The 223,185-nt window shown below is 34.4% G+C and overlaps 10 protein-coding genes, 2 long non-coding RNA genes and 1 other non-coding gene across 32 annotated transcripts; 9 read left to right on the top strand and 4 right to left on the bottom strand.

Annotated features, from left to right (window-relative positions):
• Positions 1-1,836: 1,836 nt before the first annotated feature.
• LOC104888068 (transcription factor HEC3) lies at positions 1,837-22,993 on the top strand. Of its 4 annotated transcripts, XM_048640732.2 has the most exons (6): positions 1,837-2,337; positions 3,952-4,062; positions 6,161-6,244; positions 7,099-7,164; positions 8,119-8,391; positions 22,920-22,993. In XM_048640732.2, the coding sequence occupies exons 1-5, from the start codon at positions 2,014-2,016 to the stop codon at positions 8,383-8,385; spliced, it is 852 nt and encodes a 283-aa protein (XP_048496689.1). In that variant the 5' UTR covers positions 1,837-2,013; the 3' UTR covers positions 8,386-8,391; positions 22,920-22,993. The 4 variants fall into 4 exon arrangements, with proteins under 4 accessions (XP_048496689.1, XP_048496688.1, XP_048496690.1 ...); XM_048640731.2 differs by lacking the exon at positions 22,920-22,993 and having other exon boundaries at positions 8,119-8,620; XM_048640733.2 differs by lacking the exons at positions 7,099-7,164; positions 22,920-22,993 and having other exon boundaries at positions 1,838-2,337; positions 8,119-8,620.
• Positions 22,722-32,943, top strand: LOC125491598 (uncharacterized). The gene is made up of 3 exons (XM_057393221.1): positions 22,722-22,993; positions 32,422-32,588; positions 32,937-32,943. Exons 1-3 carry the CDS (start codon positions 22,766-22,768, stop codon positions 32,941-32,943), a joined length of 402 nt encoding a protein of 133 aa, XP_057249204.1. The 5' UTR covers positions 22,722-22,765.
• Positions 32,944-33,229: 286 nt separating this feature from the next.
• Positions 33,230-35,898, top strand: LOC104887910 (uncharacterized). Its single transcript, XR_007272214.2, has 3 exons — positions 33,230-33,756; positions 34,605-34,688; positions 35,159-35,898. It is a non-coding gene; the product is annotated as an uncharacterized LOC104887910 (transcript).
• An 8,721-nt stretch (positions 35,899-44,619) lies between these two features.
• Positions 44,620-60,132, bottom strand: LOC104887909 (transcription factor bHLH18). The gene is made up of 5 exons (XM_010672686.4): positions 59,959-60,132; positions 53,697-54,074; positions 47,356-47,748; positions 45,336-45,401; positions 44,620-44,928 (listed from the first exon to the last, which is right to left on the bottom strand). The coding sequence occupies exons 1-5, from the start codon at positions 59,980-59,982 to the stop codon at positions 44,911-44,913; spliced, it is 879 nt and encodes a 292-aa protein (XP_010670988.2). The 5' UTR covers positions 59,983-60,132; the 3' UTR covers positions 44,620-44,910.
• Positions 60,133-65,368: 5,236 nt separating this feature from the next.
• Positions 65,369-66,563, top strand: LOC130590676 (uncharacterized). The gene is made up of 3 exons (XM_057393220.1): positions 65,369-65,784; positions 65,860-66,270; positions 66,312-66,563. The coding sequence occupies exons 1-3, from the start codon at positions 65,779-65,781 to the stop codon at positions 66,561-66,563; spliced, it is 669 nt and encodes a 222-aa protein (XP_057249203.1). The 5' UTR covers positions 65,369-65,778.
• A 19,168-nt stretch (positions 66,564-85,731) lies between these two features.
• On the top strand, positions 85,732-94,718 carry LOC104887908 (transcription factor PHYTOCHROME INTERACTING FACTOR-LIKE 15). Of its 13 annotated transcripts, none has more exons than XR_007272359.2 (6): positions 85,732-86,161; positions 86,429-86,548; positions 87,348-87,454; positions 91,934-92,032; positions 94,021-94,086; positions 94,327-94,718. XR_007272359.2 is itself a non-coding variant. In XM_048640726.2 (5 exons), the coding sequence occupies exons 1-5, from the start codon at positions 85,853-85,855 to the stop codon at positions 94,567-94,569; spliced, it is 840 nt and encodes a 279-aa protein (XP_048496683.1). In that variant the 5' UTR covers positions 85,736-85,852; the 3' UTR covers positions 94,570-94,718. The 13 variants fall into 13 exon arrangements, 6 of the variants coding, with proteins under 6 accessions (XP_048496683.1, XP_048496686.1, XP_048496684.1 ...); XR_007272358.2 differs by having other exon boundaries at positions 85,733-86,161; positions 87,359-87,454; positions 91,931-92,020; XR_007272354.2 differs by having other exon boundaries at positions 85,733-86,161; positions 91,934-92,020.
• Positions 94,719-108,072: 13,354 nt separating this feature from the next.
• Positions 108,073-109,606, top strand: LOC130590675 (uncharacterized). Its single transcript, XM_057393219.1, has 2 exons — positions 108,073-108,118; positions 108,231-109,606. The coding sequence occupies exons 1-2, from the start codon at positions 108,073-108,075 to the stop codon at positions 109,604-109,606; spliced, it is 1,422 nt and encodes a 473-aa protein (XP_057249202.1).
• Positions 109,607-120,071: 10,465 nt separating this feature from the next.
• Positions 120,072-127,743, top strand: LOC130590866 (uncharacterized). The gene is made up of 3 exons (XR_008968606.1): positions 120,072-120,344; positions 126,331-126,453; positions 127,522-127,743. It is a non-coding gene; the product is annotated as an uncharacterized LOC130590866 (long non-coding RNA).
• A 10,227-nt stretch (positions 127,744-137,970) lies between these two features.
• LOC104887907 (long-chain-alcohol oxidase FAO1) lies at positions 137,971-142,870 on the top strand. Of its 2 annotated transcripts, XM_010672683.4 has the most exons (3): positions 137,973-138,301; positions 138,416-138,688; positions 140,919-142,870. In XM_010672683.4, exons 1-3 carry the CDS (start codon positions 138,077-138,079, stop codon positions 142,665-142,667), a joined length of 2,247 nt encoding a protein of 748 aa, XP_010670985.1. In that variant the 5' UTR covers positions 137,973-138,076; the 3' UTR covers positions 142,668-142,870. The 2 variants fall into 2 exon arrangements, with proteins under 2 accessions (XP_057249440.1, XP_010670985.1); XM_057393457.1 differs by lacking the exon at positions 138,416-138,688 and having other exon boundaries at positions 137,971-138,301.
• A 303-nt stretch (positions 142,871-143,173) lies between these two features.
• Positions 143,174-158,602, bottom strand: LOC104887905 (phosphate transporter PHO1). 2 transcript variants are annotated; one of them, XM_010672682.4, is made up of 15 exons: positions 158,174-158,602; positions 156,158-156,265; positions 155,047-155,296; positions 148,945-149,266; positions 148,212-148,260; positions 147,459-147,530; positions 146,982-147,111; positions 146,193-146,319; positions 145,066-145,315; positions 144,832-144,936; positions 144,662-144,706; positions 144,421-144,573; positions 143,982-144,266; positions 143,759-143,898; positions 143,174-143,646 (listed from the first exon to the last, which is right to left on the bottom strand). In XM_010672682.4, the coding sequence occupies exons 1-15, from the start codon at positions 158,438-158,440 to the stop codon at positions 143,556-143,558; spliced, it is 2,394 nt and encodes a 797-aa protein (XP_010670984.2). In that variant the 5' UTR covers positions 158,441-158,602; the 3' UTR covers positions 143,174-143,555. The 2 variants fall into 2 exon arrangements, with proteins under 2 accessions (XP_010670984.2, XP_010670983.2); XM_010672681.4 differs by having other exon boundaries at positions 148,945-149,287; positions 158,174-158,601.
• A 9,650-nt stretch (positions 158,603-168,252) lies between these two features.
• On the bottom strand, positions 168,253-178,035 carry LOC104887904 (uncharacterized). 3 transcript variants are annotated; one of them, XR_002039449.2, is made up of 5 exons: positions 177,901-178,035; positions 177,682-177,752; positions 172,366-172,454; positions 170,805-170,885; positions 168,253-168,583 (listed from the first exon to the last, which is right to left on the bottom strand). It is a non-coding gene; the product is annotated as an uncharacterized LOC104887904 (long non-coding RNA). The 3 variants fall into 3 exon arrangements; XR_789394.3 differs by lacking the exon at positions 168,253-168,583 and having other exon boundaries at positions 170,259-170,885; XR_007272353.2 differs by lacking the exons at positions 168,253-168,583; positions 177,901-178,035 and adding an exon at positions 177,821-177,863 and having other exon boundaries at positions 170,259-170,885.
• Positions 178,036-184,027: 5,992 nt separating this feature from the next.
• Positions 184,028-187,433, top strand: LOC104887903 (peroxisomal membrane protein PMP22). Its single transcript, XM_010672680.4, has 7 exons — positions 184,028-184,546; positions 184,653-184,751; positions 184,862-184,963; positions 185,098-185,173; positions 185,757-185,827; positions 186,221-186,306; positions 186,911-187,433. The coding sequence occupies exons 1-7, from the start codon at positions 184,475-184,477 to the stop codon at positions 186,960-186,962; spliced, it is 558 nt and encodes a 185-aa protein (XP_010670982.1). The 5' UTR covers positions 184,028-184,474; the 3' UTR covers positions 186,963-187,433.
• Positions 187,434-194,590: 7,157 nt separating this feature from the next.
• On the bottom strand, positions 194,591-195,688 carry LOC104887902 (hypothetical protein). The gene has a single exon (XM_010672679.4). It carries the CDS (start codon positions 195,343-195,345, stop codon positions 194,899-194,901), a length of 447 nt encoding a protein of 148 aa, XP_010670981.2. The 5' UTR covers positions 195,346-195,688; the 3' UTR covers positions 194,591-194,898.
• Positions 195,689-223,185: the final 27,497 nt, after the last annotated feature.

The raw sequence follows: 223,185 nt of genomic DNA, 5'->3' as shown, positions 1-223,185 counted from the left end.
CCAACCAAACAGAACCCTAATGTCAAAAAAAAAAAAGCAGAAAACCTTTTCTTCTCAATTACATAAAGAAGATGAAAAAAGAAAAAAAAAAGGAATTTCTTTCAGAGATCTGTTCTTTTCCTGGAGTATTGTAATTCATAAGCTGTAACACTTGAACTAAGATTGAAGAGTTATATCATTGCACATCTCCAACGGCCGTAAATTGAACAGTTTGTCTATACTTGTGCATATATTTTATGTATTTGAGGCATTGTTTGGCTGCTTCCTTAGGAGCAATAAAGCCAATAAGCCTATTAATACGTCCGTATGCTTGGTTGGTGGCAAGTACTCCCACGTTGTCCTTAACTTACACACTTTATTTTTTGTTTGTTACTCCTTTTGTTTTTCATCTTTTTAAATTGAAATCTTGATATATATTTAAAAATAATTTTATAAATTTTTCTTAATTTATAGTAAGAAAAAAATAAAGTCACGTGGAGTCTTCTTTGATTGGTCTCAATTAATATTTATTAATATTCAATCATCATAATTTTTACTAATGTATAATAAAATATATTTAAGTTCAAAGACGTAGCACATGAAAGTGAGAAGGATAAAAAAATACAGAAAATACTTTTTAATCTATATATATACTTCCTCTGTTTAGAAATAATTCATTTCTATTTTGTGCACTATTCACATCTTACACTTAAATTGTCTTTGGTGATTCATATTTTAGGAAAAACATAGTCATGTGGGGTCTTGTTAGATTTGTCTTGATGTAAATTTTTTTAATATAAACTTTTTATAATTTTTACTTATTGATGATTAAAGATATTAATGGTTGAAATCATATATCGACATGCGTGAAATTTAAAAATGGTGCAAATATTTTCTAAACGGAGGAAGTATGAGAGAAATTAAAAAAAGTGGAGAGTAAAATTGAATAGTGAGTTAAAGAAACTAAGCTCATTTGGTTGAAGTTGGTAAGTTCTGATCTCGTCCCGTATTTTTAGCCCTTTTTGTTTTCCCTTTTGCCTTGCTCACCTTATAAATTGATGCTTCATTCATCAATTTATATACTTAGAAAAATAGAAAACTCTCATCTCTAGAATGGTTTCTCTGTTTCCGAGTAAGTTATGATCTCCAGTTGCTGCTTGCGAGTAAACACAAACTGCGGTGGTTCTATTTGCACCGAAATAGTGCAAAACCGTCTATTAGGACAGTAGATTTCCCACGTTGCGAAAACTTTGTTTCATCCTCAATACTATGAGTGCAGTAGGTGGCATGAAAAGACATGCCAATAACATGGTATGTCCACGTTAGTTGCACAACAAGGGTTTGTGCTAATAGAATTGGAACTTGTGCTCCTTTTTATGCCCTGTTCTTTTGCACGGATCGAATCAATAGAAGTTCAGTTTAGTTACCTTCAAATATATTCATTGAAATTCAATTCAATTAATTTTCTCTTATAATTTCAATTCAATTTATTCAAAATTAAGTCCAATTGAATTCAACCCTGCTGAATTCAATTCAAACAAATTAAGTTCGATCCAAAAACACGACCTCAATCAACTTCAATTGCGCTTAAAACTTTGTGCGACAATTATATTCTTGGCTTCTTGCGCACGCGATACGTTGGTCACGCACTTACGAAGTTACGAGTTCTTTTTTTTGTCGCGAGTAAACTGTCAAGGGTCAAGGCTCACGCCAACACATTTCGTGCTTCGTGTTTTGCACGAGACATGTACCACAAATACTGATCTATTTTGGCTCTAGTGCCCTGAATTATGCCACCGCCCAGTCACCTAAGGACTCTTCGACAATTGAAGAAAAACCTCAATATTTTTTCATGTTCAATTTCACTCATGTAAGCATACTTTGATAAACCGACTTAATTTAATATTAGTAGCGCACATTTCTGATATTTTTGTTGAATGGGTACATTTCTGATTTCTATATAATACAATATGAAATAATGTTTTACCAAAACTCAGATATTTTGTGATTTTATTAGCTCTCAAACGTTTAAACATGAGTGAGCAAGTGTCATGCTTTAAGTGGGGTACTAGCAGCAGTAGCATTAATGCAAGTTCATGTTCATCTTTTTCTGGGTTTAATACTACCGGCAACATGGAAGCTGCTTTATATGATCAAGTAGATGTTGCGATGAATGACACAAGTGCTGAAAATTTTGATGCTCTTCATAATTGGGTGGATAATCAACTTGCTGATCTAGCTAAGCATGACCATAATAATAATAATGTTGATGAATTTTCATCATTGCCTGATAATAATAAGGATAATGTCTCCCAAGAAATTCCGGAACTAGATAGTGATGTTGATGATTTTCACGAGGTAATTTTTCTTGTTTTTTTTAATGTTTTGTAACGGATGTTATGTTGAGGGGAGAAGTGATATAAAAATTATTAATAATAAGAGGGTTGACAATCCTTAAGGTTACTCAATCCATTTTTTTTGTTATAAATGAAAGTGATTAATTTTTGAAAAAAGCTAAATGCAGCTCTTAGGGCTGCATATAAGAAGCTAAAAATGAAAAAACAAGCATAAGTTACATAGATTGATGCAAACTTTTGTCATAAGTTTACAACTAAATTTCATTTTTAAGCAATGTATTTATCTCTATTATATAAGCCAAGGAAGGAGCGAGGTGTGGTGTCCTCTTTTGAAGGGACTAAAATACCCTTAATGAACTAATTAATGGAATGAAAAAAATTACAAAAGCAAATCATTTAAAAATTCTCATTCCAACTTGCCATTTAAAACAAGTTTAAAATGGTATATGCATCAAATACTTCAATCAAAAATTAAATGGACAAAATATTTATACCTTATAAAAAAAGATGACATACATAACGTGCACATGAAAAGTCTGAACATTCACTACCTTTGATACTCTTTAATTCAGTTAAACCAACTTATTATTTTTGTTCTTTCTGTTCAATATTCATTCACAAAAAATTAATGTTAGCAATCACTCACAACCTTTTTATTTTTTTTACATTAGCGAATTAATATATCTAAATTCATCTAACTGTTGAGTTTTTCACATTTAAGTTTAATCATAAATAAAGTATGAATGGAGTATCTAATAGAATAACAAATTTTGAAATTAACGCACGCATCGCGTGCATATGAAGGCTAGTGTCTTATATGCAACCCTAAGTGCTGCATATAGCATAACCCTGAATTTTTTTTTTTGAACCAAATGACATGTTTAATTAGTTATAAAATAGGGTAATATAAAGATAAATTGGAGAGTTGATCAAAATAAGCCCCATTTGAAAAATTGCTTGTTTTGGTACTGTTTGGTAGCTTAGTTTATCAGGTTGGATTCGGCATGACTTTGGAGCAATATTTTCGAGTATTTTTGGCCTCAAATATGCGTTTTGGTTTATTTTAGCCCTAAACCAACTAAAATTTTAATACAAAAATATTAAAAGATATGATATAATTTTAATATAAAAGTGTTGAAATTAACCTAGTCATTGTTGAGTTAATTATAGTCTTTTCTATATTAGGCTTATTATTATCTAATTTATATTGCTTTTTTTTCCTTTTTTTGATCGCCGCATCTCTAGTAGTAGTAGACTTTTTTTTTTCTTTTACTTTCCGACTTCAGTGCCTCTAGTGGACCCCAAAGGACTCCATGCAGGCCTAATGTTGCATTTGCATCATGCATGTTTGGAGGTAGCTTTAGTTTCATCTTATTTATTTAGGACTTACTTTATTAATGCTCATTGATATTTAACCCGTCATTTCTCCTTCTATTAAAAAAAACGTGTATAAGTGTGGAGAATGATTGTGTTAACTTTAATGTGGTTAATCCTGATATTCAATATATATAGGTTTACAATACAGACCTATAACTAGTTAAAGACTATTCTATCCTTTTACATACAATGTTATCAAATAAAACGATCATTCTTTTTGTGGATTACATGGATGTAGGTAGAGTCAGGAAATGTAAACTTGGACACTAAAGGAAAACAAGTTTTTGAGCCTGAACTCACATTCTCACTTAATGAAGATCAACAAGGTGCTACATGGAAGACTTCCAAGGTGAGAGGATGTGCAGTTTTCCTAGATCTTCGTTCAAACACCCCCCCTTCTTTGTACATCAAAATTTCTTTCCGTTACACGGGTAATTGTTGCCACATATATATATAACCTGGAAGCTGGAGCATTTGCCGCAACATCCAGGTAATATTTTGCTATTATAATTAAAGGATGAAAGATTTGATGAGTAGTAATACCGAGTGCGTACATCATATATTCGATAATGCTGGGATTCATATGTAAATGTATGTAGTATCTATTTAGATACACTCGAATGATCTATTTTTATAATGAGCATATATATATAACCCTATTTAGGAAAGATCTTATAATCATGAAATCGATTAGATTATCATATTCTATATTATAAATTCATATAACCCTAGTCCATTCTCATTTTTGACGAAATAGGTCTACGAATGTTATCAGTAAAACATTCAATTATTACTTTTCAAAGCGATATAATAAGGATTTTTGATAAACGAAAACATTTTTAAATGATTCATCTTTTTTCGGTGAGGTTCAATACATGAATCAAAAAGCTATAATTAACATAATTTTTGTTTGTTTTAGCTCGGTAGACACAAAATACTTTTCCTTAGGATTCCGTCAAATAGAAATAGAGAATGAATTAACTAAAAAGATTGTTCATATACATGATACATGCAATGCTATTTTTTGTTCATCCAAATGAACATAATGAAAGTTTTAAATGATCAAATGAGAAAAAAATAACCTTATTGAATACTTCCTCTGTTCCATAATAAGTGAAACACTTCTCTAAAAAAGCTCTCACATAAAAGAGAGAAGTGTTTCACTTATTATGAAATGGACGAAGTATATCATATATGATACACCAAGATATATAATAAAAATATAGTATGTTATTACTTCCTTTTTCTTTCAATGACATACAAAGGCTACAATAAGCTTGTATATGTAAGAGTATAGTGCTAGCTCCAATCTCGATCGGTTGAATGTATTACTATATGTCTCAAGAATCTTCTTACAAGGCTAAATGTTTCTAGTGCAAACATCAACCGACCTCTTCCCATTTCTAACTAGATCATTCTTATCTAATCTTTTAATATTCCAGAGTGTTATCTGCGTACATTCGCTCATAACTATAGCCTATAGGTTTCAACATCATATAAAGATAATGAGTTTACTCGTAATTACAATTAAAAGAAATTGCATATTTTTGTTTTAAAGGTATTGCAACAAAATATTAGAAGTAAAATACTCCCTCCGTTTCCTAAAGATTTTCCCTCTTTCCGTTTAAGGGTGTTTCCAAAAGATCTTCCCTCTTTTGCTTTATTCCTTATTTGGCAAAACAAATTTCCCTATTTACCCTCTCATGTCACTATCATATGGTCCACCATTACATTATTAATTCAATTTTACATCTTTTCTCTCTCCTACTTTAACCCCTTTATATTTGTTTATTTATCTTAACCCCTTTCTCTCTCCTACTTTACTCACACCATGCCCCACACAACTTGATTTTCCTTGGTATCTGTAGGAACAGTAAGCGGGAAGATCTTTAGGAAACGGAGGGAGTATGACTTAAAAAAGAGATGATACCTCTTAAGTAGCAATTCAAGATAAAGATTTAGTTTGTTTCTTTTGTTTTACACAAATTATTAAAAGAGACGGTTTAATTTTAATATTAAAGTAGACCTAATCACCAAATGGATTAAACTAGTCACTGAATGAAATCAAACTAGTAGCTATTGGGTTAAACCTGTTTTTAATATAGGGATTGTCATTGCCTGATTTTAATTTAAAGATAGACGGTCTTTTACAAGACCAACTCTTTATTTTATCGTCCCTCTTCCATCTTTTATTAATAAAATAATTCTTTCTTTTGATGTTTTTATTTGGAATCTTTAAATTAGTAAAATCCGATCAAAATAGGAAGAATTTTTGGAAACCGAAGGAAGTGCAAAATTCTAGTTACCTACACATCTACGTTTACCAAACAAATCATACATCGAGTAAACTTATTAGTTTATACTCTTTTTAGCTAGTGCTGTCAAACATATGTGAATTATTTTCAGGTAAAAATGAGTACCAAAATTTTATGTTTTGTGAATACTAGAAGCGAACGAGCGAACAAATAAGACGGAAACGAATCAGTGACAAGTTACAAGTTCTTGAGAAACTGATTCCTCATTCTCGTAAGGTAATATATACAAGTCACACTTTAATGGTCGATCAATTCTCTTTTGCAGTCTGATTTTTTTTACGGAAAACTATTTTCACAAAATAAAGTTTTGATATCTAGATGTTAGATATTTATAGTGTGATATTCATTGATCATTTTAGATTTAGCATGTAGATTTATCTCACATTTGCTATTACTTTCTTAACCATAAATTGATTTATATTAGTGGAATAAGGCTTTCATTTTTCTAACTCCCATATTTTTAGTATATAAGAAAAGTAGGGAGGAAGATGATATTCTCATATGAAAATACTAAATTATTCTTAATGATTTAATAGAATAAATAATTTACAAAAGAAATCAATTTAAGAATCCTTGCTTCGAGCAAACAGCTTAGCCAAGGCAGGTACATACACCCAAATAAGGAGCCTATACCCTTTTCATTTCAACTTACCATTCTAAATAATAAGTTAAAAATGGTATATCCATCAAATATTTCAATCAAAAAATTAAATGGGCAAAATATGTTTTCTTATAAAAAGAAGACGGTATATACTCATTACAATTGATACTTTTTAATTCAGTCAAACCAACTCATTATATCTATCTTTTTTGGTCAAAAATCATTCACAAATATTTAATATTAAAATACAATCACAACATTTGTTAGTTTTTTTACATTAGCGAATTAATATATCTAAATTTATCAACTATTAATCTTTTACATTTTAGTGTAATCATAACTATAGTACATATATAATATATAAGGAAATAAAAGATTTTGACGCGATTTAGCCTCAGTAGTGAAGTAGAGATTTTGTTAGATGACTATGATCAAGATAATGATGATATTGTTTTTGGTAATGCTGTAGGGAGACCAGGCAACCATCCTTGACAACGCGACCAAGTACATCAAATCCTTGAAGAATCAAATTGGGGTAACAAAAAAGAGGAGAAACTATATCCTCCTTTTGCATTCTTTAAGTATTTGATTGCATATCTGTCAAGGAAAAGTAAATAAGTATTTTGTTGCATCAATTGAGTATTGAGGGAAAATTAGTTCATAAGAGTATTCGATTAGGTTCCTGAGTTGAGGGATGAGATACCGTACCATAGGAGTTTTCATTTTGAATAATTCGAAATGATCAGAGAAAATAATGTGATCCGAAAAATTTGATATTCAAAATTCCGAATATGGTTGGCGGGATATCAGATAAGTAGAAAAAAGTTTAGGATCAAACCTAATAATCACAGAACATTTTCGAATATTTGCTCCTGGAACCGGGTATTTGAATACATCCGATATTCGATTATTATATGAAACTGAAAAGTTCTGATCCGCACCCAATCTATTTTTTTGGATATACGATCTGAAATATTCGAATGCTAAAACCAGACCAGATTAAGTTTTACCTGACCAGGTCGATCCATGATGATCGGATCGACTAGGTCCAATGTTTATGAACATGCATGTTTACTTGTTAAATCCCAACCTTTCTTTTCAATTCCTCCCCTCTTATATTTTGTGAAGATTTAATTTTGACCATATGCTCATGAATCACAATATATAAGATGGTGATAGTAATATGCAAATGTAGTTAGATTATTCATCGCTTAAAAAGTTAAATTAAACTGCATGCACCATCTTTTTGGAAAGTTTGAGGTAATATATACATAAATAACATAATAAATACAAAATCACTTTTGTTTTTCTTTGACCTATGTTTAGTTGAATATATATCAAATTATTCTCGTGTAATTAACAATATTTATGGTCAAAATAATGTATTTAAGACTGTGCATGTAAAATAGAGTTCGATAGAACTAACATAAGAAAACTTCATTGGTTTATACAGCAGCATGTTGTCTATATTTACATTCTTTTGACACAGATGATGTTGGAATGGCATGGACAAAGCCAGCTTCAGCAGGCTGCATATGCAACTCAAACATTTGTGCCCATGATGATGAGGACTGACATGCAAATTGGTGCAATAAATAGTAGTGGAGTTGCTGGAGCTCAGCCAATCTACCAAATGCGCGCAATTTCACCAAATTTATACGAACAACCTCCAAATGTTTACTACCCATCCACCACCGCATCTTTTGAGCCAACCTATTGTCCTCCCACTACACGGCAGTTGCAACCGCATTCTTAAAAATAGGTTTGCTCGATACATTACTACAGTGTTACTTCATATTTTCTTTTGTAATTTATTATTCTCTAGCTTCATTGCACTGTCCTCGTGTTGTATGATATAGGGGAAGTTTTTGCAATTATGTAAACCGTTGTGTGTCGGCCAATTTGGTAACTATTATATATAAATGGCAATAATGATAATAAATTTATAAAAAATTGTCATGTCAATAATATGGCTATGATAATGAGATTTACCTTTTCCCGATCATATAATTTTCTTTAAAAAAGTGTATATATATGTACACCAGTTTTTTTTTTTTTTTACATCAACAAACTTTGCATTAATTAAAAGTTGAGTTGCAAACTAAGGAAATAACAAACAAATGAAAAACATATAATGAACGATACTAGATTGAGCTTTCCTAACTTCAAACCATATAAAGGAAAAACAAGCAAAATTAGTAAGAAATTGCTTGCTATGGAGGCATTTGTTTGTTCGATGAACGTGATATATGAGCCTTAATTAAGTCTGATAGTTGTGCACGTGGTGCACTTGTTCGTAGTTGCGATAAATGAGAATACCTTGTAGATTTTTAGAGAAGACAACATACATGTAAAGGGTATATATCATACCTGATGAAAGCGGTAAAAGGAGCGAATTTCTTTCACGAGTTGGATGCTGACTGAACAAACAAATACGAGACTTGCATCTCGTTGTATGAGCAATTCCAATGACCTGCTGTCCCCTGAAATTCTTGGCTCATGATTCCTTGAAGAGTCACGTTCCTTCATGACTCCTTAATAATCTCATGAGAGTATATATATTGGATTTCTCCTTTTGGTGGGAGAACGATATTTGAGTTGAGGCACTGAAAACCACCAGTTTTAACGACTAGAGTGTTGACTTTAGATCTAATTTTTTCAAGGCAAACATCGTTAAGATCATTTCCAAACTGAAATGATAGCTAAAAAAATTTAGCTCTCGAAAAAACCCTCTGATTCTCAACCATTAAAACCTCCCCCCCTCCACGCTCGCGCTCACATATCTTTGAATAGATCGACAACTAGAGAATCCCTAAACTTTGCTGATTTCCCGCTTGCAACTTTCATTTTTCCACGCTCTAAGTCGTTATTACCGTTGATTTGATCTAATACACTAGAACCCTTTCATTTAGTCACCCTCAAGATTGAATTTTTCTCACTTGCAAACAAGTAGCGTCATGAGACATCATCGGGAATCATGGGGCTCACCAGTCCTCCTGAGTTGAGGAACTTCTTCATTGGCTCCTCCTTGGTCATAAGAGCAGCGTCCTACTAACTTAGCCAGAAAATGACTAGGTATCACTTATTGGCACCTAACTTGACTCGGAAAGAAGCCCTTAGGCATGACTTCCTTGGTCAGCAAGGGAAAAAATCTGCCATGTGTAAGAGGTCGTCGACCCACAATTCAAACAAGTAGGCCCTCGGGTGCGATCTTTTCGGTAAAAGACCCCTCGGCCGTGACCAAGTCGGGGGTGACCCTCTCGATTAAGGAATCCCTCGGATGGGATCCTCTTAGTCAATAAGGCCCTCGGGTGTGACCTTCTTGGTCAATAAGGTCCTCTCGGTATTTATTTCTACTCGGCCAACACACAATGCTCTTTCCTTGTTCCCCAATGCATGCGTCTGTGGCCTGTTGTTATCCTCGGTTTGCGATGCCCTCGAGTCGGGAGATATCCAAAGACGTAGAGTAATGCGTGTGGCGCACCCGAGTGCGTGCCTCGCACCATGAAAGCACCAAGTGCAGCATTTATCAGGTTAGGGATTAGCAGTTGGGATTGACTCGACACGTGTCTGTCGCACTCGGGCGCATCTGGGACATCAATGTGCGTTGAGTGGCCTTAGTGCGTCTTGCACAGCTCGGGGCAAACAAGCACTTAGGACGGATTTTGTTTCATCAACCCATGGAACCAACTCGGGATCAGCACAACCAGTGCTCAAGGCCCTTGCAACTCGGGTAAGTAATCTCCACATACTCGGGAATCAATGACTCGGTCTAAAAAAAACTAACCCGTTGCCCCCTACCCCCCATTAGGGCATTTCGTCCCTGGACCCCGACTCGCTGACCAAGCAGCAAGACCCCCATGTTTGGTTAATCCTAGCGCCAAAAGATTCACTCCACTACGATCCGGCATGAGAATTCGTGAGTATCGCTCAACATCGGCAAAAGTGCAATCACTGTGTTCCGCCAATCAACCGCACTAAAAATGACGATTTCCACTCCGATTACTTGGCCTACGCCTAATTATTTGGGCCCATTTCATGGACCAGCCAATCTACGGTAAAATTACTAAAATACCCCTATCAACATGTTATACAATCCTCCACCAGCTTGAGCTGACTAAAATACCTTCACTTATTGGAGGTCCTATCCTTTATAAATAGAGATTGTCTCATCAGTCAAAGGTATTCAATTCTCACAAAAACCAGAGCATCTCTATCTATATTTATTCACTTTCTCTCTTTACCTCAATCTCAACTGACTTATTCAACGTCGAAGGGGATTTTTGTGAACATCCTCGGGCCATTTTTTAATCGTATTTTGCAGGATTGTCATAGACCTCTTGCTAAACTCTTCAAACCTTTTCGTAATTTCAAGACTCTCAACACTACAATCATCTTTGACAGTTTCTAGGCAGAAACACATATGTTTCCCTATATGGATAGTTAAGAGGGAAAAAACAATTGTCATATATGCTAAAATCAAATAGAGCTAATCTAAGTTGCATTCCTTAAATTTTACGAAGAGGGCAAATTTTATACTTTTGCTCTACAAGGCTATTACAATAGTCGTACCGTGGCAAAATTGAGGACAAATATTTTTTTTGCTTAAAAGCAAATAGGGTAATTTTTGGATGTAAGAGGGCAACTCTTAGATCTAATTTGTTGTAGTGAAAGGATACGGTTACGCGCGTAAGGATTGACGCCTTATGAATCAACACATTTGCATGGGCTGGGGTACGACCGTGAATCGAACAATGTTCTTGTGCATATACTTCCTCCATTTTAAAATAATTGCACTGTTTGCTTTTTCACGTTTGCCAAGATGTTTTTTTGAACGTTAATATCTCTAATTGTGTATAAGTAAAAATTATAAAAAATTGATATTTAAAATTCTCGTATTGAGACCAATTTAACAAGATCCTACTTGACTATGTTTTTTTTTTCTTATATAATGATTAGGAAGGGCTTGTCAAAGTTGGTTCATGAATAGTGACGAAATGTCAAATGATGCAACTATTTTGAAACGGAGGAAGTATTATGCACTTGAAATTGAGTGTTCTTGTGCATATATTATGTATTTGAAATTGAGGCATTGTTTGGCGGCTAGTGCTTTCCTTAGGAGTTAGGACTTAGGAGCAATAAACCTATCATTATGTTTGGTTGGTGGCAAGTAGAATTTATAATACCAAAACGACAAAAACTCAAACATGTAAATATACTTTTTTTTTTGGTTGTTTTTAGTTGCAACGTGTTCTTTATTTTGAAGTTTTACATTGATTATAATTTTTTTTCATCTAGTAATATATATTTTCTATATTTTTTTTCTTTCACATGAGTCCTATTTTTTTTTTTACCTATTTCTATCTATTTTCTATTCACATGAATTTCTTAAATAATGTGTCAATAGGTATGTTGCAATTATTATAGAACGGAGGAAGTAAAAAAACATTAGGCAGAATTTGTATTTAGAATTAAAACTCCTCCATGTCCAAATGGCGGGTCAGGCAAAATTTTGTACCCAAAACCCGCTTCGGATCAAAATCCGCATGTGCCAAAACGTTAACTACAAAATTATTTTTATATTGTCTAAAATCCATGCCAAACTAAAAAAATTGGGGCTAAAAAAATGCGCAAGCCCCAACAATTTTCAGACCGTGACAGACTTACTTCGATCAGCTCTAATTTTCACCTACGAAAGCAAGGTGGATATGAGTATTTTCTACACTCTTCACGTAAGACAAAGGGTGAAGTTATTCGGGTGACAGTTATTCGGTTAAAAACCAAAATCCAATACAAACCGAATTAGTAATTCGGATTGGACTCAAACTATATTCGCATTGGATTCGCATTGAGTTTTTCTGAAAATTCGAATTTTCCGATTGGTTTGGACTGAGGGTGGTTGGATCCAAAAATCCAAAATAACAGAATAGTAAATATGTCCTATAATTTTTTATTTATGATTCGGCTTAACTGATTTTATAATAATAAATTCCCTAAAAGTTAAAACCCTAACTTTTTGATGTAAAGTTGAACATGCTATGTAGTTGAACATGTTGTTACGCTGTTGTTGAACCTTCTGTTGTAATGAATTATGAGTTTTTTAATGAATTATTAGTTGCTATTAGTTAATTAAGGAATTTTTATGAGATTATATGAATTACTTCTATTATGGAATTTTTGTTTTGATGCTTGCACGAAATTTTCATCGAAAAAATAGAGTTTAAAAGAATTGGATAATTCAGATCAGATATAATCTAGTGTCTGAAAATTCGGATTGTATTGGATGCGTGTGGAATCAAATTTTAATTCGGTTGGATTTGGATTGAAAAACTAAAATCCAAATTTTATAAGAATAAATTTAATTAGGCCTAAATCCAAACTATACACCGAACTTTCACCCCTACATAACACTAACACACATGTTAGAGAGCTCTCTTAGAGCATGTATAATGGGGGTCTCCAATTAGCTCTCCAAGGAGAGAAAAAATGGAGAGCCACCTCTTATCCAACAATGGGGCTCTTGGTGTGTCTTGAGTGTCTCTCCATGGAGCCACTTTGCAAAGTGGCTATTGGGGGAGATACCATTTGAGTTGAAGGAGAGATGACTCTCCAATGTATGGTGCCCACATACTATTGCAATTACTGTGGAGTGAAGGAATTCCGGTCTAGGCACTATGGGTTTCGAAGAATTTCATCCGAGGTTCATTTATATTTAATTTACATTAAAATTTTAATTTATATAACTTTGATCATAATATGAAATGAGGTTCATTTATTGATCTGGAGACCGCCAAACAATGAATAGTTGAATGGAGAGCTCTTTGAAGAGTTTTATTATTGTTGGGTGTTTTTAGATATAGTTTTTGAAAGTAGCTTGAAGAGAGAGAATAGATGAGTGAGAGTGGAGAGCTAGTTGGAGAGTCATGTATCATTGTACATGCTCTTATACCATCAAACATACTCACAAGTTTTGCATATATATATATATAGAGGTAGGATCCACAGAAAACTAACTTTAAGCTGAAAACTGAAAATCGATCTTTTTACTCATTTTGCAGATTTTTGCTCATTTTAAGAAACTTTTGCTCATTTTACGAAGTTTTTGTGCCATATATATATATATATATAATTCGAGCTATGTTGGGTTAATAGCCTGGACCATGAGTTAATTGTGCCAATTCGGTTGGCCAAAGTTGGAAAACAAAAAAATGAGCGGTGAGTGACATGAGAAGCCGGGCTTGTGCTCCTTTCAATTTCGATTTTTTTGGATTGTATCAATCAACATTCACTTCAGTTTGGACAAATGCAATTCGATTCAATTAATTTACTCTTATAATTTTAGTTCAGTTTTATTTAATTAAGTTCAATTCAGATAAATTAAATTCGGTTTGATCCAAAAATAAAGCATCAGCTTGAAATTTTCAGTGACATTTTTTCATTGCGTCAGTGGCTCAGTGCATTAGTTATGCACTTACGAGCTTCTTTTTGTCGCGAGTAAACTGTCAAGCCAAAACATATGGTACTTCTTGTTTCCAGAGACATCATCTACCACAGTCCACAAATACTGTACTATTTTGGCTTTAGTGGCCTAAATAATTCCACCGCCATAAAAATAGTCTCTTGCCCTCGAAGGACTCTCCTACAATTGAAGGAAAAAACCATATATTGTTCATATTCCACGTCCTTCATGTATGGATATTTTTATGATACCCTTCTTAAAAAAAGCCATCATAAAAAAATTAATATTAACCACGAATTTATCTATATCAGCAAATGACATTTATAGCTAATTATTATAGATATACTCACATACTTTATATTCATGTACATATATATTTAAAGCAATTTTTTTCACTTTTCAAGATTAGTTATGGGATATTTTCTAATTTACAATTTATAAATTCTGAAATGGATATTTATAAATTGGTATTTTGTTTACAAAAAAAAAAAGGAACAGTAAGTTTTTCATTCCCGGGTCTAAGTTTTCAATTTTTGTCACATGATTGTAATGGTGTTAATCTGATCTAAGCAGTCATTGGTCTTAGATAATCTCGTCTCTTTGTTAGGGAGTTTGTAACGCTTCTAGTGCTGTATTAGCCCACTTTAAGTGGCTTAATATTCCAATTAATAAAACTCCCAAATCATCAAAAAACATACTTAAATACAGTAAGTTTTTTTTTAAAAGATTATAGAATAGTTAGAAAGAGGATGACGAAGAAGGGTGGAGATCTAGAGTGGGGGTTGGGGCGAAGGAGGAAGGAGGTTTGGGGCTGCATGCGAGGGTGGGGTGGGGTGGGGTTGGGGGCTGCCTGCGGAGGAGGGGTGGGGATGGGTGGATGTTTGCTGTAGTGGTGGTGGCTATGGAGGAAAATTATATTGAAGTAAATTGAAAATTGATGAAGTAAATTGTTCAATTTTTTTCATGGATTATGGATCTAATTTGAATCTCGCTAACGGACGTTTCGAGGCGCTTGATAAAAAAATATATTGTTTTACTTAATTACTCATATTTATATAAAATAATAGAATAATATATAATTTCAATGCAAAATATTTAATGTTTTTTTCAAAAGGAAAGGGAAAAACATTAAATTCCAATGTAAAACATTTAAATGCATTCTATTGAAATTATACAATATTATATTATTTTATATAAATATGAGTAATTAAGTAGAACAATATATTATTTTTTATCTAGCGTTCCCGGGGAGTCCGTTAGCTTTTGCCATCTAATTTTTTATATTATGAAGTTTTATTTCAGAAATCGTAATTCATATTTTTGTATATCATATCAAATTTAATACAAAAAGCATTAATTTTTAGGAAATTAATTATCTATAACTAATTTTGAAAAGTCATAACTGCTTTACTTAACTTTTATGTATACTATTTAGCTATATTTATCAGGATATTCGTAAATACTGTGAGTACCTAACTAGTTGCGAGATAGTTAAAGTAGACAGAATCATAGTCCAAGGAAGCCATGAATTGGCTGTTAAGGCCAGACAAGACATCCTAATGTAATAAGTTTTTGTTTTTGTGCTTGTACATGCTGCCAAAAAAAAAAAAAAAAAAAAAAATCTTGCTGATGTACATATATAAATGCTTGGCTCACATTAAATTATAATGGTGGCTTTTTTCATAAGAAGGCTATTGTAAAAAATTTAGTGCATGCATGCATACTTTGATGGACCGACTTAATTTAATATAAGTACATACATGTTATGGCTCTATTTCCTAAGCACTCAATACAGCTTCAGTAGGCAACACCAGCTTATAAGCAGCTATGGTTAATCAGATTCTTTAAGCAGGAACAACTAGCCAAGATGCGCCCAGCTATAGCAGTAGTATGCAGCTAGCAGCTAGCAGCTACCAGCTACCAGCTACCAGGTGACGACAATAGTACAGCAGTAGAAGGTAAAATATCTCAGCTAAAGTCAAGGAAATCGGTTCCTAAAATCAAGGAGACTAAGTCTAAAGAGAAGTATGCTCAAGCATCACTCTTTACGTGCCTAAAAAGTAGGAAGACCAATTCACATAGCCAGTAACTGCTGCCAGAAGTGGAGTCCAAGATTCCAGCAACTAATTCCTCATTTTTAGGGATTGTTTAAGGCTATCTCCACCAGCCCTACTATTATAAATAGTGGCTCGTAAGCAAGACAAAAGGAGGAGATATGACCTATGTTATTTACTTACACTTTCATAGTCATACTTAGATAAATTCAGCTATCTTTCATTCATATGCTAAAAATATTATACTTGTATTCAAAGGCTTTAACGCCCAAATTATAGTGGATTGGTGGACTCATTGCCACCCGCGGTTTTATCCCTTTTCATGGGTTTTCCGCGTCACCATTTTCTTGTGTCTCTTCTCTCTTTACTTTTCCCTTTAAATTATGCATCTATTTTTCTTATCTAATCTAGTCGTCGTCCCGACCAAAGATTGTCACCTTGGCGATTTTTGGCATAAACAGTTTGGCGCCCACCGTGGGGCCGATGGCTAGATCTCCATCTAAACACATATCCGAAAATCCCCCCTTTGACACAAAAAAAATCAATCCACCTCATGTGGTCTGTTATGCAGCTCTTTCGGTTGTTGGAGCAGCTTGCAAGGTGTCCACACCTTTGGATTGTCAGGTAAGAACCTGGGCTATCTAGTAATACAGCGAGGAGTAGAAGAATACCCAAATCAGGTTACGGGTGTCACCAGCATCCAAGCATCCAATCTGTAAACCTGAAGGAGGTTTAAAAGCTGACAGGAAATGGCAGCTGCTTCAAACTGTTTCACTTCGACATCATCAGATAAGTGTCATCTTTTTATGATGTTTTAAGTATAATTAAATGAATGTACTGATGATCATGAAGTTGCTCTTCAAGAGCTGAACTATTATCGACACCTTCCCTCCTGTCGAAGTCGAGACCAAGTAAGATTTTATATTTATACTTAGCTGTAAGCAACAAGTTTTTAGTTTTATATTAGCTATGGAAGCTGAAAGCTCACAGGTACCTACTTATAAGACCAAGAAGTCCTTCCTAGTTATTGAAACTAGATACATTTCTTTTTAAAAACTTGTTGTAGCACTAGTTACAAGTTTACAACATCTAAAAAGTCGAGACATTACCTTGAAATAAGTCTTACTACTCTTATGACTAACTATTTTATTAAGTTTGTTCTAAGGGAACTAGGAATTTCAGGACGAATTGAAAAATGATAATTTTCCACAGCAACTATGGCATAAGAAGGAGAAATTCAACAGGTAAACCGTGTAACAGGTAAGGGTGTATGGAAGCTGTACGTTCACGACTCTTCTAATTTCAGGGGAGCTTATCTCAGTATAGCGCCAAAGTCACCACAGAGAACATGATAATACGGTTCTTTATTACTTGTAATTCTGAAATTACTAACAATGAAGCAAAGTTGAGAGACTTTGATTGTAGGTACGGCCAAAGCATACTTGGCACAAGGTGTAGATAGTGCTGGCTAACAAATTGATGAAATAAAATCCTACAAACTGAAACAGAAGATGGAGAACGTAAATGATTTATCAGCTACGACAAACATGCGGCAGTGTCTTTAAGTTTTTAAATCTAAACTATTCTGTTCAGTTTCGTGGAAGATGTTTCAGGTACAAATCTCAATGCCGTCACAGCTAAAGCAAACACTTACAGTAGCAGAATCACCTCAGCGTCTCAGACGCCATCTAGAACCTGTCGACACCATCAGCAACTTGTAGACGCTTTCAGCAAGCTGTAGACGTCTTCTGTAACCTGTAGACACCGCCAGTAACCCATCAACACCTTCCGGAACCTGTCAACGCCTTCATTAACCGTCAAGTGCTACCAGCGTCGCCTATGTGTTAGCCACCTCACATTACTAGCAATCTTCACACATATACTACGTAAGTCTTTTAGTAGACGCAAATAACCAGGTAACCTTCTTTAAGATTACTTGAGTTAGCTTACTAGTTACAATCGACTTTCTCTTGTCATTTCAAAATTTTAGCAACTGATAATGGTTAACAACACTCTCAACTTTGTTTTGAGATAACTTGAGTGTAGTGTTTATATTAAGCTATCATGCAGCATCCGTTTTTATCAAAGGGCAACATTAAAGTCACAAATTCATCGATTTTTGTGGCTAACTTCAGTCAAAAGTCTAAGATGTCAATATGACAAGAATTGGCACACAACCCAGCTGCTTCTAGTAGCTAAAGGAGTCGACATCTTATGGAAGAAAAGCATCCAGTCAGATAAGTGAACTCTAACTTTTTTTTCCTGAAGTAGCCACAAGGGGGCAAGAGTATATGGCTTATATATTGTGACTTTAATAATGCGACTCCTGTTATGATTACACAAGGCTTTTTATTGTTGTATTTTCAAAAATACATAACAAGTATGTAGCATGTGAATACAGGAACAATGCTAGTCAAAACTAAAGCATCCTGGGGCTTAATGTCAAACACAATTGAAAGGAGTTGGAGATCTCAAGGGGCTTAAAAAATTATACAAACCTCGGTGCTACTAGCAACCTTTAAAGTGAAGAAGTTGACTATACATGAAGATAAGTGGAAGATATCACCAGTTGAAATTCTCAGCAACATGAATATGTCTAAGTAAAAAGGCAAAGAAGGTAACCTTAGTATCAGCTACATTACTTGTCTTTGGTAACATCTTGCTTTCTAAGTCATTTGCAGGATTTTATATGAGACGTATAAAATAAATCAAAAGAAACAAGTTTATTGTCATACACGTTAAAACCAACAAAAAAAGCGGAGACAGCATGAGAAGCTGACACCAGCTTATCTGGTTTGCACAATGAGTTATCTTCAACCACAAGTCATGGCAAGTAAGCTCTAGATTATTGTTGTCAATATGATTCATAGGTACGCTCTAATACTCTTTCGAAGATTCATTTCTCTAACTATTATCGCAGTTAACATGACGTAGAGTATACACTTAGTAGCTAAATTTTTTACACTTGACTTCGAATAATATACACTAGTAGTCATCGCTATTTCCATAAAGCTAATTATCAAGCTTCCATGTCAATGAGAAGCAAATGCATTTATTATTATTTGTTTGTACACTAACATGACGTACAGCATGAAAACATTTCATCAAGATTGATACCAATGTATGTGTGAGCTGAAGATAGCATGGCACAACGAAGCTAGATCTGGTTGCAACGTATCTTACAAACACAATAAGGGTAGCTAACAACAGTTGTCAAGTTCCTAACACCATAAGACCAGAGTGGAAGCCAAGGAGTTTACTAAAATGCTAAGTGACTTCTAACCTATATTGTTTATTCAACTTCTCATCCACATAGCCAGCATAGCTAACAATTATTACTATCTATTCGTTCAAAATATGCGCTTATGCATAATGACTTTCTTATCAAGTCTAACATATACATTGCAAACATCAAACTTTGTTTCATGCTTTTTCTTCACAAGTCAATCATACAACAATTGCATTCGTGATGTTTGGGCTTATAAGAATTATTCTAACAAAATTAAGTTGTACGCATGCATGTTCTTTTGTGTAAGGTGTAAGCTGTTACATGTTCAATGCAAGCTGACAAGTGCGAAAGCAAGCTGCCGAGTGTCTAGCACAAGCTGTCCAGAACATAGGTAACCTATTGACCACTAGCGCAAGCCGTAGAACATCACAAGTAAGCTGCTGAGCATCGAATACACGAGCTATCCATCAAATGTCCATCATAAGGCGTAACATTGGCGAATATGACCGTTATCTTGCTAATTGGAGAAGTCGCAAGTGCACAGTGCTCACAACATCTTAAGTTCGCAAAGATCAGGAATACAAAGCTTCGTAATGATGAGCAACACGTCAAGTAAGTAACACTAGTTGGCGTTGATAGGCATTGTTTACTATTGTAACATATCAACGTACAAAGGTATATACTCCCAAATTTAAAAATACATCATTTACCAAGACTTCTAAGCTTAATGTGCACATCAATGTTCACTTATGTTTATCTATTCATTCACCTAAGTTAGGACACACATGATCAAACTCTCGAAGTGTCTACTTGTACAAAGATATGCATACTTGCTTTATATTCTATGACATTATATCTTCACCAAGTTATAACAAGGTGAAATCGCTGAATGGTAACTTACAATATGGTCTAGCGTCAGCTTGCAAATGCGGCCCTGACGCCAGCTTACATACGTGCCCCTGACGCCAGCTTACATACGTGCCCCTGACGCCAGCTTACAAAAGGGTCCTGTCTGTCGCCAGCTACTCAAAGGTGGTCCTAACACTAAGTTCAAATTGACAAATAACTAAAGGCCCACATGCCAGAAGCACAAGGCAAATCCGAAACAAATCAAAGCAAAAACGAAATGGCTCAAGCGCCAGCCTATGAAATGGTCTAGGTGCCAGCTTACGAATTATATGGCCTAGGTGCCGGCTTGAAAAAACCAATTCAATTGCCAAGTTAATTAAATCACCAGAATCTCATTATCTAAGTGACCTACACATCAAAATGTAAGTGCCAACGCTAAACCATCAAATAGTGGCCCGCAACTTCAACAAAAATGTAAAAGCCAAAGTGTTTAAGGTAAGAGACTAGGTTATTAGGAAGGTATTCCAGAGCACCCAAGAGCTGAATGCTGGCAAGCTAGAGAGTAGCTGGGAGGGTCCTTGTCTAATTGAACGAGTGGTTGGAAAAGGTGGTATTGCCTAGTTACCAAGGAAGGAAAAGTCGTACCTAGAAGCTAGAACGCTTCGCATCTCAAGTTGTATTATTTTTAACCTAGGTTAAGAACCATGTTGTCTACCGGTGCAAACGCCAGAATACCAAACAAAGGTAACCACATTGGTTCACCAGGTAACGCAAGAGGGTCGCAGCACCTAGTCGCGAGCTAAAGGTCGAAGCGCCTAGTCACAAGCTAAAGGTCGAAGCACCTGAGTTTAGCTATATGGTCGTAGCACCAAGGAAACGGGCCCAACCAAAGGAAAACTCGAGTACACCAAGTAAGAACATCACCAAAGCTAGCAAATATAAGCGTGCATACAAAAGAGATGTTTCTTAAAATCAAAAGTCAAAAGTTCAAAAGATCCAAAGATCAAAAGTCAAAAGTTCAAAAGATCCAAAGATCAAAAGCAAAGTTCAAAGAGTCAGAGCAACTTAAGCAAACAAAGTAAGCTAAGGACAATGTGCAAAGACGCAAGACAGCATAAACGTGAATGATTGGCTGCATGAAACTAACACACAAGTCCTCTTGAGTTATAGATAGAAAGTTACTTCTAAAGGACCAAAGCGTCAGAACCTAAGCGTTGGTGCTAGCTAGCCAGCCAGCTAGATAGTCATCTAACTAGCTACAATCGTATGAATTGTCTAAAGTTTCAAATGTTAATGGCTACCCGCAACCTGTTGCGAGCCAACCAAGCTATGAGAAGCGCTGAAAAAGCACAAAAGCAAAGCAATGAGCTGTTGAAGTGCGTAGCTACCATAGTATTGTATATCTTAAGTTTATTGTACATCCTAAGTTTTAAAGTACTATCTCAAGTTGTCAAATATTATCATAAGTTTTCAAAGAATTACTCGAAATTGTTCTCAAGCTGTGTGTTACATATTGAATGTTTTCGAAGCCACCTAAGCTAAGTGCAGGTTTATCAAAGACAATCAAGGTGTCAGCACGGAGGTGATAGCTAAGCTATCTAGAGACAAAGCCATGTATAGCGACCAAGCAAGACACTAGTTGCAAAGCAAGCGGGCATGAAAAGAGCAATTCATGATGCGAAGCTGTAGTTCATTTTCCTAGTCTACGACAAGCTTCGATTAGAAAAATGGGGGCTATTGTTATGGCTCTATTTCCTAAGCACTCAATACAGCTTCAGTAGGCAACACCAGCTTATAAGCAGCTATGGTTAATCAGATTCTTTAAGCAGGAACAACTAGCCAAGACGCGCCCAGCTATAGCAGTAGTATGCAGCTAGCAGCTAGCAGCTACCAGCACAGCTACCAGGTGACGACAATAGTACAGCAGTAGAAGGTAAAATATCTCAGCTAAAGTCAAGGAAATCGGTTCCTAAAATCAAGGAGACTAAGTCTAAAGAGAAGTATGCTCAAGCATCACTCTTTACGTGCCTAAAAAGTAGGAAGACCAATTCACATAGCCAGTAACTGCTGCCAGAAGTGGAGTCCAAGATTCCAGCAACTAATTCCTCATTTTTAGGGAGTTGTTTAAGGCTATCTCCACCAGCCCTACTATTATAAATAGTGGCTCGTAAGCAAGACCAAGAGGAGGAGATATGACCTATGTTATTTACTTACACTTTCATAGTCATACTTAGATGAATTCAGCTATCTTTCATTCATATGCTAAAAATATTATACTTGTATTCAAAGGCTTTAACGCCCAAATTATAGTGGATTGGTGGACTCATTGCCACCCGCGGTTTTATCCCTTTTTCATGGGTTTTCCGCGTCACCATTTTCTTGTGTCTCTTCTCTCTTTACTTTTTCCCTTTAAATTATGCCATCTATTTTTTCTTATCTAATCTAGTCGTCGTCCCGACCAAAGATTGTCACCTTGGCGATTTTTGGCATAAACAATACACTTATGATTTCTATATATAGAGTTTGAAATGTTACCAAAATTCACATGTTTTGCGATTTCATGGTATCTCTCAGAAGAAAACAAAATATCAGTGAGCAAATGTCATGCTTTAAGTGCGGAACTAGCAGCGGTAATGTTAATGCTAGTTCTTTTTCTGGCTTTAATATTACCTCAAATATGCAAGCTGCTTCTTTAGCAGATCAAGTAGATGTTGCGATTAATGACACAACAAGTGCTGAAGATTTTGATGCTCTTCATGATTGGATGGATAATTGTTATGTCCTAAAAATTTCCTAAGCTGAACCTGCAGGTTATGCATCTGTCCCAGCTAGGGATTATCAGGTAGCAGCTACAGCAAGCAGAGACGAAGGGAGTTGAATAAATTCAGTTGAAAGAGCATTGGATACTGATCAAGCCAAGTCAAAACAATAGCGTTACGCCAAAGAAATAGGAGGAAGTGGTTAACCAGCTGAAGAAGAGATCTCCCTAGATTCTAGGAGTTGTGGCACTTTCGTAGGGAAGTTAGTTATGCAACGTTCAAATAAGGAGTAACGTTACACATTTGTATTAGTATAAATAGAAGGGAATAACACTCTGTACAAAAAAAGTCTTACATTACATTCCTTACATTCTTTCTCTCTTCTACATTTACAATATTCTCAAGTGTATTTAGTACAAGCTCTAAGCTGCTAGCTGCTAGCTATAAGTTGTAATCTTCTCAATAGTGGATTGGTGGACTCAATTCCACCCGCGGTTTTTACCCTCTTCCTGGGGTTTTCCGCGTCACCATTTCTTGGTGTCTTTGCCTTTGCTTTGCATTCTCTTTTAATTCCGTAGCTAGTATCTTTTGTTGTTTGTAGCCATCTCCATTAGCTGTAGATCCTCAGCTAAGTTCTGCCTGATCAGAATTTGGCATAAACAGTTTGGCGCCCACCGTGGGGCTCTACAGCTAAACTCTCATCAAAATCCCAAAAAAAGAAACACTTCAACCCAACTTTGAAATGGCTGACGATTCTGCTGAAGCAATGAAAGCGGCTTTGCTGAAGGCTCAAGAGGACCTTCACCGCACTCAATCTGAGGCCCAGCAGACCATTGACAGCCTCAGAAAAGAATTGGATTCTGTCAAAAGTAGCAAAACCCAAACAGCGTATCCGGAACGTAATTCCTAAGGTGCTTGATCTCGAAGATTCCGAGGCCAGTGAAGGTGAAGATGGAGCAGCTAGGTCCGACGATGAAGCAGATGAAGCTGATCCCGCAGCTAAGAAAATGGCGCTCCTAGAATCTCAGAACAGGAAAATACTTCGCATGCTGACGAAGCTGCCTGGAGCACCTACCCCTGTGGCTGAAGAATCTCCTGATGGCTACGCCCAATCCCCCTTCGTGGAAGAAATCGCAAGAGCCAGGATTCCCAAAAAGATCAACGTGACCCAGCCTCACAAGCTGTATGATGGAGCTGCGGATCCCTATGACCATGTGGCTCAATATAAACAGAAGATGTGGACTCTGTCCATTCCTGAGCATCTGCTAGAAGCCACCATGTGCAAGTCCTTCGGGGCCACCCTATCTGGACCGCTTTACAATGGCTGATAAGTCTTAAGCCAGGTAGCATTCCAAAATTTTGCTGCTTTAATTAACAAGTTTTATATGCAGTTTGCAAGCAGCAGAGTCCTAGAGAAGCACACCGGCGACTTGTACCGCATCACCCAGAAAGCCAATGAAGCTGTGAGGCAGTACCTGGATCGATTCAACAAGGAAATGATCTCTGTCAAGAACCTGGATGTTCCCACAGCTATCGAAGCATTCAGGAGAGGACTAACCTATAAATCTAGATTGTATTATGAATTGACCAGGTACCCATGTGGCACATTCGAAGAGGTCAGGGCCAGAGCTATGGCTGAGATACGTGTCGAGGAGGACGAGGCTCCAGGTACGTGAGCGAGCCTAGCTACGATCGGAAATCCCAGAACCAGAAGAAGACTGATTGGCGCCATCAGCCATATCAGAAGCGCGAAAGTAATAACGTAGCCAGCAAGGCCACAGGTAAACCATCTAACAAGATTACCCTTCCATTGCTTCCTACTGTTTTAACGTGGATGCAGGAGGCGTAGTAAACGCACTAGAAAAGCTGGGAACCACAGTTAGGTGGCCTCGCAAAAGCGACAGACCAGACAGCGAGAAGGACACCACCAAGTGGTGTAGCTACCATGGCGACCATGGCCATCGAACAGAAGAATGCAATGCTCTCAAAAAGGAGGTGGCATGGCTGCTCAAGAAGGGCTATCTCGAGCACTTGATGGGGAAGAAGGGGCAGCAAGAAGATAAAGCTGGCCCCAGCCAGCAACAGCCTCATCCGCCACCTGAGCCCCTGCACGATAAGGTAATCAATTCTATCTCTGGAGGTTCAGAAATATGTGGACTAACATACTCTGCAGCCAAGAGATTTGCTCGAGAAGGTTCCAAAATGCACCTAGCCCGCTGAGGAGTGCTGAAGAGAAAAAGCTCAGAAGCATGACCATCAGCTTCGACGAAGAAGATGGAGATGAGGAAGCGATAATCATGACGGCCTCGTCGTATCTCTCACCGTCAGCAATTGCCTCATGAAGCGAGTCTTGATAGACAATGGCAGCTCAGCTAATATCATTTTCAAAAGTGCTCTAGAAAGCATGGGGCTGCAGGAAGCTGATATCCTCAGGAAAGCAACCGTTCTGTTCGGGTTCAATGGCGAGCCAGCTACAACGCTCGGAGAAATCGTATTGCCCACTTATGCAAAAGGAGTCAACCTCCAAACCAGGTTCAATGTGGTAGATTGTCCCTCAGCATACAACATCATAATGGGGACACCATGGATCCACAAAATGCGAGCTGTACCTTCACCTATCACCAGACTATTAAGTTCCCTACCAAGTGGGGAGTCAAGAAATCAGGGGCGATCGCAAGCTGGCTAGGGAATGCTATAGCATATCTCTAAAAGCAAAAAAGGAATCTATCTAGCAATTACAGCAAGGTCCAGCGCCAGCCAAGCCAACAGATCAAGATGTAGATGAAGTGGCGTTGGACCCAGCAAAGCCAGAGCAGACCGTGCAGATTGGGGCATCCCTGCCAGCTGAGGAGAAGCAGCGGATTATTGAATTCTTAAAGAAAAATGTAAGCTGTTTTGCGTGGAGCCATGAAGATATGGTAGGCATTGAGCCTGACATCATCACCCATAAGCTAAACGTCGATCCAACTCAAAGCCCGTGAAGCAGAAAAGAAGGAAGTTTGCTCCAGAAAGAAATAGATAGTCAACGAGGAGGTGGACAAGCTACTCAAAGCTGGCAAAATCCGAGAAGTCAAATATCCCGACTGGCTAGCTAACGTGGTGGTTGTTGGAAAGAAAAATGGCAAATGGCGGGTGTGCATCGATTTTACAGATCTCAATAAGGCTGCCCAAAGATCCATTCCCGCTGCCACATATTGATGCATTGGTGGACGCTACAGCTGGCCATGAAAGGCTAACGTTCCTAGATGCATACTCAGGTTACAATCAGATACTAATGGATCCTGCAGACCAAGAAAAGACCGCCTTCATGACTGAAAGAGGCATCTATTGCTACAAGGTAATGCCCTTTGGGCTAAAAAATGCGGGTGCCACCTACCAGCGGCTAGTCAACAAGATGTTCGAGAAGCAGCTGGGGGACACGATGGAAGTCTATATAGATGACATGCTGGTCAAAACAAAGAAAGCAGAGGATCATGTGGACCACCTGCAGGAAACCTTTGAAGTCTTAAAGAAGTATGGGATGAACTCAATCCTAGCAAGTGTTCCTTCGGTGTCCCAGCAGGCAAGTTTTTGGGCTACATAGTCACCCAGCGAGGAATAGAAGCCAATCCCAGCCAAGTGCAAGCACTAATCAATATTCAGTCACACGGAAACCTGAAAGAGGTCCAGAAGCTGACAGGAAGGGTAGCTGCTGAACAGATTCATATCCAGATCATCCGACAAGTGCCACTTTTTTACAACGTGCTAAAAAAGAATAAAGGATTCAACTGGACAGATGAGCATGAAGCTGCGTTGCAGGATCTGAAGGCCTATCTGGCTCAACCTCCCCTTATTCAAAGCCATCCAAGGAGAGACTCTCCAGCTGTATCTAGCTGTTAGCAGCAAAGCGGTAAGTGCGGTACTAGCCAGGGAAGCTGAAAATCAACAACTCCCAGTTTATTACGTTAGCAAATCCTTGCTGGATGCTGAAACCAGGTACACATCACTTGAAAAGTTAGTGTTAGCTTTATATATGGCATCTCGTAAGTTGAGGCACTATTTTGAGTCTCACCCCATTCATGTTATGACTAATTACCCCATCAAAGCAGTATTACGAAAACCTGAGCATTCAGGGAGAATGGCCAAATGGGCCATATCCCTGAGTGCACATGACATTAGGTATCTACCCAGGACAGCTATAAAATCGCAAGCCCTAGCTGACTTTGTGGCAGACTTTAGCCCTGACTTAGCAGCTACCGCTGAGGAAGAAGTGCGCCACTTAACAAAGTAGGTAAATCAGGCTCATGGCAGCTGTATGTGATGGATCTTCAAACTTCAGAGGGGCTGGTCTAGGTATAGTGCTAAAGTCGCCACAAGGGGACATGATAGTACGCGCTATCTGCTGCGATTTTAAAGCTACCAACAATGAAGCTGAATATGAGGCCTTAATGCAGGTATGATACTAGCACATGATTTAAAAGCTAACAGTTTGCGTGTCTTCAGTGATTCGTTGCTAATAGTAAGCCAGGTAAATGGAGAGTACGCAGCTAAAGATTCTAAAATGGCCTCTTACCTGGAGCTAGCCAAAGACAAAGCCAAGTTATTCGAAGAGTTCAGCATAAAACAGATCCCAAGGGACCAGAATACCAAGGCCGACGCCCTAGCTAACCTCGGATCAGCACTCAGAAAATGCGATTTCAAATCAATACCTATAGCCCACCTAGCTGAGCCAGCTATCAGCAAAGAGGTAAACATGGTGCAATCAGATGACAGCCAGGCAGGAAGCACTAGCTGGACCCAGCCAATCATCGATTTTCTGGAGAGGGGCATCTTGCCAGAAGATAAGCTGGAAGCTAGGAAGCTGCGAATGAAAGCCACAAGATATCATGTTATTTCTGGCACTCTATTCAAAAGAGCTTGCGCCAGCTACGATCTATTACAAAGATGCTTGAGAAAGACCAATGGGAGCCCACTCAAGGAGTTCCATGAAGGTGAATGCGGGTCTCATGCAGCTGGAAGAAGCTTATCAAACAAAATCCTAGCATACGGGTATTATTGGCCAACCATGCGTGCTGATGCTAAGAAGTATGTGCAAAAATGCGAAAGCTGCCGAAAACACGCAGGCATGACACATCAGCCAGCTGAGATATTGCACCCCACCTTAACACCCTGGCCTTTCATGAGGTGGGGCATGGACATTGTGGGGAAATTACCTGTAGCTCCAGGGCAAAAAGTTTTCATGCTAGCACTCTCACGGACTACTTCTCCAAATGGATCGAAGCTGGGGCATTCCAGCAGGTGAGAGATAAAGAAGTAATATCCTTTTTGCATACTAACATTATCTGCAGATTCGGGGTACCTAGCGAAATCATTTGTGATAACGGATCACAATTCATAAGTGACAAGACAAGGCAATTCTGTCACGAATGGAACATCAGCTTGATAACTTCCACACCTAGATATCCGCAAGCTAACGGACAAGCTGAGTCCAGCAATAAAGTAATTATCAATGGCATTAAGAGGCGCCTAAAAGCTAAGAAGGGAAGATGGGTAGAAGAGCTACCTAAGGTGCTGTGGGCAAACAGAACAACACCAAGAGGCGCCACAGGAAGAACTCCTTTTTCACTTGTGTATGGATGCGAGGCGGTGCTACCTGCGGAAGTAGCTGTCCCTACAGCTAGATTAGGATTGATGACTCCTGAAGCCAACGACAAGGACTTAGCTACGACCTAGATTCCATCGAAGAGTTAAGAGATAGTGCATTAATACGAATGGCTGCACAACAACAAATAGTGGCTCGTAGCTTCAACAAGAATGTCAAAGCTAAAGTATTCAAGGTAGGAGATTGGGTTCTAAGGAAAGTTTTTCAGAATACCCAAGAAGTCAATGCGGGTAAATTAGGATCAGCTGGGAAGGCCCCTATCTAATCGATCAAGTAGTTGGAAAGGGGTTATCGCTTAACTACTGAAGATGGAAAAGCAGTACCTAGAAGCTGGAACGCTTCTCACCTTAAGCTTATCATTTCTGACCTGGGGCATCAACCAGGTTACCACCGGGCCAAAGACGCCAGAATCTTAAAGGCAACCACTGCTTTGACAAGCATTGGTCCCCAGGTAAACAACAATTAATTTGTCTAACAACTTAAGTATTTTATGCTTGTAGCAGCAAGCCATCTAAAGTCCACTTCATACGCAGGTAAACGCAAGGGGTTGCAGCACCCAGGTGGGTAGCTGGAATTTCGAGATTCAGCTACAAGGTCGTAGCACCAGCATCAAGCAGCTAAGGGTTAGTTCACCCAAACTTAGCTGAATGGTCGTAGCACCAAGAAAACGGGCCCAACCTGAGTTGAACAACACTTACCCCAGGTAAATAGGTTGTTCTAATATCTAAGATCAAAAAGCATGCATGTAACCCAAGTCTTTATCAAAGTATCAATAGCTAAGATCAAAAGGCCAAAGCATAAGTTCAGACGATTAAATTATAAAAGGAAATATGTTCTTACAAAAACGCATTGCCCCCGTAGGCAATGGTAAAAGTATCAAAGCTAATTAAAACTAAAATTCCAGAAGAAAGCTGATGAAGTACTAAAGAAACTAGGAAGCCAGCTGCATCATCACCAACAGTTTCGTCTTTGCTAGCTGGAGCGGCACCCTCTGGCTGGTTAAGCAGTGGAGGAGATCCAGCTGTAGATTGTTCTGAGTCATCTGCCTTCCCACCAGTAGCTAGGGCCTCCAAGGCAGCCATCGAGTCCAGCTTGAGGAACCTGTCGATATAAAAGTTGATACCCTTGTCGTCCAGCTTCTTGAATTTTATCAGGTACGCCAGCTTCGCAGTTTCAATAATTTTTGCTTCAGCCTGAACATCTAAAACTCTTTCTTCAGCATCTCTGACAACTGTGTTCAGGCGCGCATTTTCTTTCTCTGCCTTCAGCTATCTTCTTCATCTTTTCTTGCCTTCTTTCCATTAATTTTTGCTCAGCAGCTACTTGCTCTCAGCATCCACCGAGACTGTTTCTCCCTCCTAGCTTAGCTTGGTGGCTCAAATTGTCCTTTTGAGACGAGCCACCTTATCCTGAAGAGAGCGACAGTCCGCAAGCTGTCCCTGGCAGCTATGCAGCTCTGGAAAGCTGGCGAGGTAATGAAAATCATAAGTATAAACGGCAGTATCATTTTCTTAATCTAAAGTAGTCAAAAGACGTTACTAACCTGCATGGATAGCTGAACAGCATGATTCAGGATGACCTCAGGGTCCTGTCCCTTTAACCTCTTTTGTGCGCTGGGAATACGAGCTTGTCACTGCAGGCCAGATCCCACCTTCTAGACCTTCTTCAGCTAGAAATCGGCAGGAAAGCTCACGAGGACTTATCCTAGGAGAATCCGTCGTGATGTCAATGGTGGTTGGGATGGTAATGAGCGAAGGTGCTTGCGAGGAACCCTCTCAACTGAGTCTGCCCAGAAGAGGCTGCTGATCTCTTCCTATTCTTCAGCCTATCCATAGCATCTTCGTCGGACAAATTACTAGACCTTGCTGGAGCTGCATGGATGAGGAAAACCTAGTTAGCCTAATATCCAAGAAACTGCGAGCAAAGTAAAACCTCACCAAAAATCAAAGTTACCTGTCGACATTGAATTGGTGCGAGAAGAAGCCTTAGAATCCAGAGGTAAAACTTCAGCAGGAGCGTGAAGGTGCGTTCCTCGATAGGGAAGTTAAGCAAGTCCTTAGCCTCTCAGCTTGTTCAGGAATCTGGGAGATAATAGGGCCAAGACCTGCATGAGAAACAAGGTAAGAACCTAGTTAATTCATTTTTAGAAACAAAGCACAAATTGGACAGTTAGGTACCTTTGGTAGACCAACCCCCAACTAGAGGGCCCCCAGCTTCGCCCAGCGAATCTTTCACTACAAAGAAATACCTAGTCTTCCAAATAGAGTCTGAAGCAATTGTACCTTCTATTAATGGGGGGAGGGGAGCCTTAGCCCTAAAAGTGATGAAACCCTTGCCCGATTTCCTAACGCTATAGGCAGTCAGTAGTTCGTTTAGAGAGAAAGGATTATGCCATGTCTTAGTTAGGGCTTCTAAGGTTAAACAGGTTTTCCAAAAAGCTGGCATCAGCTGGCCAGGAGAAAGGTGCAAGACTTCCATGAAAGATCTAGTGGGGGGGAAAAGGTGTAGTTGTATCCTAGGTAAAAAGGGTGCTCGTATAGAAATGTAATCTTCAGGGCAAGTTTCGGGCCTGCATGTGGGAGTAGGGAGGATAATCTGAGCATTTTCAGGGAAGCCCCCCAGAACTTTAAGCACCTCAAGATCTCTCTCAGTAACAAACGAAGCAACGTCATCTATGGCTCTACCCATTAGGAAAGAAGAAAAAATCTACAGAGTTCTTGAGGAAGAAAGAAAGAGAAAGAAGCATTACCTGAGAAGGAGATGAAGTCGCTAGAAAATAAAGTGAAGTTCAGGAAAAGAGGAGTTCTTTAAATACTGGTAGCTCAACGGTAGTTTGGGCTAACGGATAAAAATTTATTAATGCGTGGAAAAATTATCTTTTAGCTGTTGATAAGTAATCATTTATCTGATGAATTTTTTCTCTTCCCAAGAAAATTATCTTTTTAGCGGATTAAAGGAATTTATCTCCTAGAGTAAAAGTTGTTATCTTCACACGTTTTAATTCCTCAGATTAAGAGATAAAATTTTAAGAAATACAAGTTTGTTTAAATCTTAAATTCTTTTGCTAACAGTTTGTTTTTGATTGGTAACTTGCGATTTTAACTCAGCTACGCCTAGGTTGGCATCACAAGTTAGGGGCAATTGTTATGTCCTAAAAATTTCCTAAGCTGAACCTGCAGGTTATGCATCTGTCCCAGCTAGGGATTATCAGGTAGCAGCTACAGCAAGCAGAGACGAAGGGAGTTGAATAAATTCAGTTGAAAGAGCATTGGATACTGATCAAGGCCAAGTCAAAACAAGTAGCGTTACGCCAAAGAAATAGGAGGAAGTGGTTAACCAGCTGAAGAAGAGATCTCCTAGATTCTAGGAGTTGTGGCACTTTCGTAGGGAAGTTAGTTATGCAACGTTCAAATAAGGAGTAACGTTACACATTTGTATTAGTATAAATAGAAGGGAATAACACTCTGTACAAAAAAAGTCTTCACATTACATTCCCTTACATTCTTTCTCTCTTCTACATTTACAATATTCTCAAGTGTATTTAGTACAAGCTCTAAGCTGCTAGCTGCTAACTATAAGTTGTAATCTTCTCGAATAGTGGATTGGTGGACTCAATTCCACCCGCGGTTTTTACCCTCTTCCTGGGGTTTTCCGCGTCACCATTTCTTGGTGTCTTTGCCTTTGCTTTGCATTCTCTTTCAATTCCGTAGCTAGTATCTTTTGTTGTTTGTAGCCGTATCTCCATTAGCTGTAGATCCTCAGCTAAGTTCTGCCTGATCAGAATTTGGCATAAACAATAATCAACTTGCTGATCTTGCTAAGCATGACCATAATGATGTTGATGGATATCTATCGTTGCAAGACAATAATAAGGATACTGTTTCCCAAGATGTTACGGGACTAGATTTTCAGATATCATCACTTCATGATAGCGATGATGATCATCACGACCATACTATATTCGTGAGGTATTGTATTTTGTTTCTGTATATATACTACCCTTATATGCACGCAATGCGCGCTAACTATCTTCGTATTTTATTTTTAAAAGAATTATTGTTAACTTTTCTATTTTTTTTGGCGCTCCCTATTGTCACACTCTCTTCGTCTCGAAATATAGTTCTTGTTTTTTTTAAATAAGACGTAACTTTGACCTATGATATCTTCTGTTTCGTATTAGTAAAAAATATAAAAATTATATTATTATGTTTTTGGCTTTAATGTTTCGTGGTATCGAAGCCAATATATTATTATGTTCCATAATGGGAAACGCCATATATTATTAAGTTTTACTTTAAAATATTAAGCATTTGTAGTGGTTAGTGATGAAACTCTCACATTGTATGTTAAACGACATGTGTTCAAATTCTAATATCTACACATTGTTAGTCTTTTTAAATTAAACGAGATTAAACACATGTGTATTAAGTAGAAATTTGAGAAAAGTGTCACGTGACACCGTTCCTTTAATAAGAACGCTTTTCAATATATTTATATAGATTGGTCGCAAGTCTTAATATCCTAGAATTATTTTACTATATCGGATATCCAAACAATATAATTACATATGATAGAACGATTTGTCGAATCCTAAAGCGTGCATGTTATTTACTGACGTGCTCGGAATTATCAAAGGAAAAGCAAGTGCAATTTCCAGAATATTACGAAAAGCTAATAAAATCAAGTATGACATTTATAAATAATAATATATATATTTCACAATTGTAAATGACCGGTAGTATCGCCCGAGACAAATAGTAGTTTAATATCAAAGAGTGCGTGTATGGAACGAGTATGTTAAGATCTTCTACTTTCACACCACGTGTCTATAATGTTTGCAGATTTTTCTAGAGCTACATGAAGTATATTTTAAGCTATTTCATTTGGATGTAGCTTTAATTAGTTTCATCTCAATTAGTTTTTTTTTTTTTTTTTTTTTTTGGCATTTATTAGAATTTATTATCAACGATCATATATTTTTGTGATATATTTTTGTGATATACTTGGTGCAGGTAGAGTTAAGAAATGTAGATTTTGACACTTCAAAAGGGAGACAACTTTTTGAACCTGAACAGACATGAGACATCCCCACTTGATGAAGATCAACAAGGTGCTACATGCTGGAAGGTGTCCAAGGTGAGAGAATGTGCAACATTCATAGCATTTCTTGTACTATCTTGTTTTTCTTTCTTCGTATATGAAAGTCAAAAATTATTAAAAGAGACGGTCTAATTTTAATATAAAAGTAGACCTATTCACTAAATGTATTAAATTAATCAACGAAAGAAATTAACCTAGTCACTATTATTGGGCTAATTATCTTTTTAATATTACGCTTACCATTGCCTAAATTTAATTTAAAAGTAGACAGTCTCTTACAAGACAAATTCTATCAAAGTTTCTTTCGGTTCAAAAAATTCCACGTGAATTGTTGCTACATAACCTCTGTTTTTTAGATGTAAGATTATTTTAATCCATCAATTAAAAAAATAAACACTGCAATTAAAAAAACAGATGAAATATAATGCTAATTTTATCCCTATTTTTTTTGTTTAATTAAATACAAATATAGTTACCTATATACGACTAAATTGACCAAGCAATTGATACGAGGACTAAAATTATCAAATTGAGCACTTTTTTGGCTGGTGTAGTCAAATACTTTCTCCGTTTTTAAATAATTAGCATAGAAAGAAAATAGGGAAAATATCAAGGAGTTTAGAGAGATAGAGTTGGGAGTTTGGGACTATTTTTATAACTAATTAAATTTGAGTATTGGATAAAGTGAGTAGGTGAAATAATTAAATGACGATAAAAATATAATCAATGTGAATTATTTATTACTATTTTGAGTTATGTGTCACTTATTGTAACATTTTCCTGGAAAAAAAACGTGTTACTTATTAAAAAAACGAAAGAAGTATATGTGACAATTATTTCCAAGTAAAGCTAAGTACCAAAATTTTACGTTTTGTCAATAACAGAAGCGAGATAGTGAACAAAGAAGACGGAAACGAATCAGTGACAAGTTACAAGTTCTTGATAATCTTGTTCCTCATTCTCACAAGGTATTATAATCAATTCTTCTTCGCTTTTTATAATTTATTCTTTTTTTTTGCAAGACTATAAGAAGTTTCCGTATTGAAATTTCAAATATTTATAATCGTTGATCATTTTATATAGGAAAATTTAACATGAATAACCTCGATTTTTTACCTATCTTTTCAAAATTATTCCAACTTTGGATTATTTCAGAATAATTCTTGAAAAACCTTCTCAAAATAAGCTAAACTATCTTTTTTTTTGCATACACTAATCCATTTTAGGTCTATAATATATAGAAAATTAGTAGTTCAGATTATTATGAGAAGGTACTCCCTAAAGTTGGGATTCTTCTGAAATACTTCAAAGTTGGGATTATTTCAATAAGGACTGGTGAAAGTTGGGATTATTCAGGTCAATTTTTCATTATATATTCAGCATATAGATTTAGCTCGCATATGCTATTACGTTCTTAATTAACCACAATTTGAATTAGGCAAAATTGACTTCAACACCATGTTGTGGGTGCATCCAACATCACCAACTTTGACTAGCAGCTAAAACACCATCAACTATTGGTTTGGGTGCAGCTTGTGACGCCGGAGTTACATTTCTTCACCGACGATTGGGAATCCGTACTAATTTTTTATCCCATTTTCCCATTTATCTTAGTAAATACGTACTAACTTAAGCTTGTAATTACCGAGAAAAGGATGGATAAGTGAAAGAAAAAGGGAAAAATGGGAAGAAAAAAAACTAGTATGGATTACTTAGCGTCGGTGAGAAAATACAGCTCCGGTGTAGTTAATGGCACTCAATGCACGCAAGTGATCAATAGTTGATGGTGTTTTGGTGGCTAGTAGTCAAAGTTGATGGTGCTGAATTGGTGGGTGTTTCCACAATATAGTTAATGGTGTTGAGTCCAATTTTACTTTTGATTTATATACATGAGTAGAATAGGGATTTCTTATATTTTTCCCACTTATGCGTATTATCGATTTATTAATATTGAAGTAAGATTTTGTGAGATGACCAAGATCACTAATAGTGGTGTTGTTTTTAACAATCCCGCAGAGACCACGCAACGATCCTTGATAATGCGACCAAGTACATCAAGAACTTGAAGAATCATATTGGGGTAACAACTAACAACAAAAGAAAAATTATATCCACTTTTTGCATACTTGAAGAGTTCTATTGTATCTCCCCGTAAAGGTTTATAAAAAAAATTGACCATATATGCTCACTAATATATAACACCAGGATAGTAATTATATGCAAATTTTGTTAAATTCTTTGCTGTAAAATATAACTAAATTAAACTAATTTGTCCATTAAAAAAGTCAGAGCTCATATGTAAATAACACAATAAATTCAATAATTGTTGCACTATTATTTCTTGGGAAATTCTACATGGCGGCCTTGTATTTTGAGTTTTTCTATTTGGTGGTAGGCCAAAAAAAATTTTATATCAAGTGACCTTCAACTTTAACTAATTATATTCAGTGACCTTAATTAACTTAAAACCTAGCTAACCATATATTTTAAGTAAATTTACTAACTTAGCCTCTAGTTAATTATCCTAAGACCCAAAAAAAACCCTCTCCCATTGATTAAAAATCACGTTTTCATTCTCAAACTGAAATTCTCTCTTTGCTGTGATCCCTCTGTTCTCTCCTTTTTTTTTTATGCAAACTCTATAGCATCATTATCAATCAATCCTAGGTTACAATTGAGGTAAACTCGCTGCCTGCTACTATATCAATATGAAATTCTTTGTTGTCGTAAATTCGGTATTGCCTGCTACTAACGTTTTGCGCCTTGTTGTCGTAAATTCGGTACTGCCTGCTACTTGAATCATTATCAATTCGTTATTGCCTGCTACTAACTCTATTGCATCATTATCAATCAATCATTAAATTCGGTACTGCCTGCTACTAACTCTATAGCATCATTATCAATCAATCCTTGAAGTTCAATTGAGTTTTTTGTTATCTTTCGATACAACATTGGGTTCCCCTGTTTTGGATATTTTTCCGTTTTTGTGCTACATAGCAAAGGTGATTGTGAATGCTGGATGATTGTGCATGCTGCTAATAAAAAGTGATGTTGAATAATAATTTCTGTTAGTTAATGATTCAAACGTTTGCTAGGCTGATTTAATAATGTAGTTGCTATAATTTAGGGTAGTTGGAGACTTTGTAGTTTGTTAGTTTTTGAAGTCTTTCGTGTGATATAGTAGGAGTCATGCAGTAATGGGTTAGACTTAGTTGTTAAGATCATGGGGTATTGTGTTCCTGATTCTTAGCCTTTTTAGTTATATATTTTTCTATGTAAGGTTGCAGTTATATAAGAAAAACTTATGAGAGTATGAATGTAAGCAAGTTGTTATTTGGTTTCTCTCAATTACGTTATTTGTTGTTTTTACTTTTTAGTTTCAACAATTTCATCTTGGAGATGCTACAGTACACTTGTAAAAAAAAAAACTAATTTCTGGTGTAATTAAAATAAATATGCTATTTGCTAATGTTGCTATTGTGTTTTGCAGAATGGATGAAATTATGCTGAAATTCAGTTGTATGGGTAACACGGTTGATTTGATGATTGACGACATTGATAAAGTGATGTGGATTGATCTAATAAATGATTATGAGGATGAGTTTAGGAAGAAAAACTATAAGATGCCTGAATTTCCTACCTTTCACTACTATTATAAGCAAGACGGAGTCAAAATTCATAATGATAATGATTTGATGACAATGTTGCAGAGATTTAGTAAAAGTAAAGTGATATATATATATGTTGATTACCTAGATAAGCTAAGTGATTGTGTTCAAGCTGCTAGGAAATTGAAGTTTGATCAAGGGTTAGGAAAGGGTAAGAATGTCTTCGGGGAAACAAACACTGATCATAGTAATCCAGTTCCTTCCCCTGATCCAATTCCTTCCTCTAATCCCTTTCCTATTGTGAACAATGATGATATGGATAGGATAAACCATGCCACTGATATTGAATTAGAATGATGAATGATTAACAAACACTACCCCTGAACCAGTGCAATCACAAGGAACAAACACTATGAGCAAGAAGAAACAACAAGCATCATCATCACAACCAGTGAGAAAATCAACAAGACTTAATTTGTAGTTGCTAATATTGAATTAGAATGATGAATGATTAACTTTTATGTTCTTGGAAATAATGTGAGTCTTTAGTTGACGATGAATAATGTGGGTCTTTAGTTGTCGATGAATAATGTGGGTCTTTAGTTGTCGATGAATAATGTGGGTCTTTAGTTGTCGATGAATGATGACTTAATCTGATGAGTTGAAGTTGCTGCTCTTTTTGTTTGCACCCACATATTGGTTTAGTTCAACAGTTTCAATTTTGAATCTGTGGATGTAGCAAGTTGAAAAATTTTGGTTGCTGGTGGTGATGTGTTGTTAGTCTGTATCTTGTCTACGAGATGGTTAGATTATAGTCATGCCTGAAATTTGCCTATGTAGGAGTTGAACCTACATCTTTGCGTGTTGCCACGCAATGCTCTCCCATATTGAGCTAATAGGCATATATAAACATTGTAGCAACATTTGGGTAAGTGTAGTCAGAACCTATCATTAGTTAACAGTTGGGTAAGTGTATGGCAATCAAGGAAATCTTTTTATTTTGTGTGTTTTCCAAGAAATATGTTGTGTATTGTATACATACAGAAATGTATTGGGTAACTTGACTTTCCAGCAGTAAGTTTCTCAGCATGCAGTCCTTCAGCATTTCCAGCATCAGGTTCATGTTCTGAAATAAAAACCAAAGAACTGCCGTGTCCCTCATGAACTTGAGCTGAGTTGTTGGAAGCTGTATTTCTTCTAACATCCCTAATATCAGCACTACTTGAAGAACCTGACAGATTGTATTTTTTGAGAGATCAGTAATATGTACTTCCTTTCAGATCAATTAAAAAAGTATCATTGAAAGAGTGAAAAGAGTAACACTAACTGTGATTACCAGCAGAAAAGCCACTTCCACTCATTGTTAGAAGAGGCTTGTCATCTCTCTGCATATCCGCAAAGCCACTGTGGCCTCTCATCAGAGAACAAAACAACACCAGGGCAAAAATGACAACTGCTCCTGCTATTGATGCAGCCAGTAGTTTACATACTTATGTTACAGTTCTCAATACACATGTGATCTGAAGAGTCTAAATTTACAATTTTCAAACAAGGTTAACTCAGTACATAGAAGGATTATTGAAAAGCAAAAAACAACAAAAAAGAATCAATACTGACAGTAAATAATGTGGTGATGATGACACTTCAGTGTCTTTCTTTAATAGCACTATATTTATTATCTATCAGGAGAGTTAAGAGACTAGCAGAATGTCTCTTGAAGTCAGTGTTCATATTTGCTATATCTCGCCTTTTTCAGTGCAGCATCACTACTAGTATCGGAGTTCTCACATTTGGGTATAATGGATCAAAAAAAGCGTCAAAGTAGTTTGTTGCAAAGAAGGTGGTTAGTCAATGCGTTTTAACTTTTAAGTCGAAGATCTAATAAAAACATCTTCTATGCAATTGTAGAAGTTCACTATACAATTGTATTTTGTCTATGACCCCATACGATTTGGCCACTAAATAGGTAGTCTATAAAACAGATTAGCTTCTAAAAGAACAAAGGACAAGCCTATTGAACCATTGAGCTCAAGAAATCTGGGTACATGGCAGGCATCAATTCTGTTCTTTTAGAAGCTAGACTTTTGTCTAGTTTATGAAAAGCTAGACTTTTGTCAATGCATTTCGGGGCACTCAGGTCAAGCAGCACGAAATGGCTCTAGTCATTCCTAAGATTGGCAAGGAAGTAAGTGCTACTGTGCTAGTGAAGTAAGAGTTCATAAAGGGTAAGAGAGCTGTAATTAGGAAGATGAGCTGTGATGGAGAACCTGACTGCAAAAGAGTATATTGTTAACTTACAGAATTCAGCAACCATATTCCAAATCCAAACTACATTCCAAATCCAAATAATCATCCATATTGTTAATTCAGACCACATTCCAAATCCAAACAATCATCCATTTTATCAGCCAAAAACTAATTGACAGTCTAAAAAAATAAACACTTACATCTACCTAAATGATTATGATACTAAAAATATAGCTGAAATGAGTGAAAAAAAATGAAATTCAGAACCTGAAAAGCACGATTTTTGTGGAAGAATCGACCCAATTTCTCTTCACCTTTTCCATTTCCCTTCACCTTCGACTCAATCGTAAAACACAATTTTTGTGTAAGATGCTGTTATGTGAGAATTGGAAATTCTAGGTTAAATTTGGGGATTCTTTTTAAATTGTTCAATTAGATAAATTAAGGACAAATTGAAGATAATAATTCCAATCTCTTGAAACACGATCATGCTGCAAGCCATCAGACGTGATTTTTAGGTAGAGGATGGATTGGTAGGGAGAAGAGTGGAGGAGAGAGAGATTTTCAGTTTGAGAATGAAAACGTGATTTTTAATCAATGGGAGAGGTTTTTTTTTTTGGGTCTTAGGATAATTAACTAGAGGGTAAGTTAGTAAATTTACTTAAAATATATGGTTAGATAGGTTTTAAGTTAATTAAGGTCACTGAATATAATTAGTTAAAGTTGAAGGTCGCTTGATATAAAAAAAATTTTGGCCTACCACCAAGTAGAAAAACTCAAAGTATAAGGCCGCCATGTAGAATTTCCCTTATTTCTTTGACCTCTATTTACTTAAGTATTTATTTTCAATATATATTTTCTAATTTTATGATATGTAATTAAAGATATTCATGGTTAAAGTGTGTATTGAAAATGGCGCACCGGTAAAAAATTAATTGAATGTAAGGGGGTTTTCTTTTTTTTGAAAGAAAACGATCTATTGGTTTTCTTTTTTTGAAAGAAAACTATCTTAAGGGTTGATATTACAGCTTGTAGAATTTTTAGGGGAGAAAAAAGAAAAACTCAACCAAAAGCTTAAGCTGATGGTTGAGGCCCCAGGAATAGATTTATACTCTATCACCTCTACCAGCGCATCTTTTGAGCAACCCACCTTCTGTCCTCCCACGACACGGCAGTTGCCACCGCATTCTTAATGGTAGACTCGACGAAGTGGAATTCGACACTATGTCACTATATATCAGTATATTGCTACTTTGTATTCTCTTTTGTAATTATTGTTCTCTTAGTTTTGTTGCATTATCTTCGTGTTGTATGATACGTGAGGTAGTTTGGTAACTTCTATAAATGATGAGAATGATAATAAATTTTGGGGAATATATATAAAACATATCCATGGCTTATGGGGTCAGTGGCGGATCTTGAAAGATATGCTATATGGGGTAGATTTTTTCACAATAACATCTTATGATGTCGTGTAACTCATTATTGTATGTTGGGTTTTAGGCATTAAACTACACGGCTTAATTTTTTTTTTAGAAAAACCTACGGGGGTCCAGGGCCGGGGCCAGGGCCAGGCCTAGACATGCCCCAATAAAGATCCGCCATTGTATGGGGTGTAAGTAGCAAGTGATCTCAAACTATAACAGAGCAATAAATAGCAAGTGATCTCAAACTATAACAGAGCAATAAATGAAAAAAAACAATAATAGAAACATAAGAATTTTACGTGGAGATCCTAAAATAGGGATAAAAGTCCATGAACTATGCCACACTAGAAATCAATATGATACTTTTGCAAAGACGGTCGCTAATTCAGCTATTAGCGACCAGGGGTTTTGCATCAGACTTTTAGCGTCCGTCCCCGCGTTTTTAGCGTCCGATTTTTGCGGACGCTAAAGACTAACATTCTTGTTGTGATATATATATATATATATATATATATATATATATATATATATATATATATATATATATATATATATATATATATAAGCTCTCAAGATCTCTAAAGCTTTTTCTCTCTCTCTTTCTAATTTAAGTTTTATAAGGCAAAACAACCTGTAAACATATACTCCATCCGTTTCATTTTAATTGTTACACTTTGACATCTTACACTATTCACAAATTGCACTTTGACCCTCATTTGCGATTTATACGTGCATAAAAACATAGTCATGTGAGATCTTGTTAGATTCGTCTTAGTCAGCGGCGGATTATAAGAGGGGCGGGTGTGGGCCTGGCCCCTCTTAGTTTTATAAAATAAAAAACCTAAACTGCAAAATATTGCATAAGAATATGGCTGGCATAGTGGTTTGTGAGGCAAGATTGCTTCCTTGATGACAAGGTCTGGTGTTCGATCCTGACCTTAAGGTATTTTTATGCCCTTTTTTTTCCTTTTTCTTTTTTTTCTCTTTGTCTTATCATTTCCTAATTTTGAAAAATCTTTTATGTTTATTGTTATAGTTGTATCTTCTTCTTTTTCTTTTGTTTTTTCCTATATTTTTGGCTTATCATTTTCCTAATTTTGAAAAATCATTTGTATTTATTGTTAGTATCTTCTTTCCTTCTTTAGTTTCTCAACGTAATCAATACTTTTTTCTCAAATTATTCCTAACAATTATAATTGTAAATGTACCTTATTTTAATCGTGACTTAAGAAAGCAATTTGATAATTAATTTAGTTACTAATAAGCTATTCCTTGAACTTCTAAAAAATCTACCCACTTACTTATGAACTGCTTTTTTCAGTTTCTTGAAGATTTGATATTTGTTAAACAAATAAATGGACAAAATTGATTATAAATTAAAGGGTTAGAATTAAGAACACCATAAATTACAACTTCTTTATAGCCATCGATAACAATATATTTAAACTTTGATGTGCTTCTGTTAATGTTTATATTTTCATCATTTCAATTTTACCATTAAAGTTTTAATTTGCCTACTTGGCCCCTGTTAAGTAGTTGGTCAAGATCCGCCACTGGTCTTAGTACATACTTCCTCTGTTTCTTTTTACTTGCAACAGTTTGACTTTCACACTTGCCAATGCATAATTTTAAACATCAATAAATTTAATTACCGATAAATAAAAATTATAAAAAGTATATATTCAGAAAATGTGCATTCAGACGAATCAAACAAGATCCCACATGAATATGTTTTTTCTTAACTATAAATCACTAAACATAAATTAAGTAGAGTTGGTAAATAGTGCAAAAGTCAAACCGTTGCAAGTAAAAAGAAACGGGGGAAGTATATTATTAATATGTACTTTTTATAATTTTTACAAATACAAAACTAGAGATATATATTGTCAAAATTTTGCATTGGCATGCGTGAAAAGTGTAATGTATAAATCAAAACCAAGAAAAAGAAGGAATCTCGCGAGAAAACGCACTTGGACGGCAACACCTGTGGGCGCAAGGTTAAACCGCTGGGGGGGGGGGGGGGTTCCAAGCTTTTGGCGCCGAATAAAAGCCGCGGATGGACAATGACTCTTTGTTTTCTCTCAGTACGTGGAACCTGCGGCCGCAAGTTCAAATCCGCGGGCGGTTGATTACATGTCTTCCTTCGTTGCTTGATACTCCCACGGCATCCCTAACAAAATTGAGTCAAAGAACAGCTAGCTAATTGTGGTTTAACACTTTAACCTTGCTCCCACAGGTGTTGCCCTCCTGAATTTTTTTTAAAAGAAAAATTTCTTTTGTTAAAATTAAAAATATTTAAAAATATTAAAAATTTAATAATTCTTACAGAAATAATCCTAAAGAAAATAAAGAGTAAGTTTTTACGTTTTTAACTTTTTTCAGATTTTAAACTTTTTTTTTTACTAAAAAACAGTCCGGCCCGAAATTTTCAAGGTCGAATTGGAAACCCAGAACCATTGTCTTCAGTGGACCAAGGACCGGATCGAAATATTTGGCTTAGTCCTATCCAAATTATTCCGGGTCTGTTGAAGCTATGATGTATAGCGCACACCACATGTGAGTGTCCCACATTGATTAAATAAGAGAGATGGGTTCACTTTATAATGCAAAGAGGTTACTCTCCTTATTACCATATGGTTTTAAGGTGGAACCTCCTTTGTGTTGTGAAGTGGACTCTCTTTCCTTGTGATGGGTGCGGCCCAGGCCCATATTTAATAGGGTCTAAACCTATTCTTTACTGCACAACTCTCCGTGTCAGTAACATGCAAACATGACTAGGGGTGTGAGTTTATTGGACTTTTTTTTTTTTGATAAAACCAAAATCAAATATAATAATTAAGCTATTACATAATGTTTAGTAGAGACCATGATCCGGCCTTGAAATAGATTATCAATAAGATAATACTCTATGATGTTTTATTCATTCCTGAGTTCAAATTAAACATAGTCTTTTATCTTTTAGCAAAATCATTGAAGCTGAGCAAATGTATTGTTTGAACTCAAAAAATGTGTCCTTCAGGACTTTACAGTAAGGAAGTGGTAGGAGAAGCACCAGAGGTCCAGAGGAGAATGGATTGTATAAGTTGAGTATAGATGAAGGATCAGGAAACTTTCACAGGAGACAAGCAAAAGAAGAAAAAGGATGAAGTAAAAAAACCAATGTCCATAAAGTGATAAACATTGATCAATAATAAACCAATGTCCATCAGACGTACACTACCATCCTTTACTCAACCAAGATCCACTATTATACTCTCTCCGTCCCATAATATAGTGTCCACTTCTCATTTTTCACAATAATTAAGAAAAATGAAAGAAGTTTTAGGATTTCACAAAAATATACTTTTAAGTAAATGTTTACTGAGTATTTTTGTCTTAGAACTAGTTTTTTTCTTCTTTTTCCTTTAAAATTAAATGAAAGAGCAATAAATATTTCTTGAAATAGTGTAAAACAATAAATAGGGGAACATATTTTAAAAGAAAGTAGGGGTATTTTGGAAAGTTTTATGTAGGAATGAAGGATAATTTAGTCCAAACAAATTGATAAAAAAGAAATAGACACAACATTTTGGGACACCCAAAAAGAAATGCAAGCATTATATTATGAGACGGGGGAGTGAAAGAGTAATTAAAACAATAAGATATGGAATAATTAATAATTAATTCCAGTAACCAGCAACTATTACCATCCATAGGTAATAAATAATTAATAATTAATACATTACATACTCCATCAATATTGATAAATCTCATGTTTCCACACAAAAATAATGAAAACGTGGCATTTAATTGCAAAACATGATCATACGTTCATAATTTTTCCTAGTACATGATATTAAATCCAAATCTCTTAGACATCCATGAACCTCGATTGCCCTTTGTTCAACTTTTCAAGAACTAGAAGTCACCTATGAAGTATTCCTCTCCTACAAGTGACAACATATAAAGCAACTATAAGATCATTTTAAGGCCTCGTTTGGTTCACATGGGAAGTAATTTCCCATGGGAATTTACATTTCATGGGAAATTATTTCCCTTGTTAATTTCCTAGGAATTAGACAAAATTGTTTGGTTGACACCATAGGAAATTGCATTTCCTAGGAAATTACTCACCAAGGGGGGCTTGGTGAGTGATTTCCCATGTTTCATGGGAAATTCTATTTCCCTTGGAATTTGTATTTCCTATGCTTCTCCCATTTCCCTCCAACCAAACACAACACCCATAATGCATTTCCTAGGAATTTCTATTTCCAAGGGAAATAGCTTCCAACCAAACAACACCTAAATTTACTTATATTCTCATCTTCACTAGATATAAGTCTTAACAACTGACCATTTGGACCACGGAGCGAATAGTTCTAGCAAAATCTTCCACGTTTTTGTTGAAGCCTTTTTCCATCTGCATAAATAGAAAATTGAGAATTTTCATGACGTAATATTTGACAGATATGCTATCCTAATTTTCGATTAAGTGACCTTTAATCTGTGTTAAATTAGTTGTTTAGTTAAGTCAAAACTAGTCTTACATGCACGCAATGCGTGCGATAATGTGTGACAACAAATGAAGTAGAAAATAAATTAATTGGGTAGAAAAACTGTTTTTATATTTTGTTTTCTCAAAAAACTAATGTTCAGTTTAAATATCCTACTTTCTACCTCTTTTCATTCAAATAAAATAGTTAGTTATCCTCTATTTTTTTTCCCTTTTATTCATTTTTTCTATTTTTTGGTGTCCCCCATGTGTTGCCTTATATAATAGAGATTAGCTTTTTGGGCAAACATTCTTTCGATAATGATGAACAATGTGATTATGGAAAAAGTAATCTATACAACTTTATTAAAAGTTATGTCTAAGAAAGTTTATGTGTCACATGACACACTCCTCAAACTTTTAATGCAAATGCCTTATGTTTATATATACTACTCAATAAAAAATATTGTATAATTGAAAGGTCTTGAACATGTGATCTTTGAAATAAAAAGTATAAGTTTAACCATCAATAAACTATGACTTTCTTGTCTAATGTTTGAAATAAAACATGATAAAGTTCTATAATAAAATATACTTGATTAAAAAGATTTAAACAAGTATATAAATCTGTAACACTCTTATTACGTAATTAGCAAGAGACTATTGATATTGTATTTTCTTATAACAATTACTCTTTAAGCTACTATTTTCAAACTTCAACCTTTCAGATTTTTTAACTTATATTATCATGTCATGACGTAAACTTTTCAATTTGAACAAAAGATGAAAAGTGACAAAATAAATTATGTAACATAAAAATAATAGCATATTTATTTATTATAACTGACGCGAGACATCTCCCGAGGAAAAATACTTCTATAATATTATGCATACATTGCACGTCAAGAGGATATCTAGTAATTGACTAGTGTTCAAATTATATTGCTTAATTTACTGTTTATAATGTCTTTTTAACCTCCTGAGCGCCTGTTAGATAATTCAAGGCTCCTTTAACCTTTTTGTTTCGAGTTTCCATTTTTATTTAAAATCAAAATAAAAATTTAAAAATCAGAAAATGTAGGGTCAATTGGTTATCGTTTTTTGTTTTCAATTTTCATTTTTTTTGAAAACTAAAACTCAAAAACAACAAATCAAAAAAAGTGATTTTCACTTTTATTTAGTTATCAGTTTTCAAAACCATCATGCTCACAATAAATTTGATTAATTTTTTTATTCATTATAGGACATTTATCATATAACTTTGAAAATCAAAAAAACCAAAAAACAAAAACCACAGCAATATCAAAAGGGCTCGTAGTTTTTAGATTTCTATTCTGACCAGTTTTCATAATTAACAGGTTTATTATAAGTATGACTTACTTTAACTCTTTAAGTTATTAAATTCTTTCTCCTATGATTTTTAATTTATATTAATAAAATCAAAAATTGAAAATAGATAAGGATTTTTTAACTACAATAATACAAACTTTTGCCATTCTCTCGCAATAATTCAATTTTTTGATTATTTTCTAATAATACAAACTTTACAACGAAATTTCTCCAGTAGCTCAAGTTGCTTGTAACCGATAAAACTGGTCAAAAAAAATTACAAAATAATCTTTCTTCTTTCTCCTTCCTCCCACAACCCCCCACCCACCTGAACCACCTCAGCTTGTTACCTCCTACAACAAGTTAATAACCGGTATTTTCTTACTGGAGGAATTTTGATTAAAAGTTTGTATTATTAAAAAATAATCAAAAATTTGTATTATTACGATTGAATAAGCAAAAATTTGTATTATCCTTGTTAAAAAATTCAATGAATAATAATGCCGGCGGAACCCTTATAAAAGGTTTTGGTAAGATATGGAAGGGGAGTTACCTGTGCAACAATCGCAATCTCAAGAGTCAAATTCTCAAACGGTATAACGCTAAAATTAGTAATATTCATCTCATGCTTGTGTATCTCTGCCATTAACTTGCGCAAAGTCCCCCTTTGTTGTTCGCAATGTACTCTCAAGAGGAGTGTTTTCTCGGACATTTTAATTTCGATTTCAGGAAGTGAACCATTATTATTACTCGCAGAATTGTCATCCACGTCCGAGGAAGATTCATTACCATCCCCATCATTGTCATCCACTATTATTTGAGATTTTTTAACCACTACCATGGACTCAATTGTCCTCTTTGCAGCTACTTCTTCAAGTATCTTTACTCTCTCTTGAAGTTTCTTAATATATGTGATTGCCTCTCCTAAGACGGATGTTTTGTCCACCTGCATCAAGAACAAGAATTTATTATTTGCATTACGTCCTTAATTGTACTTTGCAAGGGAAAAAAAAAAGTCTTGGCTAGACAATGGATAATCTATGTACTAGAGATAAAAAACGTACACAATAATACTCCCTCTGTCTTATAACGTAGTAATTGTATTCCATTTTTGGAACGGGTGTTCTAACATGTTCTTTATTTTTTAAATTATATTTTATATTTTTCCTTGATTTGCTTAAAAGATTATTATGCCACCATCATTATGTACTCCTTGTAATTATTTCTTTTTTTGTTTTCAACCCCATGACTGACTTAGTTAAATATTTAATGTTCTTTCATTAATTATTCTTTCTCCTAAATATCATTTTTTTCCTACAATTTTAATGGTTCATTTTTTCATGTTTCACTTACCTTAATTTCCCATGTAAATTGAGAAACAAACACTTGATCTATTATAGGAAGGGGGTGAAGGAATATGTTCTTAGACAAATTTGTTGCATTACTAAATTTAAGTAGGAATAATATATTATGGAGATAATAAATTGCATTAGTTTAATAATTATATATACTTGTTAGAGAATAAATGATGATTAATGGGACCATATTAATTGAACCTATGACCAAACTAATATAATCTTATGAGTTCATATAATGTAGCAACTAATTGAAGCAAAAACCAAGCTCATCTTGGGCTAAATATGGCCGAACAAGGAGGCCGTGTTTAGTAGATTGTTTTTTCCTAATTAACCTAATACTCTGTTAATTATATATTGTTATAATATCACAAGTTAATCAATAACTTTGAGAAACACAAAAGAGAGAAAAGAAACCCTACTCCACCTCCTCCTTGAAAACGGTATCTTTCTTAAAAGTAAGAGAGTAAATCTATTCATCCTCTTCCGTTCTAACAAACATGTGGTTCAATTGTTACTCATGGAATGAATGGATGAGTAAAATTTAAAGCTCTTGGATCTCGATACTAGAGGAAAACACGCTACAAAGGTTGTACATCTATTCTATCGATTGATTCGTATTTATATGATGTTTGTGATACTATATAATAGATATATACGAAAGAGTTTTATGCAATTCCGCTATATATGCATCTACAAATTCCTATAGTGGTAACAGTTCTGCCACTTACATAATATTTATGCGATCATGTTTATATGCCATGTCTATTATTTTAATAAAATTAGGGGATTTTTTCGGAGTTTGATTTGGATAATCAATATATTTGATATTAATTAATTGGACATTAATTTTTTATTTCCCCTTAATATGTTAGGCCTTTAGGTACTTCTATTAGATTTATAACTATTTTTATGCGTAATTAAGATTATAAATGATCTATTTTTAACAATTAAAAATTAATTTTTATTTGTTAAATAAATCTAACAATTATCACCCACCAAGATCCGAATTTTCCTGAAAAAATATCTATTTTTTTCATTAATTATTTTTGTTATATGAATTTATACCTTTAATCGTAAATTATTGTTACATCATATTTATATTAATTATTCATATAAGCTATTATTTAATATTAACAAACCTAAAATCAGATTATTGTTTGTTAATATAATTCATATTTACTGCTCTTATTTGCATATTTTTATACCTAATCAAAGGATTAGTTTTTTTTTTATCTATTCTTATATGCTTGAATTATGAAGCCTATGTATGCATATTAATAACAAGATCTCATGATATGATGTTCAATGTGGATCCATATTAAATATTTTTGATACTAAATTAATATTGCATAATTTTACTAGTTTACTTGTATTATGTAGTGCTCTTATAAAATTTTGATTATTAATTTATTTAATTAGTAATTCATGATATTTGGTAATAATTCAACTTACATGAATTATGATGTTTGCATAAATTTGAGTAGCTTATAAAATTGATTTGATATTATTTTTGATTTAGAAATATGAATTGAATTGTATAATTTTATTATTCAGTTATTAATTTACTTACTTCCATTTGTAGCACTTCACCCCTAATTAGGATCAGCTTGATCATCACTAATGCGCATCTAGGGCCAATAATTATCCTCACAAACCAACACAAGAATAATAACTCCCCACTAAGCATGCTATCTTTGGAGTAACTTAGGAAATGAGCCCCCTAAAAAGCATAGTGATCATAAGGGTTATTACACCCCCCACTTGAGGACATCAACCTCCTCTTTGTGTTTAGAGACTCTACATATTTAGCCTAGTGATCAGTGGGTAGACCAAGCCTGGAAATTAATCGACATATCGATCACATGACCTGTGATACAACCTGAACCCCCCAGACGACTAACCTGGCATCAAAATCCATAAGATCAACTCACTGTCCGAGGATGGCTCTAAAACCATTTCTATAGCACCTCCGACCCTAACGGAGTTGAGTCGATCATCACTAATGTGCATGTAAGGCTAACAATTGTCATGTGTTCCATGAGAAATTTTCCAAGATGTTACCCATCCCAAGATTACTCCCAGCCAAACCACACTTAGCTTTATTGTAAATTAAGAAATGAGCATCTTGTTATTGGGTACATGCTAAATCACTTTTAAAGCAATTATGAGTACGTAGTTATTATAGGTACATGCTAAATCACTTTTAAAGCAATCATGAGTAGTGTTACACCCACGTTGTTGTATAGGTGCAACTTCCAAGTGCTAGGCATTTAGAAATTATCATACTTTTAATGTAATTGTAAGGGCCTAGTTAGGCGTATGCCGAGACGAATGTGTAGGAATCGCTTAAAAAATACAATTCGAAACTAAGATATTCGAGGTTTTAGTTTATTCTCCCTTCAATCCAAAAAGATTTGAATACTTTGTTTGGTTATCAAATGTTATTTTATTAAAAAGTAGATGTGATCAAAGTTAGTGAAATTTTTGTTTTACTGAAGGAGAGCGAAAGTTGGGTCTCCTTTATTGATATAGATATGGGTGGGGCCCAAAAGAGTGTTTGATTACTAATTTAATAACAATGGGACCATGCCAAAATTGTTCAAATTAATTTGGGATAAACATTCAAGATAAGTGATCATACTATTCTGAGATTGGGGGAGTATATAGTAAAACTGAAACAATAAAGGTCCTAACTAGTTGTGGTGGATTGGGTATATTAGACGTCGACAAGATGATATACAAGTTACGGCACTGGAGATTTGGGATATTGAAGAGTTCAGAAAAAGTGTTGGGAAAGTCCAAAAATCTTAATATGTCCAAGTTTGCAAGAGCTAGCAAATAGACCTTGAGAAGAAAAGTAAGGTATTGGATTTCATCTCAAGTAAAACGCGAAGTCAAGAATTATTAAACTTCCTCCTCAAAACCCTCAAGCTGACCCCCCAAATTCCTCCTCAAACTTCCTCCTCAAAACCCTCAAGCTGCAAACCTGAAATTTCCTATGTCTCGCCGGTGGCTGCGCCCTTCTCAGTCGCCGGCGAGCCATTAACCTTTCCGGCGAGCATTATTTTCACTATATATTCACTTTAAGTTCTGATTTCTTGATTTCCAGATTCAAATTTCCTCCCAACAATTTATCAAAGCTTGTCTAAGGTGGGAGGATTCTTCTCAGATCGATTTCCACCAGGTTTCAAGTTTCAAGTTTCTCCGTCAGTTCTTCGACTTCTACAAGGGGGATTCTTCTCAAATCTAGTCAGTTTCCGTCAGGGAGAATTTCCGTCAGGTTTTCCGTCATTGTTTCAAGTTCTTTAGTAAGTTCAAATTCAAGTTTGTGTTAATTGCAGTTGATAATGGAGATCCAAATTAAGGGTAAGGTTTTCAAATTGCAGTTGATTAATGGTTTTGTAAAATTTCGTGAATTGTTTAAGGATCGGGAACGTTGGGTTAATTTCCCAGTTAATTTGGTCAAATGGGTTTCCAACGTGCTTAATTGCTGTTCGAATTTGATTGAGTTCGAACACTCTATCCGTCGTGGTCATCTTTGGTGGAAAATTCAGTCAGGTTGTAATAGATGGGGGTGGTTTTTGAAACTAAGCATTGTCATTAAGGGCGTAACGTACTCAGTTTTTGTCCCTGCTTCTTCTAGTATTAATCCATGGAATAGATTTGTTAATGCTTTTTTTCATGTTATTGGTCACGAGATGAAGCAGCCCTCTGCAAGTTATGAAGGATTATGTAAGAATGTCAATTTGGATTTTATTGATGTGCACAAAGGAAAAATAGAATCATTGTCTGAAGTTAGTGAGCTTAAATTAGAAGTGGATGCTCTTCTTCAAATGGAGAATGATAAAAATTCCCCTTCTATTATATCAAATGACAAATGGCATTGCTGAAAATGTTAAGAGCTCTAGTGATATCAGTTGTTTGTTGCAAGATGTGTCTGTTGAAAAGGTTGTTAGTATTGAAAAAGAACCAAAGAACTCTATTGAAAATAATGTTGTTGTTAATGGAGTTGTTAGTGTTCAATGTTCTTCTTATGAGAAGAGCATAGATGCAGGTTCTTATTGTTTGGATGGATTTGTTGATTCGGATGGTGTTGTTAGTGATGGTAGGAGTATGTCTTTGGAGCCTAATGGGAGCAATAATGTGTCAATTCCTTACTTTCAATGGTAAGCAAGGAAAAATAATGATCGTCTTTCTCAACATTTGGGGGTTCATAACAAATCAGAGAAGAAAAATATATCACCATTACTTCAACATCTTGGGTTTAAGATGGAAAAGAAGAATGGCTTTCAAGTAGCAAAGAGGGTGCTCAATTAGGAGTTCCAATGGTAATTGTTGTTTGTTTGTTTTCTTCGAAGGGTGTATCATGATCTTTGTTGTCTTGATCTTGTAGTAGTAATTTGTTTTCATAGGAGTCATGAATGATGTATGGGTGTTTGTTTTTAGGAGATTGATTCTCAAATGGATGGTGTTTAGGTGTGTTCTAAAATGGTGTTTTAGGGGTAATTCCAATCCTTTGGTGTATTGAGCTTTTGCTCCTCTTTCTATTATAATAAAATGGACTATTAATTATCAAAAAAAAAAAAAACGCGAAGTCAAGAAGGTGAAGTTCGCTGCGTCAAGCGCAGAATGCGTGAGACGCATTGATGTACCCCTAGCGCAGCCGCGCTGTGCGTGACGCGCGATTCCATGCATCTAGCGTAGCATATGGAATTGCTTGATCTTTTGTCGAGAGCTTACCACGATGCGTGGTTTGAGCCGCAATTTGCGGTAGCCGCTACACGTCTAGTGGTATTTGTCGTGTCTCATGGTAAATTGCCAAGAGCATGCCGCGACTCAGGTTTTCGAGTTCGGAAGCCTTTTTTTGTTATTTCTAGAGTTATTTCGGGTTTGTTTTTATTAACCCTCATATAAATACCTTCTTAGCCGTTTTTTCTCTCTATAATTATTTATTAACCTAAAATACATGGTCAACCTTTCCTTCTAAGAATTAAGCAATTCTTGAGAAACTCCAATCCTTGAATTCGGGGTGTAGAATTCAAGGGTGTTGTGTGAACCTTGGGGGACGTTCGTCATTGGAAGCATGCACCAATATGGTGGCCAAATCGATTCTAAGGCAATGACGGTTTTCTTACCACAGCACAACAATGTTCATATGAGAATCAATCAAGTTCAGCAAGTTTAGTTGTCAAATATCATTGATAAATTTATTCTAATCTATTGTTTGTCAATATTATATATTCGATCATTCTTCATGAATATTTCAATCATACTAATAATTTCCAACAATGTCGACAATCACCACTTACACATTCTTGACTCATGCAGCCGGAATCAACATATTTAAAATAAGCTTTTGGCACTATTATTGTTCATTAAGACTTCTACATGCAGTATTTACCATAAAACTTATATAATGTTTCAAAATACATGCAATATTATATTATTATACTTGGGAAATGTTTATCATGCTTTCTCCCTAATCATATATGCAAGATAAAAAGGGAAACAACGAGATTTGAGAATATGGACCAACCTTTTTAAGGCCAGGGACCATGGTAGAGAGAGAAATGAACATTTGGCTAAGCAATTCTCGACGCTTCCTTTCAGCTATGATGTGATCTTGCACTTGGTCGGGCCGTCGTTTTCTCTTTGTACCTCCACACTCTGCTTGCTTCTCAGTCATCTCTTTATTCTTGCATCGTTGTTTTTCTTGGACATTCGATCCCATAATGATATTGTAATCGTTATCATCATTTTTGTTGTTATTCTCTATGGGAAGAGTATAAGGGAAATCTTCACCAAGCATAACAGCAATATCTTCATCAAAAGATGCTTCTATAGTTTCACTATGGTGATATTGGTGGTAAGAATTGTTGATTAAAGTTGGAACTGGTGGATCTGTTTCCATTTCCTACGAAAGTAATAGCACAAGTAAATTACATAACAATTTCAATTCATAAACACGAGAGTTAATATAATTTTTGGACGACAAAATTATGTATAGATTAAACAACAATATAATGACTTAAATATTGTTAGATTAAGATATTCATTTTGTAAAATTTTAACAAGAATAATCTCACATATGTGCCATAAAACAAATATAAATTCCAAGGTTGACCAACTCTAAAAATAATTTGATATTTTAATATGTTACATGTGATTGTGAACTTTCGATCACATTATCCATACTTAAACTCTAAAATAAATTAAAGATTTTATAAGTTAAGAGTATCAGAAATCATATATAAGATATCATCATACAAAATGTTTCCATTTTAAAATCCAACTGAACTAAAAAAAAAACTTATATTATCATCTTTATATTAAATATCTATCTGTATTTATTATTCTCAAATAAAATCTTGTTGTATCATATATTTTTTTAATGAAATCTTGAAATTCTTAACCTATGTTTTGTGACATAGATTAGAAAAATGCATAAATTAAACATCGTATTATTACTATCATTTCAGTTAACTAACTACCACACTCGGGAATAAATATTAACAACAAATTAAAAAACAAATTTCTAGCCACTAGAGTATTACATAAAATAATAACTTGCTCTTCAATAAATAAAAAAAAAAAAAAAATTCACTTAAGCTTGAGGATGGCAAAGAATCAAATCTGGACCACATGTCCACATCCTAGTGGATTCAGATACTTTTCATACGTAGATCTTAGTCCAATCCGGATGTAGATACTTTTTCCTTTATATGGTTTGTAAGAGCTAGAGAAGCACGGTTTAATTTTCGTTTATGTTCTCTTTTTCGTTTAAGTGTTCTTTTCCTAGTTTGTATATTACTCAGATTTTTAATTGCAAATATTGTTGATTTTTTTTTAAAAAAAAAACTAGGGACTTTATATCTATATCTGCCAGTCTGCCACAACCACACGTTTGCTTTAAGATATTTGCCATAATGTAAGGACATACATGCATGGTGCATAATCTGCATATAGTAATATTTTCTAAGTGGTTTTACGTTTATTAAAACTATATTAAAATTTCTGGCGTGAAATAATGCATGTAATTTGGCCTACTTGTTTCTGCTAAGAAATTGAGGGTGATCATAACTGTTGATGTGTGCTGAGAAACTTGATATGGGCCCCAAGAAGGTACGCCTGAGCTCCGTTATCCGTACATCGGAATCCTGCAAAAGGTAAGGTTAGCCTACCCCGGGGGTGGTCCCGGGATCGCCCCTCCGACGCTCAAGTCAGTAGATGAATGAGGTAGAGAGAGAAAGGGATCAATGTAGAGAGAGATGCTCTGGTTTTGGCAGCTTAGAGTCGCGTCCCTTTGTCTGGTGAGACAACCCCTATTTATAGAGGAGAGGAGCCCCACTAAAAGAGGGCATTTTGGTCACCTCCAGCTGGTGGAGGGATGGCTTCCCTAGATGTAGGGGCATTTTAGTAACTTTGCCCTAGGTGGGCTGATCCAAGAAATGGGCCCAAACACTACTTAATATAAAAATAATGTTTCTGCCACACAGGGCCGTCTTAAACATTTTGGAGGCCCTGTTCTAATTTTAGGATTGGGCCCCTAGTGTCATTTTTTTTTGCAACTTAAATGATAAAAAAATCTTATATAATGTTACAATTATATATTTTTATCTTACAAATCGAAAAACTAAAACCTCAAAGTACTCATTTGAAATTGTATGTAACAACTCAATTTATAATCAAATTATTAGTGATGTTCTATTTACAAAGATAACAATAATAATTTATCTATCTCACTCTAAAGAGGTACAATAAAAAATAAGATTTATGTGATGAGGTAGCTGAACCTGTAAACTAGTAAATTTGTGGTCACAAATTATTCAATTTTTATTAGGTAAATATACACTTCCCAAAAAGATACCCTAAAAATTTGAAAAGAAAAAAAGTAAGGAAAATAGTGGAAAAGTAATTATGGAGTGGTGGGGAGATGAGTCAAATGCTCAAATTCCAAGAAAATACCACAAGACTTGCAAAAAATAGGTATGATATGTTGAGGAAGAGATTCGAACTTAGCATGTTGTGTTAGGAATATTGAGCTCAAAGACCAACTTAGCTAAGATATGTAGTTGAATATTTTAGCACCAAATTCTATATATGCTTGTTTCCATATTTTGGGGCCCTAAAAAGTTTGAGGCCCTGTGCTATTGGGCTGTTTGCACAGGCTAATAGCCGGCTTTTGGAGGATAGAATACTGTTCAACCCCGATATGTTTGGTAAATGTGAGTTTTCTCGCATTGGAAAAAAAGGAAAGAAAGTAAAGTACCACATACATTTCAAGTTAGAGGAGCTACTCTTACTATTACCAATGAAACTTTCTTTAAACTTATAAGTTGATCCAACTCACTTCTCCTTATTAAGTCATCCAGGCCGGTTTTCAATTTTACCAAATACACTGTTGATATTTTGCGGAAGTGTTATGGAATTAGTGTTGGGTTTGTCCGTTTGTGTCACAATTATTTCTACGTTAATTATTCAATCCTGAGAGCTTCTCGTGACACTTGGGAGTGCTTTGCAGGAATTTGGTGTCTATTTGAGCCTAAGTTTTTTGTTTATAGTGTTTTTTCTATCTTTCAAATATGTCTTAGGTGACAATATGAAATTGAGAAGTTCCATGATAAGATAAGTCTAGGCATCTAGAAAGTAAAGATTATGCCGTTCTCAGCAGGAGTAAATATACAAAAATTGGCGAGGATGCATATGTATCTGCTTGAAATCCTTGAGGGTTTCATTTGACGAATACATACTTGTGAAATTTGTGTGTATCTATGAAATTAATGCAAAAAGTGGAGGATGTTGGGGTTGTGTCATAAATTAAATTCTATATTAACTAGTTATTAAGTCCGGGCTATGCTATTTTCAAAAAAAAAAAAAAAAAAAAAAAAAATCCGGGCTATGCCCCAGGTAAGAAAAATTTCATGTATTAATATTGTACTTTGATATGATATCACTAAATACAACTTGGTCTAGTGGTTAAAACTTTAGTACATAAACTTGAGGTCATGGGATCAAAACCTATACTATGCAATTTTTAATTTTTTTAATTTCATTGTACATGGATTACGTAAACTAAAACTCCCTAAGGAGAGCGCCACGTGGCACCGTACCTGGTTTACGCACGCCTTTTAATATATTAGTATAGATTTTTCAAGCTTAGTCTACAATTATTGAAATAAAATTACATATACTTATTTTTATTATTATTGATATTTGCTTATTTTTGCGCTCCTAACCCAGTCATTTAAATTGCAAAGGCTATGATATTTTATAAAAGAGGAGAGAAAAATCTCTTTTAAAAAAAGGTTTTGATGATTCATTTCTTATCAAATATTAAGGCTCTTACATATCTTATACATCTTTGAAGTCGATGATCATCAATTGACATACATACTCTACTAAAAAAATCAAGATTGTCGTAATTAGTTAGAGGCTCTCTTTCCATCTCTTTAACAGGGATTTTATTCTTATTCCTGATAAAGTGGGATTCTTAAATTCCCTTCTCGTGTAAAGTGCAAGGATTTTTATCTTACCTTAAAAGAAATAAAAAAAATGCTCTACAATTTCTACATTGATCTAGAATATACTTGGCCAGATATTTCTAAGATTTTCTTTTTTCTTTGTTGGACCATTTTAACAGACATGTTTCATCCTTTCTCATATAGTATTAAAATTTTCTAGATTAATTGTTCTAACATAGTTTAACAATGCCTTTTAATCTATAAGTATGTAACTAAAATAAATAATTGGTTGAATACCGGTTATATTCTACATATGTAATATGAAAATTTTATATAATGTTTGATATTGATATTCCCTATGTCTCACAATAGACTTTTCATTATTATTTTTGGCACTATTCATAAGTATAGAAAATTTCCAAAAAAAAATTCAAATATATAAGAAAAAACATAGGCATCTGAAGTCTTGTTTGATTACTTTGATTGAATATATTACGAAAATCAAACTTCTATAAATTTTACTAATATGTAATTAAAGATATGAATAATACAAAACGTGTATTGATAAATGTGAAAAGGAGAAATGGGAAATTAGGGGACGAAGGGCGTAATCCCTTCTATTTTTTTAATCTTTCTACCTTGGAATCTCGATATTATTCATAATTAGAGAAAAGCTTTTCAATTTTCCTCAATTCATAAGAGAAAATATATATATAGTCATGTAGAGTCTTGTTTGATTCATCTCAATTAGTACTTTATTAATATTCAACAATTTTAGTTTTTACTAATATAGAATGAAAGATAATTAAGTTTAAAGACAACGTGTATATATTCAAAGATGTGCACAGAATAGTGAGAATGATAAAAAAACAGAGAGAGTATATACTTAAAACTTAAAACCTTCACAGCGGAATAGAGAAAGAAAATTACTATTTTAAACGGCCAGAGTTTTTACTAAAGCCTACTGTTTTACAATCCTATTCCTCACTCTCACCTGATCCCGAACCAGGCTATTTCCCATAGCCTCCCTAACTACGCAAACCATAATGGTTGCAATCCTTTCACTGTTAATTTTTTAGATTCATATGAAAATGCGCCTAGATAACTCAATAAGGAGGAGGAGAGTTTAGCCCACTTACAAGCTAGGAGGATCCATCCTAAACCCAATTGGTGATAGGGGGAGTAACTCCTAATCTTATAAAGTGGTTTATGCTCTCCTCTTTCTCCAATGTGGGATACTCACACGTGGGCATTGTATGGGTTTCAACACACCCCCTCACTTGTGAGTGTCCTTAGAAATTCAGAGCTAACTGTAAAGGTTAGAACAGTAATCCTCTTAGGGGCTGGACATCCTATCGAGGTAAATCCTTATCCAGTAGCGATCAAATATCCAGTTTTAAACGAGACCCGCAACCCGGGCTCTGATACCATGTTAATTTTTTAGATTCATATGAAAATGGGCCTGGATAACTGAATAAGGAGGAGGAGAGTTTAGTCCACTTACAAGCTAGGAGGTTTCATCCTAAAACTAATTGGTGATAGGAGGAGTAACTCCTAATCTTATAAAGTGGTTTATTCTCTCCTCTTTCTCCAATGTGGGACACTCACAAGTGGGCATTCTATGGGTTTCAACATTCACCCAACCTGAAGATTAACGTAGATAGCTCTTTCTTTGTTAAAACCAAGGAAACTTGTTTAGCTGTTATGTGCTCTGATTCGTGTGGTGTATGACAAGGAGGTGTGATTATGTCTACTTATTATTCCAATGCATTGGAGGTCGAGACTAGAGGCATCCTAATGGCTATCAAATGGGCCAAAACTCATCAGTGGAAACATAATATAATTGCTTATGATTGCCTGAACGCGATTAATAAAATAAAAAAACTAACAGGAAGATTAGAAATAATTTGTGTAATATCATGATTGTAGGGAGTTGCTCCAAGGAATCAGGGCTCGAGCTATAGCATGAAGGGAGAGACGCTAATAAGCTTGCAGATGCAATGGCAAAGTTCACTCAAGGAAGGAACGCAAACTCAAATTTTTGGCAATGATTTATCTACTCCTTCCTCAGAATGTATTAAGAATCTAGAAAAGACTTAGACTATTGTAATATAATGGCCAATGATCATCAACACTCTTATCATGGCTAGTAACCTTGTAGTAAGACTCTTTTACGTATTTTCAGTTCTTTTTCTACCAAAAAGAACGTCCAGAGAAAGAAAAAGAAAACAGGTGGAGTATATGGAGTATTAGCAAGTATTAGCAAGTATTAGCAACATGGAGTATATAATGATACATTCAACAAAATTTGATGACATTAAAGTAAAGTTTTCTTACCAATTGAGCTAACCAAGCTTCCATAGTTGTCAATTCTTTCTTCTTTTTAATGAATATGTGGTTTTGTACTGATGGAGCAAGAACAAGGAGGAAGAAGGTCAAATAATATATTAGAAACTTTTTGTTTTTTTTCAAGACTCAAAGACTAATTTTGGATTTCTCTCGATCAGATAGATCCGTTGTTTTTGTCCACTCGATAATAATTATTGTGTCTTTTTATTGATAATAATTATGTGTATCATATTGTTCACTCGTACGTAAAAGTAACTATTATAATAAAAACGTGAACAAAACAGATCTCTTTCATGGAAAATAAAAATAGGAAGATGATATACATAGCCCTAAGGCCGATGTATAAGAAACTTAAAATAGAAATAAAAAATTTGAATCAAGCATTTATTACCTCAAATTATGTGAAATTTTGTAATGAATTCATAAACTGTTTCCATTTAAAGACATGTATTTAATGCTTATATGTAGCCCTAAGGGCTACATATAACATTACCCATAAAAATAATATGTATTCTCTCTTCCCTCCACCTAGTGGCGGATGCATGTTGATAGAAATTGGATCATTTGACCTGTTGACCCCACTTGAGTAAAATTATATGAGAAAAAACCTATTTTTTAGTGTGTAAATGTAAATAAAAGTGTTAATCAGTAATAGGAGAGACCCCACTCGATACCGTTTCGGGTACTTATTTCAAATACTTATGATTATTGACGTCGTTGCATATACTTTCTAGATCCGCCACCAATCCCACCCCCACCCCCACTCGATGGATAGCCATGTATTTTTTGTGGTACCAACTGCGCTAAGATGGATTCCTATACAATTATTATGCGTCCTTTCTGTTTTGTTAGCTTTTCACAGGGTCTTTTTCTTGGTGTTGGACCTGCAGTTGGATCTATGTTTATATATCATTGCGATAAATTTTGTTCTCTTGTTGAACTTAAATTAATGATGTTTAAAGGTTATCCGACACTAATAACTACTCCCTCTGTTTTTCTTTATCATTCTCACTTTCCTGTGCGCGTCTTCCAATACACGTTTTAAAACTTAAATATCTTTCATTATATATTAGTAAAAATTATAACGATTGAATATTAATAAAGTACTAATTGAGACGAATCAAACAAGACCCCACATGACTATGTTTTTTCTTATAAATTGAGAACATTTGGGAAGATTCTCTCTATGCATGAATAGTGTCAAGATTCCAAGTGAGAAAGGGGAGTACTAAAATTAATTATCATGAATTCATGATAGTGTCCTATTTGTAGGGCCAGATTTAGTGTTTCTCTTCTTATATAAAAAAAAATGAATACATGATAGTAAATTTTTGGATTTTTCAACATAGTATTCTTAATTGTTGTTGACATCATATAACGTAGACTTTTTTAAATGTTAACATTTATATAAATATATTAAAAGGCGTGTATGATAAAGTATATACGCCACGTGGTACCTCTGTTACCCTATTAGAATTGTTCAATGTATGTGTACATAAGTCATGTCAATTAACAAATATAAAATTAGCTTGCAATAAGATTTGAACATGTGACCTCTTACAATTATATACTTCCTCCTTTTCACAATAAGTGAAATACTTTCCTTATTTGGAATAATCACAATAAGTGAAACCAACTTACAAATGGTAAAAAAGTTCACTCTTATTACAAATATACCACCAAAAAATAAGAGTGAACCACATCTTAAATACCTCTCCACTCTAATTTATTGTTGTCCCAACTTTCTCTCTCTAAATTCTTTGGTAACTCCCTACTTTCTCTATGTTTCACTTATTGTGAAACGGAGGAAGCTAAGTATAACACAATTATCATCTCAGCCAACTTTTAATCATGCTTTAAGTCTTCACATTATTATTTTTGTACCTTTTATATGTTGAGTTTTCCTTAAAATAAAAATGGAAAAAAATACATATCAAATTCGTAAAACAATACCAACTCGTGGTAACGTTCGGACCCAAATCCTAGTTACATATAATAGTACCATGAAGTTACAAAAGTTTACACATTTTACACTTACTTATCAATGACGGTCATTAGAATATTCTTAGGTTCAAAACCAATCTAATACATTTTATTTATCTATCCAACCCAATATTCATTATATCTACAACAATAAGATCAGAACAGGGCCTCAATCTCGAATAATAGTTCGCCGCAAACTATCTTAACATTTGATAATCCTAATCTATTCCTGTTTCTGTCTAGAAATTAAGGGTTCCGATTCCTTTGCTTAGGGAGTACCGGGTCAGATTCGAATGTCCTGAGTTCAAAGTCTGTACGCCGGAATCCTGCAAAAGTAACGGTTAGACTGCCCCGGGGGTGATTCCGGGATCGCCTCTCCGACGCTTAAGTTAGTGATCAAGCTTAGAGAGATAAAGTCTAGAGAGAGATGCTCTGGTCTGTTAGGTAAGAATTCAATACCTTCTCATTGATGAGGGGGTTGAGTATTTATAGTGCTGGGGATATCCCAACTGTAGGCCAGCTGGAAGGCACTGACAGCTGGGAGGCATTGTTACAGGCGGGGCCCACTGGAGGTTTAAGGCTTTATTGGGCTGGATTATCCTTGGTAAGCCTAACCCAGGAAATAAGCCCAAACAATTAGCCCCACGCCAGGAATGGGAAACATCGAGGCCTTGCTGAAGTGTCTCCCGTTCGTGGCGGAATCTAGACAGTTTTGAACCCAGGCTGACCTGATCTTTTTTGGGAGAGAAAAAGGGGCACGCGCCGACCCGGTATCCTCAAGGAGAGGGATGGCTAGTGCCGACCCGGTCTCCCCAAGGAAAGGGGTGGCTAGCGCCGACCCGGTCTTCCCAAGGAGAAGGGTGGCTAGTGCCGACCCGGTCTCCCCAAGGAGAAGGGTGGCTAGTGCCGACCCGGTCTCCCCAAGGAGAAGGGTGCCGACCCGGTCTCATGAAAGAGAGGGGGGCTTGAGTGCCGACCCGGTCTCATGAAAGAGAGGGGAGCTTGAGTGCCGACCCGGTCTCATGAAAGAGAGGGGGAGCTTGAGTGCCGACCCGGTCTCATAATGAAGTGGAGGGATATGGCTCGCCTATGGCTCGGACTAGGGGCCAATGAGCCCCGTGTTTGTCCGAGTCGGTACCTTCATTCGCTAAGTTTATCTGGGACTTCAGGAGACTCACTTAGCCAAGGAGGAGTGCCTCCTAGGGCCGAGCTGGTTGGACGCGGCTCGGATGAGGGGCCAATGAGCCCCATGCTTGTCCGAGCCGGTGCCTGCTCTCGCTAAGTCTATCTGGGACTTAGGAGACTTACTCAACCAAGGAGGAGTGCCTCCAAGGGCCGAGCTGGATGGACGCGGCTCGGATGAGGGGCCAATGAGCCCCATGCTTGTCCGAGCCGGTGCCTGCTCTCGCTAAGTCTATCTGGGACTTAGGAGACTTACTCAACCAAGGAGGAGTGCCTCCAAGGGCCGAGCTGGTTGGACGCGGCTCGGATGAGGGGCCAATGAGCCCTATGCTTGTCCGAGCAGGTGCCTAAGGTTTTGGACCACTGGCTGAGGTGACCGAGTGGGTAACCTTGAGCTGATGAACTCGCAATCTTGAGCTGGTGAACTTAATAACTTCTTGAAACCCAAATGCCACGTGGCAACGGTGGATTATTGGGGTGCTTGAAAACATGGTGGCGATTCAACTTCTGGTCATTTATGACTTTTGTGACGATTGACCTTCCCAGGGGCTGTGCATTTTAAGCAGTTTGGGGCATTTGTGAGGCCCATTAAGGTGCTGAAAACACAAGGTCCGGTCCAAGATGTGACGTGGAGCACGGGGACCGAGGATTTTGCCTATAAGTAGGGAGAGAGGGGAGAGATTTTGTCATTTTTACAATTCTCTCTCTCTCTCTAACTTTGAGTCTTCTGCTCTCTCTCTCTACTTTAGAGCATTTTCTCTCTCTAAGTCCGGGCTCCATCTTCTTCGTCCGACCAGGTACGCCTTTGTTTTGTTTTTTTCGCTAAGTTTTTCTTCTCTTTCTTTTAATAAAATCGGCCGACCCCCTTCTGTTGATAAATAATGGGGAGCTCGTCCGAGTCAGTGACACCCCCTCCCTCACCTCCTTACATTTAGCCGAGGAAGTGAGGGGTATGGGAATGGTATTGGTGTCAACTTTAATAAGTTGCCCGGATCCTCGGCTGTGCCTGAGGCGCTTTCCCTCCCGAGTACTCCTTCGCAAGCCGAGGAGGAGGAGGCCGAGGGTGCCATCCCCCTACCCTGGGAGGTGTCCCTGGCCTATCCCTCTTCGAGGAGTTACTTAGACAAATATTTGTCTGATGGTGTAGTTAGGATAGCTATGCCGGGAGAAGAAGGCGAAGCTTCCACATCGGGTCGGCTCGCGTACCCTGAGATCGACCCCAGAGGCGGTCCGGGAGCAAAATTTCCACTTCCTTCCCTAATAAAGGCCCTGCTGGAGGATGCCCGAGGCCAAGCAGCAAAATTTCAAATAAAGGACCCCTATCTGTTGGTCCGACCCGATGCGAGCCATACCATCTTGTCTCCACCGCCCGGATGCACGGCGTTTTATTACAAGGCAATGGAACTAGGCTTATGATTCCCGCTGACCCAATTTGAGAAAGACATTCTGAACGCCTACAACTTGTGCTTGGGTCAGCTCTCCCCAAATTCTTGGGGCGGCATCTTAGCGGTTCAGGTGATCTGTGACATCATCGGTGTCAAGCCGACCCTGACCCTTTGGCGGCATATGTACAAGTTGTTTGAAATGCCAGTCGGGGATCATGGTCCGGGCTGGTGGTGCTTTCAGGCTCGGCGGGGCTACCGTACAGTCCTTGATCTCCCCACTTCTCAGAAGGGGTTCCGCCGAGGGTTCGCCTTTGTGTACCATGGTGGGGAATGGGGCATCCCCACCGTGCCCCCGTCAGCCGAGCCAAACCACTGTTTGAATTTCAAGGTGCCTGAGCTATCACGAGGAAGCCGTGGCCGCTATTTACTTTCAGTTGGAGGCTAAGATAGTCGATGGTGGCGAGGTGTTTGTAGCGGGGAACTGGCTCCCGAGCTGCAAACTGTTCAAGAACGAGCATTTCTTGGCGGCCTTCGGCTTGAGTCCGGCCTTTCCTAAGGGTAATTCGGCAAGAGGGGTCCGGTTGACTTAGATTTATGCTTGTTTTGACATATTGTTTAACTCTTTTTCCTTTTGCAGAAGCCTCCCTAGCCTTCCTTAAAGAGACCGACCAAGAGATGGCCGAACGACTGACCTCCGCTGCTCTGAAGGCAGCTCGGATTAGGGCCGAGATGAAGGCCAACAAGATTAACAAGCCTTCCAAGCCGAAGGTGAGCACCCTTTTCATCCGACCCGGTTTAGCTTTAGATTTTCTTATTTCTCACCAACTTTTAATGTGTTTTGTAGGATCCTTCCAACCCTAAGCCGAGGAAGCGCAAGGAGCGCACTGAGGAGAGGGTGGAGATGACGGAGAAGGCCTTGGCGAAGGCCCGAGCCGAAACGGAGGCCTCGGCCAAGAAGGCGAGGCAAGAGCCTTCCGTGGAGGTGAACAGCCCTCGCCAGGCTTCTAGGGATGACAATACCCACATCTCCCTTCATCCGGAGGACTTCGAGCCTGTGCGCAGTCCGAGCCATGCACAGGGGACCTCGCATACCGAGCAGACCTTATCCGAGGCGCCGGTCCCCTTTACTCAAATGTCCAAGACGGACAAGAGAGAACGGATTGCCAGTGCCTTGGAGATACTGGTTACCCAAACCGACCGAGATCACATCAACGCGGTAAATGGGAGAAACGAATCGAGCGAACTCTTTCGCTCCTAGATGGACGTAAGTTCTTTGTCCTTACTCCTCTTTTTACCTCCTTATTGCCGCTTTTAACTGGTTCTCGTTCTTGTTTTGCAGTTTTCCATCCGGATGACTAAAGTGGCCGAGGACCGGCTCGCTTTAGTACAAGAAGTCCAGGAGCTGAAGGACGCGGCTCGGTCACATTTTGACGAGCTATACCGAGCCAGAGAGGACAAAAGGCTGGCCGAGCTGCGCAAAGAAGAGGTGGAGGAGAAGATCCGGAAGGGCGAGGAGGCCTGGCAGAAGGAGCAGGAGGAGTGGAAGGAAGAGAGAGCCAACCTCTCCTTGGCTAAGGAGAATGCTGAGTCGGCCAAGGTCACGGCCGAAACTAAGCAGGCTCAGGCCGAGAAGGAGTTGGAGGAAGTCAAGCTCAAGCTCTCTGCGGCCGAGGCCCAATTAAAGGAAGCTCAAGCGGCCGTTCTCGCTCTCAGGAGGAGTGGTTCAAAGCCTGACAGGAGTCGGACGACTGTACCGACTTCTGCGCTGAGGTGGGCCAATCCTCCCATAAGATGGGCGAGGACGAGGCGCTCTCCAAGCTGAGGGAAGCCTTGGCCGACTCCTGCCCCGAGGCTGACTGGAATTCAGTCTGGTCTCGCTATCAAGAGTTGGCTGAGGCCGAAGCAGCCGAGATCAAAGCCAAGATGGCTGAGGAGGTGAGCTCGGATGATGAGTCTGACGATGACGAAGAAGAAGATGCTGCTAGCACCGAGCCACCTCCTACCGAGCAGCCTGCTGCTGAGCAACCTGCTGCTGGTCCTTAGCTGCTTTAGGATTTTGCTTTCTTAGCTTTGGCCTTGTCGGCCTTCTAGCTTTTCTATTTTTTTGCCTCGCTTTAGGTCCTGTATTTTTGTAAACTCTTGGTTGTATTTTTCAACTTTTCATCAATTGGAATACAACTACTATTTTGCAACTTGCCTTGCGTCGTACTTTTTCGTTATTTGCAATATATTACAACATTTAAAAGACAATAAACTGGTTAAGTTTTGCTTGCCCTTTTGATCAAAATAATGAGACTGGCTAAGTCTTTTTATTTCTAGAATGAAATCGACTTGGTACATGGACTGGTTAAGTCCGAGTTACAGTTGGATTTGCTCGCTTAAACCGACCAGGTAGTACTGGCCTTACATCATGCCCCTAGTGCAAGTAACGAAAAAGAAGTTATACATAGAATCTTTTGAGATTGTCTAAGTTCCAAGGTCGAGCCAGGGGGACCCCTTCAGGGGACTCAAGTCGGAATGTCCCTGGCTTGATGACCCCTGTAACTTTGTAAGGGCCGTCCCAATTTGCACCCAACTTTCCTTTGAGATGGGAAAGTCCGGTGGCCTCGACCTTACGAACGACCCAGTCGCCCAGACTGATTGGCCGACCCCTCCCAAGTTATGGTTCTGGGGGCCGACCCCTCAGCAGAACTAGCCATCCGAGCCAGTGCGTCTGCTTGCTGATTTTCCGAGCGAGGAATGTGAGTAATCCGGAATCCGGATAACCTCGCAATGACAGCTCGGGCTTTGGCCAAGTACATCCTCATGTTGTCCTCCTTGGCCTCATAGTCTCCGGAAATCTGACCCACTATGAGTTGTGAGTCGGACTTGGCTATGATTGAGGTTGCCCCAGCTAGGATGCATAGCTGTATTCCGAGGATGAGAGCCTCATACTCGGCTTCATTGTTAGATCCGAGAAATTCGAACTTAACAGCATATTCGATTTTTTCTCCGACCGGGGGTTTGATGACCAATCCGGCTCCACAACCACTCTTTGTGGATGATCCATCAACAAGCAGCTCCCACTCCTCTTGCGAACCGACCGGGGGTCGAGTTGCGCATTCAGTGATGAAGTCAGCAAGTGCTTGGGCCTTGATGGCTCTTTGGGGTTCGAACTCGAGCCCGAAATCTGCTAACTGGTCTGCCCAATCACTCATCCGACTCGAGTGGTTTCTATTCTCAATAAGCTTCCGGAGCGGTTGTCCGGTTAGGACTTTGATGGGGTGTGCTTGGAAATAGGGCTTGAGCTTCCGGCTCCCATCACCAAGGCGAAGACCATTTTCTCAACATCGCTGTACTTCGCTTCGGCCCCCCTATAGGCGTGGCTGATGAAGTATACCGGGTGTTGCTTTCCTTCTCGCTCGGCTATTAGGACGGCGCTAAGAGCGTAGTCCGAGACAGCCAAGTAGATAAACAGGGGTTCCCCCGGCAAGGGGGAGATCAGTTTGGGCAAAGATGCCAAGTGATTCTTGAGGTCAGTGAAGGCTTGCTCGGCTTCGTCATCCCATGCGAACTCTTTTCGCTTCAGGGCCTTGAAGAACAACAAGCTTTTATCGGCCGACCGGGAGAGGAACCGACCGAGTGCCGCTAAGCAGCCGGTTAGGCGCTGTACTTCCCGAACGTTCCGAGGCGATTTCATTTCTAAGACCGCTTTGATTTTGTCCGGGTTGGCCTCTATACCTCTCTCATCTACTAGGAATCCGAGGCACTTTCCCCCTTTAACCCCGAAGACACATTTTTTCGGGTTGAGCATCATCCGGTATTTCCTTAGGGTGCTCAGCGTTTCTCTCAGATCTGCAGGGTGATCCGACTGGGCCTTGCTTTTGACTATCATATCGTCAACGTACACTACAAGAAAAACTGTCATTTACGACCGGATTTCTCGTCGTAAAAGGCCCAATTCTCGTCGTTAAAAGTCTTTTACGACGAGAAACGCGTATGGTCGTCAGTTGTCGTAAAAGGCATCGTCGTAAATAATATTACAACCGGTTTTTGTGGCTCGTCGTAATTGCTCTTTTACGACCAGATTATTTCTCGTCGCAATTGGTATCATCTACGACCAGATTTCTGGTCGTAAATATTGATTTTTTTAAAAAAAATTGATGATTTAGTACGTGATTTCTTGTTGTTTTATTGTGTCAAATATAAGGCAAATCCCTTAAATTCAAACCCAAAATTCACACATAAACCATCAAATATTTGTATGAGACCATATATTAGGCAACTCCTTAATCATTTACTTAGTAAATATACAAAGATCCTTACACAACTTTAACAATTAATAAAAAAATTGAAAAAAAAAATTGATTTTTATTAATAATAGGTAAATAATTACAAACAAAATAATAAATATTTTTATTAATAATATGTAAATAATTATAAAAAAGAATAACATCATCATCATCGTTCATCAGCATCTGCAACACTCATCATCGCTCATCAGCATCTCCATCACTCATCATCATTCATCTTCACCTTCATCATCAGCATCTTCATCGTTCAAACTTCGTCTCCGTCTTCATTATCATCTTTATCTACAAATTAAAATAAAGAAAAATTAGTACCACAAAATCTGAAAAAAAAAATCTGGAAGACAGCAAAATCGATCTCCCAGAAACCACCCATAAATCGACCAACAAATCACCCACAACATCCACCAAAAAAATGACAAAAAAATCACCCACAAATCGACCCAAATCTCCAAAAATCAGCCCACACAATTGACCCCAAAATTGACCCAAAACGGACTCCAAAAAAACGAAAAATCGAACAAATTTGTACCCAAAATGAACGGAAATTCACCCGAATTAGAGCAAATCGAACAAAAATCGCTGCTATTGAAGGAAGAACACCAACATCTTCAAATCTTGAGTTTCAAACCCAAAAATCGAATTTTTTTGGTTTGAAACTTTGAGATTCAACCTGAAAAATTCAAATTGCGACTAAAAACATTGAGATTCAGAACAAGAATTCCAAAAATAAGGGGACCAAATTTCAAATTCAAACCCACAAAATTCCAGAAAAAATAGAAATTTTCGAAGAAAAAATTAAAATTCAAAGAAAAAATCGAATGAAATACGAAAAACAAAGGCATAGAAAATTTGAGGAAAATTTTTGGGTTTGAAGAAATATGCTACGAATAGTGAAGAGGAATGAGAAGAGAGAGAAAGATGATGAACATGAGGGATAAAGTGAAAAAATAGGGAGTGAAGGTGGAGAGAGAAAGATAAGGTAGCTTTTGTTTTGGGCGAAAAAAAAGAAATAGATAGAACAATTGAAGTATAACCCGGGAAAAATCCCGCTTAAGTTTTTCAGCAAATTTTCAAGTTTCTCTGTTTTTACGACGAGATTTCCGTCTCGTCGCAAATAATTTGTTATAATTACGACGACTTAACGAATCTGGTTGTTATTTCTTATCATTTACGACGAGAAATCTGTGTGGTTGTAATTGTTCATTTTTTTGCGACGAGATATTGCCTTTTACGACTAGAATTCTGCCTCGTCGTAGATAATTTATTCTATTTACGACCAGTTAGCAGATCTGGTCGTTATTGCTCATTATTTACGACCAGAAACGCGTGTGGTCGTAATTTTTAGTCGTAAATAAAGCATTTTGTTGTAGTGGTATACCTCAATGTTCCGACCCAATTGGTCGCTGAAGATTTTGTTGACGGTTCGCTGATATGTCGCCCCGGCATTTTTGAGGCCGAACGGCATCATTTTGTAGCAGTAGACACCCTGAGGAGTGATGAATGCTGTATGAACCCTATCCTTCTCGGCCATGGGAATTTGATGATAGCCGGCATTTGCATCCATGAAGCTGAAAGGGCGTGCCCTGCCGTTGAATCGACCAGCCTATCGATCTTTGGCAGAGGGTGGTTGTCTTTTGGCAGGCTTTGCTTAAGTCGGTGAAGTCGACACACATTCGCCATGCCCACTCGGCTTTTTGACCAAGACACGTTGGCCAGCCACTCCGAGTATTGACACTCTTCTATGAAACCCGCTTCGAGCAGCTTCTTGACTTCTGCTGCTGCCGCGGCATTTCTTTCGGGACCTTGGTGCCTGAGCTTCTGCTTGATTGGTCTGAACCCCTCTTTGATGTTAAGCTCATGGCACATGATTTTCGGGTCGAGCCCCGGCATTTCTGTGGCCTCATAGGCGAAGACATCTTGGTACTCCGTGAGCACTTGGATTATATCTTGCCTTGTTTGCGGGTCCATGGCCTTGCCTACCCTGACAGTCCGACCGGGGTCCTGGCCGATCGCGACTTCTTCGTCATCCTCGGCTGGCTGAGGACGCTCGTATTGCTTGGGGTTTCAGTTATGTACACCCCGAGCTCGTTGAGGGCTGACCCTCTTCGTATTTTCTTTTTTTCGAGTCCCTTTGGACGTCGTTGTCCGAGTCCTTTTGGACGTCGGTATTCTTGAGGCTATTCACATAGCACTCTCTTGTGGCCTGTTGGTCGCCTTGAATTTTTCCTACCTTCCCCACAGACGGCGCCAAACTGTTTCTGTCTAGAAATTAAGGGTTCCGATTCCTTTGCTTAGGGAGTACCGGGTCAGATTCGAATGTCCTGAGTTCAAAGTCCGTACGCCGGAATCCTGCAAAAGTAACGGTTAGACTGCCCCGGGGGTGATTCCGGGATCGCCTCTCCGACGCTTAAGTTAGTGATCAAGCTTAGAGAGATAAAGTCTAGAGAGAGATGCTCTGGTCTGTTAGGTAAGAATTCAATACCTTCTCATTGATGAGGGGGTTGAGTATTTATAGTGCTGGGGATATCCCAACTGTAGGCCAGCTGGAAGGCACTGACAGCTGGGAGGCATTGTTACAGGTGGGGCCCACTGGAGGTTTAAGGCTTTATTGGGCTGGATTATCCTTGGTAAGCCTAACCCAGGAAATAAGCCCAAACAATTCCAAAAGGAGAGCCGGACTATAATTGGCGGTGGATAATTCAACAACAACCGTTGAATTTGTTAAAGCTAGATCTAGTCATCAACAGAATGATCTAAGAAAACAACACCCGAAAAAAATGCACTTTGAATCATAATAATAACTAAACTTTAAATACTCCATCTATTCCAATTTAGTTGCTACATTTGCTTTATCACAGTTTACGAGATGCAATTTTAAACACCAATATCTTGAGTTACATATATGAAAAATTATAAAAATTATATATTTGGAAAATACTAATTGAGACGAATCAAACAAGATCCAATATGACTATGTTTTTTCTTATGTATATGGAGTAAAAGATAGTCAAAGTTATGACATAAATAGTGCCTACGGTCAAAATGTAGCAACTAAATCGGGACAGAGGGAGTAATTTACAACCATTTTTCTATCAAATTCATCTTCCTCCTATTTTAATTAGGCTCATTTTTGGAAAATACTTGAGTAACTTTAGGATTGCCAACTCTCTTGACTCTTACGCTGATTCTTCGTTACTTCTTTTTCTCTCTCCTCTTGAAGTCTCACAAATTTCGGAGGCGTGTTAGACGTCTCAAAGGGAGATGTCAAAATGACATCTCACACAAAAAGATAAAAAAATTTGATACCAAAGTTAAATAAAAGTGGCACCAAAATAAAGTCACAATACCAAAATATGAATTCGTTACAAAACTGAAAGTTTGTACCAAAATAGAGTTGGTACTACAGTACTCTATTTCGGTACCACTGCTTTAACTTAGCTTTGGTACCAAAAAAATTTTGTCTTCTTGTGTGAGATGCTATTTTGACATTTTACTATAAGGCGTCAATACTTTCTCCAAATTATTGTAATACAATTATTAGTATTTCCTCTTAAATTTATTTTGTTAATTTAATGTCTTCACTTTTAACAAGTGGGTACTTAAAATTCTTGTATTTGTTGGACAATTTTACTCACCCCGTCTCATATTATAGTGCTTATTATTCTCTCTTTGTATAACTAGAGTTGCTATTTAATAAACGACCATCCAGCTGTCAATGTGTTTATCAAGCTTGGCCATGAGCATATGCATCGTGGGCCTTGACACAGGGCCTCGGGAAATGAGGGGCCTTCAAATTATGTTTATATGTATTAATTGTTGCAGTAAGTATGTGCAAAGTTGTATGTGTTGGAGTGGTTAAGAAATTGGTTTGTATTGTTGGCATCAACTTAAAATCATTATATTATGAATTATAACTTTAATTTATAACAACATATCTACACTAATATATTAAAAGGTGTTCCTAAGCGAGGAACTATGCTACGTGACACTATCTCTTTGTGCGTTTACTTTATGTAAACACACATATAATAAATAAAAAATGGATCTTAAAAAATTTGATTCCATGACCTCAAGCTTATATACTAAAGCCTTAACCACCAAATCAAGTAATATTTGCTGCTATATTCATGAATTAAAAATCTTAATAAATAAAAATTATAATTATCCGAGACATAGGCCAAACTTAAAAACTAATTGTTATTAAATAGTAGTTCATGTTCACCAATTAAGCGATAAGGTCTGATCTAATAGTAATCGTATAAGCTTTTGTAACGATTGGGACAGCCCTGGTGTTTATCACGTGAATGCTCTAGGTGCATTTATTACCTTCCCATTTTAGCCACAACTTGCAAGTTAGAAACAAAGTTTGCTAACTTTTCCTAGTTTGTTGGATCCGATCCTTATGCAGTAGGAGAGCGATCAAGGAAGGAATAGACGGTCCCTGTGAAAAGAAAATGCGAAGTGATGAAATAGAAAGAAAACTTATAATTTTTTTAAAAAAAATTGATAATATTAATAATATTAATCATAATAATAGTAATAATAATAGTAATAGTAACAGTTAATAGCAATAGTAAAAATATATAAAAATAAAATAAATATAAATAATAAATAATAATAATAGTAATAGTAATAATAATAATAATAATAATAATAATAATATCCACAATAATAATCATAATAATGGAAATAAAAATAATAATAAAAATAATAGTAATAATAACTATTATAAATTAATAATAATAATAAGAATAATAATAATAGCAAGTAAAAAACAGACTTTGTTTATGGAAAAAAAAACTTGATGAACCATGTTAACAATAATTTAATTTGTATCGAAAACCATTTGATATCGCCAATTTTTATCTAATATAGTCAGTTTTCGTTCAATATTGTCATTTTTTGTTGGATTCTTTGACCAAACTACCTTTAACTTTCAAATTTTTGCGATAAACTACCTTATAAAAAAATTGTTGTATTAAATTACCTTACTTTACAATTTTGTTGTTGACAGCTATCTTATGCCGGTTTTCGACGTTCTTTTGTTTTTTCAGTTCAAAATTGTGAGAAAAACAAAATTACCCTTGTGGGAATTGAGGAGGGTGATTGTTTTAATTTTAGTTTAAGTAGAAGAGGAATTTAATGGTGAATTGTTGGTACAAAGTGTCACATAGATATGAGAGAGAAAGCGCACCCACACCGGAAAATGGGAAAATTAGGGTGGGGAAATTTTAAAAAAGGGTTTGAAGAGGTCAAGTGATATAACGTGACATTAAAAAACCGGAAAAAAAGTCAACGTCGAAAATCGACATAAGGTAGCTTTCAACAACAAAATGGTAAAAGTAAGGTAGTTTGAGACAATAATTTTTTTATAAGGTAGTTTTTTTGTAAAAACATGAAAAATGAAAGGTAGTTTGAAAGAAAAAATCTTTTTTATTTGATATAATAACTTTTTATGTAGTTAGTTTTTAGGGAAATTCTACATGGTAGCCTCATACTTTAGGTTTTTCTACTTGGTGGCAGCTAAAATTTTTTTTTTACCAAGTGACCTCCTATTTTAACTAATTATACTTAGTGGCCTTAGATAAAACTAACCCATCATTTAAAGTAAATTTACTAACCTACCCCTAGTTAATTACTCTAATTCTAACAATATCAAACAATTCATCACGAGTATAAGCAAATAAAATCAGGCATCAAACGTTCCCCTTTTTGTTTCATCTTCTTCACTTCTAAACTCTTTTCGGTTTAATCAAGGATTCATTTCCCTCCTTCACAATATCATTAAGATCAAGTTTTGTCGTCGGATTATCATCATCAATGATTGATGCAAATAAAATGAGGCATCAGACTCCCCTTTTTGTTTCATCTTCTTCACTTCTAACCAATCCCCCATTATTGATACAACCATGCGATTGTCCTATGAACAAGCAGTAAAACAAAAAAAAAGTACTTTCTTTAGAAACCTAACCAAAATTCTTACAGAATGTCGTTTAAATAAAATTATTAATTGTGATTGAAGATTTATAAGAAATGCAGCATCTTAGAAGAAGTGTTAGATCCATTTTGCTGAGACATAATAGACTGATTTTCTAGCCTCAAAACTATGTAAAAATTTGACAAAATTAAAACAAGAAAAGGCTTGAATTGGGGGTGAATTGAAAGGAATGGGGCTTAGAGATGGAAGTAGTTCAAGACAAAGGATTAGTGGCTCGAAAAACCTCCATTGATGAACCTTCAACAGCGAAGAAAGCTTGAAACTTTTTTATTTAATTTAATTTTATTTTTTTGATTTCATTATAGACTTCATGGGATTATCGAAATGATGCAGGTTCTTTGTTAGAATCTTTGTTCCTCATGTAAGAATTTGGCCACAATAGCATTTGCTAGTTCTATCTTCTTGTTGTCTTCCCTCTTAAAAATAAAACAGTTGATCAGGTAAGGTGGGATTATGAGAGAAGGGGTTTTTTAATTAAAAATTATAATTAAGTAGAGGGGTAAGTTAGTAAATCTATTTTAAATGATGGATTAGTTGCATTTTAAGTGAATTAAGGTCACTAAGTATAATTACCTAAAGTAGGAGGTCACTTGATATAATTTTTTTTTTGACGCGCCACCAAGTAGAATAACACAAAATAGGAGGCCACCATGTAGAATTTCCCTAGTTTTTATTTTGTAAGTTTTTGTATGATAGTCACTTTTTTTCCTAGTTAATTTTCAATGATGAAGTCAATTTTGAACGTACACTATAACCCAATCCCCGAGACGCATTGGAATGACTTGCACATAGCCACACATGTCATTCTCAAAATGAAGAAAAGCCCACGTGTCTTATTAAAATACACACACATCCAAGTAAGTACAACCACATCATTCCGCCAACTATGTTGATGAGAAAATCATTCCATCATGCCAATAAGCAACAAAATAAAAATTAAAAGAAAAACTAGTAATCATCATTTTAGGGAAAAAAAAAATGCTGAAACAATATATTCCCCGTTCTTGTTCGAAACAACTTATCGCGGATTGTAATATGTTTAACATTATTAGTTAATGAATGAATAATTGGTCTTGTTTACCAAAAAAAAAAATATATATTCTCCGTTCCATAAAGTTTTTCATACTAAAGCGGATGTAGTAGTTCAGTGGAGTACCATCACAAATTTCAGCGCATTATTCAGGGTTCGAATCCTAACTATTTAGCCTTAACTTGTACACAACCTCTGAGCTGATGTCTCCTGTAGACTAGTAGCCTAACACGGATTAATTTTCAGACCAATTATCTTTCCTAATATAAAAAAAAAGTTTTTCATACTTTTTGTTTAAAGGTGTTTTATAAAGTTCTTATTTATACTTTATCCCATGTATATTTGATAAGCTATATATATTACAAATTCTTGGATACTGTTAGTCTATTATACTATAATTTATAAACTACTATTTTTTTTAAAAAAAAAGAACTCAAATAAACATGAAATAAATGACACAATAATTAGCATAATATTAATGTCATTATCTCTATGTATATATGACATTTTTGTTGGAGTCTATACAATAATGCATGTTACACGATAAATTGTGATGTAACGTGTTATATCTAAAACATACTCTATAAATAATTCAATGTTCGGTGTATGAGTTATGACCCACAAGTTATATATCCATAATATGACAGTCTCTCTCCAAATTTATAACTTTATACATCCTGTGTTTTTTAATGAACACACGAAGAAAAAGGACAGAACACTTTTTAAATAATTCTAAATTGAAAAAGTTGAGGACCACAATTAAGAGATAAAGACAAGTAAACTTAGAATTTGCTTGGTTGACAAAACAAATCATGAGAATTGCAAATTCTTAGGAAGTAGAAGTATATGAAGTTGCTTGGTTGGCAAAACATGGGAATTTGCACTTTTTAGAAAGTTCTACTTCCTCCAAAATAGAGGAAGTTACTTACCTAGGTCCCCTTAGGTAAGCAGAGGAAGTTACTTTTTTTTTTTGGTAGCAAACGATCAAATATAACATAACAAAATTTCAAGAGTTTACAAAACCTCAGCCATGGTCATCATACACCATGCTAGATCGAATACAGTTTGGAGTTTCTTCTAGTAAAATATCATTACAGACCGGGGGGGGAAAGGAAAATTTTGTAGAGAGTTTGGATTTGCTGCCCTCCCTTTATTATCTTTAGTATAATTCAATTTTAGCCAAGTACCGCCACCTCAACCCAACCATTTTTGTTCAGCATTTTCGAGATCCAAGCTACGAAAAGTGGTGGATCGGAGAAAGAGAGAAGGAAAAGAAGGTTGAGGGATGTGGTGCGACCGTAGTAGTGAAGAAAGAGAAGGAAATTATTATGAGGTGATAATGGTGGAGGAAGGAAGAGAAGGAGGTGCCGGCATGGTGGTGCAAGCGTTGATGGTGCGCGTAGGTGGTGCAGTATGTATGACAGTCGGCGGTAGTATGGGTGTAGTGTTGCAGGCACTGTGGTTATTAGAGGTGATCATTTGCGAGGTTGGGCGTGAGTTGCGGTTCGGGTCTAACATGCCTAGTCCAAACCCGTTTATGCGGATTAACTACTTGTCCATGACCGCCCTAATAAACAAACATGTTTACTCGCGGGACTATTAATACTTTTATTTTTACAAATAACTCTAGTTGTTTTCCTTTAATATTTATAGATTAGAACATTATTTTAGTTGTAGAATACAGTTGATAATCACAATGTAAGATAAAGAGAAGTAAAAAAAAATCGAAACAAAAATGTTATAGGATGAAAAATTACTAAAAAATTAAATTGTAAAGGTAAGAACAAAGATAATTATATGTATAAAGCTATATTAGTGCAAATAATTCCAAAAGATAAATCAACAATAATGAATAAGATTAACTTAAATTTCATAGAATATATAGATACTGTGATAAATGGGCAGGGCAGGCTTGCCCGTGGTATATTGATCTGAGGTTGTCCATATCCGCCCATTAATATTAGTGGTTTGGGCTTGGGTTGTCCATTTAGATTATTTTTTTTCAAAATTTGTTGTCCAAATCCACAATTTTGGCGGCCCGGGTTGGGAGGGCTTAGCGGACCGTCCCGTTCATGAACAAGTCTAGTGGTTATGGGGGGTAAGGAGGAGAAAGAAGGGGGTTGAGTTGGCTGGATAGGTGGTTGTTAAGTGTTGTGGGGGCTTGATTAAATTAACCTGGGAGGAAATTAGAATAATTAAGATAGGTTATGGGGGTAAGGAGGAGAACAAAGTATATCAATACATATTATATGATCGAAATTTATATACTTCTTCCGTTTCAATTTAGATGTTACACTTTTAAAATCACGGATTCCTAGACAATTTTTGGAGAGGAAAGAGATAGAGAAAGAAAACAAAAGGGTCACATGTGATAGGAGAGAGATAGAGAGAAATTATTAACCAAAATGAAAGTGTAACATCTAATTTGAAACTTCTTAAAATAGAAAGTGTAACATCTAATTTGGACTAGGGGAAGTACAAAAATGATCAATTACAACAAGATAAAAGGATATTAGTAATATTAAGGGCATGTTCGGCAATTTGAGATAGTTTTAGCGTTTGAATTAGCAGCTAATTCTACTAAATATTAATTATCATAAAAACTATTTTCACAAACACTAGCAGTTAATATCTGACAGCTAGTATAACAGCTAATAACTATTTCTATCATTAAACACTATTACAAATACTTTTATCGAACACATCCTAAATCGTCAATCAATTCTTAATGTTAATGCCAAACCATTTCCCCTATATAGTAAGAGGGTCTAATAAAGATAAATAAGGTCAAATAAGTTTAAATAAGTTTATATTAGTTCACTTCTGTAAAAATAAAGTTTGAACTCTCACAATATAAGATTAGAGAAATACTAACAAGGTTCTAATAAATTCAAATAAGTTCAATTTTTTTATTAAATTCAAATAAATAGAATAAGTTGAACAAAATATTCCCAAAATAATATTAGTTGACAAGCAACTAGACCAATTGGTGTAACTAAGTTAATCAATCTCCTAAAAGAATACACGCTGCCATCCATCTCCCAAAAGAACACACGCACATTGCCACTACAAACAAGTTTAAAACATACCACCAAGAGTCAAGACCCAACAAACTTTTGAAAGAGAAAGTGAGAGAAAGGTAGACTTTCTTTGAAAATAATTAGATGATAAATTTTGTGACATATACATACTAAAGAAGAAAGTTTAATGTTGTAGTTTAGAGAAGTTCACGGGCGAGAGGTCCGTTAAGCTTGTCTAGTCTGCCCCATTAGATAAACGAGCTTGGACTTTAAATTTTTTAAAAAATATTGAAATTTGGACGGCGCTAAGTCCGACCCGTTAATTTTAATGGACGGTTATGGATAAAGGAAATTTTAAGACACCTCATCTAGCCTATTTGTGATTTTTACATAGATAATTATTTTCGATTTTTCAACATATATCTCGGCAATTTTTTTTGCACCAAATATCCATGCAAGTTTCAGAATTTACAAAGCACCACCCGTCCACCCCCTCCACCTACACCATTTAAAACAGAAATTTTTAAAACAATAAAAAGTCGATACCTATTCCGCATACCGCCAAATATCGAATACCGGACACCAACACCCAACACACCATCCCCTCCACCTACACCTCCCAGAGCCAAATCATAGTGAACTGATCCCCTAGAGCCACAATCTAAAATTGGAGTACAATTATTCTAAACTTATTCCAAAAATTCTACAATTATTCTAAACTTATTCCAGAAATTCTACTATTATAAAAAAATGAAATTGGGAGTGTTCATTAATGGAACATAAAAGATTTCAAAAAGGTTCAATCTAATATCCCAGGAGCGTATTAGTAGATATTTTTCTCTATGGACTCCGCAAGGTTTTGTTTTGGTGTAGAAACGAAATTCTACCCAAAAAGATATTTATTAGGTTAAGGTGTCGTCCAACTCTATATAAAAAAAAGGTTTCGTTCTCCTAAAAACTTACGATCTTAGGCCAATAAATTAAAACCTAGGTGTAATCCATGGCAGGAGGTACTCTCGATTGAAGAACGAGCAACTTAGCTATGCTCACGTGGACATTCACGAGGAACCTGATGAAATGCATCAAGGTACTCTTGTTTTACACACCATATGATATGGCTATGGCCTATGGGTGGTCTCTCATATGTGTGGACAATGTCTACAGGAGTGAATGTATCTGATTTAAAGATATTTAATAGCACAACACAACTTGGCCCCTGCAGCTTGTCCATGGAATTGCAAATGTTGCATGACGCGATATCGACCTAAACTCAATAACTCATTTGCTATCAAGTAAGTGTTGTCCCAGTGGTGATGGGACTGGCTTTGGTAGGACGGACTCGTGTTCGAATCCTCGCAACACCTTTGGAAGAAGAATGAAACCTAATCACCTCGAACTTGGCCTCGATCCGGATGTAGCATGAAGGGTGAACCGGATGCAAACATAAAAAAAAAAAAACTCATTTCCTTCGCGACGTAAAAATATTTTTTAAGTCCAACTACAATTATAAAGAGGCTAATTAATTCAGTTAAAAAGAATAGCCCGCCTCCCCTTTATCTCTCTCTCTTTTTTCCTCTCTTCTCTCTCCTCTCTTACAAAACCCTAAATTTCAACTTAGGGGATACCACCATCCTTTTAGGCGACAATAAATCCCTTTTTTCTCTTTTTGTTACTAGTTTTTTATGTTAATGTTTCTAATAAATTTCAGTCTCTCTCTAATGGAGAGTTTTTCTACCCGTATATTGGGTTATATCTACCCATATATTAGGTTTTATCTCTCCTCATATGAGAGTTTGGAGACTTTGTTTTTGGGTTTTTGTGTAATTCAAGATGTTGATTTATTGATTGAAATTTGTGCGGAGTTACAACAGATGTCAAGGCTTCATCTACAATCACTTGAATTAAATCCAGTTCTACTTCAAAATTACAAAAGATCGACAGACCCCCTTGCAGAAAGCTACATCAGACAACAATGTAAAAGACGAGGGTTTTCAGAAGTGTTATCTACTCAACGATCGTGGTTTTATCATTTAGAATTGTATTTATTTCATTTTGATATGTATTTGTTTAGTTTCTACTTCTATTATAGATGTCGTATGACTTTGAATCAATGAATTAATGTTAATTTCAAAAAAAATATAGAGGCTAATTTAGTTGTTGACTATTTAATGTAAGTCGTACACTACATTGATACTAATTATATAGACCGTAATTACTATCGTAATTTATTTAATTTTTGTATTTTAAATCAATTAGCGTTTAAACTTTTCTAATTATGTCTTTTATTAATTCACACCATTGTTTTTTTACTGACTCCAATACGTACTTTTGACCATTAATGTAAATATAAAGATATCTTAAATCTATTATGTCCTTTTTTATTAAGAAAAGTTTGAATCACCCTTTCTAATAAATTTTTTAATAAAATTGAATTGATGGTACACGGAAAAATTATTACCATTTCTTATTATAAATTACTCTCTCGGTAACTTTTTATTTTTATTTTTAAAAGTAGTCAAAGTTTATTGATTTTGACGATATTTTGAAACTAACTAATGTTTGGGCCCCAATGATGTTTGGGCCCTGATGATGTCATCGTTTTTTTACTTGTGCTAATTAACAAAAGAGAAAGAAGTTACTTAGTAGTTGAATTTTGAATAATGTTGTAAGTCTCTTGGATATTTCAAGGGGAATATCATGTCAATAAAAAGAATAAAAATAATTTATTTAATTCAAAATATGCATTCAAAATATGAAAATTAACACTTGGTTTCAATCATAAATTAATAATATGATCATTAATTTGGATAAAATTAAAGACACTATAAGAGGGCGATTTTCTTCCATATTTGTGGTTGTATGTTTAAATTTAACATTGACAATGTTCCAAGTAAATGCCAAGTCACAAATGACATGACACAATGTCAGTCGTTGATGGGAAAGGGGGGGAGTCTCCCCCTAGTTACTTACATGCTTTTAATATTTACGTATTCAATAAGACATAAGGATTTAATAAGTTGAAATTAGAACTTGGTTAGATATAAGATATTGTTTAGTGGTAAGATCATGACATTATGAAAGTGAAAGATCATGGTATCAAGACATCTTACATGAATATTTTAATCATTTATAGGAGAATGCCATCTCATCAATGAAGTGACGCCACATCAGCGTAAGAGATGGGGTGACATGTGCCCACAAATTGAATAATGTATATAGATATAGTTATAAAACACGAAAAATTATTATGTGGGATCTTATTAGATTGTGAAAAAATCATTCAATGATATAAAGTCATACGACCGCTATAATAAAAGTCAGATACTAACAAATATTTATCAAATAAAAAGATAAAAGGCTATATGAATATGAAATTAAAACACTAGAATTAAGTATCATTGCTAATATGAATTGATCAAAATAATACTCACATCCCAGTTATTCAAGTAAAGCATAGGCGATATTAACATTCCCTTATGACTCAGTAATAACGCATAGTTGCGAACCGAAACTAAATACTTGGTCATTCCTCAATACCTAGAACTTACTTTCGTGATAGCAAAAGGTCTAACTAACATTAAACTAGGGCTAAATCAAGCTGCATAATTGACAATAACAACAATCTTGTCGAACCATACACATATAATTCAATAACATGAGAATCAGAGTAATATTTACATGATCAATCCATACTAGGGCTCAACTTAATCCTAGATAAAAAGACTACTCACCAATCATGGCAATAAAAGGAATAAATATAATGGAAAACATAATTAAAATAACGTAATTAAAATAATAATAAAGAGAAGATGAGAGAATAAAACTTGATTGAATTGAAGGTGAATAAGAAAGCTTGAATCTTGAATCTCCAAAGTCGCAATAAAATAAACCCTTTCGCTATTTACCGTCCGTATTTACTTAAAATCGCCCGCATTTTTTTCAAATTTTTCCAAAACTACCCCCTATTTATACTCACACTCTCTATCTCTCCTCCTCTCACTCTAACCTCACTTCAACCACCACACCGAAACCACCACCACCGGAACCACCACCATCGAAATCACCACGACACTGGAACCACCACCACCGAAACCACCGCCACAGAGACGACCACCACCGACACTAGAACAACCACCGGAACCATCATCAAAATTCATTTCGTTTCCTCGGTGTAGGAAACAAAAAAAAATGGTGGTGGTGTTTTCGGTGGTGGTGGTTCCGGTGTGGTGGTGGTTTAGATGGTGGTGGTTCCAGTGTGGTGGTTTCGATGGTGGTGGTTTCTGTGGTGGTGGTTCTGTTGTGGTGGTGGTTTCGATGGTGGTGGTTCAAGGGGTGGTGGTTGACCATGGTGGTTGGGGTGAGGTGAGAGAAAGTGAAAATGACAGTAAGAGGAGATGACTTTTAATGCTCTTAGGTCTGTATTGAATGGTTGAGATTCATTCTCATTTCTCATGTGATCTTGCCCCTATATATAGTGAGTTTATATGAGAATGCATACTTACATGAGAAATGAGAATGAATTTTACATGATATAACTCTTATGAATAAGTGATGTAACTCTAATGAAAAAGTGATGTAACTCCAAGAAATGAATATTAGAAAAAAATTCAAAATTTTTTTTTTTTTTTTTTGGCTTGAATACGAAACGATTTGTAACTTTAGGGTACCAATTTTATTTTGTGTGGATAATTTTACTAACCCGTTGATGACTTGACGCTAACATTCTTAGAAGATATGAGTTCCCACTCTTCCTGGCAATTCAACGCTATTTTTAAACATGTGATTTTCCACAAAATTTCATTACATATTAGAAGATGATATGAGGTAGTAATTAAAATTTATTTATTATTAAATAAACCTTAGAAAAGCAAAAGCAATCTATAAATATATTAACATCATACTTTATATATAAACTAATTACCACATATTTGAAGCGATATATTAATGCTCATAAATAAGCAAGTCATAAAGGCCACACACATATATATATAGCTAGGGATTGAAGGAGTGTACAATTGTGTTGAATATATAATTGTCGGCATAATACTATATTATACTCCTCATATATACTTTTGGATGTTACATTTGCCCAAGTGAAAATTCAATGTTGATCCTAAATAAAGATGCATGAAAATTTAACTGTACAAAATTCCCATGATTTTAAGTTTTAAATTGTATAGTGGCCCCAAAATCATTTTAATTTGTTATATTTTTATGGTCCTCTTTATTATGACCATTATAAAAATGCTATGTGTCGGGTGAAGTTGACTCACCTTCCTTAGTCAATTAAGAGATATTATCTTCAATTTTGCTGGTCAAATGCATGATTATCTAAAAAACAAGATTCGAGTAATAATTGAATATATATATATATATATATGTATGTATATATATATATGTATATACATATGTATATGTATATATATATATGTATATACATATATACTTCCTCCGTTTTTTTTTAGATGTTACACTTTCTGTTTTAGGAAATTTTAAATTAGATGTTACACTTTTATTTTGGGTAATAACTTCTCTCTATCTCTCTCCTATCACATGTTCACATGGGGCCCTTTTGTTTTTCATTCTCTCTATCTCTCTCCACTCCAAAAATTACCTAGGAGTCCGTGATTTGAAAAGTGTAACATCTAATAAAAAACGGAGGAAGTATATATATATATATATAATTATATATATATTATATATATATATATATATATATATATAGGTTTAAGCTCATATAAGAGCCATCCTTATGGTGAGAACCACTCATTTTTCCTCATTTTACGAAGATTTTGATCATTTCATAATATTTTTGCTCATTTTTTGTTTCACTTATTTTATGTTTTTGCTCATTTAACAATTTTATGCTCATTTATCAACGTTTTTGCTCATTTTACGGTTTGCTCATTTTACTTTTTTATGCTCATTTTACGTTTTTCTTCTTTTACATTTTTGTTCATTTTACGCTTTTGATAATTTTAATGTTTTCTAATCATTTTATATTTATGCTCATTTGTTACTGTTTTTTTTTTCATTTTAAGAAGTTTTTGCTCATTTTAAGTAGTTCTCACCATAAGAGGGTTCTCCCAACTATATATATATATATATATATATATATATATATAATAATAATATTATTATATATATATATAGTGTGTTATATACAGCAAAAAAAAAAGGCTAAATACAGCAAAACATCTTAAAAGACTAACCTGCCCTTTGGGGGGTCATCTATGACAAATGACCCCCTTTTAGGAGGGTCATCTACTTGAAATGACCCCCTTTGGGGGGGTCATCTATGACAAATGACCCCGCTTTGGAGGGGTCATTATGACAAATGACCCCCTTATACGGGGATCATCTATGACAAATGACCACCCTATAGGGGGATCATCTATGATAAATGACTCATTTCCGCCATACTCCTACCGCGTCAAACATATAATATAACCTAATACGAAATCTTTAGGCACCGGCTATTATGTTAGGGGATGTGATAGGCCCATTTCAGAATTTTTTCCAACCCTAACACATCCAACTTTATAAATAAATGTGACACGTTGGCTTGTGTGCACAAGTATTTATGGTAAGGTATTTTGCTGCATTGCTGCATCCCTGTGTACGAGATTTTTTTTAATTAAAAAAAATTAAAATTAACCATGGTTAAGTTAAACATAATTTTAGATGTTGTATTTAGCTTTTTTTATTGTATATAGCACTTATGTATGTATATATATATATTAAATACGAGTGTTAACCTAATCAGATTTACACAATGATTATCCACTCTTGTACAAAAATAAACCAACACGTAAAATTCGATATGCTGATCTATTGCTCCATTAAAATTCCAAAACTATGCATTTGGACCGAGTACCGACTTAACGTTGTTCAATTCTTTTATTCCTAGTATAAAATAAAACAAAGTGCCATGTTTTTCTAGGTGATTGAGTGGGTGTACAAGTAAAGTAGCAAGTAGCAACATTATTATTATGAGCTTATCAACTTCTGCTATTAACACAACTTCAAATTTCAACTCTGAAGCTGCTTTGTGCACTTTAGATGACTTTGCTAAGAACAACACTACTAATACTCATATCGACGAAATTGGCAATTTCCATCGGAAAGATAATCAATTTGCTCATAGTTTTCTTAATGATCAAATCAATGTTGATGGAGATAATCTACTATTGTTTGATAATAATCTCCTCCAACTTCTCTTGAAACTCGAAAAAACAGCATCTTTACCATCTTGTAATGATATCGGTCTTCGACTTGATGATTTCCATCTGCAAAATCAGGTATGTCCTATATTGTACTTTAAGAGAGAAGTATTACATTTATTTTGAAATCGTATATATGTTAGATACTTCGACTTTCTTTTTAGATGTTTTTTTTACCCGGATGATCTTTATTGGATAATAGTATATGTAAAGAGATAATATTATATTGTAAAGGGTAAAATGATACTTTACTAGTCATAGGTCTGTATTATAAACACTATATATATTGAATGTCAGGTTAATCTACGTTCTAATTTTCAAAGTGGCTTTACAATATGTATTTAGGAGAAGTTAAAAAAAGCCGACATCGACAAATCAAAAGGAAAAGAACTAGTTATGGAGAACGACGGAGAAAGCTCGGGCAATAACGATTATTATTCGAATGCTAGGAGGAAGAAGTTGATGGTAAGAGATTATGCAATAATATTAGTTCCCTTTGTTGATTTTCATTATTTGACTATGTTATAGTTTGTTCTTGTTCGTTACAATCTAGCAGCGGTTGAAAACGAAAGGAGAGCTCCCCTAATTATAAGTTATTTGATAATAAGAAAAGTACTTAACTTCATGAAGAATTATGGGTTGTTGTTTGTTATTGTTGTTTTTCTATTATTTTGTTTCCTTAAAACCAAAAATTAGATTTTGAAATTAAAAAAAGAAGTAGTTTTTAGCTATTTTATGTGGTTGGGAGAGATCAGGTGGTAGCTCAGTGAATTAACATTTCAAATTTTGTGGTATTGTTCATGATTCGAATCATCATTCAAACAATATGTTCCACCTTTCACTTGTGGTGGCAATGGGTCTCTAGGCCTGTTATCTTCTGTACTGTAGCCTTGTACTGCTTGAGCTGGTGTGCCTCGCAAGCTTATGACCTATTAAGGATTTGTATTGGAATCTATTATATTTTCTAATTAAAAAAACTACTTTGTACGGTTTGTTTTAGACTTTTACATGACTAAATTTTTTTATGATTAATTTAATTCGATTATGCAATTAATATCATAAAATTGAAAATTAAACATTTGAAAAGTAACAATGATACTGTATATAGTTTCTAGTTCATTACTGATAAATATTAGAGTAAAAATCACTGGCAAATGATTTTGTTATGAAAGTTCTTTATTTGTGGTAGTTGTTAGTTGCTACTAATTAGTATTAATTAATTGATTTTAGCTATCAAATAATTTACAAAATAGTTAGTGTTTAGTAAAACTACAGGTTGGATTAGCGAAATAAAGATGAACTACATTAAGTTCAACCTTAGCTTGTCGAAGAGAGGAGGAAGCACGCACATGATGAGCATTTGTTCTTTGGGTTAGAATCCAAATCTTTCTTTATTTGTGTTTTATCTATTTAATGTTTTCTAGTACTTAATGTTTTCAGCTCTTTGTGTAGGTTTTATTATTTTCCATCATGATGTTACTACAAAAATTGTACACAATGGGTACTATAGCTATTTCACAATGAAACCTCCTTAATTAGATAGGGAGTAAATTAATTGAATGAATGAAAATAAACTTCCTAGTTCCTACCATGTTAAACGATCTCATCAACTAATCTCACTAAACGATATAGAATATGTATACAACCCAATATTAAGAAATAGGAAACCATATGCAATTGGAATTCATAACAACATTTCATATAGGAATACATGTTGAACCACTGAACTAAACTCCTTATTAATTAACATAATATTTCAATATTTACATTGAGTTGCCAGTCCTCCATATTTACGTTTGGTATTGCATGCAATTTACGTTAAGTTGCCCCGACGTCTCCCCATCAAGCAACTATTCGCCATCTTCGACCTTATGAACGCTAGGCGTGCATAGGCGTGCATAAGCCCCGTCCGACCCTCTTGCTGTTTTTAAGCTTATCACCAATAGGCAAGAGTGTCCCTTTAAAGATACAACTTTGCTCGTGTTTCTACAAGCTATAAGGACCCATTCCAATCCTCACAAGCCTTGCGTCGTTGCCTGATAATCAAGAGCGTTTCACACCCTTCCGTTGGCATTGTGTTAAAACACTCGAACCATGCATGTAATACTTTGAATTTAGAGATGACCAACAGTGCGAGCCAATCTAGCTCATCCAGAGCAACCCGCCTCTTGGGCTGTGTTGGGTGAGCTCGCGAAAAGTCTGGTTTAGCTTAACTCGAATCGTGAAAATGGTGGGGGTCGTGGATCAAATTTTTGAGCCCAATCCACGATAGCCCGTTACTAAAACCATCCATTCCGGCCGGTCCATGAAACGATCCAACCCGGACCATAAACCGAATCAGGCAAGCCAAGTAATTATTGAACCAAATTATGTATATTTTAATCAAATTGTATATATTTTAATCAAATTGCATTTATTACCATTCAATCAAATTCAAAAATAATGAATTATTCATTAATATTAATAATTGTATATACTTGGATTAAATTTAAAAGTTTCATAGAATAATAATAAATGATTTCAATGATTAAATAATTTTGAAAAAAAAAAATCTCATGCTGCCCCGCCAGTCCGCTAGGCCCACGAATTGACAGAACCGCTTCACGAACCGTGAAAACCGATAACAGACCGGTGTGGGTCAAGCTTTTTCAACCCATGGACCAGCCCGCCGAAATCGCGAATTTCACGGTCCGGTTCTGGGCTGTAAAATCTCTGCCTAGCCCACTAGGGCATGCGGACCAGTCACCCAGCCTACACCAATGGCCATCATGGCTGTCTTGGATATTTATGGGGTCTTGTTTTATAATGAAAATTGGACCCTTTCTTTTCTCTTAATGAGAGAAAAGGACCATAATTTTTCATAAAGAATAGAAAGAATAATTCTAATTGATGGATTGGTTTATTTTTGATAATTATGAAAAAGTACTGATAACAAAACTAAAGTTTAAATTGAAAGGTTGTATTTTTGGTGAAAGAGATTGAGGAAGATGATAGGGGATAGCGTGAATTAAAAAGGCCGGAGATGAAGTATGTGTAGTGTTTGCTGTTTATAAGCATAATTTTTTTCAAATTGTGTCCTTTCAAATAAAATAAAATAAAAATAGATTGGGCCCTATGCGGAGGGGTTTTTTGCACTCCGCAAGACCGCAACTAAGGTCTTGGGCCATCTCTATTTGATGGTATATTTAACGGTTTTTTCACCATATACCCCTGACAATTTTTTTTTTGCACCGTATACCCTTTCAACTTTCCAAATTAACCATATACCCCTCACTTTTCAAAAAATACATTCACTTACCCTTAATGGTTAAACTCCGTTACTCATTAACCCCTAAATCCCCCTCTAATCCTAATTAACTAACTTAAATCTAACCCTAACACTAACCCTAACCTCTAATCTAGTATCCTAACCCTAAACACCCCTAACCCACCCTAACCCTAACCAACCCTCTCCAGCGCCACCACCTGACCTCCACCAGCCCTCCTTAACGCCACCACCTAACCCCACCACCACCTGACCCCCACTAGCCCCCTCCCCCGTAAAACCGCCTCCCCCTCCCCCTCCCTCTCCCCCTGTCCCTACGCACAAAACACACACTCTCTCTCCTCTGTTTTTCGCCGGAAAAACACACACTCTCTCTCCTCTGTTTCACCGGTCAGTTTTTCGAAGGGGAGGGTCTCGCCTCTCTCTCCTCTATTTCGCCGGTTTGTTTTTCGAAGGGGAGGGTCTCGCCTCTCTTTCCTCTGTTTTGCCGGTATGTTTTTCGAAGGGAGGGGTCTCGCCTCTCTCTCCTCTGTTTCGCCGGTTCTTTGTTTGAAGGGGAGGGGGGTTTCGCCGGTTCTTTGTTCGAAGGGGAGGGGGGTTTCGTCGGTTCTTTGTTCGAAGGGAGGGGGGTTTCGCCGGTTCTTTGTTCGAAGGGGAGGGGGGTTTCGCCGGTTCTTTGTTCGAAGGGGAGGGAGGGTCTCGCCGGTCCTTTGTTCGAAGGGGAGGGGGGATGTGGGAAGGGGGATGTGCAGTAGCTTAGGGGTGAGGAGAGGGAGGTGCGGCAGGTAGGCTGGTGGTGGGGTCAGGTGGTGGTGGCGTTAGGGAGGGTCAGGTCGTGGTGGCGCTAGGAAGGGTTGGGTGGTAAAGGGTGGGGAGGGGGTGGTGGCCGGGGGTAAGGGGCTGCTGCCTGCTAGGGTATGGGGTGGGGGAGTGGGGGCTGGGGTAAGGAGTGGTTAGGGTTAGGGACTAAGGGTATTAGGGTTAGGGTTAGGGTTTGGTTTAGGTTTAGGGTAGCTAATTAGGGTTAAAGGGAGGATTAGGGTTAAATGACTAACGGCGTTAGCCTACCGTTAGTCAAAAGGGTAAGTGAATGTATTTTTTGAAAAGTGAGGGGTATATGGTGAATTTGGAAAGTTGAAAGGGTATACGGTGCAAAAAAAAATTTGTCAGGGGTATATATGGTGAAAAAACCGTATATTTAATAAACACTGTTTAAGGGAGACTCAAAGCTGTTGTTGCTATGTTAGATAGAAAGGACGAAGGACAATATTTTTAAGCATATACAGTTCGTCATTTAACATAGGACAACTGGATAAGTAGTATGAATCTTACAAGTGAAGGTCAATTAGATTTATCTTAATCAGTTCAGCGGTGTAATATGTTATTATGTTTCATCGGTGAGGTTTTGGCTTTGGTTAGTCAAATATATCTTGTAGGCTGTAGAACGGTTATTAAGCCACGTGGTAGTTATGTACGCACAACAGTATGTCCATGCTTCACTAGCTCAAGATTGTATGGTTGTTATTTCATAGTATTCCTTCATTCGTATTTGTTCACCCTACTACAAATATATGGGAAGAAATCAAGAGCCAAAGGGCTAAGGTAACATACTCTTTTACTATCTGTGTTACTTTTTTGAAAATTTGCTCTTACTTTCAAAAGAGAGAGAGTACAATCAAAGTCTTTCTCTCTTTGTATATAGAGAGAACTTTTAGGATCATCTCGGTGCGGAAAGCACGAAGAACAAATATATGAAAAAAATGGTTAATATGTTTGACATTAAAAGAAAGGTAAAATTGATCTCAAAATCACAAATTATCGCGTGATGTATTCAATTCAACCAACTTTGACTACTAGTTAAAACACTGTTATAAATTGTTGGTGGGGGTGCAACGAATGCCATAACTAAAACCGGAACTCACTTTTTCTGCCGGCAGCGTAGAATCCTTAATAATTTTTTTACAATTTTCCCTTTTTTCCTTTTATTATTTATCCTATATTTTTCCTTAATTAGAAGCTAAGCCACATGAGTATGTATGCAGAAAAATTAGCTTCAGTATCATTTATGCCACTCATTGCACTAAAGCCAATAGGTTGCGGTGTTTTGGCTATTAGTTACAGTTGGTGATGCTAGGTGCACCAACGCCATAGATTGTTCCGTTAAGGCCCCCTTCACATGCTCCTATACTTGACGTGGCTCCACACGCTAAGAAAAGAGGCAATTAATGTGTTCTCCTTAACTCTTTTAAATCAGTTATTTCAGCAAAAACAAGTTAAGTTAAGCAAATATAAATTTAGCTTAGAAAAAATAACTTAAGTTCGGCAAAAACAAGTTACATCTCAGCAAAAAATAAATACAATTCTGCAAAACTAAGAGAGTGATGTTCAGTAAAAATAAGTTAAGGTTAGCAATAATATATGCCAGAAGTTAGTTCACTTCGATCAACAAAGATAATATAAGTTCAACGAAAATAAATGAAGGTTGGCAAATTTAAATTTAATAAAAATAAGTTAAGAATAAGATACCGGCCCTCTAATCTCTATATGTGACTTTGAAGCTAAATTTGTTATTTTGTCAAAAGCAGAAGCGGAATCGTGGACAAAGAAGCAAGCGGGAACAAATCAATGACAAGTTTCAGATTTTAGAGAATTTGATTCCCAAGTCTAATAAGGTAGATTTTCTGGTACATTCACTAGAGTCCTTGTTTGTTGAGTTGTTATTATAAGTTGTTAATATTCTAAGAAAACTAATAATTGATACTTCAATTGATACTATACCTTTTATCTGGCAAAGATGCTAAAAACCTGTAATACTTTCTTTATTTTTAGGAAAATTTGTCAAAAAAAGACCTTTTACGAGTTCAATTTTGCGAAAAAAAAAACATTGTAAAGCATTTTTTTGCGAAAACAAACCAAAAAGTTAATTATTTTTGTAAGATGAAACTTGAGACCATTTTCCGATGTTGACCCTTATCTTTCCGGCGTCGATCCTAGTAATCTCACTTCTTCCTCCATAATCACCACCTAGCCACCACTAACCAATACCTGCCGCCAACCCCCACTACACCAGCCACCCCTCTCCTTGTTTTCCATACTTATCCTCTCTCTCACTTTCCATGGTTCCCACTCTCTTCTCTCGCACCTCTCCTCCTCCTATGTGCTGCCGCTTCAAGCTCTGAGCCGAATCCCTTCTTGATTTACCTCCCTCTTCCTTCTACTTTTTGGGGTTTTTGTTTGAATCTCAACTTCGAACACTTGTTTGTGAAAATTTCAGCTTGAATCTCAAAGTTGTAAAGCCAATAATTGAATTTTAAGGTTTGACTCTCAAAGTATCAAATCTAAAAATACAATTTTTGAGTTTTTAAGTTTGAGACCTGCTCATTTGTGGTTTTTGGTTTGAAATTGAGCAAAGGTTTTCGAGGTAGTTTCCGTTTCATTCTTTGTGGTAGTGTAGTGATGGGTTTTGTGTTGGTAGTGGGAAGTTTCATGGTGTTATGGTCATGTACTTGTGGTGGGTTCTGATTTTCTGGGTTGCGGAGGGAGTAGCTATAGGGGAGGAGGTTGCGAAAGAGGGCTCCAGGTGGCGCATTGGTGGGGGTTGGACGAAGGGAGAGGAGAAGGGGGAGGAGGGAGAGAAGAAGGGAGAGGAGAGAGGTGGGGGCGAAAGGGGGTGAGGGGCTGTCGCCCGAGGATATGGAGGAAGGGGTTGGGGCTGCTGGTGGGGTGGGTTGCAGGTGGTGGGAGCTGGGCCGGGGGTGAAGTGGGGGTTAGGGTTGGGTGGGGGGTTGGCGGCAGGTGTTGGTAGTGGTGGCTAGGTGGTTATTATGTAGGAAGAAGGGAAATAGGGGTGGTCAACGGCGAAAAGTCTATGATCAACACCAAAATATAACCAGGTTTCATCTTGCAAAAATAATTAACTTTATGGTTTGTTTTCCAACAAGGGGGTGTATTTCGCAATTCACATGAAACCTCTCAAAGAATGTTTTATAAGGTTTTTTTCCTCAAAACTGATCTCGTAAAAGGCTTTTTTTTTGGGCAAAATTTCCTTATTGTGAAGGTATTATATTACCTTATTTTTCTTTATTATTTCTTAATTTTTATGAATTTTTTTTATTTATCTCAACTTTTATTATTTGTATTCTAAACTTTCTTATTTTTCCTAATTTTTTTTATTTTTCTAAACATAAGCAAAAATAAGATGTAACGACATGTATAGTATGAGTAGTTCATAAGGTGGATTGCCTAAATATCTACGAATTTACAATCAGCCGAATCAATAGAACATCATATAGGAACTTGATACTACTTATTGAAACGATTATATGAAAAATCAAGAACTAAAGACTTTAAGGCAAAGTATCCACACTAATATAAACCAATGTCAAGTTATACCCTATATCACCTAATTAAGCAACATATAACTCAATAATATACATGCGCCCTAGTTTAAACTAATAATCTCTTTCGAACAATTAATGACTTCTTCAATATAAATTTTATTTATTTTCATGTAAATTAAAGAGATTAAGAATAAGATCTCATAGATCCTAACAAGAATTATTCACTAGATATAATTTATTTTTGTCAACTTATGCAATCTTATCTTTTTTTCCTTAAAAAATAACCCTTAATGATGAAGACGTTGTTGGTGTATGATACAATAATGTTGCAGAGAGACCATGCATCCATCCTGAATAACGCAGCTAAGCGCATCAAATCCTTGAAACGCCAAATTGAGGTAATTAATATACTTCCTCTGTTTCGTTTTAAACGCAAGAAATGAATATTTTATATCTCACAAATAATATCCCTTTGTTGTATTTAAAACGAAACGAAGGGAGTACATAAGATTCCACTTTCCGTTCTTCCTTCTTTTGTAAACTCTGATCCATTGCTTTAATTTTCATTCACTTCTCCCTTTGTGCATGCATACATTTTGTAACTCCTCGTATCACATCAATTATATTATGTGACACAGATATTGTCGACATGGCCTGAACAAAAACAGCTCGAACAAGCTTTTTATGTACCTGCATCTGCAATACATGCGCTTACGATGATGAGGCCATGTACGTATGCATTTGGTAGTGCTGAACCATCGTCTCATATGCCAACAATCCAAGCAAATTTGTGCCCTCCTCCTCCTGCCAACACATTATTCGCACCGTTGTTTCCTTCAACTACTCCATGCCAATATCCGGGGAAGAGTAGGATGAATTGAAAGAAAACTGTTTGATTGTTTTCTAAGTTCTGATAATAACAAATATGGTACCTTTAACTATTATATACTTTGTGTAGTTGTGTATGTGTTTACTTTGTTATGAATGGAATATTTTCATTATAGAGCTACATTATCCTTTTTTTCATAAACATTATTTTGGTAGAATGAACTAATTAATAGATTAATAGTTTCGCTATTAGATTGGGAAAAAGATCAATCGTTATTTTTTGGTTTTGTCCGATACATTTTTCTAAGAATATATAAAGTACAGGAAGCCATCAGTAAGTAGAAATTCATCATCTTCATGCAGATTCTTACGAGCTCTTAGGTCATGTCCTTACTGTTCTTTCGTAATAACCTTAAAGAGTAACTCCAACAGTTGCCCTTCTAGTCGGTTATGTAGAGAGATAGCGCAAAAGTAATATTAGTTTATGTGAAGTGTGACTTGCGCGAGAGAAGAATGGCTCGGCACGAATGGTGCGCCCGCACCAAATGAAGGTGCGCCCGCACCATGTCAGGTGCGCCCGCACCAAGTAGTGGTGCTCCCGCACATTCGCTACGACGATTTCAAGTTGAGGCAGAAACTTTGGTGCTCCCGCACTCGAGGCATGTGCGCCCGCACATCAGGCTGGTGCTCCCGCACCAAATTGGTGCTCCCGCACCTATCGGGGGATGCGAAATTTTCGGTGTTTTTTTATCTTACGACTTAGGGCTTGTATCTTAGACTTCATATAAATATGTTTTGTCATATTTAGGGCTTTTAACCACAAAAACTAAGAGAGAGATTAGAGAAAACACAATAGAGAAGATTAGAGAGAGTCTTTGAGATTCAATTGAAATCCATTCAATTGAATCTTGCCTATTGTATTTGTAATCGTCTCGTTCATAGTGAAGCGATCTTTTTCCCTGCCTTGAGGACGTAGCTATCACGTTGATAGTGAACCTCGTTAAATCTGTGTGTTTTATTCGCTTTCTTGTTTTTCTTTGTGTGTGCTTGGTTGTTGTGAATTCTTGTTGGTTTAATTAAACGCTTCCGCATAACAAGTGGTATCAGAGCTACAGGTTAACACCGGGGTTAATCGCTTTTGGGACATGGCAACAACAACCTTAAAGATCGACAAGTTTACGGGAAGGAATAGTTTTGGGCTATGGCAGATAAAGATGAGAGCTTTATTGAAACAACAAGGTATCTGGAAACCATTGATTAAGGGTTTCACAACGACATCAAAAGAGGGAAATCTGACTGGTCTAACTGAGGCGAGTTGGAATCTATGGAGGAAAGAGCACACTCCACTATCTTGCTATGCTTGGCGGACGATGTCATCACAGAGGTTGCAGATGAAATCACGGCTGCAGGTTTGTGGTTGAAACTGGAGAGCTTGTACATGACAAAGTCGCTCACAAACAAATTGCTATTGAAGCAAAGGTTGTTTGGCCTACGCATGAGAGAAGGTATGTCCCTAAAAGATCATCTCGATCGTTTGAATTCTATTTTACTGGACTTGCGTAATTTAGATGTTAAGATTGAGGATGAGGATGCTGCGTTGATATTGTTGGTTTCATTGTCAAGTAGCTATGAACATTTTGTAGAGTCTTTTGTGGTTGGAAAAGACACTGTGTCCCTAGAGGAGGTAAAGTCGGCACTTTATACTAGGGAATTGCGTCATAAAGCAACTGGTGATATGGTAGAGGATCGTGATTATTCTGCAGGTTTGGTAGCAAATGCTGAGAAAAATAAGGGAGATTCGAGTAGGGATAGGAGAAAACCTAGGTCGAAGGGCCCTAAAAGTAGTGATCTTTGCCATTATTGTAAAGAACCGGGTCATTGGAAGAGTGAATGTCCTAAGAAGGATGGTTCGGCTTCTTTTGCAAAACAAAATAAGGTTGACTACGATTCTGAGGAGGATTTAGCTCTAATTGTCCATGAGGAGAAACGCTTAGAAGATAAGTGGGTTCTAGATAGTGGATGTTCTTCACATATGTGTTCTGACAAGGAGATGTTTTCGACCTATAGCTTATGCAAGAGTAGTGTTACTTTGGGTGACAATACGGTGTGTGAGGTGGTTGGAGTAGGCTCTGTGAGGTTTAGAATGCATGATGGGAGAGTTAAGGATCTTAGAGGCGTGAGGCATGTTCCACAACTTAAGAGAAACTTATATCTCTTGGGATGTTAGACCGTAAGGGTTTTCGATTCCAAGGAGGGATGGAGTTTTGCGTGTGGTGAAGGGTTCTTGTGAGTTACTTCGTGGCGTGAAGTCAGGTGTGGGTAACTTGTATGATTTGCAGGGTACGGCACTGGCTAGAGATGATTCTGAGTTGAAGCTGCATTCTGGGTTGAAAAATGATGGTCTTGAGTGTGAGGTGGAGCTTATGGGGGTTCTACACATGTTGAGGGTCAGAGTCAACGAGAATGAGTTCAACAACCGGGTTGAGAGTACTACTTGGGCTGAGGATGAGAGTGTCAACAGTGAGGTAGAGTTTGTGGGAACTTCTACACAACTGGTTGAAACTAAGGGTCATCAAGAAGAACAACCAAGGGTCTCTCAGCAGCAGATTGGTATGATAAGGTTCGGTTCTATCGATACTTGTGTGCCAGCTTATAGCTATGGGATCTCGAGCGACATGTCTTTGCCAGGGAGTGTTGGGTTGAGAGGTGATTCTGGGAGAAGTCACCAAGAGGTAGCTAGATTGGAACTCCAGGAGGAGTTGCCTGCGTTCCAGTGAGAACGGGGTGGAGTGCTCCGGCGCGAGCATAGAAGAACTTCGACGGAAGTTCCCCTGCGCCAAGGGTGATTTGTTTTGGGTACTTAGACGTAAGTGCAAATGGCTCTAGTTGGAGCAACTGGCAGGGTACTGGCTCGTCTTGATTAAGGTGGAGCTAGTGTGTTTGCGGTTCAGTGAAGGCGATTTGATTTCCGACGGGTAATAAATTGGGTTTCAGGTGAATGCGCAACATGGGTCTCATAGGCTGTGAGACAGGGTCGTTCATGATGAGTGGTCAGCGATCTTGGCGAGATTGGGTGAGACTCATATGAGGGCAAGCCTGGCATCGGGTGAAAGATGCATGAGCAGGAAGGGAAAGGAGTATCTCGCGTACTGTTGCAGAGATACATGCGTGTTGATGGTTTCGAGGTGGAGTTGTGTGGTAGATGCAAGTCAAGGTGGAGATTTGTGAAGTGTGACTTGCGCGAGAGAAGAATGGCTCGGCACGAGTGGTGCGCCCGCACCAAATGAAGGTGCGCCCGCACCATGTCAGGTGCGCCCGCACCAAGTAGTGGTGCTCCCGCACATTCGCTACGACGGATTTCTTCAAGTTGAGGCAGAACACTTTGGTGCTCCCGCACTCGAGGCATGTGCGCCCGCACATCAGGCTGGTGCTCCCGCACCAAATGTTGGTGCTCCCGCACCTATCGGGGGGATGCGAAATTTTCGGGTTTTTTTATCTTACGACTTAGGGCTTGTATCTTAGACTTCATATAAATATGTTTTGTTATATTTAGGGCTTTTAACCACAAAACACTAGAGAGAGATTAGAGAAAACACAATAGAGAAGATTAGAGAGAGTCTTTGAGATTCAATTGGAAATCCATTCAATTGAATCTTGCCTATTGTATTTGTAATCGTCTCGTTCATAGTGAAGCGATCTTTTTCCCTGCCTTGAGGACGTAGCTATCACGTTGATAGTGAACCTCGTTAAATCTGTGTGTCTTTTATTCGCTTTCTTGTTTTTCTTGTGTGTGTGCTTGGTTGTTGTGAATTCTTGTTGGTTTATTTAAACGCTTCCGCATAACAGTTTATTAGGAAAGAGAATGATCTTGGTTAAAGAATTGATGTTCAATTCTTCATGATGGATCAAGAGAAAAGAGGAGCAAAGAAGGAATTGGAGGAGAGAGAAAATATGATAGGGTAGGTTATTAAAGATTAAAATAGAGAAATACGATGACCACAAGTTGGAGGATAACTATTCGGAGTAAGAAATATATGGGATTGATGAAATGAAAAGGGTAAAATGAGGTGGAAGATTGAGAAAATAATAAAATAATTAATGACTACAAACTATAGAACAATTATTGGGTATACTCTTATTGTTCTTGGGTTATGTCCTTAAGGTTTCAATCTTTTCAAATTTGATCAATTTCGCATTAATTCATTCCTATCACATTAATGGCCGTCTATGAATAATATCTTTCAACAACGGGACCATATCACTAGATGCAGCAAGTCCAAACAAAGTGCAAAACTACTTCAATTTTTTTTGTTTAAGATCAGAGAGAAGTTGAGAGATAACACCTCCCCCCCCCCCCCAAAAAAAGAAATTAAATTATTCTGAATTTAAGAATTGAGGAAACAATTAAATTTTCTAGAAAAAATAATACGTCCTGTTTTAGAATTACGAAAATCATATTCTAATTTATAACAATTATAAATTTATCAAAAAAAAAACAATTATAAAAAATTATATGGATAATTATCTATTTTTTTACAAATTAATGGCATTGGCCAGTTGTCAAATTGTATGGGTTTAATATATATATAGCTTTGACGATATCTGACATTGGTGATCATAATTCAATTATAAGTTTATAATAAATCAAAGAGTAAGACTTGTGTGGACCTGATACACAATAACGTTATATATTATAGAACAAAAGATCATGTGTGCAAAAAATTATACGTGGAGCACATAGTGACTCCTATTAAATATAGACATATAGTCACTCTTTTTTCTTTTACATATCGAGCGATCTTTTTTATAGCATATACTCTAATTTGTAAGTAAAGTATTGACTTAGACAAAGTCACCTTGTTATAAATGTTTTTCACAAATAAAGTCACCTTTGTATATTTACCCTAATTAAGTAATCCGTAATTTGTCATATTGATCCTTGTTTAAAACATAGTGACCATGTAGGGTTTTAAAGAAACGCTTCCTCTTTCTTTTTTCTTCTCTCAATTAAATTCTAGCCTCCTTTAACCCTTTTTCATTAGTTAGGGGTTGTCATGGATGATTTCATCCATGGTAAGCCCCTTTTCCCCTATTATTTTCAATTTTTAGTTCATTTTCGTGTTTTATTGAATAAATTATAAGTCTCTCTTTATGAGATTTTTTCAGACCCTATTATAGGAATTTTAGTGTCTGTTGTGCAGATCTCCTTCTCCCCTACGGAAGTTATGAGTATGGTTTTTTTTTTTTGTCTTTAGGTATGAAAAAATGTTCTCATTGCTTGAAGTTTGAGACTCAACATGAATGTATTAGAATCTCAGGTATGGTCAACATGACTCGATCAAGAATGTTCTTCCCAAACTATGTGAGAATGATAGATTTTCTCATCAATAGTTGTTTGATTCAGCAAATACAAGGGGGCTACGCTTTATTATTCGATCTGGTTCATTTTAATTAGTTTATTCGAAGACAATTTTGATTTAACCTTGTTTGATTGTATCTTTTTTTTCTATAATACCTATATATGTAAATGTCGTTTGACTTTAATTTATGAAAGTTCTCTTTCAAAAAACAAAAAACATAGTGACCATTTTCTTAGAGGCAATGAACCGAAGTACCAGACACTTGTATCTGTATGAACCACTAGCATACTTCTGTCACTATGTCAAAACAAATGTCATTATATATTTCACGTATATTTTTTGACACACATGACATTTTGATTTATAATAATTTTAGTGGGAATCAAGTTCACCCAAGACTTTATCAAATCAAATACCCTAATTACTGGTATTGTATGCATCTGCAATTATGATCCACAAGGATATATACGACGTGAAGATTTCCTCATTTCTACGGTAGCCAACTCAATTCCAAATTACTATATATAATAATTACTCAAATAATGTCCACTTAATTATTTAGATCACTTAGTTTTATATCGTAAGTAAAAAAACGGCATTGTTCCTCTAAAACATAGTGAAAAAGGCATTGTTATTTTTCGATCTATATTTACTAGAGCTAGTAATCAGGTTGAGTTCGTGTTCAGGTCGATAATATATAAATGGGTCCAAAATTTCCTCAACCTAAACCTAACCCTAACCCATTTAATAAACAGGTTGAAAAACTCAACCCTAACCTCGTGTTCGGGTGGATAATTAATGGATTGAAAATCGCTCAACAACCTAACCCGTTCAATAAACAGGTTGAAAACTCAATCCTAACCCGACCTATTAAATAGATTATCCTTATAATTCGTTTAAGTCATTCAATCATAATTATTAAATATAATAATTATGTTCTTACAAAACTAAATAAGCAATTCACTATTAAAGTATATGCATGTTTAGAGTTTCTTAGAATAATTATGACCTATTTTAGTGATATTTTACCTTTTCCTTAACCAAAATTTATATTTATCAATATATTTTATCGAGAAGTTTCTATATCTATACGTTAATAAGGTCAAAGAACCTAACCTTTCTAATCAAATGGATTAATCGCGACAACCTATCTACTTAAATGGGCAAAAAATCTCAACCCTCACTCACTTATTTTGGATTAGATTCAGATTGAGTTGTCGAGCCGAGTCGACTTTTGTTAGCCTTAATATTTATCATATTTCAAGACATAAATCGTATCTATACAAATATATTAAAAGGCGTGTATAAACAAAATTATGTGCCACGTGGCGCTCTCCCTAGGGAGTTTTAGTTCATGTCATCCATTTACAATAAAAAAAATTTAGAAATTGCGTAGTATAGGGTTTGATCCCGACACCTCAAGTACATATACTAAAGTCTTAACCACTAGACTAAGTTGTATTTAGTGTTATTATCATAAACTATTATATTAATAAATGAAATTTTTTCTTACCCGGGACATAGCTCGAGTCTAATAACTAGTTTTACCCTGAAATATGGTAAATATTTCCTTGTATGCCTCCTCTTTCTCTTCACCATTCCTCTCTTTTCGTTTCATCTACCTTTCTGTATCTATTATATCTCTAAACGATTCTCGGACTTCTCTCTACACAAACAACCCCTCCCCAAAACAAAGCCTAGGCACTCACCAGCATACCAGCAGCGCTTATTTTTTCGGCGAGTTCACTCATTTTTCGTCGTCTTTTCATTTCTCTGATTGGGTTTTTTTTTTCTAGTTTTGCGCTCTTTCTTCGCCGTGGGCAGAGACAACTTCCGGTAGCCTCCAATTCGTTGGTTCCCATCCCCGCCGCGTCAGTCAGGTTTTCTTCATCTCCCCTATTTTTCGTTTGCTATTTTCGCGACAATTTGGCCTCCCTTTCCCCTGTTAGTGTTAGTTGTGGTAGGGTTAGTTTTCGTTTTCTGTTTGGCCTCCCCTCCCCTTTTGGTGTTAGTTGTGATGGTGTTCGTGTAAGTTCCGGTTTGCCCTCCCCTCTCCCTCCCCTTGTTTATTGTTAGTTGTTGTTTGACCTCCCCTCCCCCCTCCCAATGGTTATTGTTAGTTTGGGTTGTTGTGCGCTTCCCTTTCCCCTTCCCCTATTTAGTGTTAGTTGTGGTTCTTCAGGGCTTCCCCTCCCCTGGTTAGTATTGGGGCAGTTGTCGACTTTCCTTCCTCGTCCCCCGGCCCGTTCGAGTCATTATCATTTTCGTCGTCGAGTATCGACCCTAGTTGGTTATTTTTTCGTGTTTTTAAATTCACTAGTAGAATAAATTCTAATTGTGGCGGTCATTAAGTGACATATTGTTGCAATTTTAGGCGCATCGCAATTAGGGGTGCAACCACCTATTATTACGGTTCCTATCCAACACCACAACAACATGTATGTTTTTTAAATAAAAAAATGAAGCCTATTATTGCAGTTTTGGGTAGGTTTCGCAGCAATAGGTACTGGTACAGGTGATGAGTGAGAATTTGGTCTCACTCATATGCATATTTTGGCAAGATTTACATGATAATTTTGGATCCAAATGCACTTTTCCCCTTAATTTCATCATTTTTCATCCTCTAACAATGCATGCTAGGTAGATGAAATTTCATGGTTCTTTCCCCTCTCCTTTGACCACTAACTATTGTTGATGTGTTTGTTTATGAGGAAAAAGGCAGAAAGGAAAACGGAGCGGGCGCTCCTTGTAAAAGAGGAGCGGGCGCTCCTGAACGTTCCTGTACATGACAAAGCAAACCAGAAAGTTGGAGCTAGGAGGGAGCCACCAAGGAGCTGGAGCTCCTAGCATGAGGAGCAAAGGAGCGGGAGCTCTCAAGGAAATAGGAGCGGGAGCTCCTTTATGCGTTGAGGATGGTAAAGGAGGGCAGAAACTTTGGAGCTACCAAGGAGCTACCATTGAGCAAGCGCTCCTTGGAGCACATAATACAAGGAGCGGGCGCTCCTTTATATTGAGGAGCGGGCGCTCCCCACCTGCTGTGCAGCCACTTTTGTTGGCAGAAACTTTGGAGCGACCTAGGAGCTACCAAAGAGCTCCCGCTCCAGCGCCTCATTTTGTTAGGAGCGGGAGCTCCTGTTTTACAAGGAGCGGGCGCTCCTTGTTATTTTCGCGATATTTTTATGTTAAACGCTGATTTTAGCCTCGTTTTTGGGGGATATAAATACCTTTTTCACTTAATGACAAATTAACTTTAATTCCAGTAAATCATTTTTAGAGAGTTCTTAGCTAAATCTAGTGAGATAAAGTAAAGTTCTAGAGAGAGAAAGTAGATTTCCATGGTTTTGTAGCTTGGATTATGACAAAAATTATGGTTTTTATGCAAGATCTTCATTTCTTCTTCATGGTTTAAGTAATATCTCCTCTTCTCTCTACTTCTTATACTCTTATCTTTTTGTTTATTTAAGTTTTATCTAAAATTAGTTCAACCCATGTTTAGATTTTAGTTTTTATCTTAATCTTGATTTAGTTGGTGTGTTGATTGTTTAGTTGTTCATGTTTGATTCATTTTCTCCTTCTATTAGTATCATCATGATGACTATAATGATTAGTGAGTAGTTAATTAGTTGGGGGTTGGGGTGAAAACCCAACCATGATTGATTTTGGCATTTGAATAAGAAGATAGGGGTTCTTTGGGTTTCTTAATCGATCAATAGCATAACTATTATCTACTTGCATTCTAGAATTATGATGTTTGTTGATTTATGCTTTAGTCAAGTTGAGAGAGGAGACTAGAGTTGATGTTCATGTTATTTTCTTACTTAATTGCTCATGAGAGTGAGAATTGAGTGAGGGTTTGTTATTTGATCCTTCCCCCTACATTCGCATTTCTTACTTCCTAAATCATGATTGGATGGTGTTTATCCCCTTCTCCCAATGTTTTTATCAATCAATTTCTTGTCTAATCATTTAGCTTTTTCTTAAGACCTTAGTTGATTACTTAATCTAGTTCTTAGTTTAACAAACCAAACCTTTTGCTAAATCTTCGTCTTAGCTTGCAACAATTAGCAACATTGGTGTTCTTCTTGCTATTCCCTGTGGATTTCGACCCTTACTTATCACTTTACTTAGTCTAGTGATTTAGTTAGGTTTGTTTGATTTTAGGAAGCTAGTGACGACCTAGTTTTTCCTTTGTCAACAGGTAAAAAAAAATTTACTCTTTGCCATAAAATTTAAAAGGAAAAAAATGCAAGAAGAAAAATAAAACACACAAATTAAAAGTAATGACAAATAATGCTTATAGGAAAACATAAAAGATACAAAAAAATCAACATATATTAAAAAAAATACAAAACAAAAATATAAAAAGCAATAACAAAAAAAAAAATTAGAGTCTCTAACAATTTTATTGATTCTTAACAAACAAAAATGAAGAAAACTAAAAAAACTAAAATATTACCCTACAAAAATAAAATCGGTAGCGAGGAAAAGATGAGACTGAAAACAAGGATGAACGGACAGTGGAATATGATCCATGATAGATCGTAGGGCTGAGATTCCAAGAAAATTCTCTCCTTTTTCAACACCTATGTGAATGTAGAGGACAGAGAAAACCTCCTATTTAAGAAATTTAGGGTAAATGTTTTCCCTCAACACATCAGCCTCAACTAATAAGGGTAGTTGAGAAATCCGTCAACACGATCCGATTTGTTGCGATCGATTCATCAACTGAAATAACCCAGATGAAGTCTCGTGAACCTTCGCATGCTTCGATCTTGGCATCAGGTGAGAGAAATGACTGATCAAAGTGAGAGGAGTTATGGGGAGAAGGGAGGGTGAAGAGAGAAAGGCAAGAAGATGAGTAAGGGATGAGAAAGGGGAGGCGAAAACGGCCGTGAGTGATTCATGAGAGAGGCGAAGATGAGTGGGTGGGCTGAAGGAGGAAAAACCCTAGCATGTTGCCTTTATAAAGACCCGCTAATTTTTTTTAGGTCAAGCCCACATATATTATTGTGGTTCCCACCCAGAACCGCGACAGTAGATTGAAAATTTACTTTTTTTAATAATATTTTAATCTATTACTGTGGTTCCGGATGAAAACCCCAGCAATAGCTCTGGTCAAACTAGTCAAACATTTTGAAATATTTCCGTTGGCATTTATTGTTGCGGTTTCTACCCAGAACCGCATCAATATGTTGATTTTCGAATTTTCTTTTGACGTGGTTTATTGTTACGTATGGGTAAGACCGCAACAATTCTGCCGCAACAATAAGTAATTATTTTACTAGTTATTCTTGGTAGTATTACTATGAGTATGTGTTTTGTTTTCTCAATCTGCTTGGTACTTTTGTTTCTTGCTGGAGGCAGTCATTGTGTTCAAGGTGTTAGGTGTGATTGGTTCGAGTATGCGTGACAAGAGGTTTCATGGCTGGGGTTTGTTCTCTCCGATTTTATAAATCAGATGTTTGTTCGAGCTCTAACTATGGTTGGATCTCCATTTTGCTTGATAATGATCTTATCAATCATTGCCTTGACAAAATAAAATATGAAGGTGGCTCCCCAATTTGTTAATTAGGTTTATAGCACATCAACTCAGTTGAGCTTTTCCTCACAAGAGAAGCCCGAAATACCCATCCCAAAGGGTATTAAGTCACAAAAGACCGTGACTTGGTCATGTTGCGAGTTTCTCAACTTGTTGTTTCTTTGTTGCCCCAATTATGTGAAGCCGATCCACTCCTCCCTCTCCTTTCTTCAGAACTCTGGCGATTGTTATCCATCAGCAGCAGAGCCACACAGTTATCCAACCTCAGAGAGCTCTAAATCAAGCAGATTTCTCCCAGTTTCAGTTATTTACGTTGTTGTACTTGTTCTATAAGATCACGTAATGCTTAGTTTAATTTGTTTGTTTTTGGAATCGATATACTATTTTTAGAATATAATCCTGTTTTTTAATTAATCTAAATTTCCTCGTTGTCAAAAAAATAACTTTATGTATCTAAGATTAGATTTTTTTTTCTTGTAATTTAATTCTCTTGAGACTTTTTTTAGCAAATATTGTTGACATAAGTGCAAAAATCAATAAAAAATAAATATTTGAATGCTTGTCACTTTGGGCAATATTATCGAGCTCTAAGACAGTTCGACATGATTTATTAGTAACAAAAAGAAGTCTAGGAAAAAACTTTTGAGATCTATGCCGTGATACTCATAACTCATACCATCAGCAGATATAAGAAATGAAATCATAATAAAAATATGGGCTGTATATAACAAGTTTTTTCAGCTCACTATAAACCGAATATAACAACTATTTTCGGCCCACCATATAGTGAGCCAATAATTCTTTTTAGTCCACCGTACGGTGAGCCAAAAATTAATTTATCCAACGACTAATTTTTTTCGATTAGTTCGTAGAGATAGGACGTAGAAAAGTAGATTGAGAAATAAGGAGAAAGACTGATAGGGGTGTTCATGGATGGTTAACCGTCTCGAAATAATATTTTGGTTTGGTAATCGATTAAATTATACTATTATGTTTTACTTAAAGTACATGTATATTTTTTTATTTTTTTCTGCATATATTTTATATAATATATACTCTAATTATATGTATTATAAAGTGGATAATGTATCTTTTAGAAAACATAACTAACACAAATAATTCAATCCATTTCCTAATTATAGTATTTATATTAGTACTAGAGTTTTCAAATAATAATCATATACTTTCTCTAATTATAGTAACTTAGTAACAAATATTAGAATTAATATAATTGTTTGAAAATATTTCACAATAATTATATAGAGGAAAAAATATACTTGGTATTCCGGTTAATCGTTAACTCAAAAATCATAAACGTAACATTACCATTTAACAGCTAATTTTATCGATTTGGTGATCGTACCGTTAAAATATTATTTTATCTTTGCAATTACCACTCGTTTTAACCGATTTTTCGGTATTTTGATTTCGATTTTTTTTTTAATACCCCTAAGTATATCAAAAGTTCATTATGCATTTAACTAGGGCGAGATATACCAATCTAGTACAAGAACTAAATGCCATGATCAGCTCGCATGTAATTTCCCGACATCGGCTAATGTTCGTGAGAATTTGGAAATAGTGCCATCATTGATATTATTGTTTGTTTATATGAAGAACCCCATGATTTATTTGTCTAGTTTATGCGGTAATTGTTTCCGGTTAGGCGGTTACGTGGGCTGAAGATGCGGACAAACGGTGGAAATGAGGCGAGGGCAAAAACCAAAGTTTAATTTACTCAACGTAGGTATTTCATCTGTTCCCATATGGTTGTCCACATGAATATCATGTAATGTTGCTGCACGTTTTACGAGATTCGTAGTATCTACCATGAGTTCAACTACCAACACACAACCTATCTCTATCGGCAAGTCGGCATAACGGTGCTTTTGTTGGATTCTCACTCAGATTTGCCGTTTGTTGTTTTCTTGGTGTGCTCTACGTCATGCATATGACGTGGTTCAGGTAGATTATCATTGCTCCTACTTTTTTTGCAACTTTTTTTTTTTTTCATTTTTTTAGCTTTATACTCTCCATTCTATATTAATCGCAACGCACTCTTGTGCATAGAGTTATTGAAAATAGATAAAGTGATCGAGATGTGAATTTTATTTTCTCTTAAGGTGTTGTTTGATTGCATTTGAGAGGAAAAAAACTTTGTCTATCCAGCGGGTAATCCACCCATTAGAGATATACGCATAAATAAGTAGTAGAATACAATTTAGGGTATCGAGTGGATTATTTTTTAATTGTCTAATTCTGGTAGATAGTTTACCAATGAATAGATGTATCAATCTCCATTTTGAGAGTATACTTTCTTTATTTTTGCAATTTGTATGTATTCTTAATTCGTAAGTGATAAAAATTGAGTGATATTGCTTGGTTGACTATAGAAAGTTGAAATTCTCATGGAAGTTATACTTATTTCTTGGTAAGCAATTTCCCCGTCTTGTGTGAAGTATAACTCTTTGGTTCTTATTACTTTCTAAAAAATTAGAATAATATGTTAGAATGTCAACCAAACAACAACTTATTGGGTAAATTGTTGGTAAATTTGTGGGTCCTTTCATTAGGTGGGAATTGGTTCAGCTGCCTAAGCAACTCGGCGGCCTCAATGTAGGGAATTTATTGTTGAGAAACTTGGGTCTGCTTTTTAAATGGATTTGGCGATATTTTCAGGAGCCCCATTCGCTGTGGAGGCAGGTGATTGAAGCAAAATATAAATATTCGCCGGAATTCCGTATGGCAGATTTATCACATATTCGGCAGGGAGGCCCTTGGAAGTTAATGTGTAACAAGATCCTAAACCATGTAGGCTCTGGGAAGCTACTAAAATCGGGCTCCAGAATGCAGTTAGGGAATGGGGAAAGAGCTCTTTTTTGGCACGACCCTTGGTTAAATAACTCAGCTCTCAAGACTCAATTTCCTCGCCTGTTCTCGATCGCAAGGCTACCCCTAGCCTCAGTGGCCGCAATGGCTCAGATAAATGACCGTGGATGCCAATGGAATATTCCTTGGATTAGAACTCTTAGAATCCGAGATCTAGAGGAATGGGACCGGCTTTACCAGTTGCTTCTTCAAGTCAGATTTCAGGAGGATAAGGAGGACAAAATGATGTGGGAACCCAACAAATCTGGCTCTTATTCAGTAAGATCCTTTTACACGGAACTTTCAAAAGGCTCGGGTTCAAGTTTGAATCCGTGTTTACAGCAAATTATTCCCAAACTGTGGAAAAACCTTGTCCCATACAAGATAGAAGTATTTTTTTGGTTAGCGTTGCAAGGAAGAATCAACACAAAAAAGAAGCTTGCTCTTCTAAAAATCCTTCCCATGGAAGAGATCATATGCTCCTTGTGCAAATCAGACCCAGAAGACACCTCTCATCTCTTTTTACACTGTCCTTTTGCTCATGAAATTTGGGGTTGGTGGTGGAAAATGTGGGATATTTCTTGGGTATGGCCATCAAATCTTGATCAAGCATTCGAACAATGGGCTTTCCCTTCCTCAAATAAATTTTTCCGGAAAATTTGGTCCTCGATTTTTCTTGTGATTGTGTGGTCGATATGGAAAGAACGCAATTGTAGAATTTTCAATGGGCAGATGAATCATCCGGAATATATTCAAAATCTGATACTAGTCCGTTTGTGTTGGTGGGTTAGAGCATGGAAGGAACCTTTCCCCTTCTCAGTTGAGGAGGTTATAAGGAATCCCAAAAGCCTCTTCTGGAAAATGGAAGCGCGCAATCATCCCCGCAAAACAAGACCTTCCCAGCCTAGCCTAACATGGTTTGTAGGTGCTTCCTCCTTAATGCAGCGAGGATCCTTGGGTGGATATCTTCTCAGTGGCGACAACAGAGTAATCTGCCTATTCTCGACTCCCTGCTCACCTTTACCACTTAACTCAGCTATTGTTGCAGCTACTCATAGAGCTCTGCAGATCTCCCTTAACATAGCATCAATCAAATCCCAGCCTATCAGAGTAGTTTCATCTGCCTGGCAAGTAAGTCAATGGTGTTCATCCCCCGAAGGAGGCCCTTCCAATCTCTCTTTCATTTTGAATTTCATTCGCTCATTACATAAGAAAGGAATGGCTACAAGTTTTGGCTTCCTCAATGGGTGTGGGAAGAAAGTTGACAGAATGTTATCCGCCAAGGGCTTATCTCGATTCTCTGATGTAGTAGTATGGCTGTAGAGGAATTTTTCTTGTAGTATGTAAGGATGACTCATGTATTAAATCCTTGATGAATGAGACTAAATGATCAAAAAAAAAAATTGTGGGTCCTTTCACTGGAGGTGAATGTGTGCAGAAGGTTATTATTTATCTTTGTTAATAAAGATGTCGGTATAGTGGTAGAGTAGTGGGACTAATTAATAAATAGTGAGTCCAAACTTGTTTGATGTAGTTTGTTGGGGATTAAGGTTGAAATTTCCCAGCTAGGGTATGGGATACTTGCGATGAATTCCCTTTACCTTTTTCTCCTACTCCCTGGCCTGCAAATGCTAGACCAAAAACACCATACGAATTAAAATTTGAATAAAGTAAAATATTAACCTAATTTTTCATGAAACCTTTGATGAAGTTGCATAAAATTTCACTATAGACATCAATTAGACCTGGTTATTGGACTGGATAGTCCAATGACTAAAGGATTAAGGTTAAATTTACATGGCTTTTATTGGACAAGGCTTTATTGGATATGGTCATTATTGAACACGATCATTATAGGACCAATAAAGAAACCCAATAATTTGAAAAATAAAATAGGTGTTTGTAAAAACAATTACATATTCGAATTCACATCCATTTAAATGAATCACTATTGGCTCTCTTTGTTCCTTGTTTTTCTTGCTCGTTTCGTGTTCCCATCCATTATCGATCCGCTATCTATCCACTACTCATTTGGCCCGACCCGCTGTCAACCTTTTATGAGGCGACCCTTTTATAACCCAACCCGCTTATGATCCACACTGATCCTGACCCGACCCGACCAGCAGTCTAATAACCAGGTCTAGCATCAACACAAAGTAAATATAACTAAATGTATCATTTGGATAGTATAATGTTAAGTAGGACAAAGCTTTCTTTTTTTTTTTAGAAAAAAGAGTAGGGCAAAGCTTCACTGCTTCAGACTTATCGCCCCCAACTACATAAGATACTCATGTAGTCATTTGTTGTCGTTATGTAATGAATGAGGAGGTTAATGCTATGTTCAGTTCACCTTATTTTTGCTTATTTCAGATCTAATCAGATCAGATCAGATCAGAAAAAATAAGTTCAGATCAGATCAGATCAGAAAAAATAAGTTCAGATCAGATCAAATCAGATCAGATCAGATCAGATCAGATCAGATCAGATCAGACCAGATCAGATCAGATCAGACCAGATCAGATCAGATCAGATCAGATCAGACCAGATCAGATCAGATCAGTTCAGATCATATCATGCTTATATTTAAAAACTTATTGTTATTAAATATCTTTCACTACATATTAATAAAAATTATAATAATTGAATATTAATAAAGTACTCATTGAGACGAATCAAACAAGACCCCACATGACTATATTTTTTCTTATATATTGAGAAAAATCTAAAAGATTATCTCTTATTGTGAATAGTGTCAAGATTCTAAGTGACAAAGATAAAAAAAAATACAAAGGGGGTATTATTATTTACTAGTACATTTGTTCAAAAGAATTATTATTATTGTTGTTGTTGTACTTATTAATTATTAATATTGGTAATTATTATTAATCTTATTGTTACCATTATAAATGTCATTGTTATTATTATATTAAGTTATTTTGTTGTTATTAAATAATAGAAAATTAAAAGCCACGTGTTAAGAACATAAGATTGACGCAAAAATAAGAAATATATAAAATATGATATCTCAAATTCATGATAACGAAACTACTATGTTCGGATTACATTTCAAAATAAGCTAATTGTGAGATACAAATTATAAATTTAGATTCGGTATACCTCTTCCTACCGAATTTCAAATCTCTCTAGCTATTTGAAGTTGCACGATATTTATTTATTTTTTGCTCAAGTCATAGTTGTTTGTATATCTTGTTCTATTTTATATGGAAAAAAAAGAGTTCAGTTTGCCGACTTCTCAAGTGTGAAACTTTTTTTTAAGGGAAAGTGTGAAACATTGTATAAGTGCTCTTATAAAATAATGACTTGAGTTATATAATTATTTTTAGTAATAATAATAATTATGATTATAATTATTATTGTTGTTCTTATAATAATGATAATAATAATTATTATTATTAATAATAAAAGTTGTAATAGAAATAAAATGATAATAATAGTAACACTATAAAGAATATCTTATAATGTATTGCATAATAATGATTTACAAAGTAATAATATAATAGTAATAATATATATTTATAAAAGATAAGATCTTGTTGAAAAAATAAGTTCAGATCAGATCAGAAAAAATTAGTTCAGATCAGATCAGATCAGAAAAAATAAGTTCAGATCAGATCAGATCAGATAAGTTCAGATCAGAAAATTTCAGGTGAACTGAACATAGCCTAAATCCCCATCTCTTTCCTTTTATGGTTTTGACTACACAAATAGTAAGAACACCCAACAAGTCAAAATCTCACATACGGCAAGTGTCACGCAAATTTACTTTACAATCATTTCTCTAAATAGATTAAGCCTATTACGTACAAATTTTGTTATTATTTCTTTTTTCTAGCAAACGTGAGTGAAAAAATGCCATGCTTTTGGGTATTAGCAGCAGCGCTTATGCGAGTCACCTATTTCTGTAATTGGTAGGAGGAGGAGAACATCTCCTACCTCTATTCAGCGAATAATCCACTCACTAAAATTAAATATAAATTATTTAAATTGATTTTTCTAACCTATACTTAATGCGTAGATTTACTTATTTATTTTTACCTTTATTTAACAAAATTGATATATATAACTTAGTTAGCTAATAATATAATTTCAAAGTTGATATCTAATTCTTATTATGAAAGTAATATCTTTAATTAGCTATACTATGTTTATTATTTTTTGTCGAATGAAGCTAAAATCAAATTAGCTAAAGCTATTCACTAGATGCATAGATTAGATGAACTCAATTGAAATTATAAAATTACATGGCTGAGTTGGATTTTATTTGAATAGTGTTTACTCTCGGTAAATAGATAGATAGAGATTTTCCATAGTATATCATATTTGGTGTGCAATAATTAAAGTTTGTAATGATATATATTACTTTTTGCCTCTTTTTTTTATACTCTAAGAAACGCAAAGTTGGCTCAAACATGAATTTTCGAACTGCGACCCCATTCATATCTAAACTAAACTAAACAACCGAAATCAACTTGTAATTAGCTTGATCGACCTGATATTGATTTGGTACCAATGTTACTTATTCAGAAAATAACCTAATATCGAAATTGACGTGAAACGAAACAACCCAAATTTAATAAGTATATATTATTTATAAGGAAAATTTGCACAAAACCGGTCACCTTAAGTTTTCACTTATTTAGAAACCCCCACCTTTATGTTTTTTCCCCTTAAATTTCCACCTAAACTTTACAAAACTTTTATAAACTCCTACCACTTAACGGATTTCGCCAAACTTCGTTAGTTATGGGACCCGCATAAACTATTTCTTTTCATTTCCCCTTCAAACAACTCACTTCCCTCATTCAATGATAACAAAGACATTATTATATAAGTACCCAATTAAATTTACATACGTTCTATAGAAATAACAAATTTCTAATAAGAAATTGGGGAAACAGATAACATATTTCAGTCCATTTCCTCTCGTGAGTGTTACTTAATCTAAATAATTTCAAAAGAAAGTTTGACTATAAATTTTGGGTCGATACTTTTGAATGATTTTTTTCTGTGGTATATGATTTTTTGATCCTATTCATGGTTGGTGATTTGAATTTCGTTCTTCGTTATTTTTTACGTTGTTTTATCCTTAATCAACTTAAGTAGAGATGGCCAACAGTGTGGGCCAATCCAGCCCACCCAGCCCAGCCCACCTCGTGGGCCGTGTGGGTCGGCCCCGCAAAAAGTCCGATCCAGCCCAGCTCGAACTATGAAATTGGTGGGTGGGTCGTGGGCCAGACTTCTTGAGCCCGACCCACTAAAGCCCACTACTAAAACTGCCTTGCCCAGACCACGAAATCAGTCGAGCCCGGCCAGGAACCGAACCAGTCCGGCCAGTTCAAGTAAACATTGAACCAAATTGTATATATTTTAATCAAATTGCATATATTATAATTCAATCAATTTTTAAATAATGAAATTATTCATTAATATTAATAATTGTATATCTTTTAGTTCATTTTAAAGATTTTATGTAACAATAACGAATAATTTCAATGATTAAATAATTTTGAAAAAAAAAATCTCATGCCGGCCCGCCAGCCCGGTCCTGCCTAGTAGACCCATGAACCATCAGGATCGCTTCCCGAACTGTGAAAACCAATAACAGACCGGTGTGGGCCAAGATTTTTCAACCCGTGGACCAATCTGTCCAACCCATGAATTTCATGGTTCGGTCCTGGACCGTGAAATCTCAGCCCAACCCACTACGGCCCATGATCCGGCCCACCCAGCCCGCAGCAAGTGCCATCACTAAACTTAAGGGTGCTACAATTATGAAAATCCCAAACATGACCGATATTGTATTGAGTTAAAACCAAGCAAGACTTGGCCTAATGGTAAAAGTTTGGCATCATGACTTCAAAGATCATGGACCAAATCCCACTAGTGGCTCTTATTGGGACGAGGTTTCCCTTACCATCCCCTCTTTTTCCAAGGAATCTGACATGCAAACCTGGCTGGTTATATCTGTGGGGGGTACTAGTTTAGTAGAATCCTTCATCTTACCAACTTTTTTAAACAAAATTGTATTGAGTTAAAATTGACATTAATCAAAGAATCTGATATAGCATTGCGCGCGAAGTCGGATCAACATTCAATCTTAATGTATTGCAGTACCTAAATTGATAGACTAAAAAAGTCAATTTTATTACAAACTACTAGAGTCCATAAAAAAACGAGTATAGTTTTCTTATGATATTAGGTAAGTATATTTTTAGTATTATATTTAATTTATACAAACAAAACTGAATATTAATATGAATCGAGAATTTAAATGACCTAAGTCTAACAAACAATAAAGGAATATTAGTCAACTCCATCTACCCGAAGGAAAAAATTTGGTTAACCCACCGGGTAGACTACCCACCCCGAACCCTATATGCACTCAGCACTATACAATGTACTTCAGAATTTGAGATATTGTTTAATCTATATTTTTTAATGTCGATTATGTTTAATGTTTAATTTTCGTTCTAAATTTGGTATTGATCCAACTTTTTTATTGAAGGAAGAACCCGCATTCAAGAATTGGCGATATACCACAAAGAGAACAGCCTGGAAATCTAGGAATACACATGTGACATGCCTATCTTGGGGCCAGAGAACCAACTAGGCAACAATATTCAAACAAACTAATGAAGAGTAACCCCACATTCACGGCATAACAAGACAAACACCATAAGCCTAGTCAGTAGTTTCGTCAAAAAACCTAGTCAGTAATCAATACTCCTGTCAAGTATAACGGCCAGGGATGCTAACGAACTAAGTTCCTTAAACTCGATTCGGTCAAAGCTCGACTTGAATGAACTCGGACTCACTTGATTGAGCTTGTAACTGATAACCTTACACGCAACTCAAATATTTTCAATAAATTTTTCTTTGAAATGAAAAAATACATTAACACTTAATAAGAATAAATTGATCTAGCATAAAAGGAAAAAAAAGTAAAAAAAAGAAAAGAAGATATAATAATCAAATGTCTAAAATTTGAGATGAACCGAAACTTCAAATGAGTTGCTTCTAAACAACTGGACTCGAAACTTAACGAGCACGAATCAAGCAACCATGTACTTGTAATCAACTTGCTGGATTAGTACCATTGGCATTTGGCACATAACGAAAAGCTGGATTAACGAATACTACTCAGAAAATAGATTAGCAAAAATCCGCAACATAATGAAAAGTTGAAGGTCACGCTATTTGACACCTAGATTCTAGTATCAAGTTGAATGCCACGCTATTTGATACCTAGATTCTAGTATCAATGGTCTGATACGATTAGGTTGCAACTTGCAATTAGTTATACTAATTACTTATACAAGAAGTATGAGAAAGAAAACAAAGCAATAGGAGGTCATAATGTTCCCACTTATATGTTCAATCCTCTTTTTGATAATTTTGCTAATAACAAATTTGCCAAGTCTACGTGGATGATCATGGAGAATTATTATTATTATTATTACTATTATTATTATTATTATTATTATTATTATTATTATTATTTATCGTTAATCTTATTATCATTATAATTGCTATCATTATTATCATTATTATTGTTGTTGTTGTTGTAGTAGTAGTTATTGTTATTAGTGCTCTTTTTTTTTTATAACTTAACTCGTTATTTCATTAAAACTCATAAAGGAGTTCCAGGCATACATTGAAATACCAAGCTATAACACCTTGAGCAATGAGACGAACACTATAAGCACCAATAATCCAAATACTTCAAAACAACAAGAAACCCTAAACAATAACCACTAGAACAAGCTAGAACATCAACAATTTCCAATTCAAATTGAGGAACTGAGAAACAACATCCAAACTTGCCAACTGAAAAAACTAAACTAAGACAACAAGATCAAACAAAGCAACAAAGAACTCATGAACTCCTTAAATATTGAACTAATGAAACCATTTAGCCATTGAGATACTCCTCACTACACCATTTCTTTGCTACTTGAACTCCCTTTTTCTTCACCATTTTCTGGCGGAATCCTAAATTCTGAAGAACTTGAGACTGATTATTCTTCTCCGTATTGCGGTGGAACCCAAGATGATTAAGCAATTAACGTTGATTTTTCTTAAATGGCCTTTATGTGAAGTAGGAATTGGCACAACATTACTCATATTAGAATCAGGCGACAACAATGAGTCAACACTAAGATCACCAATTGAAACTACATTTCTACCATTTCCTTTAGCACAAGTAGAGACCTCATATCCATCAACATAGACTGAACTTCCCTTGATACACACCTCATTTGCAAAAGAAAGGGCATTTTCATTGCCACTTAAACTAGCACTTTCTAATAACCTCTCTAGATTTGTTGACATTTTTTCTTTGTTGACACTATATTTTTTGAAAGGTTTATTGTTCAGCAAGCACACTGCATCACAAGAGACATTAGATTCCTTAACATGATGAATCATGCTCTCTAGCTTAGGATGACTAGAGTAAAAAAAAATTCAAGTTTAGCAAAGCATCGACTTCTAACTTGAGCTCACTATCGTGAGAGAGGGGAGAACTTTCTTGTCGAAGAAAAGCACAAGAATATGAACCGACATCCCAGCATTCATGATCAATAGTAGCAACTAGCCTTAAACCCTCTTGAGAAACATGAAAAAAAGCATGGACAAAATTACTCCACGGATTAATACTACCTACTGCAGGGACAAAATCTGAATACCATAAACCCTTAATCTTCACATTTAACTTCAAAAATCACCCTCGGCAATTACAACCAGATTGAATTTTCCACCAAAGGCAAACAAATCGTCTAGAATGTTCAGATTCAACCAACTTTGAGCAACCATTAAGGACATAAAAAACCCATTCAATCAACTTAACCGGAAAATTAATCCACCGTTTTCGATTGTTATAGAACTCAACAATTTTTAAGAAACCATTACTCCAATTGAAAATATTTACCTTTGATTTGGATTCTCATCTTCAAACTTCACTTGACCGGCTTTGTTAGATCCCCACCAAAACAATACATGCGATCTGACAACAGCAAAACAACCTGGAGAAGGGAAACAAACTGAGACCAAACCTAGAGAGCAAATTAATTGGGAAAAACTGATTTAAAGAGTGACATAGGAAGGTTAGCGAATAAGTTCGATAACGAAGTTCGACAAAAAAGCCTGAAATGATTTCTACTAATCGGGCTTACAGAGTTCGATTGCTTATTATAATACCTTTCAGGAATCAAAACGGGCCAACGAGTCAAACACACTGCTATGCTGTGATCTATAGGCTTTTTAAGTCATCCGAGTTCGTTTAAGGCCCGAAATCAGCATTTTAATAATTTCGGATTTTATTATTTCCTTAATTTCGTATTAGGGTTTTGTGTTAAGTATTTAAACATTATTAGGTCATTATTGGGAGGCAGTTTTTGAATTTTAATAATATCACAAAGTTCCTACTCTTTTATGGTGGATTCCGGAGTTTTTACAGATTTATCGCTTGTAAATCTGTTCGTTCTTGATCGAGATTAGCGCTTGCTTTTCTCCATATTTTCCGACTACGTCAAAGAGGATTAATGAAAATTAAAAGAAAGAGAAAATAGAAAAGGGAGTGAAAGAGGTGAAGGAAAAGCACTGGGGAGGTTGGTGTCCCTTGCGGCGGCACACGTCGGAGAGAGACACGCGGTCGACATTCAACTTTTCATTATGATGCAGATTAGTCTCATATTACGATTGTTATATTATGATTATTGTTATTATTATTGTCATTATTTTTATTCAATAGAAAAGGGAGTGAAAGACCTGAAGGACTAGATTGGATCCGATCCGAAAATTTGATTTTTTTAAACTCTTTTTTCGATGAAATAAATTAAGCACAATAGAAGCCTAGTATATTTAGGAATGAGTTATCAGGTGTTGTTAGGGTTTTAGAGAAACGTTTGAAGTGCTATGTCTACTAAGCAATGGACTAGTTTTTTTTATAAAAAAATCATTTAAGCACTTAAACCCAATTCAGAATCATAATACAATACATATTACTCTTCGGTTATATTAGATTTTTGGATCCAATTACCCTCAATCCAATCTGATCCGAAAACTCATTTTTTTTAAAATTCTCAATCCGAATCCAATCCGATCCGAATTGCAAATTCAGATTGAATTTTGAATTTTATCCGAATAACTTTCACCCCTACGGATGCTGAACAAAACTAAAATAAAATGAAGTGAGATGAACTGAGTTGAAATTGAAAATGTACCTAAAAGAACGGGTCCTAAGCTAACAAATATGGTCTAAGTGGAATAAGTCAATAGAGAGTAATAGTCAAAATGTTGTAACTGAAAAAAAATGGAGGAAATATATATTAGGGACCTGGAACCATTGCTATTAAACTATTACACGATAAATGAAAAAAAAAGTGTTCTAATTAATTTAAATTAAAATTAGTTTTTTATATTTAATTTACTATACTTTCATTTATTTCCCTATTGGGAAACTCTTCTTCCTCCTTTACCGACTTATAATACTCTCTTTTCACCTTTTTCTTAAAGAAACTTTACATGCAACACACAGTAATTCTCTATCGTATGTACCTAACTACCTATGTGAGTTTAAAATCAACCAAAAGCTTAAACAGATGGTTGAGGCCCCAGGAATAGATTTATACTCTATTATTATATCATGCAAAGTCATATTATTAGACAAATATTAGAAGATGGTACCAATAAGCAGATAATAATTTGGAATCTTTGTATCCAATCACAACTCATATTTTTATATTGTACCAAGTCATATTGTTACTCAAAGTGCAAGTGTCATCTCCTTCTCTTTCTATACTGATACATTTTCCATGATCCTACAAGTGGCAATGCTACGTTTGAAAGGAAAAAGGTATACTTGCAGTACATAGTACATAATCCTTAATAAATGAACTTGGCTACTAGAGTTTTGCATAAATTCAGTCGAAATTAACCCAAAATAATTTATAGGCTATTAAGACTATGTATAAGGTGAGTAACTGTACAATGTCTTCAAAATATAGGAGCTCAATATTTTATTAGTTGTCCGCCTAAAGTAAAAAAATTCCTAATTACAAGTTGTTCTTTTTTGATTTATAGAGTGTAATGTTGGTCGTAGATTTTAATACTTCCTCCGTTTCAAAATAGATGATACATTGTCTATTTATGCGTGTTTCAAAATAGATGATACATTGTTTTTTTTTCCCCTTATTGAGTAACTTTTGCCTTACACTTTTACCATTTTACTTAATTAATACATGTGGTCCCCAACTTTTTCTTTCTCCTCCTCTTCACATGGGACCACTAGAATAATCTACCTCCCTTTATACTACTTAAACATACTTATGAAATTTTGCCTAGGAGTCCGTTTTAATCACAATGTATACCATCTATTTTGAAACGGAGGAAGTAGATTAATTATTCTATCTGGTATTTTGCTTCGTCTTTTCCTATTCTTCAGATAAAATTATTAATGACTTTTCCATCTCTTCTTATTCACAAAAAATGTTCAATCCTTATAGTTTAATTTAATTAACACACGATCACTAATTTGTACGAGATAATATTTTAAATAATAAGGTAGAATACTGACAACGATAGAGGTCAAGAGGTACCAGGTACAATATACTTCCTCAGATTCTTTAGATTCAACATTTATTATTTTGATAGATGGATTAAAGTAATCAAATTATGTTAAATTAAAAAATATAGAGATATTATATACTATATATATGTTATGAGCCTTCAGGCATATATGGGTACTATATCTTCCATTAGTTGTGTCAAAACAAGTCCTAGTTTTCATAACACTTATATCATAAATTTTATGGATGATGGTTTTGGTTCATGCTCCCTTGAGGGAAACAATAATGGAGGTGAAAATTCATTGCATGATATATTCCAAGTTTTATCGGAAGTTCCTCTTCATGTAACTACAACAGTAAAACCACCTAGTTATCATCATCACTTGGAGTTGGAGGCTCCAACAAGCTTAGATAGTGTTATTTTTGAGGAAGGGTATAAGCCTAATCATGGAGTTGCACAAGGTTATCTAAGGGAGGTTAGTATATAATATATTTTTATGTACATCAAAACATGGATTAAGATTATATTAAATTATTTTTTGAGGCAGGTTGATAAACTTTGAAAAACCCTAAAACATGCATCATTCAAAATTTTACTTTTTTTTTTTTTTTTTTAATTAGGAAATTAAGTTAACCCAAGAGCTAACCCCTACCAGGCTACTAGCCTGTAGAACTACCAACACATTGGCCGGTAAGACATGCATAGCATGCTAAGGAAGTACCCCAGCATAATGCTGGGGGTAAGGATCGAACCCCTGACCTCAAGGGCCAAGGGGGAGCGCTCTTAGTTATGAAAATAAATGCATCTTTTTTAAGAACAGTGACATGCATCATCTTATAAAATATGCATAAGTCTGATTTTCTTCCCCCTCTCCGTCATCACGCACACATATGTGAATCATTAAACTAAAAAGTTGAAAGAAGAATTTAATAAGCTAAGAACGCTAACGATGTTGAAGTTTTGCAGGTTCTTCTGCTGATTATGAAGTTTTTTTTTCCAAAACTAAAAACATTTTGGTGTGTGGAAAACTTAAAAAGAGTTTTGCGGAAAACATAAACTATACATCAATTGCTTCCATACATATACTTAATTGTATTTTCACTTTTTTGATGCCTACATTTAATGGATCTTGGCCAAATTGTACAGCTGATCTCCCGTCAGACTTTTTTTTTTAAAAAAAATAAATATATTTGATCTCTTAACATCTGAGTATCCGTCAAAAAGAAATTAAAAAAATTGAGTAGCCTCTTGTAACGTTTACATATTAAAAAAATTATTGCATAATTATTTAGCTTTTTTTTATCTATTCTTTATATTTTTTTATTGTTTTTTTATTATAGCTAGTTGATGGCCGTTGAACCGCTTTGACGAAAATTTAACAAGAGAATTTGTGATTTAGATAATCTACTTAGGGTTCATTTGTTTAAACTTATATTGTGTTATCTTATCTGAATTTGTTTTATTTGATCTTATTTTATCTGATCTTATTTTATTTTATTTATTTATTTATAAATGAGTGGATATATGTTGAACCATTATCTGATTTTATCTCATCTGAATTTATCTTATTTGATCTTTTCTTATAATTTCTAAAATACTTTTAAATAAGTTGAACGGAACATAATCTTAACGAGTAATGCGTGCGAGTTGCATGTAATGTCAATCTCTGCTCTTGTTCCACGGTATACGGAAATATTATTTGCATGTTATGACAACATTAAATATTGATTAGAGATAATCATGTATGAATTATGATTTTAAGGATAGATATTAAAGATAGAGATAATCACATATATATAATTTTTTTATTTGGTTAAATTTTAAAATGAATTTTTTTTGTTTGTATAATGATATTTTGTATTAAACTTTTGATGTCTTTAACATAGACTTGTGATATTGTTGATTTTTGTTTTTAATAAACGAAAGGAAGAAAAAGGAAAATAGGAGTAATGAAAAGAATGTAATCAAAATTTCTATATATTCTTCTTATTCGAACTTTTTTTTATTATTCAATATTTAGCTAGTTAGCTTTTAATCAATCCAAAAAAGGAAAGGAAAATTAAGGTGACAACTTTCAACTTTGTATTTTGTGTCCTTCCAAATTCCTCTAGTTTTTTATAAGGAAAGGAAAATAGAGGTTTTATAGTAGTCTTTTCATTCTTAAAAGTCAAACATAGGAAAGTCACTCAAATGCTTTCCTTTTCTTTCATTTCTTTTCAATGTAAATCCTCCAGACCCAACTATAATTAGTGCTTGTTTGGTTGCAATAGGAATTAAATTTCTAAAATAATTTATGATTTGTGAGAAATTAATTCCCTTATAAAATTCCTAGAAATTAGTCTAAATTATTTGGTAGTCATAAGGGAAATTATAATTCAGAGGAATTTATGTAAGAATTGTGAGTGACCAAGGGGAGGGTAGATAAGTAAATTTCTACATTTCGTGGGAATTCCAAATTCCTATGAATTTTCATAGCCCTCATTTTCCCCATTTCCTGTCAACCAAACAACTATTCAAATATAAAAATCATGGGAATTTCTATTGCCTACATAATTTCCTATATACCAAACAACTACTTACATAAAGGGAGGTGTTGAAAAATCTTATATTGCCAGCCTATATTACAGAAAATGTTTGCTTAATAAATGTAATAATTTTTTATGGTCAATTATGTATCTAAAATAATTGCATTTAATTCTCATCATTCTTTTTTGGGTAATGTTATATATCTCCCTAAGGGCTACATATAAGCATTAAATACATATCTTAAAATGGAAATAGTTTATGAATTCATGACAAAATTTCACAATTTTACGTTATGTATTGACTTGTAATTTACGTTAAAACAATCATTCACAAGTCAATTAAAATCATAAAATTGCATAATTTACGTTATGCAAATCACTAAAATGAGGAAACTTTATAAAAACTTAAAAATTCACTTACAACTACAACCTATGAAAATATTGACTTGAAATCAAAGTGTCCACTTTCTTTACAATTTATGAAGTACTGTACTTAATTCAAAAATCAACTAAAAAATTATAATATTAGAAATCATATATAAATTCAATAAAATTTCTATTTTGTTCATAGAATTTACATTTGAAAAGTAAAAAAAGAAAAAGAAAAAGAATGGTGAGAGACTTAAGTGATAGAAACTAAACCAATTATACTTTGTATGTTTAATGTTCAAATTTTGACTCTTATGCCGAAGAAAATCAAGTTTCTGTTTCAAAAAAAAATTCAAGCACGCATCGCGTGGAAAAAATTCTAGTTTAGAATGTTGCATGGCACCAAACTACCATAATATCCAGTTACCCTTAGCTTCAACGCCACCACCCACCTTCACGCCAACACCATCCCACCTTTACGCCATCACCATCACCACCTTTACGCCATCACAGCGCAACATTTTTTTAAAAAAAAGAAAAGAAAGAGGGAGGCGTCTGCGATGGACGCCCCACCACCGGAGTAGGCATCCATGGCAGGCGCTCCACCCCAGGATTTTGCACTGCATGTCTGAGGTGATTCTCATTTGGCCTAATCTGTCTGTTGTCTTAAGCCTCTCATGAATAGCGATCCAGCTTATGACTCTATGCTTTGGCATTGTCAATCTGTTCCATATAGCTTTATCCCAATAAATCTTCTCTTTTTCCCTTATGATTTTGCTATACACCTCGCTCTTTCACCTTGTATTGAGTCATAGTTTGTATCACAGACTCAGAGTATTGAACCTTCATAACATCTTTAACACTACATAGCTGTACTGTTTCCAATACCATGGGCTATTCTTTAGGGGGTATACCTCCACCACTCCTCGGTCTTTACATAAACTGCATGCACCCACTTAATCCACAAGTTATCTTGCTTTGTAGCAATAGCCCACATATACTTAGCTAATGCTGCTTTGTTCCACTCCTTGATGCATCTGAACCCAAGTCCACCTGCTGACTTTGGACTACAAACTTGCTCCCATTTGATGTTCCCTGGAGTTGAACTGAAATAGGATCCAGACCATAGAAATGCCCTACAAACCTTCTCTATATCTTTCAGAACATTGTTAGGCCGGAATCATGAATATTTGAGCCCAATATATGTGAATACTCATTAAAACAGAATTAATCAGCTGGACTATTCCTTCATATGAGATATTCCTACTACTCCACATCTTGATTCTAGCACACATCTTTTCAAGGAGGCTTTCACACTCAGCAACCCCTATTCTTCTAGCACAAATGGGTACCCCGGCCTAGATATTTGAAGGGCATACTACTATGATTATTGAACCCTGAAACCTCCTTGATTCTCTGAATTACTGGCTATTCTACTTTTGCAGTGTAGAAATCTGATTTCTTCTCATTCACACACAAGCCTGATGACTGGAAAAAAAGCTTGAATGCCTGGAGTTACATGTAGATTGACTGAAACTCACCTCCACAACAAAGAACAATATCATCAGCAAATGCTAGATGAGTCAACTTTAGAGCTCTACATTAACTTCTTTTTGAGCTTTTATATATTTTAAAATTTAGTAGCATGTTTTGATTTTTACATGCAAATCATACCTTTCAAATCCTTTTCTTGAATACTTTTATATATATCCTTTTCTTGAATTTTCATTTTAACTACATATTAGGATATGTTAAAAACATAAAAATATTCAAGTTCAATAAAAATCAATAAATATATTGGATATTGTTGATTTAAACATCAATCAAACATAATCATTGACATTTTAAGAATCAAGATCATATATATGATTCAATTCTATCGATTTGCTCCTGATCTTTTATTCGAATCCACTAAATTTGATAACTCAACACATGGTGCTAACTCAGCGTAATCAGAGAGCCAAACTAAAAAACAATAATAAAAAAATACACTACATTATGTATGAATTACTCCTAATTATAATCATATAAAATTTGATATCATCCCTATAAGCCGTAATGTTACAAAGTTTTAGTTAATTTTTTTCTAAACTAATAAATAACTATTCATATCAAAAACCTTTTGTAATAGTTGATTCAAACATTTAGCATGATAAATTATTAGTTTTCATATCTTCATGACATGAATGAATTAACTGTTCTTTTAATTTGTAAACTTATAGATATCTCATAATGAACCTAAATTTTTTTTGAAGATAAATGTAATGGTTTAATTATTATGAAATTCACAAGTAATTTGAATATATATATATATATATATATAGGAGTTGACATTTGGCGCATCTTTCACATGCCAAGTGTCTCTATTTTAACTGCAATCAGATATGGTGTATATTTTTTGATATATACTATAAATTGTATATATTAAATCCATAAAATTGTAAGTAGCTAGATTAAATAAGAATACAGGATTGATATGAAAGTAGTTATAATTACCAATCTTACTAGCCTTATATGCACTTAATGCGTGCAAAAATATATAGAAAATTAAGTCAATTGTATAGAATTGTCTTTGCATTTTTTATTTTATTTTTCAAAAAGTTGCTCTTTAGTTTAAATGTGGTACTTTTTTATTTTTCTCCCCCTTTTTTGGTTTAGATGAAGCAATTACTTACCCTTTTTTCATTTTTTTTTCCTTTTTCTAAGTTTTGTTATCCCCCTTGTTTTGCCATATATAATAAAAATTATAATTTTTTTTTATTTAAAAATTTCATGAAAGTATAAACATATTTTTTTTTACCATATAACTTTTTTTAATCTTGTGTATGACATACGCTGCCATGATTCTAGCTATCTCAAATTCTTGTAAATTGAACTCAAATCTTTCTCTTAACCTAAACTAGATATATATTTTTCTTTTCTCTAAATTTTAATTCAATAATAGAATTGAAAGTTCAATCTTTGACACACTTAGATTACGATTTTTATGCTATGAGAAGTTCTATATAGATATATAAATTTCTCGTTTTACTCTAAAGGCACAATAAAACGTATACAAAATCCCCATTCTCAATTTAGAGGTTCCTAACATGTAACAGTTAACAGCACAAGCCAATTATTAGCTCATCCCTCTCTATGCATGCTTATTTAGCTGAACTGATTTTTGGTAGAATTCTATACATTCATATGAGTACAAATGTAGAATTAGAAATAGTGGAACCAAAGACAAAATTATATGCTCTCAAACGTAAATATTCAATGTAGTTATATATACTTAAAAAAGGTATATATGACATATAAAATAAGATTTTTAATGTACCCTTTATAGCGTATTATCAAATATGTAGTAGACGTGTAATTTTAGGGATTTCACGTTAGAATTTATACCATAAAAGTCATGCATGCAACCAAATCCCATGCAATTTTGCCACCTCATGTAAATATTGTAAGTTTTGAGAAGTTGTCTACAGCGTAGAATATCCTCATGTATATTTATTTTTTTGGTTGAAATATGGATGCATAAATAGATATCCTCATGTATATGCATTATCATGTGATTGATTTCAGGAAAGACAAGTTATGGATGCAGACTTAGGGCGTGTTCGGCGACAGCTTTTCGAGTAGCTTTTAGTGTTTTGACTTAGTCAAAACACTAATTGTGTGTTTGGCATGCCAGAGGTTGAAGTAGTGGTTAGTGTTTCAAGTAGCTTTTTGCCAGCTTTTCATGAACGCTACAAAATATGACGTTCAAGATACCAAGATAGCGTTCCAAGTTTTTTTTTTTTCAGTTTTTTAAGGAAAAAAATACCCTGAATATATCATAAAAAATTTCACTTTTTATGGATTAATTTGGGAATACCAATAAATCGCACAAGTATTTTCCAAAATATAATGAATTTCTGGAAACATATCTTTGGTGCTATTTCTTCTTCACTTTTCCTGAAATATCATCTGGTATGAAAAGATCTTTCAAAATAATAAAAAAAAAAACTCGTATGAAATGAAAGATACATCCGAAAAATACCATCATCTTCGAAATTTGACCACTTTATACTCATATTAGAGGAAAAATGTGAATCCTAGAAAGATTAACCACAAAAGGACATGTTTGGGGGAAAAAGAAGAAGAAGCACAGAACAATGAAAACGAAGAAGATGATCTGAAATGTTTGAGAGTTAAATGAAGGAAAGAGAAAAAAAATTGACCACTTTATACTCATATTAGAGGAAAAATGTGAATCCTAGAAAGATTAACCACAAAAGGACATGTTTGGGGGAAAAAGAATGGAAAAAAAAAGAAGAAGAAGCACAGAACAATGAAAAGGAAGAAGATGATCTGAAATGTTTGAGAGTTAAGTGAAGGAAAGAGAAAAAAAATTTTGAGAACCCAGATCTGAAATTAGAAGAGAGAGAATTCAGAAAGTTCCATCTTCAAGCATGAAATCTCCAGAGAATTCCAACAAGTATAGCTAGTTGATTTTTATTGGAAGTAATATGAGAGATGAAATAGAAGTACAAGTATTAAATGGAGTGGATCTAGTTAAAAAGACAAAACTATACATAAACAAATTTAAGGACATCATAGTAAAAGAAAAATAATGCATTGTGTTCATATATTGAAATTTAATTTAACCATAAAATAATCAATAATAATTAATCATATAATATATTATAATTAAAAATATGTTATTTTTTATGATATATAAGCATAACAGCTACTTTTACCGAACACTTATATTGTAAACAACTACTTTCACAGCTAAGAGCTAACAGCTACGAGCCGACAGCTAACAACCACCCGAACAGCTAACAGCTACTCCAACAGCCAACAGCTACCCAACAGCTACTTTTGCCGAACAGGCCCTTAGTCATAGCGGATTCAAAGGGAAAGCAGCCTATGAAGCCTGAAGAAATACACATGCCGGACACAAAGGGAAAGCAGCCTATGAAGCCTGAAGAAATACACATGCCACATGATGGTTATTTGCATGACCCAACAAGGGTAAGAATATTGCAATATACATATATATCACGTATGTGTGCTTATCCACTTTTTCGGCTCATATATATTGGGTTTACTAAGGATCAAGGTTGATGAGTTGATCTATTGGTTGTAAGGTCCTCCTTTTATTTTGTGATGGAGTTCGATTCTTATTCCTTACAAAAAGGATTCCCAATTTCTTCCTTTTCTTGCAATGGAATTCTCCTTATCTTAAAGAAAAAGTATATGGAGTTTACTAAATACCATCTGTTTATGAGCAGCAGGTGATAGCCTAATGGTGTTAGCATCACCTCCGATCTCAGAGATTCTGGGATCGAGTCTCACCCTTTGTAAAGAAGAATCCCCAATTTTCCCCCTTCCTCGCAAGGGATTTCATCTTACTTATTTATACGAAATTTGTATTCTTTTTTAAACTTATTTTATCTCAAAAATATTAGAATTTCATAATTTTTTAGCATGAAACGAACCAATTTTTGATTCCATCATGGTGAAAATGACCATTTTTTTTGCCTATCCGACGCACATAATAGCTTGTGCCATGATGTTTTGCATCACATGCTAGCTCGCCGTTTATCCTATTGCGCGACGCACTTGGGGAGACACAAATCGTCATTTTTCTACTAGTGTTACCATGTTCGAAACCAAAAATATGGTTCAACTATGGAGGAACCGATTTTTTTCGATTTTACCATCGTAGAACCGGAGAAATATTTCGGTTGCACCATGGTGGAAACACAATTTCATTTCGATTCCACCATTAATAGTGAAAAAAAGGAAAATTTCGAATTCACAACAGGCAGGAGGAAGGAGAAGAAGAAGAAGAGGTAGGGGCTGCGCGAGAAGGGGATTGCCAGAGAAGCGCGCACAGGGAGGGGGGTTGTGGGGATGGGAATAGTTGTAGGGGTGGGGGAATGCAGAGACGAAGATAAAGGATAGGGGCGAGGGGGACAGGGGGAAGGGGGATATGAGGGTGGCGTCGAGGCGAAGGTGGGGCAGGATTGGGGGTGGCTGACAGGGAGTTGAACCAACAATACTTAGGGTTAAGCTAGGCTGAGTGGGAAGACTGCGGGGTTAGGGGTTGGGTGGGGCTGGCAGGGGAAAAAAGAACTATATAAATACGGACGGTAAATTTTTACCTCATTGTTTATATGAATTTAATCAGATTATTCTAGTTATATGGTATTTTCTTAAACTACAAATTGCAATATAGTTGGTCAGTAACTTTTATCTTTCTTTTAAGTTTTAACTAGTTATTAGGCCCGGGCTATGCCCCGCGTAAGAAAAAAATTTCATTTATTGATATAATATTTTATATATGATAATAACACTAATTACAACTTAGCCTAGTGGTTAGAACTTTAGTATATGTAATTGAGGTTTCGGGATCAAATCATATATTATGCAATTTCTTAATTTTTTTATTGTACATGGATTACATGAACTAAAACTTCCTAATAGGGAGAGCGCCACGTGACACAATTTCTTGTTTTTACACGCCTTTTAATATATTTATATAGATGATAATTGATTTTGAATGGTGATATATAAAACAATACATGTACATACACATTCAAACTGAAATATTCTCGAATAAGTGAAGATTGAGGAGGTGTATGACGGGATTTAATTTATTGCTACAATAGTAGAAAATATAACCCTTACAAAAATATGCTGAAACCATTAAAATATTTCTCACAATCATGTTGCATTGTTGCTCAAAGCAAACAACTCAATTTACATTATTATTTGCACATGGAAGTGAAATTTCGTATTACTTTTAGTCAATAATTAATTTATTGTTTCACTTGTAATTTGTTTTCTTTTAATTAATACTCTACCTGCTCTAATTTTTTAGGTTTTCAATTTTGATGCTATGAGTCAAATTAGTCTTAAGTGTGAAACTCTTATAGTGTTTGTCCTATATGATATTAGACACCTCCCTCAAATTCTCTCTATTATGTTGTCTACGTGCATTATTCATATAATCACTTTCACCATCTTGATCTATAGGTGAGGATTAATATAGTTGCGCGTAATTTTGTTATATTTATCTCAATATATAATTTTATAATATGAATTATTATAATTTATACTTATACATAATTAAAGATATAAATACTGAAAGTCGTATATTGTGATCATTGCGAGCTAGAAATGGTAGAAGTAAAGTAAGACTATCACGTGTAGGGATAGCAATGGCCCAATGGGTCCAGGACCCTACGCAGACCCGCCCAAAATCTACCCTAAAATTAGGACTGAGTATGCGTCTTAATTTTTTGGACCTATGGGTAAGGGTATTAGGGTATAGTTATTCTTGGTACTATTGGTAAAGATCGGGTAAGGGTCCATTCCTCAAATATCTAAACCCTAACCATGGACCCACACCAATTAAAATATATATTTTTAACTTTAAAAAAATTTATATATATATATATATATATATATATATACACACACACACACAGGGCCGTCTTGAAGAATTTGGGGTCCCGGTTATAAGATGAAAATTGGGCCCCTATATTGAAAGTAAAGATGAAGGTTAGAGTTCTAAATATGAAAAGTTGAAAATCTAAAGATAAATCTTTGACAAATTTATTAAGGGTGGGAAATAAAGGTGATGTATTTAAATATAAAGTAAAAATTTTCAAAATAATATATTTTGGAGCCTTTATTATTTTGGGGGCCATGTGTTGTTGGGCTCCTTGCACACCCTCATCTACGACCCCTCTATATATACATATATATATATACATACATATACAATTATACATATATATACATACATATACAAATATACACATACACATACATATACATATATATACATACATATACAGATATACATATATATACATACATATACAGATATACATATATATACATACCTTTTTTCTTGTATATTATATATATGTGTATATATATATACCTTTTTTCTTGTTGTTCATTGCTAATTCAGATATTTATTGAGTCTCGTGTGTTTTTTTTCTTTTATCTTCATCTTCATGTTGCTTAGTTTGTTCATTGAGGATGTTGTTTATTTTGTTCATTGTACTATAATGCAAAACGACGTCGTATAGAATGGCGCGTACCATTTTGTTCTCAAGACGTCGAAATTAATACATGCACTAATTGTTTTCTAATCCTTTTTCTAAGTTGCATATTTCTTTCGTTTGGCCTTCTTTAAATTAGTCTTCTTTCCTAAGTTGTATATTTGTGCATGAACAGAAACTCTTACAAAGACGCACTAGTGAGCACAGGCGAAGGGAACGCATCAATGAAAAGATGAAAGCTATACAGGCCTTGATTCCAAATCGTGACAAGGTAAGGTTTGGGTATAAGTGATAAAATATACTCCCTCCGTCTCATAATATAGTGCCTACTTCATTTTTGGTGGGTCAAATTTTAAAATCTTTGATCGAATATTTTCATTTGTATATATAAAAAACATATTCATGTGGGATCTTGTCAAATTCGTCTCAATGTGTAGTTTCATAATATCAACTTTTTATATTTTTTATTAATATAGAATTGAAGATATTAAATGTCAAAGTTATGTCTTGGAGATCGTGTAAAAAAAACAAGCACTATATTATGAGATGGAGGGAATAGTTCTAATGTATTATTTATACATATATTTGCCAAAATCAAAGTTCTTATATTTAGAGGAAAAACCCACATGAGAGATTCACGCTTAGAAGAAATCGACGAAGGATGAGTAATTATATTAATGGAGTAATGAGCTAAACTTATTCGGCAAAAGCTAACGGAAGCCCCGGGGGCGTTAGATAAGAAATATATTGTTCTATTTAATTACTCATATTTATATAAAATAATATAATAATGTATAATTCCAATACAATGCATTTAAATGCTTTGCATTTGAATTAAATGTTTTCCCCTTTCCTTTTAAAAACATTAAATGTTTTGCATTGAAATTATACATTATTCTATTATTTTGTATAAACATGAGTAATTAAGTACAACAATATACTCCCTCCGTCCCATAATATAGTGCTTGCATTCTTCTTTCGGTGTCCCAAAATGTTGTGCCTATTTCTTTTTTATCAATTTGTTTGGACGAAATTATCCTTCATTTCTACATAAAACTTTCCAAAATACCCCTACTTTCTTTTAAATGTGTGTCCCTATTTATTGTTTTTCACCATTCCAAGGAATATTTATTGCTCTTTCATTTTATTTTAAAGGAAAAAGAAGAAAAAAACTAGTTCCAAGACAAAAATACCCAATAAATAAACATTTACTTAAATATATGTTTTGTGAAATCCTAAAACTCCTTCCATTTTCCTTAATTCTTGTGAAAAATGAGAAGTGAGCACTATATTATGGGACGGAGGGAGTATTTCTTATCTAGCGCCCCGAGACGTCCGTTAGCAAGATCCAACTTATTATTATTATCAATTCATCATGATAAAACTTTGTTTGGCTTGTGCTCAAACTCTCTAGTCTCTACGACTGTAGGCCTTAGTCTAGTTAAGTTTATCATCTTACGGGTTACTAATTCTAAAAATCATTAGAAGTGAAAATTCCTAAAAAGTGTTGTTTCTTACAGAAATGGAAAATTTAAATTACCTATTTCCCATACGAATTTCTACTTCCGTTCCCATACTTAACCTAACAACATCTTGTACTTCTGTAAAACTTCATAGACAATAGAAATTTCTTGCAAATTACAGCTATTGTATCCAGCCAAAAGACCAAACATGAAGTCCCCTATCTACAACATGAATTATATACTACTAGTACAAGGAGGCATTTGGTATGATTAATGGAAACAGAAGAATGGAAAGAATTTGGATAATGAGGGGAAATGGAAATAATAATTGTTACCTTTAATAGTTGTTTGGTATCCTAGTGGAATTGAAACAATTGAGAGCGAGGTTTATGATTGAGTAAGGAAACGCGATTTGTTTCCACTAGTTTGATAAGGGTAACAAATGGGAGAGATTGTGAATCCCTCCGGAAACGGTGTTTGTTACTTAGCACTCATACCAAACAATTAAAAATGGAAACGCTTGTTTAAACTATTTCCTACATCAATTTTTTCTATACCAAACACCCTCTCTAAATGTATAAATAACAGCATTAGAGACGATGTAGGCTCCGTTTGGTAGGGCGTAAAATATTTTCAGTGTAAAATGATTTTCATGGAAAACAATTTACAATGGAAAATACAATTACAAAATTAGTTTTTCGTTGTTTGGTTCGATGTAAGAAAAATGATGAAATGAAAGAGAAAGTAAAGAGGTAGTGAGAGGAGTGTACAAGAGAGATAAGGAAAATAGTTTTCCCTTCATTTTGAAAGGAAAATGGTTTTCCATCATTGGGAGGGTAATTTTACCCCAAGAGAAAATGGTTTTACACTCTTTTACCAACCAAACAATGTAAAATTTAAAATAGAGGAAAACAGTTTTCCAGGAAAACGTTTTACGCCCTACCAAACAGAGCCGTATTATTTGTATTATATATGCATCAATTAACATGAATGCACACGAAACTACAATCAGGCAATGTTCCTAAAGTCTAATTAAATCCTATTATGAGTATATAAACTACTATTTGATCAACTTTGAATGCATGACATGATTTTGTTCGCATAATGTTAATTACAGGGAGATCATGCATCTATCCTTGATCATGCCATTAAATACATCAAATCCTTGCAACTCCAAATTGAAGTAATCACCAACATATCTCATTTTTTGCTCATTCTTGTATGTTCATTGTTCTAACTTGAGCTTTAATTTTAGGCATGCAATTTAATCTAAATTTTTCATTTGGACCTACAGATTCTGTCAAGAACAATCCAGCTACAAAATCTATATGCACCAGAAATGATCATGAGGCCCATGATGCTCCCAAGTATTGGATTTGCACCTTGGCAATCTCAAATCACACCTTCTGGCTATCAATTAATGCTTACACCACCAAGTCAAGGTGATGGAGTTCTAACCATCCCTCAAGTTAATGCTCCTTATACACAAATGTTATGCCCTCAAAAGTTTCTCCCCACCACTATTTCGCCGCCGCCGCCACCGCCTACGCCTAGCGTACTGCCTTTTGTCCCTCCTATACCACCACTCTCACCACCAAATTCTACCAATGATCCACCTCATTATAAGCCACAAAATTGAGTAAATTAAATCCCCCCTACACTACTTAGCTTTTAGGTGTCAAATAGTATAAGAAAAAATACTTCCAATAAATTTTTGACACAACGTCATAGAATTTACTTAGAGCTTTAGAAGATATATATATACATCGTTATGCTTATCATATCATTTTTCTTCTTCTATTACAATTGCGCCGAAATTCTTCCTATGAACTACCTCTTTTTAGGTCAGGCCACCAGTTTTTAATTTTTGATTAAATCGTTATAGTATTTAGTTTTAAGTGTCAACCAGTATAATGTTACTCCTTGTTGATATTCAAACACAATGTAATATAGTTAGATTACTTCACTTGAGCTTACTAATAATATTACTATATACACAAAAGTGCATGTCATACAAAGACGTTATGTTCCGACATCTTAGTCAAGTTAACCTTGAATTTTATATTTCGCAATAATAGCTGAAAAGAAATTGAAATTGATGAGGTAGTTGAAACCAATTAAATATTTTAAATTAATATGTCTCGCTGAAAACGACAAAAGTATTTGATTGCATGAGTTGTACTCTTTGATAGAAATCGTTGTTTAAGTAGCTAAAATTTCATTTAGATATTTTATGTTATAAGTAAAAATAAGTTAGAAAAGATGGATATATAGGAGGAAAAAATTCACCTAGAGTGTTTATTACATGAGCTACTAAAAATAGCTCAAGTCCTATTGAGCTTCTTAAAATCCTATTAAGCAGGTACATGCTTAACAATTCTAACCATTTTAAACATCTTTTAACATCTTTAGCCTTGAGGTAGTTGTAATGGGTTACCAAATATAACTCCAATATGTAAGCCCCTTTTAGCTTTGACTTGGTTGCTTAATTAGGCCTAATAATTTGTACTCCCTCCGTCCCATAATATAAGTCCTGTTTCCTTATAAGGTGTCCCAAAATATAAGTCTTATTTCTATTTTCAATCAATAATTATTCCCAAAATACCCTCATGAAAATAGTTTAATTCCCAAAATGTCATCATAATTTCAGCTTCCAATGCACCATTATTAATGACAAAATGAAATTTTTTACCCCATTAAACTCCTCTACACATTAAACCATGCAACATTAAATGACAGCTTTTATTTTTTGTTAAAAAGAAAAAAAAACAATGCAAGTGTTTCTTAATAAAAATAATTTTTTTTATTCAAATAAAACAAGATTCCATTTAATCTTAATTCCCGCGTAAAAACAGAATCAGGACTTATATTATGGGACGGAGGGAGTATTTGTTAATTAAATTGTGGCCAATTAAGAAACAAGGGCTTATATGCTCAATCACTAAATTAGTTTAGGCATTTTTGGCTACGTTAATTAGGGATGACAATCCAGTCCAGATCTGATCCTGGTCAGTTTTGATCCGAAAGAAAAAAAATATGAGACAACTCCGAAAAATCAAAATTCGAGTCGGAGGAGGGTTGGAATCAAAAATCTGACATCGAGATCTGGCTCTGACTTTGAGGCTATTAATCTTATTTTTTGTATATTAATATATTATAAATGTATATTCTTACTTCAACTTTGAGGCAATTGCATTATATAAGATTTTCTTTTGAAAAATTATTGTTAAAAATGATTCTTACATGTAAATTTGTAATCACTGTTTTTTTTGTAAAAAAAACTCAAATGACCTGACATAAATGACAATTCATATTCATGTCACTATCTGTGCAATACATGCCATTTTTTTGTTGAAATGTGTATCATTTTAGACGTGCAAGGTTATATTACACAATAAAGTTAATTATAATGTACCCATGCACTCTTAATATTTGTTGTCTATTGTATTCAACAATTTGTGAATATTTGATCCTCGCACATTCATCTATAATGATGAATAGTCCTCATACTTGAAGAGATCAAATCAAAGTTGTTAAGGTAACAATATTATGTAATTAATAAATAATTAGAGCCTACTAGATTAAGCCGGTGGTACCAAAACAAACTCACCAACAACCCTCACCAATAATCCAGAAAATAGGGTCACACGTAAAGCCAATAGAAGATCACGCACATTCCATTACTCTCAAGATGTTTAATTTTCTCAACTTTGTTTTTGTATCCAACTTTAGTGTTTTCATTTGCCCATAATTTATGCCATTTAGAAGTAACACAACAAGTACAAAATATAATTACACTATAGTTTAGCTCTGTTGATGGTCACATACTCGCATTAACTCATCATTTCTTAAAATAGTAACTGTTGTACTTTACCTTCTATGCCATGTTTGGTTGCTAGTCATAGGAGTATGGAAATTCATTGAAAAAGACTCATCTTTATAACAAGTTAGCTATGCAAATGCAATATTGTTATTGATGATTGAGTGGGGGTGAGGTTGAACTTGTGGGGTGAGAAATAAAAATCATTATTATGTTGTATTAATGCCTTATTCAAACATTTCACCAATAAAAAATGCCTTATTTAAGCAAGTAGAATTTAATGCAACCAATTGCATGAAAAGTACAATTTTCTAGTTTTACAAAATTTACCACTTTGGTTGATATGGTATTATGGTGATAACTATTCATAAATTTACTGGAGTTATGAACATGATCATGACTTCTACTATGTGGACAACTCATGTTGTACAATAAGCCATGGAAGTACTCTTTAATTATAATTATAATACATATGTACAAGGTACAATACATAATGAAAATAGGGTTCATATATGGGTAATTTGTGAAGTTAAGGTGTTGCAGACTTGCAGTAGTGGCATCACTTTTCATCTCATATCTAATTTCCACAAATAGTGCATGCAAATTAGGACTTAGGAGTGCATCTCATTCGTTCATGATGTGTGTTTATGGGTGGGGAGAGGGGGGTATTCGTATTCCCACATTCTTGTAATTGTTTGTTGAGTAATTATAAACCAGCGCGACTATATATAGAAAACTTACAAAATGTCCAATCTATATACATATTAATCTATAAAGTTAATAATATAATGAGATACTTAATTTGAATAAGCTTTTATTTTATCTCATCAAAATTCACCCCTAGATCTTTCTCTTTCACTAATATAAGTCCTTGATTTTAAAATGTATGGCTTAGATACAACTCTATCTTGTAGAGTTTCACTAAAATTCTAGAGAATCCGGACTCTACTTTTTTCTATATATAATTGGTGTACAATTAATGATGTAGGTTTTCTGCATACAAAATATGAAGTATATTTATATGGGGAAAAAACATGGACACAACTAAGAATAATTTGCATCTTAGTGGGCATTTCTTACAGCACTTACACTTTCAAACAACGAATTTGTGATACCATGTATATGTTTTTTTTTATTCTATTTGGTGCATCATATCATAAATTAAACTACATTTACTAATAGACAAATTAAATTTGATCATTAATGTATTTGTTTAACTATTAGCAGCAAGTATAAAAACTTCATATGATGCAAATATATATAAAGACGAATTCAACATCCTAATTACTAATATTTATCTTTATGTATTAATCTAACGAGTCTGGCCAAAACTAATACATATATATAGCATAAAAGTGAAAATGATGCAATAGTATAAATTTGTTTTTACATGAAGTTATAAATTATTTTTTTTTTTATTTGTGTCATTTTTTTCCAACTAGAGTAATACTTCTATAATAGAGGCTAAGAGCGATGCTTATATAAAGGTCCTCGAAAACAAAATTGCACCGTCTATATTTTATTAAAGTTTCAATTTATCTATATTTTCATTTTTTAGTTGCTACATTAGAGCTAGTCACAAATATAAACGAGAAAAGCTATTGAAAGTTTAATTAGCATTCAAATTTATATTTTAACAAATACCAATTATTCAAATATTCACATTGAAAATCAAAGTTTAATTATAACTAATACAGTACTAAACATGTCAAAAGACCAACTCAACCAAAAGTTTAAACTGATGGTTGGAGTCGCAGAAATAGTTTAATACTCTATCAATAACAGCCCAAACATTTTCATTTATATATCAACTAAAAAGATCGAGTATGACTCGAGTCTCGAGTATTACCTAATGCTATAAATACACATATGATGATATAAGTAACAAACCATCACCCCTTCAATACACTTAAGCAAGCCAACTTTGAAGATAGAAAAAACTAAGTTATAACATAGAAACATAGGTAGAGAAAAAAAAAATGAAGGGAAAACAAAGTCATGCTCGTTTGAGAAAATCATGGGAGAAAAAAAACTATGATCGTCAACTTCTTTCATCCTCTGAAATGGAATCCTTAATAAGTATATGTGAAACTTTCTTTCCACCCCTTGATCCTCCATCTAAACTTGATCATCATGATCAAATAAATAACTCCATTAAATATTTCTTTCAATCTTCTGCATCTCAGAAACCTATACCTAATGAGGTAATTATATGATTTAATATCATAAATATTATTTCTTCAAAGTAATTTAATTTCCATTAATGGGTTTTTCTTCATTTTAATGATATAATTTATGGTTTTTTTTTGTGGGTTTAGGTAGCAGAGGTGATGAAAGATAGAGGATTAGTAGAAGCAGTTATATTAGTAAGGGTAGTATTATGGCTAATATCAACAAGATTAGGTACACTTTTGTTATGTGGGTTTCTTTGTTTTGGTAAAGAATGGCCTTATATTACTAAGTTCTCTCATTTGCCTATTGAAAGAAGAGAAAGAATATTGAAGAATTGGTCAAGTCACAGGTTTTTCAGCCCACTTAGATTGGTGTTTTACTTCCTCAAGTCATTGTGCCTCTACTTTTGCTTCTCTTTGGTATGTTTCCTTTTTTTTTTCTTTAGAATTGCTTTTTTTTAGTTTGCTTTATGATCCAAGTTATTGTAGTACTACCTTCGTCTGGATTTAGTTGTCGCGTTATTAGTTAAGATTACGTAATTGTGAATTTTTTTGGGGCTTTTTGAGAACTCGATGGTAAGAAGAATTTTTCTTGTGCACTGTTTTCGTGCAGGATACTCACGCACAGGCCCAACAAGCACCTTAATTCCTCCTTCCCCCGTAACCACATTGAAATTATGCTTTCACCAAGATTTGAACCTTGATCTCCCATATGGGAGATATAAAACGATACTATTAGACCCAAATATATTAGGCTGTCAAATGTCACATGCCTAATATCAATCCAAAAATAGTATGTTTAGAGTAAGTTATTAGTGTTGTTGTTACTTGTTAATGTTAAAAGGTTGTAGAAATGATCATGATGTTGAAATACTTTTGAATGCTTGTCAAAGCTAGGTTAAAGTCACACTGACTTGTTGCTATAGATTTTGATGGATGTTTTTGGTGTTGAACTCTACTCCTACTTGGCGGGATGCCTTGTCATGTGGGCTGCCACAATAGGGGAATTGCATTGTATTTTGCCTCAGATTTAATGAAAGCAACATAACCAAAATTATATATATATATAAAAAAAAAAGAAGTCACACTGACTCCTTTTCTTGTTATCTTCTGTTGATTTTGTAAAGTTGTTTGTGAATGGTGTTAATAGATTAAGAGATAAATGTGTTGATAAGAGTGATAAAGATGTAAGCTTTAATGCTAGTGAATCGGAGAGTGTGAAACAAAGTATTGTGTTGAAGATTGGTGGTGATTTGGATGTGGAGAAGAGCGGTCGAGAGGCGGGGTCTAAGGGGTTGAGTGTGAAATCGGCAAGTGTGAAATAAATCTATTTTGACTTCCTAAGAATTAGACCAACTAAGTTAATTGACATGCACGAAGTTTTTACTTTATAGATACACATAAAACAATTCTATTAATATCCTATATGATTATGTATTGTTTATATGTTTATATATTGTTTAATATCAAATGGTGAGAAATTGTTTTCCTATGAGTGAAAAACATTTTCCTTTTCAAAGGAAAAGAAACTCATTTTCTTTCATATTCTACAACTTCCTCTTTCGTTTCACTCATCCATTTTTGATCCTCCCTTTGATCTTCAGTTTTCCTTTTTCTATTTTATTACAAAGGAACCAGACAAAGACTTTAAGTCATTTTCCGTCTAACCAAACGAAGCCTAAAAGCATATTCATCCAATCAAAGACGAGAGCTTAAGTCGTGATTTAATAATTGCCAATATTTATCAAAACCGCCCACTTCAATAATCAGTAGATGATAACTACTGGCTACTGTAGTGCAACTCCTCAAAATAGTAATTAAATGACATAGATCAAAACTTACCAACTAAACTGGAAATAAGGAAGCTTTTTCACGCATTAATTATTCTGTTCTTATATATAGAATTGAGTTCAGGTGAGAATGAGATTTTACATGAGAAATGAGAAGAAATAACAGCCCTTAGATCATGCTACATTTTTAGTGCATTACAATCTTCACTCCGAAAGCAATACCTGGGTGACGTTCATGAATGCGGACGAAGCAGTAGATTTGTTGCGATAATTTCATTAACTTTGTTGCGAAAATTTCAGATTATAAACATATTAAATATTTGTTGCGAAAATTTCATTTAACTTATATGCAACGAATTTCCTTATAATTATAAACAAATTTCGGAAAAAAAAAAAGCATACATGTTCATGAATATAGACTAACCTTCATGCGATGCGGTAATGGATTTCATGAAATTTCTTGACAAAAAGAATATGACAAGAGAGATGTGTAGTTGGAGATGGGAGGGAATATACGACGTTTTTGGAAGAAGGAGAAGAGAGGAGAGAGAAAATTAGGTTTTGCATGGAAAGGATGAAAACAGGTAGTTTAAAGTTAACATTAGTTTCTTAACCTTGGCCGTTGACAGGATCTAATCTAAAAGTAGTGATTCTTTCTCATTTCTCACCTAATTTCCTTTCTCACATGATCCTGTCAACGGCATATAAACATTAAATACATTTACTAAAATAATATGATTTGAGGAATAAATGATAAAATCACACGTCAATCGATATAAATAATGCTTATTTATTACTTAATATTTCCAATCTTAACTTCTTGTATGTAGCCCTAACTACTATTCGTTACTATTGAGCAGGTCGATGATCACGCTCACAACCCAGCATGGGAAGCTATAGACTACAAACCTGACACCACCAATAGCAAAGCGATCAACCAAGAGAGGCCTCTAGAAAATGGTATCATCGAGACCTTCTACGAGACTCCGACAACCCTACTCCAATCTCTCACAAGTAAAGGCCTCAGTGTCACAGAGGACCACATAGACAACCTTTACAGAATCAAGTGTGATGTAGTCATTGTAGGGTCCGGTTGTGGAGGAGGAGTGGCAGCCGCAATCCTTGCGGGGGCTGGCCAGAAGGTGGTGGTTCTCGAAAAAGGAAACTACTACACTGCCCCTGACTACTCCTCCCTTGAAGGCCCTTCAATGGATGAGCTCCTGGAGAAGGGAGGGATGATCCCCACCACTGATGGTGCTGTCATGCTACTTGCAGGGTCGACTGTTGGGGGTGGTACGGCTGTCAACTGGTCTGCCGCCCTGAACACTCCAGACCCTGTGTTAAAAGAATGGTCCGAGGAGCATGGGCTAAGCTTGTTTGGAAGCCCACAGTACAAGTTTGCCATGCAATCTGTGACCCAAAGGCTTGGTGTTACAACCGAGTGTGTAAAGGAAGGGTTTCAGAATCAGGTCCTGCGAAAAGGGTGTGAGAATTTAGGCCTGGAGGCAGATCGGGTGCCACGGAACTCCTCCGAGTCCCACTATTGTGGATCTTGCTACTACGGATGCAGGTCTGCAGATAAACAAGGGACTGATGTAACCTGGCTTGTCGATGCTGTCAACTTAGGAGCAGTGATTATCACTGGCTGCAAAGCTGAAAAGCTTCGTCTTGTCAAGCATGGTAGGAGGAGAGAAAATCGATGCATTGGGGTTGTAGCAAGATCATTAAATAACGAGATCAAAAGAGAACTTCAGATTGAAGCCAAAGTGACAATTTCGGCTTGTGGGTCATTACGGACACCTCCGCTACTAATGTCTAGTGGATTAAGGAACAAAAAAATTGGAAAGAACCTTCACCTCCACCCATCTCTGATGGTGTGGGGATATTTTCCACCTCAGGGACCCACTTCTGAATTCGAGGGGAAAAGCTATGAAGGTGGGCTGATAACGTCTGCACATCGAGTAATTCTAGATCAAAGGCCAAACTCCATGCCGAGGGCCCTAATAGAGACACCCGCGTTGGGGCCTGCTGCCTGTGCTGCACTCTCCCCATGGGAGTCTGGCAATGATATAAAGAAGAGGATGTTAAGGTATTCCAGAACTGCTCATTTGTTTGTGATGGTGAGGGACAAAGGATCTGGTGAAGTCAAGTCAGAGCGGAGGATCAGCTATGAGTTAACTCAAGAAGACAGAGAAAACATGACCGCAGGTCTCAGAAGAGCCTTGAAGATTCTGATAGCAGCAGGCGCTGTTGAGGTTGGGACTTATAGAAGCGATGGACAGAGAATCGAGTGCATAGGGAAGAATGAGGAAGAAATAGAGGAGTTTTTAGGGTCGGTTTCTGCTACCAAAGGGCCTATGGCAGCTTGTTTCTGGGCAGTCTACTGCACAGCACATCAGATGGGAAGTTGCAGGATGTCGAAGCGAGAGAATGAAGGTGCTGTCGACGAGAATGGGGAGAGTTGGGAAGCAGAAGGGTTGTTTGTTTGTGATGGAAGTGTTTTGCCTAGTGCTGTAGGTGTTAATCCTATGATCACTATACAATCTACAGCTTACTGTATTGCTAAGAAGCTTGCAGAGTCTCTGAAGAAAGGCGAGTTCAACTTCTAGATAAGAGTTTACTTTTGAATTTACCAGTATTTATTTCTTCTTCTAATATATAAAGTATCAAGAGAGTAAATTCCTTGCTTGTGTAACTATGTGGTGTTTCTTAGTCAATATTTTTATGTAATAATTTAGCTGGTTTGTTCTTTTCCCACTTGTATAACACTTCCGAGATACTAACTATAATCATCAACAAACATAATTTGGCACGTAGTTGGTCAACACAGTCATGAGTAAACATGCAATATGCAACCTAATATTAGAAATGACTAGAATGGTTCACACGACGACATCAGAAAGAAAACGTATGCAAAGAGATGCAATCTCTGAGCCGACCTGATAACCCAACCTGTAGTTACTGAGAGTCTAATAGAAACTCGAACTGAGCAACTCAGCAACCCCCAATATGACCTCGATTTGACCAATTTATCATATTCAGTAATTATATAGAACTTCACATAATATTTGATATGTTTCAAGCATGACCTGAAACCAAACATGACGCTGAAAGATAGATTTTAATAATTTATTCCAAAGTTTCATTCAGCCAAATGCTTCAAAAAATTTATTGCTTTCAAGAAATCAGATGGTTCTTTGTTACAAAAAAATTAACATACATTTAGGTCAATATATATTACTGGAATAAAATGTCCAAGTTTTCCGCAGACATCAACCATTAGAGATTGATCTCAATGGTGAACCTTCTATACAGAAGTGGGGTTTGCAAGTAAAGTTGCATGAATGCATCTTCAGATACATATTGAGCTGGGAGATTTTCACCTGTACCTGATTATTCAGGGCAGCTCTTTGAATTTCTGAGGAGAATGTAAACGAAACTTGCATTCTTCCACCATCAGAGAACAAAAAGATATATACATTGACTTAGCTAACAGCTTAGCCATCTGAATCAGTTTCGCGGAATGGCAGAGGAACTGCTTTCACTGCCCTGTACTTGCCCACATTGTTTAGATGCTCATTTTCCAATCTGTTATATCAAGGAAGATAAGAAAAATATATGAGTTGCAAAAGATTAACAACAATTCACAGTTCTGAAATAAAAGCCGCTAGAGCAATATGCTACTTGTTAAGGATCTTACCTATAAAAGTTCCAATGACCTCGACGAAAAACTTCTAGAGAAGCCAAAGTAAAATCTAAAAATTTGGCTTCAATATTTCCAACTTTAATAAACCTCATCACGCTCTCCACCCAAGCAACTCTTAGGACCAAATTGATAACCTACAAGAAAACTCCCATTGTTACAGTTTTCTCTTTTGGCATGTCAATGAGATAAGATGGGAAAGAGCAAGAAGGAGACTTACTATGGAAATGTAATAGATACTCTTCTTTCTCAGAATAAGATCATCCCTTAGCCAGGGGTTTCTGGAAGTAGGATTGAAGAACCCCCAATCTTGCACGAAATCCCAATATAACTGGTATATTGTGGCTAAAGCAGAAGTCACCACAACTAGAATTGTGCAAAAAACTGTAGGTTCCTGTTGCTGGGCATATGTAAGCCTAGCACCAGCTGCAACCATGGCGGAGACATACTTGCCCAAGTTAGCTAACTGTTTCGGGTCAGACTCCTCAAACCATCTTCTGGCACACTTGAAGGTTGTACAAGGGGGCAAAGACACCAAAAGAATAACAGGGGGTTAATAACTTGTTTTAGTTCTGATATACCCAACTGAAACTAAAGCAGACAATACATTTGCATTAAATAGAAGAAAAAAAAGGTATGTTACTAGACTGAACTGCTACCTGCATAGCACGCCAGTAATATGGTGCAAAGGAGATGACGTATGCAAGCTCTCTGTACATCGTTCCTTTCTTGCAGACATCATAGTGGTGTGTCTTGAAAGTGCCAGCAAGTAAATAGCAGGCGGTGGTTTCCATATGCCTAAGTAGCGGAATCTGCAAAAACATACAATTGATTAGTACACAACTGATGCTAATAACAAAAATAAACAGCTTGCATTAGAGTTTGGCTTCTCAGAAGTACCTGGCTAGTTAGCTGGTCAGCCATGAAAAAATCTACCATCAAAACCTATCACAAAATTTCATAGACAAAAAAGGTTTGCCTTAATCAGATAAGTAGGTCATTAAAAAAACACCCATCAAAAAAAAATTCGAACAAGCATAGCCAAGTTATGAATGTTAGAGTGTGCATACCTTATAGAATGGAGAAAATACTATGTTACGTAGCACCTTTAGGAAGGAATATCGAGTTGAACGATAGAATACATTCAAGGGGCAAATAAGCATTACCAAAAAGATCTGAAAATCAAAGGTAGATGAGAAGTAAAGTTCCTCGTCTGGCCAATAATAGGTCACAGCACCATAATTACAACATAATATGATGTTAGGAAGGTAATATAGGAAAAGATGACTTGTAGCATGACTAACCAGGAGAAGGATGCCAGGTATAATGTCAACTTGTTGTGCAGAGAAACCACTAGACCTTAAAATGAGGTGGATGACCAGGGCACCGACCACGGAAGTCATCAAGGAGGTACAGATAAGGAAGGCATCCCTGTACTTTAAGGCTGTCTTTGGGGAAAACTCAAATATGAATGTATAGTTGATCCTTGTGGACTTCCACATGAGCAAGTTGCATCCATACATAAAGAGATGCAAGCTCAGAAGAGCAAATGTGCTGCACCACAACATTGATGAATGAGTAAATACAAGAAGGATACTGATCCTTTTAAAATTTTAATATTGACCTTTTTTTTCAAGGATGGTAAGTTGGCCTTTCCAAAGTGCCTATCTCAATCCCAGCCTAACGGAAATTGAGTGTCCTAACCCCCTTCATCCTATGATCCCATTAGAAACCAGACCTGGGACGCCCTAAAGACTGAGTGAGTTGTCAATTACCAGGGTAACCCATGGTCAGTCAACAATGTCCCTAGCAATGAGAGGTACATATATATGCTCCCTTCAACCATATTATTTGCAACTTATAATTCATAATATTGACGGGTTCCAAAACTTGGAAATACAGTTGTGGGCGTTGTGTCCCTAAGGGGTATAAATCTGAAAAGGGGGGGGGGGACATTTTCCTCTCGCTCTTTATTGTTCTTTATGACGGTTCCCTCATTTGTCTTTTCTACGTGTGATTTTGATCCAGAAACTCGGAGGAAAAGAAGATGCTTAGCTTGGCAAGCCAGTATATAGCCCAGAGAATGTATCTTCACTGAACTTACTCCAAGCATAAGTTGGTCTGGGCCATCTGGATTATCTAAGCATATTTGACACACTTTATGAACTCAGGTTGATCTAGGCTCAGCGATGCACTTTGGGCCTCAAAAGTCACAAACAATAATAGCATACAATTCTTTCCTAGGGAGCAAACTAGTTACATTCACATCAGTAGAAAATGCACTACAATAAAAAGGTGTTGGAAAGAATATTCAGCATAACTTGATGAGGTATATATGGAACAAATAAATTCTTACGGGGGATAGAAAATGGCAAAAGGACGTTCCAGGAAGAGGAATTCAGTGATATATATAAGAGAGTGTGACATGTACCTAAATATAGGATAGACAGTCTCCATGTAACCAGACTCATCTTTGCTTCCAGGTGAAAACATACCGGAGATATGTGCCAAAATAGCATACACAACAAAAAGAGTAACAAAACAGCCCGTAAACAATCCTGCTCCAACCAAACAAAAAGACAAGGAAAACATAAGGAAGATGATTAAACAAATCTTATTAATAAATTTCCTCATGGACCAGATAAATCTTATTAATACATTTCCTTATAAGGTGGGGCAAAAATGATGTGTATCAGCTGCAATATCAGGTTTTCTTACTGATAATGTTAATGTATCATATCCCCTCAAAGAAAGGTTAATATATTACGTTATTATGCCAATCATCATAAATATATGACTTCATATTTAAATAAGTATTTAATATGTAAGTGCAATTTCTGATAACATTTAACTGAAAATGAGGATTTGATACATGCAGAAACTTAATACAGTAGCCAGAATGCACCCAAAAACAATAGTAACTCAATGATAGTGGAAAATGATTAATCAATTGATTTAACAACGCACTTACGCAAAATTACGTGTTGAAATTGAGTATAACTAAAGGCTAATGGTTATCTAATATGCTAACATAAAGATATATACATATACTTCTAGTTTGTAAAATCTGTCAAGGGTTAGAACTTCATGAATCAACCATAACACTGACAGCATTGTCAACATCTGCATTCAAACTGTTTCATAATACGGAGAATGACATTTGATCTGGAAATGGAGAGGGCATTTATATCAGGGGGAAAAAAGGAAGAAAAAAACTTACCAACAAAAAAAGTAACCATGTGGGAGTCCTTCTGTTGTTGTGGACGCAAGAACTTCATAGCCTTTTTCCTGTCATTGTCGGCGAAGTGCTTGATGAATAAGGACTCCACTTCATCCATTAGTCTAACCACCTTTATGACACCACCAATATAAAAAGCCCAAAAAACGGCAACTCAGTTAGATAACTTTGTTAACACAAACTCACTTCCACAATCACAAGTTGGGGATAGAAATACTGGAACTCTACAAACAATATTCACTGAATCTTATATCCATCTTATAGATTATTCTTCTTGTAACCTTATAAAAATTTGAAAAGTTCCAATGATCTAACTTTACAATAAAAAATTCCAGGTTCAATCTACCTTTTCTCCATATTTTGTTAGGAAAATCGATGCGTTTTAGGAACTGGAATACTGGATTCAAACCAATACAGCAGAATGTTTTGTAATTTAATAACATATTTCAAAATTCACACCTTGTCAGAACTAATGAAATGGGAACCCTTCACTGTCTTCATATAACTAGCAGACGCTTGTCGATTTGCTACCTGTTCATAGAAATGTAAATTTGATGTCAACTAAAATCAACTAAAGTTATCAACAAAAGAAAAAAGTCTCTTTACCATACTTACATGACAAGCATCTTTTGCCAGATAAAAGCTTCATGAAACTACTTGTTTTATGAGTAACTAAAGTACCAAACAGTTACTTGGATCCATTGAGCTATTAGTAACACTTTCTAAAAATACAATTACCACTTACCACCATATATATCCATGCCCTGGTGGATGCAAAGTGACATTTTCACAAAAAAGGCAAGTACTCATATAGGGCATAGGAAAATCTTTATATAGTGCCCTTCCTAAGTAACATATTGTCTGAAGTATCCTATAACAACTTTGGTGGGAAATTTGTTTGAAAGTTAAACACCCTATATGATACTGACTTGAAGAATTGTTATCCTTCAGTGTTTGACATGATTGACACAGCTCAATTTGGGTTTAGTAATATGTGACTTCTAGCTCTAATATGTAGGTGCAAGCCATGCAACTGATATCATTACTTTCTTCAGCATGGCAATAATCAATAGGGTAAAATTAAGAATTTGTAAATGTTAAACATTAAAGTGATTAGCAACTAATCATTCTTAGATTGTTGTACCTTAAATGACAAGTCTGTACTATGTTAGTATGTTGTGGCAATACTGGAAAATATATAAATAGTCATACCTTGTCGAATTTCTTGAGGATCTTGGTGAATGCTACCATATTCAGCGTGCTGTTAAAAGCCATAACCAACTTTAGCATTTCTATGTCATTGCAGAAATGTAGCAAAAGCCAAAATTTGAAAAATAAAACCGTCTCATTAATGACAAAATGCAACCTTAATATATTATACATGCAGCAGCTACCTAGATCAGTTAAGGCACTGAAACAGAATAATAACACACTTTTAAAAAAAAAAACTTCCAGATTACCAGCTTTCTTTCTTTATTGTTAGTGTTGTTTCATAAATAGGATACATATGCACTTGGAATATAAGTTGGCAACCTTAAGAAAAGAGGAACTAGTACAACATATTACTGATAGTAGTAAGCTTAAATTACTCAAGAAAGACCACATGTTTAGTTGTTTACATTTGAATTCTTATTTATGTACTCGACTGGCGGACGCATCATTATTCATTCATTTGCAATGAGAGTCAAAATTCCAACATAGCATTCTCATGACAAATTATACACCCATATGGCCATATATATACTTCTATATCTATCTCACCAAAGTAAGATTAAATGCATTATACAAACTTTATACACAAAAAGATGCATAATAAATAATGAACTTTGTTAATCTTTGATCTAGCTAGCATTCAATCTCAATTATCCTTAAAACAGTAATTAACCAAATATTAGGAGGAATCAAGTGTTAACAGTAGTAAAACAAAGATTGTGCAAATGTATACCAGTAAGTTTTAAGAAGGCCAAGACCCCTGTAAAGTTCCACAAATGCCCCTCTGATCATTTTCTCAGCACACTGTATTTTCTTCCTGTTAATCATCTCCCTTGGGGAGTTTTTACTAGGAGTGTTTGCTATATCCTCCCACAATGTAGAGGTGACAGCAGAGATGGTTCGTGCCGGGGTGGTGACCGGAATATCAATCCTCAGGGCCATCTTAGGCTTCCCTTTCTTGGTCTTAGACCGGGTAGCTGCCCCAATAAAATTCAGTCCATTCTTTTCAAGTGCTGCTATTACTTCATCTGTCTGTGAAGACTCATCTGTACCCTCTTTGGTTTCAGACATGTTTTCTGCAAATTATTAGTTGTCATTCTTTTCTTTTAGCAATCAACCAGAAAAAAAACTGTTGTTCTTACTTAGTTTAGTATAGAATCAATCAATCATAAAGTGAGTATGATTTTCTAATTGCAAAGTATGATTTTCCTTTGAGGAATTGAAACAAACAGTTGGTGTGCAAAACTAAAACCCCAGAAAAACCCGCCAATTCATAACCCAGAAACTTAAAAATTTGTAGCAAAATGTTCCATATAGTACCAGACAAATAATTGCATTATTTGTAAAAAGTATCATTTGGGAAATCTTTAAATTAGGTGGGTGGAAGAAAGGTGGAAACTTTGGATTATATGGAAAGTGATCAAAAGAGGTGAGACAAAGAAAAGAAATAAGATTTGATAAAGACGGGTGATTATGTTTCGTGGTTGCATCAAAGTAATTTTAATTAGTTGGGCTCAAATTCCTGAAAACATGTTGGATGAGTGTTTCTTTGAGAAATCCACACGATTAGCATTGTGTTTGTGGCTTTTTTTTTATGATTCTTGAAGTGTCGCAAAAATTGATATCTAATAGAGCACTAAAGTTGAGAAATTTGGACATCTATCTTACAAGGGGTGAAATTCAATTTTATGATTTTTGCGATCAGAGGTAATACAATACCATTATACCATCACTTGCTGGTTATTGTTCATACAACAGATAGTTATTCAACGAGGATAATTTGGTATATTAAATTGTATTGAAATAGATTATGATGGTAGATCATGATTAAAAGGGTTGGTCGGGCGAGCCAAACCCAAACAAGGATAGATTCAGTTCGAAATTAAAGCTTGATGAGCCCTAGAATTCAAGCTCGTCCTATAATAAAGGAAATTCATATATGATTTTTTTTAGATTAGTAAGATGAAGTATCATAACAGGTTGTAACCTCTTGCAGGTCAACTCGGGTCGGGTAGTAAGGTAGACATTTTGGGTGTATGGGGAACTGGAAAGGGTAAGAGGATCATTTCTCTCAAAGCACCCAATAGTGATCGGTGAGGATTGAACTCTAAACCTTAAGGTTAAAAAGTCCTCTAATTTCCACTAGCCCATATATAGCTTGATATGTATATATGCTATACTAATAATCTACTCAGTTCATTTCTTTTAGTTGCTACATTTTCATCAAATAGTTGTTTTTATCAATTGTTACATTGTTGAATTTTTTTTTATTTTGGGTACTTGATCCACCATAAAGTAATACTATTATACTTGTTTTTCTCTTTTTCCACCTAAAAATACTACTTTTCCATTTTTCTTTATTATTTTACATTAAATAGGTAAAAAAAATTACCCTTTAAAAAACTTAAAAGTGACATGTTTAAATTGCTATAGATACAATAATGTAGCAATAAAAAACGGAGGGAGTAAAAAATTAAAATCATAGAGAAGCCTATTTTTGCAGGTGAATAATGGTGGAATTGCCTGATTTGACTCCTAATTGAACCAATGATAAAAGTAGCATATGCAGTAGAAGGTCAACATAAAAAGTCAAAGCAAGAGAATATAGTGGATATCCTATTAATAAGTCCATGATATAAAAATGATGACATCGTCCTACATAGGCAGGCATATTAATTTTTGGAGCACATAAACATCTTGAGGGGCGCTGTACTCAGGTGTCTGCCACTACGTCAATATCCCATGGTGGAGAATTAAGTTTAAGATACACTTTAGTTGGACTCTTTTAGCTAAATTAAATTATAGTAATATATCATATGACCAGTAGTAATAATGTACTCCCTCCGTTCCAAAATATAGTTCCCATTTTTATTTTGGGTGTCCCAAAATATAGTTCCCATTTCTATATTTAGTTCCACATTTTTCCGTAATTTGCCTAGAAAAATCGTGTCCAATCATTTATTTGCTTCTTGAATTTTGTTTTTTCCTTTGTTTATTCAACCAAAATGTTTCAATTAATGCTCTTTCACCAATTATCTCCATTCTCTCTCCTAAAATCATCTTTTCCCATACAACATTTATTTAAATAAACAAAAAATCTTTACTATCCCAATTTGCATAAATTACCGTGAAAAAAAAGAAATGGAAACTATATTTTGGGACGGAGGGAGTAATATTTCATGCATCAACAACAACTAGCTAGTAGCTTCTAGCTGCCACAATTTTTTATTCGATAATTAACATGCTCCGCTCAACTCTCATGAGTTAGGAGTAAGATGGGAATCCTAACCCATAAGGAAACTTTCAGAGACTGAAAACTGAGGATTTACACCTAGAAGCAAATATCTACACACCCAAATATGGAAATGATAAGAGTCGAACTCCGACCTTAAGATTGAGATGTGAGAGCTCCAAGTCTCCAACCATTGGGCTTCCACATAATTCTCCTACTAGCTGCCACAATTGTCATTGTTAAATAAATACTATTACATTTTTAATAGTTTCCATTCTATATTTTTTTCACGGTTTTAAGATCGATAAAACTTGATTATTTTATTAGGTAATTTATTGATTACTAATCAAATTTATTTAATATTTATATTTTTAATTATATATATTAATAAAAAATCAATATTTGAAAAATACATGTTTAATAAATATGATAAAATCTTACTTATGGTATTGACTTTCAATTTATCAATGAAAATCTATAGTGATAATTAATGAACTTTAATTTGAATAAAAAAACATATGTTTTCCACAACTTGCCATTAAGATAAATTAATTCGTTGCATCCCACTAACTTTTCTAATTAATATGACTAAAGAAACAATATTTCTTACTTTTTTTTTTGAGCATGTAACAACCCACTATATACATTGGACACTACTTTATGTAAAAACGATTTTAATTATTCATTAAATTAAGTGGGCTAGAAAACTGTGAAGATTATTTTTTGGATGTTCAAATCATTAATATATATGATGCTTTGTATCGCAAATTTCAGCTTATACATAATTTTAGCTAGATTGTTATTAGTTTTGTCCAAGCCACCATTTCCAATCATATTGGAAATAAGAAATAGGGAAAATTGAAATTACATGCTATAAGCCTATAAACATAAATCCTGTATTGCTTCTATAAGGTTCCGTTTGGTAGAGCGTAAAACATTTTCAGTGTAAAATGATCTTCATGGAAAACAATTTACAATAGAAAACACAATTCCAAAATTAGTTTTCCGTTGTTTGGTTTCATGTAAGGAAAATGATGAAATGAAAGGAAATGAAAGGGAAAGTAAGGAGGTAGAGAGAAAAGTGTACAAGAGAGATAAGGAAAACAATTTTCCCTTCATTTTGAAAGGAAAAAGGCTTTCCATCGTTGGGAGAGCAATTTTACCCTAAGGGAAAATGGTTTTACACTATTTTGCCAACCAAACAATGTAAAACTGAAAATAGAGGAAAACAGTTTTCCGAGAAAATGTTTTACACCCTACCAAACGGAACCTAAATGTCTAGCTTCTAATCACCCAATCATGCTTTAATATTGTTGGAATTTGTGCCTACTCAAAGGTCAATGTCAATCATATATATACAATGGTGAAAATTTTGAGAACAGCTCTATCTAATCGGTGGGTTAACAACTCATTAAAACAAATCGGAATAAATAAATGGTAAAATTCAATTCATCAATTTTGATAATTTTTTATTTCTAATTGATTAACTACCCACTGAGTAAATGTAAAATTGTTCAAAAATTCTTTAAAAGAGGATTGAACTCAAAAAAACAAACCTAGCCTCCCCTCTCCTTTTCTCTCTCTAAAACCCTAGTCTTTCTTACCCCTTCTTCATCAATTAGGGGGCTGCCATGGATGTTTTCATCCATAGTAAGCCCCTTTTTCCCTTTTATTTTCAGTTTTTAGTTCATTTTCTTGTTTTGTTCAATAAATTAGTATCTCTTTATGAGATTTTCTCAAACCCTTTTATGGGGTTTTTAGTTTCTATTTTGGAAATCTCCTTCTCCCATATGGGAGTTGTGAGTACGGTTCTTTTGTTTTTAGGTATGAGAAATTATTCTCATTGGTTGAAGTTCGAGATTCAACCTGAAGAATTAGGGTTTCACAACTTCTATAAAATTATGGAAGACTATTGGAGTACGTTCATCCCAAAATTTCCGCATCTGTAGATCGTATGCCGAACCAGAGCGAACTCACAGATTGCATTGCTTCAGATGAAGATTTTTATTAAGGCAAAATTAAGTCAAATCTGCGATGTTTACATTTCTAGGAAATATGTATTTCTATTAGAATTTTATGTTTTTCAGAAATGACTTGTAAGTGCCGTTTGACGAAATATTAATGAAATCCCTTTTCTTTCTTTAAAAAAAAAAAAAGGATTGAATGTCTGTGACTAACTAACTATCTTTCAAAAAAAACACTATCTTTCTTATTATAGCCAATGGAGTAATGGAAAAAAATGTTATCTTCTACCGTTCTACTCATTTGTATCACTATATGTGCTCCTACCACTCAATCCTACCAAATAATATAAATTATTATTTACCTTATTTAATTTATTTTTTGAAATATTGTTTAAATCTAATAATGTAAACTAATAATAATATTGTATGACACATATTATGGTACAAAAAAGTGGAATAAAAGTTTTGGACTCTAGAGTAATATATGTTCTAATTTTTTCTTCTTTCGTTCTTTATTAATTTTAACATTTGAATTTTTACTTTTTTGCGCTTGTGAATTCATAACTTCATCACTAATATCTTTAATTACCCTTAATGAAAATTATATTTGAAAAAATTAATACAATGAAATTACATATATCGAGAACAATTTGATAGGATCCCACATGAATATATTTTCCTGTATGTAAAGCCAAATCACAATTAATGATGATAAAGTTATGTGTAAATAGCGTAAAATTTCAATTATTATTATTAATAAAAGAACGGGAGTATATGTATTATTGGCCCTATAGATTTAACCATTTAGGTGGTGATGTCTTTATTCCAAAATATTAGTAATTATTCTTTTTGATCCATATGAGCTGCAAAAGCAGTACAAAGAAGAGGAGGGGGGATCCGAACCTGTGAATTATTAATTTACAGCACCTCGATTTTAACCACTAAGCCAAGACAACCTTGGTAAATATTAGTAATTATTAGTTCAGATACCTACTATCATAAAACTTCAAATACCTAATATCGTAATACTTCAAATACCTAATATCGTAATACTTCAAATACCTAATATCCTAATATTATTTATACTATTTTTTCTCTCTTTTTTTTTTAGCTTCAACTTATGACAAGAGAAATAATAGTATCTACGTTTGTACATACATATTAATCCGACTGTAAAGTTGCATGGAAGAGTTGTGTATAGAAGCTAAGATAACACCGCAAGAATAACGTTGTTTTGACATACAAATTAATTTGTTCGAGAAGTACTATTCTACTATAGGCTTCATACATGGTCTTAATTCAAAAACTAGTTATTCGATCCGGGCTATGTCTCGGATAAGAAAAAATTTCATTTATTAATATAATACTTTATGATAATAACACTAAATACAACTTAGCTTAGTGGTTAGAACTTTAGTATATGTACTTGAGGTCTCGGGATCAAATCCTATTTTATGCAATTTCTTTTTTTTTTTTATTGTACATGAATTACATGAACTAAAACTCTCTAGGGATAGCGCCATGTGACACATTTCTTATTTTTGCACGCCTTTTAATATATATGTATAGATATTGATAGTATGGCCACATTAATTATTACGATATATATGAATTTGAATCATAACTCTTTTGAACTTACCAGAATAGTCAGAGTGTCGAGATGATGTTGAATTAGAATTAGAGCGAGATATAAATCCTCCATGCAAAGATGATTTTGGTGACAAGAAACTTTTTCTGCGACGTTGATCTAAAATTGGCTTAAGATCTTGTAATATTTGTAGTTGCTTAAGAAGACCTTCTCCTCTCTCTAAGAATTCAGCTTCTCTAGCAGTGTAGAAACGGTTCACCTTTTCAAGCTCCTCATCCAACATATCAAAAAACAACTTTACCTATATAATCATCATCATAACAATTTGTTAAATACTACCTCCGTTCTCTTTTAGTTGCAACATTTGACAAATTGCACTATTCATGTTCTCTTATTTGACCACATTTATTGATTTATATGTTAAACAAAATATAGTCATGTGGGGTCTTGTTTGATTCGTTTCGATGTAAGCTTTCATAATATCAAATTTTTATAATTTTTACTTACATACAATTAGAGATAAAACGATTTGAAATTATACATTGGCAAGCGTGAAAGTCAAAACGTTGCAACTAAATAAAAACAGAGGTAGTATAAGCTTGGATGTACATGTCCATTATAAGAAGAGAGAGTACACTTTACAAGACTAAGAAGGTTTCATGTTATTAAAACCATATGTCAGTAAGGGGAGTAGGCCTTATTGTCTTATAATTGAACTCATCTCTCTTCTTTTATTATATGTGACACTCACATGTGTTGTGCGTTATATATCATAGTTTCAATACAATTTTATGTCGAAAAAATCTAATAATTTACTGTTTTAAATAGTCACGCTATGGTATAATTCCTGATAGAGTATTAAATTATTCTTGAGACTCTAATCATCAGCTCAAACATTTGATTGAGTTGGTCCTTTGACATGGTATCAGAGCCAGCGTGACATAAAGGTCACGGGTTGAAATCTCATCCACCCCCTCCTTTCTAAGTGAAATATTTAGCTTCTGATAGAGTATTAAACTATTCCTAAGACTCCAATCATTAGCTTAAGCTTTTGGTTGGAGTCTCAGGAATAGTTTAATACTCTATCAATTCCGAATTCCGAACCAGCAATGAAATGGGTAAATCTAGACGATGGAAGTTTCTTCATATATCTAATTATTACCTCATCTTCTTCGGAGAATAGTTGTGAAAGTTCTGTATCATTGTATTCATGTAATGCTTCCTCTTGATCAACATGGTCCTGATTTTCCGTAGATTTATGTCTCACCACCTGCAATATTATTAGCTTGCTTGTTATTCATGCAACTCTTTTCTTCCTTTTTTTTTTTATAAGTTCTCTTTTTCTTCATTGCTTTTGTTTTTGTCCCTTACTTTGTTTTCATGATTTAGGTGGTTTTAATTATGGGTTTTTCTTGTTAGTATTTCACGATGGTTTCGTGACGGTCATACCAAAAAACAGCCACATAATTATGCATAACAAGACAACATTTAAAGGCCAAATTATTGTTTCTTACGTACATCAACATCTCAAAAAGAAAAAAAAAAGTAACCTATTTGCTTGCAATCAATCAATTTACTAAAAGATAAACTGAAAGCTAATCCTAAATGAATATTATTCACTTACTTTAAAGATCTTTAAACACTAGCTATTTATATTTTACACGATCTTTAATGCACAAGTTCGTTAAATGAACTAAAATATATATGAAATAGAGGAGAGCAAGAAATTAAAAAAAAGCATATATATATATTATATATTAATATATATATATATATATATATATATATATATATATATATATATATATATATTGTATGTTTTTGTATATCCATATGAGTCACGAAGGCGATACAAAGTACAAAGAATGGGAGGGCGAATTCGAACATGTGACCTATTGTTCACAGCACCTCAATCTTAACCACTAGGCCAAAACATCCTTGGTATTATATGTATATTGTGGTAACATAAATACTTTCTCCGTTTGGTTTTAAATACAACAAATGGATATTATTTGTGAGATATAAAATATTCGTTTGTTGCATTTAAAACGAAACGGAAGAAATATACGAAATAGCTTCGGCATTTTAATTAACCATTTTTTAATCAATGTGATTCAATGTTGATGTCACGCACTATCAAAAAAAAAAGTTTGCCATAAAAAAATTTGTTTACATTTTTTAAATGATCATGCATCTTCACCTTAGACTCGCACCACAACTAAAATAAGCAGTAGTGCATGTACTATGTGAATCTTGTATTAAATGAGTAAGTTTTGAATCCAAAATCAGACCTTTAAAGAAAGCTAGGAATAGAAAACAAAAAGGCAACACTCATACTCCATCCACAAATTAGATACGGGTGTCCACCACAATAACAGATTAAAGTACTCGTGAATATATATATATATATAGGATTCTAACCTAATTAAACAAAAACTATTAAAAAACAAACACTAATCTTTTGTAGTATGGATGCACTAGAGAGAGAATAAGTTGATGAAATTTCGAGATTATATAGGATAATTTATCTTTTTTAGGTGTTTGCACCCGGTTCACCCTTCGGACTACATCCGGATTGAGGTCAAGTTCGGGGTGGTTAGGTTCCATTCCTTATAGGATAATCTATTTTGACCATGAGATTATTAAACTATATATTACTATTTTAATAAGGAAAAAAATCATAACTAGCCCTATCATATTATTAAACTATTACTATTTTATTATGTAAATAAGACTTATTATTGGACTTACCCTATGGTGCAATTCGAGTTTAATTAATGCAAAATTGTTTCGATTTTAAAAAAATTAACACTTTTACCTAATTTAGGACCAGTAACGGTGCATAAGGACTAATTATTATTTTTACTTTTCAAGAAAATTTATATCGTAAATCTTGGAAGAAATGTGAGAGAATAATATTTGTGAGATGGTGATGGAGGGAAAATTATTAAAAAAACTAACTTATTTGTTTATTGTCAAATTTGGACGCATAACCAAGCTACAATGATATTAACATGTATCAAACCAAGCAAGCTAAAAAAAAAATCTAACTACATACACATGCTTAACCTTTGCTTGAAACCCTTAAAATTCACGTGAATTAACAAGATTAATGTGTTCCTCAACCCAAAAGAAAAAGCTCGACTCGAAAACTCGAAAACACGTACGTATAATATACCTCATTGTGATCTCCATTACATGAACTACCACTTGTATGGAGTTTAAGAGAGATTAAGGAGATGAAATTTCGAATCGGGTCGAAAACGGAGTGACCAAAATCGGAGCAATATTGTCCTGGAGAGTTGCTGAAAACTTGAGCTACTTGTTTTGGTTTACGTGAGAGTCTAATTTTCTTGATATGTTTTTTCAGGAGCCAATAATTTACAAAATAATCTTTCCATTCTGGTATAAGTTGTGCTTCTAACTCCTTAGAAAACTTCACCATTTTTTTTTTGGTCTTAGAAACAAAATTTATAAATATATATCCCCTTTTTTTTTCTTGTTGTTGTTCTTCTTCTTTGTTACATGGAAGCAAAGAAGGAGAAAAGGGGAGGAAAGGAGAGAAAGAGGAAGAAATAATAGAAAGTTGTTAATTGCATTAGAGAATTTCATAAGCTTTATTTATATATATAGAGTGAAGAAAATATGTTATCTTAGCTTTTTTGGTGGGGTTAGATTTTGAAGAAATGGTGGTACTTGTACTTTTTTGGCTTTTGGGTTTTTTTTCTTTTTCTAAACGAGCTTAAACCGGAATGTGGTTATAGTGGAATACTACTAGTAACTTTTTGCTAATAATAATTTAATTAAGCTATTTAAAATTAGTTTATTATTAAGTGGACATTATTAGATGAGAAAGGGAGTTTGGTTTTAAACATTACAACTATTGGCCATATGTTGAATATGATTTATATTAATTATAAGACAAAAGTTATATGTAGACCTAACAGCTGTATATAAGAAGCTCTAATGAAAATAAATTATATTAATTATTGATCATTTATTACATCGATTGATGTAAAAAATTTCCATAAATTCACAACTTATTTCCATTTTAAGTAGTATATTTATAGGGTTGCATATAGCATAACCCTAATTATAATTATTTGATTTGAGATTATTGTCTCTTGTAGTACAATGCTCTCTAGTTTAGATAAATATATTATTAAATGAAAAATCAATAATTTTAGTATTATCCACTTACTAATAGAAGAAATGAAGAATGTATTTTAATCATACCTTTTGCGTGCATTTATAAACTCTATTTCTAAAAAAAAATTAAATAGATAGTGCACTAGTGGTTGTGAAAAAGCAAGCAAGGATCTAATTATAATGGCCCCAAATTAAAATACAATTAGAACAAGACCTTTTAAAGTATTTCTAAAGCATTATTTAAAAAATTGATAATGAACTCGAAGGTCTGAAATAAGTTAGAACATGTTCAGTTCACTTTATTATTATTATTATTATTATTATTATTATTATTATTACTATTATTATTATTATTATTATTATTATTATTATTTGTAAGAATAAGTTTAATTTAATGATAACAAATTCAAGTTAGTAAAAATAATTAAGGTTATTTCAATATGAGTATGTATACTATATGAAGAATAAAGATAGTTTAATTGAATCAAAGTCAGGTAGAGTGAATAGAATCCCAGATTTGTGAGACTATATAGAGAGCATGAGTGAAGCCTAGTAGATGTGGTTTAATTCGTGCAATAATACTCCATAGTTCATGCCTAATTTCATTTTCTTTTGGCTCGTTGCATGCTTTGATCACTAACGTTTCTTGAAGGCCTTGTGGGCTTTAGCCCATGTAATGCTCACATATAACAAGATAGCCAACCCTAATAATCCATCAAAGAGAATCCTAACTTTGTTCATACCCTTTTTCCCAAAAAGCAAAAATATATACTTCCTCCGTTTTTTTAGACGTTACACTTTTTATTTTAGGAAGTTTTAAATTAGATATTACATTTTTAGGCCTTGTTTGGTTGTATATAAGAAGTCATACTTCCTAGGAAGTTATTTTTCCATGTATTTGAAATTCCTAGGAAGTGTAAAATTGTGTTTGGTTGATAATGGGAAGTAGAACTTCCTATGGGAAGCTCTACTTACCTAGGGGGACCTAGGTAAGTAACTTCCTCCATTTTGAAGGAAGTAGAACTTCCTAGGAAGTGCAAATTCCCATTGTTTTGCCAACCAAACAACTTCATATACTTCTACTTCCTAGGAATTTGCACTTCTCATGATTTGTTTTGTCAACCAAACAAGGCCTTATTTTGGGTAATAACTCCTCTCTATCTCTCTTCTATCACATGTTCACATGGACCTTTTTGTTTTTCACTCTCTCTATCTCTCTCCTCTCCAAAAAATACCTATGAGTCCATGATTTGAAAAGTGTAACATCTAAAAAAAACTGGAGGAAGTAATATATTTGTATTTCCCGGATTCCCAAAAAAAAAAAATGTTCAAACAATTGTGTTTCTAAGACCTAATTTCTTTAGAGGGATGTTATATCCCTGACTTTTTATAAGATAGATAAGATAAATTATATAACTTCCTAAATTAATTTATTTAGAGGGAAATCATATTCCTAAATTAAGATGATAGTTGAAGCTGCATGAATATAACTCACAGAAAGAAGAGGTGTATGAGATTTGAATTCGTGACCTTTTATGTCAGGTTGTCTCCAATACCAAGTCAAACGATCAAATCAATCAAAAGTTTGACCTGCTAATAGTTGAAGTCATATGAATACGTTTATACAGAGCCCTCCTCTCAAGACAAACACCTAATCATTATATATGTCATCCGTTCTGAAATAAGTGCAACACTAAACGAAAGAAGTGTTTCATTTATTTTAAAATGGAGTAAGTACATCTCTAATATAACTCAATCCGTCTTGTGTGGATCCGGTACAAATTAAAAATAGTGTGGACCAGAACTATACACGTTCCCCACTACAAACTAGTCACTCTCGCTTTTCAAAATTCGCGCGATTTTCTCTCTCTTCAATAAGATTCTCTCACCCTAAATTTTAACAAAAACAGTTGTTTAGAACAAACATACACTATATCATTTTAAAATACACTATATCATGCCAAAAAACACTATCATGCATGTCAAACACTATAACGATCGATTATGATAATTTTGTGTAATATACAAATAAACTACAATATAACATTTCAAAATACACTATATTATGTCAAAACACACTATATCATGCAATACTATCATGTTAAAAAATACAGCGAAACACTATCATGTCAAAATACACTATATTATTTCAAAATACACTAATATCATGTCAATTTACACTATAAGTCTATAACATGCAACACTATCATGCCAAAAAATTCAGCAAAACACTATGATGTTAAAATACGCTATATCATTTAAAAATACACTATATTATTTCAAAATACACTATTATTTTAAAAATACATTATCAGGAGAGTGAATTTATCAAAGGAGAGAGAAGTTATCAGGAGAGAGAAAAGAGCGGAAGACTAAACGCGGCAAAAACGGAAAGTTGTAATCATTAAAACTCACATGAAATAGATAAGGTGTACATTAAGTTAGTGTGCACCGAATTCTTTTTTGAAATATAACTTCACCAGTCTATATTGTGATTTGTGAATAAACGCAAAAGAAACGAGAAGGCCAGAAGGGCAATAACTAGAGAAGCGTGCGACACACGTATGATAGTCAATAAAGAGTTGATTCAAATAAATCTGTTAGTCACACCACTAGGTTACTAAGAATATATTAATATAAATTATTAGATTTAGGGCTCGTCTTTTTCACCACAACATCCATATTTATTTGATAAGAACATACATGTGTGTATATTAACCAAGTAATAACGAATGCTCTTTCGGGTACAAAGTAGAAACAATTATCAAAATGATGTCTATATAATTTGGGAGACGGGTCGGATTTGTAGTGTGTAAGGATGTCTGCAATCTGCATGGCCAAACATTCGTAAACTAACTTTGGAGGGTATAATATTTTATAATAATAATACTAAATACAATTTGGCCTAGTGGTTAGAACTTTAGTATATGTACTTGATGTTTCGGGATCAAACCCTATATTATGTAATTTCTTAATTTTTTATTGTACATGGATTACATGAACTAAAACTCCCTAGGGAGAGTGCCACGTGGCACAGTTTCTTGTTTTCGCACGCCTAGCTTTTAATATATTTGTATAGATTTAACTGTTGGAGGCAAAAAAAAAACATTTTTATTCGGTAAGGAGAAGTGCCCTTGAATGATTAGGAACTCTCACCTCTTCCCCCACCAAAATGTTCTCTAGTGTGGTTTAATCTCACAATCTTGAAATCCTAAGATACAAACTTTACCACTAAACCAAACACAACCCGATTAGAGGCACAATTTATTAGCTAGCTTGTCTCACTATACTACAAACAGTATACAGAATCCTAGTTTACGTGTTGAAGATCGAGGAGTCATTGTGCATTGAATAGGATAAAATCAAAGGAACAATGAAAATGGATGGCGAGTGCCTGACCGAATTGATCGGACCATGTAAGGTTCAAGTCTATCGGTCTGTTAGGATGCCTCGGCTGCATACATCACTGCACTTCCACTTGACACCTATCGTAATGATAAACGGCTCGTCTTACCGTGACCTTCTCTTTTTTATTTATAACGTACAAAAACCTAAGTTTTTAACTTAATTGATATGAAGGTTAAACCTTATTAATTATGTCTTTTATCATTAAAATTGTCTAATCTAGACTCTAGTAACGAGATCACTGAATCAGCAGCGCACTGTACATGATGTAAGTTTTGTAATCATGAGACCAAGACCCAAAAATTAAGCATGACATAACACACACAAGCTCGGTTTTAGCTAATTAACTTCTATTTTTACTGTTTAACTAGGGTCATACTTTCATTTGTCTTGTAAGAGACCGCCTACTTTTAAATTAAAATTAGGCAATGTTAAGCCCAATAGTGACTACTTTAATTTCTTTCTTCGGTGACTAGCTTATTCCATTTAGTAACTAGGTCTACTTTTATATTAAAATTAGACCGTTTCTTTTAATAATTTTTGTACTTTCATTCAATGAAAATTATGTCAAATAATCTTTACATTTATCGCATATTCTCATGAATTCGTTTATAGTAAAAAGTTAACAAACTTCTATTTAGGAATTTGGTATCTTGAGGAAGAATATCCCCCTAATAGAACATTACCAAGTGGGGACGATTATGCAATTTCAAAGATCGAGTCTAAGCTTTGAGAGAGATAATTCATTCGATTATCATTAACTGCAATCATTTCTATATGTCTTCATCATCGCAAGTTTCCCCATTGCATTCACTCAACTTTCTGGATTGGAGTGATTTACACTATTTACTCAAGTAAATAGTATATGAAACTCTTGTAATAGTACATGAAAACAATGAAGATTTTTTCATCTATATGATATGAAAGTTCACAAAAAGAAACTATATATTTTACAATGTTAATTTATTACTCCTTTTCTCCCATACTCTCATAATATAGTGTTTGTTTCTCTCTTTGAGATCAAAGTTCATAATCTTTGATAAGATATATATTCTCATTAATATATACAAAAAAAAAAAATACGCATGTAGGATTTTGTTAGTTTCGATCACCTCAATGTGTACTTTCATAAAATCAACTTTTTATATTTTTTATTAATACGGAATTGAAGATATTGAAGATCAAAAGTATATATAGGAGACTGTACAAAAAGCAAACCAACACTATATTATTATGGGAAAAATGACTGCTACGTTCATAAGAAATCACGGAGCCACCTATTAATAGTAATAGAACTTTGCACAGAGTTTTCTCCCTTGATATGAGTTACCACCCCTTGATCTCTTATACTACCCCAAACATCTGACTACATTTTCTAATTGAAATGGAATATTACTATCGAAATTGTGTTGTACATCTAGAATAGCTTCCCTAAGAATACATGATCCCACGCGTATATTTGAAAAGGTAAATGATACAATATTCATATAAAGCAAAGAAAAATATGTTTAAATATGAAAACCTGCAATGTGTGCCTCAAATGATGCTTTGAGCTATTAATGAAGTAGATTGTATTCAACTTCTAGTGAGGAACAAATATTCTTATAAGTAATTATAGAAATTTAGATAAATATATGAAAATTTATGTGGGAAAGTAGGTCAAAATCTATAGAATATCTATAAATAATTGGGGTAAAAGAATATATTTCAGTAGTTTCTTGCTATTATTATACAATGGCTCTTGCAATGCTTCTAAGAAGATATAATTAAATGTACAATAAGGCTATATTATCTTTTGTTTTGAAGTATCAAGTTTGTGGTTAAATTCTTATATTCCAAACTAGATATATCATATAGTTGAGATATGTAAGGATCATTGTATTTTAATAACGATGAACTGCTATGAAATTAAATAGGGTTGTCATATGAAAGAAGAGAATGATAATGTAGCACCAAATCGTGCTTAAAAGGGAACGACATGTGGTGGATTTATACATTATTGCCCACACTAGTAATATTAGATAGTAGATTGAAAATATATAATAGACTAGTTACTAGTAAGTGGATAAAAATATACCAGGAATGCCTTGGAGTAGTGGTTAAGATCGAGGTGTTGTGAATAATAGGTTACAGGTTTAAATCTCTCCTCCTCTTCTTTGTAATGCTTTTGTGGCTGTGACTTCGAGTCTTTGCATGGACGACATTTGTATTTTTTTTTTTAATATTGTATGGGATTGGCATGATATGAGGCCATACAATTCAATAAGAGTTGGGATATTCAACAACAGTTTAGTATCATACAATTCAATCACTCATATACTCTCACCTCATAACACATTTTTTTTCTATTTAATTGAACCAATAAGAGTAATGGGGGTATAAGTAAAATAGAGATGGATAGGATAGGACGATTGAAAAAGAGCGAGCTTTATTAGGGGATTTAACACTCCTAGATTAGATATTCTTTTTGAAAGGTAGAATTGATATTATTCTTACTTGTTAGTTGTTAGGTAAGAACAATGTATTTTTGGGGCATCTAACCTCTATTTTTTTTTTTTTTGAATTTAACTTATTTTCACTTAACTAAGCTAAATAAATCTGAAACTGTGAGAAGAAATAAGCTGAGTTGAACTAAATTGAGTTAAGTTAAACTTAACTAGAATTGTGTACAAAAGAACAAAATTCTAGCCTCTCTTTTTTTTTTTATCCATATGAACCACGAATGTAGTACAAAGTATAAAGAAAGGGAGGAAGGATTTGAATGTGCGACCTATCGTCTACATCATCTTAATCTTATCCACTAGGCCAAAATATCTTGAGTAGATTCTAGTCATCTACATCAATGAAATATATGGAAACATCTATACAAATATACTAAAAGGCGTGTGAAAATAAGAAACTGTGTCACTTGGCGCTCTCCCTAGGTAGTTTTAGTTCATGTAATCCATGTACAATAAAAAAATTAAGAAATTGCATAGTATAGAGTTTGATCCCGAGACCTCAAGTACATATTGTAAAGTTTTAACCACCAAGCTAAGTTGTATTTAGTGTTATTATCATAAAATATTATATTAATAAATGAAATTTTTTCTTACCCGGGACATAACCCAGGCCTAATAATTAGTTTCAATGTTAACAAATTGTCTGCATTAATTTTGTTTATTCAGGGAACAATTGGTCAATGGGCATACAACTTTAAGTGCTTTATTATTGAACTTTATAAGAAAAAGCTTTGTTTTCGTAACCGCGCCTTTTATTATTTCTGTATCCTACAAACAAGTTCAGTTTATAAAACTTGAGTGAAGACAACGTTCTCAATGGTAGACTTTGTACTCTATGTAATTGAAGATGGTAGACTTTGTGTGGACACTTAAAATATGATTAAAAGTTGATTGAAATAGTAATTATGTCATGTATAATAGCAAGAGGTGTCGGGTTCAAATCTTGATGCAAGCTAATTTTACTTTTGTTAATTGGCATGACTTATGTACACATTAGACAATTCTAGAGGAGTAACAGAGGTGTCACGTGGCGTGTATACATTATCATACACACCTTTTAATATATTTATATAGACGAATATTTTGGCTCGGGCGATGCCTCAAGTCAGTTAAAATAAACAAATATGTTATTATTCTTAAATTTCATAATTTATTTTGCCACTTTTTATATTTTTGTCCATTAAGAAATTAAAAAGTTTACGTCATGACGTGATAAGTAAAAAAATCTGAAAGGTTTAAGTTTGAAAATAATAGCTTAAAACGAATTGGGATAAGAGAATATGACATCAATAATCTCTTGTTAGTTCCGTAATAAGAGTGTTAGATATGTATACACTTGATTAAGTCTTTTTAGTCAAGTATATTTATGATAAAGCTTTATCATATTCTATTTTTAACGTTAGAACAATAAAATCATAGTGTACTGATGGTTAACCTCTTATTTTTCATTTTAAAGGTTACGTGTTCGAGACCTTACGATACACAATATTTATATTTTTTTAAATTGAGGAGTATATATAGACATAAAGCATTCCCGTTAGAAGTTTGAGGATAGTACCATATAGCATAGCATACAGACTTCATTAGACACGACTTTTAATATATTTGTATAGATATAGATATGAAAAGTATGAGTAATTTGTTGGAGATTTAGAGTATAAGTTAGTTTATTTCATGATATGTTGTTTCAAGTTACTTGGTTATGGTGTTGTTACTTGAATCAATATATGTAATACTATGTTTTGTTATGAAGAGCAATGACATTTGCTTGTAAGCCTCGAAAGCCTATCGTGTTGTAGTTGTAGCAAACTCGCACAAGCAATAGCCTCGCAGCACTCAAGCACTTTCTCGCACAAGCACAGGCGAGGAGGCAAAGAGCTGCTTGCGACTCGCGAGCCAGGTCGCACTTCGCGACGCTGCGCGATCGCCAAGCAGAAGAAGCGAAGAGGCAGAACGTCGCTCGCGACTCGCGACCTGGGTCGCACCTCGCGACGATGCCCAGTCGTGACTCGCGAGGATGTTCGCGGCTCGCGATTTTCTTCCTGTTCTTTCTGCGGTTTTGCGTGGCTTCACGTATTGACGGTTTGTCAATGTGTTGGTTCAATTTCTCAGAAACAATTGAGCATTAGTATATATATGATAACTCTCATATATATATGATGAATAGGATGAAGAAAAATTATTTCTCTCATTTGCATAAGAATCAAAAGTTCATCATTCTTACAAATATTTCTCCCTTTCACTCATTTGACAAATCTCATAACGAGCGTGATATTTGTTGTTCTTCTTTGTATCTCGAAAGTGAATTTCTTGCAACCCGTGCTCAGTGTAGGGTAGGAATATTGCTTTCGGGAAAGTGTCCCAACACGCATAGAAGATTCTAAGTTCATCAAGTATTCATCTTCATCACTCCTTTTATATATTCTAACATAATTTATTATCAAAGAATGTCCATAAGTGGGGACTGTTTCGGTGTCTGCAAACCACGTGTAATGATTCTTGGCAATAGGTTAGCTTCAAGAGAATATTCAGTATTCACTCGCTTACCTTTGCCACCCAAAAGATTCTTCCCATACTACGAGAGAGTTGCTTACTGCAGTCTACGTACAGTGCAAATGAGTTGTAAATTTGATCATGTTTACAGATTGGTTTTCAAATTGGATCTAATCAAGCAACTCCTGAATCGGATTAAAACTGGTGGAAATTCAGATTTGATTTGGACTTATTTTCGAATGGATTAGTATTGGATCAAATTCAACCGAAAATTAAATTTACGCTACTTTAAAATGGCAATAGGCTTGTTGATGCAACAGTTTATCATGCTTCACAGGGCGAACTTCACCTATTTTTGAGCTATTGAATTAGGCGATCCGAAAATCCATTTTTTTTTCACTCCCCTTTCCCTATTAGGGAAAGAACCTGGATCTATTGTTTTTTGAAATGAAATATTTACGAAACCGCCATAAATAGCATAGTATTCACAAGAGATTCCTAGTTCTTATTCTTAAGCCAGAACCTAAGAGGGTTTAGTTGATCCATGATTTACCTTTAATTTGTTTCAAGAAAAGAAAATCATATATATATCGATCAATTCCTTCTTTCTTTTTCGTTAGATTCTTTTCCGATCGAGGTATATGAACCCTAGGACCTAGGTGTCTATTCATGAATACGAAAATGTGCTTATTTTCATACATTGATGATATGCAATGCCAACCAACTTAATTGATCAAGCTTCCAAGACTTGTTGTCGAATTATGATTATCAATAAGTACCTATACCCGAAACCGACAAAGGTAGGTAGGTAAAGAATACCTAAGGGAGCGAGACAACTCTCTCTAAGGAACTCGGCAAAATAGCCCCATAACTTCGAGAGAAGAGGTGCCCCCTCACAAAGGGGGTCGAAGTGACCAGGCCCGGACGATTGTTTACCAAAAACACAAGTCTCATCATACTTCATTATACATACACACAGTATTAGAAGTATCACATGAAAGGAAGAATTCTTCTAGATCTAAGACGTTCCATAATTTTACCTACAATAGGAGAGATCCAATTATTAGTGGAAAATTATTTACTAAAGAAGGAAGAAAGATTAAAATTAATGAGAAGCTAACTAAGTGCTGTTGAAAAGCTAGATAGGCATGTGGTGGGGATGCTGATTTAAGCAAGTGTGTGCTGTGGCTTGTGGGTGAGCAAAAATTAACCAACAGCTTTTGCGTTAAGTGTGCATGACGTAGGAAACATTAAATACATTATTTGCCACTAACAAATATTATGAGGAGTATTATACATACTGTAGACAGTGTAGAGTAACGCAATTCTTATTAACTTTTTTTTTCCCTTTTCAAAACCCATGGTAAGATAAATTTCCTCCGGACTATCCTCGTACAAGGCTACTATCAACAAGTCCCAAACCCCCTCCCCCCAAGCGCCCAATAATATTGAAATTTTTGCTTCTACCAAAATTTAAACTTTGGTTTCCCATGTGAAAGAGTGGCGGATCTAAGATTTTTATATAGGGTGGACCGAATTTATTGATTAATTTCTTTGAAAATGATGTATAGATCACTCATAAGTCAAATATGTAAGTTACTTATAGATATTTTGGATCATGGGGTGGGCCGAGACCTGGGTAAAAAACCCCCTAAATCCGCCCCCCGGAAAGATAGGAAGTCATATCATTAGACTCGAAGGTTCTTGATGGCAATTGTTATAACCTGTGCTCTATAAGGTTTCCATTATGTTGGGTTTTTGGGTAGGGGACCAAAGACAACTTTCTTAAGATCAATTTCATACCAAACTTTCTTTTAAGTTTAAACCATATGATTATATATATCATATTATCATGTATTTGTCAATCAGCTTTATGGTGCACCCTACTCTTTGATGAATTATATGTGCTGCACCAGCTCATAATATAGATTAATTAAGATTATGTTTTGTAAGTGTTAATTATCTAGGTTGATTTACAACCATGTATATAGTTGTGCTGTTATGTTCAATCATTTGATTTTGTTAACCATTTAAATAGTTGACTTTCCCAAAATTGTCTAGTGGTAGCCTGGTAGGACGCTTAAGGACAACTGATTTTGACTCTCTTTGATTTGGCTACCAAATTTGGCAATAATATTGTGAAACATATTTTTTTTCATTCTTATAATTTGTATTTTAAGGGAAGCCCATTATGAAGTAATGCAAATATTCCATTGAATATTAAGTAAGATACATATAAACTAATAAATCGGAATTGTCGTTAATTTTGTTTAATTTAGTAATTCATTATGTATTTGTTAGACTATCACTAGTTATATTATTTATGTTTAGAGAGGGTTCAAAATAAAATCAAGGTGATTGTTTAGTTACATCAAAATTAAGAGAATGTTTGGGATAACTTGCTTCTAATACAAAAAACAGATATGACTATATCAAAAACCATGTACAAATTGGATGGTTAAAGCAACCCACAAGGCCCAACATCTACAAACTCCTCTAAACCCTCCTCCTTCCATTCCTTGCAAGAATGAAGAAGTGAACCAAGCACTAGGACTTCGCAATCGGAGTTGGCTACTACCAAGCCATATTGGATACGGCATGTAACTATTTAACTATTAGCCGTTTACTAAAATGTGGTAATATCAGCGGTTTGTGCTGTCTATTTACAGATTTAGGAACGCAAAAAAGCCAATGAAAATAGTCATCTAAAAATAATTTTCTCAAACAATCCGTACCCATATATTATAATGAAAGACAAGTCATTACGATATTCAAATTAGCCCTTTTTGACTCGAAGAGATCTACCCAAAAAAAAAACCTTAATGAGGGTTATTTGACCCTTTCTTGCATCAAAGAGCTAACAAACTGAATGTCAGCGCTAAGATCATAAACAATTGTTTTCTACAAGAAATTGAAGGGCATTAAACCCATTAAAACTCCATTTTCACAAGCTTCTGTTTTTGTCATCAGACTATCAGTATGACAGTATCACACTTTCCAATATGGGAGGAGAAGGAAAGGGAAAGATAATACTTCTTTCTTTATCATCTTTCCATCTTAAATCAACTCTAATTCTTCTCCAATTTTGTAAGTATATTACAACTCTTCAAATGAATGGAATTCCACTTCTTTATCATTCTCCTTGACTAAATTTTTTTTTTCCAGTATGCAACTTAATCCACAGCACAAGCTTAGTTTAAGAAAAAGAATTTAACCACTAAGTAGTCCATTAGTCCATTTAATTATTGCAACATGACTCACCAGAAAGGTGATGGCTGCATTGCTAGCCATGACCACCTGCTAGCATTGGCTGCTCTATTTTAATCCAGGGAGAAGCATTTCCTGCATAGAAAAGTATAGACATATTACGCCAAGAAAATGAGAGTTTTTCCGTTATCTCAGTTGGTAAAATCTTGTAAAGTGGTACCCAAGACCTCAGATGGAATCTCGTCTATATCATTTCCCTTTGTAGCTCTTTACACGGGGATAGAAAACAAAGTGAAAATTATAAACGCTCTTCGATCTGGTGCTTTGGGTCTAATCCAAATCAACAAGAAATTATAAATACTTACAATTGCATATACACTATACAGTGTCTATTTTAAGAAACACCCACATTTTTCTTGCAAAAAAGCGAGAAATTTGACTCTCAAGGATGCCACTTAAGGATCTAATCCAAGTCATAAAGAAATTACATGAACAAGTTTCTTGCAGAGACGTATCATAAAAGCTTGGAGGCAATTTAAAGGCTCCACCAAAATCACATTAATTAATCAATTAAAAAGCTTAAATTAGAAAGATTACAAGTAAATTATAATGATGTTGACTTGGCCCATATTTTAGTATATGGACATTGAGGTGGAAAAGAGATCCTACAAGTATCATATTCTGAATTCCTATATCTAATCAGCAAAGATTTCCATTAATAGTTCTATTCAAGTACTCAACTAATTCCATCTCACATGTTTATCACAATAAACGAAATCCAACATAACAATTCCACCTAATTACTCAACTAAATTTATTCGACAAAATAACTAATTAGTAGTTATTAGGCAGGCTTCCAGATTATCCTAGATAATCTTCCAGAGAATCATATCAGCAAATAAATCACAAGAACAAAACAAACACGCCATAGGAAATCAGTGCGTTACACGACATATCATTATGAAATTTTACAGAATACATACAGAACAGGCAGGATCTTCCTAGACTGTAAAGAAAGTTCATTTTGCATATTATCTTAAGTAACAATGCCAATAGCTGTAATACACATCAGCACAGTATTGACAGTAATAATGTGTTCGAGCTTGAAAGGGTCAGTCCATATTCTATAAAGATGAATGGCATTAGTATAAAGATAAACTCTTTTTAATTCATTACCCCACCATTACCTTACCCACTATGTTCACAGTGTGCATCTATAATCCAATAATGAGAACCAACCACAGATACTCCTATGTTTTACTTTTTTGACGGGTATACAACTATGCCCTTACTTGACGTTGTTGGATTAATCTCAAATTCTCAATGAATATATCAAAATATCAACTTCTCATAAATTTTTATATTAGAAAGTTGAAGATATTAACGATCAATGTCGTGTGGTGGCAAGTGCTAAAGTCAAAGTATTGTAAATACTGAGAAATCAGAAATGGCAGAAATAGATTCTACCAGGTTCACACATGAATTACAAGGAAAAGCACTAATTGCACTGCAAAGAACTTTATTTTCTCAGATTAACAAAACGTTCCGTAGAAAGTACATATGCTAGTTATCCAGGAACAGTAAATAAACAAATGAAGAGCGAATATCTATGTACCATGTAAGCTCTACGAGCTAGGATTTATAGTAAGATGAGATTTTATTCCAGGAGATCCAAAAAGAGTTCTAATTGACCTGATGTATCACCTGCAGAAATAGATAGATAGACATCAATAACTCTGTCAGTCACAGGCTCACAGCAGTAAATATACATATATTCAAAATCCACACACACAAAACCACAAAACCCCAAGATACTTTAAATAGCCAAAACCATAAATTGACCATTATGCAAATTCAAATTAAACAGCAATAAAGATATGAAATCAGACATGAATTCTTTTAGCAAATACACTAAAATCTCAGATGAGCTTCTAATGCAAAACAGGATGAATCTTCAGCTTCTGGGGTGACATGAGAGAGCTTTTGTAACTAGTTCCTCTATCACAAACTAGACGCGTGCCTACATCCAACACTACATTGACACATCTCAGACACTCAGAAAAACATCTCAATTTCCCAATCTTGTTGACTTTTGATTTTCAGTACAAGCTGATTTAGCTGCTTTAATTATGAATTATGATATAAATTGTTATCAAGACAAAGTTCCTCATAGAAAAGACGAGTAGATTCTACTATCTTTTGGTGTATGTTTTATTAATTCTGCTAAGCAGCATGATTCTAATTTCCAGATACACTGGATACCAACCACTTGAAGTCCATGGTACAGTAAATTATATGTTACTTTCAGTAGCACCCATGAAAAACAAGGACCGTATTAATTTACACAAATGATAAAGGACACAGAATCTTATCATTGGAGTCTCCATCACAAAGTAAGCACCTAACTGCTACTTGAGAAACACTTGGTTAATATATCCAACCATCATTAAGGGAAAACAATAATTTATCACATCCATATCAAGCGATTAAGAAAACTCAGAATGATACAATTCACCAATTTGTCGTTTTCCACGGAATACTTTAAATCCCACTTTTTTATGGTTTGTTAACAACAGATTGGTTAAACATGTCAAAACCAGACTACTCTTTCAGGAGTCAGGACTGAAGGTTTGGAAAGCAACTACACAAAAGAAGGTAGAAAGTTAGATGGTGGAGAAGAAGCTAAGTGGTTTAAGATGTACCGTCTATATTGACACCCTTATGTTACTTATAACCCAATAGGCTAACCAAAAAGTACAAGGAAGGAAATTATGAACACTGTATACCAGTATACACAAGCAAGTAGCAAAGAATAAAGCGGAAGCAGTACAGTAATTATAAAATGCTAATGGGAAAACTGTTATCATGCAACTAAACTAAAATAACATAGACAAAGACACTACCAGCATAGCAACCAGGCAACAAGGAAACAAAGATTATAGTGCCAGCAAAACTGGGACATCTAGATCCTTTTCTGCGTGGGTCTACAAGGACACTGACTGCTCAAGATTAAACCAAGACACTAACGACATCAACACGTACTGTATACAATAACAAAAAGAGCTTGAACAATCAGGTTCTGCCCTAATTTAGGCCCCCTCAAAAAAGAAAATAATGCAATTGGACTATTACATCACAAAGAACTTAATCTTCCAAAACGTTATGATTAATGTTTCGTCACACATAGGAAATTCATTCGGCAGAACAGTTGTGGCACTCAAATGATAACTTGATATAGATGTTATGTCACAGAAAGTAATTAGTTGATAAGTCAATGAGAAGCACAAACCAGAGATGGTGTTATGAACTTTTTTCTGAATGTAACGACACCTCGCATCTAAATGTCGACAGTCACTTTACCAGCTCATTGACTAACTCAAACGGCATTTATCAAGGTTGTCCGGATTAGGATCCTAATTTAGATTGGTGAAGTACTCATGATTCGATTTCAAGATCAGAATCACCAGTTAAATCCTAAAAGTACCTTTTAACACACAAATTTGAACATAATTAAACCAAAATCTCTGAAAACAAATACGTTAGAAAAAATCCCAGAGATGAAATTTCAAAAAGAAAAATGGAATTTTATGATTACGTAGCTAATACATATACTTATATCAATTATCATGTTTGGTATATGCACCAGTAGAGGAAAAAAAAGCAAAAAAAATAAACTTGGGATCTCAAATGATTCTATTCAACATCCTATACGATCCAAAATATGTTACTCTAATTCTGAAACATCCTACTGTTATTCTACTGAGCACTTGATCCTTGTGATCATGTTCATCTTTGTGACCCTTGTTCTATAGTAATTTCTCTAACAAACTCTGTGTTGTTCATTGTAATCTTATTAACAATGGTACGCATGAAATGAATGGCAAAATCTACAAGCTTCATAACCATTCATCAAATACCAACTATTCAGTGATATTAAACAGGCATGACATCAATGTTGTTATGACACTCAGATGGATTGATTAATCAGGAGTTCAGGATCGTACCAACTTCATTAAGAAATTATATATTGGCCCATTTTTTAATCACTTTTCTGTACGGTGCTTTCTCATCTTGTATCAAGTAGTTAGAAAAAGATGTACTCCCACAATATCTTTCCCAGTTCTCTAGCCTCTTTATTGAGGTGCTGTTCTGTCATCTCATAGGCTCAAAAAGATCATAATCTTCCAAGTACTCTACTATATTCCTTGATACATGCAGCAAATGATGCAAATAATTTATCTGATAGCTTTTAAAGATAGATACCAGATATAGCCCCTGATGAATAATGCCTCACAAAAGCAAGCAATTGACAAGGTTAGATCAGTCCCAAGGTTTACTTTACGAAATTCCAAACCTTATCTTGTTTCTTTATTGACAACTACAAGGCCACAAATACTACTTCTGTTTCAAAATACTTGACACACTTCTCTTGTCAGACTTGCCAACGCATAACTTTAACTATTAATATCTCTAATTTCCTAGATGTAAAAATTATAAAAAGTTGACTAGTAAAATGATTTGCAAACAAAGGATATTCTATGTTCAGCTACCTTTCTATTAGAAATAAAAAGACCTGTGTTAAAAAGGCTCACTACTAACGCGATTTTTCGGCCCAATATCTACTGTTTAAGTTGTCAACTTGGGCATGCTTGAAACCATCATTTGTCAACTTGCTGGGCCTGTCAAGTGGAAAGCCCACCAAACACCAGCACACATAAGTTATCATGACTCATGTGAATCAGGCCAATTTTTAGCACATAATAGTAATTTATGAATCTAGTTTAATCATCTTACATATAAGCCAATCATGTAGAATAAAATGCAAGTCTGTCCACCACAAATCACAATAGGGGTTTTGCTTTAATACAACTTCTTTCAAGAACTAATAAACTTGCCAAGGATAGGAATTAAACAGGAAAAAAAATCAAGTACAGTTATAAGCTTTTTCAGTGTAAGTGTACTGCAATCGATGATAAGCCCATTTCAGTGCTAAGGAATTCCAGTTTTGGTGAATGAAAGACTATCTAAAATCAACCCAATTCAAGAATGACTACAATAAACAACTTGAGATAGAGACTGAAGTTTCCTTCAAAGTTCCACAAGTCAAAAAGAATCATCCTTTGAGAAATCAGAAGACTTGATCCCGAAATGCCATATATTGCTGATAGAGAGCAATAATTTCGAAAAGTAAAGCAGGAAAGAAGTGGGATTTTAAACAAAGGTAAAGAGTTGAAACAGTTGTCTTATAGAGAACAAAGGAATTCAAGCAAAGCATACGATCAAGATTCATTTTGCAACATTTTAAATTCATGGCTTCACGCGACAGCCATATTATTTGGGCATCATTCACCATCCACAACAACAAACGCGACAGTTTGTCTGAATTTTAGGCATGATAGGAATTTCTGCATAGTGAAACTCGCACTGTCCTCAATTTGTAATGCATGCAGACCTATTTGTTCAAGACCCTAAACATGATTATGGCCAAAAACATTCTCGATTAGTAAATAAAAGAGAAAGAAAAAAGAAACAAACTCTAAGGGAATGCACATCGATATCACTACATGTATGCTCCCCTCACTCCAAATTTTTCATTTAGTCCTTGTACTTCCGTTACCTACAGCGTGCAGAAATACTTCAGCATTTCTACACCAACACATGAGTTAGAAAATAACGATTAATGTCGCAAACAATATTTGATGTTACATTGAGATTTCTAAGTTGTTTACACTTCTGATTCATTTTGAGTAGAAGTAGTTGTTGCATATTGACTTAAAATTGGAAATAACCTTTCTATTATCCAAGGGTCACCATATGTTGTATATTTAAGCCCACTTCCTGAAAGGCAAGAACTTATTCAGATATATAGGGATAATGTTGTTGTTTTTGACGTAATCTGACATACTTAACTGCCAATTATTATTGCCAAATTTTGCATCGAACCTATTTCCTCCCAATCATTCATCTATAACTAATATGCTTAGGGGATTTCAAGAGTTATACTTATTCATTCAATTCTTAGTTGCCTAACACACTATTAGTGACAAATAGATCCCTACTTTATCATTTCTTTGTACTCATGCTATCATCATCTTTCTCCTCATATACTTTTTACTTTTGGCACAATTAGCTATTTAGACTTTTTCTCCCAATCAATTTGCTTCCTTTCCCACCAAAGTAGCTTATCTTACCATCGTTGCTTTATCCTTAAAGCAAATAACTTTGTCATGCAAAGAACATAGAAAATAATCAAACCTACTATTCCTTTATATTAGTTAATGTGTGCAACACCTAGTCCAACATTCAATTCATGGTATGTAAAAAAACCAACTCAACAATCATACAAAAGCTAACAATTGCAAAGTCATGATGCATCTGCACGACCCGAAAATCCGAAACAACCAAAATAAGACTCCCAATTTCAATCCCACAACTATAAAATGGATAGAGAAAGGACACCATGAGATTGATAATATGGCAAGGCATCTTGATGGTATCAATTATTGCCCCTTAGAAACCTTATTTTACATCAATCATGGAAATCTTAGCTCACCACCCTATAGTAAATTTTGGGTTAGGGAGAACAACACTAAATTTAGGGTGTGTCGTCTTCACCTGAATTTATCTTAACTAAACTAATTAGACCTAATTAGACCAGACTCTAATTTTACATTATGTTTACACCTAATTGGCCTTAATCAGACCTAATTAAACCTACTCGGCTCCGAAACTTTTTTTTAAGGTGAAGAGAACCTACCCTAATAAATTTCTAACTTTTACCAACAAACACCACCCAATAAAAACACACACACAAACATACAAACATAACAAAACGAATCAAAAAAAAGAGTACCAACATGTTGCTACTTGGATTTAAAAACACGTTAAAACAGCAATAAGCTTCAAACATGAAATGAGATAATTATAATACCAAATTGAACATTGAGATTCCATGAAGGGAAGAAGGTGAAAATCCACAATCCGCAGCATATGAAATTAAACCTACAATTAGAGAAAGTATAAGTGTATAACATAGTAGTACTACATGATATTAGTGTCCGAAAAATTACCACAAGTAGCAAACCATTGATTCAATTAAATATTGTAACTGGCATTGAAAATTCTGAATATAAAAGAATGGTAAACTTACTAACAAACAAACATATCTGGAGACTGGAGGGTTAATCTGTTATAAATGATTTTGAAGAGAAGTGGAGGAAATGATAGGGAGTTTGGAAAGAGGGTTTATTTAGGTGAACAATCAAGTATCCACCGTCGATAGAAGTGATTAATTCACTAGCTCCACTGCTCTATCTAAGAGTAAAAGACTGGTCAATAATTTTTTTCAATTCTTAAAGGTTAAGGATCGAACTCCACACTAATTGGTTAAGAGAAAAGTGAGCAACCACTATGTCAAGACCACTTAGTTAGTTTTGAAAGAGGTTAAAAAAAAGTACTTTACCCAATTTATCATTAGAATTTAAATTAGGAGGAATTGTTCATAACATAACTCAACACTAGCAGATGGATTTAGGTGATACCTAGGTTTTATTAAAGAGATGATATAAAATGGTTATATCTTTTAAGAGTTATGTGATTTGGTGGTAATCTGGTAAAACGATGACTTTCTCATGTAAACGGTAAATGTTTTTAGATCATACCAAGAAAATAATTTTATAATTAAAAATAAATAAAAGTTTGTACAATCTGGTAAACTTTTGACATGGCCTGAAACTGACCTGAAAGAATGTGAATTGCAGACATATTTGGTTGGAAAACTATGTCTTATAAACGAGAAATACAATTCATTTTTTTTTATTAGAAAATTAAGTCAGCCCAAGGACTAACCCTTACAAGGCTACTAGCCTGCAGGAAACACCAACATATTGACTGGTAAGGCATGCATAGCATGCACGAGAAATACGATTCATGTTCCTAGTCCATTCCTTTTTGTGGGGGTGTTGGCAATATGAGACTAAATTTAAACTTTATAGTAATTTACGCATTTGTATGTTTTTACTATTTTCATATACTATATTAACCATCTTTGATGAATCATACATATGAGGAAAAACAATCATTTGAAAATCTTGTTCATATGGAAGCTTCTTTAATTCGTCTCAATATATATTTTCATATGTCAACTTTTTATAATTTAGATTATTTTGAATTTGAAATATCTATAATGGAAATCCGATATAGGCAAATGCAAAAATAAAAAATGTTTAGTTTAAAAGGATAAAGAGGAAGTACTATATACAAGGATCGGGTTTGTTGTAATAGAATTAGGAGTAAATTCTTAAGTGTTTTGGAGAACACCTAAATCTATATATTCCCAATCACAAATTTTATATTTTTTTAATTGTTAATTTCACAATTCATCGAGTGAGTAAAATAGGACATGTGAAAAAAAAATTGAGACGGGGCACTTTATTGTAGATACTCCTAAGAATAAGATAGATGTTTTGTAGCTAGATTCATCAAAACATATACCGTACAGTGGGGTGTATCATATCTCCAAGCTTATTGTGTTTGCTTGTTGCTCATTTTGAGAGCTCTAAGATGAGCAACATTCGAGATTTGAGACTAAAGAAGTTGGCTAATTCTCCGACTTTCAGGCAGAAGGCCATGAAAATCTCACCAAACTCATTCTAGGAAAAATCATTTTTCGTATTTCTCTTGCCTAAAGTGAACCTTCTTATTATAATAAAATAAAAATAAAAAAAAAGATGAGCAAATTTAAGCAATAAACAAAACAAAAAGCATTATACAATACACCCGAATGTACTCCCTCCGTCCCATATTATAGTGCTTCTTTCCTTATAAGGTGTCCCAAAATATAATTCTTGTTTCCATTTTATATTCCACACATTTCCATGATTTTCCTAGAAAAATTGTGCCACCATTATTTTTTTGCTTCTTGGAAATCGTTTTTTGCTTTGGTTTATCAACTCAAAGGTTGAATGAGTCATGCATTTAATTCTCTTTCACCACTTATGGTCATTCTCTCTCCTAAAATCAGCTTTTCCCCATAACATTTATTTTCAATACACAAAAACTCTTTACATTTCTCTTAGATTCTATTTACCTTAATAAACGTGAAAAAACAGAATCAGTCACTATAATATGGGACGGAGGGAGTATAATATAAAGTGCATAAATTCATATTCAATCATTTTTCAACTTTAGTGTTTCAACTCCTAAATTTCACAAAATGTCATCCTTTAAAACATTTGTAAAACGGGATATCATCAACTCTCATAGTTACAATTATAATCAGACGAAAACCCTTCAATGAAAAAAAAAAGTCGAGGATATTACAGGTTCTTCACGTATTTTGTTTTTCATTGATGGGCAATAACACGAATCTAGCCCGGCCCAAAAAAGATCATGGTGCGGCCTCTTGTTATTTAAGCCCATCCTCGTGCAAAAACATGTTATTGGACAAGAAACTTAGTAACGACCCATTTGCCAAGAATGTGATTTTATAAATTTACTATATTTTCAAATATGTCCCTTCTTCATAAATTTTCAGAGCACCTAATATCATCCTTTAAAGTGGGAAAAACAATTTTTTTTTTTAAGAAAGAGATACTAGGAGGTGGACAATATATAAATATGAACATTGACTTGAGACTTTGCTTTCGAAATTCCATATAAGTCAATTTAATATTATTATCATTTACAAAAATTATTAAAAGAAACTGTCTAAGTTTAATATAAAAGTAGACCTTGTCATTAAATGGATTAAACTAGTCACGGAAAGAAATTAACCGAGTCATTATTGGGCTAATTCTCTTTTTAATATTGGACTTATCATTGCCTAATTTTAATATTAAAGTAGATTGTCTCTTATAAAACAAACTCTACAATCTATTATCGAGTGCCATATGAGTCTAAACTCCTAGTAGCTTCTAGCACATTTTATTAAAAGAGACGGTCTACTTTTAATATAAAAGTATACCTAATTACCAAATGAATTAAACTAGTCACTGAATGAAATCAAACTAGTCATATTAGACTAAATTTATCTTTAATATAGGTTTTGTCATTGCCTAATTTTAATTTTCAAAATAGACGGTCTCTCCCAAGACTAACTCTATACTCTATTTTCGTCTCACACAATACATAATTTTTTTTATTGTGATGATAATGTGAAGTTATAAATATCTTAGTTCCATCGTGCATGTACTGAGTTATCAAGCTTCCATTGTCATTGATTTTTGGATGTAGCCAGATTCATACCGTAAGCTATATCGCCTATATGACCGGATTGTTGGTATTTCACTTTTCATTCTTCCAACAAACAACATAAAATTATAATCTGGCTTGAAAATGGTATATATTTCCCTCAAAAAGAAAATGGTACATACTTATATATAGAGTTGGAGAAAATTGATCCAATTCGACAATTAGATTTAAATCTACCTTAAAATTAATGGATGAGGGTTAAGATTTCAATCATAGGATTGACCCAATCAATCCATTTAATCAAGAAAATAACGGTTTTTTCACCAGGTATCCCTGTACCTTATCAAAATTCATGGAGTACCCCTAATTTTAAAAAATGCACTAGGTACCCCTTACAATTTAATAAAAAGCAATAAATGTCTTTACTCATTGACGGCGTTAACTTGGCGTTAGTGTGTTACTATACTGCAATGCCCTCATTAAGGCGCTAGAACAAAAAAACCTTCGGAAAAAAACCCCTCCAAATTCCAATCATCTTCCCTCTTCCTATGTTCTTCTGCCTTCGACTGGGTTGGCAAAAAAATTCAAAAAAAAATTGTGGGAGTGAATTAATCTGGGCATAAATCAAAATACTTGCACTTCGAACTTGACGCGAAGAAGGTATTCGTCTTTGGGTAAGCGAAAGAAGTCAGCTCCCAGGTTTTAGGGTCATCTCTTCAAAATTTCGCAAAGGTAAGGTTTTGTAACTCCTATTTTTCAGTTTTTTGCATTATTTAGTTGTTAATGATGAATGGGTATGTTTTTTTATGTTCATCCATGCTATAATTTCATAGTTTCTGTTTAGGGTTCTTTGCTTCACAATTATGTTCCTTTTTTTTTTCCTGTTTTAGCTATTTTTTGCATGAATTTCGTATAAAATTGAATGGGTGTCTATATTTTGTTCATGTATGCTAAAATTTTGTAGCTTAATATTTAGGGTTCTCTGCATTCACAATTTTTTTTGTTTTATTTGTTTGATTGCGAAATAGGATGAAGGAAGGAATGTAGTTGTTGTGTGATTATAAGGTTAAAGAGTTTGATATGAGGGTGGAAGATGTAGACTTAACTAGTATTATGGATTTGCTGAATGACATACATGATGAATCTTTCAAGCAAGATGTGTGGTTGCCTGAAATTTTTAGAGTTTATTATAAGCATCCAAAGGACCAAAAAATTAGTGGAGTTGTATGATGATTCACATCTTTCAAATATGTGGGGTGGGTTTGTGAAATGGACATTATTGAGGTATTCATAGAGGAGACCCATAGTAACGTAACCCCTTAGGTTTGTGTTGAAATTAATTAGTGAAAGGCTTGAGGGAAGCAAAGAAAAATGTACATTGAGGCTGAGAAACTTAAAAAGATTGCTGAAGAAAAGGAGATAGAGAGGGAGGAATGGAGAAAAAGACATGAAGAAGAGGAAGCTTTGAGGGAATTGGAGGATATTCGAAAAGAATTAAACATCGCAACGCATTGACTGCAAGGGTTGTCCCCAAGCCTCTGCAATTCCATGAAAAGATGTAATTCATTAATCACCAAGAGCCTATCTGGTGGGGTCCGCCACATCCAGTTTGTTCACCTCCAGTGCTCTTTTTTTCTTCTTTTCAACAATACAACTCTCCTGCCTTCACATGTTGTCCCTCGTGCTCTCACTCTCAACTCTTTTCGTTCCCACCTTTGGAAGATTATCTTCTTCCATGTGCATATTGTCTCTAATTACCCGGCTCCACTTCTTCTTATTCGAAGCTTGCTGCGGCTAAAATATTTGATTATTTTCTCCACCTGCATTGCACATGGGGAGAGAGGGGTTATCCTCCCTGGTTACTGTTAATGGATAGATACCCAGAGCACTTGTATTATTATCCTTCTCCAAGCTCTCCCGCAACATCAGTACATCTAGATTATTCCCTGCTACCCCCTACCTCGCATTCAAATTTTCAGCTATATTCTTTTCCCTTTCTTTCTCCTTCAAATCCACCTGTTGAAGTCTGTTTGCCATGTCATTGACATGTCCCTTCACCACATATTGTTTCACTTCTTTCGGTTTTGTTACAAATAGAGTTCTCGCACAGTTCGACATTGAATAATCCTTCCCCATACAATCTTCTATTTTCACCTGCTTCTATGGTGATGCTTTAAGCCACATATCAAACTTCAATACTGGTGGATGAATATCCTTATTATCATCACAATCTTTAACCCTATGTCCTATCAATCCACAAACAAAACAAAATAGCGGTGGTTTTTCGTATTTCACATCAAACATATCCTCCATTCTTCCCATCATCTTTAGTTTCACAGATTTGATTAGTGATTTTCTCACATCAATCAGCACCCTCAAACGAATAGATTTGTCAATAGTACGCATGGAGTTCATGTTGTCCATTTTCACAAACAATCTTATCTTGTTTACCACGCACTTTTTCAATATTTAAGGTGTTTAGTCTACCTTTGAAAGATAGGTTGTACACCCTAATCCACATTGGAAGTTCAAAGAGGGGCACATCAGAGGGTCTAACATTATTGTCAATGTTACCAAGCAATAGCGCATGATTATCAAAGTGACAAGGTCTTGGATAATGTTTTGTTGGTCTCTCCAATGGAAGAATTGAAAAACAAATTTGTTTCCAATGTTTCTAATCTATACTCCATGTTTAGGTCGCCCAATATTCTTCAAAATTGTTATCAAAGCATTAGAATTTATGTGGCGACTAGTCCAGATCTTACCAATTAGTTCGAGTTCAACTCGCGCATCTTCGTCCTTTTCCATAGTTTATCCTAACCCACCTCCGCCTTATCAGGTTGCAATGAATAAGTTGCGGAATTTTTTGTTGATCCAATCATGTTGCCGATATTATTGATCAATTGAATATCACTACTCTCTACGTTGTCATTGTTAACTATATATTTTTCTGGATTCACTATCCTCTCACACAAGTTTCGATCCAATCAAAATCGAAACAACCCTTGATGAGGAAATCCTAAGAGAACCTAGAAAAATCCTCCCAAGGAAAATGTAGAGGGAACTCAAAATGAAGCCAAAAGTGGACCAACTCAAAGTCTTCCATTCTCAATTCTTATATCGTTTTCAAATTAAAAGAATTTGATAAATGGAAAACGTGGGTTTCTCGTTAATTGGAATTTGGAAGTCCTCTGTACTCAGTCACGTACAATCTGTCAATTTGGAACATCTCCTCAATTAAATATGCATTTTTTTTGGGGAAAAAAAGAAAGACTTTTGATTGTTCTTAGAAGAAAAATTAAACAAAAAATTCACTCAAATTCATCTCATCACTCTCTACTCAGTAACGAATATGTCACCTACCCTTCTTCTTTCATTGAATATTATTAGCAACAATAGTACAATACTTGTAAATTCCCTTCATTTTCCCTTTCTTGGTCAACCCATTTTCAGTTTTCTCTCTCCGCCATTTTCACAAACACCTTGCAGGCATCCATTGAAGGAGAGGAGAGAGAAAGATTATTTGATCAGCCATGTCTGATTTAGTTACTGAAATTTGGAAAAAGTATCTTTTGCAACTTCAAATCAATCCTCTTAGAACAAAGGTTTAATCTTTATCCTATTTCTTGATATGGGTTTGTTGAATTTGGTGAAAATTTGACATGGGTTTTATTCTGATTTGTGTTTTGATCTGTTTTTATGATGATTTAGGCAATTACTGCTGGAGTTCTTGCTGGGTGTAGTGATTTTGCTGCCCAGAAAATTTCTGGGGTTAAAAAGTTTCAGTTTAAAAGATTATTTCTTCTTATGGTAAGTTTGGTTTAACACTTTTGATGATTTATTTATTTTGTTAAAAAAAAAAAGATCAGATATTGATGTTATTGAATTTCTGTTGAAATTGCAAAATTTTGAATTTGTAGATATATGGGTTCTTATATTCTGGACCATTTGGGCATTTTTTGCACAAAGTAATGGACAAGATTTTTAAAGGAAAGAAAGGAAACACAACAGTTGGACAGAAAGTAAGAACAATTTTCATGCTTTTGTTCTTTTCTTGTATTTTGGCACTATTTATTTAGTCTTAAATTGATGTTTGTATGTTGATTTTAATTGAATTAATTAATTTATTTATTTATTTTATATTTCCTTCTTCAAGGTTATACTGGAACAGTTGACAGCTAGTCCATGGAACAACTTCTTTTTCATGATGTATTATGGTCTTGTGGTTGAAGGTGTGGGTTTTACTTATTCATGAAAGTAATATTATAAGTATTTTTCTTCAGAATGAGTATTGCAGGTGTATTGAATTTACCTAATTTATTACAATGGTTAATTTGCTGTCATTCGCTATGGTTTATCTTGGAACAAGAATTTTTTTTAGTCGTCGTTTGGTTGAACGTAGGAAGTCATATTTCCTAGAGGCTACGAAATTGGTTTTTCCACGTAGCGTTTTCTAGGAAGTGCAAAATTTTACTCAGATCGATCATAGGAAGTTTTGCTTACTTAGATGGACCTGGTCACCTAGGTAATTAACTTTATTCATTTTGTAGGAAGTAGTGTTTTCTAGGTTGTGTTATTTCCTTTGTATTTATCAACCAAACAACTTCACGGTTTTCCACTTTCTTAGAACTTCAACTTTCCGCGGTTCTTTTATGTCAATCAAACAAGCATCGAGTGTCTCTTTCGCCTTTCATGCACCTTGCTTCTTCCCCTAAAGACATACTAGGAATATTTGCTAAAGAATAAATTCTGTTTGTTGCATAAGATTTAGTGATATCTTCTGAGTTCACTAAAGGATTCTACTTTCTACAACAGGAAGATCATGGTCACTAGTCAAAAGCAAGGTCAAGAAAGACTACCCTACTATACAGTTAACTTCTTGGAAGGTAATTTATGCTCTTTTCATAAATCATCCTCTCGTTTTTCTATAGTAGTATAACTTTATCAGGGTGTGCTCTACAAATTGGGCCAGCTCCAATTTTAATTTACCAGCTACTTGTTTCATGGCTTTAATTTGATCCTATCCGAGAAGCCGAAATACCCACATTAATAGCTGGTCTGATTCCAGCATTGAATAGATCGGCGTTCAAAAAAAATTAAGAAGGATCCATTTCTTTATACTTGTTCCTGAAGTAGAAAGCGTTCCACCTGTTCTTGAATAGCTTCTTTTAAAAGGGCCTCGGCTTCCTCAGTAAATGTCTTGTAGATTGATAGTTAACGCATTTGGAATGGTATAACAAAGGCTGTGATTACTTATTTCACTTGTTTACCATTTGCAGTTTTGGCCAATAATAAACTGGGTGAACTACCAGTATATGCCTTTGCAACTTCGTGTTCTGTTTCACAGCCTCGTCGCCTCGTGCTGGTTAGTTGCTCTTTAATCTTCTGAAATCGCGTTTCTTTTCTTCTTCTTTTCGCCCTCCAAATTCCTTATCTGGTTACAAGAGATATGTGCAATATAGTCTTTGTTTTCTTCGACTTGATAGTTGGATGATCGATTAGTTGACAAACTAAGATCTTATGATTCATATTGCAAGCATATTACAAAACTTAAGCACAATATTCTTTACATCACAGCTTAATATTACAGCTGTTTTTTTGGTTCGACTGATCTATCATCCAATTTAGAGGCGACACGACAGTACGACGAATTGTGAATAATATAACAAATCACCCTCATAGGCCTCATTCTCAATAATATAACAAGTCACCAAAAAGGCAAAAAACAGTTAGTTGCACATAATTTTTTTGCATTAAGATTAAAATCAAAGTGTTTTCATTTCAAGTTCATTGTAATCTCACTTGATATGTTGCATCACACTGGGAAATTACTTTTCATGCATAAAGTGCATCAGCATCACAATTGTTGTTAGTACTGCTCACATTCAATCTCCAAGTAGAAATTACTTATGTCAAAAATGGATACATTTATACTTCATATAACTTATTCTCTTTTTGTTTACTTGTAGGGCAATCTTCCTAAATCTAAAAGCAAGATCTAGTGCCATTAAGAAGGACTAGATAATAGTACATGAAGAAGTCTCATCTTTTCCATCCTCATTCAGTCATTCTCATCCTCATCATTTGAAAGTCGGACATCAATTGACGATTGGATGTTTCTATTGTGATCATAATAAAGATGATCGTGGAAGTCTAATGGATCATAATGTTTCTGGGTCCACATTTTGAAACCTAAAATTATTTTGGACCACTAGATTTCCATGGTCATATTTATTTATGACCATAGAATTTTCATTGGTTGGAGTGGGACTCCCGTTTCTTTTCAAGAGCTTCCGCTTCTTTTTATGTGATTTTTTTAAACTTTTGGATAAAATGATACGATTGGGGAGATTCAAAAAATATAGTTAATATTATTTCTCTCTTTTCTTTTGAGTTATTAATATATAAACCTGTGTAATAATACTATATTATTAAGATAAAAATATCAAATGGCGCTAATATATATTATATGCACAGTTTATATATTTTGAATATATGCGTACAAATTAAACAATTGCGTTACGTCTCCCTAGAAGAAAATCCATGCGCAAAGTTCATACGTTATTCTCATTAATACGCTATTTAGAAAATTTACATCCATCAAGTGTTATGGATAACGTGCTAAACTCATCTTACTATTTAAATTGCTTTGATTTTCTTAACCTTTCTTTCTCCCAAATCATAACCCACAGGCCACAACAAGTAGACTTGAGATTACGGACTATGGACGCAGAGTGGCGATAGATCGGCCACTGTCATAGTTTTGTGTTGCGGCCTTGGCCAGCCAGGACCCACTAGCTTCGAGTTGTGCTTATTCGTGCCTTTCAAGACCCACGTCAAACCTCGTCCCAAGGGCGGCCCAATCTACATGTTTTAATATGCTTTTTTTGGAATATGAAATTCATAATAAGCAGCATTAACGTATAACTAAAGATATTAGTGATCAAAACCTTACCAAAAAATAAATAGTGGTGAAAGTCAAATGTAAACAAATAAAAAAAAAAAATCTAGGAATAAAAATGTCTCTCATTGTATATTACTAAAAGTTAAAAATGATTTCATATTAATCAAAGTATTATATAAAACGAATCAAACAAGACCTCACATGATTATATTTTTCTAATAAATCGAAAAAAATGATAAGATTCTATTTAATATGAATAGTGTTAAGATTCCAAGTGAGAAAGATAAAAAACAGAGGGAGTATCTAACAAGATCCCACAGCGGCCCAATCATCATTTTTCTAGGTCCTATCTATATACTAATGCACTAACCAACTACGCTACAATACTTATGTTGGTCTTGTAAGGGAAAAAATCATTTAAAGACATGAGGGAAAAAATCATTTAAAGACAAGATACTAATTTTATATATATATTTTGATCCATTTGAGCCACAAAGGCGGTACAAAGTATACAGAAGGGGAGGGGGGATTCGAACCTTTGACCTGTCGTTCATAGCACCTCAATCTTAACCACTAAGCCAATACATCCTTGGTTAATACTATTTCTATTTTTGAAGACTTCAAATGCACATTGGTAAATAATCCGGGATGTATTATCCAGGACAACAACTAGTTCACCTCTAATTTACATGGTGTTCAGACACTCTTTCAACTACTACTATCTTTAATTGCATATCAATAAAACGATGAAAAATTTCATTGTTAAAAACTCAAAATAAACCCGACTTAACTATTTTTGTTGAAATACAAAATAATATATTAATAAATGAATGAAGTAAGCAAAAAGTTAAAATTACAAAATGGGTATATGACCTTTTAAGGACAGATATGACCTCATGCCTCATTTCCTCGTGCGTGCTGGATCATGTCATGATTAATTCCGGGCCGGGCCGGGCCAGTCCAGCCCAGTGTTCTTTTTCATGGTCCAATAGTCGTATGAAGAGGACTTTAAAATTCTCTTATAAAAAGTTAAAACACTGAAATTACCGCCTATTAGAACGAGTCTTAAACAAGTCTCGAAATTCTGGACTTCTAAATTTTTTTTCAGTGCCACGTTTTCACAATTATCTGTCTGATATTCCTTATAGTGTTTGCTTTTTAGCCATTTTGTAGCAAGTAGTTGGGCTCATTTCTCTCGCTATTAAAACGTGAGAATTTAAATCGGTATATAGGCATGTTCTTTTCGACATAAAACAACTGAACTAAATTAAACTGAATTAATTTGAATTAAATTGAACTATACTGAATTAAATTAAATTAAATTGAGATGAATAGTGATATGTGAGAGTAAAAGTATTGTCCAGAGTTGAATTAAGTTAAATTGAACTGGACTGAACTGAATTGAATTAAATTGAACTGAATTAAATAGTGATATGTGAGAGTAAAAGTATTGAACCGAACTGAATTGAAAATAAATCGGGGAGAACAGTCCCCTAGTGAAGTTGGATCATTTCAAGAACCCCGTAGTAACAATAATTTTCTCTAAGTTGTATTCACACAAGATCACTCACATAGAGGTTAAACAAGTCCCAATTTTTAGTTTAGACCATTTTCTTTTAGTTGCATCATTTCTAATTTTTATATAGATTTCAACATTTACCCATAACTATTCATTTTGCTATCCTAATCTACACACTTTCGTTTTCAGGTTGTTCTTTTTTAATTGGTACAACGTTACTTTGTTTATATAAGATAATATGTCCAATCAATATCCTCACTTTTGTCCCCTACATGGTCCTTCACCAAATAAATTAACACAACTCGAAACCCCCACCTCTTCATTTATTTGCTTTTCTATTTTTTATTTACTTTTTGTACTTCTTATTACCCATTTTTTTTAATTTTATACTATATGGTAGATAGTGGCGGATGTTGAAAGATATGCTATAGGGGTCAGATTTTTCCACAATAACATATTATTTTTGTATGTTGGATTTTGGGCTCTAAACTACAAGGCTTAATTTTTTTTTTTAAAAAAAAAAATAAGCCTTGTAGGGGCCAGGCCCAAGCCTGCCCCAAAGAAGATCCGCCATTGATGGTAGAGCCAAAGGAAAGAAATCCCTAAATAAATTAAAGATGCAAGTTTTAATGTTATAGCAAAACTTCTATGACTATCTTTAGTAAATGATCAACTTTTATTGAGAACACATGGAAACTTTTATTTATAATTGCAAATAATTATAAAAAATGCATATAAATCAATTAAATGCCACAAATGATTTTTGAAATATCTTATTTAGCAACTTTCGGATCAATGAACAGTTTTGGTATATGCTAGTAAAAGTTATACCGATTGAATATTAATAAAATACTAGTTGAGACGAATCAAACAAGACCCTTATGACTATATTTTTCTTATAAATCGAAAAAAATTTAATAAAATTCTCTCTAAGTATAAATGGTATTAAGATTTTAAGTAAGAAAGATAAAAAAATAGAGGGAGTATCTAACAAGATCCCATCATTGTTTTTCTAGGTTCTATTCACCTCTGAGTGTCATGGTGTTCAAGCATTCCTTTGACCACTCCTGTATATAAAAAAAAAACCTCTTTGAGTACTACTATCTTTAATTACATAGCATTGAAACGATGAAAATTTGATATTTTTAAAAGCTTAAAATACACATTCAACCAGTTTTAACTATTTTTGTTGAAACAGGGAGTAATATATCAATAAGTGATTGAAATCCGCGAAAAGTTAAAATTACAAAATGAGTATATGACCTCTAAAACAAAATATACTATCTCTGTATTTTTTAGTTGCACCATTTACATTTTCACATTTGATGTGACGATTATTTGAACGTTAATATCTCTTATTAGATGTAAGTAAAAATTTACAAAATTCGATATTTGTAATAAAATCTCATATAACTCTGTTTTTTCTTATATAATAATGTCAGATAGTTTAATAAAGTTGATTAATAAATACTGACACAATACTAAATGGTGCAACTAAAAAAATACGGAGGTTGTATAATCTCATGCCTCATTACCTTACCCATATGCTATTGTTGTGATTAGGGATGGCAATGGGGCGGGTCCACCTGGACCTAGACCCGTTTATTTTTCACAGACTTAGACCCGCCCCAGAACTGTTGGGTCTAGATTTTTCAGACACAGACCCGCTGGGTCTAGCGGGTCCATGGGTCCTTACGGGGTCCTAAATGGGTCCTTCTTAGTTTTAAGTTTTTATCACATTTTTAAATATATGTAATTAAAAATTTTCTCCCTAATATATATAGGTTCTTGTATCCATGGTTAAAGAATTCTCTAAATAAAATTTTAAGAATTAACTGATAAAATATTAAAATGTTACGACTTATAAAGTTAAAGACTCTCATAAAATTTTAGAGTTTAGGTAAAAAAAAAAAATTCTAATATGTAAATGGGTCCGCGGGGCGGGTCTGGGTCTAGCATATGTGGACCTGGACCCAGACCCGGCCCACGCTCTTCGGGACCCAGACCGGACCCGAACCCATTGGTCTAAAATTTCTAGACCCAGACCCTTATAAATGGGTCGGGTCCTGACGGGTTTTGGTCGGGTCCAGCACCCATTGCCATCCCTAGTTGTGATGTGTATTCGTGTCTCATGCAGTCATGCGGTCATGCCGTGCCAATTCCTCGTGCGTGCTGGATCGTGTCACGATTAATATCGGGCTGGGCTGGGACGGGCCCAGTGCTCTTTTTAATGGTCCAATAGTCGTATGAAGAGGACTTTAAAATTCTCTTATAAAAAGTTAAAAAAAACACTGAAATTACCGCCTATTACAAAGAGAAGTCTCGAAGTTTTGGACTTCTAAACTTTTCTTCAGGACATTTTAACAATTTTTTATCTGATATTCCTCATAGTATTTGCTTTTGCCATTTTGTAGCATGTAGTTGGCCTCATTTGTCTCGCTATTAAAACGTCAGATTTTACATTGGTACCTAATGAAGTGATATATGCTTTATGTACCTACGTTTCTTTTTAATATAAATACTTCATATTTAGGCCTGTTTTCCCCAATTTATTTTCAGTTCAGTTCGGCTCAACTCTGGACAATACTTTTACTCTCACATATCACTATCCATTTCAATTTAACTCAATTCAGCTCGGTTCAGTTCAGCTGTTTTATGCCGAAGAGAACAGACCCTCAGTCCATTGCTTTTTAATGGTTATATTGTTATTTTATCAATATAATGTAAAATATCCAATCAATATTTTTCACTTTTATCCCTCATAATATATGTTCAACTTATGTTGAGAAACACAAGGAAAAATTTATTTATTATCGCAAATAATTATAAAAAACGCATGCAAAGTTGCTCATCTTTAATGATAGCTATGAAATGAAAACCAGATTATGGAACAAATTATTTTTAAAATATCTTATTTAGCAATTCCGAATCAATTAACTGTTTTGATTTATGTTAGTAATATGCATGATGCAAAATGCCCTCATAAGTCATATGCATGAATATTTGTTCTTTGTAGTATGCTTCTCTAGTGTGCATTTAGGTACATATTTGTACAATTGTTGCTTTTTTTGGTAAATGGTAAACTTGCAACATCAGGAATTAAAATCACATTAACAAAATATTCAATTCTAACTTCTTTTGTCTCACAATAATGAAAGATGTTATATGAAGTATTATTGTCGTCCCTCAATAAAATTCTCATTAAATTCTAAACAACATATATTATAAATACTATTATTACCAATATTGTTAAAACAAAGGACTACATTAGCTTTTTTTTTTTAGGGGAAGGACTACATTAGCTTGTCTAGTAACAAGGAGGTGTTTTCTTTTCAGTGTTGTTGGAAGAGATCAAAGTTTAGTCCATTGGGGGCTTGCAACTCGCACAATACTAGTCAATAATAGATAGATTGTTTCAATGTGTTTGCATATTTAAAGATCCAACATTTTATTATGTTCCTAATTCACAATCATTTGTGTTAATGGTCGAAGATGTGTCTCGAAAACCATGCAAATAACAAACAAAAAGTCTATCCAAGAACGCAATGAAGAACTAATACCATAATAACTGAGCTATATATATAAGGGTCCATTTTGTTCAACTTATTTTAACTTATAAAAGAACTTATAAAATCATATAAGATTTTCTGTTAATTTATCTTCACTCATTTAAGAAAAAAAAAATAAGATCAAATAAAATAAGACAAAATAAGTTGAACAAAAATAAATTGAACAGAACATACCCTAAGCAAGAGTGGATTATGTAATATTTTTTTTAGCAGAACCGTTTCACTTATTTCAAACATTAAGCAGTATTAGTTTTTAATTATACCATCAACATCACTAGTCTTATTTCTTTTGAAGAATATGACACATACGAAAACTTTTTTTTTTTTTTTTTCTGTTAAACCATCAACAACGCCTTGAAATCACACGACCCCACCTCCCCCAAAGTCTTATGGAAAAAACCGGCATTACTAATCAGTGATCACCTTCACACCAACAAAATATATGAACCCAAATAAAACGTTTAATTTCGACTCTGAAATCTTAGCCAATCACCATCCTTATAATTCATATTCATTACATTTTCCCACCAAACTATCACCATTTTTCTTACTAACACATTAACTAATAACTACTCATCATTTTTTACATGCATTACTTCATTATCAGTCCATCGAGATAACTCGTATTTTCGCCGTTTTATAATACTCGCTACACTTTCCATTGTGAAAAGTTTCACATTACTTCCTACATTTTCTTTTTTGAGCAATAAACTCATTCTCTCTCTCCTCTCACATGAATCCCTTTTCTTTTTACTCTCTACCTCTCTCTTCTTCAAAAATTGCCTAAAAGTCACTAAATTAAGAAGTATAGCGAGTATTATGAACAGAGGAAGTACAACATATATTACCTCTGTTTTATTTTAAACTAGTTATTATGCCCGGGCTACGCCCCGGGTAAGAAAATTTTCATTTATTAATATTATAAATTAAGATGATAACACTAAATGTTATTTGGTCTAGTGGTTAAAACTTTAGTATATGTTATTGAGGTCTCGGGATCAAAACATATACTACGCAATTTCTACTTTTTTAAATTGTTGAGGATTATAGGAAGTAAAACTCCCTTAGGGAGAGTGCCACGTGGCACCGTTTCTTGTGTGCGCACGCCTTTTAATATATTAGTATAGATGCAATAAAAGGATATTATTTATGAAATATAAAATACTCATTTGTTGCATTTAAAACGAAACGAATGACATACTAAATTAGTACTAGTATATAAGTATAATATAATGTTATGAATATATTCCCAATAGAAAAATGAGCAAAGGATGTATTCCAAATTAGTCCCTAAATCTAACTATAAGACACACAAGATTTGTTCGAATTTTTACTTTGACCATTAATATTTCTAACGAAGAGACATATACAAGAATCAAAACACAAACTCATATCGCAAATTTCTAACATCCCACTAAACAGAAAAAGATAATAATTCCATCAAAATTTATACATCTATAACATATTAATCAAATAACAATTTTAAGCACATATCATATCACATGCATGTAGTAGCATGCATTGTTACAACCACATCTACAATTAAAATATGCGAAATCCACATGCATCAACCAATCATTAATAGAAACAAATCAGTTAAAGAAAAAAAAAGCATAAAAAACTTATATTCTAACGCAAATATTCAACTTCTAACTAATTAAAACAAACTTCAAATGTAATACCATCAACATATAGTAACATACTACTAACTACTACTAATACATAATACAATCATTTTTGCATTATATATATATACTAACATATATATAAATACTTTAACATTAACAAAACAACAGATATTTTTTAAATAAAAATCAGCCACGTCATTTTTCCGGCGAATCGTCCGTACTATGCTAGTGTTGAGGTTTTTTTATAAAAAAAAAAAAGGGTGTGGGAGGTTTTATACCGTGACCTGGCTGTGACCATAAAGAGAGTGACAGACGAATGTGGATTCGGGTAAACGGGTCACATCTGGATCCAACGAGCGAGTTGCGTAGGGTTGACAATTCCAGGGATGTGGGTCCCATCACCCTTTAAAAGTTGTGCCACCTCAGCATAACTACGGTTAGATTTTAACCCTGATTCAACTTGAACCGGCGGTTTTCTTTTCGGCTCGGCGGCTGAGACTGGAATAGCTTCGGCTCGAGCCGGGTCGAATTTCTGCCCAAATAAAGTGCCCTTTGTTATAAACTCATGAGCCATGTAGCCGGCTAAAAGCCGGTTAGATGAAACTGAAGAAGACGACGTCGTAATAGTATTGTTGTTGTTGTTATTATTATTATTACTGGATAATAATGATTTATGAGAATTTCCAAAACTACCCTTGTGTGTGTAAAACGACGAGTTTTCTATCTCTCCTCTATCTTTGCGCTTTCGTGTGGCTGTTATAACGCTGCGATTTGTGTGATTCATCCTCACCGTCCGTTTTTTTTTTTCTTTCTAGGGGTATAAAAGTAAATTCACACCACTTTCCCACAAATTTTAAATTCTTTTTTTTTTTTTTGAGGAAGATAGCTACATCAAACAAGTGGGAATTTTAATTGGATACTTCGAGGACAAAATGGTAATTTTCTAATAATAATAATAATAAAGAGGAGAGAGAAAAAAGAGGGAGGTGGGCCAAAAAGCGGGCCTTAGAGTGGGCCTAGAATTGGGTTGAAAGGGGTGGTGGAAGGTGGCCGGAAAAAAGAGGAGAGAGAAAGGAAGTTTTGAAAGTAGAGAGAGAAAGAAGGGGAGATGAGAGACAAAGAATGTGAGCACGGAAGAGGTTGGGGTATATATATAGTGATGGGTAGTTAAATGACCTTGTTGGTTGAAATATTTTACGAGAATGCCATTATGTGAATTGGAGGCCCAAATGAGATTTGTTGATACTTGATATAAAAGGGTTTTTACGATGGTCCAATGTAAATATGACAATTGGTTTGGATTATTATTGTTATCTTTGCTTTGATTTTGTATAATTTTGCTTGGTTTAAACTTAATTACATTTTTGAATTAGTTCTTGTTTCGGGCCATACATTCATGATTATTTACTGATGTACATTTAAAATTTTCAAAACAAAAATATTTGTTTTTAAATTATTCCTCATCCAAAGACCAACATGAGCATTGTAGTGTAATTAATTAGTGCATTAACATATCAAATGAGAGGTCATGAATTCGAGTCTTGAAATATACATTTTTATTATTTAATGTCTCATTTGATTGTGTGGGAAGGTAATAGTACATGTGACAACATGACATTTGTTTGTCTTGAATTTTAGATATATAGTATATAGATTGGCATTATTCGTTGGTGTGTGAATTTGAGCTAAGTTGGTTATTTCCTCTATAATAATATTGTGTGAGTTGGTTTAATGTTTTTCATGTATATTGATAAAATGGCTTGAAGTTAATTAAAGATGTTTTATTGGTCCAAGTGACATATTGGATGGATATTATAGGACTTGTAATTGTAAAGTATTAACATGTCAAATTAAATATTAATATTGCATCAATATTGAACGATTATTTATATTTTGGATTTGAATAAATAACTTATAATAATTAATAATTTAGGATTATCTATTCTTAAGTGTGAAATACGAAAAGTTAAAGAAATAATAAACATTAATAACAATAATTGACGTGTGATTTTATCATGAACTTCAAAATTAATATTTTATTCACTCTCTTTTTATTGTAACACGGGGGTGCTACTTATGATGGGAGAGAGCTAGATATACATAAAAATAAGGAGTTGCATGATTATTATAAATAGAAAGAGAATCATATAGTACAAAATTGTTTTTTTTTCCACATACTTATAAACTTTATCGGAATAAATATAGAACGATTTAAGAAATGAGTATTATTTTAAGAATTGTATGTGACACTTAAGTTGTGTATGGAATGTTTAAAAGTCATTATATACTTAAATTATGAAGAAAAATGTATTAAAATACTCTTATTTTTCTACCCTACGAGTATTAAAGTTGTAAAAAGAAAAATAAAAGATAATAATGAACCTATAAGGACCAAACAACCCATATCATACTAAATTTCAATGAATCCTTATCGTTCACATTCGAAAATCTCAAAACAACAATCATATTCATATTGCCTATATATTTCTATTCGAATTTAGAATTTGTATCCCTTTCGATTTGTTCACACAGATATGTTTCCAAATTTGAGCATTCAAATTATAATAAGTTCTCAAGTCCGTTAGGATAAGTTAAAGAAAATATTATAATAGGTAAACAATTTTGAAGTTTATGATTATTATTTTTTTGTCTAATATTTTTTTTTTTTTTTTTTGACTATTTACTATAGTTGCTACTCTTTTTGGGCTAGCACCGTACCTATTGCCATATCTTCGTTTGTCTCAAGTATTGCTCATCTAATTATATTTTTGCAAATAGAAAACCCTACATCTTCCTCAAGTTTAAATTGTATTCCTTAACTCATTGTACTTTCTTTCATTTTAAAAGACAATAATTTTGATTTGAGATACGGTAGAATTATTGCTCGTTTGAATGATTTGGAACGTCTACAAGACTTCTTATAATATTGTTCATTTTATTAGCTAAGCTTTACAAAATATAATGGCGAAAATGTTCTTATTTTCATGAGTTAGTAATTTATACACGCATTACGTGCATACAACACACCATAGTAATAATGTAACATGTTGTAGCATAAATATATGGCATAATCCTATTATCTTACGTGCGTGATCACATTTTGTTGGCAAAACCTCTTTCTTTATTATTATTTCCCATTTCACATTATGTCGATAAGTGTTAACATTTTGTTTTACTATATATAGTGGTTTGGTTGGTTCTCGTTCAATTGCTCTCGCTGAGGAGACTGGAGACCTACCTCTTCATCAGACAAATCTCGCATTTGTTCAATTTGTGCTTTAGGGAAAGAGATTACTTAATAATTGTAATATCCATTCCTTTGAAATTAGCTTTGGGAACAAGAAGCTCGGGTTATGGTCCTGTTTGGTTGTTTGACAATTAGCGGATATTTATTACTTAATACTCCCTCTGTTTCAAAATATAAGTCATTTGCGTTTTACGAAAATTTGCTTTGACAGTAAATATATCTCAAATACGTTAAATAAAAATTATAAAAATTATACCGTTAAATTCGTCTTGAAAAATACTATAATAATATTGTTTTTTAAATTTTTTTATCAACGTAAATTAGGAGTAATTAACGGTCAAAGTTCGACCTCAAATATCGTGCGTGCCTTATATTGTGAAACGGAGGGAGTAGTTGTTAGTTAATTGTATTAGTTAAGTTGATTAGTTGAATACATTAGTTGTTTATAGGATAGATTTTTGGTAAGTAAATGATAGTTGATTGCTATATAATTGTGTATATTAACAAACAAGGACATCTGTAATCCATTGTAGTTGTCCTTATTATTGTTTATTAATTTTAGTTTTTAAACTTAGGAAATAAATGTCATTGCACCTGCTTATTTGCAAACATCTAATGTCAAAAAGCTCATCCCCTAACTTTTTAAAAAGAGCTTTTTGGACCCAATTAGCTAATTGAAACCTCTCTTACCAAACATTCAAATTAGAAATTGACTAGTTAAATCCTCAAATATGAGTTCGAGTTTTAATCTAGTACCTTTGTTTTTCAATAAGTGAAACAATTCCCTTATTTAAAACTAGTCCTATATGCACGCGATGCGTGCGTTAACAATCTTATAACATGTTTTCTTTAATCTAAAATTATTTTGGTGGTGATATAAATCATTGAGGTCCTTTGTAGATGTTATTATCTTTTTGAACTGAAGGTGATCAATTTCTAATTGTTCAATACTGTCATTGAAAATCTTGGTCATGATTTAATAATTCCTTGAGCAACTATAGTATAATTCTTTAACGATTATAAATGTTAATAAACCATATTATTTGAACTTTGTAAATATGAAGTATTATTGTGTTGTCGAGATATATTACTAACTATTTTTGATTGAAAATTAGTATTTGGACTCGGGTGTTGCTCCGGGTTGGTAATGTTTTTCGAACTTGATATGCTTTTTTTTTCATTCCTATTAAAATATATTAAGGAAAACTTAACATTTAAAATATTGTGTAATTACTAATTATGCATTTTAATTTGATTTGCAGTATTATTGTATTCGGTTGATTTTGGGTCGTAAAAGCAACAATAACAAAGGGTATGTTTTATTCGGTATATAGCAACCGAACTGAATTGAATTAAACTAAATTTATTATTTACATTTGGATTTGCTATGTAATGGCAAGAGGAAATAGATAAATGCATAAGACTCGAGAGAAAAAGAGTTGGGTTTGACTATCATTCTTATCCTCTCATAGATCAATTCACTATCTGCATAATATGGGATCGCTCATTTCCAGGCCATGATGTTATTTTTTATATTACCCAAACGAAGTAATCGATCATGTCAAAGATAAGATGATTAAACATCAAAGTAGTATCCTTCAACTAAAGTGACCGAGTAACTAATACTATGTGAGATGGAAGATTTAATTTAGACCCATTTCAAATTGATATAACAAGATAAATAATACTTTTATGTTGATGTGTATACTGTACACATTGCAATGTACTACTATCTTCGTTCTTTATTAGTTTACCCACTTTGACTTATAACATTATTTATCTTTATTACTTTTACCATCATTTGTACTTCATATGTAAGGAAAACATAATCATGTGTAACATTGTTTGATTCGTCTCAATATGTAGTTTTGAAATATTAAATTTTTTATTATTTTTACAAATACATAATTAGAGATATTATTACTTAAAGTTTTACATCAATAAATGTGAAAAGTCAAAAGGGGTAAACTAATAAAGGACGAAGGGAGTATTTTATATCGACATACAGTTAAAAGTTGTCCTTATTATAGGACAAAAAGTTAAGTAGCTAAATTATAGTCAAATAATTTTTGATCACTTATTAAATTCAAAAGATGAAAAATAGTAATTTGTCTATGATAAAAAGTAAACTATCAATTTGGTTCGAACAATATAAATATTGGTAACAGGAATCACTGAGTTATAATTTTATAAATTTTTATATTATTTGAATTTACTTGTGAGTTTACTTTGTATATTATCATCTTAGAATTGTGTTGCAAGTCATGTAAACATGAGAAATATTTAATTAAAATTCGTTCTTGAATTAGATAAGAAACCGACCTTTCATCAATTCCTAAAGATGTACGTCCTTATGCGCAATCTTAAGTGTGATTGAATAAAATACGATGAAGAAAGTATGGTTTTAATCATATAGTCAATCCAATTTTTATAGCTAATTTACTTCTAATTTTCTTACAATAGGAGATACTCCATCAAATAGGAAAAGAATTGTGATTGGTGGGGTCTACCAAGTGTGTAATCAAGTTAGTGTAGAAAGGGAATAAACATTTACCTAAAGAAAGGAAAAGTAGGAAGGTCTTTAAAAAATAGATTTAAACAAGAAATAGGAAGATTTTTTAAAATTGGATGGACTATATATTATATGTGGATGTAACTAGTATTCGTTTCATTTCTTTTTAATTAATGGTTACACTTACACTTTTCACGCATATCAATGTAAAACTTTGAATATACATATCTCTAGTTTTATATTTATAAAAATTGTAAAAAAAATACATATTTATAAAATACTCCCTCCGTCCCATAATATAGTGCCTATTTCATTTTTGGTGAGTCAAACTTTAAAATCTTTGACCGAATATTCTCATTTGTATATATAAAAGAACATATTCATGTGAGATCTTGTTAGATTCGTCTCAATGTGTAGTTTCATAATATCAACTTTTTATATTTTTTGTTAATACGGAATTAAAAATATTAAAGGTCAAAGTTACATCTTGAAGACCGTATAAAAAAGAAACAAACACTATATTATGGGACGGAGGGAGTACATACTAAGACGTATTTAACAAGATTCTCACATGTAGGCAGGGATGGCAACCCACTCTGAATCCGACCATGAGCCACTCAAATCCGAAGGAAAAAATCTGAGTCGACTCCGACAAAAAAGTAATCCGACTCCGATTCCGTTTAAAAAGTCTGACTCCGAGTCGGAGGAGGGTCGGAGTCGGATCTCACGAAACAATCCGAATCCAACTCCGACTTTGAGTCAATTAATCCTTTTTTCTTAGTTATGTTAATGTATTATTTATGTATAACCTGACTTCGGCTTCCAACGAATTGTATTATGTAGGATTTTCTCATTAAAGAAATGATTGTTAAAGATAATAGTAATATTTAGATTATTTGTACTATATAAGATTTTCATATGATTATTAGAATAAACATAATGATTAGATTATTGTATTATAGAATACTATTCTATTATAAAAAATGTACAGAAAAATAAGTCAAATCGGGTTCGGACTCGGATGTTCAGACTATAAGTCGGCCGGTCTCGGAGTCGGATGTTCGGAATTTAAGCCGGATTCAGATTCGAAGTCGGATTATGCATAATCCGGTCCAAGTCCGACCCGTTGTCATCCCTACTCACATGACTATATTTTCATTCACGTATAAATCACAAACGAGGGTTAAAGTGCAATTTTGTGAATAATGTAAAATGTCAAAAGTGTAACAATTAAAAAGAAACAGAGGTAGTATAATATTGAATAACAATACAATTGTAAACATGTGCCATGCAGATTCTAAAAAACGAAGACTAGGGTTAGAATGCTAACTGTTTTAGTTATGTTAGATTGTTGATTAGTCCTAATAGACATACTTAGTAGAAAAAACAGCTTTAGATATTTTTTTTATCACAAAAATAATGAATTTTTTTTTAACAATTTTAATCTTAATTACATAAAGGTATTATATTTGGCCATTTCAGGAGACACCAAAGTTCTCAGCTGGTTCACTTATATAATTAAGATAAGCAATTAAGTATTGGTTTTGTTTTCCTTTAATCTACCAAGGCAACTAAAAGAAACAGATAAGATGGGATCCCATCATTGAAAGAGAGGACAGATACAAATAGTATACTTATATCAAAATAGTTGCAACACTTTAACTTTTTACATTATTTTCATATTAGTTGTATTTTTCTTGCAATATCAAATTTTATATGTAAAATGTTGTTTGATCAATCTAAAAGTATATTTTATTATTATCAAATATAATAATTTTACTAAATGAATAATTAAAAATATCGATGTTTAAAGCCGGATTTGTTATATATAAAAGTTAAAATGATACGGAAAGGGAAAAAGTATTAGGTTCCGTCGTATGAGTAAGCGAGTTTATATAGGCCCTTTTGGTTGGCAATGAAGGGAAATCTAGAATATACTACCTCCGTTTCTTTTTAATTGTTACACTTACACTTTTCACGCATGCCGATGCACTACTTTGAGCCTTTATATCTCTAATTTTGTATTTGTAAAAAATATAAAAACTACATATTAATAAAATACATACTAATACGAATCTAACAAGATCCCACATGACTATGTTTTTATTCACGTATAAATCACAAACGAGGGTCAAAGTGCAATTTGTGAATAGTGTAAAATGTCAAAGTGTAACAATTAAAAAGAAACGGAGGTAGTAATTGTCAAATGGGAATGAAGACAGGGTAAAACTTTAAAAATATAAGTGGAAAGAAATTAAAGTCACTATGTCATTAAAAAAAATTGAGGAAGTGATAATTTATCTCTCTTGATATGCAACAATTTGACTTATAATATTTTATTCACATATGTCATTTTGAATATAATTTTTTCAAATACAAAAGACCAAATGCTCATATATATATAAGATATGTTAAACTTATCTTGATATATATATTTTCAAGATAGACACTATCCATAAATATTACTAATTGATAGTTGAATATGCTAATGGTCAAAGTTACATAATGATAAGTGTGCAGGTCAATCTATTTAACAAATAACTTTTGGTGTTGCATATATTGTCAAAGATATTATAAACTTAGACCTAGACATATTACTAAGGTCTTATAATTTGGAACTGAAATTTGTTGAACCAAATTGTATTGGATTAAATTGAATTGTACTAAATTGAACTTGATTAAACTAAACCAAGTCGAAATCAATCTACTTAAGTTGAACAAATTTAAATTGAACTAAAAAACTAAAAAACCATATGTTATGATGATAACAATAATAAGTATAATAACAACAACAATAATAATAATAATAATAATTTTAATAATGATGCAATGAACTTAATAATAATAATAATAATAAATATAAACTATAATAATAATAATAATAAATTTGATTGAATTGAATTAAATTTAAAAATTGGTGGCTGGATTTCAATAATTTGATGTATTGGTTTCCATGTTACAATGGTCGTGCGATGGTTTTAAGTAAGGGTGACAACGAGTCGGATTTGGAGCGAATTATGCATAATCCGATTTCGACAGTACACGAAGTTGGATTTGATCGGAGTCCGAAATCAGGCTCTGATCCGACTTAAAATCATAACACCCGGCTCTGACTTCGATCCGACTTTTTTTTACCCTATTTTTTTGATAAAAAAAAAATCTTCTATTATACAAATTATCTAATTATTACTATATTTTAACAATTATATAAAAATTCAAACATAACTATTTGTTTAGCAATCATTTATTCAATGGAAAAATCTTACACTTACATGATACATTAGTATATATGAAAAAGGATTAACTGCCTTATAAGTCGAAGTCAAAGTCGGATATCGTTTTTTTTTAATGAGATTAGACTCCGATCCTCTTATGGGGGAGTCGGACTTTTTATACGGATTCTGATTATTTTTTTATCGGACTCAGCTCGAATTTTTCCTATAAAATCGAAACGAACTAGGGTCGTATTCGAACTTGCAAAACTTTATATTTACCACTTGTCTTCTTTTATTCTATTTTTAATATTTAAGATTCTATCAAGAGTCCAGACAAATTTCACAATACCTTTGAAGTTTGGCTTTGATTAAGAAAACAAAAATTGGGAAGTTGTTGTGGACCACCTGAACAGATAATAAAGTGGATAGGCTTAGCTGAACATAGAGCGCAAGCTAAAATTTGGGGCTTTTGTGGGCCTCTTCTGTTGGCTTAATTACTGGGCTCCCGCCTAACCTACAGTCCACATCAACTTTCAAGATTCAAAGTACAGTCATCAGGAAATTTTTACGCAAATGAAGGAAGTCAAAAACTACTCAATTTACCAATTTACCAATTTACATTTACTATTACCAGCATTTTATGTTTATGCATGTTTTAAACTAAACTTCCTTTTAGTATTGCAAAACCCAACAATAGTTCTATTTTTAATTTTTAAAAATATCGAAAACAATTAAGAGCATATATAATGGTAAGCTACAACCAGTTGTATCTTGTTATACCACGTCGGATTTTCCAAATTATAACAATATCAAGCTGTAACCTCTCTAAAGGAAAGCCACACTCACTTGTAACTTTTGTAGGTCATGCTTGCTAATAGCCTAATATGTCTCAATTATTGTGGATGCTTTTAGATTTCTTCATTTCAAATATTACCTCTTCTCATCGTGAATTTTTGAATTAATTACCAAGTTTATGGTGCGCCAATGAAATTGATAATGAAAAGTTGTTCAAAACTACTAACTTCTATTAAGTAAAAGTTACTCTTTAAGACTTTAGCATGTTTAGATATTATTTATTAAGTGCTTGTTTGTTTCAAGCCGTGAAATAAAATGGGATGGAGCCAATTAGAGGAAGAGATTAGTAACAAAATTTCATTACCTTTATTAGGTGTTTGGTTCAAGTCATATAATGAAAAGAAAATGGTAATTATTACCACCAAGCTGAAATGGATTTTATTACTTGATGGGAAAGGAACGGTAACAAATTAGAGAAATCCATTACTATCAAGTAATTGTAATGGATTGAAGAGGAGTTAAACCAAAAATATTAAACCAAACATACTCTAGGATTCTTTTTCAATAATATTTGTCAAGTTTTAAAAATAGTTATAGTACTCTGATTATTATTAATTTTTTTTTTTTTTTTTTTTTGCTATTTAGGGTTGTTTCTCTATCTTCTTCCTCATCCAACAAACAAAAATATAATTTCTTTCTAGCTAAATCTTTCGACTTTCTAATAAGATGCCCAAAGTTTTATCTATCGTGCTATGTGCACCTAAAATAAGGAACAATGCTACTATATATAGTCTTATCTTTACGATAAGATCTAATTAGATCTGGGCATCTAGCCTAATTCTATTAGGTAGTGTTTGGATAGAAGGAATTAATTTCAAATGACACATTTCAAATTCTACATTTCAAATACTCACATTCAATTCCAAATCACCTGTTTGGGAAAAACAAGAATTATGAATTCATCATTTCAAATATGTATAATTTTTTGGAAGAAAAACAAAAAAGGAAATTTTATATTCAAAATTGTATATAATTAATAGAAAAAAAATCGATCCAAAAAGGAAGTTTTTGATCTCTGCCATTTCCATTACTCTCATCATTCTCACGTTTCTCTCTCTTCAAACAAAAGAAAATTATAAAATTTGTTTATACTCTTCCAAGCTCACTTTCATGGTGAGTGCTACTCTTCCAAGCTAAAATTAATGGAGGGAGTTTCCTTTCCTTTGTTTTTGTTTTTGGTGGTTCATAGATGAAGTGGATTGAGGAGAGGAAGATTGAAAATTTTGTGGGAATTGTGATGGTTGGAGATGGAGAAATTCAAGGAACAGTGAAAATGTGGTGATTGGAATTTGAAATGCCATCTTTACAGTAGTGATTTGAAATCCCTCATTCTAGCTTGTTTTTAACAAGTATATGAAATTGGACCAAATCCAATTCCAAATGCTTTCTATTCCCAAACAACTGAATTTAGCCAAATCCTTCATTTGAAATGAAATGCTCTAATCCAAACAGAGCATTAGTGTGATTGAATTATGTGAAACAATGAAAGAGATAAAATGTTGAGGTAAAACTCAATACTTTTATTAAGCAGAAGGCAACCTTTATATACAAGATTACCAAGCAAAAATAACTCCTACATTATAGGTAACAAATCAAGGCTAAACCAACGCCTACATTATTGGAAACAAACAACTAAAATATATCCCAAATATTATCTTTCCATAACTTCTACGCAGTGAATATTAAGAATATTAGCCAAATATTCTTAATATTCTTTCACTCCCCCTCAAGTTGGAGCACTTGGTAAACCAAGTCCCAACTTGCCCTCTAAATAACGGAATGTCTCCCTCCGAGTGCCTTAGTAAACAGATCCGCTAGTTGCTCCTTGCTCCGAACATGTTCCGTGATGATCGACTTGTCCACCAAGTATTGTCGTATGAAATGACAATCTATTTCAATATGCTTAGTCCGATCATGAAATACGGGGTTCTTTGCAATGTGTAAGGCCGCTTGGTTATCGCAAAAAAGATGCATTGGTTGAGTATGAAACACACCCAATGACGCAAGAAAAGCACGCAACCAAATTAATTCGCTAGTGACTGCGGACATGGCTCGGTACTCTGCCTCCGCTGTGGACTTGGACACGGTAGCCTGCTTTTTTGTTTTCCATGAGACCGGTGTATTCCCGAGTGCCACAAAATAACCGCTGACTGATCTCCTTGTAATCGGACAGCTTGAATAATCCGAGTCACAATACCCCGCAGCTGCAAGTCACAGTTTTTATCAATAATTATTCCCTTGCTCGGATTCACCTTAATGTACCGCACCACTCGTAATGCCGCGTCCCAATGTTCCTTTCGGGGCTCGTGAACAAATTGTGAAAGGATGTGTACCGCATACACAAGGTCAGGCCTTGTGATCGTCAGATAAACCAGCTGCCCAACGAGTCTTCGGTATTTCATAACATCACGCAAAAACATGCCCTTTCGCCAAACCCAACTCATGTCGCTGCTGCATTGGAGTATGAGCTGGTTTGGCTCCTTGCATTCCTGCTTCATCAATAATTCCAAGGCATATTTGCGTTGATTTAGAAACAATCCATTCCTTCCCTGATCAACTTCTATCCCAAGGAAAAACTTAAGTTGTCCCAACTCCTTTACTCCAAACATTGAGTGCAAAAAGGATTTAAAAGCTATGCACGCAGAGTTGTTGTTGCTCACAACTACCATATCGTCAACGTAGACCAAGACTCCAATGAAAACTTCATCTTTATTGTATGTAAATAAAGAATAATCAGCTAATGATTGAATGAACCCATACCTCTTCAACGAATGTGTTAATTTTGCAAACCAATTCCTGAGGCTTGTTTCAATCCGTATAATGATTTGAGCAGCTTACATGCCTTGTTCTGTCCACTGACATCAAATCCTTGTGGAATCTTCATATAGACCTCTTCCTCTAAATCTCCATGCAAAAAAAGCGTTGTTGACGTCCAACTGTTCAATTAACCATTTCTTTGCAACAGCTACTGCTAATAAACACCTCACACTCGTCATTTTTGCAACCGGTGCGTAAGTGTCATGATAGTCCACTCCTTCCACTTGAGTGAAACCTTGAGCTACTAGTCTCGCCTTGTATCGCTCTATGCTTCCGTCCGCCTTGTATTTGACCTTGTATACCCATTTGCATCCAATGGGTTTCTTTCCTTGCGGCAAATCAACCACCTTCCAAGTTTTATTACTCTCTAGCGCATCAATCTCCCTTTTCATGGCGTCTCGCCAATGCTTATCTTTTGCCGCCTCATGGTAATACTTGGGCTCTTTTATCTCATCAATTTTTGCCGTGTATAACCTGTGAGAGTTAGTGAAACAATTGCGAATAACATAGTTAATCATAGGATAATGCGTACCTGTCTGTGCGAGCGGTGATTGAATTGAGCGAGCATCATCGATGGAGTTTATAATTCTCGTGGATTGACAATAATAATCACGCTTCCAAGCGGGTTCAAAACGCTCTCGAGCACCCCTGCCTTCTTTCTGTTGCGTGACCTTCCTGCGTGATATCAATCTGACTTGGCTCACCTTTAGTAGTGTCACTAGATCCTGCTACAGCTCTTCCGTCAGTAGTGTCAAGGCTGTTATACTCACATGTACTCCCCCTTACTGCGACCATTTCATGCTTCCCCGTACTCTCATGCGCGACATCCTCTTCCCAGGTGCCCATTTCCAAAGAGTTGTCAGTATGAGGTAGGTCATGTGAAGTGCTAGTATTAGGATGAAGATTACCAATTTTGTCAAAAGGGAAAACATGTTCATGAAAAATAACATCCCGTGAAACAAAAACTTTCTTATCTATTAAATCATATACCTTCCATCCTTTTTTGTGTGAGGATAGCCTATAAACACACACCGTTTCCCACGCTCATCAAATTTATCCCGGGGTTTACTGTTATTATGAACATAGCACAGACATCCTAGAACTTTAAGCCCACTCAAATCGGGTTTCTCATTATGAAGTAACTCATATGGGGTCCGTCCATCAAGTAAACGAGTGGGTGTACGATTAATAAGATAAGCAGCTGTCATAGCACATTCCCCCCAAAATTGTAAAGGCAAATTAGCTTGGAATCGTAAAGCTCTTGCTTTCCTAAAATGTGTCGGTGTTTCCGCTCTACCCTTCCATTTTGTTGAGGTGTATCAGTATTGCTAGTCCGGAAAAGTATCCCTTTTTCTTCATAATAATATTTCATAGGTCCAGATAACAACTCCGTTCCATTGTCACTTTGAATGATTTTTACTTCCTGATTAAATTGAGTTCGCACCATTTGACAAAAAACTCTTATCAATTCACCTGCCTCACTTTTTTCTTTCATCAAATATACCCACACTGCTCTACTATGATCATCGACAATGGTTAAAAAATAATGAGCCCGTGATAGGCTAGCAACACGATATTTACCCCATATATCACAATGAATAAGTCCAAACAAAACATCGCATCTTTTTTTATTCAAACCAAAAACCAAACGTGTGTGTTTTGCGCGACAACAAGGATCACAAACATAATTCGGATCCAAAACTAAATTGCCATTAATTAAAGGGGAAAAATAAGGCATAATGTTTTTAGATGGGTGTCCTAACCGCTTGTGCCAAAGACAAGCATCCTCCTGTTTCACAGTCTTTGCTACCCTTTCCTTCTGCAATCCACGAAAAATGTATACTCCATCTTGATTTTCACTCGTCCCAATCACCGTCTGCGTAGACCGGTCCTGCATTACACAATGATCAGAATGAAATGTTATTAAACAATTTGTTTCTCTAATCAATTGCTGAACGGAAATTAGATTGCAAGTCAAAGATGGAACAAACAAGACATCTTTTAATACAAAGTTTTCTCCAAGTCTGACTTCTCCGTGCTCATGAGCCGCTATGCTACGGCCATCTGGAAGTCCTACCATCGACTTCCCTTCTGCTCGAATGTTAATTAAACATTCGCGAGTTCCCGTCATATGATGGGAACAACCACTATCGATCAGCCACTCACGATCAAGTGTTACATGCATACCGAGCCGATTAATTGTGACATGCATACCTGAGTGTTTGTCTGTACCTTCAGTGCTCGGTGTTAATAACGATCGAAGTTTAACAATCTCATCTTCTGTGAATGGAATGGCAATAGCCTTGTTCTCTCCTTCTTTCGATAGTGTCCCGACTGCATTAGCACGGTGCTGACTGGATTGACCACGGTCATTACCACGGCCTCCTCCTCTTGGTCCAATGCCTCTACCTCCCCTGCGTCCTCTACCCCTGCCACGAGCGCGAATGGTCTCATATCCGTGTTTCTCGTAGCAAGTGTCCTCCGTGTGGTAGTATTTTCCGCAGTGAGTACACTGTAGTGGTTCGTCCTCCTTGTATTCTGTGCGACTGAATCCACCACGAGTATTTCTATTCGAATCATGACTCCTGACTGCCATGGCTGCCTCGTTCTTCTCCTCTGTAGTCCGTGTGACAGCCTCATGCCTTTCTTCCCTAAGGGCTAGAGCATAAGCCCTTGATAGTGTGGCAATTGGATCCTCCATCAAAAGAGTAGTGCGCAAGTTTCCGTATAATTTCCGATCGAGACCCATCAAGAATTGATGGACCTTTTCTTCTTCGCGTTCTTTGGCTAAAGACGCTGCTGCACCGCAAGTGCATGGCGAAGCCTTGCTATAATTGGCGAGTTCATCCCATATCGCCTTCAAACGAGTATAATACTCGACAATAGAGTCTCGCCCTTGTTTGCATTCGCTAAGGTCCCCCTCAATTGATGCACCCTGGGAGCATTCCCTGCCGAATAACGATCTCGTAATTCGGCCCAAATTTCTGCTACAGGCGCCATGAAAGTAATACTGGCGTGTAGTTTGGTATCGATTACATTCCGAAGCCATGCTTTCAACATGGCATTACATTGTTTCCATGCCACCGTTTCTAAGTTATCTTCTCCTTCATCCCCTTTTGGTTGGAGGAAAGTTCCTTCTACAATCACTAGTTTGTTTTTCGCATCAAGACCATTCTTGACTGCTTCCGCCCATAATTCATAATTTTCACCATTAAAAGGAATTTGTGTAAGTAATAAACTGGGATTATCTGATGGGTGGAGATAGAGAGGAGAGCTCATAGGAATGGATTTCATTTTTTTGTTGATAGTAGGTGGTGGTGTATTTTCCCCACTCATTGATTGGATCGAAAAATGCTCGATGATACCATGTGAAACAATGAAAGAGATAAAATGTTGAGGTAAAACTCAATACTTTTATTAAGCAGAAGGCAACCTTTATATACAAGATTACCAAGCAAAAATAACTCCTACATTATAGGTAACAAATCAAGGCTAAACCAACGCCTACATTATTGGAAACAAAACAACTAAAATATATCCCAAATATTATCTTTCCATAACTTCTACGCAGTGAATATTAAGAATATTAGCCAAATATTCTTAATATTCTTTCAAATTATGACAATATTTTTATGTTGATAAATAAGAGAAACATTATCATGTAAAAATTTCAAAATAAGGCTCCTTGAACTTAATTAATACACAATTAAACATACTTGGTGGCAATATTTTGAAATAAGAAACTTTGCTTAATACGTGATAATTTTGGTTTGGTTTGGTTTGATATGATTCTAACAAGTATAAGTATTATGTTTTCGATATAAGCAAAAAAAATAGTTTTACTGCCTTTTTTGATTTACATCATAAGAATCAAATTTCTTAAAAGTCTTCAACATGTTTGTAAGTTTGTTTGCATAAAGAAATTTATAACACGCATGAATTTTGGTTAACCATGGTAGAAATTTATAAAATAGTTTTACTGCCTTTTTTGGTTTACATCATAAGAATCAAATTTCTTAAAAGCCTTCAACATGTTTGTATGTTTGTTTGCATAAAGAAATTTATAACATACATGAATTTTGATTAACCATGGTGGACATTGGTAATTTATTTTCATGTTTTGAGGGAAGCTAGTGTCAACTATATAACATACTCTAATCTAAATATCTAATGGATCAAGGATGTCTTGACTTTAGTGTTTAAGATTAAGGTGCTGTGAATGATAGATCACATGTTCAGATCCCCTTTTCCTTCTTTGTACAACTTTTGTGACGTGTATGAATAAAAAAAAAATATCTAATGGTTTAATTATTTGAATTCTTGCTTCCCCGTTTTCAATATATATATATATATATATATATATATATATATATATATATATAATATATATATATATATATATATATATATATATATATAACTTTTGTAATCTTAGATAATGTGCGACTATAGTCTATAGATATTCACTCAAATAGTGAGCTGAGGAATTAAAAAGGAGAAGCTAGTAATAAAGAAATCACTCAGTTCTGAGAACAAGTTGCTGCAAATGAGTTTCATATCAAATATAGATATCTTTATGTCTTTAGGTATTCTATGATAAATTACTAGCACGTGCTAGAGAATCAAATTCTACAAGGCATATAGTCTATACTCCATAGTAAAAGTCATTCTTAGATAAAGAATAATGTCACGTGACACTCTTCATTAGGATTTTGTAGTCAATGTAATTCACATATAATAAAAAATATATTAAAAAATGCATTATATAAAATTTGATCACGTGACTTGACTGACTTCAAACTCATATATTAAAGTTTTAACCACTAAATCAAGTCATATTTAGTGTGATCATTTTAAAGTGAAATATTCATAAATAAAAAAAATGTCATTACTCGAGACATAGCCCGAACCTAAAAGATACTGTAGTTCTTTTACTTAAAGTCTAAAACCACCAATTCTAAAGGCTCAGGGAGAAAACCTAACATTATTGTACTCCTTTTTCCCCTCTCGATCCTGTCACCACTCTCTTAACAAATTACAAGATAATTCAAATTGACACTTAAAAATCAGAGTCTTTAACTAACCAAACTAGACGTATGCAAACCAGGTCGCATTGGTCGAATCATAGATATCTTTGTCTATTTGAGAATATTTATAGTACACCTGGGTGTACCATGCTCATGGTACACCCAAGACTATTTTATCCAAATGAGCAAAATGAGCGAATGAGCAAATGAACAAAATGAACAAATGAGCAAACATTTCTACTCATTTAAGAAAATGAGCAAACACTTTTATTACAAAATAAGCAAAATGAGCAAATGAGTAAATGAGCAAAATGCCCATATGTGCAAATTTGGTGTCAAATGAGCACCTAAAGTTCTAATTTATTACATAAATACCTCTGGGTCTACCATGCTCATGTTACACTCGGGTGTACCATGAGTGAACTCTGTCTATTTTGCTTCTTTTTTATTGTATTAACTTCATATATCTATATTGACTATTACTCACTACTAATAAAACACAAGATCACAACCTAATTCATAAGATTAAATTAGAGGTGATCATTTTGGCCCGACCCGCTGGCTCGACTCGTTTTTGGGCAGAATTTTTCGGCCCGCGGCCCGGCACGCCAGTATTTTTTTTGGCTTTGGGCAAGCCAAAAACGACTTTTTAGTCTATTTTTTTGTCCGCAAAAGCCCGCTAATTTAGGCCCAAAATAGCGGAATTTGGACACAAAATCGGCCCGAATTTAAACATGGCTCGACCAACGGGTAATTTTTTTGGTCGTGACCCGACCCGAACCCGGCCCGGCACATGATCACCTCTACATTAAATCTTAAACCTAGATAAATTGATTTCAGGAGAATATTTACTTCAATCTTTTTTTTTTACAAGGAAAAATAGGATTTCAAGGGATAGCCAAACAACACTTACAATCAATTCCTAAAAAATCGAAAAATTATAACACAACTGTATAACACCTTAAAACCAGATACATCACAGATTAGATTAAAAATCCTTGTCATGATAATAAGAACTCTTAAAGGAGATGTATACTCATACACTATAATTTTAATACTTCATTTAGTTTATTAACTAGTTATTAGGTCCGGGTTATTATGTTCCGGATAAGAAAAAAAATTCATTTATTAATCTAATACTTTATGATAATAACACTAAATACAATTTAGCTTAGTGATTATAACTTTAGTATATGTACTTGAGGTCTTGGGATCAAACATAGATTATTATTAAAAAATTTGCACTTATCTAATTTGATTTACATTTATTTCTTTTCAATATATTCCCACTTCTACTTTACTATGGGTTAGCCAACATAGACGTACTCCTACCGTCCTAACTGAGACCTGTTTCTTTCTTTTTTACTTGTTTTTCTAGAATTCACGACCCTACCTACATGTAACATCGAACAGTATTTCTAATTTTTTCTTCCAAATGGGCAGCTGGAATTTATCAACCGGTCACCCCTCTAAATGAGTGAATTATCAACTCGTCAACCTATTTCGAAGGTTTTTCGTCTTCCCCGGTGTCGCCATGCGGCGCGTATCGGGTTGCAAAGGGGTCACTGTCATTTACTCGTTTGAATTGTTTGGTTTACATAAAAATTTATTATCAGTTCTAAAATAGTAAACTTCTTAGAAAGTAATTAATTAATTTAGGACAATTTAAGTAAGTAGAACTTTATATGATGAACGCTTTTTCTTCGTATAATCAACCAAACAACTTTTACCACATTTCAGAAAATAAATGAACTTCAACGGATATATTACTTCCTAGGAAATAGCGAAATATTAATTCCTACATGCAACCTAGGTAAGTGGAACTTCCTCCGTCTTTTCAACAGTTGCAACGTTTTGACTTTTATATTATTCCTATACTTATTTTACTAAGGATTATAGGTTTAATGGATTGCTTCCTATCTTACACATGGAAGACCAAGGTTCAAATTTTGGTGAATTAAATGTTCAATGTCGTGGGGTGGTTGGGGGGGGGGGGGGGGGGGGATTTGTGGGGCTTGTTGAGCCTCTGGTGAGTGACCCTGTGCAAGGACAGCTTATAGGAAAATTCTCCTTATCAAGGGATTCACAAAAGGAGGCCAAAAAAATTAATACTTACTTTCAACTTAAATTTGTGACTAATATAATACAAAATTTAAAAATGTAAGACGTTGTATCTATATATATATTTACCAGAACTAGAGATATTAATGATCAAAGTTGTGTAATGACTTTTGTGCAAGTAAGAACATTGCAATTATTAATAAAAATTGAGGTAATATATGACATTTATGGTCCTAAAATAAATAGTAACTTTATTTATTGTATGAGCAGAAGATGATAGCCTAGTAGTGTTGGCATCACCTCTGATCCCAAAGATCATTGGATTGAGACTCACCCCTTGCAAGGTGGGATCCTCAATTTTCCCTCTTTCTTGCAAGGGACTTCATCTTACCTTATTATAAAAAAATATTAATTGCAATATAACTATGAAGGAATAAATAAGCGTTTTGATTTATGTGCTCGTTAGGGTTGCAAATAAGCATTAAATACATTTCATAAAATAATATTATTTGAGTAGTTTATGACACAATCACGCGTGACACATTAATCAATATAATTAATGCTTATTTAATTCTTAACGTTTTTATTTTTAATTTCTTATATACATCCCTTAACACTGTATAATTTCCTAACGTGACATGATTGCCCATCCCAAATGTAGAAACTACAGGAGATGTAACAAATTACCCCCTTATTAGCTAACTTTGGTTGATTGTAATTTGTAAAATACATAGTAAATTCTCTATATCAATTATGCACTTAGAGAATTGATTAGGTTGCTCTTTGCCATAACTATTCAGGCCCAAAATATAACACAGCCTAATGGACCCTTGGCCCATTCATAACAGTAACTTTTAACAAGATTTCGAAGTTCAGATATCTCTTGCCTATATAGGTCCGTTTGTTTATATAGCTAGACTTTTGTCAAGAACAATTTCCCAAGGCCCAATTAGAATAAATTTATTGATTATAACTATTCCTTTTAATGTGTATTGTACAGGATAATAATACGATTATTAATAACGATGTTTACGAGTCGAGTGGAACCTAGTATGAGCTTAGACTTGTTCGACTAGGCTTATAACACTTGCACTCAAACTCGAGCTTCTCCAAGTTTACATTCTCATAGTCAACTAGTACTCGAAGATGACACGTTTGATTTGTACGTTTGTCCACGCATAACATTGAATATCAATATCCTTTGATTATTATGTAGTAGCCAAAAAAATTATTGAAGATTTAATACATTAATTATTGTATAGTCCGCTTGACATTTTGTTATTTGTACGGAGCCAAATAGACCCACTTATACTCAAGACCATTGTTATCCACCATCACGCTTGGCATAGTTGCACACTCTGATGCACGGACACTCTTTATTGGTCAACGTGTCGCGTTTCCGACACTTTAAACGTTTCCGACACTTCAGGACACTTTCAGACACTCTGAATTTTCTTTTGAAGAAAAATAGTGAATTGAAACGAGACCGACATAGTTTTTTGTTACTAGATAGAAGAAATGTTTTCCCTCTCAACCTTACTTTTTCCTTTCAATATCTCTAAATCTCTCAAAATATAGCCTAATCTACTTTCAAAACTGCAAAATATCGTGTTCTCTAACGTTTCCCCTGCGTTTTTTCACTTTTAGAATATGCGTTTCCCCGTGTCTACGTGTCCCCGTGTCCGGGTCAGTGTCCCGTGTCCGTGCAACTTAGGTTGCACAAACATGTCCCCTCTTGCTTATCTGATAATTAAAAGTTACGATTTTTAGAAAAGTTCTCTAACGTCAACATGTATTACGTCAGCTTTCTGACAATTGCAGTCTGATGAGAGACTTACTCGATATAATTTATCGATATAATATATGTGAAAAATATGAATGAGATGAATTCAACTAACATTTAAAGTACAAAATATTATATTTTCATATAATAGCAAAAAGTTTCCGATCAAGATTAATATATAAAAATAAAGACAATAATCAAAATGTTTGCACATACTAATTACTACCCCTTGAACGCCACACTAACCTTACGGAGAAATAGTAGTATGTTTCTAAATTTTTCCGATGATTAAAATTTTAAACTGTCATTCTAATGTTCCACACATCTATATAAATATATGTGTTCCTAAACAAAGAACTATGCCACGTGGCGCTCTCCCTAAGGAGTTTTAGTTCATGTAATTCATATACAATTAAAAATATATAAATTGTATGGTTTTGTTCCTGTGACCTCAAGTTCATATACTAAAGTTTTAACCACTAAACCAAGTTATATTTGGTGTTATTATTTTAAAGTACAATATTAATAAATGAAATTTTTTCTTACCCGAAGTTTCGGACCTAATAACTAGTTACATGATTACAATTTTATACTATTATTGTTTTAAAAGGCAATTGATTCAAACAATCCAATAGTTAGATGGTAATATTTTTATCATATCCCCTTCAACTTGTGTATTTATCTCTTAATTTTATATTACATTATCTCTCTCTATGAGCATTGATTATAAGTTGGACTTGTTGATTATGAAAGGTGTCGGGAGTCGGGACAACAGGGTCTATAATCTCTACATTTAACCAAATCAACATTTAATCATTTTTCCTTTGTCATTTAAGGTTAAATTAGCTCGTTTCAATTTATATGGGTGCGTTTCATAAAAATATTGAACCACATACAAGTTTGATAAGGTGTAATAATATTTTATTTTTTATATTTTATTTTTATGAGAGGATTGCATTATTTTGAAATTAATTGGCGCTATATATGGAGTGGTGGAGTAGTTCGTTAATTATAATTTATGTGATAATAATCTAATCATTCTCTATTTTTACCTTAATTTAATATCGAACAGCTATTGCAACTCACGTGCATGTAGTATTCTGTGACATAAATTAAAAAATAAGCGAGTGAGAAATATGGTAAGTCTTTATTCCTTCTTTCTAAGAAAGGGCTAAACGATGTTGTTCACTAGTGAATACCGCATTAGAAAGTCTTTTCTGCCCTTGCTTCTAAATTTCAGTAGACTTTTTAACCCCTTAATTCATGTGATGGGTATGTTTGGTATCTTTTTTACGAGGGTGTTATTTTGACAACTTTAGATGTGCAAACATTTTTTTTTGGATGTTCAACAACAAAACTACAGATGCACAAACATAGTTTTTGGACTTACAAAAAAGATTTATATAGATTTTGAATGTATAAACATACTTTTTAACTTTTTACATTTTTGTAATATACAAAGTATAGTATGGATTTTTGTTCATACATAATTTTTAGATGCATTGAAAACTATACACCATGTGCCAATATAGTTCTTAGATATACACAATTTTTGACAATTTATATATAAAAATAAGATGTTTTTTAAGGGGGAAAAAATTAGGGATGTCAAAAGACCCGATTCACGATCCATCCGCACCCGACATGTCATAATTAGGTTTGCCAACCGTTCCACCCCGATCCGGATTCAACCCAGCCCAGTTTTACCCGAACATTTCAGAATCCAGACTAACCTGCCATTGACCCAAACTTAATACGAACCCAGCTAGATCCAGATACTAAAATCCTAACTCATTCGCATCCAACCTAAAGTCAATCCGAAACTAAGCAGACCCTAGAAACCCATTTAGAATTAGCCCATTGTAAACCGAACAATGTCAACCCAGGCCATTACCGACTCGACATTATCAATCAAATATATTTTGCACATAACTTTAGTTCATGTTCTCATAAATACTTCAATTCTATATAATATATTAAAAATTATTATTAATAAAATCTCTAGACTTATTTGTTAATATTATTATAGTTGACATTGACCAATTTTATTAAGTTGTTCATTCTTGTATTTCTTGCGTTGTCGGTGCACACAAATATGCGTGTGCCGACTAGAACTTCGATCGATATCGATAATATTAACTAGAAACTAATCAACTCAAACATATAATGGACCATTCCAACTCCCCACAAATCTGACTTGAGCTGACCGAATTCCATTTGAACACGACCTGAGCCGATTAAGTCCATCAGGATCTAACTTGATCCGCACATATTTATTTAGAACACGACTTATGTCTACCCAGAATCGATTTGAGCGCAGTCGAAATGGCCCGACGCATCCCCAAACCGCACCCGCGCGAGTATACTTTGGTCAGGCTTGATCCGACCTAAGTGGGTCCGACACAACCTACCCTCGATCCAAAAAAAGTTTGATTCGATACAATTTGATCTACACACACCCGATTCAACTTGGGCTAACTCAAAGCCACCCGATAACCCAAATTGACACTACTAGAAAAATTATACGTTCATTAGCCAACATTGCATCCAATAGCCGAGCAAAGACTATTTGTACGATGATCCAATAGGAAGCCATAAAACAAGAGGTGGCACACTGGCACATGCGTCTCATTCTCGAACCTCAACTTCTCACGTTGTCGTTGATTATACGCGGTGCAATTTCTTGAATAATCCAAAAAAAATCAAATCATTGTTGAGAAATTGGAGAAAGTGTTCAAACTTTAAAGTTATTAATGCTAACCAGATTAATGAAAAACTATATGAGAAGAAATATGTAAGTGGGGTCTTCTTTCATGTGCATGGTAGATGAAGAATTAATATGGATCTTGAAATATATACCTCATTGCATTCAATGTTATTCAACTAATAATCTCTCGTCGGTCCATGAATGGTAAGCATAGTTGTTCATTTTTCTTAAATTAGACCAACTTTTATCATATATAGCTATAAAGTAATTTTAGGGTACCAAATTTCATTAAATATTAATCTAATACTGAATTAAATTGATCGACTGAAACTTGAATATGTAAATGCTGCGTGTTCAATTTATATATGGTTTTCTTTTAAAAAAATCGATCTCACATAATTAGTTTCTATCAAGTTCTTTTTAAGGATATTTGTTCATGAAGATTAGTATTACTTCTTCCGTTTTTTTTTTACTTAGAATACTTTTTTTCATCAACTTCAATGCGAAATTTGGGTAGGAGAGAGGTAAAGAGGACAAAAAGAGAGGCCCCATGCAAGTAATTAGTTATTTCTATTTTAGAAAACCGTTGCAAGTAAAAAACGGAAAAAGTATATTGAATTAAGGCTCCGTTTGGTAGGGCGTAAAACATTTTCAGTGTAAAATGATTTTCATGGAAAACAATTTACAATGGAAAATACAATTCCAAAATTAGTTTTCCGTTGTTTGGTTCGATGTAAGAAAAATGATGAAATGAAAGGAAAATGAAAGGGAAAGTAAGGAGGTAGTGAGAGGAGTGTACAAGAGAGATAAGGAAAATAGTTTTCCCTTCATTTTGAAAGGAAAATAGTTTTCCATCATTGGGAAAGTAATTTTACCCCAAAGGAAAATGGTTTTACACTCTTTTACCAACCAAACAATGTAAAACGAAAAATAGAGGAAAATAGTTTTCCGGGAAAACGTTTTACGCCCTACCAAACGGAGCCTAAGTTGTCAACTATGTTGAAAGTTGTAAGAAGATGTGCTATTCACATATTTCAGAATGGCATGAATGTCTATAATGTTTTGTTTTGCCAATTTGGGATCATAATTAATCAGAATTTTTTGCATGTTAATGCTTACAATTTGATTAACATTCCAAATTCTTCTCATGATAATGATTGATATATACTTTCATTACGGAATGATTATGCTTGGAACGTTAGCACAATACATTAAAGAGGTAATGGAGTTAGGATAATGAAAGTGTGCTATGAATATAGGGGGTAGTAAAAGAGATGAAATAATGCAAGGAAGGAGATGAGAATGTTACCAATATTTTGGGGGCAGTACATTATAGTACTCCTAGCTAGAAGGAAGGTAATATAAATAACTAGTACTGTAGGCTATTATTTAATGAAATGTAAAGCAACTAATTTTTTTTTCTTGTTATATAAACTCATCTTATAGAAATATTTTCAAAGTTCTTTTTGTTAATCTTGATTGCTTTTTCACAATAATCAATAAAAATTAAATTCTAACTATTAATATCTTTAATTATATATTTGTAAAAATTACACAAAGACCGATTCCATTACAAGTATTTGAAAATATGTATCGAAACAAATCTAATAAAATTATACATGATAATGTTTCTTTCTCTTATTGAAGGTTAATAATAATGTCTAATTTATATATCAATGAGAATCTATTAGGAAATACTTATTATAATTGAGAAAAACAAAAGGTAATGAACAAAAAGATAGTATTAGGAGTGTAATATTTACGACATTCTTTTAAAACAAGTCAGCGTCATTCTTTCTATTTTGGGAAGAACCTCTTTGAGAAAGATAGATATCGATCCTCCTCAAAATTAGAATTGATATTAATGGTGTGAGCTGCCTATGAGTCATCTATAGGGTTGGCAAAACCCCATGAATCTCTATAATAAAACATCCTGCATTCAACTTTCCGAATTTGGCAATATCTAGCCCATGTTTATGTTGACTTGATGGAAGCTTACAACTAGTTTGAAAGGAACTAATGTTTGATATTTTTATTTATTTATGTTTGAGGTAAGATATATGAATATCTCTTACATAGTTACATAATTGGGGAAGTTGGAGATTCTGATTTCAAAAGACTAGAATCGAACCTTTGTTATAAAGTGGAAGGAGGGCCTTCCGGCTCCAACCAATTAGGTCAAATTCATGAACTCATATATGATCTGGTAAGAAAAAAGGAATGTGAATACTACTGTACTAATAAACTACTTAGAAGTATAAAAACTTATATGGATTTGGGCCACAGTAAATAATTAGTTTAGACCTAATGCTTATTTATGTGATCTATGAAAAAAAGGTTACTATATTAAAAAATAGATATAAAAGATGAATAGATATAAATTGTGAAGTTTGACCATGTGAAAAAAAAAGTTACTATGTAAAAAAGTGAAAATTTCATTATGATAAACTAATGTGAGAAATAGTGACTATATTAAAAAAAAAATAGTTACTATGGTTAATATTAAGTGTATGGTATAACTTAAGATTTTGAAAGGTTATTATATGGAAAAAAAAGAATATCACTATGTTAAATAAGTGATTTTGATTCACAATATTATTATTGTGGTCTGTAGACCAGGTTCACGCAAAACTAACTCTTATTTTAATTTAATAATTTTGTTACATATTTGTACCTAGGAAAGTAAAGGATGTCGTTTCGTCACTTGACTACTTAAGTTAATCGAAGCATAAAACTCCCTAACTTGGCTTTTATGTACTCCAAGCTCAACCTATTTCCTATATGTAGATTGTAGTACTGTACTACTAAACTCACAAGCTTTTCTTTCGAAGTAAATAAAGAAAGTGATAGCACATTCTTTATTTCTTTCTTCTTCTTTTTTTAAAGAAATTTCGCAATTTAATTTCTTGCTATATTAGGGGATTTTTCTTTTCTTTTTCTGGCATATAGGCTGATTAAGATCTAACTTTAAGAGTATGCAGGGTGAAAGTAAATGACAATTACGAACAAATTTTAACTCTTGCATTACTTTAATTAGGAGTAATTAAATTAATATGATGACCATATGTATGTCGTTTTATCACATTGGCGAAATTTAAGTAATTTTAGGTTGATGTAAAGTCTTTCGGTTGTCCTTTTGTTTCATCTATGAAATTTCTTATGATTGCAATTATCATTAAGTTAGGAAATGAAGATCTAGAGCTCGTTACGTCTACTAAGAGTATTCTCAATCGTTGCCCTTCTTGTTGGTTATAAGGAAAGATCGAGAGTATAAAAGTAATTGGTTTATTGGGAGAGAGAAAAAATTTGGCCAAAAAACTAATGCACAACTCTTTATGATGGAGTATGGACCAAGAAAAAAAAGGAGCAAAGAAGAAATTGGAGGAGAGAGAACATATGGTGGGGTAGATGGAAGAGTGAGAAGATAATAAAATAATTAGTGACCACAAACGACTATAAGACAACCATTAATTGTGCTCTAAACGTAAACTCACAACCACATATGGAGTTGAAGCCTACAAATCAAAGCATCAATTTGACTACAAAATAAAATCTATAGTTTCACCAATTTGATCAGTTGTATCTAAAATATTTACATGATTATTTGAACATGTTTGACTCTATAACTTGTATCCAAAGTTTTTCTTTAACTACTATATCACTTCTATTGACTTAACATATTGACCAATAATATTTAAGATCATTTTTTTATTTCACAAAAAAAAATCACCATCACATATCTATAGGAAAATATGTTTTTAAAGGAGAAAAATGTAAATTTATTTTCAGTAATTATTTTTAATACTTTCTATAATAAGTGAAACATTTTTCTATGAGAGTTTTTTAATAGAAATATTTGACTTATTTCAGATCGAAGGAAATGTATATATTTTAGAGCTTATGATCTTATATTTTAGTTAGCTATTTTATTATAGTGGTGCCCGCCAACCACTAGATATTAGCAATAAAAACATTATCAATTTAAAGGAAATGTGAAATTTGATTTTCCGTTCATTCTTTTCCCCCCTATTAGTTATGTACTTCCTCCGTTTCATAATATACTCGCTATACTTTTCATCGTGGGAACTTTTACATTACTTGCTACACTTCCTTTTTAGGGAACAAGCTCTTTTTATCTCTCTCCTCTAGCATGGTCCCTTTTCTTTTTACTCTTTACTTTTTCTTCTCCAATTACCTAAGAGTATGCGAATTTAGAAGTGTAGCGAGTAATATGAACAGAGGAAGTATAGGTTTCTTGACCACTATCTCTAAGAACTAAAGTTAGAAACTCAAGATAAGTTACTCTATTGTCTAGCAATAATCGTTAGATTTTTCTAACCTTTCAAAGTTGCATATGTGATGCTTTACAAGTACATTTGACAAGAACCAATTCTTTATTA

Source organism: Beta vulgaris, chromosome 3, assembly GCF_026745355.1.
Source record: "Beta vulgaris subsp. vulgaris cultivar EL10 chromosome 3, EL10.2, whole genome shotgun sequence".
Classification (NCBI taxonomy): Eukaryota; Viridiplantae; Streptophyta; class Magnoliopsida; order Caryophyllales; family Amaranthaceae; genus Beta; species Beta vulgaris.
The sequence above is the reverse complement of the archived record's forward strand: the minus strand, read 5'-3'. Positions and strand labels throughout refer to the sequence as shown.

Excerpts from the sequence above, each read along its gene's own strand:
- LOC104887909 (XM_010672686.4), bottom strand. The coding sequence starts at position 59,982 with ATGGAAGCTTGGTTAGCTCAATTG. Across the intron at positions 54,075-59,958 it reads AAGCTTGGTTAGCTCAATTG|GAAATGGAAACAGATCCACC; the intron begins GTAAGAAAACTT and ends TTACTTTCGTAG. Across the intron at positions 45,402-47,355 it reads AGATTGCGATTGTTGCACAG|ATGGAAAAAGGCTTCAACAA; the intron begins GTAACTCCCCTT and ends CTATTTATGCAG.
- LOC125491598 (XM_057393221.1), top strand. The coding sequence starts at position 22,766 with ATGTTTTGCGATTTCATGGTATCTCTCAGAAGAAAACAAAATATCAGT. Across the intron at positions 22,994-32,421 it reads TTCATGATTGGATGGATAAT|CAACTTGCTGATCTTGCTAA; the intron begins TGTTATGTCCTA and ends ATAAACAATAAT.
- LOC104887908 (XM_048640726.2), top strand. The coding sequence starts at position 85,853 with ATGAGCTTATCAACTTCTGCTATTAACACAACTTCAAATTTCAACTCT. Across the intron at positions 86,549-91,930 it reads CTAGGAGGAAGAAGTTGATG|CAGAAGCGGAATCGTGGACA; the intron begins GTAAGAGATTAT and ends TTTTGTCAAAAG. Across the intron at positions 94,087-94,326 it reads CCTTGAAACGCCAAATTGAG|ATATTGTCGACATGGCCTGA; the intron begins GTAATTAATATA and ends TATGTGACACAG.
- LOC104887907 (XM_010672683.4), top strand. The coding sequence starts at position 138,077 with ATGAAGGGAAAACAAAGTCATGCTCGTTTGAGAAAATCATGGGAGAAA. Across the intron at positions 138,302-138,415 it reads AGAAACCTATACCTAATGAG|GTAGCAGAGGTGATGAAAGA; the intron begins GTAATTATATGA and ends TTGTGGGTTTAG. Across the intron at positions 138,689-140,918 it reads TCTACTTTTGCTTCTCTTTG|GTCGATGATCACGCTCACAA; the intron begins GTATGTTTCCTT and ends ACTATTGAGCAG.
- LOC104887905 (XM_010672681.4), bottom strand. The coding sequence starts at position 158,440 with ATGGTGAAGTTTTCTAAGGAGTTAGAAGCACAACTTATACCAGAATGG. Across the intron at positions 155,297-156,157 it reads TATTCTCCGAAGAAGATGAG|GTAAAGTTGTTTTTTGATAT; the intron begins GTAATAATTAGA and ends ATGATTATATAG. Across the intron at positions 149,288-155,046 it reads TCGACACTCTGACTATTCTG|AAAACATGTCTGAAACCAAA; the intron begins GTAAGTTCAAAA and ends AATAATTTGCAG.
- LOC104887903 (XM_010672680.4), top strand. The coding sequence starts at position 184,475 with ATGTCTGATTTAGTTACTGAAATTTGGAAAAAGTATCTTTTGCAACTT. Across the intron at positions 184,547-184,652 it reads TCAATCCTCTTAGAACAAAG|GCAATTACTGCTGGAGTTCT; the intron begins GTTTAATCTTTA and ends ATGATGATTTAG. Across the intron at positions 186,307-186,910 it reads AGCCTCGTCGCCTCGTGCTG|GGCAATCTTCCTAAATCTAA; the intron begins GTTAGTTGCTCT and ends GTTTACTTGTAG.
- LOC104888068 (XM_048640732.2), top strand. The coding sequence starts at position 2,014 with ATGAGTGAGCAAGTGTCATGCTTTAAGTGGGGTACTAGCAGCAGTAGC. Across the intron at positions 2,338-3,951 it reads ATGTTGATGATTTTCACGAG|GTAGAGTCAGGAAATGTAAA; the intron begins GTAATTTTTCTT and ends ACATGGATGTAG. Across the intron at positions 4,063-6,160 it reads CTACATGGAAGACTTCCAAG|AAGCGAACGAGCGAACAAAT; the intron begins GTGAGAGGATGT and ends TGTGAATACTAG.
- LOC104887902 (XM_010672679.4), bottom strand. The coding sequence starts at position 195,345 with ATGAATCACACAAATCGCAGCGTTATAACAGCCACACGAAAGCGCAAA.
- LOC130590675 (XM_057393219.1), top strand. The coding sequence starts at position 108,073 with ATGGATTTGGCGATATTTTCAGGAGCCCCATTCGCTGTGGAGGCAG. Across the intron at positions 108,119-108,230 it reads CCCATTCGCTGTGGAGGCAG|GCTCTGGGAAGCTACTAAAA; the intron begins GTGATTGAAGCA and ends TAAACCATGTAG.
- LOC130590676 (XM_057393220.1), top strand. Across the intron at positions 66,271-66,311 it reads CTGACAGGAGTCGGACGACT|ATGGGCGAGGACGAGGCGCT; the intron begins GTACCGACTTCT and ends TCCTCCCATAAG.